This window comes from Bos taurus, chromosome 9 (assembly GCF_002263795.3).
Source record: "Bos taurus isolate L1 Dominette 01449 registration number 42190680 breed Hereford chromosome 9, ARS-UCD2.0, whole genome shotgun sequence".
NCBI lineage: Eukaryota > Metazoa > Chordata > Mammalia > Artiodactyla > Bovidae > Bos > Bos taurus.
In genome coordinates, this window is record NC_037336.1 from 65,050,895 (window position 1) to 65,275,188 (window position 224,294).

Here is a 224,294-nt window from a genome sequence, read left to right on the forward strand (position 1 = left end):
GAAAGGAGCAGTTTCAACAAAAGTGGTGGAGAAAGCCTCAGGCGTTGCGGGAGGAGGCCTGTCGATGTGCAGGGCTGGACCTAGGTCAGGAGAGAGGCCACTGTGGAGCGAATGAGGGGAAAATAATAAATGAGAAAATGGAAGCAGGGACACAAGCTAAGAAGGGCCTTTTCTGGCTTTTGCTCTACGTTAAATGGAAACAGCATCTGTGATTATTCCAGGAACTGAAGGGTGTTTTCCTCTGAATATTCTCTCTAGTGCTGTCGAGTAGACTGAATTCGCTCCTTCATCAGTCAAGGCAAGTGGAGCTGAGAATTAAATATCAGCCCAAGATCATACGGCCACCAAATATAAGGGCCAAGGATGCAAACCTGAGTCCTAGCAGGCACAGCTTGAAGTGACCTCTCCTACAGGGCAGGTACGGATTGGAAGGTCTCGAGAGGGCGTCACCTGCCGTATTGTGGGGCTGCCGACAAGCAGTTCTGTTGTGAAACAGCTGTCAGAAAGTCTTGTGGTAAAGCAGCCACATCTTTCTGAGACCCAGGTGCTGATTGCGCTGGAGCTCTCTAAAATTATTCATGGTTTCCAGGATGGTATGTATGTGAAACACTTGAAGCATTTTTTAAAATACTTGATTTCAGACCCCCACTCCCCAACCAACTGAATTAGAAAATTCCGGAACCCACATCTTTCTGCTGCTGGAACAGTTTTGTTTCTTTTTTTTTTGTTTTTGGTTTATTTCTTTTTGTTTTTCATTTTTCCTGGAACACCTCATATATGTAAGTATGAGGCATTTGGAAATGAAACCACAAGTACAAATCTTGGGGTGTGCTGACCTAGATGCCAACAAATTTAAGGACAAAAATAAAAGCCTGAAGTGTGGCTTGGTTGGTGGTTCACATTATTGACTTAGTTCTTTATTTTTATGTTTAGGGGTCAGAGCTATTGAGTACTCAATAAATATGCTTGGCTGATAGTTTTTGAAATAACCTTTTTTGTGGTCCACATACTATTTTAATAAATATAGCACCCTACCTGTTAAAAACAAAAATCTGAAGCCAAAGAAAACAATTGGTATAAACCACTAGAAAATTTTCACAATTTCTTCCATGCCTGTAATTTCACCATATTTATAACAGAGGAGTAAATTCTACTTTATCAAGAATTAATAGAATAATCTCCAGCAGTTATATTAAAAATACCAACCAACATACAATTCTGCATTTCTTGACCAAAAATGTCTTATCTTTTACAGTGACCATGAGTTGGTTTGCTTTTTGGTTACTGAAATGTTTGTTTGCTTCAAGTGGAATTATTTGATTATGCTACCACATGAGCCATAAGTAACTTGCAATTCTTGTTCAAATTGGGGGAAGGGGTACAAGCAGAACCTTGATTTTAATGCTGTGGAAGAGCTTGGGGACCTATGTGCCCTGGAGTTCTCATAAACCTCACATCCTTCCTACTACCTGTCCAGCTGCTCAGAGGCCCAAGGATAAATGAATAATCTTTCAAACAGACCCAGTTGCACCAACCCACTATAGCAGAATAGAGAGCAGTTCCTTGGTTTTTTTTTTACTTTCTTCTTATTTTTTTATTTTTATTGGAGTATAGTTGATCTACAATGCTGTGTTAGTCTCAGGTGTACAGCAAAGTGATTCACTTTTACATATACATATTCTCATTATTTTTCAGATGCTTTTCTCATATAGATTATCACAGAATACTGAGTAGAGTTCCCTGTGCTATACCGTAGGTCCTTTTTGTTTATTTATCTTATATATAGTAGTGTGTGTGTGTGTTCATCCCAAGCTCCTTTTTGTTTTGTTTTCTTTTGTTTGTTGTATAGGTTTATTGTTGACTTCTTGAAGCAGAACAAACGTTACAAAATCCCTGCTGATTTAAGATCAATGAATGGTCACTTTTCAAAAATCACTTCCAGAGAACACACTCAAAATTATTTTAAGCACTTTAATATGTCTTCATCAGAAATGGTGGAAATTAAAGTGATACACTTTTGCTAGCTGAAGGAGTATTTGTTTATAGAAATAATTTTAGTAAAATAGTCATAAAAATCCCAGTCTGAAACACCAACAATCTTAAATATGTATGGTACAGATTTGTGGGACTTGCAATGCACAGTCCTTCTTCCCTTGCAGTTAGTACATGTGCCTAGCTCTGGTAGATGAATTGGGAGTGGAAGAGTTGAATTGTCCAGGAAAGTGCCCCAGCATTTTCTCCTGCTGCTGCAGCAATCATGGCACAGGTGAAGATGATGGAGTCCTGAGACTGAGATAACAGGATTCTTGGGTGATCACATGGAAGACAATTGCCCTGAAAATGTAATCAGACATGCAGTAGACTTTGTACAAATGAAAAATAAAATTTCTGTTGTATTAAGCAAGTGAGATTCAGGTGCTATTTGTTATTGCATCATAACATAACCAAGCCTGACTAATACAGTGTGGACTAGATTAATATGCTTAACAATGCTGCTGCTGCTGCTGCTAAGTCGCGTCAGTCGTGTCCGACTCTGTGCGACCCCATAGACGGCAGCCCACCAAGCTTCCCCATCCCTGGGATTCTCCAGGCAAGAACACTGGAGTGGGTTGCCATTACCAAAATAACAATAACTTGATTAGAGAGGATACACTAACAGACATTCTGTGTATTAGGTCCCTACCCACTTCCCCTTCTTTGATAACTTTTGTTTGAATCCATGTATTATGGTCAAAAATATGTTATTTTTTTTTAATTGTCATCCTCAAACAGGGTTCAAGATACATGTAGTAGACCTACAGAAATGTTAAATCCTTCCAGTTGTTAATTCCTGATCCCCTACATCCTTACTATTCTATTTCTTCTCCATGTCCACAGAGCAATCTCATTCCACAGCATTTTCAGTGATTAAGAGTTCAGCCTTCAGAATCAAGCAGACCAGATTAAAGACACTTACTACCTATTTCAATGCTTCCATTTCCTCATTGCAGACCAACAATAATTGGAGAAACTTCCTCATGAGTTTTCAGTTTTGTTCTTAAGATAAATAAGACAAATGCAAACAAAGCATTAGCACAGTGCCTGAATAAATGGTTCTTCATATGATTTAAAGAGGAAGGAACTAATATCTGCTTGACAAATTTTACTGTTTTTACATCAATTATCTTACCTAAAACTCACAACAGCCCTGGAAGGGTGGTATCATCCCTACTTTATAGTAAGGAAATGAAGACTCCAAGAAGTTATGGCATTTACCCAAGCTCACAAAACCAGTCACTGAATGAGCTGTGAATAGGGTCATATCTGTCAAGGGTCAAGCTGATTGCTCCTTTCACTGCCAGGCTGTCTTTCCTCACAGTGATGTAGAATTGGAAAGGAACATTTTCTGGGCACATATTTAAAAATTTATGTTTATAGGAGTATAATTGCTTGACAGTGTTGTGTTAGTTTCTGCTGTACAATTAAGTGAATCAGGGTATATGTATATATATATCCCCTCTGTCTTGGACCTCCCTGCCACCCTCCCCTCATCTCACCCTTCCAAGTTATCACAGAATATGGAGTTGAGCTCCCTATGTTATACACAGCTTCCCACTAGCTATCTATTTTACAAATGGTAGTGTAAAATTTATATGTCCATGCTTCTGTCTCAACTTGCCACACCCTCCCCTTCCCACCCTGTGACCACAAGTCTGTTCTCTGTGTTTGCAGCTCTATTCCTATCTGGAGCACATGTTTTTAAAAAGCATTAAGAGGCAACAACTCAAAATTGTTTTAAAAAATCTAACCATAATGACTTGACTATATGTCAAGGGGATACATGTATACATATAGTCATTTAAAACAAATATTTATATCATACACTAAAAATCTTTTTATTATTTTCAAAAATAAACTGTTTACATAATCAGGTCAAGTTTGCTGGGGTTTCTTCTTCCTTTAATTCCTTAGCTCCTCAATCAAGATCCTGTCAGCAAAGACTGTACCCTTTGTCATATAAGTGGTTAAAGCCATTAGGGAAATTAATTAAATCAGTGGAACTAACATTTTTCTCTTTTGGCATATCACTTATTAAATACAATCTTCAAAATAAATTTCTAGTCAAAGTCTTTTATTGGAAATAGTTGTTACAAAGAAGTACCTCCTTTATTTGTATTCCTTACTTCTGTGGGTGTTAGAGTTTGCTTTTCTAGTTTCTTTGGGGGCCTTTCCCATCATCTAGAGAATCCATTTAATAATGAATTATAACCGTCAAAGCTTTCCCCAAGTAGATTGCCAGAAACCAATATATAAGAAAAATCAACTACCTAAGGGAAAGATGTTACTTTGAATTCTGAATGTGTTTGGTTTTGAATTACCTCCACCTCTGCTTGTGCTTCATTTTAAAATGTAGCTGATCAGAGTGAATTACTCCTGAAATGGCAACACAAACAGCCCCTCCACTTATATACTCCAACTCAACTAGAGAGCTGCTAATTGTAATTTGAGGTAATTTTTTTAATGGCCCGTCCTGGCAATTTTTTATGAGTCCCCAATGAATTTCAGTCTGTAAGGGTTTGGAAATCAAAGTGATAAACAATATGTCTAATTGCTACGTTCATATTTTACACACCCTTAACTTTTGGGTTTCATATAATTAAAATTTTATTTTTAAATAAATAAATAATTGACCCCAAGGCCACAGCCAGCACCAGTGACATACTTCTTGGAAGAAAAGCATGGTACCTGGGCTGCTGAAGTGGTGCCTGTGGGCCTTTCTCCACCACTTCCAGAGACCTGCTCCCTTCCTTGAACCAGGGAAATACAGAATGTACCTGGGCAACAAAGCTTTACTTTGTTTCTTTCCATAAGTGGTACAATATATTTTAGCTTTCAAAATAATCTCTTTTTTGGAACAAAAACAATCTTCCTTTGAAATTTATGACCTCCTTTAAAAGGCTTGATTGTCAAACTAAAGGTTAGTTAATGTCTTGGCTTCAATAAAACTTGATTAAATCTGAAAGATATAATAGTTATAAAATCATATGAAATAGAAAAACGACATTGGATTTTTTAGCCTAAATCTTAGTAAATATCTGGAAAGTCTGATTTTCTAGAAAGAGCCAAATAGTATTCTTTATGCAATATATTTAAACTGTTTTGTAATTTCCCTGCCCCAGAAGAAAAATTACTTTTAAGTTTAAAAAAGAGAGGAGGCCAAAGGATATATATAGTATATGTGTGTTGTTGATATTAAAAAACTTAAGGGATCATGTTCTGTAAAAAATACCTGTTAAATAAGCCATTTTGAACTTATCCCTCAAAAGGTATTATAAATGCCTACACTGTACAAGTAAGTGCTATATTATCTTGGAAGTTTAAAACCCAAAATTTAATTGGGAATGCAATGAAGAGCTGAAACTTTTTTTTTTTTTTGGTTTAATGAACCTACTTAAAGTTTAGAAAAATGCATCAAATTAAAAACAACCCTCAATTTAGGCTGCAACACAAAACACCCACAGACCTCAGGAAATCACCAGGCTCATTCACCTTGACCTTTGGCCTCTCACACATTCTAACATTTAGCTTTCTTCCTTCTGTCCATCTGCTTGAACCATTAGTAAAGTTCTTTGGCAACAGCTTGCACAAGTAAGCCAGCTGTCATCGAGCATATTTAAACTCTGCCTCTTAGTTTCCACTGAATCATGTGTTTGCCCACAGGTCTCATTAAATACAAGGAAGGGCAGCAGTGCAGTTTCCAAATGCTCTGGGGGAACAGACCGTCTACATAAAAGGGTGGTCCAAAGGCCCTGAGACTAATTTGCTTGCTTACTTTTTTGTTTGTTTGTTTTCAATCTATAGAGGAGTGTCTAGAGGAAAACAAGATAAATGGAAAATGTATGCAAGGTGATCTATAGCCAAAAAGTTAGACAGGTACTTTAACAAAAGAAAAAAAAGAAAATGAAAGCTTATCGTTAAGAGTTGGCTCTTATTAAAAGAAAGAACAAAAACCTCTTGCACAAACTCCCATTGTTCTATTTGATTTAGGAAATAGATGACTCATTCATGATCATTTCCGGATCTCACCACCAAGAGCACAATAGAGGGGGAAATTCAAGAAAACAGTTAGATGTAAAGTCAGAATCATCACAACTACTGCTCAAAGGTTAATTGAACTGTCTGTAGTAAAGCCCCAAATTCATCCACTTTCATACTGTGGGAAGGGTTAAAATACCGGACTTCCAAATGAACAGGATATGAAATAGAAAGGTCTATTCTAAAGGGTAAGGCCAGGAAGCTATTAACACCAGGTAAACCAGGCAGATTAGAATGGATATCAGGGCATTTGAGGTTCCATTTTTCATAGGTGCAGCATAGATATTTGGCTGGTCTCCTAAATACGTTCCATTTTCACTGCCATCAGTCTGCTGAGACCAAGGTCAGACTGCACAATCAATCATGATGAATATTAACCAGGGCACACTCTGCTAAAGCCAGCCCATCAACAGAATGATCAGAAGCACAAATCAAACAGCAAGGCTAAGAGGTCTCACTTGTGCATCACTGAAATGGCTGATACTTGAATCTGAACCAATACTGTCTATTCCAAAGGTGAAATTAATGACATTACCCAGGTCTCTGGAATCATAGGCAGCCCTAATGGTTCAAATCTGTATTTTGGGCTCTCTCTGCCTCTGCTCTCTGTCCACCTCTCCACATACCCTCTTACCCACCTGATCACCAGGTACTACAAAATAATGTGTCATTCGTCTTTTCATAGGGAAAGTTTTTTGACATAGAAAACCTGTTCTCTCACTTTTTCTATATCCACTTCCCTGTCTACAGCTAGGGAGTAAAGCTGAAGAGGCTTGTACCAAACTTTCTCTGGTCTTTGGAAGCCTCATTTAGGCTTCCTGGGTCCTACCAAAGCTTTGTATCAGAGTATTAGACAGTTGTCCAAATTCATATATTTGATCATTTTCCCTATTGTGTTAATGATCTTTATTTCTGAGCTCCATTGGAAATGGACCTCAGAATGACCCATGTGCCAAATGCTGAGGGGGTTCCTTATTTTCTATACTGACAGCATTCAATGATAATTTCTCAGAAAAAAAGATAAAAATATTATAAGTGGAAGGTATCCTCAAAATCATGTATTCCAAATTCCTTATTTTATGAAGAAAGTGAGTCCAGAGAGATAACGTGCTTTCCCAAGGCACAGATTTGGTTAAACGGCAGGTGTTGAAATTGGTGGTCATTTTATGAAGGGATTTTACTATTGGACAGACCTGAGTTTGAAAGCTGCCTTTATCCTTTAGTAGCCACGGAATCTTAGGCAAGTTTTAACATCTCTGACACTAGTTTTCCTTTTTTTTTTTTTAATAAAAGGAAATTATTATGGGTTGGGAAGATCCCCTGGAGAAGGGCATGGCAACCCACTCACGTATTCTTGCCTGGAGAATCCCCACGGGCAGAGGAGCCAGGTGGGCTGCAGTCCATGGGGGTCACAAAGAGTCGGACACGACTGAGTGACTTCACTTTCACTTTTCACTTTCATGCACTGGAGAAAGAAACGGCAATCCACCCCAGTGTTCTTGCCTGGAGAATCCCAGAGACCGGGGAGCCTGGTGGGCTGCCGTCTATGGGGTCGCACAGAGTTGGACACGACTGAAGTGACTCAGCAGCAGCAGCAGCAGGTTCCCTTAGTGTTAACATCTTACACTGGTATGGTGTCATAATCCAGGAGCCAATATTGATACATATTATTAATCAGAGTTCACCTATCATTAATTCAAATTTTATTTATCTTTTCCTAATATCCTTTTTAGGTTCCAAGATCCTATCTAGGATACCACATAGCCTGTGGTGGTCATGTCTCCTGGGTCTCCTCTCAGCCATGACAGTTTTCTCAGGCTTTCCTTGTTTTGATGGCCTTGGTAGTTTTGAGGAATACTAGCCAGGCATTTTGTAGATAATCCCTCAGCTGGGATTCATTTAATGTTTTCCTCATTCATTCCTTCCTTTCCTCATTGGGAAGGAAGGACATAGAATCAAAACACTATTTTCATCACATCATTTCTAGAGCACATACTGTGTATATACCCTTATCATTATAGATGCTAATCTTGACCACCTGGCAGAGGTGGTGTTTGTCAGGTTTCTTTGCTGTAAGGTTGCTCTTTCCCCAGCTTTTTCATACTGTACTCCTTTGAAAGAAGTCAGCATGTGCAGCCCACACTAAGGATTGGGGAGCTATGATCCACCTCATTAAAGGGGCAATATCTACACAGATAATTTAGAATTATTTTCTCTGCTCTTCCAATTTTTTTTTGATAATTTATTTATATCAGTGTGGACACATGGATATTTGTTTTGTACTTTCAGTTATAATTCAAAGCTGCTTGATGTCTATATATTTTCCTTAAATTGTTCTAGTGTTGGCCATTGGGAGCTTTTTCACACGGTTCCTATATCTCTTTGACATACTCCCATATTGTGGATTCTCTGAGCACTTCCACATTTTGTGGAAGTTCCACAAGATGCTTCAGGCTCATCTTGTATATTCCCAAGCGAATTTTCCTCCCACATTTCCACAACACTAATAATGTATTTTGATAAATGTTATGTCCCAGTGGACATCAAACAAGTTACCAAAATAGGCATATATTCAAATTCCCAAGAAAATTATAACTTCACTTCTGGTATCCAATAAAACAAAACAAAACAAAACAAAAAAAAACAATGACAAAAAATCATGAACATATTCCAAAGGTATGTCAAGAACTGTGCAATTGTTCAAAAATCCAGAAAATATGAGATGCAGACAGCATCGTTTCCAAAAAATGGATCCTAGAATTTCTATTGCCATATGACTGACTAGCAATCCTGAGAGACCTTTCTGCTAATAATAATTTTTAAATTCTGGGTAATTTTTAAAGTATCTTTTGGGATGCCACTATAATTTGACAAAGAAATAAGAAATTTTCAGACTCCAAGAACTAAGAAAGAGAAGAAACCCAGAACTGTCAGCCAAGAACTAAGAACACTGTGAATGTTGACACCTGGTTAACTTGAGCTTCAGTTTTCAAGCCATTTCAAGCTTTTCAAGCTTTGAAAAACTAGATTTAAAGGCAAGAGCCTACCCTCCATACAAATAGTGTATTCCCTAAAGGCATCATCCATGTTAAAGTGAGCTATAAATAAAGACATCTTTCTTCTGTTCCCAAGAAACAACAAGAAAGTTATCTTAGACATTGGTTCTGGGGAAGGAGCAAAAATAAACTGCCTTGAGAATTTGTAACCACAGCTTGCCCTACATATGTTATAGCCCCAAATCACTCAAATTTGAAGATATGAAGAGCCTCAAACCCAGAATTCAGTTTAAAATGATTCCAAGTTGGTAGCATCCCTAGTTGACTAGCAGAACAAATATAAATCATTCCTTGAGAAATCCACCTTCAAACTAGTTCTCAAAGAATTTACTCAGATGAAATTCCAAGGAAATAGAATTCGTGATTAAATAAAACCCTTAACAGGTACAAGGAAATAAGGTATTATTGTTAAAGAGAAAATTTGGAAATCCCAAATGACATCACTTGTGCTAAAGCCCATGATACCAAGTCTAGGTTTAATACTTAACTACAGTTTCCACCTTCCCCAGAAATGTAATCTTAACCAACAGTTGGGAATTTTCTGGTCAGCACCAATGAAGTTATCTGTCCTTCTAACAGGAAAAAGAGGCAATCTGCTTGGTAAAATGTTTGCTCTTCCCTTCCCTTCCACCACCTAATGAAGAGGTCTTAGCCCAAAAGAACACTTTTTTTTTTGTTGCTAATAATTTCCTTGCCCCACTTTCCTCTCTATAAAAGTCTTCCATTTCTCCTCTGAGAACCCTTCTATTTGTGACATGGAATGCTACCCGATTCATGATTTATTGAATAAGCAAGTTAGATCTCCAAACTTACTCTGTTGAATTTTGTCTTTTGACACCATAAACAACCCCCAAATCCATCAGCTATCAGGCAAATTATAAATTGGAGATGCTCTATATGTTTAACCAAATAAAATGAGAGGTTTTAAAAATATGAAAAAGGAGAAAGAGACTTAAAATGGTCAAACGGGTGCTTAAAAGCTTTAAGAACTTCAAGAAGGTAAAAATATAATTATTATAATTAAAATTCTATTTTTTAATTAAGTGGAAAAATTCAATAGAACTTAAATAGAGCTGAAGAATGAATAGACAGACAAGCCTAAAAATTGTCTATAATGCAGCATGCAATGACAGAGTCAAAGAGAGCTGAGAGTCAGGAAAGACAGAAGTTAAGACAGTTTGCAAAGGGGAGTGTGTGAGAACAGGAAACAACTACATCTGAATAGATAATGGTTGAAAATTTTACACAATTGATCTTCTTATTCAGACAACCTAGAAATCTGAAACAGAATGAGTACAAAGAAATCTATTCATGATGAAAGTAGACAATACCAAAGGCAAAAAAAAGAGGTGGGGGGAGAGTGAAAAGTAGCCAGACAGAAAAGCCATTTCACCTAAAATGAAATGACAACCTATTAAATGCCTTCCCAAAAACAACAGAAGGAAAAAGATAATGGAATTGTATCACCAACATGTACAGGAAAAGAAAGTATACACCAAGAGTTGTGCACTCAATGAAGTGTATATTTCAAGCATAGTGTATAAAGATAGTTTTCAGACAAATATAAATTGAGAGAGTTTGCCACCAATGGACTCTCACCAGGGAATTTCTAATGATGCACCTTAGGCAGGGAGAAAGCAATTACAAATGGAAGACCTGAGATGCAAACAAGGAAAGATGTACAAAGAAAATGGTAACTAGATGGATAAATCATTGATTGTTGAGTAATAATCTCTTTCAAGGGTGAAGTGAAAAAACAACTAAAATACATGCCACTAACAGCGTGTAAGTCTGTAGTGAGGTGACTGGAGTTCCAGTGTTCTAAGGGGCCTGTGAAGATTCAGATGTAGATATAGGTATTGATTAGATATGTTGCAGGAAGGAGGACCCCTTCCAGGGCTGGAGAGTGGGCTCTTGTGCAACACTTGGAAATGTATTTTCTGAGAAGATACATGAGCTGACAAAGCAAGACACTTTATTGGGAAGGGGTGCCTGGGCAGAGAGAAGTAGGGTAAGGGAGCCCAGGGGAAATGGTTCTGCTACATGGCTCATAGTCTTGAGCTTTATGGTGAGAGGATGAGTTTCTGGGTTTTCTTCGGCCAGTCATTCTGACTCAGAGACCTTCCTGGTGGCACATGCATTGCTCAGCCAAGATGGATGTCAGCAAGAAGGATTCTAAAAGCTGGTAAGACGTGTGGCATCTCTTTTTGACCTTTCCTGAATTCTCCAATTGGTGGTGGCTTGTTAGTTCCATGTTCCTTACTGAGACCTCCTTTTGTCATAAAATAATTCATGCAAATGGTTACTATGGTTCCTGGCCACCGTGGGCAGTTTCAGCCAGTGGCTTCCCCTAACAGATGCAGATTTTGATAATTAGGTATGCAAGCACAAATGATTAGGGTAACCATTCAGAATACCAATATCACATTTAATTTCCCAACAAATGGAAGACATGAAATAAGAGCAAATATTCAAGAGAAAGCAAGAAAAAATGACAAAAGAGGCATAGAAAAGGTGGGAGAAAAGAGTACAAAATAAGATGATAGTACTCATCCAAATATATACTTAATATAGCAGTAAGTACAAAAAGATGAAATATTCCAGGCAATTCATTTTTTTAGACTCAATATATAATAGTATCAGACATAAAATTTCCTAGGAATAAATGTAGCAAAATATGTATAAAAGTTTTATACAGAGATTTATGAAATTCTATCAAAATACAATATATAAGGCTTTGTAAATGGAGAGATATACCTTGTTCATATAAATAAAGTGAATATGTGTTATATATATATATATGTAAAATTATATATGTATATATAAAATGGGAGAATAAGTTTGAATACAGCAGCTAAAAGCAACAATTTTTAATTTAATGTGACACCATAGATGACTCTCAGCACATAGGTTGAAAGAAAGACATAATTTATAGACATGTGGTGATATATTGTTTAGGGACACAAAAACATGTTAAAATATGTAAAGAAAGGTAGGAGGGAAAAACCAAAACTTTTCAGGTGGTGATTAGCCTCTGAGAGGATGGATGGAGATTGATGAGAAGGGTCCAAGAGAGACCTTGAAGGAAATGGCAACATTCTGTACCTTAATCTGAATGGGAACATACCAGTGCTTAATGTGTTATGTCCCTTCACTCCCTACATATATTTCATTAGCATTCTTTTTGCTTCTCAGTTGTCTTATTAAACAATAAAACAATGTCTTATGTACACGCACACATACACCGCAGTCCTGCTAAGGATCAGTTGCCTTATTGCACATATGCCTCCTCTGACTCATGTGAGATGCAGCATGACCAGAGTTCATCACCAGAGTAGTTTCAGTCATGTCCAACTCTTTGCAACCCTATGGACTGTAGCCTGCGGGGCTCCATGAAATTCTCCAGGCAAGAATACTGGAGAGGGTTTCTGTGCCTTCCTCCAGGGGATCTTCCCAACCCAAGGATCAAATCCTCATCTCTTACGTCTCTTGCATTGACAGGTGGGTTCTTTACCACTAGCGCCATCTAGGAAACCCAGATTAGTATGAGGATTTGGGAAAACTGATAAAAGTTGCTACAGATCACCATCTTTTATCATCTACTGTTTCTTTTATGTTTTCTGTTGCTTACAATAACATCTTACCAAAATCATATTTTCTGACTTACTCTGGAAATGGCACTCTTTTTTAAATTCATACCAAGGCCTATTTCATCAGTGTGCATTGGACTCTTTGTTTTCCCATTACTGTAATTTTAAAGTACATTTTTATATCTTGTAGAGAAGAAATATCTTCATCATCAGCCTTAGATTCTATCATCTATACTATGAATACTTCCATATGATATTCAAAATTTTAACAAGCATAATCATTACTATTATCATTAAGATACTATTAAATTTAAAAATAATATATAAACAACATATTTCTAGTGTTTTCAATAAGAATTAAGAAATATCTCCCCATGTATTAAGATTTTCTGTTATATCTTTCCATAAAGCTTCCTAACTTTCTCTCCCTATAGTTCTTTTTCTTATCAATTTAATTAATTTATTTGGCTGCATCAGGTCTGAAACTGACCTGTGGGATCTTTCCTTGTGGTACACTGGCTCTTCATTGGGGTGTGTGAGCTCCAGAGCACCCAAGGATTGAGGTGGTGTCCCCCACATTGGAAGGCATATTCTTAGTCATTGGACCATTAGGGATGTACCCCATAGGTCTTTTAGAAGTTATTTAAATATATTTTCTGTTTTTGTGTTGTTCCTGGTGGTATTTAGGATGTTGTTTGTTGGAGGTTTTTCGTTTGGTTTTCTTTTTGGCACTTTATGGCTTGCGGGATCTTAGTTCCCTGACCAGAGACTGAACTTGTGTTCTCAGCAGTGAAAGCAGTGGAGTCCTAACCACTGGACCACCAGGGAACTCCTTTGGAATGTAATACTCTTAACATCATCTATTCATTTTTGCAATAGAAGAAATGTTTGTACTTATTTTATGTCTGATAATTTTATTAACATTCTTATTATTTTTCAGAGTTTTTAATTCATTTTTTGCCTTTGCCAAGTATGGTCTGAAGCAAAAGTCATAAGTTCTGAATCACCTTTCTGGTTATATTTCATCTTATTTTCATATCTAATATCATAGATCTATATTTAAAGAAAAATTAAATATAACAATGACCATGAACATCAAATTCCTCATGCGAACAGGAATGTCTTTACTATCTCACTATTAAATATGGTGGTGTTTCTTGCTGGATTATGGTAGATAATCTACACCAAGGAAATATCCTAGTTTTCCAACTTTCCTTTAAATATTTAAATCAGGAATGGATATCAAATGCTTTCTTAAATATCTATTGAAATTATCTCATTCTATCCATTAATGGAATATACTAATATTTAATTTTTTTACTGCTAAGACATTTGGGCATTTCTAAGGAAAAACTTCTATTTAACTTCATGGAAAATAGATGAGGAAACAGTGTCAGACTTTATTTTTTTGGGCTCCAAAATCACTGCAGATTGTGACTGCAGCCATGAAATTAAAAGACGCTTACTCCTTGGAAGGAAAGTTATGACCAACCTAGATAGCATATTCAAAAGCAGAGACATTACTTTGCCAACAAAGGTCCATCTAGTCAAGGCTATGGTTTTTCCAGTAGTCATGTATGGAGGTGAAAGTTGGACTGAGAAGAAAGCTGAGCACGGAAGAATTGATGCTTTTGAACTGTGGTGTTGGAGAAGACTCTTGAGAGTCCCTTGGACTGCAAGGAGATCCAACCAGTCCATTCTGAAGGAGATCATCCCTGGGTGTTCTTTGGAAGGACTGATGCTAAAGCTGAAACTCCAATACTTTGGCCACCTCATGCGAAGAGTTGACTCATTGGAAAAGACTCTGATGCTGGGAGGGATTGGGGGAAGGAGGAGAAGGGGATGACAGAGGATGAGATGGCTGGATGACATCACTGACTCGATGGACACGAGTCTGAGTGAACTCCGGGAGTTGGTGATGGACAGGGAGGCCTGGCGTGCTTCGATTCATGGGGTCGCAGAGAGTCGGACATGACTGAGTGACTGAACTGAACTGAACTGAAGGAAAAACTTGATGGGTGGGAGTGACTGATAATTCACTTATAAATTCTAACATTTGTCACTCTTCTTAGGTAATGATAGTTTAGTATATAAATAGCTTTATGTTTGAAGCTATATTTATCAAATATTGTTACTAGGATTTTGCTAGCATTACAACATATAAACAATAGCTCTATCCTTTTATATTCATTGTAACATATTAAAGAATATGAAAATTATTATTTCCTTCAGTAGTTTAGAATAATACACACTATCAGTTGAAAATATTTCTGTGCCTGCTATATTTTTTCTCTTATATAATTCCCTACCAGCTAGAATTTTCTTCATAGTTGTTGGTCTATTCAAATATTCTACTTCTATAATTAGTTAGAGTTCTAGAATAAGAACATTTACTTTATCAAGATTTTCAAATTGCTAAGTAGATCAAAGAAGTGGGTATATTATACTCCTATTTTATAAATATTCATTTGTCTCCTATTCCTGGAATATATTTGTCATATATTTTTCTATGTTGTTTCTGGCTTGTTGTCCATCTCTTTGTTAAAAAAAATCAGTTCTTGAAGTTTTTCAACATTTAGTTTGTGTAGAAATCAGCTCCTCCAAATTTTTCCACCCTGAAATATTTTTTAGTATCTGGATAGTTATTAGCTCAGTTCAGTTCAGTTCAGTCGCTCAGTTGTGTCTGACTCTGTGACCCCCATAGACTGCAGCGTGCCAAGCCTCCCTGTCCATCACCAACTCCCAGAATTTACTCAAACTCATGTCCATTGAGTCCGTATGTCATCCAACCATCTCATCCTCTGTTGTTCTTCTCTCTTCCTCCTTTCAATCTTTCCCAGCATCAGGGTCTTTTCTAATGAGTCAGCTTTTCGCATCAGGTGGCCAAAGTATTGGAGTTTCAGCTTAAACATCACTCCTTCCCATAAACACTCAGGACTGATCTCCTTTTGGATGGACTGGTTGGATCTCCTTGCAGTCCAAGGGACTCTTAAGAGTCTTCTCCAACACCATGGTTCAAAAGCATCAATTCTTCGGCGCTCAGCTTTCTTCACAGTCCAACTCTCACATCCATACATGACCACTGGAAAAACCATAGCCTTGACTAGACGGATCTTTGTTGGCAAAGTAATGTCTCTGCTTTTTAATATGATGTCTAGGCTGGTCATAACTTTGCTGCCAAGGAGTAAGTGCTTTTTAATTTCATGGCTTCAGTCACCATCTGCAGTGATTTTGGAGCCCAAAGAAATAAAATCAGCCACTGTTTCCACTGTTTCCCCATCTATTTGCCATGAAGTGATGGGATCGGATGCCATGATTGTTTTCTGAATGCTGAGCTTTAAGCCAACTTTTTCATGCTCCTCTTTCACTTTCATCAAGAGGCTCTTTAGTTCTTCTTCTCTTTCTGCCATAAGGGTGGTGTCATCTGTATATTTGTGGTTATTGATATTTCTCCCAGCAATCTTGATTCCAGCTTGTTCTTCACCCAACCCAGCAATTCTCGTGATATACATTGCATACAAGTTAAATAAGCAGCATGACGATATACAGCCTTGACGTACTCCTTTTCCACTACATTAGATTTGGAACCAGTCTGTTGTTCCATGTCCAGTTCTAACTGTTGCTTCCTGACCTGCATACAGATTTCTCAAGAGGCAGGTCAGGTAATTTTGTATTCCCATCTCTTTCAGAATTTTCCAGTTTATTGTGATCCACACAGTCAAAGGCTTTGGCATAGTCAATAAAGCAGAAGTAGATGTTTTGATGGAGCTCCCTTGTTTTTTTTTGATGATCCAGCAGATGTTGGCAATTTGATCTCTGGTTCCTCTGCCTTTTCTAAAACCAGCTTGAACATCTGGAAGTTCACAGTTTACATATTGTTGAACCTTGGCTTGGAGAATTTTGAGCATTACTTTGCTAGCGTGTGAGATGAGTGCTATTGTGTGGTAGTTTGAGCATTCTTTGGCATTGCCTTTCTTTGGGATTGGAATGAAAATTGACCTTTTCCAGTCCTGTGGCTACTGCTGAGTTTTCCAAATTTGCTGGCATATTGAGTGCAGCACTTTCACAGCATCATCTTTTAGGATTTGAAATAGCTCAACTGGAATTCCATCACCTTCACTAGCTTTGTTTGTAGTGATGCTCAGGATGGCAAAGTTGATGAGATGCTTTAATTGCTCAATTGGTATAACCTGTAATTAACCTAAGTTTACAAATAGTTATTAGCTAACCAATCTGGAGTAACTGTACTCTCTGGGACATTTAATCAACTGCTGTTTATAAACAACATATTCATTAACTTTATAATAACCTATAGACCAGCTGCTGCTGCTGCTACTGCTAAGTCGCTTCAGTCGTGTCTGACTCTGTGTGACCCCATAGACGGCAGCCCATCAGGCTCCACTGTCCCTGGGATTTTCTAGGCAAGAACACTGGAGTGGGTTGCCGTTTCCTTCTCCAATGCATGAAAGTGAAAAGTGAAAGTCAAGTCGCTCAGTCGTGTCCGACTCTTAGCAACCCCATGGACTGCAGCCTAGCAGGCTCCTCCATCCATGGGATTTTCCAGGCAAGAGTACTGGAGTACTCTTGGAGTGCCATTGCCTTCTCCGATAGACCAGCTAACCTGTCAGATATCATGGATCAATATTTTCCAGGCAAGAGTACTGGAGTGGGGTGCCACTACCTTCTCCGATAGACCAGCTAACCTCTCAGATGTCATAAATCAATATTTTGGATTGCTGAAAATAAAAGCAATAGCTGGAAACACTGTTATTAAAACAGACACTGATAATTTGGGTATAATTTTAAAACAATCAAAATTATTCACCATGTAAACCACATATATAACACATCAGGTCTGAAATGGTTGTCCTGTCATAAATTTCTGTGCAGGAGGCCACAAGGGGCCCAGAGCTAGCAACCAGAATCAGCTAACATTTTACAAATGCTTATGTACCAGACTTTTTATGAAGCATTATTAAACTGCAACAAAAATTCTATGATAAAGATAACATTGTCATAGATGAAGAGATCCAGGCTCTTGTTAATTAATTCAAGATCAGAAAGTTCTAAGTGACAGAATTTAGGTTTGAATTCAAATTTATCTTTCAATAACATTCATTAGTACCTACTGTGTACCAAGATCGGAGAAGGCAATGGCACCCCACTCTGGTACTCTTGCCTGGAAAATCCCATGGACGGAGGAGCCTGGTAGGCCTGCAGTCCATGGGGTCGCTAGGAGTCGGACACGACTGAGCGACTTCACTTTCACTTTTCACTTTCATGCATTGCAGAAGGAAATGGCAACCCACTCCAGTGTTCTTGCCTGGAGAATCCCAGGGACAGGGGAGCCTGGTGGGCTGCCATCTCTGGGGTCGCACAGAATGGAACACGACTGAAGCGACTTAGCAACAGTGTACCAAGATTTATGCTAGGTACAGGGGATCCAGAGGAGAATAAGACACACAAAGCCTCTGTTAGATCATTTTTGTTTTAGTAGAGGGAAACAGATACTAAGTAACAGGCAACAGTTAGAGCCTCAACAGTTAGAGCCAGACATGGAACAAGGACTTGTTCCAAATTGAGAAAGGAGTACATCAAGGCTGTATATTGTTACCCTGTTAATTTAACTTATATGCAAAGTACATCATGCAAAATGCCAGGCTGGATGAAGTACAAGCTGGAATCAAGATTGCCCAGAGAAATATCAACAACCTCAGATATGCAGATGACACCACTCTAGTGGTAGAAAGCACAGAGGAACTAGAGTGAAAAAGTTGGCTTAAAACTCAACATTCAAAAAACGAAGATCATGGCATCATTTCCCATCACTTCATGGCAAATAGATGGGGAAACAATGGAAACTGTGACAGACTTTATTTTCTGTGGCTCCAAAATCACTGTGGATGGTGACTGCAGCCATGAAATTAAAAGACACTTGCTCCTTGGAAGAAAAGCTATGACAAACTTAGCAAATTAAAAAGCAGAGACATCATTTTGCTGACAAAGGTCTGTGGAGTCAAAGCTATGGTTTTTCCAGTAGTCATATATGGATGTGAGAATGAAAGTCACTCAGTAGTGTTCAACTGTTTGCAGTCCTGTGGAGGCCCACCAGCCTCCTCTCTCCATGGAATTCTCCAGGCTAGAATACTGGAGTGGGTAGCCATTCCATTCTCTAGGGAATATTCTCAACCCAGGGTTCCAACACAGGTCTCCTGAATTGCAGGCAGATTCTTTACTGTCTGAGCCACCAGGGAAGCCCAAGAATACTAGAGTGGGTAGTCTATCCCATATCCAGTGGATCTTCCCAATCCAAGAATAAAACCAGGGTCTCCTGCATTGCAGGCTGGACCATAAAGAAGGCTGAGCTCCAAAGAATCGATGCTTTTGAACTGTGGCTGGAGAAGACTCTTGAGAGTCCCTCGGACTGCAAGGAGATCAAACAAGTCAATCTTAAAGGAAATCAACCTTGAATATTCAATGAAAGGACTGATGCTGACACTGAAGCTCCAATACTTTGGCCTCCTAATACAAAGAGCTGACTCACTGGAAAAGACCTTGATGCTGGGAAGATTGAAGGCAGGATGAGAAGGGGATGACAGAAGATGAGATGGTTGTATGGCATCACCGACTCAATGGATATGAGTTTGAGCAAAGTCTGAGAGACAATGGAGGACAGAGAAGTTCAGTGTGCTGCCAGTCCATGGGGTCACAAAGAGTCAGACATGACTTAGTAACCGAACAATGAACAACAGGTAAATATTTATTTACAATTATTATATATATTTACCTATTAATAATTATGTAAATAATTTTATATATTTATATAATTCTTTCAGAAATTGAGAGAGTTATGAATAGCAATGACAACCCACTCCAGTACTCTTGCCTGGAAAATCCCATGGATGGAGGAGCCTGGTAGGCTGCAGTCCATGGGGTCGCTAAGGGTTGGGCACGACTGAGCGAATTCACGTTCACTTTCACTTTCATGCATTGGAGAAGGAAATGGCAACCCACTCCAGTATTCTTGCCTGGAGAATATTGATCCATGACTCTATCGGAGAAGGCAATGGCACTAGGCAGAGGAGCCTAGTGGGCTGCCGTCTATGGGGTCGCACAGAGTCGGACACAACTGAAGCGACTTAGCAGCAGCAGCATCTCAGACACATTCCTTTAAAATGTAGGGAGAGAACAGGAATGCAAATTCTTGATTAAACTAACACTTCTGGAGAGTTCAAAGGAACAGAGCTACTGAGCACAGAGGTTCTACTACTTAAAATAAAAAGAGACAAAGTATTTTGAGGTAGCAATATTAATTTAAATCACCTCCCAGAAACTGCTAACATTGTTACCAAAGAAAAAGATACCAGCATGTCCTCTCAAAACTTCCAACCTAAAGCCTGAGGGACTTAGGAAAGCCTGTGTAGTCTGTTCTGTTCATCTGGGGCTACTTCCCTTCCCTGACCCCACTCCCTGTCTCTGCACCCCATTCATCACTTCACTATTGTTCAGCCAAAAGATACTGAGAGCAAAGATGGTTCTGGCAGGCTTCCCTGGCAAGGTGAGGGTAGAAAAATAATTGAACCATTGATGCTAACAGAAGTCAGGAGCTGGGAATGACTGGTAAAAATGTAAGGAACTTACGTTTTCCATCTCAGCCTCAAAATTTGGGGGTAAACTTCCTCAATCCACAATGACGTCCTGTTTCTTGCCAGCTGAAGTTCTTTCCCCTGTCAATCAGTATCACTTCGGTTGACAGTAAGGTATGTGGATTTCATCAGGACCTTTATTTAAATAGAATCTCAGGGAAACAGTTCTCTTTGGGTTTAGAGCATATACACAGCATGCTTCTTTATAGAGTAACCTTACAATAGAGGTATGTATAAGAGAAATTTATGGGACTCTAATTCTTCCGTTGTTAAAAGTGAAATGGTACAATTGCATCAATAAGCTTTACAGTGAAAACAATTTCTGATTGTGATGCTCCTTTTACAGCATTAAGACAGAAGGCACCACTCGCAGGGTCTAGCAAGAAGAGTGTGGTTTCCCCTCAAAGTAACTTTGCTTTTAGTAAGAGGTTGAAATTTACAATATTTGATTTTAAGAATCTTTTCTTGTTTTAAATTTTATTCAAGTATAGTTGATTTACAATGTTGTGTTAATTTCTTCCATAAAGCAAAGTGACTCAGTTTTATATATATATATATATTTCATATTCTTTTCCTTTACAGTTTATCACAGGATACTGAAAATAGTGGTCTGTATAGTCAAAGGTCTATATAGTCAAAGCTATGGCTTCTCCAGTGGTCATGTACAGATGTGAGAGTTGGATCATAAACAAGAGTCAAGGAACTGATGCTTTCAAATTGTGATGCTGGAGAAGACTCTTGAGAGTCCCTGGGACTGCAAGGATATCAAACAAATCAGTCATAAAGGAAATTAATCCTGAATATTCATTGGAAGGACTGTTGTTGGAGCTGAAGCTCCAATACTTTGGCTACCTGATGTGAAGAACTGATTCATTGGAAAAGACACTGATGCTGGAAAAAACTGAAGGCCAAAGGAGAAGGGAGCAACAGAGAATGAGATGGTTGGATGGCATTACTGACTCAATGGACATGAATTTGAGCAAACTCCAGGAGATAGTGGAAGACAGAGGAGCCTGGCATGCTGTGGTCCTTGGGGTCACAAAGAGTTGGACACAACTTAGCAATTAAACAACATTAACAATGACAACAACACTGAATATAGTTACCTGTGCTCTACAATAGGACCTTGTTGTTTATCCATCCTATTGATTCTTTTCTCGTTGTATGGAATGACAGAATGCCTCCTACCCATCTCTCACCAGATCCCCCATGAACATCTAAGAGAGGGCACAAGTAGGCCTTCTATGAGTCTCTGCATAATTCTGAAGTGACACCCACTTCCCAACTTTAAGAAATTGTTGGTTTATCTAGATAAATCAAGACTGATCAATACAAATTAGCATAAACATACACAGTTCTTTGTTTGTTCTCTATTTCCAAAATTGATTTAAGGCAGCTTGAAATAAAAAGAACAGTAAACTTTATGACGCTGACCTTGATATCCTTCCCCATGGACTGTAGCCCACAAGCCTCCTCTGTCCATGGAATTCTCCAGGCAAGAATACTGGAGTGGGTTGCCATTTCCTTTTCCAGGGGGTCTTCCTGACACAGGGATTGAAGCTGAGTCTCCCACACTGCAGGCAGATTTTACCAACTGAGTCCAGCTGAGTTTCTCACACTGCAGGCAGACTCTACCAACTGAGTCACAAGGGAAGCCCCTGGTATCCTTCCAGTGCACTTTTATTCAATCCATGGCATTTCATTTCATAGAATGAACAGTTTCCTTTTTTCTGGATGATGTCATTATTTTTCCTCTTAAATTCAATTCATTTACTTAATTCATTAAATGTGTATTACTTTAACATCTTTCAGAAATAAAATAAACACTAAAAGGTCATACAATGAAAAGTCTGTCTCTTACCTCTGTCCCATATGCACCTACTTCCGCCTTCCTACTCTCAAACACCCTAGCAGGAGGCACTCCTGTGAATTTCTTTGGTATCCTTTGTGAGTTTCTTTAAGCATATTCAATGTACAGACAAACCTCAGAGATACTGTGGGTTCAGTTTCAGACCACTGCAATAAAGCCTCAATATTGAATAATGCAGTCAAATGAGTCACAGGAATTGTTTGTTTTCACAGTGCATATAAAAGTCAGGTTTACCCTGTAACTCCTCTGTTAAGTGTGCATAGCATTTATCTTAAAAAATATATACATATCTTTATCGAAAATACTTTATTGCTTAAAAATGGTAGCCATCATCTGTGTCTTCAGTGAGTCATATAATCTTTTTGCAATAGTAACATCAAAGATCACTGATCACAATAACAGGTATAATGGTAATGGAAAAGTTTAAAATATTGTGAGAATTACCAAAAAATGACACAGAGACACAAAGTGAGCCACTGCTACTGGAAAAATGGTGCCAACAGTCTTGCTCCATGAAAGGTTGCCATAAACCTTCAATTTGTAAAATATGCAGTATTTACAAAGAGCAGTAAAGTGAAGTGCAATAAAAGAGGTATGCCATATAACACAGGGAGCCCAGCCTGGCTCTCTGTGATGATCTGGACGGGTGGGATGGGAGAGAGGAGGGAGGTTCGAGATGAAGGGGATATGTATACAACTGTGACTGATTCTCATTGTTGTACGGCAGAAACCAACACAAAATTGTAAAGCAATTATCTTCCGATTGAAAAAAAAAAGAGGTATGCCTGTACATGTAAATTATATACATGTATGTGTACATATTGGAGAAGGCAATGGCACCCCACTCCAGTACTCTTGCATGGAAAATCCCATGGACCGAGGAGCTTGGAAGACTGCAGTCCATGGGGTCGCTGAGGGTCGGACACGACTGAGCGACTTCCCTTTCACTTTTCACTTTCATGCATTGGAGAAGGAAATGGCAACCCACTCCAGTGTTCTTGCCTGGAGAATCCCAGGGACAGGGAAGCCTGGTGGGCTGCCGTCTATGGGGTCGCACAGAGTCGGACACGACTGAAGCGACTTAGCAGCAGCAGCAGCAGCATGTGTACATATATATATGTATACGCTCGAGTACACATACCTACATACATACAATCTGTTTCACACTGTGCACTCAGTTTCATGCCTTACCTTTTTTTATTAACAATAAATCAGAACACATACCTTGCCTGTTTTTTTACATAAGTATCTTAGAGAGATCTTCCTTCAGTACATAAGAAAGTGACATCATCATTTTCTAAGCTGAGCAGTATTCCCATTATATATGGATATATTCTATTTATTGAACTAGTTTCTTTTAAATGAACACTAGGTCAGCAAGCCAGTGTCCAGAACTTTATATTTGCATTCATATTTAATATAATTTATGTCCTGAGTAATTTTAGATAGCTATTGCTGAGATGCTTTCCATAAGTGTTTATCAATTTACACCCCCACCAACAGGTATGAGCATGCCTGTCCCGCCCGCCCTGGCCAGCCTCTGCAATAATGTAGTGTATATCGCTTATTAGATTGTTGATCTTTTATTGATGATTTCTAGGAATTCTTGATATTTTGGGGAGATCAAGCGATAAGAAGTGTGTATATTTTTCCTGTTTTGGTTTTTTTTTTTTTTTTTTTTTTGCTTAAGGGGTTGCTTTTGTTGTTGTTGTTAGTTCTTTTGCCTTGCAGAATTCTTTTTTTCTTTTCTAGGTGCTCAGTCACTCAGTCGTGTCTGATTCTTTGGAGCCATGGACTATAGCCTGCCAGGCTCCTCTGTAAAATTTTCCTTTAAAGAATACTGGAGTGGGCTACTATTCCCTACTTCAGGGTATCTTCCCGACCCAGAGATGGAACCAGCATCTCCTGCATTGGCAGGTGGATTCTTTACCACTGGTGCACCCAGGAGGCCCTTTCTTTCTATATGATCTAATTAGTTTATCAACCTCTCTTTTATGGCTTCTAGATCTTAACATAGTTACAAAGATCTTCCTTACTCTAAGATCACAAATAACCTTCTATGCTTTCTTCTATTACTTACAGTTTCAGTTTTACATTTAAACTTTCTATCCATTTTGGAGTTTATAATGATATATGACATGAAATATGGATTCAACTTAATTTTTTTCCAGATGGTTACTCAGATATCCCAATATCATTTAATGAAAAATTCTTCTTTTGTCTTTATTTGAGATGCAACTTGGAATTTTTAATCTATTCCATAGGCCCATCTGTCTGTTCATGTGCCAGTGCCATGTTTTAATGATTAAAGTTTTGATAATATATTATCTGGGAAGTATTATTCCCCTTTTTTCTGTTTTCTTTTAAAAATTTCCAGGTTCTTCTTTTTTGTTGTTTTATTTTCATTTAAACATTAGGATCACCTTTCAAATTAAAAAAACTCTACCAGGATAATTTTGGAAACATATTAAATATATGCATTAATACAGTGTGTGTTGATCTGTTTGTGGTTATTGAAGTTTTTCTGTCTAAGAACATGGCCTGCCTTTGCATTTATTTATGTCTTCTTTTGCACTTTTCAGAAGTATTTCAGTTTTCTTCATAGGTTTTTCATATTGATTTTTGTATTTATTCTTAAGGATTTTGTTCCTGTTTGTTGTTATAGAAAATGGGGTCTTCTATAGTAACTTCTCGGAGAAGGCGATGGCACCCCACTCCAGTACTCTTGCCATGGAAAATCCCATGGACGGAGGAGCCTGGTAGGCTGCAGTCCATGGGGTCGCGAAGAGTTGGACACGACTGAGCGACTTCACTTTCACTTTTCATTTTCATGCATTGGAGAGGGAAATGGCAACCCACTCCAGTGTTCTTGCCTGGAGAATCCCAGGGACAGGGGAGCCTGGTGGGCTGCCATCTATGGGGTCACACAGAGTCGGACATGACTGAAGTGACTTAGCAGCAGCATAGTAACTTCTAAATAGTTTTCATCAACTATTTTATGCCAGATACAGTGATAGGCACTAGAGTACAACACAGAACAAAAAAATCAAGATTCCTGCCCTCATGAATCCTAGAGGAGTGGTAAAGCCATATAGTAAATAATCACACCAACAACCATAGCATTTCATAGTGATAAAGCCCATGAGGGGAGTGTACTGTGATTGACTATAAATAGGAACGTAACCTATACTGATCCAGAGAAGAAAATGACAACCCACTCAGTATTCTTGCCTGGAAAATTCCATGGCCAGAGGAGCCTGGTGGGCTACAGTCCAAGGGGTTGCAAAGAGCTGGGCACGACTGAGCATGCATGCACACAATCTAGACTGGAAGGTCAGATAAGATTTCCCTAAAGACACATAAACGGGAAAGGTTCAACCTGTACCATTAGTCAATCTTGAATAACATTTTGGGACCCACTGATGCTCAGCATAGACACAATTTGCTGTGTGCTTTATATATTTAAGTCTGGGTGCTTAATACTGAGATAATCAGAGAAGAAAAACCCTGCATTGTCAGTACTCTTCAATTTGCCAGTTTCCAGAAATAATAGTCTCAAAGGAAAGTGCCTCAATCCCTACTAGAGTTGCCAGATAAAATACATATTTATACAAAAATAAGTAATACCTGTCAATTATCACCCTATGCTGGTGGAGATAATCATAAAGAAAATTTCAATAATAGCTCGTAAGTTAAAAAGGAGATCCCTAAGGTTTTGTTTTCTTTTGTGAAAGTATCAAGACTGGGGAGAAATATTCCATGATGAAAATGGAATAAATGTCAAAATAAGCAAATAAAAACACACTAAATTGACAAAAAAAAAATTTGCTTCAGGTAGGTTCTTCTGTATTCAAACCTCACTAATTGTATCCAGGCTCATTAACAATACTTGCTGGAGACCAACACTGAGGGAAAGGCATGAGAATGAGATGTTTCGGGCTACTCCTGCTAAGGGCATGGTTACTTTCCAATTCATTTAGCAAAGTGCCACTGTAGGCATTCTAGAAATGGAGTGGAGGCTCCCTTGCTTGAAGGAACTTAATGTTTCATTTGTAAAAGAGACAATATGGAAGAGGAGAGGCCAAGACACTGATAAGGACAGAAGATGAAGAAGGGGACAGAAAGGGATGAGACACTAGCTGGCTTAGAAAGGGGATTAGGGATCAGGCCTGTCAACACAGAAAGCCTCAAGGATTATCTACAGCAAGAGGGAAGTATTTTCTGCTAAGCCTGGAATGAGCCCTTTAAAGTTCTTCCAGGAAAAACAAATTCAGATCACCTGGGCAAAGGCTGGCATTAGTTATGGAAAAATCTGAATTAAAGCACATTTTTAATAAAATGCAATTTTTATGTTCTCAAGGATATGCAGTAACATGGGTTTCACTGTGTAAAACAATATGTTCTCTTATGCACAATAATCTTATTTGGCCTCCTAGTTTACCTACAGTTTTTCATAGATAGGAGAGCAATGAGCTATAGTCCTTGCCTGGTCCAAATGATGAAAGGCGTTTCATGAGTGAAATGCCATGAATGAGCTTTCCCTGCTGTGTGGCTCCTGCTTCCATTCCAAAAAGCAGCTCTAGTCTGTTTTGCTACCTTTCAGCAAATGATCCTCTTCTATAAACTCAGGTCATTATGGCAAGGGCATCCCAGGGCAGAGTTATATGTAGAGTCCTTCCAAGAGTGGAGAGAAGTGACGCTTAGTTAAACAAGAGTCTGTGCTAGTGTTACTGAATGGTGTGTGAGGGGTCTGGTTGCTCACCACTCTGAAGCCAATAAATAGGCCAGGTTGGTGGAAAGAAGAGTTTGCTTTATTTCAGATGCAGGCAACTGCAGAGGGTAGGGTGGCAGACAACTGTCCAAAGGCCAGCTCCCCACCACTGGCAACCAATGGGCAAGAGCATTTATAGACAGAAGGAGGGGGCTACAAGCAGAAACAGCATAGTCAGCAGCTTAACAGTCATCTTCAAATTGGTCATCGGTGGTCTGCTTAGCACCATCTTGGTTGTTTTAGATACAGTTAACCTTCAGTTCTAGGGTCCATTTGTTCCCATTCCTTTGAGGCCAATTCTCAGAATTGTGGCAGCTTACGTCATGGGTCTGGTCATCATGTAGTTAAATTCTCCCACCTGGGGTTACAGTATCTATAAGACAGCTCACAGGATATGACTCAGAATATTATCTATGGGCCTTGAAAAGGAACTAAGGTCCTTGACTATGCTTAATGGCTACATTATTATTATTTGGTCTCCTTTTATTGTTTTCCTTTGTTTTTGCATGTTCTCATTTCTCTGATTAAACTTATTCTTTGACTAAAGTTTTCCACAGGCAAAAGGCAGGCAGAGAACATGGGGCAGGGTGGGGGCGAGGGCAAGGACCAAAGGGTCCTGCACTGTTTCAATAGCAACATCTCCTGGATTCTCATGCTGGTTATCTCCTCTTGGTTACTTAGAGTTGAAATTCCCTATGGCTGGAAATGACTTCCCAGATGTTATTCTTACAAAATCCCTAAAGCCAGGTGCTGTTTTGATTCAGGAGGCTCAGGGAATAAGTATTTTTGAAGTACCTTCCAGCCGGGGTTCACCTCGTTCCATCCATCAGAACTAGAGTAAAGCAAGTCTGCTGGGGCTGACGAGAATCACTGGAGCCAAAAACTGGCAAAGAAGAGTCCTTTCACGTACTGGCTCTGATTGATAGCGACTGTCTCGGTATGTCACTAAGAAGGATTCCGAAGGGCATGCAAGATCTGTGGGAAGGTGTACTACGATGGATTAGTCATGTCTGCCGTAGACAGTGAGGGAAAGTCACAGAATATGGACTGGTTCTGAGCAGTTACAAGTCACAGCTGCCCCACAGATTAGCTTCTGAAGAATACTTAAGGAGCATCTAAGACTCTTCTGGTTGTAAAAATAATCAGGAGAATCTACAGTTCACACAGAAAATAGTAAGGAGCTACATCCTATTGAGACGGTATCTGCCCACCCTGAAGGGCCCTGCTTCTAAGGGAAGAAACACTGTGACTTGAGAGGAATATTCAATTAAAAGAGGAGAAAAAAAAAAAATCCTTGTTTACGGTTTCCTGGTGAAAAGAGGAAGAAAAGAAAACTAAGGAAGGGTGATTTTTTTTTTTTTTAGTTGCTAAAATTAAGGAAGCTTGCAGCAAGCCAAAGCATTTAAATCCTGCAGCAGTTTATGCTAATTATGTGTAAAAATCCACAATGGAAAACAGAATTCCCTAGTGGCCTGTGTCTCCCTCCCTTGCCACCGTTGGAAGTTGGTTTTTCACCTCTGTGATATTTCCATTCCTCTTGGTGCTGCTCCTTTTCATATAACTCATATGACTAAGAATGAATAAAATATTGAGAAAAATTTAAGACTGGCAAATCTTAACAAAGGCAGATATTTCATCTCTGAAGGCAGTGAGTTTTTTAATGAGGAATGGGGCCTCAGGTTTAGGAAGGATTCTATTTAAGTTCTGCACTGCAATTTCAACACAAACTGGCTGCACAGGTCCAGCTGGTGTGATTTGTATTCCAACAATAACACCAAGTACCAGACGCTTCCCAGGCGGCTCAGTGGTAAAGAATCCGCCTGCCAGTGCAGGAGACTGGGATTTGGTCCCTGGGTCAGGAAGAACCCCTGGAGAAAGAAATATCAACCCACTGCAGTTCTTTCCTGGAGAATCCCATGGACAGAGGAGGTTGGTGGACTATGGTTCATGGGGTTGTAAAGAGTTGGACCTCACTGAGCATGCACCAGATGCTTGGCCTGAATATTCTCACCACATGGCATTGTGGTGTGAGGCATTTCTCTTGGCCAGTCAGGATGACTGACAAATCACTGCATCTTTTTTCCACCACACAGTGCCAAATGGTACACTCAGTGACTCAGAATTCATGTCCATTTCCACACACTCCCTTATGAAAGGAAAATAAAGTCTATTAAGTGCCTCTTTTCATTTTAAGTCCTCATTTGTTCTTTTGCATCCTTTTAGCATTTCAACATGTTTTGAACTATGTGGCAGGAGACGGAAGCAAGAGGAAGGGGCAGAAACTTCCCCTAGACACTGGAATCCATTATTGCTGAGTCAGCTACATGATGCCAAAAGTGGGTTACACCAATCACAGTATGTTCCCTAGAGCCAGGACTGAGCCTGAAGCCTCGGACAGTGATCACTGCAAGACCCGCTGCAGAGGAAGAGGGCTCTTCTCAGATCCACCCAGTAGGCTTAAGAGAGATGAGTGGAAACATGACAAGGTGCAAGAAAGGATAAACAGGAGATACAGTCACCAATCCTGAACCCTGTGTTTGTTTCACTGGGTTGCTCCAAGTGTGTTGAGTGATTCTGGATGTTTGGGTTTTGCTGGTTACTTCTAAGGTTTCGCCTTTATCCAGAAATTTGAAAGCATAATTTCCCAAGCCTACAAGAAAAAAAAAATGCTTAAATACTTCAGATCTTTATGAGCTCTAGGGGTTCAGGTTTCTTTAGGCTCGTAAATTAAATGTCTAATACTGTCAAATGCTGCTTCTCTATCAAAAAGCATGGGGGAGTGATCCTAACATCCACCACTCTTTCCACAGAGTGTCTGATTCACTGGGATGTCTGATTCACCAACTAGTCTCCAGACCATAAAACCAGAAATGGAATACTGAACTTGACCTTATTGAAAGTAACACTTTTTGGCAACTTCAAAGATTTACCCAAGGCTTTATTCAACGATTACTTCCAGATTTCGCTTACAAATTTAGCAAGTGTGTTGCATAGCTCCGTTCCCAATCAAACCAGAGAGAGTAAGAAGATATTTACCTGCCCTAAAGAAATGCTGAATATGGTTGTGATAGTATGGGTTCAGTTCAGTCGCTCAGTCGTGTGGTGATGGTATCAGTTCAGTTCAGTCACTCAGTTGTGTCAGACTCTTTGCGACTCCATGAATTGCAGCACACCAGGCCTCCCTGTCCATTACCAACGCACGGAGTTTACCCAAACTCATGTCCATCTAGTCTGTGATGCCATCCAGCCATCGCATCCTCTGTTGCCCTCTTCTCCTACTGCCCCCAATCCCTCCCAGCATCAGAGTCTTTTCCAATGAGTCAACTCTTCACATCAGATGGCCAAAGTATTGGAGTTTCAGCTTTAGCATCAGTCCTTCCAAAGAACACCCAGGGCTGATCTCCTTTAGAATGGACTGGTTGGATCTCCTTGCAGTCCAAGGGACTCTCAAGAGTCTTCTCCAACACCACAGTTCAAAAGCATCAATTCTTCAGTGCTCAGCTTTTTTCACAGTCCAACTCTCACATCCATACATGACCAGTGGAAAAACCATAGCCTTGACTAGATGGACTTTGTTGGCAAAGTAATGTCTCTGCTTTTCAATATGCTATCTAGGTTGGTCATAATTTTCCTTCCAAGGAGTAAGCGTCTTTTAATTTCATGTGGTCACCATCTGCAGTGATTTTGGAGCCCAAAGAAATAAAGTCTGACACTGTTTCCACTGTTTCCCCATCTATTTCCCATGAAGTGATGGGACCAGATGCCATGATCTTAGTTTTCTGAATGTTGAGCTTTAAGCCAACTTTTTCACTCTCCTCTTTCACTTTCATCAAGAGGCTTAAGTTCCTCTTCACTTTCTGCCATAAGGGTGGTATCATCTGCATATCTGAGGTTATTGATATTTCTCCCAGCAATCTTGATTCCAGCTTGTGCTTCTTCCAGCCCAGCATTTCTCATAATGTACTCTGCATATAAGTTAAATAAGCAGGGTGACAATATACGGCCTTGATGTACTCCTTTTCCTATTTGGAACCAGTCTCTTGTTCCATGTCCAGTTCTAGCTGTTGCTTCCTGACCTGAATATAGGTTTCTCAAAAAGCAGGTCAGGTGGTCTGATATTCCCATCTCTTTCAGAATTTTCCATAGTTTATTATGATCCACATAGTCAAAGGCTTTGGCATAGTCAATAAAGCAGAAATAGACGTTTTTCTTTTTCAGTGATCCAGAGGATGTTGACAATTGATCTCTGGTTCCTCTGCCTTTTCTAAAACCAGCTTGAACATCTGGAAGTTCATGGTTCACGTATTGCTGAAGCTTGGCTTGGAGAATTTTGAGCATCACTTTACTAGCATGTGAGATGAGTGCAATTGTGTGATAGTTTGAGCATTCTTTGGCATTGCCTTTCTTTGGGATTGGACTTTTCCAGTCCTGTGGCCACTGCTGAGGTTTCCAAATTTGCTGGCATATTGAGTGCAGCACTTTCACAGCATCATCTCTCAGGATTTGAAATAGCTCAACTGGAATTCCATCACCTCCACTAGCTTTGTTCCTAGCGATGCTTTCTAAGGCCCACTTGACTTCACATTCCAGGATGTCTGGCTCTAGGTCAGTAATCACATCATCATGATTATCTGGATCGTGAAGCTCTTTTTTTGTACAGTTTTACTGTGTATTCTTGTTACCTCTTCTTAATATCTTCTGCTTCTGTTAGGTCCATACCATTTCTGTCCTTTATTGAGCCCATCTTTCCATGAAATATCCCCTTGGTATCTCTAATTTTCTTGAAGAGATCTCTAGTCTTTCCCATTCTGTTGTTTTCCTCTATTTCTTTGCATTGATCACTGAGGAAGGCTTTCTTATCTCTCCTTGCTATTCTTTGGAACTCTGCATTCAGATGTTTATATCTTTCCTTTTCTCCTTTGCTTTCACTTCTCTTCTTTTCACAGCTATTTGTAAGGCTCCCCCAGACAGCCATTTTGCTTTTTTGCATTTCTTTTTCATGGGGATGATCTTAACCCCTGTCTCCTGTACAATGTCACGAACCTCAGTCCATAGTTCATCAGGCACTTTATCTATCAGATCTAGTCCCTTAAATCTATTTCTCACTTCCACTGTATAATCATAAGGAATTTGACTTAGGTCATACCTGAATGATTTAGTGGTTTTCCCTATTTTCTTCAATTTAAGTCTGAATTTGGCAATAAGGAGCTCATGATCTGAGCCATAGTCAGCTCCCGGTCTTGTTTTTGCTGGCTGTATAGAGCTTCTCCACCTTTGGCTGCAAAGAATATAATCAATCTGATTTTAGTGTTGACCAATTGGTGATGCCCATGTGTAGAGTCTTCTCTTGTGTTGTTGGAAGAGGGTATTTGCTATGACCAGTGCGTTCTCTTGGCAAAACTCTATTAGCCTTTGCCCTGCTTCATTCCGTATTCCAAGGCCAAATTTGCCTGTTACCCCAAGTGTCTCTTGACTTCCTGCTTTTGCATTCCAGTTCCCTATAATGAAGGACTTCCCTGGTGGCTCAGGCGGTAAAGCGTCTATCTATAATGAGGGAGACCTGGGTTCAATCCCTGGGTCGGGAAGATTCCCCTGGAGAAGGAAATGGCAATCCACTCCAGTACTATTGCCTGCAAAATCCCATGGACAGAGGAGCCTGGTAGGCTACAGTCCACAGGGTCGCAAAGAGTCGGACATGACTGAACGACTTCACTTTCCCCTGTTATGAAAAGGACGTCTTTTTTGGGTGTTAGTTCTAAAAGGTCTTGCAGGTCTTCATAGAACCATTCACATTCAGCTTCTTCAGCGTTACTGGTTGGGGCATAGACTTGGATTACTGTGATATTGAATGGTTTGCCTTGGAAACGAACAGAGATCATTCTGTCATTTCTGAGATTGCATCCAAGTATTGCATTTCGGACTCTCTTGTTGACCATGATGGCTACTTCATTTCTTCTAAGGAATTCCTGCCCACAGTAGTAGATATAATGGTCATCTGAGTTAAATTTTAGTTTGCTGATTCCTAGAATGTCGACGTTCACTCTTGCCATCTCCTGTTTGACCACTTCCAATTTGCCTTGATTCATGGACCTAACATTCCAGATTCCTATGCAATATTGCTCTTTACAGCCTCAGACCTTGCTTCTATCACCAGTTACATCCACAACTGGGTATTGTTTTTGCTTTGGCTCCATCCCTTCATTCTTTCTGGAAGTTATTTCTCCACTGATCTCCAGTAGCATATTGGGCACCTCCTGACCCAGGGAGTTCCCCTTTCAATATCCTATCATTTTGCCTTTTCATACTGTTCATGGGATTCTCAAGGCAAGAATACTGAAGTGGTTTGCCATTCCCTTCTCCAGTGGACCACATTCTGTCAGACCTCTCCACCATGACCCACCCATCTTGGGTGGCCCCACACGGCATGGCTTAGTTTCATTTGTTAGACAAGGCTGTGGTCCGTGTGATTAGATTGACTAGTTTTCTGTGATTATGGTTTCTGTGTGTCTGCCCTCTGATGCCCTCTTGCAACACCTACCGTCTTACTTGGGTTTCTCTTACCTTGGACGTGGGGTATCTCTTCATGCCTGCTCCAGCAAAGCGCTACCTCTGCTCCTTACCTTGGATGAGGGCTATCTCCTCACTGCCGCCCCTCCTGACCTTGAACATGGAGTAACCCCTCTCGGCCCTCCTGCACCAACGATAGTGATAGTATAATACTGATTATTTTGTGAAAATGCTAGTGTAGCTTGACAAGTCACCAGGACATCAGTTTCTTCATTGAGATAGGGAGGTTCTTTTTGTTTTTGTTTGTAAGCCTGTTGTTCTTATAGTCTTGGCTCAAAAATAAATATCAGCCTGCATGGCAAGGTGGCCTATTCAGTGTTATTCAACCTCAGCAGTTGAAATTCATGTTACATTGTATGAAGTTGACCGATTCTACTGAACCAGAATCAGTGTTTGAAATGACAAGGCAGTGATAAGTGACCATACCAGCCCCTGGTGGCCCTCTCCCTAACCAAAGGTGTCAGAATTTCCCAGGAATTCCTCTTGGCTATGGCTTCCCTGGTGGCTCAGCTGTAAAGAACCCACCTGCCAATGCAGGAGACACAGGTTCCATCCCTGGGTCAGGAAGATCCCTTGGAGTAGGAAATGGCAACCTACTTCGGTATTCTTGACTGGAAATCCCATGGACAGAGGAGGCTCATGGAGTACCATCCATGGGGTCGCACAGACTTAGCTATTGACTTAGCATATGACTTAGCTATTGAGCATACGCACACCTCTTGGATAAGCACAAAATAAATAGAATTAGAATGGTGTCAGTGACTGCATCTATACAAACATGTCATCTGAATTTAAGAAAGCAGAATGAGATCCAGATAGCAATGGAGGTGGGAGAGCCAGGGTACCTGAGGGCTTTCCCCTTACAGCAGAAGGAAACTTGCACTTGAGCTGCCCTGCAGTGGAACCGAAGGACAGGGCAGGGGGCCCCAGGTGTGGAGCCAGGCTCAGGCTCTCTGAAGGTGGGTGAACATGTCCACTAAAAGCACAGTCTCATTCTTAGTCACACCTTGGTCTCACCTTGCTTTAAGATATCTAAATGAAAACATAGATGGAGCCTTTCTTCCCTTTACATTTGCCCAGAGCAGTCAGCAGGAATTCTCAGCCTGTCAAAGGGGCTCCGCTCGCAGAGACAACGCCACTCTGGCCAGCAGATTTCAGGCTTAGCTCACATTGAGAGCGGCAGAACCTCTTCTGTCCTCTGAACTGCGTGCGGCTGATAATGTGGCAACAGAGAGGAACAACTCAGTCCAATTCTAGGCACTGAAGACCCTATCTGGGTCTCCGAGAAACACCGCGGAAAGTTTAGAGAAGGCAAAAGTTGTCATGCAATAGGATCTTTTGGATAGTAAGTGATAGAACTTGTGACTCAAGTTCAAATTCAAACTGGTTGAAGCAGGAACTTTATCCGCTCTCAGTGATAAAGCGGGTGCTGACGTCCAGCACGTTTCAGTGTCGTCAGTCTGTCTCTGTCTGCACATTTGTCCCTACGCAGACTGGCTCTGGCTCTGGCTCCCTCTGTGTCCCTTTCCTTCTGGTTCTATCTCACAGTTTCACTTTTCATAAAAATTAGTCTTTCCACATCAGGAAAATATCTACCTGATTCATATCATTTTTGTAGCCAGTGTTTCTAAAAAAAGAGTGCAATCTCCCAGCATCCACAACAGTTCTCAGAAGAACCCAAATCTGTCTGGACCGTGTAACTTGCCCATCCCAGAACCGATTACTGTGGCCAAGGGTCTGAAATACACTGATTCTCCTAACTGACTCATAGTCTCTACTCCAGGGTTGAAGGTAGTTGAGGGCTGTTGACTGAAGGTGCCCATGACAGGAAGCGCCCGTCCTCAGAAGGAAGAGAGAGAAAGCGACAGGGCCCAAAAGTAACAAATGACCTCTGTACTGTATCCCCAGACAGGGGCCTGGACTAAACAACTATAAGATTAACCACTAAGATGATATCAATAAGAAATCTGAGTATATTTGAGATATATCTTATCATGATCATTGAGCCACTTTTACTATTTCATTGCTAATAGTCATCCTAGCTCAGCCTCCCCACCCCACCGTAAGTAACATCCATTAGGATTTCTTGCTGTTGTTTCTACATCCAATACTCCTTTTTCCCCCTAAAATGTATGGACTTACCGAAGCACACCTGGATTGAACATATATATGTCTATTTTCTTTTTCTGATTATCAGTAGTGAAACAGCAAGCTGACCTCCTTCCTGTCCTCAACACGAAGAGCAGTTTCTGCTGCAGGATCTTTGCACTGGCTACTCCCTCTGCCAGGATCAATCTTCCCCAGCTATCCATGTGGTAAGCTCCCCTCTTCTTCAAGTCTTTGTTTATCCTGATCATCATATTTAAAATTGTAAACTATCCCCTTCACGCCCTGCCTACCCACACTTCTGCTCTACTTTTTCTTTTTTTCCTCTATAGCACTTATTACCTTATTAAAGACTATAAAAATGACTTATGTATTATTTTGCTTTTATACTGTTTGATCCTTTTCCAAATTCAAGTTCCAAAGGACTGAGATCTCCGTTTCATCCCAAGTACCCAGCAGGCCAGAATGGTACCTGGCACAAAGTAGATGCCAGGGAACATCTGGTAAAGGACTGAATTCCCCTAAAGAAAAACATAAGCAGACTGTTGTTAAATTTTTGGAAGTTTTAGCACAAAACAAATAACAATGACTAATTAAATAATAAACATATGTTTTAAAAATTCATTAAGCAACTCCTGGCCACAGGAAATTTCTCTCCTTAGGCCCAAGTTTATTGCCCTCATCATGGACTTCTACTTTTTTTTTTTAAGCCTTCTGTTTTTCCCTTTTTATCCTTTTCTCTACTTTAGGACAACCCCTGGAAAACTACAAAGTTTCCTGTTTATTAGGAAAAAAAATTAATTTCCCTCTTTTCTCACCTACTTGACTACGTTATGCCCAGAAAACCTCATCTCTATTAGCCACTTAGATCCCACTAAGAAACATGATGTGTTTTCCAGTAAACTAATCCCCTAGCTCTGAGTTGGCACTGCCCCTCCTTCAAACAGTGAAGTGAGTAGAAAGGCCTTTTAGTGTTCTAAATAGAACTATTGTCTGTTACATATGTCAGTATATTAAGAATTGTCAATATTAGAATAGTAACCTCAGTGTAGAAGGCTTAATGGTGATTTTTGCTTTATTCTTTCTGTTTATCTTACTTTCTACTTTTCCCAAAATAAACATATAGTACTTGTATAATAAGAAAAACTTTTCAAAGTTTTCTGCTCTGGAATATGAGTTTCTACATCTAGTAAGTAGGCAGGTAGTTCTTAAGACATCTTAAGCACAGATTAAGTAAGCAGATAGAAGGAGCAAGTGACCACCCAAGATTAATGGACCAACTACCACTTCTGGTCAAGATGAAGGAACGAGACCTTCCTCTTTAAGCAATTAGAAAGCTGAACAAAACATAAATTAATGGTTTTCAGACACTGGACAACAGGCAGCACAGAAGAGTGATCCTTGGATAAAAGAAGTAAAATGTTGGACTTCCCTGGTGGTCCAGTGTTTAAGAATCTGCCTGCCTATGCAGGGGACACAAGTTTGATCCCTGCTTCGGGAAGATTCCACATGCTCTGGGGCAGCTAAGTCCATGGGCCACAACTACTGAAGCCTTTGCAGCCTAGAGCCCAAGATCTGCAACAGCCCCTGCAGTGAGAAGCCCACACACTGCAACTACAGAGCAGCCCCAACTCTCTGCAACCAGGGGAAGCCTGCATGTAGCAATGAATACCCAGAATAACAATTCATTAACTAATTAATTTTTTAAAAAGAAAGAAAGAAAACGTGGTAGGCCCTATACTGGATGGAATAACAGGAGATGGGAAGAGAGTTTACGGAGAGTTTTAGGCCACAGTGCCAGGAGCTGAGGGAGATTCCTTAAGCTGAAGATACAGACTTAAAAATTTGGGGAAACCAAAGAATCTCAGATTTTGAGGGTAGAGTACTAGCAAGGACAGAGCTTCAGGGAGAGGACTGAGTTTCATGAAGAGGAGAGAGTTAGGGACAGGAAGAGGGAGAAAGAGAGAGAGAATGACAGAGTTCCTCTGTGCTTTCAGCTGAACTTTGGGCAGCATACATGTGAGAAAGTTGCCTGATAATAGGGAAAGAACTTTAGTAAAGAAACAGGCAAGTAAATACCTAGAGCTCATCCAAGGTTAAGAAGAGTTTGTGTTCCCATCATTCATAGGGAAAAAGCTTCATAATATACAAGGAATCAGGTAGAGTACTCAGAAAGGAATTGCTTCAGTAGTGGGTAAAAATTAATTCTAGACTAAATGCTATTCTTTTCCCACCTAAAAAAGCCTAAAAGCATGCCTTGAAAGGATCAGTTTCCAAGCAACTTAACTGCATCCTAGAACATAGCTCAAGAATATTCAGAGATAGAAAAATATCGAGGACCCAACAAAGTCACATTCACAATACCTGACATGGAACAAAAATTTGCCAAACATGCAAAGAAGCAAAGGAAGGTAATTCATAACTCAAAAAAAAAAAAAAAAAAAAAAAACTGTCAATAGAAAAAGACTCAGAAATTACACAAATGGCACAATTAGTAGGCAAAGACATTAAAAATATATTCCATTTGTTAAAGAAAATTGAGGAAAACATAAGCATGATAAAGACAGACATGGAAGATTTTTAAAATTATCAAAATTGAAATTCTGAATTTAAATGCCTGGATGGGATTAAAAGCAGATTAGACAGTGTAAAAGAAAAAGCTAGTAAACTTGAAGGCAAAGCAGTAGAAACTATTCTAATTGAATTTTTTAAAAAAGAGAGAAACAGGTACTATTGGACAGCGACTCAAAGTAGCCTAATATACATATAATTGCAGCCCCCCAAAAAGAGGAGAAACAGGAAAAGACAAAGATATTTGGAATAATAATGAATGAAATATTTCCAAATTTGACAAAATCTACAAATCCACACATCCAAAAGCTCAATGAACCACAAGCATAAGAATGTTGATTAAAAACTATACCAATGAAAATAATAATAATATAATTGCTTAAATAGTAATAAAGAGAACATCTTAAAAGCATTCAGAGGAAAAGGCATGTTATATAAAAAGGTACAGCTGCCATGGAAAACAGTGTGCCATGTGTGGGTGCGTGCTAAGTCACTTCAGCTGTGTCCAACTCTTTGCGACGCTATGGACTGTAGCCTGCCAGCTCCTCTGTCCATGGGCTTCTCCAGGCAAGGATACTGGAGTGGGTTGCCATGCCCTCCTCCAGGGGAACTTCTCAACCCAGGGATGTAACTGGTGTCTCTTACGTCTCCTGCATTAGCAGGAGCCCCACTAGTGCCACCTGGGAAGCCCTAGCAGATAATAACTAAACATGAAATGTTCACTCTTTCTTCTTTCCCTTCCCCCTTACTTTGCAACATTTCTGCTGAGTGGCTTTCCCTCTCTTTCATTTTAGCACTCCCAGCCTGCATTCCATCTGCATCATCTTCTGTCTCCAGTTAGCTGCCTCTTCCCCTCTGGGATGCTTTCATGGGTCACCCCACCCTTCACAGCCTCCAGCCAGGCAGGATGCTGCTTTCGTGGTCCAGACACTTATTTCCTAAGAGCACTAAGAAAGTGCACAGGCCCACCCTATCTGCTGGCTTCAACTATTGCTGAACCAATTACAACTTGTGTTAAGGCAGGAATCAAAGGTCTGTTACAGGCTCAGCCCAGAGGAACAACTGTAGGAAAATAAATGATAGTTAAGCACCCTGATGTCAGTGACGCAGAAGCATCACTCTGAGATGGTTTTCTCATAGATTCTCTAAAACTTCAGGTGTCCTGGCTGTACCCATCCAATGTCCATGCCTAAAAACTTCCTGCCCTGTTTCTACTGAAGTGAAAGATTTGTAGATGTTGTAATCCTATCCAGAGAGGAGAAATGGCTAAGAGAGGGCAAGAGCCACATTGTGAGTCAATGAACCAAAATTCAAGAAGGCTTTCCCAGTTTCCCTAACTGGACTTGTCACCCTTTGTATGTCCTTTTTCTTCTCATTACCTTATTTTACTCTTGCTTCTCTACATAATCACTTCCTGTTTTAAAAACTGTTTTCCTCCTTTGGTGAGGGGAAAGAGCTCATTTGAACTGATTTTTACATTGGAGTCCTGCATTTTTGTCATTATACTCTTACATTTGCTGTTTATATTTCACAGGATAGTCAAAAGTAACCAGACTTAGGATGTATGACTCTTATTAAGTGAGAGAAAAATAAACTGAAGGAGAAGAAGTAGGACAAAGTGGAGGAGGAGGAGGGGATGAGGGAAATAAAAAATATATATGGAGGGAAACAATTGCCTTGGAAATCAGGGAAGCATATTATCAGGTTCTTTGGGCATTCTTTTAAATTTTCAGGATACCTTTGGACACTTAAGCCCTCAAAGACAGTAACTGTCCACATACTAGAAAGCTATTTCCTTACTGTTATTTTCATTCATTGGATGAACCATTTACCTGAGCCTCTAGACTCAAAGTAAAAGGTTCCAAGTATTCTAGACATGATCAATCCAGTTCAGGTTGTGTATCAGAATACTTTTTGAATACACACACACACACAGACACACACACATTTTTCCATGTGGAAAATGACAGGTTTCCCAAGCTATCTAGTTTCTGATAAAAACTTGAGCAAAACCTGAAGTACAAAAATAAGCATAATCATCTCTTTAAATACCTCCCTGCCTATATCAACTTAAATCAAAGTCAGAAAAATAAAACAATACATTATAAAGAAAACCTGTAAAACTTGTGCGTCATATTTTTAACTTGTGGGGAATAAAATGATTTTACTTAATTTAACTTGACTTTGTCCTTCCAGATGAACTGTGAAATATGTTTGGCAATCAGTTCTCAGATTAGGAAACTTGAAGTTTTTTTCACTTTTCCCATCTTTTTCTTTCTCTTCAAATAAGACTGTTTGCTGAGCCGCATTTCAGGACAGACTAAGTTGCCTCCAGCATGGGAATTAGATGAGCTAGGAATCACTCAGATCTAGATAAGTCTGCCACGGATCTTCAGTTTCATATATCAGTGATATAGAGTACAATCCTGATAGGGGACAATGCTCCTGGGCTTAAATAGAAAGGCGGTTACAGGAATAATGCTCTTTCTTTTAGTTGTCTGCATCCACCCAGCTCGGTCCTTCCTTCCCTGAGCAGAGAGGAAGCAGGATCACAGTATTAAAACAAAGAGGACAACAAATAGGGATGTGATAATTGTCTTTCCCCACCCGACTGCAGACTTAGCATCCCAGAGTTTGGAAGCCAGGCTGCATCAGTTAGCCATAAAACCAGATTATTGTTTTGGTAAACTGAATTGCCACTCTGATTTCAGAGAGCCAGCAAGTCATGACAATACTGATGTTGTTATCAAGTTTAGCCCATTAGAACTGGTATCTGTATGGGTTTTTTGTTTGTTTGTTTGTTTGCTTGCTTGTTTTAGATAGGCAGAGACTGAAATCTTTTTAAAGCTTTCTTTTTAAAATTTATTTTTGGTCGCTCTGGGTCTTCATTACTGCCGGTGGGTTTTCTCTGGTTTTTCTAGTTGTGGGACTGCTCTTCCGTTGCAGAGTACAGGCTTCTCATTGGCTTCCCCTGTGGCAGAGCATAGGCTCTAGGCGCTGGGGCTTCAGCAGTGGCTGCGAGTGGGCTCAGTAGTTCTAGCTCGTGGGCTCTAGAGCTCAGGCTCAGTAGCTGTGGCGCATGGGCTTTGTTCTGCAGCAGGTGAAATCTTCCTGGACAAGGGATCGAAAACCATGTCTCCTGCATTGGCAGGTGATTCTATCCACTGTACCACCAGAGAAGTCATTAAAAATTTTAAACTATTAAAAATTAATACTCATGACTTTATCAAGGTGAGGGTACAACACTGTCAGAAAGATTGGATTAGAAGTGAGAAATCCATTGTGTAAGTGCATCATTTATGTTTGATTGCTGTTCTAGATGCCAACTGCTTTCTGATACTTTTTGCTTTTTTCCCTAGGGAAAGTGCAGGGAAAGAATAGAGATCAGTGAAGGTACCCCCTGGGAATCACAAGAATTCATTGTTGTAGTTAGTTATTCGAAGGAAAAATGCCAACAGTGAGAAACACTGTATAATTGTAAAAATAAATAAAGTGATGTCTAAAATAATCTCAGCGTAGACTGCATTTTCGTATTTTATACACCCAGAGCAACTTTCTCTTAGCTTCCAACAACTGGAGGACAAGTTGAGAGAGACAAGTACGGCTGGCAAATATGATAAAGGACAATGAAGTATTTTAAAACTGTGATAAGACAAATGAAAAACTGCAATAAACCTGTGAAAGAGTAATTATTTGAAAAAGGTAATTCAAAGATTGAAACATGCATGGCACAGGGATTTACTTTTTCTCTTTTAAGTAATTTCCCTTGGCAGTTGAATAAAATTCTTAAAGCTGAGATGGGCTTAGGGGAAAAACCTGGAAAATGATGTGAAACACTCTTTCTGGTTGCTTGGAAGGATTTCATGAAAAAATTAAAATTATAAGCCTTTTTTCAACATACCGATTTTTATTTAGTATGTTTCTATATTACTTTTCAACACAAATAAAGGTACTTTCTCTTTTCTTGGAGTTAATTGACAGTCTTTTAACACTTTCAGTGTATGTTTAGGCACATTTTATATTCAAGCTCAATTTATATAAATTTTTAGAGGTTTTTAAAGGATTAATGTTTTAAAGGTGTCCATTCTTACAAATAATATTGATGAAAAAAATAATTTTCACCAAATGTCATTAATCTCAGACTTCTTTTGAGCACTTGAGATAAAAGCATAACTTTGTAATAGGCTTAACAAATTTTTATTATTTCTAGCCACTTTTCAGGTCTTATTCACCTGGTACCATTCATTCTTTCTAAACTCTTCCATTTCATTTTAAAATAATTTTGATTTGAATCCAAAGCACATTTCCTAAAGAAAGGATGTCATTCCAAGTGACTTCCCTCACCACCTCACACATCCTATCCTGTCTCAGCCTGCATTTCCCTGGGTGACTTCCTTCTACTGGGAGCCATGCCTTGGTTGACTGATTACCACTCTGCATCTTAAGTGGGCTTCTCTTTAAGAAAGTGTAAATTTCTTTAATTTTAAAGGAAAGCCAAATTCAAGATTCCAAATTCTATTATGATATTTCATTTCAAAAGATAAAACATGGTATTTCTTTGTTTTTAAGTGAGAAAAAAAAAAGCTATTGAAAAAGTAAGCATATGACTAAAAGCAAGACAATTTTAGCCACTTAAATAACAAACTACACATTTATAATCAACAGAATGTCAGCTGTACTTGTGTTTGTGGGTAGATTTTCATTTTTAATTTGATGCTGCTTTCCAAATTGTTTTTAATATGCTAGCCCTACTCTTATGATGAAAAACACCCATAAGGATTCAAATAAACATTAACCTAACAAGTTAACTGTTAAACTTCCTTAAGTTTTTGCTATAACCTTTTATTCATAATTCAGATGCAATAAAACATATTAATTTATACTAATAAATGTGAAAACGCCCTTCTCTGAAAGATTTTGTGGGTTTTCTTCAATTTAACTAAGATTTTTTAAAATAAAAACTTTATATAATCAGGAATACTAGCTTCTCGACATCATAGAGGAAAGTGTGAGCTGTGCTTGGAAGAAAATATCCTAGTGGATATCCTCTATAGTGGAATCTGTAGAGTAAAGCTGGACACCGGAAATGTTCCCAGTTTCCACAGGAAATTCATTCTCCCAAGAACACAGGCTGGATGGGGGGCTGGTGGGTGGGGCTGGAGCTGCATGTCATCCTGGCACTCTCCTAGCCTCTATCACTGTTGGAAGTATCAGAAGCAGCACAGGCATTTTTCCCATTTCCCCCAGTGGTCTGCTTTAACAGGAGGCGGGAGATACATTATCCATTATCCATGAGGATACAAGCTCCAGGACTGCTCTCACTAATGACTATAAAGTACTGACATCAGTACTTTATAAATGTGTGTTGAATGAATACATGACATGGAAGAAAAACGCAGTATTTCATTCAGGGTTTTTGGTTTCTGTTTTGTTTGTTTGTTTTTTGTCTGTCTGTGCCCCTTGCAAAGTAAACCTTCTTAGGGGCAAGAACACAATCTTCTCAGTATCTAGTACAGTATCAGTACATAACTAATTTTTTTGTTTTGTTTTCATTTTAATTTACTGTGTGTAGTTTAACTGAAACTTAAACATCATACAGACAAACCACGGAAGTTTTAGATATAGTACCAGTTTTAAAACAAGAACAGTGAATAATCATTTACACAGAACCTATTTATGAACCTGTTTGTAGTGTCCAAAGTTCTTAAGCTCCAGGATAACACTATGGAAACAGGAAGGACCATATAGTGGTTAGATGTTTAGCCACAGCAACCTAGTCTGCCTGGTTTCAAATCCAGCTTCACCCTTACATTCTGTATAATTTGGGGGCAGGTGACAAGACTTTTAAAACAGAGATAGTACTAGCACCTTACACAGTAGTTCCAGGAATGAAATAAACAGAAACACCAACAATTCTTAGAACAAACCAAGTGCACAGAGAGTAGGATGTGTGTCTTCTGTTTTATTATTATTTTTAACATTTAGCCTAGGTTTGAAGTCTTCTAACCACCTCTAGCCTGTAGGTTTTTTAGTTCATTTACTCTCAGAAAAACACAACTTCCTGTTTCTAAGGAGGGGGAAAAGCTTTTAGAAGTTATAAAAAGACTCAAAGCCTCTTGGACATCAAATAGTTCTTACAAAACAACATTTTGATGAGTTAAGTGTAAAGGAATCAAAAACATACGGATTAAATTTCCTTTATAATACACATGGGCTTAAAATGAAGAGAGAAGTGCTTAGCAAAACACACTTTGGGTTTGCCAAACCCAAAACATTGAAAAACACTTCAAGACATTCTGCAGACCCACAACAGAATGAGATCCTCCACCATTCACAGTTAAAAATCCTCTCATCTGGACCCCTGAGCTCTAAACTGGTCCACAGCTTGTCACCTCTTGATCCATCTTCTCAAAGGATAACCTTCCCCAATTTATGAGGAAGTATGCTACACCTCAGAAGCAGAATGTAAGCAATTTATATATTAGAAGGCACAAATAGGTTATCAGTGGCATATGATTTTCATTTTCATATTTTATTGAAGATCTCTACTGCATATGAATGCAATAATATGTGTTGCATATACTAAAACTAAGATGTAGCCAAACATAATTTTTCTATTTCTTTTTCTATAATTTTTGCATCATAACCATGAGTAAGACATAACTTGGACATTTGGAAGTATTATTCAGGATCAAATAATATTCTAAAACTTGTTTTCTGCATAAAAGTAAGTTTTTTTCTAGTTGATTTTCACTTTAAGAGTCTTTTTAAATTTGTACTCATTTATTTATTTATTTGGCTGTACCAGCTCATAGCTGTGGCATGTGAGATCTAGTTCCCTGACCAGAGATCAAATCCAGACCCCTTGCATTGGGAGCACAGAGTCTTAACCACTGGACCACCCGAGAAGTCCCATTTGGAGAGTCTTGATTCCACTCTGCATGTTATCAGGACTGGAAAACATTTAATTATCTGACCTGGACAGTCTTTTCCTCATGTATTAAGTCCAGGAGATGTGCTGCAGCTCTAGTTTAAGAAAATAAAAAAGTTTCGGGTTTTAGATTTCTTCTGAAATACTTTCCTACACTGAACCCATTCACATGTTTTCATAGAGGAGTAAAGAAAAACAGCCTGCAAAACTAACTGATACCCTAGAAAAGTTGACAAGAATACAAAACAAAACAAAATGAAACAATGTTGTAATATTCATGAATTAATGACCTGGTCATATATTAAAAAGTGATTTTTTAATAACACAGGCAGATATGATTATCTGTAATTTTTTCCTGCTAAGCCCTGCTACACTAAGTCTGTTCTGTAGTAAACTGGGTCCAAAGACTTAATGCATCAGTTAATATATCTCTTGGAAAATAAAATATTAGGATAAAATAGAAGTTAATATTCTGAATATATATCTTAAGTTGAGATTGGAGGGTGGCAAAACTAATTTAAAACACATTTATTTATTCTGAAATGTATTACTTTAATTTTTTCTATTTTTTTCTTAATGACTTAATTAAAAAGATAGTGGTCTCAAAAGTATGTTTTCCTGTTTAAAAGCAGTGTGGGTGGCCCCTTCCTTTAGGGACATCAGATTCTCTTTGAATAGGAAGTTTGCCACTAAAAGAAGCCACTATCTTCAGCACAAAATGTTGATCTGATATGCACATGTAGTGTCTTCTTTTTAGAACTAATTTAAAAATTGATGACTAGCTTGCATTTCATTTGTTTTAAAGAAATATCACAGAAGATCTCTGTACAGGACCTATTTAATCTCCACCAATTCCCTACCCACTGCTCCAGTTTGCCTAAGACTCTTCCTTTTGATGACTTTATAATCAGATTTTCTGCAGACTGTTTATTGTGACTCACTAGAAACAGAGATGGAGAAGCCCTTGATCAGTCATGGAAAGTGTTTCTGCTATAAAATATGAATAATCATTCTGAAAATAAAATGTTATGATGACCATTGTACTTTATTTACATTTGATATCTTTTGACCAAAAAGGATAACCTAACTCAGATATCTACAATTTTTGCTAAAATCGATAGAGTTACCAATACTTCAGTGACTGGTTTTGCCGTATTTATTATTATTGATATATAAATGAGAAGTTCTGGAATAACTAATAATATATAATACAAAATGAATAATTAATAATGCAGGCTAATCTTTAAGAGCATAAACATTTCCCAGAAATCTTGATTATGACATCACTTAAGAAAGAAGTGGAAAAAACAATTCAGCCCAACCATAAACATCAAACCATCAAAAATATCAAATAAGTGAAAAATCAAATTAATGAAGCTTTAGTACAACTAACATATATTATACAAAAGGAAATGACCCCAGGAGCTTACTACTTGACATATTTCATGCCTCATGAACTGGACAGACTTTTAAAATCAATAGCTGTAAGAACAACTGTGACCTCTAAGTACTTATAGTCATTGAAATATGCAATTATAATGGTTATTTGATAACATGCTGCTGCTGCTAAGTTGTTTCAGTCGTGTCTGACTTTGTGCGACCCCATAGATGGCAGCCCACCAGTCTCCCCCGTCCCTGGGATTCTCCAGGCAAGAACACTGGAGTGGGTTGCCATTTCCTTCTCATAGATATATTTAAAAAGCATAACAGCCTTCATCAAAATAAAATCTGTAGGAGCGGCATGTCTGTTGAAAATACTCTAATTAACCTTCTTTCTCTCATGGAAGCTAATGAAAAGGACTCTAGGTTCATTTATTCATCAAATGTGTATCAGTAGATAATAGGCACTGAGGAATCTAAGAGAAATAAGATGTCAAAGTTTAACCATAGGTTAAATTTAGTTAAAGTTAAGACTTAAAGCCTGAAAAATTACAGATTTGAAGGATACCTTAGAGATCATCTCATTCTAACCTCTTAGTTTAATCTTCAGAGCAGTCAAAATGTTTGTCCACTTGGTGTGTTTAAAAGTTAGAAAAGAATGATGCTTAATTTATGCTCTTTTGACATGTATGTAGAGTCTAGTGCATTAATTTATGTAGCAACCACTTTATCACTTTATTGCCTCATAATGGTCTATGCCATTCTTTGACTCAAACCAGGTTTGTTTGCTGTTTCCTTGAAGTAATATCTCTGACTGAACATACACTTGGAAAGAGTGCTAATTAAATCAAGGCTATATGCTGATTCTTCTTTGGGCCAGTTAATTTGGTTATGCGTCCTGATCTTGAATCTGATTAGGCATCTCATAAACACACTTGAGGTAATGTAGGCAAGACATCACAATTAATCAAACAAAATCCATTAGTCTTGCTAGAAACATACTCAGCCTAAATATCCTATTGAAAATGAATCTGTTGGTAGAACATGGACCTTGTTGACAGCTAGGCAAAACTGTTCCATCACCATTCAAGGATTTCATTTTTCTCTCTCTCTCTCTAATCATCTCCATATCAGCTTGCCCTGAAGCAGCAGCTAAAGTCCATTCTCTGCTCACATTCAGCTGAGTGTAACTATTTGGAAAAAGACATTAGCCATGATGACTAGAAAATCTTGTTAATCTTCTTCCAGAGAATCTCAGTTTCATTCAGATAGTCATTAGAGTAATTCTATAAGCAGCTGAAGGAGAAATCTGCATTAGTTTAAGCCAATCATAGTTTTCCCATTCCCTTTCCAATGATTAGTGTGGCCATAGCTGAATTTTAAGCTGAATTTTACAGGCATCTCTTCGGGAAGGTTTTCTGTAGCTAGATGGCTAGCTGACCTCCAACGTTTAATTTTCCCCTTTCATGGCAGGTTTCTAGGAAACAGCTGCCCATCCAAGTACTCTATTTCCAATCCTCCTTTCATACATAGAATCATGTGATTAGTTCCAGCCAATGGAATGTGATCAGAAGATACTCACATATGCAGCCTGCCTTCCCCACCATCTCTTCTTCATTCTGCTGCAACCTTGGACGTCATATCTGAAGACGATGGCATTATCTAACTCTCCAGTTTGAGGTTTGGCCAGAAATGGTTGCACTGGACTTTGCAAAAGTGAGAACTACTATGTGAAGATACTTCTCTAAATCTTACTTCTTATTCAAGGACCAGAGAAAAGCTGTGGCACAGAAGGAAGAGTAGAGTTATCTAGTCTGCATCTATATATACAAGCACTGTAGATATTTTAGTATGGGTATTTTTTTCACTTTGGGCTTCAGTTTCTTCATCAGACAGGGTAAAGGACAAGACTTATAGTCCTATAATTCAATTGAATTCTTCATCAGTAGAAAAACCATTCATTCGGATCAATGGTCTTTAAATATCCTGTAGGCATCACACCTAATCATCTAGGATGCCAGTACGTCGGTTATCCATTGCCACGATATCCATTGGTATTGACTATAATCTACCTCTATCCTTGTGAACTCTCAAAGGTGACCAGGCAGATCTTTTTTAGGACAAGGCTTCATGGTCAGCAGAAACTCCTGGCAGTGGTACAAAAATCAAGCAGGATGGGACAATGGAGGCAAAGAAAAGAAGACATGCAGATAAAATGCAGAAGAGGAAGAACCAAGAAATCTCAAAAACCAAGGCACCATGTTTTTAACACCGCATGAAAACAATAGAAGAGGGCACTCTTTAAAGTTAGAAAATCCATCTGAGCCAAACCTCCTTCTGAAATTCGGGGAAACTAAATTCACATAATAAGCAAGAGAAATCTATGCTAAAATAGCACATGGTTTATAAGGTCAAATCCCATGGTAAGGAAAAAGAAGAAGAATCACAGTCCCTTAAATAATTATCGATTATTACAGATTAAAAAAGATCAAAATTATAACGTAGCATTTCAAAATGAGTTAACATTAAGAAAATGATGGCACAAGACATGAATAACTGACCTAAATCAGAATTCGAAAAATTCAGAAATTAAGTGATACATTGAAAGAAAAATTGAAAATAAAAGAAAAAAATCACTTTAGAAATGAAGACTCACAAAATAGAAGTATCACCAAAGTAAATAAACACAATGAAAAAACGCCTCAAGGAATAGATGAAAAGAATGAAATGTTTGAAAAACAAAACTAAATGAAGAAGGAGGAGGCAATGGAGAGTTATGGTGAATGGGCAGAGAATTTCAGTTTGGGAAGATGAAAAAGTTGTAGAGATAGCAGTGATGGTTGCACAACATTGTGAACGTGTTTAATGTCATCAGGTTCACTTAAAATGATGAAATGATCTATCTTATTTTATGTATATTTTACCTCCATTTATAAAAACAAATGAAGAAAGGGATTGAAAAGTAAAAGAGGAAAAGTAACAAATATTATTGATAGTCAAAAAGGTCCTGAAAAAGATTAAAAAAAAAAAAAACAAGAAAATAAACAAACATAATGCTATGATTCAAGAAAACCTTCCTAAAATTGAAAAAAAAAAATATGGAACAACATGTTAGAAGAACACATGTGCCTGAGAATACTGACTCAGAACAACCAATATCAACAGAGACATTACTTGTCTAGTCAAGGCTATGGTTTTTCCAGTGCTCATGTATGGATGTGAGAGTTGGACTGTGAAGAAGGCTGAGTGCCGAAGAATTGATGCTTTTGAACTGTGGTGTTGGAGAAGACTCTTGAGAGTCCCTTGGACTGCAAGGACATCCAACCAATCCATTCTAGAGGAGATCAGCCCTGGGTGTTCATTGGAAGGACTGATGCTAAAGCTGAAACTCCAGTACTTTGGCCACCTCATGCAGAGTTGACTCGTTGGAAAAGACCCTGATGCTGAGAGGGATTGGGGGCATGAGGAGAAGGGGACGACAGAGCATGAGATGGCTGGATGGCATCACCGACTCGATGGACATGAGTTTGGGTGAACTCCAGGAGTTGGTGATGGACAGGGAGGCCTGGTGTGCTGCGATTCATGGGGTCGCAAAGAGTCTGACACAACTGAGCGACTGAACTGAACTGAATACACAACTTAGTAAAATCAACAGGCTTTTGAAAACAGAAGGAAAAGTTCTTTTTGAATCTATGCTAAAATAGCACATGGTTTATAAGGGGGAAAAAAGAGGTTATCAGAGATGTTTTGACAGCAGCACATAATATCAGGGGAAAAAAATGAAGTAACACATTGAAGACACTCAAGGGAAGAGAATGTAAAATGTATAAAGACCATTGACAAATTGCTGTCAACATGTAGGAACTCCAGAAATTTTATTCCCTTAGGTCTTCTCTTAGAGATTTATGAGAGAACAAGCTTCAGATAACTAAAATGACTAGAAGGACACGGACATAAGGACTGGGGTTGAGTTCTAAATATGTTTTTATGTACAGAATTAAAGTTTCCTGGGAAAAGGTGTTCTAGACAGTGAAGAGTATATAAGTTGATAATATAGATACAACAATCATTAGAAAGGTAGGGGAAGAATAGGGTGAGCAGATGGAAACAAACCTAACTGCTTCCAGTAATCACAACAGTGATGTCAATAGAGGCTTTGCTATTCTGAGACTGTCCATGTGTAACATGGGATAAAGGAAGTGAGTAATTCTGGGACATTCTAATTTGATTATCCCTTAAGTTCTTGAGAACTAGGATTCTCATTAAATACAGAAGAAAATACAGACGGAATATAGACAGGGTAAAGGACAAGCCATGTAGTCCTGTAATTGAATTGGAAATATTAGAGTACATTTTCTGATAAAGCCTAGAAACAATGATAAGCCCAGTTTCAATGATAAGCCCAGAGTGATCCTAAAACCTAGATTGTGGTCTTGCTATTTCCTATTGAGAGAGTCATTTCCTAGGCAGGTTGATAGGAAATCTAGGGGTCCCCAAAGGGAGAGGGGTCTGGAATTCTCAAGGAGGAAGAAAGGACAAAATTTTTTTCTTTCTCCACATTCCTTAGGATTATATAACAATAATGTATCCTGCCTAAGGACAGTCTTTGGATTCAACCTTCTGTTATCTTAAAATGTTAATTATGGGAGTAGACCTGGTCTTTACAAGGATGTATCTTGCCTGAGGACAGTGTTATCTTAAAATGTAAATTATGGGAGTATGCCGGGAGCCGGCATATTGCATATTGAGTGCATATTGCATATTGCATATTGAGTGCAGCACTTTCCACAGCATCATCTTTCAGGATCTGGAATAGCTCAACTGGAATTCTAGCACTGCCGGTAGCTAGCGTGAGGAACTCCGCCCATGACAAAGGTCATGAGGAAGGAGGCTCGGCGTACGCAAAGGCGAGATCAAGCCTCAGGAGTCTCCCTGGAAATTCTCGAGCAATCTACCCCCAAAATCAGAGTCTGCCTACTTTCTGCTTTGTGCTCTCACCTACACCTTTGACTTTACGGGGGGCTGTCCCCCACTACCTCTCTCTGAAAAAAAGAGTTAGCTTACAGTTCCAGTTAATAATTCCTGGGTGTGACAGTGTTTAACCTACAAACCCCTTTGGAAATCCTCTAGCCTGCCTGAATAGGTTTTTCCGGCCACATGTGATTGTTCAGAGCCTCCCAACTGTGAGAGGCAGGAGATGTTCTAAACTGTCTAAACACAGATTCTTTTGAGTAGTTAAAAGATTGATTAGAAATTGTATTGGTGAAGGGATTTTCACTTGTTGGGCCAATGTTTGCTGCTAAGTTTCCATATCCCTTACCTGCTGTGTCCCTGGCAGTGTATTGATTAATATAATTGGTGTAAGTAGTAGCTTTAATGTTTGTAACCTGGGACCCTTGAGTTAATTCTTTTTCTTGTTATAGCCCACCACACCTTTGCTCTGTAGGAATGCAACTTTATCTAATGCTTTTGGAGGGTGGCTCCTGACCAGTTACCTTTAGAGAAAAATAAGTTTTCTGAAGAAAAGGTCTTAAAATGTTAACAGGCCTCCGGGCCAGAAGATGATGCAAATCACCTAAGCTTTTGCATACGATAAGTTTGCAGGAAGAAAGCCTGGCTTGCTGCATGACTCTACCCCTTCCCCCATTATCCTCTATGCATAACTTAAGGTATAAAAACTACTTTGGAAAATTAAGTGCGGGCCTTGTTCACCGAAACTTGGTCTCACCATGTCGTTGTTTCTCTTACCTTCTGGCTGAATTATTCAGCCTCTTTTCTCCACTGAATTTCCTCACTGAGCTATCCTTATTCCATTACTCTTTATATCCTTAATTAACGTTTAATTAAGCAGTTGTTTCCTGATCTTCGCCTACGCCGTCTCTCCTTCAAATACCCTGGATCAGCCGGGGCTGGTCCCCGGCAGGAGTAGGTCTGATGAGGTCTTTACAACCTCCAGACATTCTTTAGATTATATAACCTCATTGTTAACACTAGCAAGCGGGTACTCTTTCTGCCTCCTTCTGATGCCTATGTCAGAAGCTTTCTCTATCTCCTTTATACTTTAATAAAACTTTATTACACAAAAGCTCTGAGCGATCAAGCCTCGTCTCTGGCCCCGGATTGAATTCTTCTCCTCCAGGGACCAAGAATCCCGGTGTATTCGCGTGATTCAACAACAACCTTTCACTATAAAAAGACATCTTGGAGAAATGGCCAATTCCAGGTCAAGGGCAAGAAAAATACAAAATGACCTGAAATATCTTGACATACCAGAGAACAAGGAAAGACCATTCTATAACATTAGAAAACTTTGAAACCAACTTGAAAGAATCTCCCATTGGTCAAAGATAGGACAATGAATTTCAAGAAGGATAAAAGTAATAATTAACAGAAATGCATCAAATATATTTATATTTTGTAGTCAAATTTGAGATAAACTAATTGGTCATCTCAGAATAACAATGAAATGCTTCATTAGCTTGAACATTGCATAACTTTAAAAAAGAGTCAAATGCTTATACTGCCACTCTTATCTGACTTGTAGTATCAGGTAACAAATTAGTAGATGAGAATAAGCATCTCCTTAGAAAATTACACCAACTAATAAATTAAAAAGAAATCACAGAGTTAAATATTACATTTTTCACAACCTCAATGAATTAATATATCTAAATGTTGACTATCAACTGCTATAAACACTACAAAAGAGCAAAAATCAGACATTATGAACCTTTTTATGAAAACCATAGTGTTACCATAGAGACTGAAGTGAAGTGAAAGTCGCTCAGTTGCGTCCAACTCTTGGTGACCCCATGGACTATACAGTCCATGGAATTCTCCAGGCCAGAATACTGGACTGGGTAGGCTTTCCCTTATCCATGGGATCTTCCCAACCCAGGGATGGAACCCAAGTCTCCTTGCATTGTAGACGGATTCTTTACCAGTTGAGCCATGAGGGAAGCCCAAGAATACTGGAGTGGGTAGCCTATCCCTTCTCCAGCGGATCTTCCCGACGACCCAGGAATCGAACCGAGGTCTCTTGTGTTGCAGGCAGATTCTTTAACAACTGAGCTACCAGGGAAGCCTGAGTCTAATTATTTGGATCCAGCAACCAATCTGCAGGGAATACAAAGGTCAGAGGAACATGATGAATCATACCTTGAGTATGCAGTTAGCCAAATTCAGACAGGTCAGATGCTCTGGGTTCTTCACAGATATATTGCAAGAAGAAGAAAAAAATGCTCCAGGAACCTGTGGATTATAAGAGGCATAAAGGCAGGAGGTTAAGGAAGAGAAGGGTTGGGAGCTTGGGATTAGCAGGAGCAGATTATTATGTATAGGATGGATCAACAAGCAGGCTACAGTCCACAGAGTCACCAAGAGTCAGACACAATTGTGCGACTGAGCACAAGCACTGTATAGCGCAGGGAACTATGTTCAATATCCTGTGACAAGTTATAATAGAAAAGAATATGAAAAAGAATATGTGTGTGTGACAGACACTTCGATGTGATGGGGAAGCTCTATACAGTCAGCAAAACAAGACCGGGAGCTGACGTGGCTGAGCTGAGCTGAGTGGCTCAGATCATAAACTCCTTATTGCCAAATTCAGACTTAAAGAAAGTAGGGAAAACCACTAGACCATTCAGGTAGGACTTAAATCAAATTCCTTACGATTATAGAGTGGAAGTGAGAAACAGATTTAAGGGAGTAGATCTGATAGATAGAGTGCCTGATGAACTATTGACAGAGGTTCGTGACATTGTACAGGAGACAGGGATCAAGACCATCCCCAAGAAAATAAATGTAAAAAAGCAAAATGGCTGTCTGAGGAGGCCTTACAAATAGCTGTGAAAAGAAGAGAAGTGAAAAGCAAAGGAGAATAAATTAACACAACATTGTCAATCAACTATTGGTTGATAAAATTTAAATAAATAAAAGAGGTATAAAAGATGTTTCAATTTTATGAAAAGAGCAAGGTGAACTAAAGGTGCTCATTTGGGTGATAAAACTATAAAGAAATGCAAGGAAGTGCTTTCTATATACAATGGGATTGTGGTTACTTCGGGAAGGAGGAAGGCGCTGTGATCGGAACATGTTCCTGAAGGTACGTATGGAAAGGGTGCTGTGTCTGTTGGTGGGAATGCAAACTAGTACAGCCACTATGGAGAACAGTGTGGAGATTCCTTAAAAAACTGGAAATAGAACTGCCTTATGATCCAGCAATTCCACTGCTGGGCATACACACTGAGGAAACCAGAAGGGAAAGAGACACGTGTACCCCAATGTTCATCGAAGCACTGTTTATAATAGCCAGGACATGGAAGCAACCTAGATGCACATCAGCAGATGAATGGATAAGAAAGCTGTGGTACATATACACAGTGGAGTATTACTCAGCCATTAAAAAGAATACATTTGAATCAGTTCTAATGAGGTGGATGAAACTGGAACCTATTATACAGAGTGAAGTAAGCTGGAAAGAAAAACACCAATACAGTATACTAACACATATATATGGAATTTAGAAAGATGGTAACAATAACCCTGTGTACGAGATAGCAAAAGAGACACCGATGTATAGAACAGTCTTATGGACTCTATGGGAGAAGGAAAGGGTGGGAAGATTTGGGAGAATGGCATTGAAACATGTATAATATCATGTATGAAACGAGTTGCCAGTCCAGGTTCAATGCACGGTACTGGATACTTGGGGCTGGTGCACTGGGACGACCCAGAGGGAGGGTAGGGGAGGGAGGAGGGAGGAGGGTTCAGGATGGGGAACACGGGTATACCTGTGGCGGATTCATTTCGATGTTTGGCAAAACTAATACAATATTGTAAAGTTTAAAAATAAAATCAAATTAAAAAAAAGAGAAAAAAAATAGTTAAACAGGATAAACATGATAAAATACCAATAAACACTCACTGCAGAAATTAAAAATCTTTATTAGGAAATGATAAAAGCTATAATTTTCAGACCAAAGAATGAAGAATTATTTTTAATGGAATGTGAGAGCTAATCCTTTGAAAGTTGACGTTCTAATTTGGAAACCTAGTCACGCCACCCTAGAATATTCCTTTGGAAGATTTCATTAAAGTGTTTAGGAGACTTCTGGGGATTTATCCTAAAGATATACCTGCAGACATATGTGCCAGGTTATTCATCACAGCATTGTTTGTAATAAATAGCAAAGATTGTAAACAGCTCAGGTGTTCATCAATAGGGGAATGGTTAAATAAACTGTAGTGTAATGTTATGTAGCTGTTTAAAAGAATGAGGAAGCTCTCTCAGTACTGATATGACAGAGCTCAAAGAGACCTTGTCAACGGGAAAAGCAATATGCAGATCAGGAGATATAATATGCCACCTTTTGTGTAAGCAGGGAAGAAGAAAAGAAAGAAGAACTGCTTACATGTGCATGAAGAATCACTGTCAGGACACATGGGAAAAGCAATATAAGTAACTATCTCTACCTATGAGGGTGGGTGGGCATGAAGAAGGGATGGAAGAAGCAGGGTGGGAGGGAGAATTTTCACCATATACCTTTTTATTTTGTTTTGATCTTTTTAAAAATTTCTGGTGGAAACCTTTTTTTTAAAATTTATTTATGTATTTATTTTTTGTCCGCACTGGGTCTTTGTTGCTGTAAAGACGGACCTTCTAGGGGCTACTCTCTAGTTGCGGTACCCAGGCTTCTCAGTGCTGTGGCTTCTCTTGTTGCAGAGCACAGGCTCCAGAGTGTGGGCTCAGCAGTTGTGGTGCAAGGGCTTAGTTGCTCCATGGCATGTGGGAATCTTCCTTGACAGGGATCAAATCTATGTACCCTGCATCGGCAGGCGGATTCTCAACCACTGGTCCACCAGGGAAGTCCTGTTTTGATTTCTGAAACGTGTGAATGTATCAACTGGTCAAATATTAAAAATTAAATAAGTACCAGAAAGAAAAAAAAAAAAAGAAAGGGTGCTGTGTGAGTCAGGGTTCTCCAGAGAAACAGAATCAGTAGGCTCTTAAGAGCAATAGAGATGGAGATGTACATAGAGATGGAGATGGAGATATAGGTATGTATGTCCATTGCAATTATGGAGGCTAAGTCACACAATCTGATCTGAGGTCTTAAAATGGAGACCCAGGAGAGCCCATTTTATGGGACTGTGTAAACCCCAGTCCAAGGATCAGAAGAACATATGATGAGATACCTCAGCTCAGCAGTGAGGCAGGAGCAAAGGGGCAAGTACCGCCTTTCTCCACTTTTTGTTCTATTCAGATCCTCAGTGGATTAGATGATAGTCATTCACACTGAAGAGAGCAATTTACCTTACTGAGTCCACAGATTCAAATCTCATCTGGACACCCTCCCAACCTCACAGACATGCCCAGAAAGCAGTGCTTAATCTGGGCATTCTCTGGCCTGTCAAGTTAATGCACAAAATTAGCCATCACAACTGGCAGTATTCTATTTCTTAGAATGAGGTTGTTTGCCTTATAACAATTCCTAAATTATACATTGTGTGTGTGTGTGTGTGTGTTTCTGTACCTGTGTCTCATTTTACAATTAAATGTAATACAATAAATACCAGCATGAAGTGAAGTGAAGTTGCTCATTCGTGTGCGACTCTTTGAGACCCCATGGACTGTAGCCTGCCAGGCTCCTCCATCCATGGGATTTTCCAGGCAGGAGTATTGGAGTGTGTTGCCATTTCCTTCTCCAAAATACCAGCATATCCTATATCAAATATACTTTATACACTTACATGAATAGTGTATTTTGTAGCCAGGATTATTTTAATTTGAATTATGTGTAGCATTCCAGTGTGCTGCACAGAGCCCAGAGTTCTTAATATAACAGAGAAAGTATTATTAATAGTCTAGCCTCTTTAAACACAGGCAGTGTCTCAAATATCTTTTGTTATTCCATGGGCCTAGCACAATGGTGAGAATATAACAGATATCATTTACTGAGAGTTCACCAAGTGGTAAGCAGTTTGCCAATTACTCCATTGTTGGTGCAAAAATAATTGTGGTTTTGGACCACAAATTTTAAATCATTATAACTAGGCTCAGACACATCTTTGTTAATCAAAATAGGAGCTACTATAATCAACACATTTTTGCCAACAAGAAATGTTTGTTTATACCTATAGTATAAAAATCCGTGCTTTGTGAGTCAAGGAATTCTTGGAAAGCATTTTTTGCTTCCTGTTGGTTATGGAAGTCTTTTCCCTGCAAAGAGTTGTTGAGATGCTTGAAAAAGTGGTAGTTAGTTGGCAAAAGATCACCGGAGAAGGAAATGGCAACCCACTCCAGTACTCTTGCCTGGAAAATCCCATGGACAGAGGAGCCTGGTAGGCTGCAGTCCATGGGGTCGCTAAGGGTCGGACACGACTGAGTTACTTCACTTTCACTTTTTATTTTCATGCATTGGAGAAGGAAATGGTAACCCACTCCAGTGTTCCTGCCTGGAGAATCCCAGGGACGGGAAAGCCTGGTGGGCTGCTGTCTATGGGGTCACACAGAGTCGGACACGACTGAAGCGACTTAGCAGCAGCAGCACCTGAATATGGCTGATGAGGCAAAACTGCATAGCCCAATTCATTCAACTTCTGAAGCGTTGGTTACACAGTGTGGTTGGGAGTTGCTGGGCAGAAGAATCGGGCCCTTTCTGTTGACCAATGCCTGCTGCAGGTGTTGCAGTTTTTGGTGTATCTCATCAGTTTGCTGAGCATACTTCTCAGATATAATGATTTCACTGGGATTCAGAAAGCTGTAGAGGACCAGCCCAGCTGAAGATCACCAAACAGTGACCATGACTTTTTTTTGGTGCGAGTTTGGCTTTTGGAAGTGCTTTGGAGCTTCGTCTCAGTCCAACCATGGAGCTGGTCATTGCAGGTTGTCATATAAAATCCACTTGTTGTCACACATCACAATTTGATCAAATGTTTTGTTGCTGTTGCATAGACTACGAGAAGACAACACTTCAAACAGACAATTTTTTTGATGTTTGGTCAACTTGTGAGGCACCCACGTATTGGGCTTTTTAACCTTTCCAATTTGCTTCAAATGCCATGCTGAATGACCATAGAATGGTCGACATTGAGTTCTTCAGCAACTTCGTGTGTAGTTGTAAGTGGATCAGCTTTGATGATTGCTCTCAACTGGTTGTTGTCAACTTCCTATGGCTGGCCACTATGCTCCTCATATTCAAGGCTCTCGTGTCCTTTGCAAAACTTCTTGAACCACCACAGCACATAGCTCATAGAAGTTCCTGGGCCAAATACGTTGTTGATGCTACAAGTTGTCTCTGCTGCTTTATGACCCATTTTGAACTTGAAAAAGAAAATCGCTCTAATTTGCTTTTTGTCTAACATTATTTGCATAGTCTAAAATAAATATAAAATAGAAAGTAATGTCATTAGCAAAAACCATAAAGTGAGAAATTCACATTAAAAGGATTATTTAAGAATGTATTCCAATATCAAGTGGCAAATTTCAACAATGCAAAAACCACAATTACATTTGTACCAACCTAATACATGAATTGTTTCATTTAATCCTCCTACAACTTTAAAAATAATGATTATAATTATTTTAAACAATATTCTCAATAAGGAGACTGAGGTGTAGAGAGGTTAAAAGTCCCAAACCTGAGATCCTCCAACTTTAAGTGGCAGCTGGAATTGGAAACCCCAGCAATTCAACTCTATAGCAATTTCTGCCTCCCAAGTAGATGTTCAACAAGTCCTTGTCCAGTTAAATTTTTTAAGCTTTTTATTTTGTTGGGGTATAGCCTATTAATAATATTGTGATAGTTTCAGGTGAACAGTGAAAGAACTCAGCCATACATATACATGTACCCATTCTCCCCAAACTCCCCTCCCATCCAGGCTGTCACACTACATCGAGCAGAGTTCCATGCGCTGTATAGTAGGTCCTTGTTGGTGGGGATTGACATGTACACACCCGCTAGATTCAAAATGGGTAACCAGCTGAATTTTTAAATGGAAAATATTTTGTCCACCTACTTTCCACTTTCTCACTTTCTGTTCATTGCATCACTCTAGACATAATAAATCAATTATATTTGTGTGTTAGCTGAAAATATTACACCAAACTAATGTAAATAATATACAAAATTAATAAAACACAATATATCAAACCACATTTGGTAATTTGCACAAAGCGTATAATCCTATGTACAGTGAGTGTTTGGGCCTCAATTTTTTTTTTTTTTTTTAAAGCCACAAAAGGAAATCCAACCTCAGATTTAAATCCACTGGAAAATCACTCTTTGTCCCAAAGACTACTTCCTTATAGCTTCTTTAAGGGATTCTGTTCATCAACACTAAACAGAGTAAAATGGATCCAAAAGTGCTTCAAAGAATCAATGATCATGTTGATCAGGTTTTCAATTTTTTAAATTAAAACAACATTGTTAAAATATTAAAAATAAAATAGTGTTCCATTTTGGTTGCCTTGTATACACTGTTTTACAGTCAAGATGAATCTTTGACTCAGGCGATTTTTGCAGTTTAAACTTCCTATTTAGGTAAATACAGGAACTCAGTACTGGATAGAAAAAATATATTTATTTTTATCAAAAGACTAAACATGAAACTTTCAAGTGGGGACATTTTTAAAAGTTATTCCACTCAAAACAGCATTTATATCATCCCATTTAACATTTCATGTTTTAAGAACTATTCAAATGGACTAGATTATTGGGTAATGAACTATCCAGAAGAATGAAATTCTCAAAATGTCCTTCTTGGTAGTTATTTGATGATAAGGAAAGTTTATAGTATGACTTGAAAGGTAACCCCAGGAATTTTGAATTTGAACACCTGAACTAACCTCCTCAACTAACAAGTTTCTGGTGCTTTATTAAGAAAGGAAGAGGGAATGGTACAAAAAATTCCACTCAACTAAGAGCCACAGTGGGGATTATGAGTTGACTGTGCCATATCTGAATTTCAGGAGGATGAACAATTTTCATAAAATTGTACATGGAATACTACATTCCAGAACCTCACTTTTAAGGATACTTTTACACTATGCAATTAAACTTTGAAATCCATATAAATATTAAATAGTCTTTATTTCACATTGAAGTGGTTATGGTCACATTCTGTATTCACTATTACATATTGCTATCACTAACCTCATTAGAAACAACTTGCTTTCTGTTGTTATCATTTGTATTGGGTTGTACCCAGTAATGGAGAAGGCAACGGCACCCCACTCCAATACTCTTGCCTGGAAAATCCCATGGGCGGAGGAGCCTGGTAGGCTGCAGTCCATGGGGTCGCTAAGAGTCGGACACGACTGAGCAACTTCACTTTCACGTTTCACTTTCATGCATTGGAGAAGGAAATGGCAACCCAGTCCAGTGTTCTTGCCTGGAGAATCCCAGGGACGGGGGAGCCTGGTGGGCGGCTGTCTATGGGGCCGCACAGAGTCGGACACAACTGAAGTGACTTAGCAGCAGCAGTACCCAGTAAGGTTCCCTGTGAGTTCTGTTACTGTTGTTATTTCCAGATTCTGGAACAGTTTAAAAGTTCACTTGCACTATAACGTCAATCATTCTGTGACACTCTTCCTTCCACCTGCCTTCCTTTCCTTCTGTCATTCATTGAGCAAATAATTATTAATTGCCTACTGCTGTTGTTATATGTTCTCTATACCAGGTCTGACTGCTTTGTGATCTCATGGACTGTAGCCTGCCAGGCTCCCCTGTTCGTGGGATTTCCCAGGCAAGAATATTGGAGTGAGTTGCTATTTCCTTCTTCAGGGGATCTTCTCGACCCAGGGATCCAACCTGGGTCTCCTGCATTGCAGGCGAATTCTTTACTGACTGAGCCACTAGGGAAGTATACCAAACCCTATGCTAGACGAATGCAACGTGATTCTGCCTTCACTTACCTTAGTGTAGAAGAGGATATAACAAATACACAGATGAATATCACACAATGTGATATTTGCAAAGTAGAAATAAACTCTGAATGGTTTGGGAGTATAAGGAAGAAGCACTGAGCTCAGCCTGGAAGGAGAGGTAGAAAATGATGCCCTTCTTTGAACATCACCACCCTCAACCACAAGGGCAGCAGTTTCAAAGCCAGTAGATAGAAGTGATATTTTCCCCACGGGATTGTCTGCAACTAGACCCCGTTTCCTTCCATAGCCCCCATACCCTATTTAAAGCACCACTTAAAAAAATGTTGCCCTTAAAGGACTAAGATCAGGAAACTGACAGCTCACAAAGCGGTCTGCTGGCACCAGAGCTCAAAAGAACAGCCCCTAAAAGCAGAGGCTCCACTGGTTAGCCCAAACACAAGTTGTTATAATCCCTTTCGGCCTTCTGTGCTTATATAATACAGGCCTTCTTCGATTACAAGACACTTTGAAGATCTCACCTTCTCCCATTACTTGTCTTCTACATAAAATGCCCACAGATGTGAGTCTGTTAGAATGTGTGAGAACTGAAGTTTGATAATTTATAAACCAATACTTCCTAAGGTTTGAAATTCGTTAGGATGCCGTGGTTCTGAAAGAGGGCCTGTTGCAGCGGGAGCGCCCCCTACTGACCATAAGGAGAAGTGTTGTAAACCTGGAAGGGGAAGCTAAGTAGTATGTGCCCGCATGCTAAGTCGCTTCAGCCCTGTCGGATTCTTTTCCACCTTATGGACTGTAGCCACCAACTCTCTTCTGTCCATGGGATTCTCCAGGCAAGAATACTGGAGTGGGTTGCCCTGCCCTTCTCCAGGGGATTTTCCCGACCCAGGGATCGAACCTGCATCTCTTAATCTCCTGCTTTGGCCGGCAAGTTCTGTACCCCTAGCACCACCTGGGAAGCCCACTAACTAGTCTGGAAATACTGCAAAAATCACTAGGTAAATACTTGTTAATATCCCATGCTGCTGCTGCTGCTAAGTTGCTTCAATCGTGTCCGACTCTGTGCGACCTCGTAGACGGCAGCCCATGAGGCTCCCCCGTCCCTGGGATTCTCCAGGCAAGAACACTGGAGTGGGTTGCCATTTCCTTCTCCAATACATGAGAGTGAAAAGTGAAAGTGTAGTCGCTTAGTCGTGTCCGACTCTTCGAGACCCCATGGACTGCAGCCCACCAGGCACCTCCGTCCATGGGACTTTCCAGGCAAGAGTACTGGAATGGGGTGCCATACTTCCTGTCTAATAACAAGTATTTATTGAGTGATATTTTTGCAATACAAGAGGACTGAGATTGTATGTGCCAGTGGCCAAAGCAATTATGTATATCTTTTAATTTAAAAAACCAATATATTTAATAATTTGACCTCTTCTAGAACAATAATCACCAAAGAAACCTGTGGTTTGGCTAAATTCAAGCATCATGGATGTGCTTTGTTTCTCCTTTGTTCCTTTTCTAAATGCAATCGGGTCAGGTACCAACTGAACAAGAATAGAAAGACACAAGAAGGCATGTTCTTGTTCCTGTAAATGGACCATGTTCTTGCAGGGGGACATTCAACAGTATGAAGCTGCCAATGGCCCAAGGTACAAATAAATTCAACATATTCTTAGCCAGGACCTAAATAAGATTCTTTAATAAATATGGCAAGTTGACTCTAACATTCATCTTTAAAAGAACTGGCAAGAGAGCTTTTGTTTGATATACCAAGTATCAGAACACAATAGAAAAATACAGTAACTAAAAAACATCATGGTTCTGGCAAAGTCAGTATACCAGAAACAGACCCAGGTATTTGAGGGACTTTAAAATATCTTTTAAATTAATTGGAAGAGGATTCAATAACTGATGTTGAGATAATCAGTCATAATGCCTATCTTAAGACATGCACCAGGATATATTACAGCTAGGTTAACAATCAATGCCAAATAAAATTATAAAAGAGATAGAAGAAAATATGGAATGACATTTTTATAATCCTAGGAGGAAGTAGGCATTCCTAAACCAAACATAAGTAAGCCATAGTTTCTAGCTCCAAGAAATATGTGTTATCTTATAATGTGCCACAGTATTTAACATACACATAGTTTATTTTCCCTCCTGCTCTTTTCTGTTCCTTACTCTTAATGCATATTTTGCTATTGTTACTGATAGGCCACCTTTTTTAAAATTTGAGATAAAATTAAGCACAAGGACATGAATTTGGCTTATAAGTATGGAACCATTCATAGAGTTTCAAGAATTCAAAGACATAAGTTGTCCTTTTAAATACTTGAAAAGTGAAACTATTAGTCACTCAGTCATGTCTGAGTCTTCATGAGCCATGGACGAGCATGCAGCCCACCATGCTCCTCTGTCCATGGAATTCTTCAGGCAAGAATATTGGAGTAGGTTGCCATTTCCTTCTCCAGAGGATCTTCCTGACCCAGGGATTGAACTCGAGTCTCCCATATTGTAGGCAGACTCTTTACTAACTGAGTCACCAGGGAAGTCCTTTAAATACTTGGACTTCCTCAAACTAGTTCAAAACTCACTGATGCTAACTGGAGTATCTAGGTGTTTGGGACTTGTTTGAATAGTCTGTTTTTCCCCCAAAACTTTTATCCCAGTCAAGAAAACCAATTACCCCACCACTCCCCACAAGCAAGGATAAATAAATAAATCCTTTTCATTTCTAGAGAGAGAACAGGTAAGAGGTAAAAGGTTTCAGCTGCCAGAAAACTCACTTTAAAGCTACTATGTATGGACACATTAACAACACACTAATCTGTGGAAGAAATTTACTTATAACACAACCGTCAGGACTGGGTAAAAAACCAGTTGAAGAAGCCACTACCCAAAAAGTAACATTCCAGTAATCGCTTCATAAAAAGATGTTTGAGCCGCTGTGCGAAGGAAACGGTCTAGACAGCCACTCTCCAAGAATGTGCCATTGTGTGTGTAGCGGATTGAGTTCACACTCCACTTCTGATTCACAAAGGGAAGCCAGTGTGCCATGGGGCCCCCAGCCAGGATGTGGGTGGTGGAATAAGTGCTCTTGGAGGGAGCCGTGTTCTTCTGGGAACAGAATCAGCACACTAGCTGAGCAACAAATGCAGAAGTCTTGAATGAAGTTAGACAAGAAGATAAATTGGACGTGATTTTTCCAATGCATAAAGGGTGAGCATCCACCACATTTCAAAAATTTTCCAGACTGTCAAATTTCCAGGTAATTCTGCATAATGATGGGTGTTTCTCTGTGAGATTCATGGGAGGAAGACTTGTCTGTGCCAGTTACATATGGAAATTCTGTGACTATGCCTACATTACTGTATTTTTGACGCTACCTGCATGATTTGATTGCACTTGTACGTCTATGACTATATTCCATTTATATTCAGATGGGAGGACGGAAAATAGGGACAAGGATTAATCTAGATGTTTCTAAGTGAATTTGCAATACATGATGGGGGGAAAAAAAAAACAACCTCCTGCCAAAACCAATTATTTTTCTTAATTCATTACTAGAGAACCTTAAATCCCACCTCTTTCCTGAAGAATTTCATTGCTTAATAATAATAATAAAAAAAAAAAGAGGTTGGTAATTTCACTCAGGCCTCAAGCTGTATAAATTAACTTCCCATGATGATATATTTACTTAATACTTAAGGGGATATATTATTTGCTTACAACTAATATACTTTTATAGTCATGGTGTTTAACAGATAGTTTTCTTATATTTTTCATTTTGCTGCCTGGATTTTAAAGAAGAAAATCTTGAAAAAGTGGTTAGAATAAAAATTTCCCTGCAATTTACCTTTTTCCAGCTTTGACAGAAATCATGCTGCTGTCACGGGCTTCCCTAATGCAAAGTTCTTTTCCCCATCAGAATAAACATGGGATTGAATAAAAGGCCTTGATTTTATGCCACTGAGATACATGTCAGATGTCTAATCTACAGAAAAGTAAGATAAGACACTGTTTTAAGGTTCTGTGTCTGTGATCATTTGTTACATCAACAATAGAAAACAGATACTAATACTTGCAGAAATTGAGGCCCTTAGTCACAGAGCTAAAGAGACACACCAGGCTCAAGAGTCGGAGGAGCCAAGGAAGACCCAGGCAGCCTGGGTGCATTTCAGGGTGAGTCAGCACATCAGCGGTACTGTGTGCATGTATGTGTGTGTGCATGCTATGAAATAGCTGCTGTTTCCTTTCACTTTCAAATCATTCCATACAAGAAAGAGGATTCTGGGAAATTTAGTTCAACCTCGCCAAACTGACACATCACAAAGTCCATGTCATAGACGTCTCCTCTGATTTTTCTTTCTTCTTTCCTTCCTTTCCTTTGAGGAAATTAATATCAAACTGATTGATTTCAAAAAGTTTTATCTTAAAATGTTTAAATGCATTCAGGCTATAAACAGAAGAAGAAAGTACTTGCATGAGTCTAGAGTACTATGCATATGTATTAATGTATATTTTACATACTAATTTACTTATCTAATGACTCACACAAGGTGAGCTTCTTCTAAACTAACAACAAGCTCCGAACTGAGATCTAGGCAGTTTCAAAATGAGTATTTTATGAAGATGTGTGGTTTTCCTGCAAATTGTCACTACTGTAAAAAATTGTATTCCAAGATGCAATGCATAGAAATGGGAAAATGAATAAAATTATAAAAGGCAGAAAGAATATATAGATTCCAGCCTCTTCTTCACTCTGCCCGAGCTGGGCAGGCTTATAAAAAAAATTACCTACTTCTGAAATTTAATTGCCTCATCTGCAAAACAAGAATGAACTCTTCAGCTTCCTTCAATTACAGGAAACTGATAACTTTGAGTCATCTGTGATTTTCTGAAGTTGAAGGGTATGTAATGGAAAGAATGGTTACTATGAGGTGGCTGTTCTAAATGGGTTTCTTAACTTCTTGATATAATCAGCCTCTGTCCATGAAGAAAACAGGCAAAGAGTAACTAGATACATTAAGTCTCCTACATACGAATCTTCAAGTTTCGAACTTTCAAAGATGCAAACTTGCCAGCTGTTGTAGTGTACCGCTGTACTTCTCAAGGTACTGTGTGTGTGTGTGTGTGTCGCTCATGTCATGTCCAACTCTGCTATCCCATGGACTGTAGCCTGCCAGGCTCCCCTTCCGAACCCAGGAACTGAACCCTGAGCACTGCAATCAGACTCTTTATCATCTGAACCAACAGGGAAGACCCAAGGTAATGTACTGAAAGGTTAAAAATGTTCTCTTTATTTTATGTGTTTGTTAGCTTTTTTATGTATTATTTGTGTGAAAAGGTATTATAAACCTATTCCAGTATGGTATAGTATAGTCAATTGTGTTAGTTGGCTATCTAGGCTAACTTTGTTGGACTTATAAACAACGTACTCTCCGAACAGCTCATTCGTACGTAGGGGACTTACTGTAGATAGTAGCTATTAAGATATGTTTATCAAAAAACTTAACTGAATAGAACAGTAAGTTCACTGGATATGCTAAAGTTGTAGTCCCTCTCTGTGGGGGCAATTATCAGCCTTTGAAACACATGGAAAGGAAACTGACCTTACCTTACCCTGAAAAATAGCACAGCAGCATTAAAAGAACCACAAGTATGCAGCCGATCAAAACAGTGAACCTTTTGAATCTCTATTGTATTACAATGAGTTTTAGTGACCTTAATCGAGTATGTGCTTTTCTGATCCACAACTCTAAAAAAAGCAAATTTCAGCTGTAAAATATATTAAAAATGTAACATATTTGCCATATGTGTTATCTGAAAGGGGGTGGGGAACCTGCTGTGAAAACATTAAAAAAAAGTTTGACCACATTAAAAGAGTAAGGCACACAAGGACACAAGGAGGATAATGATTTTTTTCCCCTAAACTCCTGGCCTGAACATAAGTCTTACCAAAGTCCCCCTTACCAGATGGCTAACTCAGCTAGGGAAGACAGCCAACTTGATTTCAAATGTGAGAGTGATCTTTTTTATTTAAATGAAAGATAGAAACTGTCTCAACTTCATTATATGCAAGAGAAGAGCTCCAGTGTTCACCATGTGGGTCTGGTTTGAGTAAAGCGTTTGTCTTTTGTTGAATAGAAATCATATGTAAGCCCAGCAGTGGCCTGAACCATTTGCTAATACTAATTGTTGTTGGTGGAAAGCAGAGTAGGAGATTGTTAAAGTCTTCCCTGGCAGTAACCTGATCTGTGGAAATGGACTTCACAGGAACTGTGATGAGGTTTGCAGCTGGCAGAGGAGGACAACAGTGTAGACGCCTGCGTCCCTGTCTTTCCTTTGGCAGGGCAATCGAGACCCTGCAACAGCTCTGGGAGGTGGCCAATGGCCCAAAACGCAGCTTTGGCATTCTTCTCCCCAGCCCCTCCTCAGCCCAGGATCTCACAACAAAAATTGAAGTGGGTATATTTCTAAGAACCTATATTTTCAAAAAATTATTATTTAAGGATGTGGCTATTTTGAACTATGATGAATATAAGTACATTTAAGATATACCATTGGCAAGTTAAAAAACCACCAAGTAAGGCCAGATGTATAAACTGACTTGATGTTTTAATTTAAAACACCAGCATCCAGTTGAAAAGGTCTGTTATGATATGAGTCAAGTCACAGAGAATTCGTACACAAATGAGGCTGACCTCTTGTTCTTGGAACCTAGAAACTGCTGCCTTTTAAAATGATTATTGGGGGTGCAGTGGGGGAGGCTCAAAGAAGAAGGAGATATATGTATGCTTAAAGCTGATTCATCTTGTTATACAGCAGAAACCAACACAACGATGTAAAGCAATTATATTCCAACTAAATTTTTTTAAATTTTTAATAATAAAAGCTGAATGAATGAAAAAAATAATAGTGACAAATGCTGAATTGTCAAACTTGTGATTTGTGTTGTTGTATGGCAGAAACCAACACAACATTGTAAGCATTTTTTAAATTTTTGAAAAAGTGATGATGATGATAATGAGATAAGCATCTATTCTCTCTGTTTTTCCAGGAGTAAATAATAAATTTGTAAAAAATAAATAAAATGATTATTAACCTATACATCATCAAGATAAGAGGACTTCGTTAGTTAAGACATTGGACTACAAAAGTGAACATTTGATTTTATGCTAGTCATGACAATATTTGAGAATCCAGTTGTGTTGTATAACATACTATAAGTCATCTTGTGTTTTAAATTGTTATTTGACATGTAAAAATTTTGCTAAACTATGATTACATTCCTTTCTGGTTTAGCAATTGTTCACTAATACCTAGAAATCTTTCCTTTACTCCCACCCCAAACAACACTGCAGGAACTCTGTAGGAATCTGTTGTTTCAGTTTTGTTGGACATGGAGCTACTTAAGACCGCAATACTTCATATTTTAGTCTGGGGTCATTTGGATGCAAGTAACAGAGATTCACATAAAGTACCTTAGGCAAAATTGACAAACTTATTGAAAGGCTGTAGGGGCTTGCCTGGGCTTCCCTGGTTGCTCAGACAGTAAAGAATCTGCTGGCAATGCGGGAGCCCTGGGTTTGACCCCTGGGTTGGGAAGAATCCCTGGAGGAGGGCATGGCAACCCACTCCAGTGTTCTTGCTGGAGAATCCCTGTGGACAGAGGAACCTGGTGTGCTATAGTCCATGGGGTCGCAAAGAGTCAGACACGACTGAGTGATGCAGCACACACAGGGGCTTGCCTGGGGCTTCCCTGGTGGCTTCGTGGTAAAGAATCCACTTGCAGTGCAGGAGATGCGGATTCGATCTGTGGGTCGGGAAGATTCCCTGGAGAAGGAAATGGCAACCCACCCCGGTATTCTTTCCTGGAGAATTCCATGGACAGAGGAGCCTGGCAGGCTACAGTCCATGCAGTCGCCAAGAGTTGGACATGACTGAAAGACTAAACAAAACAACAACCCTGGCTGCTTCTGCTTGATGGGGAAAGGTACTTTAGCACAAACGATTAAGGAAAACACGTAATAATATCAAGTAGATATTCTGAATGTACTTTTGAGAATAAAGAGTGCTGCATGTCCTCAGTGCTCATATATTGATCAGCTTTTATTTAATAAATATAAAACCCTGCATATGGTTCTTTCACATTTGCTAAAGTTAATACTTTAACTTTTCAGCCAAATGTTTACAATCACCATTTTACAGACAAGGAAATACAGTCCCAGAGTCCTGAGCAGATGTGGGACTCAAAACACATCTCTTTCCATACATCCACTCATCTGAAAAAGAGAAAAGAAAGTGTAATTACTGATCTTACTTTGGGAAAAATGTAGAATGGCCCACTTCATTGGGAAAAAAAAACTAAAAGAAGTAAGAATCAATTTTGTTTTCGCTCATTTATCATATATCAGTCAAAAAATGTCTTAATATCTTTGAAATATTAAAGATTATAACCACATATGAGAATGCTGTCAGTTTATAAAATAAAATCTTGTCCTGCTGCCTGGCAGAGCCCTTTAGTTCTAAACAGTTAAAGGAAAAACACTGGTGGTTTTTTTTAAAGTGTGTTCTTTTTATAGTATATTTTAAACAAATTATATTGTCCAGAAACAGATTGTTGTTTTTAAGCAATTCTTTAAGAAAACTTCCTTGATTTGGAGACTTCCCTGGCTGTCCAGCCGTTAAGACGCTGCACTTCCAATGCAGGGACCTAGGCTCAGTCCCAGGTGCTGCATGGTGCAGCCAAAAATAAAAAGTAAGCCTCTTTGGTATGTTTTTGGATTTTGTTTTGCTTAAAAATCCTTAGTAGAGACTGGAGTAGATAGGCAAAAGTAACACTGTGCTATACACAAGGATGAAGCCAGTTTCTTGGCTTCTCATTTTCATTTAAGAAAAATTTTTTTCTCTAATGAGTCCTTCTAGATTTATGTTCCAGTTTCTCCAGCTACAAAACAAGACTGTTATCAAGTGTTTACCAGGATGTTGCCCAGTTCCTTTCACTGGTGCACATTGAACCAGCTTCCATACCCAGTCTCAGCTCCTTGCCAATTGCCTCCTCCAGCCTTCTCCCATAGCTTGGCACACTTGAAGGCAGGGCCTGTCTTAGCCCCCAGGACCAAGCACAGTGTCTGGCACGTGACTGAAGTGATTCTAGTTGATTAACTGGAACTTGCTCTTTCCGTATATTTGGTAAACCTTCTAACAGATCAGTGCTTCTCAAACTGGAATGTGAATTGAAATCACTTGGGGAGCTTTAAAAATGCTGGTACATGCACCCCACTACCTGAGATTCTGATTTAATTTGTCCAAGGGTGTGATCTGAGCATCAGAATGGTTTAAAACTCTCCATGCAGTCCTAACTAGAAGCCAAGAGTGAGAATCTCTCTAATGATTAGATGCTTCCCGAACTGACAAATACTCCAAATGATCCCATGTTTATTGCATAACTGCAATGACTTAGGTTATACTAGACAGTTATTTCCCCTTCCTTTATGATCCCATTCCCTGGGGATTTGAAATAAGCAAAGTGACTGCTTTTTAGTTATGGCTAAACCAGTATTTGGGGCTTCCCAGGTGGCACCCACTTGCCATGCAGGAGACATAAGAGACCCAGGTTCAGTCCTTGAGTCAGGAAGATCCTGTAGAGAAGGGCATGACAACCCACTTCAGTATTCTTGCCTGAAGAATCCCATGGACAGAGGAGCCTGGTGGGCTACAGTTCAGAGGATTGAAGAGTCTAACACGACTGAAGCTACTTAGCATGTAGCACAAACCAGTCTTTGGCTGCTAAGCCAGTATTTAAATCAATGCAATATGAAATAACCCTAAACTTCCAGTGGAATGCGTTTTGATTGTATTTTAAATTGGTTTTGAGCAACTTTTCTTCTAGGGAAAAAACAATCATTTTACAAGCCTAGGCCCAGGGGACACAGGGAACATAATTTGCAACTCTTACTGCCTCTGATATATAGATATCTTCCATGCCAGTAATCTGAAAAATGTTCGTATGCTCCAGAAGACACACACATGCATTGTGTTAATATAATTTTATAGAGTAAGACCACACAGAGATGTTTGGGGAAACCATTTTTACAAATAAATTGGCAAGATTCTGAAATCAATAGACAACATTCCTCTGAGCTCCCTCGGCTTGCGCACCAGAGTGAAATTAACTCTCAATCAACAATAGGATAGAATAACTGTCCTATTCTGGCTCCCATTCTTGCTCCTGCCTATTCTCATCTCTGTTTCTAAGCAAGTGCTCGCTTTCATCTTCTCTCCTCACCCTACACTCTCAGCACTTCCTTCCTCTGTGGAGCCATCATCCCTTGAACACGCCCCCAGCGCTGCACTAATCTTTTATAGTCTTTGTCTCCACCGCTAGACTGTAAGCTTTTTGTGGGGCCATTCTGCATCTTATCTCTGACATCCAGAACAAAGCAGAGTACAGGGAACACCTTTGACCTGTTAAGTGATTAGCAGAGAAGGTTAGGCGGTAGATATCTTGAACTAATTAACCACAGCTCTGGGCATGACTTGAATACGCAGACCTTGAGTCAGCATATTAATTCACAGAAAGGAAAGAACAACATGAAAAGTGGCTGTGTATTTTCAGACAGTGCCAGTGCATTGAAATAGCAAAAGTTCATTTATATTATGAAGTTTGGCATTGTTTTCAGCACTTTTTCTGATGGAGGAACGTCAAAGAATTATCATCTCTATGTTTTCATCTATTTTGAAAACTGGTTAGTGTTGATCTGTTTCATTTCCTTCATTTCTGCCAGAGAAGGAAAACTAGTGTACATGCCAAGGTTTACCCCCAAAGTACTCAGGCCATTATCTTTGGAGAATGCTCTGGTATTCTTTGGAGAATGTTCTGGTATTCACTCAGCTTGACTTTTCTTCAGGTGATTTTTTTTTTTTTTAATTGTAGCTACTCACTTGCAAACAATTTATACCTAGGAGATACTCAGGATGCTGTCCTCATCTGCGGCAGACACTACTAGCTGACTACCAGGCCATTTCTTTGTCTTTCTGGACAAATCAACAAGGATGCACTTTCCAAAGCTTTTCGATCCTATGTGGTCATCTGACACAGCAAATGATATTTAAGTGGGAGTGATGTGTGTCCCTCTCAGGCTTGGCCCATAAAAATCTCCAATGCACATCATCTGATGATGCTTGTTTCTTTCCTCTTTTACCAGAATGATGGCAAGTGGTGAAGACAGGCAGAACCACCAGATTAGAAAGAACATAAATCACTGAAACCTTGAGGAGGAAAATTGCCTGCAGGACTTCACATGAGTGTGACTAAGCACTAAACTTCCACTATGGTAAGCAACTGAGATTTGGGAGAATGTCAGTTTCAGTGATGACACACACCCCAGCCCTGATTCCCTTCCTGGTGGAACTCCACACAGTAATGATGCAGAAATGGGCACTGCAGCTGCTGCTAGTGTCTGGGAGACTTGGCACTCTGGAGCCCACACTGATCCCCATCCAGGAACTGCACCCACCTAGGCTATACGCACCCATTCCCCCAACCCAGAGCTTCTCCCCAGTTCCTATCATCTAGTTCATCAGAGGATGGGATCACCACAGGAGCCTCTCTTTGCCCTATTGGCTTCAGAGTTTAGTGATGGTGGGCAGGTGGGAGAGAATAGAGAGACCATTCCTGAGCATCTATTATGTATCAAGTAACTTGTGATGGGGCTTCCCAGGTGGCGCTAGTTGTAAAGAACCCACCTGCCAGTGCAGGGGGACACAAGAGACTCAGGTTCGATCCCTGGGCCGAGAAGATCCCCTGGAGGAGGGTATGGCAACCCACTTCCATATTGTTGCCTGGAGAATCCCACGGGCAGAGGAGCCTGGCTCCTATGGACGGCAGCCTAGTCTATGGCTACAGTCCATAGGGTTGCAAAGAATCAGACATGACTGAAGTAGCTTAGCACGCACACATGGACCGTGTGACGCACTCCTTCACACAGGATCTCATCTTCAATGTCACAAAACCCCATGAGGGACGCATCACTATTTCCCCACTCCCCATCTGAAAACTAAACACCCACACAAGGTTACCAGCTGTTAGTGACAGAGTCTAGATACCAATTGGCTCTTCTGCCTAGAGGGTTGGTGATGCCTCCATTCCCTGTGAGCCCCACACAGACACACACTCATCCTGCTTCCCTGTCTCGTGGTCTCACTTGGAGCATACGCCTCTGGGAAGGGCAGTGTGGGAGCCTTTCCATGGAAGCCAAGCTGTTTCACAGAGACCAGAGTGGGTGGAGAATGTGTTACTAGCCTTCTCATTTAAAACTTGGAACACATTTTTCAATGGAAAAAAATATGCAGAGACATTCCGTTTTTTAAATGTATGTGAAAGCACTTTGGAAACCATCAAGAAGTATGTGATTTGCCTGTAAGGAATTACTACTCTCCAGTACATTAGCACTATAATTCCAACACTTTGTGGATTAAATAGCCTTTTGTGAAGTAGTTGGAGAATTTAACCACTGACTGTTACATTGTCTCAAAGGAAAAATACATCTGATAGCCAAACAGCTGACTTACAACAGACATTTGGAACCAAACCCATTCATAAACTGAGAGCTGCCTGGATTAACATGAAGAGGATACATCATCACCATCTTCATCAAGTATTATTTATTAAGAGCAGTGTATGGGGTGAAGGCTTTGGGTTAAAGGAAAAAAAGAAGTGAAGTGTTAATCTAATTTTTTAGTGGCTAAAATTCCACATCTCCAGTTGTGAATGAATTCAAGCTGTTCCCAGACATCCCTCTCATCTCTCTCTTTACCGTCTTCCCCTCATTTTGCACTTATCTTTGACTTCTCTTTTTCTTTTCCTCTTGCCATTCCATGTTTTGTCCACCTTCCCCATTTATTCTTACACAACTCAAACTTTTTTCTAAAGCTGACATCTCAGACTTTGTGATAAAGTCTGTGCTGTGCTTAGTCACTCAGTCCTGTCCGACTCTTATGACCTCATGGACTGTGGCACGCCAGGCTCCTCTGTCCATGGAGTGGGTTGCCATGCCCTTCTCCAGGGGATCTTCCCACCCAGGGATTGAACCCAGGTCTCTCGCATTGCAGGTGGATTATTTACCATCTGAGCCACCAGGGAAGCTCAAGAATACTGGGGTGGGTAGCCTATCCCTTCTCCAGGGGATCTTCCCCACCCAGGAATTGAACTGGGGTCTCCTGCATTGCAGGCAGATTCTTTACTATCTGAGCTATCAGGCAAGCCATGATAAAGTCTAGAAATACCATCATGAGTAAAATACAGTTCTCAGCAAACTCCCTGACCAGTAGAGGAGGTGATTCTATAAAGAAGAATTCTGTCTACTGTGAACAACACAGAGACAAGCAGGGAGAAGAGAGGGTGTTGTCTAGGTAGGATTTAAGGAAAATTCCAGTCCCTTCTTGCTCATCTCACACATGCATGCCCTCTCCCCTGCCACACCAGTTTAAATCTTCATTACTTCTCTTCTGAACTACTCTACAGTGGTTCTAAGCCATCTCCTGACCTCTGCTGCTCCCCACTGTAATTTAATGCATGTATTGCTACCAGAAATGTGTTTCTTTGGGACAACACCCATTATACAATTTCCCCTACTTATCTCACTGATACTTTTTGCTCTCATAATTTTATAATAACTCCTCACATTAAGTTGCAAGGCTCTCCATGGCTATATCTGTAGCCCATGCCTACACAGAGCTCCCCTATTATTTATTCAAGTTGAACTGCATGTTACTCCCCAGACATGCTTCCTTCCTTATGCTATTCTGTCTTCCTGAACAGAGTTCTTCAAATCACTGGCATGAAATTCTATTTATCTGTCAATACCCTGCTTAAAGCCCAGTTGCTTGCAGAGTATCCCCTAATCCCCTTGGCTATGGATCCTTTATTCCTTGTTTGGAGGAAGGAACTAACGTTTGTTGACCATCTTTTATGTATCCAGCTCAGTATTAGGTAGTTTTCATGAACTGTCCTAGTCAGTGTTCACAACATCCCTATGAAACCACACTGTCAGTTTCCCCACTACTCAGAAAAGGAAAGCAAGGCTCTAAGAGGTAAAGTGTGGTGCTCTAGGTAAGTAAGTGGCAGAACCAGAATTTGAACAGGGAAACATCCATCTTCAAAGCTTATGTTTGTCTCTTTTCATCAAGCCTCATTGCCTCCTTCTCTTAGAGGAACCGATTTGAAAAGTGGTATTTGTACTCACCATTATCTTGATAATTTTGTGGATGCTCTCAGTTCAGAAACTTTGTTTAAACATCTTTGCATACCAGAGTGCCAACCACTGTGCATGAGATAGTAGAAACTTTAATGCAGCATTGATGAAAGTAGCATGACATTGTGGGGGTTGGGGTGGGGGGATGAAATCTACAAGCCCTAACTTGTTGCCATATCCAACTTAATTCATTAAGTTACATTATGACATTACATCATTAACCACAGAATCATATGTCCACAGACACATTAATACAAAGAATCAGATATGGGATTCTTACCAGTGTAATTCTCTGAAGAGGTTCTAAATAGACCAGAAACTAGAGAAATTAGCCCCCCAATGTTTGCATCTGGCAAGGTTTGAGAAAGAAAGGATAGTGAGTGTCAGCAAATACTGAAAATGCTTTGTTTGTTTGCTTAGATATTCAAAGTGAGCCATTTGCCAAATTTACAGACCCACTATAAGTCTGAGAAACAAACGAGTGCTTCTTCTCAGCCAATAATAGCTTCTAATACCATCTGGAAACCTACACCAGTCAAGAAAGAAACAAATAGACCTTTTTTTCCTCTTTTTTTCTAAGACCTCAAAGCTTATAAATCTGGAATCTGTGGGGTAGGGAAAAGAAGAGAGTTCCAAAAATGGGGGCCCTCCATAAAACTCAAGCCCCCTGGCAACCAAGACTTTGGATCATAGAGGCAGTCAGAGATCATGTTTATTTTGATCTCAGGGGCTCAGGAACAAAATAGAGGTCGCTGCTATCTCTGGCCATACTGAAAGAGCTTCACCGTGACCCAATTCGGAGTTCAGTCCAACTCTGTAAATTACTATGATATTTTTATTGATACCATGAAAATGTACCCTCGTTTCTCTATTGTCACAAAAGCATGTTGTTGAAACACTTAAAATATCTTGGCACACTTTAAAAGTGCTTTTTACAAAAGAGACATGAAATTAATGGTGCATTTCAGTCAACACGTCCCTCACAGTGCTTTCTTTCCCCTTCCTCAAAGCCACAGAATAAAACAAGATGGATCCAAACAAGACCTCTGAACATTTCTGTGATGGTAATAACATGTGGGCATCCGGGAATGGGAATCAGCGTTACAATCTCCTCTCATACCCTAATGTACACATGAACAGCATTAAGCTAGCCTTATCATCAGATTTCACTCTTCAGTGAAGCTTTAATTACCCACCCTTATAATGTCATTTCTGTGAGGGAGTCTTGTACTTCACCTCCCATTTTCTTGCTTTCCAAATCTGTCTCTTGGCTGACTCCAGCCTGCTCCTCGTCCTGCCTGCTCTTTTCATGCCCCCATTCAGGAAGTTTCAGCTCTGAAGTGACCACTCACCACTCCCTCGGCGTGGCTTTTTTTTTTCTCATTTGAACCCTGTATGATCCTAACCACACAACAGTTTCCAGCCATCAGGCACATAATCTGAGTTGCACATTAGCCTGGAAATGGGCTTTTCCCCCATTTGGTTATCTTATCCACAACATGTGCAACGATTACCTCATTCATCCTTGTGCTGGTTCCAGAGATTAACCCCCAAACTGTCACGATAAATGCATAATTTAAAAAATAGTCAGTTTCCTCAAACTTTATTTTGTCAGTCTCGTTTTAAATTTCATCCCCTGTTATGACGTGGCTACTAGAACCTGTCATCTTTTATACGGTCTCGTTTCCAAACACAGGAGCCAAAGGTGATGTCATATAATCTAGTAGCACTGCACTTATCTAAAGGAAAAAGAATACCCAGAACTTTTTCTAATGTTTTTATTTGCTATAATAACACACAGTGCAAGTTGGAAAACATATTTTTAAGGGAAATCCATGAGACAAGCTTTAACCTTTAACCATGGAAAGGATTCCTTAAGTATTTCAAAGGAAAGACAAATTCTGTTCCTGAGTTGGATTAGGCACTGGCTGGCAGAGGTTTCTGTTTTTGTTCTTCCATGACCATTCACTATGAGCAGAATCATTTATAAATCAAGCAGCAATTTTGTCATAAGCATCGTGCTGGTATTATGAAGAGTGTTAAGAAGTGAGCGCTAGTATTCATATCCGAAAGAATTTAACATTTTATCTTTTTAAATTGGAAAATAAAAGAATACAATGATTCTCCCATTTTCTGATTAGCACCAGTAGCATCATATTTAATCAGCATAAATGGAAGATGGTGTCATGGGAAACAGAAGATGAGGGCATAGACCTCAGAACGTGATACCGGGCAAGTCTCTTACTTTTCCTCATTTATTAGAGATAATCTCTTTTATCTCAAAGTGCTTGAGGAAGATTAAACAAGTAATCCATGCAAAAGTGCTTTGAAACTATAAAGCACTAAACAAATATATGACATCATCTCTGCCAATTTTTAGTTCCCACTCTTCATTTTTAAAATTAGCAGCATTAGGGGGACTTCCCTGGAGACCCAGTGGCTATGACTCTGTGCTCCCAATGCAGGGGGCCCGTGTTCAATCCCTAACTGGGGAACTGAATCCTGTATACCGAAGCTAAGACCCAGCTCAGCCAAATAAATGAATACAAATAAAATATTTAAAAAATTATCAGAGTTGGCACTCAACCCCATTTACACTTATACATTCTTCTCTCCCAGTGATGACCACCCTGCATTGTAACCACATCTATGTAATTATTCTTCCTGCTAGCCTGCATGCATGCATGTGTGTGCTCAGTCATGTCCAACTCTTTGCAACCCTGTGGACTGTAGCCCACTAGGCGCCTCTGTCCATGGAATTTTCCAGGCAAGAGTACTGGAGTGGGTTGCCTTTTCTTACTCCAGAAGATCTTCCTGGCCCCAGGGATGGATCCTGTGTCTCCTGTGTTTTATGCATTGGCAGGCGATTCTTTACCACTGTGTCCCCTAGGAAGTCCCTATTAGCCTGCAAGATCCTTCAATTCATCTTTATAGCTCCAGTGCCCAGGGCAGTCTAGGTAGGTGTCTGTTGAATAAATTTACTTGCCAAATGAATCTTTACGTAGAGGCTCCCAATTTTCATTTCAGCTTTCTCATTTTCCATTTTTCCATTAAAGCCTTAAGCTCTTGTCTTTGCCTCATTACTACATCAACTATAAAGAATAATGTTAATTTTTGTTTTGTCTCCTAAACCTTCCTCTTCTTTATTTTTCTGTGGAATTTTCTCTATGGCCAAGAATAGAGAATTAGTACCATAACTGAAGTCACCACATGTGAGAAACTTAGGAATTACTTTTTTAAATTCATGGAAAATTTGAACGGAAATTCATGACTTAACTGAATTTATCTTAAGAAAGATGATATTTCCTCCTAAATATATGGATAAAATTGGTATTTCAGAAAGATGGGTCCATGCACTCAAAGACCCAATATCTTGGCCACACAAAGCACAGGAATAATCTACATTAAAACTTGTATTAACACAGAAAGATTAAGGAGGAAATTTGACCTCACAAGTAAAGGTAATTTAACTGTATATTCTGAGCATACAATTAGCACCAAACGAATTAACTAAAAAGTCCAGAGAATGTAATTAAGCTGATTTTTTTTAAAATCACCTGGGAAGGTTTTTGTTTGTTGATCAGTAGAATGTACAAGCCTACTCTTGCAATCTCATTTAATTGGTCTGTTAATTGGACTGTTAGACTTCATGAGAGTACTTTTTAAGCTTCCAAGATGCTTCTACTGCACAGCCAAGGTGGATAATTTCTGAAATACACTCAGAATTGAGAAACACAAGAGGAAAATATAAACCAAGAACCTGGGAATAAGTAATAAACATCTACAAGTTAAACTCCAGAATCAGAATCCAAAATTGCAGAGTACAGATATTTAACTTAGATGGAGAAAATGGCTCTTGGGTGCAGAATTTATGATTAGGGTGTTTATAGGTACAAATAATGGAGAAGAAAATGGCAACCCACTCCAGTATTCTTGCCTGGAGGATCCCAGGGACGGAGGAGCCTGGTGGGCTGCTGTCTATGGGGTCGCACAGAGTCCGACACGACTGAAGGGACTTAGCAGCAGCAGCAGCAGGTACAAATAAAGGATATTTCAGTCAGAAGAAGGTGCTAATTACCCATGGAAATGTGAAGAAAAAAATCAGAAGGGTCAATATTGACAGAATGAGGACAGCATTGTTCTAGGGAGATAAAGTTTGACCTCCAAGTATAACCTCCAGTGGAGGAGGCAACCCCATCTTTGGGTGAGACACAGAGGTCTTAGATTCAAAATGATCCTGGCTTTAATCACTTATCAGCTGTGTGATCTTATATAAGTCACCTGATCTCTCTGAAATTGTATACTCATCTATAGAGTAGTTTTATCATATTGAAATGTAAATCCATGTGAATCAGCACAATATCTCCTATGCAGTAAAAGCTCAATACTGGTAGCTATTAGTGTTATTATTAGCTATTGTAGCTTGATGACCCAATTATGGAAATCACTCAATTAAAACTCCTTGGAGAAGGAAATCCCAACCCACTCCAATATTCTTGCCTGGAAAATTCCTTGGACAGATGAGCCTGGTGGGCCACAGTCCATAGGGTAGCAAAGAGATACAACTGAAATGACTTAGCATACCTATTTTTTCACACTTAGGAAACAACTTTCTTATTATAACCTTGTTTTTCCATAAATATTTATCTATTGGGAAAGAATGTAATGATCAGTGATCAGAAGAGGCTGGTCTACTGAATAGCTCAATGTCTCATTAGAAATTAATACATTGGAATTTTTGTTTTTATACATCAGTCTTTTGTGACTGTGGTTACTGAGTTCTTTGGAATAAAATTATCTATACTTAATTTTGCTTACCTAGTGGCTCAGATGGTAAAGAATCTGCCTGCAATGCAGGAGACCTGGATTCGATCCCTGGGTTGGGAAGATCCCCTGGAGGAGGGCACGGCAACTCACTCCAGTATTCTTGCCTGCAGAATCCCATGGACAGAGAGCCTGGTGGGCTACAGTCCATAGAGTCACAAAGAGTCGGATATGACTGAGCAACTAAGCACACATACTTAATTTAACATCAAACATTTTAACTTTACCCTAGCTGATGTTGAGAACTAGCCCCTGGGCTGTAAAAACCCAACCAGAGACTTCCTTGGATGCCAATGGACCCTACCCAGACAAGGACCCTTCTTCTAGCTGTCTACTGCTCCAAACTTCAACACACAGGCTTAAAGAAAGAAAAGAAAAATTTTTTCTTTTTTAAAAAATTTTAAATATTTTATATTTTAATTTTATTGGAGTATAGTTGATTTACAATGTTGTGTTAGTTTCAGGTATACACCAAACTGATTCTGTTATACCTATATTCATTCTTTTGTAGATTCTTTTCTCATATAGGTTATCACAGAATATTGAATAGAGTTCCCTGTGCTATATAGTCAGTTATCTATAAAAAGCATTTTTCCTATTTTTTTTTAAGTACATCCTTGGGTTTCTCACTTATAAAATGAAGATAACTTCTTTTTTACTTAGAGAGGACCATTTAACATTTCATTTGTTGTTGTGCTCAGTTGCCCAGTCATGTCTGACTCTTTGTGACCGCATGGACTATGGTCCACCAAGATCCTCTGTCCATGGAATTCTCCAGGCAAGAATACTGGAGTGGGTTGCCATTTCCTCCTCCAGGGGAATGGAACTAGCAATGGAACTAGCGTCTCCTGTATCTTCTACATTGGTAGACAGATTCTTTACCACTGAACCCAACATTTCAGGAAAATCCCATGGACGGAGGAGCCTGGTAGGCTACAGTCCATGGGGTTGCAAAGAGTCGGACACGACTGAGCGACTTCACTTTCACTTTTCACTTTCATGCACTGGAGAAGGAAATGGCAACCCACTCCAGTGTTCTTGCCTGGAGAATCCCAGGGACAGGGGAGCCTGGTGGGCTGCCGTCTATGGGGTGGCACAGAGTCACACACGACTGAAGCGACTTAGCAGCAGCAGCAGCAGCAGCAGCACTGATGAACTCTTTTCAGTTTTGCTTGTCTGAGACATTTTTCTGTCTCCTTCAGTTCTAAATGACAGTCTTGCTAAGTAGAGTATCCTAGGTGTAAGTGGTCTCAAGCAGCAGGGAAGGAAGAAGGGGAGAGTACAAGGAGATGCCAGCTGCTTGTCACAGACAGAGAAGAGAATTCAGGCTCCGGGTTTGCTGCTTCTGAGTGGATGTTCTTTAACGCATGTAAGGTACAGACTATCTGCATTATAATATCTTAGTGTTTTTTTCTATTAATATAATTCGGGGGAGAGAGGGAATTTCTTACATATTAATCTTTAAATTCTGTTTTTGGTATATTTTTTATCTCTATCCTAAATAACACAAACAGCATTTTCCTATTCCCATATGAAAAATCACTCCCAGAATTTGATTTAATTTTGTGACCTCCAGTAGCTATTTACAAATGTGTGAATAATTTGAAATATTTTTTCTAGAAATGTCATTGAATTTGTTTCATTGCCAGTTAAGAAACAACTGAAAGATATTATGCATACAGCATACTTATTTTATGTATTATTTGCAGAATTTTATGTCAACCCCTGCACATCAAAAAGCAGCGGCCCTCCTCATACTCATCCACGACATGCTCTGCACACAAAAGGAGTAACCTTATTGATGAGGAAGCAGTAAAATGGAAGTGTGCATATGTGTTATTTTTATTGTTGTGTTGCTTTCATCATCTCTGTTTCTAACCAAGAGACAGAAAGCAATGCTAGTGGAATTTCAATGTATATCACACTTATCCTGTTACCAAACCAAACTTGGATCCACTTGCCCTCACGTAGTAAAGCCAACCTACCGACACCCATTGCAGTGAAGGAAAGAGCAGAGTTTATTGCAGGTACCAAGCAAGGAGTCCAGGGCAGCTAGAGCTTAAAAGACCTGAACTCCTTGCTTGGGATAAATACTTCACTTACTTCCTTCATCACAACCCTGGCGTCAGTACATTGGATTTACTTCCTGAGGGCAAGTAGACCCCAGTTTGATTTGGTAACAGTCTTTTCTGTGGACTGTTACAAAACTTTACAGACTCTGATGAATGTCATGGTACTTTCTCCCACAGTTAACAGACACAAACTTTTACTTTCCATCTCAGGGCCTTTTAGATCTACTGAAGTCTATTTGTATCCTAAAGGCCCAAGGTTAAGAACTTCAGTTCTAAGAAATTTCAGAATCCAGCCACAGTATGCTCATGGTCTCATGGTACAGATTCACATAATTTATTTTCCTTTGCAGGATTCAATTTGCAGATGAAATTATGTTCATCTTTACTTTGTAAAAGAGGAAAGGCTAGACACTCAGTATCTGAGCTGATTCATCCTAAGAAATATAGTTGCAGGCACACACCTTATGATGCCCATGAATTTGGAAAATGATGTAAACAAGCAGGACCATTTTGACAACATGTGCGTTTGTATTCACAAAACAACACGAAGAGTAGTAGTTATGGTGTGTATTTTATTATATTTGATCATTTTAATCTCCCAAATTAAGAGGAAGCCCCATAATACAAAAATATGCATTTATATAGATAGCAATTATTGAAATTTTATTTCTATATGAGTTGAACATGAAGCACTGAAATACCCTGCCTTTTCTCTTTAACCCATTGCCATAGGAACAGGGTGATATTTTCTGCACTGGCCTCTACTTGTGGCCTCTTATCTTGTAAGTATTTAAGTCTGAAGAGATATAGTTAGAATTGCATAGAATTTTTCTGAGAGTATGGATTTTTACTTCCTGCCAAGCATTCTATTCTCATACACCCTTGTGACCCTATGGAAATGGGAACCATGAAAATATTTTCTGTCTCGGAGGTTAATCTATGGTTCACTTTCTCCAATGTACTCCACCAAAGACCAGATGGGATACTAAAACGAACTAGGTTCTGACTACAAAGCACCCTTGTAGCCTGAGGCAGGGGAAGGCATTGCAAATATGTGTGCTATGTGGAAGTCCCAGCGGGATTTCCACAGAGAGCCTGTCTGAAGGCACATGGCCACTCTGGGAAGTAAACCACTCTGAAATTCCCAATTCTCTCTGAGCACTAATTCTGCAGCCTGGGCATGGAGGCCAATTGGAACCATGTGTATAGGCTGCAGCTCTGGGCAGATCACAATGCCCTGGCCACACTGCCTTGCCAGTTCCACACTTGCAGAACAAGCTCTCTACAGCCATTGATTTAGCCTTCTAGAAAAGGCGTACCACTTGTGATTGGAGAAACACAAGCTTTGGCATCATTCAGGCCTGAGTTGAATTCTGGCTCTCCCACTTTCTAGTTATATCATTTGGTACAAGTGACTGAATCTCTGGGCTTTGTATCCTTGTGTACAAAAGGGATAGTTACACCTAACTTGCAGAATATTACAAAGATTGAGTCAGAAAATAGAGTGTTCTGGAGAAACCAGCTAGCAAAACGGTTAAGAACTTTAAAGCTCTACATTGTCAGCTCCAGTTTCCTCATCTGCAAAGTGGAAATAACAAAACACTTATCTAATAGTGTTCCTAGGAAGGATTCAGTGACTTAACATACTTAAAGGGCTTCAGCCAGAGTCTGATATATATTAAATGCTTCATAAATGCTCATATTATTGAATGATGCCCCTATAATATTTAGTAGAATGCTGAGGGATAGTAGAAGCTCAAAAATAGCAATACTGTTATCTTTTTTATTTCTCCCTAAACATGGTATGAAAGGAAATTATAATGTTTATTTCTATGGTTGTACAAATTTAATATGTTTAGTGTTCTCAAAAGTGTCTCTTTTAAAATGTCCTAAAACTTCATATTCCATATTCAGGTTGTCTGTACCAAACTCAGCCTGTGTCAATTCCCCAAATTTTCTCAGAATATAAAGCACAGGCTGGAATTAAATGGATTCAGTGAAAGCTAAAGAGAAGTGCACAAGAAGAGAAATGCTGGTGCAAGATCAAAGTGTGTGGCCGAAGAATTTAGTAATCTCTACCCCCAAATACTCCGGTCCGTCTTGAAAATCTCAAGAAAAATAAAATGTTTCCAAAAAAAGAATCTTTTCCTAGCAGCCAAATGAAAGATTTGTATAGTATTTTACTCAAAACAGCAATTTTCATTCTGCAGCCAGGATACTTTAAAGAAGAGAAAGCCCAATTGTGTGCACGGCCATGAAAATGATTCCAGGTGCAACAAGCCCTCAAGATTTATATAACTCAGCTCTTAATTTATTTCCTTTAATCCACACGCTATTTCCTGGGTTCTCAATTGTCAGCCACATGTTTCTCAATAAAGACCATAGTAGCACCAAAATTTCAAGTTAGATGCTGTGAGTGCATTTCCTGAGTTGCCAGTATGAAAAGTAATTACTGCTTTTAATTATTATTTCTGTTGTAATATTTCCAGAGGACAAAGGAAAGGTTTTATGCCAAACCTTGGTCTTCATAGAACTTGTCAGCTGACATAGGGTTACCAGAAAGCTGAATTTGCAAACTCTGATGGCAGTGTCAGCATGGAGCAGCCCTGGAATTGATAAGCAACTTTCTTAAGGTATAATGCACAGAGCATGTAATGCATGGGGAGAAGGCAGCTCATTACAATCGAAGTCCATTGCAGTCTCAATATAGAAGCATTCTATAAAAAAAAAACTAAAAATAAAACCATAAAAAACTATAATACAGGAATATTAACCAATGGGCAATGTGCTCTTATTATCTAACAAGGGAAAACAATATAAATCTGTGTAGGTAACTACAAGAGGCTTCCCTGGTGGCTCAGTAGTAAAGAACCTCCTGCCAATGCAGAAGATGTGGGTTCGAGTCCTGGGTCAGGAAGATCCCCTTGAGAAGGAAATGGCAACCCACTCCTGTATTCATGCCTGGAGAAGCCCACAGAAAGAAAAGCCTGGCAGGCTACTGTCAACAGGGCTGCAAAAGAGACACAACTGAGCAACTAAGCAACCACCATCACCACTACCAGAAGGTCTGTAACACAAGTTTTAGTGAACTAACGTTCAGACTTAGTTATTCAAAATCCATCTTTTGACAGACAGAAGTAAGTTTTTATTTAGAAGAAGTTCACCTTTACACCTGCCTACTTAAACTTTACCTACAAGAACAATTTCTTGCAGTTAATTAACTAAGCAGAGGTCATTACACAAAGAGAAAATTTTTATTACACTTGTTTTAAAATCATATCCATAAAAAATAAACTATGTAAAATTAACAAGTCCCACCAGAGTGACACTATTAACGCTTTCTTCTAAGAGGTCTGAGTATGAATTCATTAGAATGGAAAGGTAATTTGTGAACATTTTATATGAAAAATGACATAAATCCCCTTGTTAACATTACACAAAGTATTACACTATTCTTAAGAGAAAATAGCAAAATGTATTCTATACCATAAGTGACCAATGAAAATTCCAGAAGAAGCTGTTTTATTACTTTTTTCATGGCATTTCAGAGCCATTGTTAATATAAGAAGCAGTCATTTCCAGTTGCGCAACTTGTGATGAGAATTTACTTTTTAGGATGAAACATCCAAATGAGCAACTTTTCACACCCTCTGAGTGTGGTGTTCATGTCGACATCACGCAGAACAAACATGGCTTATGAGCAGAGGTTAAATGATAGATAAATCATTTCATAAGCCATATACTTAAAACTTGTTCTATTCTTCATGGCTATCAGTGCCTTGGTGCTGTCTTTATCCTTGCTACACCCTGCGTTCTTTCTTTTTCTTTTTACTATGATTCCCAGCGTTTTGATGCCATATGTTTTGCCTTATTCAACCATTTGGAGTACAGGTGTGCCACTGTGTTTTTGATGGAGTGTTGCTATTCCAGAAAGCTCCATCCAAAACACAAGCCCACACATGTAATCCAAACCCGAGGATGAGTCAGCCACGGTGACTCCAGTTCTTAAGAGACGCCTCACATAGCTCCCCAGAATATAGGGCTAGTAACACACTTGATAGTTAAGGCATAATCCTGAACTTGAAAAGGTCTAAATCTTCCTCTATGAATTTTCAAGGAAGAAATTTGGTTTTAAATGCTGGGTGCATTTTACTAGACTTACACTCAGTGCTTTTAGGTTACAAGAGTCTTTCCTTGGTGAATAAAACCCCAAGTTCATGACTTATTACACCTCAAAAATGAGGACATTCCACAATACTGGTCCAAAGATTTTTTTCAATAAGGACAAGAAGCTTAAGAGATTTTCTTGCCACGGAAATACCCTCTCAAGTGCTAGTCAAGACACTATGGATCCTGACAAACACATCACCCAATTCTTATCTCTTTGAAAATGTTTCCATTTCTTTTCACATTAAGAAAACAGCCACTTTCCAAAAGCAGGCAGCAACAAAGAGAACAGCATGGTTTTTTTTGGTGGGGGGGGCGGGTGGGGGTTAATCTGGGTATTATTTTCAAGACACACTTCGGAGAGAGTCTCTGAATGTTCTGTCAGAGGCATGTCTCTGCCAGTGTTTATTTCTCATACTGATGCAGTTCAGAGGTGATTAGTGAAAAAGATGCTGAAAGAAAGGGAATAAACGAGTGGACAGGTGTCATCCTTTCTGCGCTCCGGTTCAGAGCCCACACGGCTGATTCCTTTGTGGCAGATTTGGTACTATGTGGGTGGTTGCCTGACTTCAAATGCTCAGCTGCTCAGGCTCCCTGGTCACTGACAGACTGCCTCCTCCACTTAGGAACTCGCAGATGATGAGTCTCTGACCCTTTAAACAAAAAGCCTGAGCACCATATGGTGATTCTAAAAAGTGCTATCTCAAGATACAAGGTCTTTATGAAGAACATTTGCACACTGCTTCCATGCCTGGGGTCGGTTCCTTCCATTGTTTTTGTTGGTTCAAACCACCTTCCAGTCTGCATCCTTTAATAGAAATACAGCCACAAATGAATAGAAGTTTCAAGCTGGGAGGAATATAAACCATCTAGTCCAAACAGCTTCAAGAATTAAAAAAGATAACATGTGGGAAAACACTTTGTAAACTGAAAAATGTTCCCTAAGAAGAATGTATTTTATTTTGAAGATGGGGGAAACCAATGACAAGAAAATGATGATTTATTTACTATACCTTAGGTTGATCAATAACTGTTTAATTAATTTTAGCATTTTCATACAAAGTTTTAACAACCAAGTTCCTATTTAAAGTTTAAAATTAGACCATGGGTTCCGTGACTTTTCTTTTGAATGTATATTTTGGATGAGAAATTCAGGGCTTTTTCCCATTCAAATAGTCTATCTTACAAGCAATGTGTGAAACTTCAAAGAAGCTGTCATCTTCAGTCAGAACCCTTCTGTAAAGGTGACCATGTATGCTGACCGAATGGAAGGAAGTATGTGTCCATTCCACAGGACAGACAGAAACACTTTGCCGCGGCATGTTCTTTGGTTAAAAATAAATGTATGGTATAAACTGTTGTGTAATATCTTAATACCAGAAGTCTCCTCATACCTTTGTCTAAGGGTATCTGCAATCCAAAAAAGCAGAAAGATGTAGATAGCTGTCCAAAGTGGGACCATTAGATTTCTGAGTCTGACTCCAAGAATCCCAAAATTAACAGAGCCACAGGGAAGCCAGTTCTGGGTCCTGTTTCCACGCAGCATCACACAGGGAGGCATAGGAAAGAGACAGGACTGCCAGACAGGCTCACACCTGGTTGATCTCAGTCCAGGCTGGATGCTAAGGTGGCCAGGAAGCCAAGTGTATCTTTACCTACACAAGTTGGGGCCATCAGTGATGCTCACAGATTTGAAGGAGTTGGGATGAAATAATTGTTGACTTCTGGACACCTCCCAGTATCCACAGCTGTCACAGAATCTGTATGTCTACAGGAAACAGCTAGAGGAGGCTTGGTTAACAGGTGGAATCTAGTGGAGTCATGTCCCTCCTGGGGTCCCATCTTCCTCATCCTCTTATATGACCTGGATGCCTCCTGGCCCTCTCCACAGACCTCAGGATTCCTGGCCCAAGCATGTTCCTGTTCCTCCATTAAAACCTTCTCCCACCTCAGCCACAGTACCTCTCAGCTGCTCATAACGTGTTAAAGAATCAGGATACTGATCTATGAAGCAAGAAGTTAAGAAATGCAGAGAGAAAAAAGGAAAGAAGTGCAGCAGAGCTGACTCTACTCAAAGCTAAACCATTCAATGGGCTTCCCCAGAGGCTCAGCGGTAAAGAATCCACCTGCAATGCAGGAGATCAAGGTTCGATCCCTGAGTGGGGAAGTTCCTCTGGAGAAGGAAATGGCAACCAGTTCCAGTGTTCTTGTCTGGAAAATCCTATGGACAGAGGAGCCTGGCGGGCTGTAGTAAGTAGGGTTACTTGCAAAAGAGTTGGACAAGACTTAGTGACTAAACAACAACAAGCCATTAATTGCCTTCTTATAATTTGATTCATTTTTGCTTCTTCTTAACCATGAAAATCAGCGATATGGAAGGAAATGGGTAAGAAGCTGGAGAGATTTTCAAGTTATTAATGAAAGGTGATGCATAAGACAACCTTGAATAGTGAGATTGAAACCCAGGGCCCTTCAGTGACATCCCAAGCCTGGAAGGTGCCAGATGTCCACCCTCTTGTATTTCAGTAGCAGGACCCCTTTTATTTGTTTTCTTTTACAAAGTGGTGAAGCTGGGGACGGGGATGTGTAATTGTTGCTTATTTCAGTAGCTCAGTCAAAGTTCTTGATGACACCTATCAGCAGATTGACCACCCCCAACTCCCTGATTAGAGAATGCCTCCTAGTCACCAGGCCAGAATCTGGCCAAGACAGGAATCCAATGGCAGAACTGGAAGAGAGTTTATTTCTCAACTCCTCCTGGGAGAATTTCCACTCACCCGGCCTCTTTTGTCTCTTTCATTTCCATGACTGAAGGAAAAGACTGCATTCAATTCCTCCAATATCATATTAGGAAATTTACAACAAATATCCACATTTATAGCTTAAATTTGTTCCTGATTTACCTTGTAAGCTACTAAGAGGAACGAAAACTGGTTATAATATTGAGACTGAATCTCTCATGCCTAGAAAGTGAGTCTCTCTCTCTCAGTATGGTGCTTAGGATAAACATACATTCACATACTGTTTATTATACTTCAAAAATTAAAAAAAAAAGTTTAGTGTGGGGCAAATTTTTCTAGCTGTATTTAGAGAGTGACCTGAGATGTGGGAAAGTTGTCTATTGCTTATGTTATTTTTTTCACCCACTTTTGAACACTTTGAGGCTATATTTCCCCGGAGTTGAGCAGAGATTGCCACCCACCTTGGCTCTTCCTGCCTCTGCCCCGACAGAACCTCTTTGTTGTTTTATCTAATCAGATTCAGAGGCCCTGCTATGGTTGGCTCACTTGGATTTTTCAAGGAGGCTCTATTTCTTATTTCCCAGGCTTCAGAAGAACTAAAAATAACTGGGTGAAAAATCTGAAAGGCAAAGCTGCTCTATCTGCCAGCATTCTAAGGAGACAGGATCCAGCTCAATCAGAAGAGAGTGTATCTCTGCCCTTCTGGATGATTAAAGCAAACTGGCATCTTGTATCAGTTTGGGAGCTAGAGCCCCTGGATTGTCGGATGCTCATAGTTAATAGACTTACATTTTTCTTCTTCATCCATTAACATTATTCCTGTGAACACCTATGCTTCTGTGTAAAAATGAAACTGCCCTTAAATTATGCTTGGTCTTCACTTTCTGTATCTAAAGTAAATAATAATAATAAACTAGTAAATTTGAAAAAGCACCAATGGAAAGTGTTCTGAATGGCACAGTCATCATTTTCCACTTCTGGTCACCTTCTACATTGTAGTTGTAAGCTAATTTTTTTTTTTTTAACCACATGTTGTCCAGTCTCATCCAGAAATCTGAATGGTGTGTGGCCGTAAGACTCATTATAAAGGATTAGCTAATCAAGACAAGCAGACCTCTTTTCAGGAGGCTGTGCTGGCAGAAACATCCACCTCTGGGTTTTCAAACGACGGATTATGCCCGTGAAACATGGGTGAGGGAACATCTGTCATACATGAAAGATAAAGAATATCTGGCTTTGCCTTTTCATGTGTTATTTTTCAGAGCCATAAAAAATTAAGAGACTAAGTCAGGGAAAAAAGTTCAAAAAAGGAGTTTGTGCCATTAACTCTGCTAGGGCATCAGAGGAGATATAGGGTTTCAGTTTTGAACTTACAAATATGTGAAACTAGAGATTATGAAAATAAATATTTAGCCTGATTCCTAGTTGTCTTTTCGTAAAGGTTAACAGTTTCATACTGAACTAAAAGCAAACAAACACTGGTGTATTAAGAACTTTGTTCAAACTGCTTTCTTGGTTGTGTTCACAGTGATAATCTCGCCTGACAAAACTAAGCAATAAAAAAAGTTAGACTCTCCCAGATAACACTGAAGAGTGACACTGTTATTTGAAAGCATTTACATATGACATGGAGATTTTAATAAATAATTCATCTTAAGTGTAACATATACATATCATATAAATGTAAATGAGTTCAACATCATATTTGCAGAATTGTTTTATATTTTAATAGCTGAGCTAAGTCTCCACTCATAAGTCAGAATAATAAAACTGACTTAAATGTGTGGTGGGGGAGTGATGAGTAGGACCCGTCGGCATATGGGAACAGGATCATTTCCAATAACTTTTGAATTTTCCATACTGGATCACAAAAATGGTCAGCAGAGATTCTGTTTTCTATGTGGTTTTTGCAAAACTTTTTCTACATTTTGACTATTTTTAATCTCTGTTCAGGTCAAGAACATCTCTACCCTATTCCCAGTTCTTCTCCAAAGCTTATCAGTCACTGGTGCTCACAAAATATTTGTTGACTAAACAAATGAAAGAATGAATGTGTGAACAGCCTGAGTAGAGTTGATCTTATTTTTGGCATAATAGATTTAAAATGGGAAATAGGAGAAATACAACACTTTTTATTAGTGTTGGTGATAACATTTTCCTTTCCCTCTCACTCGAAATTAATTTTCCAATCTAAAACTTTGCAAGCTAAGAAGTAGAAAATTTAAGCCAGAAGTCTGCAAAATGGAAGTCTTCTGTTATTAGTTAGTCCATGCAGAGGTTTGTTTAAGAGGAAGAAAAGAGGAAGAAAAGATGAATGGATTCAAAAGGAGCAGGAAATCTCTTTGAGGAACTTGGTGTCTGATAAAAAGGGACAAAGAGAATATGGTACCAAAAGGCCACAAGCAACTGTCAAAACACTAGTTTTCAAAAATGAAAATGGTCAACGTCTGCATTATTTTGCCTTCTCCAATACCCCTAGTGCTTATTTTCATTCCCAAAGCTTCTTTTGCTGGAAAAAGCTTTTAAATCATAACCAGTTCGTTCCAACCCTGCTAGGTGCTTGGAGGCAAAAGGCACAAACATTTTTGCACAAACATTTCTGTAGGTCCACCCTTGCTCACAGATGATTAGATGGGGGATATCTTGACAATATCTATGCAGTTCAAGTCATTTTTGAAACAAGATCTTGCACACACAATGTTTTTTTAAAAAATACTTTTCTCCATAACAAGGAAAAGATATAGTTCCCCTTATACATGAAATGAGTTCACATACTCAGTGTCTCTCTCATCTGTATATAAGCACATATTTCTTCTGTCACATATGTACACCCACATAGAGGAAGTCAGTTTTGAGTGAAAAAGTCAGAAAACAAAGCGGAATCCCACCTCAAAGGGCATATGACAAGGACACTCATGTTAAATATCTAGGAAAATAGATCAGACCTACTTTTCTGAATTATTTACCAAGTGCTACCAGAGCCAAGCATATAAGCAACATGATCCTATATCTTAATAATCCTGAGAAATAAGTATTATCATTATTCCCATCTTACTGATAAAATCAAGGGTTTGCAGGACTTCCCTGGCAGTCCAGTGGTTAAGACCTCCCTTTCCAAATGAATTAAAGATTTAAAAATGGTCCACACAAAAGAAAACAAACAAAAAGAATTCTCAAGGAGGTGAAGTAACTTAAAGTGCAAGCCACACAGCACTAAATAGCATAAATGAGTTGGCCTTGTTCTACTGGAAAGCCATTGTTCTTTCCAAAATAGTACAGTGGTTGTTGAACTGTGTTCCATGGGTAGCTGGGCATTTCTGAGTGGATATTGATGGTATAGATATCACCCGGCTCATATATACACATGTTCATACATACACATGTACATACAAGCACACCCTTACAAATATATCTGCTTGACTTCATTTATTTGCCTTTAGTTTTTATCAGGGTGAAAGACAGAAAAAGAAGTTATATGTGGAAAGGATGGTATGGTATCTGATCCCATCGAGACCAGCTCAGTTCAGTTCAGTTCAGTCGCTCAGTCGTATCCTACTCTTTGCGACCCCATGAATTGCAGCATGCCAGGCCTCCCTGTCCATCACCAACTCCCGGAGTTCACCCAAACTCATGTCCATCTAATCCGTGATGCCATCCAGCCATCTCATCCTCTGTCATCCCCTTCTCCTCCTGCCCCCAATCCCTCCCAGCATCAGAGTCTTTTCCAATGAGTCAACTCTTTGCATGAGGTGGCCAAAGTACTGGAGTTTCAGCTTTACCATCAGTCCTTTCAAAGAACACCCAGGACTGATCTCCTTTAGAATGGACTGGTTGGATCTCCTTGCAGTCCAAGGGACTCTCAAGTGTCTTCTCCAACACCACAGTTCAAAAGCATCAATTCTTCGGCGCTCAGCTTTCTTCACAGTCCAACTTTCACATCCATACGTGACCACTGGAAAAACCAAAGCCTTGACTAGACAGACCTTTGTTGGCAAAGTAATGTCTCTGCTTTTTAATATGCTATCTAGGTTGGTCATAACTTTCCTTCTAAGGAGTAAGCATCTTTTAATTTCATGGCTGCAATCACCGACTGCAGTGATTTTGGAGCCCCCAAAAATAAAGTCTGCCACTGTTTCCCATCTATTTCCCATGAAGTGATGGGACCAGATGCCATGATCTTCGTTTTCTGAATGTTGAGCTTTAAGCCAACATTTTCATTCTCCTCTTTCACTTTCATCAAGAGGCTTTTTAGTTCCTCTTCCCTTTCTGCCATAAGGGAGGTGTCATCTGCATATCTGAGGTTATTGATTTTCTCCCAGCAATCTTGATTCCAGCTTGTGCTTCTTCAAGCCCAGCGTTTCTCATGATGTACTCTGCATATAAGTTAAATAAGCAGGTGACAATATACAGCCTTGATGTACTCCTTTTCTTATTTGGAACCAGTCTGTTGTTCCATGTCCAGTTCTAACTGTTGCTTCCTGACCTGTATACAGATTTCTCAAGAGGCAGGTCCAGTGGTCTGGTATTCCCATCTCTTTCAGAATTTTCCACAGTTTATTGTGATCCACACAGTCAAAGGCTTTGGCATAGTCAATAAAGCAGAAATAGATGTTTTTCTGGAACTCTCTTGCTTTTTTCATGATCTAGCGGATGTTGGCAATTTGATTTCTGGTTGCTCTGCCTTTTCTAAAACCAGCTTGAACATCTGGAAGTTCACGGTTCACATACTGCTGAAGCCTGGCTTGGAGAATTTTAAGCATTACTTTACTACCATGTGAGATGAGTGCAATTGTGTGGTAGTTTGAGCATTCTTTGGCATTGCCTTTCTTTGGGATTGGAATGAAAACTGACCTTTTCCAGTCCTGTGGCCACTGCTGAGTTTTCCAAATTTGCTGGCATATTGAGTGCAGCACTTTCACAGCATCATCTTTCAGGATTTGAAATAACTCAACTGGAATTCTGTCACCTCCACTAGCTTTGTTCGTAGTGATGCTTTCTAAGGCCCACTTGACTTCACATTCCAGGATGTCTGGCTCTAGGTGAGTGATCACACCATCGTGATTATCTGGGTCATGAAGATCTTTTTTTTCTACAGTTCTGTGTATTCTTTCCACCTCTTCTTAATATCTTCTGCTTCTGTTAGGTCATACCATTTCTGTCCTTTATCGAGCCTATCTTTGCATGAAATGTTTCCTTGGTATCTCTAATTTTCTTGAAGAGATCTCTAGTCTTTCCCATTCTGTTGTTTTCCTCCATTTCTTTGCATTTGCTGAGGAAGGCTTTCTTATCTCTCCTTGCTATATTTAAAAGGCAATAGCCATAGGCAGATGGAATGGTGTAACTGTGGTTTAGTGGGGAGAAAGATACGTCAGAGACTGGCAGAGAAGACACTTATGCCCCGCTGTGATCGGCACCCAGCACTGTTCTGGTGCCCAGGTTAGGGAGCCTGGCTAGGGCCCTGAAATGGTGTTCTTGGTAAGGACATGGAGGGTTTCCTGGTAGCAGTGGCGGGTGCGTACACAGCACTGCCAGCAGCAATGGGAGGCAAAAGAGAAACAAGGCAAACCCATGGGTAAGCACAAGCACTGGGGGCTTTGGAGAGAGGCTGTGGATCTACACTCACAGATCCACAGTCTCTATATACAGGTGTCTATTACACCTGGAGACTTGGCATTCTGAGGATGGACCTTGAGGCCCTTCTTCAGAATCGAGGGGGCAGTCCCAAAAGGTAGGATTTCTAGGCTCCCTACCTACTTTAGCCAGAGCCTATTTTCAAATGTTTTATAAACTGGAATTCCCTGCAATAGGTCGTTTGAAAGAAATATTCTGTTGATTTAGAAATGTAACTTACTGACTATCTCCAAGTACACCTTAAGTTCAATAATTCAGCATACACCCAAACCTCTTTAGCTTACTTCGTCAATGGCCCCAGCACCTATATATCCATCTGTTCATCCAACTGAGTAGCCTCAAAGACATCAGCAACTTCTTCCTCTACCCCACTCTGTGAGTCAGCAAACCAATACATTTAGCTTCCAGAAAACCTCTCAAATCTCCTTTTCCTCTCTCCTTCTAACTGCCCCTTTCTTTTAAAGCCATTATTATCTCTCACTTGACCATCACAATAGTCTTCTACCTGGCATGCTCATCTCTATCCTTCCTACCAAGCTCAAACAGACAAGAGAACTATTTTTAAAATACAAATATGATCACAACATTCTCATATTTTAAAGTCTTCACTGTGAAAAAAACATGTGGCATGACATATGAGACCCTTCACACTCTACCCTAACCTTCCAACTCAAACATGAGCACTATTGATGTAAACGCGGTCCTTTAGTCGCAAGAATTACGGCTGATAAAACAGGAAAGGTATTTATGACAGGATATATTGAGGAGTTTACAAAAATTTTGGGTGGAGGAACCAGACTCGTAAAAGGCAGAAAGAAAGGGAGGCAAAGCAGAAAAACTACAGCCCAAAGCAGACTACACAGCCAAGGGAGTCGAGGCTGCCCTTCTTGCCACCGTAAAACAGTGGTCCTGTGCTTTGAGCCACCACTGCAGCTCTCTCTGGACACTGGGTGTGGCACTGGCTCCACAGCCACTGCCTCTGGAAACCGCAGCCCCAAGGATGCTGTTGACACTAGAAAGATTCTCCACGCAGTGTGTTTTTCTGCTTCTCTTGCTCCATCCGGCTGGCAGAGCCGAAGTCAGATATCCATTCCCTGCCAAGAAAAGGGGCAAGTAGGAAAGGAAGCAAAAACAAGAGGCATACTTTTCAGCATCACATGGAGAGGCTGGCTATAAAAAGTAGAATCAGATGCTGGCAACAAAAAATCAATATATGCTTAATACATACATTGTATCAAGTATAATGTATGCTTCCACTACCTGGGCTATGGAATCTTCTTCAAAGGAGACATGTTCCCTTTTGACTCCTTAAAAATTCTGTTGTCAATATTTGAAAAGATGGTTCCCTGTTTCTAATAAGGGCGCATCTATCGGCCCCTGGTCTGATGTTACCTCCTCTGTAAAGTGCTGGCTGGTGCCTTCAGGCAGAGCTGGTGCATCTTTTGTTTGTGGTCATCACACTTAATTGGAGCACTTCTTACAGGATATTGTCATTCTGATGTCATTTTATAATTCAATGTCCCATCTCAACAGAGAGTTCCTCTTGGCAAGGACTATATCTTCTTGTCTGTGCCCTCAGAGCCAGGCATTGTGCCTGAGACAAAATAATGTTTTCCATAAAGTCTGTTGAGTAATTTTTGTGGTTCCCCTAGGGAGAATGTGTTGGAGACTCTGGGTGATCCCTACAAGACACTGGCCTCAACTGCCTATAGTAGGGGAACCATCTTCTTCTTGCCCAGAAACTGACAGTTTCTGGAACTTTACAAGACAACTGCAAGCTGGAAGACACTCCTGGCATGAACATTGCCCACCAGCCTTATAACCAGAACCTCTCAACTGGGTTCTCAGTTCTAACATTCATTACAGTGTGGTCTTTGGCATAATACTAAGGTCACAGCTGTACCAGAGCTTATGTGCAGTTGTTTTATTGCCTAAACTTGTTATAATCTGGGTAGTATAGAAACTGAAAAGTTTTCCATTATTTCATAGATGAAGGTTAAAGCAATTTCAAAAGTAATCAACTCCTGTTGGGTAGAATTCATATGTGTTATTGTTTAGTCACTCAGTTAGTTGTCTCTGACTCTTTGCAGCCCCATGAACTAAAGCCCACCTAGCTCCTCTGTCCATGGGATTTCCCAGACAAGCATACTGGAGTGGGTTGCCATTTCCTTCTCCAGGGGGTCTTCCCCGCCCAGGGATCAAACCTGCATCTCCTGCATTGACAGGCAGATTCTTTACCATTGTGCCACCTGGGAAGCTCTGAACTCATACATACTAAAATTTATAGTCTTCCCTGTGTTATGAAGACAGTAAAGAACTGATTTTCTCTACCTAGATTTCAGATCACAAGTGAGATAAAATTCTTTAAACTCTTTAATGCTGCACAATATATCAGCATAACAATATAGAATTTGATAAATTTCAGCATATAGTATAGCTAGTAAATTTCTAAGGGCAGTAAACGTCATAGTATTAACTTTTTTGATGAATTACATAAATAGAAGATAATATATTCTTTATACCATTAATATTGTCTGAAAGTAACATAAAAATTTGTGAATAATGTTCATTGGTTCCAGGAATGAGATATACTACTTGTTATCCACTTAGATGCTGGCCTAAAAGTAACATGATTCTTCAACAAATGTCAGCTATCAGCTGGATGCCTCCCTGAGGCACAGAGAACTATTATTGTTCTTCAGGCATTTGAGAGATAGTGGTAAAAAAAACACGGTAATTATTACACTAACATGCATCAAGCCTGCAAAAAGGAAATCAAACTGAAATAGCTACCTGGAGAAAGAACTGAGTACTATACACTGTCACTGAAATGGGACAATTGTGTAAAGAATAAATACACACAAATTCAGGGGGAAATTGTTCTCTTGTTATAAGACTCAGTGAGATATTGTTTTTACACATACGGGAACTTATTTTTTCATTTCACAACTTACAGCCTTTTTTCATCAGTGTGTTCTGGAAGCTTTGCACTCCAGCAGCCTTCAGAAGTGCATTTTGATAGAATTTCTGGATCTTGGTTTCTTTTTTTATTTATTTATTTACAACTGCATCAGGTCTTGGTTGTGGCATGTGGTCTTCTCCCTAGCTTTGGTGTGCAGTCCAGAGCACGTGAGCTCCACAGCCGTGGCACGTGGGCTCTCTAGTTGCGATCCAGAGCACGTGAGCTCCACAGCTGTGGCACGTGGGCTCTCTAGTTGCGATCCAGAGCACGTGAGCTCCACAGCTGCCACATGGGCTCACAGCTGCCACATAGGCTCTCTAGTTGCGGCCCAGGGGCTCAGTAGTTGCAGCCACACAGGTTAGTTGCCTCTCAGCATGTGAAATCTTAGTTCCCAGAACAGGGATTAAATCCATGTCCCCTGCATTGGAAGGTGGTTTCTTAACCACTGGACCACCAGGGAAGTCCCTTGACAGTGGTTTTTGAGAAACTTTTTATTCCAAATGGTCTTGCTTGGGTTCTATCATAATATATTGGGCCAGTGTAGGTATGAGACGTATTCTTATGAAACTATTAACATGTATTGTTTGTCCTTCCTTACTTCGTCTCTAAATTCATTCTCTTCCTTATCCTGGGTCCATGACTTTGGTTCAGTACACCAAGAAATCAAACAATATGTGAGTCTCCAGCCTTAGAAGAAATATTTAGATTCACCATGACCTAGATAAAGAAACAACAATGGAAGAAAGAAGTTTTCTTACAAATCTCAACCAGCACGTCCACCATTCCTAGGTTAATATTTATTTTGGTATTAGAGAATTATTACTTTGGACCCCTTTTACAACATGAAATCCTTATTACAAACATACAATAACTTTATTTTCATTTAAACTATAAATATCCTTAAAAGTTTACTGATTGTTCAGCTTCTGTGGACTTTTTGAAATCTAAAACTCTCACATTAGGTCCTGCCCAAGGAAGAGGCATAAACATGGAAAATGCAACCATATTTACAATAACTTAGAAAATTAACACCTTGATGGCTTTTTTGATTAAAAATATACTTTAAATAGAAATTAGAGAACATTTATTTTATCTCTGATAATTTATTTCTTTACCTTAAATCTCAATCAAAACATTAAAAAAATGTAAAAAGAGTAAAGTATACTTGCACATTTCATATTTTCTTGGTACTTTCCCTCTTTTTTCAAACTTAAAAAAGACTACACTTCTAATAAAGATAATTAGAAGAATAAAGTACCAAGGAAATTAATCAAATTTGCCATCCAGCCCAGATAATTTTCATGCATGGCCTATGCATTTTTTTAATGAGGCTAAATGTATATAGTTAATGACATTCAAATTAAAATTTGATATTTGAAATAATGTTATATTCTGAGATTTCAATCTTTAAACAGTAGAGAACTTTTCAAAATTCAAAAAGAAATGAAAAAGAAAATTACCTTTTGTTCTTGAAGAGTTGCCAGAACTGAAAATGTAAAACAAATTTAGCTTAGCAGTATATTCTGGTTGTATTGTCCAAACTTTAAAATACTGTTGATCTCAGACAAAAATATATAATTCTCTTCTAATGTCAGATGCTACCTTCTTGGTAGCCTGCCCATAATGGGTATCCACTTCATTTCCAAGCCTGCCCTGCCAGACCTGCCTCCCATCCCTGTGATGACCCAGGCTCTGACTCTGCTGTGTTGGGCAGGGAGTCCTCAGACCAACCAGCTTAATCCTCCATGAGGGCAGACATCTTGGCCATTTGTCTGCCATGTTCCCAGATGCCTGGGTTCAAACAAACTATATTTGTGATGGTGACATTTTACAAGGTCTATACAGGGTTAAAAACATGGCTGGGAGAGATCTCCCCCTTAGTAAACTGATAACCTCTTCTTAGATTTACACAAAAGGTTTGTTTTTGTTAATATGTGACTTAATTTCTTCATTTCTTGCAGTGTTCATATTACATATCTTGAAATAAAAAAACAATTTCAACTAAAATAAACTCAAATGTATTTCCTTTCAAAACAGTATCAAGAAATCAGAAACAACTTCGAAACTGTCAGAATCTCATGAGCTTTACTTTTTTTGTTTTTTAAGAAAAATAAAACATTAACACCTCTCTTCCCTGTGGGAAAAAAAGGGAGGAGAGCATAAATGCTGCATCTTTATCTATATATTAGAATTTTGCTTCTCAGAGTAAATAAACAGCCTAAATGTGTTTACAGCCAGCCCCGTACATATGAACCTTCAAGTTGCAAACTTTCAAAGATGTGAAAATGCCCTTGTATGCCAGTTGTTGTACTTGGAAAGTACTACTGTACTTTCCAAGGTTCTGTACTGTTAGATTAAAAATGTTTTCTTTATTTTGTGTGTTTATTTTTATATATAATTTGTGTGAATAGTGTTACAAACCTATTATAGTACGAATACTATACAGCTGATTGTGCTAGTTGGGTAACTAGGCTAACTTTGTTGGACTTATGAACAAATTAGGCTTATGAATGTGGTCTTGAAACAATTCATTTGTATGTAAGGGACTTACTGAATTTTTATAAGAGGAAGGAAATAAAACTGCTGAAGCTATTTTAACTTGTTACATTAACTTATGAGGAAAATATGGTTTAAAAAAAAAAACACAAAAAACAGCAACACTTATTCAGACTTCTCAAAGACATCAGCACCAGGTATTTTATTCCAAGAGCTTCCCTGGTGGCTCAGCGGTAAAGAATTCACCTGCAGTGCAGGAGATGCAGGAGATACAGGTTCAATTCCTGAGTCAGGAAGATCCCCTGGAGGAGAGCATGGCAACCCATTCCATCATTCTTGTTTGGAGAATCCAAAGGACAGAGGAGCCTGGTGGGCTATAGCCCATGGGGTTGCAAAGAGTCAGACATGACTAAAGTGACTGAGAATGCATACACCTTATTCCAAAGGTCATCACCAATTGTAATTCTCACTCTAAGGACTCTGAGGAACCCTATTATGGAGCAATAAGCAATTGGTTGAGACTTTTAAATTTACTTCAAGCCTTTTAAAATGAACAGTGGTGTAAGATGGTGGAGTAGAAGGACGTGAGCTCATATTCTTCTGGGAGAACTCCAAAACTACAAGTTGCTGCTGAATAGCTGTCGACAGGAGAATGTTGGATCCCACCAAAAATAGATACCCCATGTCCAAGGGCAAAGGAGAAGCCCCAGTAAGATGGTAGAAGGGGTAAAATCACGTTTAGAATCAAATCCCATACCTTCCAGAGACTTGATGGGCTCAAACAAAACTTGTATGCACCAGGACCCAGAGACCCCAGAGAGACTGAGCCAGAACTGTGCCTGAGTGTCTTCTGCAGATGTACAGGTCAGCAGTGGCCTGCCACAGGGGCAGGGGCTCTGGGTGCAGCAGACTTGGGTATGGCATAAGCTTTCTTGGAGGAGGTCACCATTAACTCCACCATAGAGCCGCCAGAACTTACACAGGACTGCAGAAACAGACTCTTGGAGGGCACAAACAAAAGCCTGTGCACACGAGGACCCAGGAAAAGGAACAGTGACCCCACAAGAGATTGACCAAGACTTGCCCACGAGTGTCCAGGAGTCTCCAGTGGAGGCGTGGGTCAGCAGTGGCCTGCTGGAGGTTTGGGGGCACTGAGTGCAGCAGTGTCTGCATGGGGCCTTTTGAAGGAAATTGCCATTATCTTCATTACGTCCACCACAGTTTGGCCTCAGGTCAAACAGAGAGAATAGAGCTTCACCAATCAACAGAAAATTGGATTAAAGATTTACTGAGCATAGCCCTGCCCAACAGAACAAGACCCAGTTTCCCCCTCAGTCAGTTTCTCCCATCAGGAAGCTTCCATAAGCCTCTTATCCATCAGAGGGCAGACAGAATGAAAACCACAATCACAGAAAACTAACCAAACTTTTCACATGGACCACAGCCTTGTCCAACTCAATGAAACTATGAGCCATACTGTGTAGGGTCAGCCAAGATGGACAGGTCATGGTGGAGAGTTCTGACACAATGTGGTCCACTGGAGAAGGGAATGGCAAACCACTTCAGTATTCTTGCCTTGAGAACCCCATGAATAGCATGAAAAGGCAAAAAAATAGGACACTGAAAGATGAACTCCCCACGTTGGTAGGTGCCCAATATGCTACTGGAGATCTGTGGAGAAATAACTCCAGAAAGAATGAAGAGATGGACCCAAAGTGAAAACAACATCCAGGTAAGGATATGACTGGTGATGGAAGTAAAGTCTGATGCTGTAAAGAGCAGTATGGCATAGGAACCTGGAATTTTAGGTTCATGAATCAAGGCAAATTGGAAGTGGTCAAACAGGAGATGGCAAGCGTGAACGTCGACATTCTAGGAATCAGCAAACTAAAATGGACGGGAATGGGTGAATTTAACTCAGATGACCATATATCTACTACTGTGGGCAAGAATCCTTTAGAAGAAATGGAGTAGCCATCATAGTAAACAAAAGAGTCTGAAATGTTGTACTTGGATGCAATCTCAAAAATGACAGAATGATTTCTGTTCATTTCCAAGGCAAATCACTCAGTATCACAATAATTCAAGTCTATGCCTCAACCAGTAATGCTGAAGAAGCTAAAGTTGAATGGTTCTATGAAGACCTACAAGACCTTCTAGAACTAACACCCCCAAAATGTCCTTTTCATTATGGGAGACTGGAATGCAAAAGTAGGAAGTCAAGAGATACCTGGAGTAACAGATTAACTTGGCCATGGAGTACAACACGAAGCAGGGTAAAGGCTAACAGAGTTTTGCCAAGAGAACACACTGGTCATAGCAAACACCCTCTTCCAACAACACAAGAGAAGACTCTACATATGGACATCACCAGATGGTCAACACCGAAATCAGATTGATTATATTCTTTGCAGCCAAAGATGGAGAAGTTCTACACAGTCAGCAAAATCAAGACCGGGAGCTGACTGTAGCTTAGACCATGAACTCCTTACTGCCAAATTCAGACTCAAATTGAAGAAAGTAGGAAAAACCACTACAACATTCAGGTATGACCTAAATCAAATCCTTTACAATTATACAGTGGAAGTGACAAACAGATTCAAGGGATTAGATCTGATAGACAGAGTGCCTGAAGAACTATGAATGGAGTTTCTGACATTGTACAGTAGGCAGTAATCAAGACCATTCCCAAGAAAAAGAAATGCAAAAAGGCAAAATAGTTGTCTGAGGAGGCCTTAAAAGTAGCTGAGAAAAGAAGAGAAGAGAAAGTCAAAGGAGAAAAGCAAATACATATCCATTTGAATGCAGAGTTCCAAGAATAACAAGGAGAGATAAGAAAGCCTTCCTCAGTGATTAATGCAAAGAAAGAGAGGAATATAGTACAATGGGAAAGACTAGAGATCTCGTCAAGAAAATTAGAGACACCAAGGGAACATTTCATGCAAAGATGGGCACAGTAAAGGACAGAAAAGGTATGGACTAACAGAAGCAGAAGACATTACAAAGAGGTGGCAAGAATACACAGAAGAACTATACAAAAATGCTATTCATGACCCAGATAACCATGATGGTGTGATCACTCACCTAGAGCCAGATATCCTGGAATGTGAAGTCAAGTGGGCCTTAGGAAGCATAACTACAAACAAAGCTAGTGGAGGTGATGAAGTTCCAGTTGAGCTATTTCAAATCCTAAAAGATGAAGCTATGAAAGTGCTGCACTCAATATGCCAGCAAATTTGGAATACTCAGCAGTGGCCACAGGACTGGAAAAGGTCAGTTTTCATTCCAATCCCAAAGAAAGGCAATGCCAAAGAATGCTCAAACTACCAACAATTGCACTTATCTCACATGCCAGCAAAGTAATGCTCAAAATTCTCCAAGACAGGCTTCAACAGTATGTCAATTGTGAACTTCCAGATGTTCAAGCTAGTTTTAGAAAAGGCAGAAGAATCAGAGATCAAATTGCCAACATCCGTTGCTCGTCGGAAAAGCAAGAGTTCCAGAAAAACATCTATTTCTGCTTTATTGACTGTGCCAAAGCCTTTGACTGTGTGGATCACAACAAACTGTGGAAAATTCTTTAAGACATAGGAATACCAGACCACTTGACCTGCCTCCTGAGAAATCTGTATGCAGGTCAAGAAGCAACAATTAGAACTGGACATGGAACAACAGACTGGTTCCAATTCGGGAAGGAGTACGTCAAGGCTGCATACTGTCATCCTGCTTATTTAGCTTATATGCAAAGTACATTATGAGAAATGCTGGGCTGGATGAAGCACAAGCTGGAATCAAGATTGCCAGGAGAAATATCAATAACCTCAGATATGCAGATGACACTACCCTTATGGCAGAAAGCGAAGAAGAACTAAAGAGCTTCTTGATGAAATTAAAGAGGAGAGTGGAAAAAGTTGGCTTAAAGCTCAACATTCAGAAAACTAAGATCATGGCATCCGGTCCCATCACTTTATGGCATAATAGATGGGGAAACAATGGAAACAGTGACCGACTTTATTTTTTTGGGCTCCAAAATCACTGCAGATGATGGCTGCAGCCATGAAATTAAAAGTTGCTTGCTCCTTGGAAGCAAAGTTATGACCAACCTAGCAGCAAAGTTAAAAGCAGAGATGTTACTTTGCCAACAAGGGCCCATGTAGTCAAAGCTATGGTTTTTCAAGTAGTCATATATGGATGTGAGAGTTGGACTATAAAGAAAGTTGAGCACCGAAGAACTGATGCTTTTGAACTGTGGTGTTGGAGAAGACTCTTGAGAGTCCCTTGGACTGTAAAGAGATACAACCAGTCCACCCTAAAGGAAACCAGTCCTGAATATTCATTGGAAGGACTGATGCTGAAGCTGAAATTCCAATATTTTGGCCGCCTGATGAGGAGAAATGACTCACTGGAAAAGATCCTGATGTTGGGAAAGATTGAAGGTGGGAGGAGAAGGGGACGACAGAGGATGAGATGGTTTGATGGCCTCACTGACACGATGGATATGAGTTTGGGTAAGCTCTGGGAGTTGGTGATGGAAGGGAAGCCTGGCATGCTGCGGCCCATGGGGTCACAAAGCGTCAGACATGACTAAGCGACTGAACTAAACTTCTGAATTAAGACACAAAATGAAAGAATTTTCCCATTGATGTGATATTTATCTAGATTAAAGGAAGCAATTTATTCACCCTTTGCCCAGACCCTGGGAGGGTACAGAACATGTGGGATGACTCTGAGTAATTGTTGAGCTGATAGAAGAGATTCTACAGTTCTCACAGCTCTCATTGTTCTGGACATTTGGTTTTCATTGCTATCCCTGAAATTAGAGAAAGTAATAATGGATTACCACATTTATAGTGTAACTGTAATTATTCCTGATAGAGATAATGTGCTTTCCCATGCTCAGGCCAAAGGATAATCTTTCTATTATTGTACTATTCTTTCCAGTACTATACTTTCTAGTACACAAGAATGGGCCAGGGGGTCGGGGAGGGGCAGCATTACTTCCATAGAAATGACAGTCATTTTAGAAAAGTTTTAAGCTATAACTTAATTAATTAGATAATAGAATGGAACCAAGAGGCAATCAATCCAATAGTTTTAACAAGCTACTGAACACTTGTTTGTGCAAAACATTGGTATGATGCAAAATTTATTAACAGAATACCTATTCTTAACGAATTTACTATCTGGAAGGGAAATAAAAGATGCTTACTTCTTGGAAGGAAAGCTATGACAAATCTAGACAGTGTATTGAAAAGCAGAGACATCACTTCTGTTGACAAAGGTCTGTATAGTCAAAGCTATGTTTTTCCTGGTAGTCATGTACAGATGAGAGAGTTAGTCCATAAAGAAGACTGAACCCTAAAGAATCGAAGCTTTTGAACTGTGGTGACGGAGAAGACTCTTGAGAGTCCCTTGGACAGCAAAGAGATCAAACCAGTCAATATTAAAGGAAATCAATCTTCAATATTCATTAGAAGGACTGATGCTGAAGTTGAAGATCCAATACTTTGGCCACCTGAGGTGAAGAGCCAAGTCACTGGAAAAGATGCTGATGATGGGAAAGACTGAAGGCAAAAGGTGAAGGGGCCTAAGATGGTTAGATAGTATCACCAACTCAGTTCAGTTCAGTTGCTCAGTTGTGTCTGACTGTCTGCAACCCCATGAATCACAGCACGCCAGGCCTACCTGTCCATCACCAACTCCCGGAATTCAACCAAACTCATGTCCATCGAGTCAGTGATGCCCTCCAGCCATCTCATCCTCTGTCATCCCCTTCTCCTCCTGCCCCCAATCCCTCCCAGCATCAGAGTCTTTTCCAATGAGTCAACTCTTCTCATGAGGTGGCCAAAGTATTGGACTTTCAGCTTTAGCATCAGTCCTTTCAAAGAACACCCAGGACTGATCTCCTTCAGAATGGACTGGTTGGATCTCCTTGCAGTCCAAGGGACTCTCAAGAGTCTTCTCCAACACCACAGTTCAAAAGCATCAATTCTTCGGCGCTCAGCTTTCTTCACAGTCCAACTCTCACATCCATACATGACCACAGGAAAAACCATAGCCTTGACTAGACGGATCTTTGTTGGCAAAGTAATGTCTCTGATTTTGAATATGCTATCTAGGTTGGTCATAACTTTCCTTCCAAGGAGTAAGCATCTTTTAATTTCATGGCTGCAGTCACCATCTGCAGTGACTTTGGAGCCCCCTAAAATAAAGTCTGCCACTGTTTCCACTGTTTCCCATCTATTTCCACTGTTTCCCATCTATTTGCCATGAAGTGATGGGACCAGATGCCATGATCTTTATTTTCTGAATGTTGAGCTTTAAGCCAACTTTTTCACTCTCCTCTTTCACTTTCATCAAGAGGCTTTTAGTTCCTCTTCACTTTCTGCTATAAGGGTGGTGTCATCTGCATATCTGAGGTTATTGATATTTCTCCTGGCAATCTTGATTCCAGCTTGTGCTTCTTCCAGCCCAGCGTTTCTCATGATGTACTCTGCATATAAGTTAAATAAGCAGGGTGACAATATACAGCCTTGACATACTCCTTTTTCTATTCGGAACCAGTCTGTTGTTCCATGTCCAGTTCTAACTTTGCTTCCTGAGCTGCATATAGGTTTCTCAAGAAGCAGGTCAAGTGGTCTGGTATTCCCATCTCTTTCAGAATTTTCCACAGTTTATTGTGATCCACATAGTCAAAGACTTTGGCATAATCAGTAAAGCAGAAATAGATGTTTTTCTGGAACTCTCTTGCTTTTTCCATGATCCAGCGGATGTTGGCAATTTGACCTCTCGTTCCTCTGACTTTTCTAAAACCAGCTTGAACATCTGGAAGTTTTACCATCTCAGTGGACATGAATTTTGAACAAACTTGAAGAGATAATGGAGGACAGAGGAGCGTGGCATGCTACCGTCCATGGAGTGACAAAGAGTCGAAGATGACTTAGTGACTGAACAACAAGGAGAAAGAGCAAGTATTCAATAAGTAAATAAATATTTTAAAACATACTATTTCTACTAGAAATACAAGCAAAGAAAAAACATTGTTTCCAACTTGAAGTATCAGAAGGTCACTGAAGGCTTGGATGTGAGCATGAAATAAAGTTGAATTAGATGTTCTTTTCCTTATTATGAAATTTTCCCAAAGTTAAATGGATTCTTTTAATAAGGCAGTGGTGTCATAGAACTAATGCTACTCTCAATATCCTTGATTACTGAATATGGAATAATGCAGATGGTAGATTATTCAGGATTTGTCTACCTTTGAGTTTCACCATGAGAACCAATTCATTGCTCATAAAAGCTCCTGCAGAGAGCAAACAAGTGAGGGGATGGAGTTGAAATTCATTTTGGAACTTGTTAGAGGCACTGGTGAAAGGCCTGGTGGAACAATCTTTTTATATGTTTTTTTCTGTCACAGAAAACTTGTTTTCCATCAATGAGATTTATTTGGTGACTAGAAAGTGCTTCAGGTGTTTTGACTTTCAGGATAAAGGAGTTCTTCAAAGAAGGACTTGAAGAAAAAAATCAAAATTTTCCCCCACTTAAAAATTTTTTTTCCCATTTCATATCAAATATTAAGTTATAGTTTTCCTCTTAAGATTTATTACGTAACCAAAACCAAAAAAAACTAGATTAAATTTTTTAAACTAACAGAACACATCAGTATTCACACAAGTAGCAGAATCTATGTTCATGTTAAAATTCAGTTCAGTTCAGTCACTCAGTCAAGTCTAACTCTCTGTGACCTCATGCACTGAGGTACGCCAGGCCTCCCTGTCCATCACCAACTCCTGGAGTTTACTCAAACTCATGCCCATTGAGTTGGTGATGCCATCCAACCATCTCATCCTCTGTCATCCCCTTCTCCTCCCGCCTTCAATCTTTCCCAGCATCAGGATCTTTTCCAATGGATCAGCTCTTTGCATCAGGTGGCCAAAGTATTGGCATTTCAGCTTCAACATCAGTCCTTCCAATGAATATTCAGGACTGATTTCCTTTAGGATGGACTAGTTGGATCTCCTTGCAGTCCAAGGGACTCTCAAGAGTCTTCTCCAACACCACAGTTCAAAAGCATCAATTCTTCAGTGCTCAGCTTTCTTTATAGTCCAACTCTCATATCCATACATGACTACTGTAGAAACCATAGCCTTGACTAGATGGACCTTTGTTGGCAAAGTAATGTCTCTGCTTTTTAATATGCTATCTAGGTTGGTCATAACTTTTCTTTCAAGGAGTAGGCGTCTTTTAATTTCATGGCTGCAGTCACAATCTGCAGTGATTTTGGAGCCCAAAAACTAGTCTGTCACTGTTTCCACTGTTTCTCCATCTATTTGTCATCAAGTGATGGGATTGGATGCCACGATCTTCGTTTTCTGAATGTTGAGCTTTAAGCCAGCTTTTTCACTCTCCTCTTTCACTTTCATCATGAGGCTCTTTAGTTCTTCTTCACTTTCTGTCATAAGGGTGGTGTCATCTGCATATCTGAGGTTATTGACACTTCTCCCGGCAATCTTGACTCCAGCTTGTGCTTCATCCAGCCCATCATTTCTCATGATGTACTCTGAATATAAGTTAAATAAGCAGGGTGACAATATACAGCCTTGACATACTTCTTTTCCTATTTGGAACCAGTCTGTTGTTCCACGTCCAGTTCTAACTGTTGCTTCCTGACCTGCATACAGATTTCTCAAGAGGCAGATCAGGTGGTCTGGTATTCCCATCTCTTTCAGAATTTTCCACATTTTATTGTGATCCACACAGTCAAAGGCATTGGCATAGTCAATAAAGCAGAAATAGATGTTTTTCTGGAACTCTCTTGTTTTTTTGATTATCCAGCAGATGTTGGCAATTTGATCTCTGTTTCCTCTGCCTTTTCTAAAACCAGCTTGAACATCTGAAAGTTCACAGTTCATGTATTGTTGAAGCCTGGCTTGGAGAGTTTTGAGCATTACTTTGCTAGCATCTGAGATGAGTGCAATTGTGCCATAGTTAGAGCATTCTTTGGCATTGCCTTTCTTTGGGATTGGAATGAAAACAGACCTTTTCCAATCCTGTGGCCACTGGTGAGTTTTTCAAATTTGTTGGCATATTGAGTGTAGCACTTTCTCACCTCCACTTACTTTGTTTGTAGTGATGCTTCCTAAGGCCCACTTGACTTCACATTCCACGATGTCTGGCTCTAGGTGAGTGATCACACCACAGTGATCATCTTGGTCATGAAGACCTTTTTTGTACAGTTCTTCTATGTACTCTTACCACCTCTTCCTAATATCTTCTGCTTCTGTTAGGTCCATACCATTTCTGTCCTTTATCAAGCCCATCTTTGCATGAAATGTTCCCTTGGTATCTCTAATTTTCTTGAAGAGATCTCTAGTCTTTCCCATTCTTTGTTTCCCTATATTTCTTTGCACTGATCACTGAGGAAGGCTTTCTTATCTCTCCTTGCTATTCTTTGGAACTCTGAATGTTAAATGAAGAACTCTAAATTTAATAAAGAATCAAGCAAATATGAACAACAAAAAAATCTTAAAAAAAACTTTTTTAAATAGAAAGAATTGCTTTAAATCAATTACTTTTATCAAGAAAGGAGCATGAATTAAAATAATAAAATCTGTGAAAACTTCTGATGTTCCAGATTCTAGTCTGCTTCCCTGAAACACCACACACCAATAATCATTGAATGCAAATGAATGATTTCAGGTAGAAGCAGTATGGAGGTTTCCAGAATTGAACCACTGGAAGACGACTGATGAAACCCAGTAAGATAGAACTGACTCAAAAAAGAGGACAGAAATGAGGGAAGGAACAATTACATGGACATCACTGAAGTCTAAATTCTGGCTATTAAAACTCTAATCCATAAAAATTTATTACTCTGTGAGTCACAGACTTCTGTTTTTATTACTTATTAGGCTTTTTAATAGTTGCTAGGCCTCTGGGACTCCAAAAGACAAAGAAAAATATCTTTTATACACTATATTGGAAAACCAGAAGCAATACTGTATGCTTAGTCGCTCAGTCATGTCCAACTCTTTGTGACCCCATGGACTGTAGCCTGCTAGGCTCCTCTGCCCACAGGGATTTTCCAGGCAAGAATACTGGAGTGGGTTGCCATGGCCTCTTGGATCTTCCCAACTCAGGGATCATGCCCAGATCTCCTGCATTGCAGGCTGATTCTTTACCATCTGAGCCACCAGGGAAGCCCAAACCAATAATAATAATAGATATTAAATCACTGTGATAATAATAGATAATAAATCATTGTTTACCACCTACACCATAAGGTGTGCTTCATTAAAAACAACAGGGTGCTAACATACATTGAGCATTATGACAATCACTGATGAACGTTTTTACACGCTTTAACTCAGGTATTTCTCACAACACTATGGTGTAGACTATGTGTACATGCACACTGTTGTACAACCATTAGAGCTTTTTTCAAATCCTGAAAAATTGAAATCCCATTACCCATTCAATAATCCACAGCCCCACCGTTTTACATTCTGTCAGCATGCATCCGTCTATGCTAGATACCTCACAGACGTGGGTTCACAGTTTTTGTCTTTTTGTGATTCATTTCATATGTCACAGAATTTTTGGAAACATACAAAACTATGCTCGTGCAAAAATGTTAATGATCATTTTATAAGGAGGCTTTTTATTAAGACTACTCACCAAAAAGAGCAATGACAACTGATAACTTGTGTTTTTATAACATCAATGAAAATTATTTTAACTTACTGATTTTTTTTGTATTTCTAATAATTTGCCTAGGGAAATAAAGGTTTTAAATTAACAAATGCTACCTATGACAGACAAAATACATATCGATAATAGATACTTAAAATAAAATTTACTATCAATAAGATATTTGATACATTGTGCATTGTTAGTGTGAAGTGAAAATATCTCCTGCATATCAATAAACAAGAAATGTCACAGCCATTAGCGATTTCTGGCCTCCAAACGTGAATGAGGGCTCCCACAGCTGCAATCCCGAGGATGCTGCCACCCTGCATGGTGATTGCTGAAGAGCTGGGGGAATGGAAGAAGCAAGGTGAGCAAGGAAGCAGGATTGGCCCCAGAGAGCTAAGGTGTGTAAGAAAGGAATGGATTCAGTGAGCCCAGAGGCTTGCGTCTTCCCATACACAGAATGCTAAATTCCTTAACTTGATACCTGGTCTTTGACATTCAGACTGCCTGCTCTTTTTGTTGCAAACTTAGTTTCAAATGCAAAGTTCATGAGACAGACTTTACTTTGTTTTATGAAGTAGATGCTATGTGTACTAACAAATGTACTTCTAAACATGTCTAAGCTTTAATTTTATTTTCTTCCTTTTTCATAAGTGAGATACTTGTTTGCTGAAATTAAACACTGTATATTCCCAAGACAAGGAATCATCAACAGTTGCATTTAAAATGTTATTCTTAAACTAAAACTTGAGAGCACCAGAAGCAAATAAGAGCCTCATGCTCTTATCACCTATCAGATAATTTTATTGTTAAGAATTATTTTTCTTTCTGTACAAAAGTAGATAGTGGTTTTTCTTTTGTAAAAACTCTTCTAAGAATGTTACAGTCCAGATTTCAAACAAGTTTTTTTTCAGCCATATTTTGTTCAACATTGTTCTTTCATGACCTCTGATGGTGAAAATGTAAACTGACATTAAAATACCAACAGAAATAATGCCACAAATTCCATTTATCTTGTTAGTGAAGCTCCTTTCCCTTCTTTTCATATTTATTTACCTTGAAAATGTAATGGTATCAATTATTCAATAATCTAGAAAGTGTTGCACAAGTTCATATAGCTTCAAAGCATAAGAAACTCCTCTTGTTCAGTCTATAAATCTCTAAATGTATGTGTGTATTTTGTAAAGCAGAGCGAACATTTTAATGGTGCAACAACTTACTACTGTGACAACTAGCTGTGAAATGGAAATGCAATAAAGTTTGGATAAGCTGAAACAATTACTTTAATTTTCAAAGCCATCACTCTTCCTAAATCTGTCTATACATGCATAAGGCAGCAGGATTGCATATTAACACCTGAATTATTTGGATTTGTTTATTTATTACTTCAATTTAGTTAATAAGATTACTGTCTCAACCTGAGTTACTCCTGAAAAGGTACTTTATCTGGGAATATGACCACAGAGGGCTTCCCTGGCGGGGCTAGTGAGAAAGTACCAGCCTGCCAATGCAGGAGACTAAAAGACATGGGTTTGATCCCTGGCTTGGGCAGATTCCCTGAAAGGAGGCATGGCAAACCACTTTATTTTTTATTTTTTAATATAAATTTATTTATTTTAATTGAAGGCTAATTACTTTACAATATTGTATTGGTTTTGCCATACATCAACATGAATCCACCACGGGTGTACATGTGTTCCCCATCCTGAACCCCCCTCCCACCTCCCTCCTGATACCATCCTTCTGGGTCATCCCAGTGCACCAGCCCCGATCATCCTGTATCATGCATTGAACCTGGACTGGCAATTCATTTCACATATGATATTATACATGTTTCAGTGCCATTCTCCCAAATTATCCCACCCTTGCCCTCCCCCACAGAGTCCAAAAGACTGTTCTATACATCTGTGTCTCTTTTGCTGTCTTGCATACAGGATTATCATTACCATCTTTCTAACTTCCATATATATGTGTTAGTATACTGTATTGGTGTTTTTCTTTCTGGCTTTCTTCACTCTGTATAATAGGCTCCAGTTTCACCCACCTCATTAGAACTGATTCAAATGCATTCTTTTTAATGGCTGAGTAATATTCTATTGTGTATATGTACCACAGCTTTCTTATCCATTCATCTGCTGATGGACATCTAGGTTGCTTCCATGTCCTGGCTATTATAAACAGTGCTGCGATGAACATTGGGGTACACGTGTCTCTTTCAATTCTGGTGTCCTCGGTGTGTATGCCCAGCAGTGGGATTGCTGGGTCGTATGGCAGTTCTATTTCAAGGTTTTTAAGGAATCTCCATACTGTTTTCCATAGTGGCTGTACTAGTTTGCATTCCCACCAACAGTGTAAGAGGGTTCCCTTTTCTCCACACCCTCTCCAGCATTTATTGCTTGTAGGCTTTTGGAAAGCAGCCATTCTGACTGGCGTGAAATGGTACCTCATTGTGGTTTTGATATGCATTTCTGGGCAACCCACTTTAGTATTCTTGCCTGGAGAATCCCATGTACAGAGGACCCTGGCAGGCTACAGTCCATGGGGTCACAAAGAGTTGGGACACAACTAAAGCAACTTACATGCATGTACATGATCCCAGAGCCCAGGAATAATGAATTAGGGAGTAAAAACAGGCAGGAAGGAAGAGCTGAAAAAAGGATGCATTATCGAAATGACTATGGCCAACCTATGCTGGATTCCACAGGCCTTCTAAAAGACTGCAATGAAACCCATGAAATAAACAGAAGGGGGATTTCCTGGATGCCTTGTGGTTAGGACTCTGCACTTCCACTGCCAGGGGCTGGGTTTGATCTCTTAGGGAAACTAATCCTGCATGCCTCGTGGCTCAGCTGGGAAAAAAAAATAGAGAATGATTTTCCAATGGGCTTTCATCTCTCATAGGGCTTCCCTGGTGGCTCAGATGGTAAAGAATCTGCCTGCAATGCAGGAGACCTGGGTTCGATCCCTGGGTCGGGAAGAACCCCTGGAGAAGGGAATGGCAATCCACTGCAGTAGTCTTGCATGGAGAATTCCATGGACAGAGAAGAGCCTTTCAGGCTACAGCCCATGGAGTTGCAAAGGGTTGGACATGACTGAGCAACTAACACTTTCACACTTTCATCCCTCATAGGTTTAGTGGCCCTTAGACTGTGATTACCACATACCACTTGTATGTTGCACATATGTGGTAGTTCAGTGGGCATTCCACACCCATACTTCTTGCCAGAAAATGTTCAGGAAAGGAAGCAAGAGGCTCACACCTTGGCCAGAGGTGAGGCACTTTCCAGTGGCACCTTCATGAAGCTGGTCAAAGTCAATGAGAACTGGTTGTAGAAACAGTGACTTCAGTAGAATGCAGGGCCAAGTGAATTTTAGGTGATATACAAAGTCGTCTCTGATGCACTAGGACCTTTGCAACACACAGATTCACTTTTTCTCTCTATTAACTCCAAATCTGTCACCAAGTCTCCTGCCAGAGGCTAGCCAGCCACGATTTCTGCAAGAGGGTTTGTGGAACTAGCTACAGTCCCTGCTGCCACAGTTGGTTCTCAAAGCTTGATAGTCATTATCTCTCTTCTCTACCACTGATTCTAAATTTCTCTCACTATGGCCAGTATCTCAGCTGACCTAAGGTTGTTTGCCTGGAGTGATCCAGACCTTCTTCCTCTAGGTTTGATTTGCTTTGCCTTCATCAGGGCTTCCCTGGGGGCTCAGATGGTAAAGAATCTGCCTGAAATGCAGGAGACCAGGTTTCGATCCCTGGGTGGGGAAGTCCCTCTGGAGAAGGGAATGGCAATCCATTCCAGTATTCTTGCCTGAAGAATTCCATGTATAGAGAAGCCTGGCAGGCTACATTCCATAGGGTCACAAAGAATAAGACACAACTGAGCAACTAACACTTTCACTTCACTTTCACTTTTCCTCAGGGCATAGTTGCTGTAAGTGCAATTCATCATGATCACCTATCACAAAACATGAGGAGATGCATTAGTCAAGCTGTTGCATATTTTTCCCTGCCTCCATCATATGGCAGTGATTCAAACTCTTTGTGTTAATAAGGGTAGATTACCCTTGCAAATAGGCTTCCCAGGTGGCACTAGTGGTAAAGAATCTGCCTGCTAATGTAGGAGATGCAAGAGATGCGGGTTTGATCCCTGGGTTGGGAAGATCCCCTGGAGAAGGAAATGGCAATCCATTAGAGTATTCTTGCCTGGAGAATCCCATGGACAGAGGAACCTCGCGGGCCACAGTCCATGAGGTCACAAAGAGTCAGACACAACTGAGTGACTGAGCACATAGTCTTACAAATGTACTAACATATTAATTATCTTTTGTTTTATGATCCATGAGCGAGGAGCCAAATTACTCAAATGAGGAGCCCAGAGTGATCAGGTGATAATTTCTGTGGAACTCTTTTACTTTGACCTCTGGTGGCCCTGATAAATGGCCATAAGGCCCTTTGTGGAAGTGTAGTGAGAATGCTTATAACCAATCCGATTATATTACACATACTTCCTCAAGGGCACTCACCTTCCCTTTGAACCCTTGGTAACTAGATCTATTGAAATTAAATAAATCCAGAAATAGGGTGAAGGATCTGGATTTTCCATTGTGATAGCTGACGTTAGTATTCTGTTCACAAGATCTCTTTCTTTGTTACACACTCACACACACACACACACACACAAACATATACACACATATCAAGTAATCACTCAATCAGCTCTCCACTTAATCTCATCCCTCAAAACACCATGATTTATTAGTTATCGGCACAGATTTCTGCAGGTCAAGGCAACCTCGTTGGTCTGGCAGAATTCTGCCCATTTCAGTAATTACAGCCGTCTTGCCTTTGACAATTTTGTATTGCTACTGCCACTTAAAAATCTCATAACCCCGCTGACACTGGGGAAACCAGTTTCATAGCAGCATCTCCAGTTAAAAACTCTGACCTGTGGAGGACAGAAATCACCAAGTCCTTTTTACACCAATGAATTTCTTCTTGCCTTACTGAAGGGAATGTCCTATGAGTCCTCCTAAGGAGCAAAGTCAGGTGCTAGGCTCCAGATATCACATAACAAAACTACTGTAACATTCGCATCTCTGTGAGCCTCCCGACATCTTCAATAATACTCCGCCAAAGCAATTTCAGCATCTCTACTTCATCTGCATATTGGCTATTAGCACATTCAGGCTTCAGGGAAACATCCTAGCAGCAAATGACCAGCCCCAGGTGTTCTCACTTGCACGGTGAACTCCAAGGCTTGAGTGAGTGTTACCAAGTCCATAAATCCTAATGCAGCCTTATTTTATCCTCCTTATCAGTTCAAAATTCCAAAGACCCTCTCCTTCATGTGTTCCCCTGGTTCCTTTCTACTATGTATAATGTGGGATCCGCACTTTCTGAAAACCATTTTCTCCAAGAGCAAGGATTATATTTCCACGCTCAGATTCTGAGGCTTGATCTGAGTCACTGGCACAGAGATGGTGAATGGTGGCAGGGCTGGATCCTGAAGAGGACAAGTGTCATGTTCTGAGTTGCCTTTCTCACACGAGGGCCCTAACTCAAGATAGCCAATGAGACTGCACCTTCATTCTCTGTTGTACTTATGCTGAAGAAAATGATGATCTCCTCAAATGCCCATAGAGGTCCTTGCCATTTATGATGTGCTTTGAATTGATTTTGGCTGACCTGAAGCAGTTATTTTCTTTATTTCAAAGAATTCAAAGAAATCAATAAAAATCCAGCCATCCTTATAATTCCCACTGCCACCATACCATTCAGGTATAACAGTAAGTATATGAGTCAACTCTCATTTTCCACCTGTACCTCTGCCCAACCAACCTCATATGAGAAACGCAGATCTGTGTTTCAGTGGTTGTCACCAACCCATTTCCCATTAGCAGTGGAATCTTCATTGCCATCTGACTGCTGAGTTACCCAGCTCCTAAATACCATCCTAGTGATCCCCTTTCCAGGGTTAATCGTGATCTATTCATCTTTCCTTGGAGAAGACAATGGCACCCCGCTCCAGTACTCTTGCCTGGAAAATCCCATGGACGGAGGAGCCTGGTAGGCTGCAGTTCATGGGGTCGCTAAGAGTCAGACACGATTGAGCAACTTCACTTTGACTTTTAACTTTCATGCATTGGAGGAGGAAATGGCAACCCACTTCAGTGTTCTTGCCTGGAGAATCCCAGGGATGGGGGAGCCTGGTGGGCTGCCATCTATGGGGTCGCACAGAGTCGGACATGACTGAAGCAACTTAGCAGCAGCAGCATCCATCTTTCCTAATGTTTGCTGAAAGCAGAACATGAGACACAGCTTTGCACGAGAGTCATCTATTAATATTCAGAAATGGGTAACAGTAGCCATGAACAAAGAGCGACACAGGATGGAACGCCAATACAAGAATGTGCTAACAAGTTCATCTCTGTGGTGAACAACTGGCTCTGGATCACAGAGGACACTCTGGTTAGTCTTATGAAATGAGTATCAGTTCTTTCCAGGGTCAATAAGGAAAATCATTTGTTCATCAGCTGCAACCCCCATGGATCAAGCTTGGTTCTACAGAGGTTAATTTCTGCATACTTCCAAGCTTCAAGTAGTGAGTGCTGAGTGGGCTCCCTCAAGAGTCAGAGGAGCCCCATGGATCAGAAAGCCAGAGGCCCACACTGCAGGCTCCAGGCAGGCACACAGATGAGTTACACCTGTGTGTAGCTAGTGACAGCCTGACTGGAAGTGGTTCCAGCAGCTGCAGCTAGAGTAAAAAAATGAGGCCAAGAAGATCTGAGGCTAATAGGTATCTGTGAAAGACTGTGAAGGAGGCCTAATTTGCAAAATGCTTCCTAATAAGGATGGGTGAGAAAGGTTCCTAGAAGAAATGAAGGCTAAATTGAAACTTAAACCCCTAAAGGATGAGTAGAGGGCAGCAAGAATTGATAAAGAGGAAACAGGTCATTTTCAAAGAGAAAGTAGCTTTCTCCATTTCCCAAGGGTTGAGGGAGCTTCTAATGTCTTCTAACCACACCCTACTTCTCCTACAATAGCTGTGCTTGTACAGGACTGCAACTGTCCAGTCACTTGTCTATCTGTTCCACTAGATCAAAGACTCCACCAGGGCAGGGATTATGACTGTCTTCACCCACTCAGCAACTGTTAGAAACAAAAATATAGACTTAATTGAATTGTCTTTTAGACTGTAAAAAGGTAAAGTAACCCATGTGCAGCTCCTAGCAACTTCAGTTCAGTTCAGTCGCTCAGTCGTGTCCGACTCCTTGTGACCCCATGAATCGCAGCATGCCAGGCCTCCCTGTCCATCACCAACTCCCGGAGTTTACTCAGACTCACGTCCATCGAGTCAGTGATGCCATCCAGCCATCTCATCCTCTGTCGTCCCTTTCTCCTCCTGCCCCCAATCCCTCCCAGCATCAGAGTCTTTTCCAATGAGTCAACTCTTCGCATGAGGTGGCCAAAGTACTGGAGTTTCAGCTTTAGCAACTTAAGTGCTCAATAAAACAACAGCTTCTTAAAATCTCTATCATAATATTATTCAAATCTTTATCATAGGGCACAGTTCCTGGCATGCACACCTTTGTATTACAATAAACAACTGCTGAAAGAAAAGTTGAGGCAGGACACGATGAGGTCTTATGTTGCCAGCATCAATGCTTTCGATTGATGCTGATTTTTCTTTTTATATCCTAAAAACTGTCCTCTGAAACTCCAACGTGCTTTGTTTTTATTTTTTTTAGAGGAAGAAACAGGAAAAAAAAAAAGTAAAATTCAAGAAAATAATTGTAAGATGCTGCAATAGAACAGGGGCAAAGGAATAGTGGGAAACCACAGAGATACTCTGATATACTAATAGGTAGAGCTTGGGATGTGTCTGTGTATTTTCAATTTCTTGTCCACTAGATGGTGGAACAGAGTCCCTGTCCTGAAAACAGAGCTCTTTCCTGAAAAGTTTCATTCATAACACGCACGCAGGGCGTTGCACATGAAGGAAATTACTCAATATTTTTCAAGGTTGCCTCTTGGAAAGCAGAAGGCTGAAATAACTCGGGAAGAGAAGGTTTGGAAGAGATGAGAAGCGGTGAGAAAAGCTGAAATTCTAGGACCAGGGGCGCTAAACTACATTTCCCAGGAAGCCACGGGCGTATCCGCCACACGCCTCACTCCTGTCTCCCGCGCTCACGACCCTGTCGTACATCCACTACCCCAAGGAGCACAGGGAGGGCCGCAGAGTCTCCAATGGTGCAGCAGTAGCGGCTCCCACCCGCAAGACCGTCCTGCTAAGCCACGACCACTATAACCTTCGCTCGCGGAGGCGAGAAGATGCAAACTACAGTCCCTCCGCGCCCGCAAGCCACGTGACCAGCTTGCATCATGTGACTCCGGAGGCTGGCGGCGACGTTCGTTACCCTAGCAACTGGCTGCCCCCCACCCCCTCACTCCACCCCCATCCCTTGGACCTTCCGGGAGAGCGCGGAATTCGGAAGCAAAGGTAGGTGAGGCGTGGATACCTGTTTCCCGCTTGGTTCAGCAGCGTCCAGACTGTGCTCAGACTGCTTCTTGGGGCCTTGAGTTTCGGGTCACTTCCCACTTCCGCCCCGATTCCACTGCGAGCGCCTTTGTCTTCTCGCGGGCGCCAGACGCGCGTTTCCTGGGGCCGGGTGCTCGCCGGGCGGGATCCGCCTTTAACCTAGAATTTGGGGCCAAGATGTTAACCGCCGCCACCCTGAACTGAACCGAAATGGAGAAGAGAGGAGAGAGGGGAGGAGGTGTTACTGCGCAGGTTGGCCAAAGTGTTGTCCAAGTCTCCACACCTCCCGCGTCTACGAAAGGAAGCAGGGCTCGGAGCTGCTTCAAGGAGTTACAGTCCATAAGTTGGCGCAGACCCTCAGTTGGATTCCTGAGGGGAGACTGGAGAGAGTTTAGCGTTGCGCGTCACCATTGCATAGTTTTGTTGACCTTCCCTCCCTCCAAGGAGAAAGCAGTGGCAAGCCACTCCAGTACTCTTGCCTAGAAAATCCCATGGATGGAGGAGCCTGGTAGGCTGCAGTCCATGGGGTCGCTACAAGTCGGACGCGACTGAGCAACTTCACTTTCACTTTTCACTTTCACACAATGGAGAAGGAAATGGCAACCCACTCCAGTGTTCTTGCCTGGAGAATCCCAGGGACGGCAGAGCCTGGTGGGCTGCCGTCTATGGGGTCGCACAGAGTCGGACACGACTGAAGCAACTTAGCCTCCCTCCAAAAGATGCTTAATTTGTTCTAATTTGTATACTCCACTTTGTTTTAGGTAGATTATGAGTCTTAATAACTCAATCCAGAAATCTGTATCTGGAAGCGTCTCCACTATCAGGAACAGTGTATTTTGCAAAACTTTTAAATATCGGTTGATAATTAGCTGAATGATAAAACTGCACGAACTCTGCCTTTTCCTTTGCAGAAGGGAAACAGCCTTTTGAATATGCTAGTTTTTAAAAGTTTACTTGAGAAAACCTGGTTTAAGAGATGTTAATACACACACACACACACAGATATGCATAGATTTAGGAAATATTGTGAAGACCACTTTCTAATAATTGGATATTAAGAATGAAAATGCAATTCTGAACTCAAGTATAATGCGCACTGTAAAAGCTGTTGTTAAATCAATTTTATTAATGAATTAGGAATCTCTCATTCAGTTTACTGGTCAGCGATTGAACGTATATGCTAAATCATAAGAGAAATGCCTGCCTTGGAGTGGGATCACTGGATCATTTGGTAGTTGTAGGGAAAGAGCAAACTAGCCGAAATGGCGGTGATTAGGCTCTCACCCCAGGGCCTTTCTCTCTCACCCCACATTTGGTAAATACATGGTTATGTAAGAGCTGAGATCACTTATAGCAGTGGGCATGCATGTAACCTATAGAAGCCCCACCTGAAAAGCCCTTGCTTGCCTCTGCATTATGGCCGGGTTATGGCTGTGTCTCCTGGGTCAACCAGGGCAGAATACACTGCGTCTGCTGTGCCAGTCAGGAGAGACTAAATATGTCTGCAGTTGCTAGGGTTCCTTGACTTTTCTTCCGGCTTACAGCTGGGGACTTGCCTACCCTGGGTGTGAACAGAACAGTGAGATGTAGCAAGACAGTAGTTATATTTTTGGTTTTTTGTGAGGTACCTGCATACTGTTCTCTGTAGTGGCCACACCAATTTATTTACATTACCATCAATAGTGTAGGAGGGTTCCTTTTTCTCCACCCTCTCTAGCATTTAGTGTTTGTAGACTTTTTGATGATGGCCTTTATGACTAGTGTGAGGTGATAGTTCATTATAGTTTTGATTTGCATTTCTCTAATAATTAGCGATATTGAGTGTCTTTTCATGGGCTTTTTGGCCATTTGTATGTCTTTGGAGAAATGCCTATTTAGGTCTTCTGCCCATCTTTTTTTTTTTTTTTATGTTGAACTGTAACTGAACACCTGAAATTAACATAACATTGTAAATTAACTACATTTAAATATAAATTTTAAAAAATGTCTTAAGTTCAAGTCTGCCTGTTTTTTTTGATGTGATGTAGATTTCCTTAAAGGATGTTTATTATCTCTTGCCATTTAGCGTTTCCAATGTTGTAAACACTCCAGAATGTTTACTTTGGAAAGTGAAAAGTATTGATAATGGCCCACTATTCCAAAGAAGAGCTGGATGAAGAGTTTGAACAGTTCATGAAAGAAGTAAGTTCATATTTTTAGAAGCTATATTGTAAATTGTCTCACCAGAAACTCATTTCTTCAATTCTCCATTTCACCTGTAAGATACAGCCAGTCAGTCATCAGGCTCTGTCACCTGTCTCCAGAGTATATCTATCATCTCTCTAGTTCTCTCCCTTTTCACTGCAGCCATCCTAATCCAGGGCACCATTATCTCATTAGGCTACTGCAACAGCTGCTACTTCCTGTCCCAGTGGTCCTTCACCACACTGCAGCCAGCATGGTCTGTGACATAAATCAGACTCTGTTCTTCCAATGTAAAACACTCTATTCCTTCCCATCACGTAGAGAATAAAATCCAGACTGCTTCTTGGGGCTGGCAAAGCCCTAGTGCCTTTGGGTATGTCCACCTCACTGACTTTATACCATTCCTTCCCATTTTCCAGTCATGCCTTTTTTCTCCTCCACATATGCCAACTCAATTCATGTTAGGAGCTTTGTACTACTAGCTGTTCCGTCTGCCGGTACTAGGAGCTTCCTTGGTGACTCAGATGATAAAGAATTTGCCTGCCGTGCAGGAGATGTGGGTTCAGCCCCTGGGTGAAGAAGATCCCCTAGAGAAGGGAAGGGCAACCCACTCCAGTATTCTTGCCTGGAGAATCCTATGGACAGAGTATCCTGGTGTGCTGTATAGTCCGTGGGGTCACAAGGAGTCGAACATGACTGACTGTTCACTTTCCATGCCAGTAATGCTGTCTGTTCCTCCGTTCTTTACCTGGGTGGTGAAGATCTCTTCTTAAAAATCCTACCTGAGAGAGGTTTTTTCCCTGTTGACCCAGTAAAAGAAAAAGCCATCAGGTTCCTTCTTAGTATACCATGTACTTAATTGTCCATGTTGCACTTAAAACCATTCATTATTTTACTTCTTTAGCTCTGTTTTCTGTCTCCCATAAGAATGAATGGTCTATGACATAATGGCTGTGTTTTTTTAATTGAAGTTTAGTTGATGTACAACATTATGTTAGTTCAGATAGTGATTCTGTTTTCATAAATTGTATTCCATTTAGAAGTACAAAATACTGGCTATATTCCCTGTGCTGTATGATATATCCTTGTAGTTTATTTGTTTTAAACACAGTAGTTTGTACCTTTTAATCCCTACCCCTGCCACTATTTTGCCCCTCCTCCTTTCTCTCTTCCCACTGGTAACACTAGTTTGTTCTCTCTATCTGAGCGTCTGTTTTCTGCTTTGTTACATTCATTCATTTTACTTTTTTTAGATTCTACATGGAAGTGATAACATATAGTACTTGTTAACCCTGACTTATTCCACCAAATATAATACCCTCCAGGTCCACCCATATTGTTTCAAATGATGAAATTTTATTCTTTTTATGGTTGAGTAATATTCCACCTTCAGTCCAACTCAGTCGTGTCCGTCTCTTTGCAACCCCATCAACCGCAGCACACCAGGCCTCCCTGTCCATCACCAACTCCTAGAGTCCACCCAAACACATGTCTATTGAATCGGTGATGCCATCCAACCATCTCATCTTCTGTCATCCCCCTTTCCTCCTGCCCTCAATCTTTCCCAGCATCAGGGTCTTTTCAAATGAGTCAGCTCCTCCCATCGGGTGGACAAGTATTGGAGCTTCAGTTTTAGCATTAGTCTTTCCAGTGAACACCCAGGACTGATCTCCTTTAGGATGGACATATATACATATATACCACACCATCTTTATCCGTTCGTCTGTTGATGAATACTTAGGTTGCTTCCATATCTTTGGTAGTGTAAATAATGCTGCTGTGAAAAATTGGGATACGTTTATCTTTCGGATGAGTGTTTTTGTTGCAGGAGTATATTCAGGAGGGGAATCATTATATCGTATGATACTTCTGTTTTTAGTCTTTTGAGGAACCTCCATACTGTTTCCATGGTGACTGCACCAATGCACATTCCCACTAACAGTGTACATGGATTCTCCTTGCTCTACATCCTCACCAGCATTTGCTATTTGTAGCTATTCTGATAGGCTTCACAGGTGGCTCAGTGGTAAAGAATTCACCTGCCAATGCAGGAGACCTGGATTTGATTCCTGAGTCAGGAAGATCCCCTGAAGGAGGAAATGGCAACCCACTCCAGTATTCTTGCCTGGAGAATCCCTTGCACAGAGGAGCCTGACAGGCTACAAGGGTTGCAGAGTCAGACACAACTGAGCATGCACAGAGCCATTCTGACAGGTGTGAGGTGATATCTCTTTGGAGTTTTGGTTTCATTTCCCTGATTAGTAACATTGAGCATCTTTTCATGTGCCTGTTAGCCATGTGTATATCTTGTGCCCATTTTTTAATCAGATCGGGGTTGGGGGGGCGAGGTTGCTCTATTTTTGATATTGAGTTACATGAGGTATTGATGTATTTTGAATATTTACCCCTTATTGAACATATGATATGTGATTTTTTTTTCCCATTCTGTAGGTTCTTTTCATTTTGTCAATAGTTTCCCTTACTGTGCAAAAGCTTTCAAGTTTGATTAGGTCCCATTTGTTTATTTTTGCTTCTGTTTCCTTTGCCTTAGGAGATAGACCCAAAAAAATAACTGCTATGATTTATAACAAAGTGTTCTGTTTATGTTTTTTTCTAGGAGCTTTATGGTTTCAGGTTTTACGCTAGGTCTTTAATCTATTTTGAGTTTTTTTGTATATGATGTGAGAACTGTTGTTTTACATGGAGCTATTCAGTTTTTCCAGCACCACTTACTTCAGTAAGAGACTTTTTTCCATTGTATATTCTTGTTTCCTTTGTTGTAGATTTATTGACCATAAATGCATAGGTTTATTTCTGGGCTCTCTATTCTGTTCTATTGATGGATGTGTCATTTTTGTGCCAGTAACACAGTGTTGTGATTATTGGAGCTTTCTAGTATAGTCTGAGGTCAGAGAGCTTAATACCTCCAGCTTCATTCTTTTTTCTCAAGATTGCTTTGGCTATTCAAGGCCTTTAATTGTTCCATATAAATTTTAGGATTATTCTGCTGCTGCTGCTGCTGCTGCTAAGTCGCTTCAGTCGTGTCTGACTCTGTGCAACCCCATAAATGGCAGCCCACTAGGCTCCCCTGTCTCTGGGATTCTCCAGGCAAGAACACTGGAATGGGTTGCCATTTCCTTCTCCAATGCATGAAAGTGAAAAGTGAAAGTGAAGTCGCTAGTTCATGTGTCATGCATGTTTTGATAGGTATACATTAAGTCTGTAGCTTGCTTTGGGTGGTATGTACATTTAATAATAAACTTCCAGTCCATGAACATGAGATATCTTGCTATTTCATCGTATCACAGTCAGTTTCCTTTATCAGTATTTTATAGTTTTCACACTGTATAGCTTTCATGGGCTTCCCAGGTGGCTTAGTAGTAAAGAACCCACCTCTAATGTAGGAGACAGGGGTTTGATCCCTGGGTCAGGAAGATGCCCTGGAGAAGAAAACGGCAACCTACTCCAGTATTCTCACCTGGGAAATCCCGTGGACAGAGGAGCCTGGCAGGTTACAGTCCATGGAATGGAGTCAGACACGACTTAGCAACTAAACAACAACCACGTCTTTCACCTTCTTGGTTAAGTTTATTCCTATATATTTTTTTCTTTTTGATGTGATTTTTAACACACATAGAGACTACTTTTGTCCATTTATATCTGTTAACATTTGCTTTATATATTTGTTGTAGTTTAGTCGCTATGTCATGTCTGACTCTTTTGCAACCCCACGGACTGTAATGCGCCAGGCTCCTCTGTCTATAGGATTTCCCAGGCAAGAATACTGGAGTGGGTTACCATTTCCTTCTCCAGGGGATCTTCCTGACCCAGGGATCAAAGCCAAGTCTCTTGCATTGCAGGTGGTTCTTTACTACTGAGCCACTATATTCAGTTCAGTTCAGTTCAGTCGCTCAGTCGTGTCCGACTCTTTGCGACCCCATGAATCGCAGCACGCCAGGCCTCCCTGTCCATCACCAACTCCCGGAGTTCACTCAGACTCACATCCATCAAGTCAGTGACACCATCCAGCCATCTCATCCTCTGTCGTCCCCTTCTCCTCCTGCCCCCAATCCCTCTCAGCATCAGAGTCTTTTCCAGTGAGTCAACTCTTCACATGAGGTGGCCAAAGTACTGGAGTTTCAGCTTTAGCATCATTCCTTCCAAAGAAATCCCAGGGCTGATCTCCTTCAGAATGGACTGGTTGGATCTCCTTGCAGTCCAAGGGACTCTCAAGAGTCTTCTCCAACACCACAGTTCAAAAGCATCGGTGCATATATTTTAATGAACATTGTATCCTCTTCTTGTGTTGATCCCTTTATCATTATATAATGCCCTGGGTCTTTGTTATAGACTTTGTTATAAAGTCTATTTTATCTGATTTGAGTATTGCTACCCTTGCTTTCTCGTTGTTTCCATTTGTGTGAAATAACTTCTTGCAACCTCTCACTTTGTTTTTGTGTGTCTTTATCTCTGAAGTGAGTCTCTTGTAAGCAACCTATAGATGGCCTTTTTTGGTTGATGTTGTTCAATCAGCTAACCTATGTCTTTTGGAGCATTTAGTCCATTGACATTTCAAGCAATAGGTTTGTTCCTACTGCCATTGTATTGCTTATTTTTGGGTTTTGTACTACTACTCTGTTCTTTTCTCCTTTTTGTTTCTTCCCTGTGGTTTGATGATTTTCTTTACTGATATGCTTATATTCCTTTCTCGGTAGTGTTCGTGTATCCATTGTAAGGTCAAACACATTCTAAAAGATCTGTATTTTTTTTTTCCTCCCCTCTCCAGTATTTTGTGTTTTGTGTCATATTTTACATCTTCATTTTCATCCCTTGCCTGTTTGTTGTAGTTACAGTTGATGATACAATTTTTCTTTTCAATCTTTGTGATAATTTATTTAAGTGGTTTGTTCACAGCCTTTACTATATATGTGTCTTAATTAGATTTTTCCTTTCCTATACGTGCTTGCTTCTTATAGCATTTTCTTTTCCACTGAGAGAAGACTCTTCAACGTTTCTTTTAGAATCAGTTTAGTATTGATAAACTCTTCTAGTCTTTGCTTGTCTGAGAAGTTCTTCATCTGTCCTTCAGTTCCAAATGATAATCCTGCTGGGTAGAGAATCCTAGGTTTTAGTTTTTTCCTTTTTAGCATTCGAAATATGTCATGTCTTTCTCTTCTGGCCTCCAGAGTTTCTGCAGAAAAATCATCTGATAGCTTGGTGTGGGGAGGAGGGGCAGTTTGCTTGTATGTGACCCTTTGTTTTTCTGTTGTTGCCTTTTAGAATAGTCTCTTCCACTTTTAACGTTTTAATAACTCTTCAGTTATTATATGTCTTGGTGCGGGTCTATCTGTATTCATTTTGTTCAGGACTCTCCATGCCTCCTGTACCTGGATATCTGTTTACTTCTTCAGGTTCTTCTAGAGGCTTCCCTGGTGGCTCAGACAGTAAAGCATCTGCTTGCAATGTGGGAGACCTGGCTTTGATCCCTGAGTTGGGAAGATCCCCTGGAGAAGAAAATGGCAACCCATTCCAGTATTCTTGCCTGAAAAATCGCATGGATGGAGGAGCCTGGTAGACTACAGTCCATGGGGTCGCAAAGAGTCAGACACGACTGAGCGACTTCTCTCTCTCTCTCTCAGGTTCAGGAAGTTTTCAGCCATAATTTCATCAAATAGATTTTCAACTCCTTTCTCTCTGACTTCTCCACCTGGGACTCCTCTAATATGAATATTGGTATACTTGATGATGTCTCAGAGGTCCCTTAAATTGTTTTCATTTTTTAGATTTGTTTTTCTTTTTCCTGTTTGATTATTCTGTCCTCTAAATTCTGCTGTTAATTCATTCTAGTGTGTTTTTCATTATAGTTGTAGTCTTCAGATCTGATTGGTTCTTTTATATTTTCTAGTTTCTTGTCAAAATTCTCACTGTGTTCATCTATTCTTTTTTCTAATTTAATCTTATTACTAATGCTTTGAACTCTTATCTGGTAAATTGTTTATCTCTGTTTTAGTTTTTGTTCTTTTGTTTGAAGCAAATTCCTCTCTCTTCTCATTTTGTTTAACTTTCTCCATCTCTATGAAATTAGGTGAAACAGTTACCTATCCCCATCTTGAAGGGGTGTCCCTTTGTGGGAGCGTCCCTATACAGTCTGTGTGCCCTGTGGCTTTGATGGGAGAGCTGGATCTGACGTAAACAGGAGTCATGTCTTTCTCCAGGGTGTGCTGATAGCTATCGTTTTGGTAGGCAATGGGACTAGAGATGAAGGTGCTCAAGCCAGAGCCAGGTGTCAGCCAGGGCTGCTTCTCTGCTCAGTGACAAACACCACCCTATGAGGGTGGGAGCAGGTCCCAAGTTGCTGGAGCAGAAGCCCTGCGGGCTGGGTCCCAGCTGGTTCTGTGCCCTGTGTGTACACTTCCCTGTCCTGGCATTGTCATCTTTCCCTAGAGAGGAGCAGAGCTGGAGCAAGCGGGGCTGGAGTAGGGGTTTGGCTTGTTCCAGGGTAGTTACAGGACGGCAGCCAGAGTTCCATGCAGTTTCGTCTGCTTCCTCCACCTTGTTTTGGGAGTAAGCCAGTGTGTGCACACTCCTCACGAGCAGAGTTTGGGTTTCTTACAGCCCTGTTGTCACTGGCTTTCTAACCAGCTAAGGGGACTCATGTCCCCAGTGTCAGACCCCAGGGCTGGTACCCCAAATATGTAATTCTAGACACTTACTCCCCAGGGTGGGTCTCTGAGCCTTTAATCCCCTTCCTTTTCTGTATCCCTTCCCTGGAGAACAGGCCCTGACCTGATCTCTTTTCTTCTCTTCCTACCCACGTTCATGTGGATCTTTCTTATAGCTTGTACCACTCAACATTTTCAAGGTTCATCCATGTTGTCATATCTATTAGTACCTCATTCCTCTTCTGTAGCTGAATAATATTGCGTTGTATGGATTTGCCACATTTTGTTTACTGACATCAATTGATGGACATTTGGCGTTTTTTATACTTTTCGGCAATTATCAATAATGCTGCTCTGATACTTGTATGTAATTTTTGTGGGAATATGTTTTCATTTCTCTTATGTATATACCAGAGGGTGGGAAATGCTGGGTCATGTGGTTTAACCTCAACATTTAACCTTTTGAGGAACTGCCAGACCGTTTTCTAGGTGGCTGCACCATTTTATTCTCTCATCAGAAGTACATTAGTAGTTTTAGGCTTCCAGTTTCTCCATATCCTTAGCAGCACTGTTGTTAACTGGGGAACCAGCTTTTGTGTTGTGTTTTTTATGATCGTAGCCAGAAAGCAATGTGGAGGATTGTCGAAAGTGAGAATACCTTCTGTGCATTAGACAGTGCCTGCCCGCGCATTCTCCATTTCTTTTATGATCTTTGCCACAACCCTGCAAGGTCGCTGTTACCTTGCCTGTTTTCTAGATGTATAAACAAAACTAACTTGTTTTGAAGTTAAAATTTGAACTCAGATCTCTCTGGCTCCAAGAACCTGTAGTCCTTCTTTCATGCCCTTACATAGCCCTGAGTTTAGGAGGAAAAGACTGAATCTGAGGCAGGTTATCAGAGTTGGGTAAGCAGGGAGAGACAGAAAGGAGAGAGAAATGGGACATTTCAGGGTGACAGTGAAGTTTAAGGCTGAGTGGAAAGTGATCCAGTGAAAATTCAGATGGAGTAAAGAGTATTCTTTCTTTCCTTCTCCCCCTCTTCCTCCCTGGTGGTCACGAAAGACAGTGAGTTCTTTTTGAACATTTTTAAATGGCATTCTTACAAGTCATTGAAGTAGAGTTGTTTGCTTGGCGGGTGGAAATGTGTGTGTAATCATCTAAAAAATTTAAAAAGTCATTCCATTGCCCTAGTTGGGGGAGCATACAGGTGTCTTTGAAAGTAGACAGGTTTCAGTCAGGGAAACCCAGTTTTGAACCCCAACTCTGTTATCACTTACTGACAGTAGCAACCTGGGAAAGTTGCTTAACTTCTCTGAGTTTACTTCCCCATCAGTAAATCTCTGCTGGATTGTTTGAGGAGTGAGATAACCTGGGTATAGATCCTGACATAGAGCAGGCATGTCATTAATAAATGTTAGTTTCTTCTCCAGAAGAAGTATGTTAAAGTGAGGGTAAAAAGGACTAAGAGCAGAGTTCTGGATAAATTTCGTATTAACAAAAGAGCAGAAGAGCCAAGAGCTAGTAGAGTTGGTTAGGAAAGGTCACAGAGATGAGGTGTATCCTGGAGGAGGTGGTACTGTGACCTTGAAGAGAGTTTCAGGAAGTGAGAGTTGGTCACTGTGTCAAATCCTGTGGTCTATCAGGGAGACCGCTGACAGTGGTTCTTTATTTGTGGATTTTGGAGGCCTTTGGTGACTGAGGAAAGTTACTTTGGATGGGTGCCAGATTTTCAGGAGTTTAGCAATGACCTTGAGAAGTTAGAATGTATACAAAATAAAAGTGATGGGTAGAGTGAAAGGGAGGTGTAGGACTAAGGACCTCTGCCTCTCTCTCTCGTTTGTTTTTGTTTGCTTTTTAATTTGTTGTTTAGTCTGACTCTTGTGATCCCATGTACTGTAGCCTGCCAGGCTCCTCTGTCCAAGGAATTTTCCAGGCTTGAATACTGAAGTGGGTTGCCATTTCCTTCTTCAGAGGATCTTCCCAACCCAGGGATCAAACCCACATCTCTTCCATTGGCAGGGGCATTCTTTACCGCTGAACCACCTGGGAAGCCCTTTTCTAATTAGAGGAGACTTGAATGTTCATTCTTTTATCCTACGATTATGGCAGGTGCTGTGCTTGGCCCTGGGGATGCAGCAATGAGCAGGTTTAATAACCTGAGGGAAGGAGGGGTGGGAGACTGAAGAGGGAGTGAGATAGAGATGCAGTAGGATTACCTGGTAAGAACCTGGCGAGGAGGGAAGTGGGCCCCTCTGCAGGTTCTCCTTGGAGTGGAGAAAAGAATTTCTCTTCTGAGAGAGGAAATCAGTGTCTTAACAGGTGAGTCGAGTGGTAGAGTGAAGGGAGTTGAGAAGAAGGGTGGTTTTGACTGTAGGGTCTTTATTTTCTCAGTCAAAGAGAGATACTGGCTTAGAGTAAGGGAAGTAGATTGGATTTAGAGTAGGAATTTATGATTGTAGTAAGATTTGGACCTAAAGGGTAGAAAAGGAGAAATAAAACTTTTTCATTAAAGTTTATTAATCATTGTAACAAGCACTAATTGTCAAGATCTAAGAGAAACATTTTCAGTGATGATCTGGGATATTTGAATATAAAATTCAGTAGCCTATATCTGATTTAGCTTTCAGATGATTCTTTTGAAAATTCAAATAAAACACCTAGACAACCTAAAGAAGTGAAGAAGAAAGATACAGTGCCATGGTGGATAACTGAAGATGAATTTGAAAGTGGTGGTAAATACTGCTAATTTTAAATTATTTGACCACAAGGGGGCAGACAAGACTTTTGATTCTGGATTTTCTTACTGTGCTGTTTAGGTTGGCCAAAACGTTCCTTTGGTTTTTTAAGTAAAACTAAAAGACAGATTGTTCATTTTCATCAAGAACTTTATTGAGCAACATATTCACCATTTTGTTCCACTACCTTCTTCCATTTTTCATAAAACTTTGTAATTCCGTCTTGCCCAAGCTATCTTTTCGAGCAAAGAATTGTTCCAGGTGCCTTTTACAGTCTTCCAGGGAATTGAAATTTTTTCCATTAAGAGAATTTTGTAAAGACCAAAGTAAACGGGCATCCAAAAGTACAGTGTCTGGTAAATACAGCGGATGAATCAAAACTTCCCAGCTAAGCTATAGCAATTTTTGCCTGGTCATTGAAGAAACTTGTGTTGTCTTGATGGAAGATCATATAGTTTATATTGACTAATTCTGGACACTTTTCGTCAAGTGCTACCTTTAGTTGGTCTAACTGGGATCAGTATTTGTTGGAATTAATTGTTTGTTTTTCCAGAAGGAGCTCATAATAGAAGGCTTCCTTCCATCCCTACCATATATACATCCCCTTCTTTGGATGAAGACCAGTCTTGTGTGGCTGGTGGTGGTTCATTTGCCCCACAATCTCTTTGGTTCCACATTATTGTACAGTATCTGCTTTTCATCATCCATCACAATTTATTTTAAAAAGCACCATTTTTATTATGTTTCAGTAGAGAATTGCATGTGGAAATACAGTCAGGAATTTTTTTTTGCTTATGTGGCACCCAAAGTGATTAATGTAACCAAACTTGTGCAAAGGATTTTCAGCACTTGACTGGGATATTTTAAGTATGTCAGCTGTTTCCCGCATGGTATAACATATATTATTATCAATTAATTTCTCGATTTGATCACTATCAACTTCAACTGGGCTCCCTGACCATGTAGCATCATCCAGCGAGAAAACTCCAGCACAAAATTTCACAAACCACTTTTGAAAAGTTTGATCAGTCACGACACCTTCCCCATTCACTGCACAAATCTTTTTTTATGTTTCAGTAGCATTTTTACCTTTCTTGAAATAAAAAAGTATGATACACCAAATATGTTGCTTTTTCTTCCATCTTCAGTATTAAAATGGATATGCAACAATTCACCAGTTTTGGTAAGGTTTTTTTTTAATGCACCCTGATATGCCAGCTGTCACAATATAATCTAACAAAACTTTTTCTAATGAAGTTAAAGACAACTAAGCTCTACTAGAGCCATTTTTGGGAAAAAATCAAATGAACCTTTTGGCCAACTCAATATAAATATGTAAGGAAAATAATATTAATAGTGAATTTTAAGTTTGCATTGATTTTCATATTAAATAACTTTATATTTGTTATATAATTGAGACTCTATTTCTGCATTATCAGATTATTTTACATTCAAATAATTTATAATTAGTTTTAGATAGTGAATAATACAGGTATATTTATATGTTATGTTTAATGGTAAATTGATTTAAGGTGATTTAATAAGATACTCTGACAGTGTATTAATGTCATTGCATTTGGAGGGTTTTAATAGATCTGTTGATTTTAGTATCACTGTCTGTTAATAACAGTAAAAAAAACAAATACCATCGTCTTAATGGTAAAGAAGGATCATTATTGATCCTGTCTAGCACATGCTTATACCTCTCCCAGAACTTTTCCTAGTCACATTTTACAATGGAAAAATTGCTTCCTTGCCTGTTTCCTGCATTATAGCTAGTATATGTGATACTGCCGAATTCATAAGGATCCCCAGGGTACCTCTGTTAAGTAACTGTGATAACAGAATCTGTGGATCTTTAAGCACTATTTTATGAACTGATAGGATTTCTATAGTTCTTTTTCCTTGTACTCCTGACCCTCAACAGTAAATAATAAATATTTAATAAGTAAATCTTATAATTTAATAATCATTTCTCTGTTCTTTTTAACACTTTACAGTAAGGAATTGTCTTATTGAAAAATTCAGTGTATTTTTCAGTAGATTTTCATAAATCTATATCATGCACAATGCTAAAGCTTGTATATGAAGAATTTTTTGTTTTAGAATCTTTCCCCGTCTTGGTGCTTGAAAAGGATATTATATGATTAAGTACTATTGACATAGTTGACAAAATTTGAGACTTAATTAACTTTAAAATCTTTCTCCTAGAAAGTAGTGAATTAGAGCTGGGGTATGCAAACTTATGCAAATTCACTCTAAAGAGAAAGAATGAGTCCTAGACCAACACTTAATGTAACCTAATTAAAGAGACTAAATTTTTTAAAAAAGAATGTATCAATCAGTGGATTTGATTAGTAAAGGATGCAAAGGATACTTAGGAAGGAAACTTTGACAATGTCTATTTAAACACAGAGGGGAGAAGGTTTCTCTACCCAAGGGCATAACCTGGTCCCTCGTTCATTCACAAGCATTTACTGAGCTCATATTACCTTCTGAGTGTTTGGCACTAGTATACAAAAACAAAATATGATTCCTGCCAGCAAGAATGTAGATGCTTCTAAGGGAGAACTGAACCACCCCTCTTGAGAGGAATGCATTTCTTAAAGAGACACTATTAAACATCAACATTGAGCCAATTCTACCTTATAATTTTGCTTTCTCTTTCAGTTGCCATTAAGACAAAATGTTCTGCAGAGAAGGTGAAACTATATAATTCTATCTACTGGTTATACTCTTCATTGTAAATAACTGAATCAGATCTTGGTTTTGGTTGTATTAGTCTCTTGTGAGGTGGGTTAGTGTGGGTCACATCCCTGAGTCCAGCTTCAGAGCCCGGCTGAGACCCCTGGACAGATGGCTCAACAGCACTCCAACCTTGGCATGCATATTTTTGTCTGAAATCTCCTGATTTCCTCTGTGTTGAAGTTATTATGAGACCCATTAAAACAATTATTCACACAGAGCCATAAAATAATTTGATTCTGAACCCTTTCCAGTAGGACACTAAGTAGGAAATTGAAATCAGAATTTGTAACTTATTTTGATAAGGCTTTTTTCTAAGCAAAAGTGGTATTTTTCTAATCTCAATCTTTATGCCATACATTATAGTTATTTTTTCCATGTATGAGTATTTTACAACAATTATATACTGCTAGGATAAAGAAAATTTGGTATTGTATAACTTTCCCAGTGTTTTCTAGTGCTTTTAGAATGAAGAGCAAAACCCTTTCCCCAGCCTATGAAGATGAGCATGGTCCGACCATTGACTCCTGCCTTAGGGTTACTTCCCCCAGATTACCCTCACTGAGCTTTTTGCATCCTTGCATGTGGCCTGCCCTCCTGTTTTTGACCCTTGGACCTCCTTGTTCCCCAGCCTGGAGTTGTCTCCCTTCTTTCCTTCATGTAAGGCAGGAGATATCTTTCAAGTGGCATGGTTTATGTATTAAGTACTTGTGCTTGAGAATAATTAATTTTTAAAATCTTGATGCAAATTTTTAAAATATTCCATTGGGTAAGATTCACACAATCAAATAGAATTGTAATTTTTCTTTTGTGAATTTTTGTCTGATTAATTTTTATTTCATATAGCAGATTTAGCTGCTGTCTCCTAGTATAACTCATATAATAGCATAACAAATCTAAGCTAGTATAGCAGTATTAGTATGTTGGAATAGTGGTCAAAACAATGCTCTTAATGTAAATATCCAACTATATTAAACCCCATCCCAGGACCATTTGGGACAAATGTAAGCTATTTGAAAACAAAGAAGACTTCTCAGCCTGTTAAGGAAACAGAAGAGGAGTCTGCTGAAAGGATTCAGTTTCTTAAGAGCAGTGGAACCTCTATCTTGAGTATTGACAGCTTAGAAGCCAATGGTAAGAATTGTGGGGGATATAAGTTGACAGGTTAATTATGATGCTTATAATCAGAATTTTTAGAAAAATTAACTCTTAGCTCTCTTGGAGCCTCCTTCACAAGTGTGTAGACAGATCTAATATCTTCCCAGAAGGTTTAGAATTACACCTCTGGAGAATCCATGTAACCTTATGTATTATGAACACAAATCTATGTTTGGTGGTAAAAGACTAGGTAAAATATGTTATAGATTTTTTTTTTAAGTTTTGCTATATAATTTCAATAAATGTAGCATTAAAATTAATTTCTTTAAAATTCTATATGTTAATGAAATATATTTGTGCTTTCTATTTAGAGATAGTTTCTGAGCTCAATCATAGTGTTCTCGGATTGGGACTGGACACATTAGAAGAGCAAGAGGAAAAAGAACAATTTTTTGCCAGACTTGAGAAAGGCTTAACATCGTCCATTGATTATTCAAGGTTAAATAAGGAATTGGATTCTAATGACTCCATACATTTTAAAGCTTTACATAGGTAATGTAAATACAATATAAACAAATCATTAAATAATTTTTGTGTCTTTCTATATTTTTATAAAGCTAGTATATGCATGTAATTAAAGGGGTACACATAACAGGCAAAATTTAAATCTTATTTTTAATTCTATTTTCTGTTCATTATTTTGATCAGGGTAATTGTGTTTATGAGTGGGTAGAATATGGTTGGTATATGTATTGATTGGAATATGTTTGTATTTGAGCCTCTAGATATCTAAAATTTCATGCATGATATACTTTTGAGGTGAACAGCATATTGCTGAATAGACCTAACCAGGAAGGTAATTTATTAAGTCATCTTCTACAGATAAAGTGAGTCCAGGTAGCTATTAGAAACTCAGGGGAGGGGCTTCCTTGGTGGTCCAGTAGTTAAGACTCTATGCTTCCAACTGCAGGGGACACAGGTTTGATCCCTGTTTGGGAAGCTAAGATCCTGCATGCTGTGTGGTACGGCCAAATTTTTAAACAGGAACCAGGGAACAAAGATCTGGTTTGTGTCCTACCTTTGTGTATGGTTCACCCTAAAGATTATCAGGAAGCCTCGTTTATCCTGGAAATTCTACTAGTTTACTGAGCTGGTGCCTTGTGCATGCCATAGACCTTTGGCATTCTTGAGATTTGTGAGACCTGATATCTTTAATATCCTCAGTTTTAAGTTTTCCATCTAATTTTGAAAATTATAAATGGAAGTCAGGTTACAAGTTTAAGATTTTAAGAACACCAAACTACAATTAAATTGAGGGTTAGGAAACTCATACCCTCTGGTCATTAGAGTGCCTGGTCTCCTCAGGATGCTTAGTTTCTTACAGACAGTGGATAAAGCAGTGACTGTCATGAACTACGTAGAGTCTGAGATGTTTACCCTACTTGCAAACTAAACTGTGGTTTTATGGATGCTGACAATTGACAAGGATTCTTGGGTCAGAAACAAAATGACTTTCTCTTGACAAAAGCAGGACCCAAGTGCCATGTTGAATTGCCTCAGTTTCCCTTGTCCCACAAGGCTCATGGGGTCCATGATGGCTGTCCACCCATGTAGTGGGTTGCTTTACGGGAGAGGGTCCTGAGTTTGAGGACTCTATTGCTTTTTTAATAAGTAGAAACAAGCCTGCTTTGATGGCAGAAATACTGCCTGTCTTTCAGAGTTGATCACTGCAACTCTTGAGAAGTGACCTAGGAAGGAGGGGCTGTGCCTTATGTTCTTGGCTTACCCAGCAAGAACATGCAGGGACCCTGATGGTCCATGGTGATTGCCTGTCTTAACAGTGACAACACAGAGTAAGCATACACAGGTTTGCTGGCCACAAGTTTTTGTCCCTTTGGAATATTTCTTAACTGTTTCCTTGTTCTTAACAATGTTCCTAGAGATCTCTTCAAGAGAGACTAGAGGTCTCTTCAAGAAAATTAGAGATACCAAGGGAATATTTCATGCAAAGATGGGCTCAATAAAGGACAGAAATGGTATGGATCTAACAGAAGCAGAAGATATTAAGAAGATGTGGCAAAAATACACAGAAGAACTGTACAAAAAAATCTTCACGACCCAGATAATCATGATGGTGTGATCTCTCACCTAGAGCCAGAATCCTGGAATGCAAAGTCAAGTGGGCCTTAGGAAGCATCACTACAAACAAAGCTAGTGAAAGTGATGGAATTCTAGTTGAGCTATTTCAAATCCCAAAAGATGATGCTGTGAAAGTGCTGCACTCAATATGCCAGCAAATTTGGAAAATATAGCAGTGGCCACAGGACTGGAAAAGATAAGTTTTCATTCAAGTCCCAAAGAAAGGCAATGGAAAAGAATACTCAAACTACCACACAGTTGCACTCATCTCACACACTAGCAAAGTAATGCTCAAAATTCTCCAAGCCAGACTTCAGCAATACATGAACCATGAACTTCCAGGTATTCAAGCTGGATTTAGAAAAGGCAGAGGAACCAGAGATCAAATTGCCAACATCCGCTGGATCACGGAAAAAGCAAGAGTTCCAGAACAGCATCTACTTCTGCTTTATTGACTATGGAAATTCTGAAAGAGATGGGCATACCAGACCACCTGATCTGCCTCTTGTGAAATCTGTATGCAGGTCAAGAAGCAACAGTTAGAACTGGACATGGAGCAACAGACTGGTTCTAAATTGGGAAAGGAGTACATCAAGGCTGTATGTTGTCACCCTGCTTATTTAACTTATATGTGGATTACATCATGAGAAACGCTGGGCTGGATGAAGCACAAGCTGGAATCAAGATTGCCGGGAGAAATATCAATAACCTCAGATATGCAGATGACACCACTGTTATGGCAGAAAGTGAAAAAACTAAAGAGCCTCTTGATGAAAGTGAAAGAAGAGAGTGAAAAGGTTGGCTTAAAGCTCAACATTCAGAAAACTAAGATCATGGCATCCGGTCCCATCACTTCATGGGAAATAGATGGGGAAACAGTGGCAGCCTTTATTTTTGGGGACTCTAAAATGACACAGATGGTGACTGCAGCCATGAAATTAAAAGACGCTTGCTCCTTGGAAGAAAAGTTATGACAAACCTAGATAGCATATTAAAAACCAGAGACATCACTTTGCCAACAAAGGTCTGTCTAGTCAAGGCTATGGTTTTTTTCAGTAGTCATGTATGGATGTGAGAGTTGGACTATAAAGAAAGCTGAGTGCTGAAGAATTGATGCTTTTGAAATGAAGTGTTGGAGAAGATCCAACCAGTCCATCCTAAAGGAAATCAGTCCTGAACATTCACTGGAAGGACTGATATTGAAGCTGAAACTCCAGTACTTTGGCCACATGATGCGAAGAGCTGACTCATTTGAAAAGACCCTGATGCTAGGAAAGATTGAAGGCAGGAGGAGAAGGGGACGACAGAGGATGAGATGGCATCACCAACTCAATGGACATGAGTTTGAGTAAGCTCTAGGAGTTGGTGACGGATAGGGAGGCCTGGCATGCTGCAGTCCATGGGGTCACATAGAGTCGGACACGACTGAGCGACTGAACTGAACTGAATAATGTTTGTAATTATGATACTTCTACTCGAGAACAGCCTAGTCAGAATACAGTGAAGTATTGTATATATGGGATTTGCTGCTAATGTTATTAGAGTCTACAGTTTCTTGTGCCTCCTAATGATCTCACTAAAGACTTGGTTAGTGGACTGAAAAAGGTAGAACTGATTCTTTGGTTTGAAAAAAACACAGTATGTGAACTAATACATCCAGTATAGTTAAAACACCTTGCTGAGTGTTTATTGGTTTAAGCCTGTTACTCAGCTTCCATTTTAGGATGAAATTGCTTATTAGCATGGAAATGCTGACTCTGGGAGTTTTTTTTCTGGCTTCCACATACACTTGACTGGTTCTTGCAGCTTGTGGGCTATTCCTAATCTGTAGTGTAGAAAGTCTGTCTGGGCCCTGAGAAATACAAGGCACACATTTATGTATAAAATTGTATATATTTGTGTATAAAGTGAAGAAATTTGGCATTTTCTGCCCCCCCCCCCCTTATATTTCTTCAGTGGCTACAGTTAGTTTCAGGCTTGTAAGAGCCTTCATTTTTAAAACATTGCCTTCATAGTTTTCAGATTTTTAGCTTTTGCTAGAACAAGAGTACTTAAGAAGAAATACATAATGTTAAGAGATTTAAAAAAAAATATTCACAAAAGATTGCGTGGAAATATATTATTAATATGTGATATTAAATATTTTCTAGTAATCAAGCTAATATGGATCTAACTGAAGATAAACATGAGCATGAATCAAAACATGAAGAACTGACAGGTAATTTCATTGGTTTTAAAATTTACACTATTTGAAAAGATAATATAGCTTTTAATAAAGACATTGATAAGAGAGGGCTTCCCTTGTGGCTCAGCTGGTAAGAAATCCGCCTGCAATGCAGGATGCCTGGGTTCGATCCCTGGCTTGGGAAGATCCCCTGAGAGGGAAATGGCAACCTACTCCGGTATTCTTGCCTGGAGAATTCCATGGAAGAGGAGCCTTGTGGGCTACAATCCATGGGGTCGCAGAGTCAGAGACAACTGAGCAACTTTCATTTTCACTTGATAATACAATTTTATTTTTAATTATTTTTCTCTTAACTTGGAAAGAGCTTGAACAGGTAGAGTGAGTTTCCTGTGTCACAAACAGAGCTACTAAGAAATGGTTATAAGAGAAGGACTGTTTTGTTTGTTGGGAGTGGGTAGTGGACCTATTGGGAAGACAGAAAAAGGAATTTTTGTCCTAAGACCCGGGAAATGTGTACAGCCAGGACGAATACCTCCAAAGCATGGTTAGGGAGATACATTTTTTTCTGTCTTTTGACTTTAAATGTGTCTGTGTTTTAATATTTTAAATGGTTTTCTTTTGGTAGTGTATAGCTGAGTTTTGGTTTTATATCCAGTCAGACAATCTCAGACTTTTAGTTGAAATGTTTCTACCCTTTGCAGAAAGATATTCATTGGTATGGTTATTTACTGTTTTGCCATTTGTTTCTTTCCATCTTTTTGTTGTTATTGCTTTTGTGGTACATTTTATTGGGTTGAGTATTTATAGCATTCCATCTTAACCCTTCTTATGGCTTGTTAGTTGTACTTCTTAGCTGTATTTTTTTAATAGTTACCTTATGATTCACACTGTGCCTGTGCATCTTTACTTCACTAGAGCTTACTTTAACATAACATTATGCCACTTTATATGAATTTTAACAGTAGTAAACTTCCCCCAGCCTTTTTGCCATTTTTGGCATATATTTTTCTTCTACATCTCTTAAAAACCCCACAGTAGAGCAGTATTAGTTGTTGAGGCAGTCTGAGCGCAGGTTGGAAAAGAATTTCCAGACATAGAGCATTTCAGAAGGGAGTGAATTTATTAAGAAAAAAGAGCAGAAATAAAGTGGGTACAGCAAGCACAGTGGGCCAACAGACGGAGGAGTCAACAGTTTTTGTGGGTTAATAGCCAATTTTTAAAGCCTTAAGGCAGAATTCTTGCTGGATAGTTGGCATTAGGTGATGGATTGGGGCGCTGTAGGCTGCTTACTGGAATGGGCATCTTTGTGTAATTGGGAGTCAGGAAGCTTGATAGTGATTATCAGAGTGCTTTTGGCAAGGTTACAAAGGGGTTCAGTCAGCTTTGAAGGTGTCCTTCTGTGGTGCAAGGTTTTGCACCTGTGGCCTTCAGGAAGGACTCAACATTATTATTGCTTTTAACAGACTATTATAAATCTTATACATAATATAAAAGTCTATATTTATACTTATTCACATAGTTACCATTCCCAGTGAATTTTTTTCCTTTTTATTTTGAAATGAATCTTTAAAATTTATTTTTAAATTAAGTTACAATTAACATATATAACTTATTAGATCAGGTGTACATCATGATTCAATATCTGTATACATTGTGAAATGTTCACCATAATAAGCCTAGTTAGCATCTGTCACCTTCAATTCAGTTCAGTCGCACAGTCGTGACTGACTCTTTGCAAGCCCATGGACTACAGTACGTCAGGCTTCCCTGTCCATCACCAACTCCTGGAGCTTACTCAAACTCATGTCCATTTAGTCAGTGATGCCATCCAACCATCTCATCCTCTGTTGTCCCCTTCTCCCACCTTCAACCTTTCCCAGTATCAGGATCTTTTCCAGTGAGTCAGTTCTTCACATCAGGTGGCCAAAGTATTGGAGTTTCAGCTTCAACATCAGTCCTTCCAGTGAATGTTCAGGACTGATTTCCTTTAGGATGGACTGCTTGGATCTCCTTGCAGCCCAAGGGACTCTCAAAGTCTTCTCAAACACCACAGTTCAAAAGCATCAATTCTTTGGTGCTCAGCTTTCTTTATAGTCCAGATCTCACATCCTTACATGACTATTGGAAAAACCAAAGCTTTGACTAGACAGTCCTTTGTTGGCAAAGTAATGTCTTTGCTTTTTAATATGCTGTCTAGGTTGGTCACAACTTTCCTTCCAAGGAATAAGCGTCTTTTAATTTCATGGCTGCAGTCACCATCTGCAGTGATTTTGGAACTCCAAAAAATAAAGTCTGTCACTGTTTCCAATTGTTTCCCCATCTGTTTGCCATGAAGTGATGGGACCAGATACCATGATCTTAGTTTTCTGAATGTTGGGTTTTAAGCCAACTTTTTCACTCTCTTCTTTCACTTTCATCAAGGGGCTCTTTAGTTCTTCACCTTCTGCCATAAGGGTGGTGTCATCTACATATCTGAGGTTATTGATACTTCTCCTGGCAATCTTGATTCCAGCTTGTGCTTCTTCCAGCCCAGCATTTCTCATGATGTACTCTGCATAGATGTTAAATAAGCAGGGTGACAATATACAGCCTTGATGTACTCCTTTCCCAATTTGGAACCAGTCTGTTGTTCCGTATCCAGTTCTAGCTGTTGCTTCTTGACCTGCATACAGATTTCTCAAGAGGCAGGTCAGGTGGTCTGGTATTCCTATCTCTTTGAGAATTTTCCACAGTTTGTTGTGATCTACACAGTCAAAGGCTTTGGCATAGTGAATAAAACAGAAGTAGATGTTTTTCTGGAACTCTTGCTTTTTTGATGATCCAGTGGATGTTGGCAATTTGATCTCTGATTCCTCTGCCTTTTCTAAATCCAGCTTGAACATCTGGAAGTTCATGGTTCATGTATTGCTGAAGTCTGGCTTGCAGAATTTTGAGCATTACTTTGCTAGCGTGTGAGATGAGTGCAATTGTGCGGTAGTTTGACCATTCTTTGGCATTGCGTTTTTTGGGGATTGGAATGAAAACAGATTTTTTCCAGTCCTATGGCCACTGCTGAGTTTTCCAAATTTGCTGGCATATTGAATGCAGCACTTTCACAGCATCATCTTTTAGGATTTGAAATAGCTCAACTGGAATTCCATCCTCTCTACTAGCGTTGTTCATGGTGAGGCTTCCTAGGCCTACTTGACTTCGCATTCCAGGGTGTCTGACTCTAGGTGAGTGATCACACCATCGTGGTTATCTGGGTCATGAAGATCTTTTTTGTGTAGTTCTTTTGTGATTCTTGCCACTTCTTCTTAATATCTTCTGCTTCTGTTAGGCCCATACTATTTCTGTCCTTTATTGAGCCCATCTTTGCATGAAATGTTCTGTGGTATTTCTAATTTTCTTGAAAAGATTGCTAGTCTTTCCCATTCTATTGTTTTCCTCCATTTCTTTGCATTGATCACTGAGGAAGTGATCTTATCTCTCCATGCTATTCTTTGGAACTCTGCATTAAAATGGGCATATTTTCCTTTTCTCCTTTTCCTTTCGCTTCTCTTCTTTTCACAGCTATCTGTAAAACCGCATCAGGCAACCATTTTGCATTTCTTTTTCTTGGGAATAGTCTTGATCACTGCCTCCTGTACAATATCGTGAACCTCCGTCCATAGTTCTTCAGGCATTCTGTCTATCAGATCTAATCCCTTGAATCTTTTATCACTTCTGCTGTGTAATCGTAAAGGATTTGATTTAGATCATACCTGAATGGTCTAGTGGTTTTCCTTATGTTCTTCAATTTAAGTCTGAATTTGGCATTAAGGAGTTCATGATCTGAGCCACAGTCAGCTCCTGGTCTTGTTTTTGCTGACTGTGTGGAGCTTCTTCATCTTTGGCTGCAAAGAATATAATCAATCTGATTTCATTATTGACCATCTGGTGATGTCCATATAGTCTTCTCTTGTGTTGTTGGAAGAGGGTGTTTGCTATGACCAATGCGTTCTCTTGGCAAAACTCTATTAGCCTTTGTCACCTTCTGTCACCTTACATAATTGCAAAAAATTATTTTTTCTTGTGATGAGAAGTTTTAAGATCTGTTCTCTTAGCAGCTTTCAAATAGTTGTGATCGACTATTATTCTGAGTTTCTATCTAGTGGTATTTTTCTTCAGCATGTAAAACCTCCCTAGCTTTTCTTATAGTGCAGGTCTGCTAGGAATAAATTCTCTCAAGTGTTGTTTCTGAAAGTATATTTTGCCTTTGTTTTTGAAGAACAGTTTTGCTTGATACAAATTATAGGTAATTTATTTTCTTTGAGCACTTTAATGATTTCCTTCTGTTGTCCTCTGAAATTTCTCATGAGAAGTCATCTCATGAGTGATTATGTGACTTTGTGTATATAGTGTCTTTTCCCTCCGTTTGAAAATTTTTCTCTTTAGTCCAGTTTTGTGGCAGTTTGGTTAGGATGATCTTGGTGTGCTTTTCTTAGGTTTATCCTGTTTGGAGCTGGTTGAGCATTAATTGATCTGTTAATTTATGGTTTCCATCAAAATAAATGTTTGTGCCATTAATTTTTCAAAATCGTGTTTGGCTTCCCTTGTTTTCTGATCCTAATTGCAAATACATTAGAAAGTTAAATTTTGTCCCATAGGTCAAAAGACTGTCATTTTTTAAAGCTTTTTTCCTCTCAGCTTTAGTTTTATTGCTAGGTTTTCAAGTTCATTAATCTTTTTTCTTCTTTAGTCTCTTGTTATTCATTGTTTTTTAACTCTAGAAGTTTCTTTTGGATCTTTCTTTTTTCATTTCTTTTAGTATGTTTCTTCATGTTCTTTGTTTTCAAGTCCTCAAAACTGAGTGTATTCTGCGATCCCCGTATTTGTTTATTTCTGGGTCTCTTCTAGGTGTGGTGACTTTCTCCTCCTTGTAATTCTAGTAAATTTTTAATCGAGTGTTGAATATGTTGTAGATTTTTACATTGTTGAAATGAATTTTGAATTTCGTTTTCTTCTTTTCAACAGTGTTGAGGTTTGTTCTGGCTGAAAGGTTGATCTTTTCAAGGCTTTTCTTCTGCTTTGTTAGGGGAAGTCCAGAGTAGCCTTACTTCAGCAGAGTTTGACACTGCTACTGAGACATAGCCCTCTTGATATTTTCACTGGATGCCCCTACTGAACAACAAAGATTTTTTCCACTCGAGCTGGTTAGAGATTCAAAATCACTTTTCCCTGTGCAAAATATGGAAATTGTCCAACTTCCAACATCCCACTTGTTCTTTGGTCAAACTACACTTAAATGATTCAGTCTGCAGGAGAGACTCAAGGGGGCCCCCTGTAGATTTCTAGGGCTTTGTTTCTGAAAGTTGCTCAGTGGAATCCAACTCCTGGCAACCCCATGGACTATAGAGTCCATGGAATTCTCCAGGCCAGAATACTGGAGCAGGTAGCCATTCCCTTCTCCAGGGAATCTTTGCAACCCAGGGATCAGCGCAGCTTCCTTCCTTTATCACTTGCCTGCAGCTTACCTTGTCTTTTCAGTACTCTTATCTTTGTTTTCTTAACACAGTAAGACTGTCCTGATCTCCCTGATCCTGCTTAGCACTCCAGGACATATGTACCCTCTAGTAAATGTAGACTCAGCTCACTTATTTACCTTTCTTAAGAATCATATTTTTGCACTGCTGATTGTCGAATATCTGAAAATATTAGTTTCATATACTTTATGCATTTTATGCATTATTTTGGAGTAGGAAATAACAACCCTCTCCAGTATTCCTTAAAATTACTTAGATAGAAGAGCCTGGTGGGTTACAGTCCATGGTATCACAAAGAGTATGCATGTACTCATTATTTACAAAGTCCTTGAAATCTAAAATGGTACAGGTGAAAATCCTCTAGATTCTGTCATACTTGAAATTTATCAGCCAAATATTCTAACAGAGAAGGAAAATATATCTCCAAAATGTGTCTTTTAGATCAAGAGTTGTTTGCTTATTTTCTGTTTATGCAAATTATATTTTCAAAGTTACAGATATGGAGTATATTAGTAGAAATCCTTCATGTTGAATGTGCAATGTCTTCCAGTCAAACAGATTAGAAGTGTAAAAACTGTTGTTGTTGTTCAGTCACTCAGTCATGTCCTGCTCTTTAAGACCCCATGGACTTAGTATGCCAGGCTTCCCTATACTTCAGCATCTCCCAGAACTTGCTCAAACTCATGTCCATTGTGTTGGTGATACCATGCAGTCATCTCGTCCTCTGTCATCCCCTTCTCCTGCCTTCAGTCTTTCCCAGCTTTAGGGTCTTTTCTAATGAGTCAGCTCTTCACATCAGGTCGCCAAAGTATTGGAGTTTCAGCTTCAACATCAGTCCTTCCAATGAATATTCAGGACTGATTTCCTTTAGGATGGACTGGTTTGATCTTCATGCAGTCCAAGGGACTCTCAAGACTCTTCTCCAACACCACAGTTCAAAAGCATCAGTTCTTTGACGCTAAGCCTTGTTTATGGTCCAGCTCTCACATCCATACGTGACTGCTGGGAAAACCACAGCTTTGACTAGGGACCTTTGTTGGCAAAGTAATGTCTGTACTTTTAATATGCTGTCTAGGTTTGTCATAGCTTTTCTTCCAAGGAGCAAGTGTCTTTTAATTTTATGGCTGCAGTCACCACCTGCAGTAATTTTGGAGCCCAAGAAAATAAAATAAAAATTAATATTCTCATTGTTTTCCAAACAGTGTGAAAGAGCTGGTGGATATTATTATCTCTGATATTTCTCATATGAGAACCACCTTCTCAACTGGGTTTTATTCTTCCATTTTTATATGAACTTAATTTCCCTTGGTGTTTCTTTTAGAAATTGCTGATTCGTTGTTTTCCTTCCTTTTATTTCTTGTCTGTCTTACTTATCTCTGTGTCTACCAATGGCATTTCCTTCTTGCTTCAAACCTAGTTTATTTGTGACAAAATTCCTGAGATTGGTCTTGTATATGTTAGTAATATTAGCATACAGACTATTCCATTACTAAGTGCCAAGAAAATGTAGTTCTGAAAAGTGCACATTAGATTAGTACATTTCTTAAATAATATTTGGCTTTATTAACTTTTAATTCAGATTAAGTATAACACAAGCTATGATACTAATAAAGATAAATTATTACTGCTCAACATAATGGCTAAGACTAACATACAGTGCATATTATATAACACTAACTCTTAATCTTCTCAGCAATTCTCTGAAATAAATATTGTTCCTACTTTATAGCTGGGAAACATGAGGCAAAGAGTTTGTGACTTGCTTTTGGTTCTACAACTGAAAAATAGTAGAATCAGAAGTTGAATACAAGTCTTCTGGTTCTGGTCACACTACAAGCACTATGCCACAGTATCTGAACTGTTTTTTGTTCTGCTTCTTTGAGGTGACACAAACACTACATCCTCTTCCATTGATTTTAGAAAGTTCCCGAATCCCAAGTAGTTGTTTAAGTTCATGTCATACTCTTCTGAAGGACTTCCCTGTAGTTCAAATGGTAAAGAAGCTGCCTGCAATGCAGGAAACCTGGGTTCAATCCCTGGGTCAGGAAGATCCTCTGGAGAAGGGGATGGCAATCCACTCCAGTATTCTTGCTTGGAGAATCCCATAGACAGAGAAGCCTGCAGGGCTACAGTTCATGGGGTGGCAAAGAGTTGGACATGACTGAGCGACTAACACTTACTTACTATACACTCCTATATGTCTTCCCTCCTTGTTCATCATCTTACTTAAGTAAGACTAATTCCTGAGGTACTTAAAATTCAGTGATTCCCACTAGAATATGAGAATGTTAATCATCTGATATTGGTCCTAGCATCTAGAATTTAATACAAGGTAATTTCTCTGTAACTGTTACGTGAATTAAATTATGTCTACTGATACTATAAAATTCCAGGCAGAGTTCTTTTTCCTATAGAAGAGAAATAGAGGTGAGCTTCTCAGCCTCAGAATATAGATACTGTTGTAACTAACCAACCAGCCTAGTTTATCTACCTAAGTCACAATACCCATGTTCTTCCACCCTTGTATACCTGTGAACTGAAATGGAGATATTTCTGTAAGTAGATCTCACTGGGAACATCTCTGTTCAACTTACTCATTTTCAGACTTCCATTGTTAATCTCCATTCAAGGAGAAGACTGAAAGATGATCATTCCAGAAGCAGACTCTCAAACCTCATGCAGTCACTGCCCATCAGGCCATCCTATCTCTGAACGTGATCTAATTTTTGAAATACAAATAAGATTATGAATGGTCAGTTCTATTCTGAAAAAGCCATTCTTATTCTGCAGCCCACAAATCTCACTCAGTCCTTCAATTGGAGGGCTATAGACAACCAATTAAAAATTGATGACGAGATCCTGGCCAGACAGTTTCTGCCCATCTTCATCATAAGAAGCCTGATAACATCATGTTAACTGGACAGACCTTTGCCTTCTGCTGCAGAGTCATTGAGATAATAATTTGGGACTTGAGCTGAGAGATGCCTAGGATTGGGAAACAGTGAAGGTCATTGAGGCTAGTGTTTTCCTAAGGGAGGTGTCAGAGATAAAGCTTTCATAAGTACTGCTTAAGGGTAACAGTAGAAATAACTGTAAAGATTAAAAAAATCAACAAGTAAAATCCAACCTTTGTTAAGCAAGTCTAGATTTTTCAAAATGCTGCCTTTTAGAAGTAAGCAATTTGAGATTTTTATCTTTAAAAATCAAGTAACTGCAGTTTGTATTAGAAGTATATAATATTTTGAACACCTCTAGAAAATTTTAGTTTGAAAATAATATAAAATAAAACTAATAACTACTTGAAAGTACAAAAAAAAAGCCCACCCAAGTCTTAAGAATTGAATTCTCATCAATCTTTTCCCCAAAATAGTGTGTTCTTAAAGATAGCCTCATGTTAACATTTAAGTAAATTACTCTTATGCAGACTTCTTTTGGAAATCAACAGTCTTTTCCTGGGAATTTGACTTTTTTGACTATGATTCTTGTGTTTTTTTAAAAACTATTTTCTTCAGAAAATTATAGTGATGATTTTGAAGATGAGGAGGATGTTGATGCACCTTTGACTCTTAAGGGAGAGACTAAGTCCAAAGAAGATTCCCAATCAGAAAAAACGAATGTACCCAAACAGGTATGTATCAGTTATATATTTGACAGTTTGGAAACTTCTTTGATTACCTTAGCTGACTACTGACTGTTGTTCTAAAAAGAGCTCAAAATAGAGTTCTTTATAGTCTTGCTCACTGTTGTAAAGTTATAAGTCTCTTAATACTCAGACACTTTCTGAACTCAGGATGTCAATTTTAATCTTAATGAAATACATGGCAGTTGATGGTTTTCGGAAAGATTTCTTTTGGGAAATTTCTTTAAACTTTGAAAATTGAAAATTTCATTAAAATCTCAAATCTTAATTTTTAAACAGGTGTATTAAACTGTACTTTTCTTTGGTTGGTCTTGTCCTTGTGACACATTCTGTCCCTAGTATTTATGCCAGTAGTGCTGTTACTGTCTGAAACTTACTGGGCTAAGATTGTAAATTAAATTAATATTGTTAATTGTCAATTAGATTATTCAGTTCACATTCAGGAATATTGTACTCTAATTCTCTCATTTCTCAGTTTTTACCAAGACATGCCAGATAGAACTTATCCTTGAAGCTACCTAAGAGTAGATAGTTGCTGTTATAAACTAGTGATGTTATCTTGGATTTTGATAAAGAGGGTAATTTCTCAGCAAGGTAGATGAACAGATGACATCAGGTACTTTAAACAAGGCTCATAAAGGCTTAAATTAATTGCTGGTAATCACCAAGGTTCTGAAGAGACTTGTAGAAGTTCTCTCACTGCTACATTTATCTAGTCTTATAGAATTGTCAGTGAATGAGCATGATGAAAGAAATCCAGAAAGCGTATATCTTGAGCTTTTCATAATGGGGTAAAGTGCTGGCTTTCAAGTTCTCTTACTCTTTGCAGTGTAGTCATTTCATATAAGTTCAATTTCAAATCATATAATGTTCTTTTTTTTAATTTAGGAAGAAGAAAAAACTGGCATGCTGGCTAATGGTAAATATTATCTGTATTCATAAATTTTTGTAGACAGTTGGTCTGTTCAGAACTATATCTAATTCTGAATAAATTACTGTCTGTTTTTAAATAATTTCTGATGAATTAAAATTTACAGATTTTCTCAATATGTGTTTTATGCTTATCTTAAATTCTTCCTGTTGTAGTTAAGGATATATGTTTTTTAAAAACCTCGGACCAAATGCCTTTATGGATAAATTTTACCAAACATTCAAAGATTATTAATGTTAATCTTCCTTAAACTCTTCCTAAAAAAAAAAAAAACAGAAAAAGAGGGAATTTTTTCAAACTCATTAAGTAAAACCCAGCATCACCTTGATATGAAAGCTAGACAAATATTCCTCAAGAAGACTACAAATAAGCAATTATATTTGCAGTGACATCAAAAAGAATACAAACTTAGGGATAAATTTTATTAAGGAGGTAAATTATGCCTAGAACTATAAAACATCAGAAAGAAATTGAACACTAAAATAAATAGAAAAATATTCTGTGCTCATAGATTAAAAGAATTACTACTGTTAAAATGTCCATACTATCCAAAGTGATCTACAGATTCAGTGAAATTCCTATCAAATTCCAGTGACATGGGGAGCACATGTATACCTGTGATGGATTCATTTTGATATTCGGCAAAACTAATACAATTATATAAAGTTTAAAAACAAAATAAAATTAAAAAAAAATAAAAGAAGCAAAAAAAAAAAAAAATTCCAGTGACATTTTTCACAGAAAAAAAAAAATTCTAAAGTTTTTATGAAACCACAAAGGACTTCACATAACCAAAGCAAGCTTGAGAAGGAGCAAAGCATGGAGGCATCACATTCCCTGACTTCAAAATGTATTACAAAACTATAGTAACCAAGACAGCATGGTACTGGTATAAAAACAGACATAATACCAATGAAACAAAAAGTTCATGCACCTGTGGTCACCTGGTCTTCAACAAGGGTGCCAAGAATATCAAATGAGGACAGATAGTCTCTTCAATACTTCATGTTTAGAAAACTAGGTGTCCACATGCAGAAGAATGAAATTGGATCCTTATATCACATATGAAAGTCGACTCAAAATGGATCAAAGATTTAAGTATAAGATCAGAAACTGCTTAAATGAAAAGAAAAACATAGGAATATAGCTGCTTGATGTTATACTGGGCAATAATCTTTTGGATATGACCCCCAAATCACAAGCAAGAAAAGTAAAATAGCTAAATGGGATTGAATTAAACTAAAAAAGCTTCTACATACATAGCAAAGGAAAATAGCAGAGTGAAAAGGCAGCTTATAAAGTAGGGCAAAATATTTATGAACTGTATATTTGGTAAAGGATTAATACCCACAACATACAGAAAACTCACGCAACTCGGTAACAATAACAACAAAAATTAAAAGTGAGCAGAGGACCCAAATAGACATTTCTCAAGATATGCAGCTGGACAAACAAGTGTATGAAAAATTACTAAACTTTACTAATTATCAGGGAAATGCAGATCAAAACCATAATGAGATGTCACCTCACACTTGTTAGATGATTATTATCAAAAAGAGGCAAAATAAGTTTTGGCAAGGATATAGAGAAAAGAGAACTTCAGTACACTATTGGTAGGGATATAAATTGGTCCAGCCGTTATGGAAAGCAGGATAGAGGTTCCTGAAAAAAAATTAAAAGTGGAACTACCTTATAATTCAGAATCCCACTTCTGGATATATAACTGGAAGAGATATCTGTACACCCATATTTGTGTGTGTGCTCAGTTGCCAAGTCGTGTACAACTCTTTGTGACCCCATGAATCGTAGCCCACCATGAACCTCTGTCCATGGGATTTTTCCAAGTAAGAATACTAGAGTGGGTTGCCCTTTCTTCTCCAAGGGATCTTCCCGACCCAAGGATTGAACCTACTGGGTCTACGGGATTGGCAGGCAGATTCTTTACCCTGAGCCACCTAGGAAGCTCCATTGTCATGTTTATTGTGGGATTATTCACAATAGACGAGATATGGATAGAACTTAAATGTCCATCAAAAGATGAATGGGCAAAGAAAATGTGCATATATAGCTTAAAAAAAAAAAGGAAATCCTGCCATTTACAACAAAATGGATATATGTGGAGATATTGCAGTAAGGGAAATAAGCAGCTGAAGAAAGATGCATACTGTTTATCCTCACTTATATGTGGAGTCTAAAAATGTCAATATCCTAGAAACAGAGTAGAATGATGGTTACCAGGGGCTGGGTTTGGGGCATATGGAGGTTGGTTAAGGGGTACAAGTAAGTTATGGATATGTGATGTGCAACAGTGTGACTGAGATTAATGTATACTCAAAACGTGCTCAGCAGGGAGATCCTAAGTGTTCTCATCACATACACAAAAATGGGTACATGGATATGTTAATTAGCTTGATTTGGTTGATTATTTTATAATTTCTGTTCAGTTCAGTTGCTCAGTTGTGTCTGATTCTCTGTGACCCCATGAACCCCAGCACGCCAGGCCTCCCTGTCCATCACCAACTCCTGGAGTTTACCCAAACTCATGTCCAGTGAGTCAGTGATGCCATCCAACCATCTCATCCTCTGTCGTCCCCTTCTCCTCCCGCCTTCAATCTTTCCCAGCATCAGGGTCTTTTTGAATGAGTCAGCTCTTCACATCAGATGGCCAAAGTATTGGAGTTTCAGCTTCAACATCAGTCCTTCCAGTGAACACCCAGGACTGATCTCCTTTAGGATGGACTGGTTGGATTTTATAGTGTATATGTTTATCAAATCAACAAGTCATAAATCTCAAATATATACGATTTTTAATCAGCACTATGTGTCAATAAAATTAAGAGAAAAGGGGTTTTTTTTGTTATTTTCCTCTTTTCCTCAGCCCTTTGCCTTTTACATATAAAGGTACATTAGACCTGTATTTAAGCATAGATGAGTTTTGATATAAGCCTACTCTGTTGTATATAAGAAGAAAATCATTCTTGTTCTAGGTACATAGTTATATATTCTTTATATGTAAACATTTATCTTTGTTTTTATACAGATTTCATATGATTTAAGTATTTTGTTAATAGAACCATACAAGCTTATTTATATTCCTAATATTTTTCTTTTATGTTATTCCAGTAGTGCTGCTTGATTCATTAGACTCTGTTGCAGAAGTCAGCCTTGATGAACAGGATAGAACAAAAACTAAGCCAAAGGCTGTGTCAGATATGACTGATAATGAAATGATAGGAACAGGTAAGAATGAGAAACTATAGCTAGTCTCTAAACATGTAATATTTTGTGACTAATTGACTTCATTTCTGGGGAAAATATATATGATATATAATAATATATGTAATAACTATCAATAAAATTTTACATTTTTATTGAAGTAGATTTATAAAGTGTTAGTTTCAGGAGTGATTCAGTTATATATCTGTGTGTATGTAGACATATATACTCACGTGTGTATATTTTTTAGATTCTTTTCTGTTATATGTTATTACAAGATGTTGAATATAGTTTTCCTGTGCTATACAGTAGGTCCTTAACTGTTTATCTGTTTTGTATGTAGTAGTGTGTATCTGTTAATCCCAAACTCCTAGTTTATTCCTCCCTTAGTAACCAGAAGTTTGTTTTCTGTGTCTGTGGGTCTGTTTCTGTTTTATAAATAAGTTCATTTGTCTCATTTTTTTAGATTCTGCATATAAGTGCTATCATACAGTATTTATCTCTTTCTGACTTACTTCACTTAGTATGATAATCTCTAAATTCATTTATGCTGCTTCAAATGACATTATTTCATTATTTTTCATGGCTGAGTAGTATTTTCGTGCACATGCACATACGTGTGTGTGTATACATCACATCTTCTTTATCCAGTCCTCTATTGATAGACACCTAGGTTGCTTTCATGTTTTGAGTCTTGTAAATAGTGCTGCTATGAATATTGGAGTGCATGTATCTTTTTGAGTTAGAGTGTTCATCTTTTCTGGATATACGCCCAGGAGTTGGGATTGCTGGATCATATGGTAACTCTGTTTTTAGTTTTTTCAGTTCAGTTCAGTTCAGTGGCTAAGTCGTGTCCGACTCTTTGCAACCCCATGAATTGCAGCATGCCAGGCCTCCTTGTCCATCGCCAACTCCTGGAGTTCACTCAAACTCATGTCCATTGAGTTGGTGATGCCATCTTGCCATCTCATCCTCTGTCATCCCCTTTTCCTCCTGCCCCCAATCCCTCCCAGCATCAGAGTCTTTTCCAATGAGTCAACTCTTCGTATGAGGTAGCCAAAGTACTGGAGTTTCAGCTTTAGCATCATTCCGTCCAAAGAACACCCAGGGCTGATCTCCTGTAGAATGGACTGGTTGGATCTCCTTGCAGTCCAAGGGACTCTCAAGAGTCTTCTCCAACACCACAGTTCAAAAGCATCAATTCTTCGGCACTCAGCTTTCTTCACAGTCCAACTCTCACATCCATACATGACCACTGGAAAAACCATAGCCTTGACTAGACGGACCTTTGTTGGCAAAGTAATGTCTCTGCTTTTCAATATGCTATCTAGGTTGGTCATAACTTTCCTTCCAAGGAGTAAGCGTAGGCAGCCTCTGTGCTGATCTCCATAGTGGCTGCAACAACTTACATTCCCACCAACTATGTAGGAGGGTTCCCTTTTCTCTACACTCTCTCCATCATTTATTATTTGTAAACTTTTTCATGATGGTCATTCTTTTTCATGATGGTGTGGTGATATTACATTATAGCTTTGACTTGGGCATTTCTCTAATAGCAATATTGAGCATCTCTTTATGTGCCTTTTGGCTATCTGTATGACTTCTTTGGAGAAATGGCTGTTTACATCTTCTGTTCGTTTTTGATTGTGGTTTTTTCTTTTTTTTTCTATTGATCTGTTTGTACATTTTGGAAATTAAGCCCTTGTCAGTTGCATCATTTGCAAATATTTTCTCCCTTTCTGTAGGTTTATGGTTTCATTTTGTTTATGTAAACAAAATGTTTACATTTGTTTATTTTGTGTAAAAACCTTATAAGTTTGATTTGGTTCCACTTGCTTATTTTTGCTTTTATTTCTTTTGCCTTATAAGACCTAAGAAAACATTGATGCAATTTATATTAGAGAATGTTTTGCCTACATTCTTTTCCATGAGTTTTATGGTGTCATATCTTATATTTTAAGTCAAGCCATTTTGAGTTTATTTTTGTGTGTGGTATGAGGGTGTATTCTAATCTCATTGATTTGCATGAGACCAGCCAGCTTTCCTAACACCACTTGTTGAAGAGACTATTTTTTTCCTCCATTATATAGTCTTTCCTTTGTTGAAAATTAATTGACCACAGGTGTAGGGGGTTATTTCTGGGCTCTCTATTCTGTTCCACTTATCCATGGGTCTGTTTTTATGCCAGTACCATGCTGTTTTGATTACCATAGATTAATGGTATTGTCTGAAGTCTGAAAGGTGTGCCTTCTACTTTTTTTTTTTTCCCTCACAGATTTGTTTTAGCAATTCTGGGTCTATTGTGGTTCCATATAAATTTTAGGATTATTTGTTCTAGTTCTGTGAAAAATGTCATGGGTAATTTGATAGGGATCACATTAAATCTGTAAGTTGCTTGAGTAGTATGGCTATTTTAACAATATTGTTTCTTCCAATCCAAGAGTATGGAGTAGCTTTCCATTTCTTCAAATCATTTTTAATTTCCTTCATCAATATTTTATAGTTCTCAGCATGTAAATCTTTTAGTTCCTTGGTTAGGTTTATTCCTAGGTATTTATTACATGCATTATTGAAAGGGATTTTTTTTTCCTTATCTGATACTTCATGTTAGTATAAAGAAATGCAACAGAGTTCTGCAAGCTTGTATCCTGCTACCTTGCTGAATTCATTTATTAGTTCTAATAGTTTTTGTGGGGAGTCTTTAGGGTTTTCTATATAGAGTATCATGTCATCTGCATGTAATGACAGTTTTACCTCTTCCCTTCCAGTTTGGATCCCTCTGTTTCTTTTTCTTGTTACATTGCTGTGACTCAGACTTCCAGAATATGTCAAATAGAAGAGGTGAGAGAGCATCCTTGTCTTCTTCCATATTTCAGTGGGAAGGCTTCCAGCTTTTCACTGTTGAGTACTCTGTTGGCTGTGGGTTTGTCATAAATAGCTTTTATTGTGTTGATTTATGTTCTCTCTATACTCGCTATGGTGAGAGTTTTGATCATTAATTAACGTTCAGTTTCATCAGATGCTTTTTCTGCATCTGTTGAGATTGTCATGTGGTTTGTCTTTTCTTCAGTTGGTGTGGTGTATGTATCACGTTGATTGATTTGTATATGTTGAACCATCCTTGTGACCTTGGGAGGATCCAACTTGATCACGGTGTTTGATCCTTTTTATGTACTGTTGGATTCTGTTTGCTAATACTTTGTTGAGGATTTTTGCATCTGTTTTCATCAGAGATATTGGCCTGTGATTTTATTTTTTGGTAATGTCTTTGTCTGGTTTTGAATCAAGGTAATGGTGGCTTCACAGAATGACTATGGGAGATTTCCCTCATCTTCAGTCTTTTAGAAGATCTTGAGAAGAATCAGTATAAGTTCTGTCTTATATCTTTGTTAGAATTCCCTAGTGAAGGCATCCAATCTGGACTTTTGTTTGTAGGGAGTGTTTTTTTTTTCATTACAGATTCTATTTCAGTTCTAGTATTTGGTCTGTTCACATTATCTGTTTATTCTTGATTCAGTTTTGGTAGGCTGTATCAACAATAAAATTTTCAATCTCACATTTTCTACCTTTTTTTAACAAGTTAAATAGTCTGAACTTGCTAGTGGTGACACTTTATGCCAATAGGCTGAGTAAAATGTGTTTTAAAAGAAATACTTGTTAATAAGTGCTGTTGATACAAAGTATGGTACTGAGATGAATATTAAATAATTTTCTGTGCCCCCCCCCGCCCCAGTTCTGTTAAATTTGCTATATGTAGGAGAAGTGAGACTTTGTTTTTGTGCTTTTCCATAGTTCCTTCTGGGTAGGAAAAAGCTAGATCACATCCTGAAATTCTGAAATGTGTAGGACCATCTAGACTTGACTAAAAGTTGTAGAGACCTTTAAGATAATGCCTTTTCAAACTTTCTTAAAGCAGTGGAACTGTTTCCTGCCTCCCAAATGGAATCTTAGGTAGTACTCTCTATATAGATACAAAATGTATTTTATCAGTATAAATATAAATGTTTACATTTGTGATATTTACTTAAAAAGGTAGTGAGAACAGTAACGGTCTTTTGAAATTTTAAAAATTAAATATTGCAGATACTTGTTACATTCTTATATCGTCAAATTTCCAGTATGTTTGTATATTTTTATTGTATAATATAAAAATATTTTTGGTTTACCAAATAAACAAGTGCAAATGGGATATTTTCAGCTTGCTTTTGCAAGTCTTAGGTGACCAATATGGTCAACTAAGTCAACCCAGACACTAGTCAAAAAAGAGCAATAGAAATGGTAAATCACTAGCCAACTCTGACCATCTGCTTGCATTTTGATTTTACTTTTTATTTCTTTATGGCAATATAATATACTTTTTTATGGCAGTATAATATACTTGTAGAATTCATGTATCATCATAGTGCAGTTTGATGAATTTTTAAGTACTGAACACATTCATGTAACTGGTCACCAGATCAAAAAACAAAGCATAATCAAAACCTCAAAGTCCACTCGCATCTCTTATTTCTAGTCATTGCCGTTCTAAGAATCACCACTGTCTTGTTTCATTTACTTCCATTTTAAAATGTGAATATAACAGTTAAGTGTGAATATAACAGTTACAAAGTTAAAACAACCACAAAAAATTGCAACAGAAGTTTTCCATCAAAACATTACTGGTTTACTTGTTATTAGCTGACTGAATATTTTGCCCTGATGGAAGCATGTGCTGGGCACATGTTCCTCAGTCTTAAAACTGTTTTTATTTAAATACTTGTCATACGTGCTCTGATAGTCTGCTTGCACTGTTTTCAGTAAGTAAATATGAATACTTTTAAAAGACAAGTGTAGAGCTATAGCTTTTCTAATCAGTGATACATTATAGGTGGTTCATTTATATACAGGATGGCCAGAGAAACTTTTTTCTAAGATATGCATGAAAACAAAGCCAGAGGAAAGTTATCACTCTGCTCTTCATATTTTAAAATGAAAATTCAAACATCTGTGGAACCTATGGTTTTCTCTGAATGAAAATCAGAGCAGTTTGAAAACCTCTCCTGTACATTATAATAAAACTCAGAAATAAAAAACATATCGCTGGAAATAGAAACTCTAATATGATCTCGGAAATTATATAAAATTAAAATTTTTTGGTCTTATTTCTTAAATATTCTTGATTCTGAAATAATTTGGTGAATCAGTTACTAGAAGAGTAAAGAGTATGACACTACTGTCTTTGGTCTTGGATTCATATTTCCAGCCTTGCCAGTTACCAGCTGGGTGACAATGGACAATTAGTACCTCAAAGCCTGTTTCCTCTTCTTTAAAATGACATCATTTGATGATCAATTGAGATTATGTGTAGTGCCTAGCATACTGTTACAGTTCAATGAGAAGTAGCAGCTCTGTGGTTCTTATCACTTTTTATTTCAATACTGTTAATAGTCAAATTATAATAAAGAACCTGAAGGCATAAATACCTTTTGGCTATGAATATAAAATTTACCTAGTATTTACAAAAGTACACTGGAAAATTTCAAATCAGAGTCTGAGCTTGGATTAAGAACTGAAAGTATCAGCGGCTTCCTTTGTTTACCATGCGTCTTCAGCCATAAGCAGGCTCAGTTTAGGTGATACAGTGTCAAAGATTTTTATCTCTTTTTTTTTTGATAATACTGTTCATGAAACTTGTGCTTTACTGTCTTAAAAGGGTTGGTAACTATAAAATGATGGTCAGATCTAGCCTTTTGCTTGTTTTCATTTGTCTCAAGGGCAGGGACCATTTTGTGCCATGGTTGCATGCCTGGAGCAGTCACAGGAGGACAGTGTTGTTTCACAACCAGACCCCTGCCTCTGCCCAATAGGTTCTGACACTTCTCTGCCTCTTAAATTGGAAAATATAGTGGGTTTTTGACTTGTGGTAATATATAAAATACATGCAAGAAGTCAGCCCTTTTCTCTCTGTAAAATGCATAAAAAGATTTTAACAAAGAAAGGACCTGAGAAAATATTTGAAGAGATAATAGCTGAAAACGTCCCAAACATGGGAAAGGAAATAGTCAGCCAAGTTCAGGAAGCACAGAGGAGTCCCAGGCAAGATAAACCCAAGGAGAAACATACCAAGACACATAGTAATCAAACTGATATAAATTAAAGACAGGTAAATTATTAAAAGCAACAAGGGAAAAATGACAAATAACATACCAGGGAACTCCCATTAGGCTATCAACCAATTCCTCAACAGAAACTCTACAAGCCAGAAGGGAATGGCATGATATATTTAAAGTGATGAAAGGGAAGAACCTACAACCAAGAATACTCAGCAAGACTCCTTCGGGTTTGATGGAGAAATCAAAAGCTTTCCAGATAAGCACAAGTTGAGAGAATTCAGCACCACCAAACCAGCTTTACAACAAATGCTAAAGGAACTTCTTTAGGCAGGAAACACAAGAGAAGGAAGAGACCTATGGAAAGTAAATCCAAAACAATTAAGAAAACGGTAATAGGATCATACATATCAATAGCTACCTTAAATGTCAATAGATTAAATGCACCAACTAAAAAACATAGACTGACTGGGTGGATGAAAACATGTGCATGTATGCACTTCCACTTACCACATCACTCTGCTTGACACACCCCTATTGTATGTAATTATTTTTTTTTATTAAGTTGATCATGTTCCTGTTATGGTTGCAATTATAATTATCTTTTATATTTTGTTTGGCTATTGACTGTGAAAACTGATAAATATCTTTTATGATTATGTAACTATTACTTAATATCATTGTATCATGATTGGTCAACAGAAAAATAATAGAACTCTTTATCACCAAAAATAGGATCTAATAGAAAAACCTGTAATCACTTTTTAAAATCCAGATGCATATCAGAATGATCTTGAAATTTTTTGAAAAATACAAATGCTCAAGTATTACTCTTTTTCTCCAGAGTTCCAGATATGTTTCTGATGAGCAGTCATGTTTAAAATCAACATGATGATCTTTTACTTTTATCTAGTGTGTTTCACTTTGTCTATTTCATATTCAGTGCTCCCTTTTCATTTAGTTTATGTTCTCCAATTTCTCCATCTCTTATTTTCTTTTTTTGATGTTCTTTCTCAAGCCTTTATCAAGTATAGTAGAAAAGCTTTTGTATACATATATATAAATACATATATATTTTTTAGAAAACTTATGAATTTTTGCCTAACTAAAAAGTTTATGACATTTTGATTCCACTTGTTTGACTTAGTATGAATAGAATGTTAGATTTCTAATTAAAGGGCTTCCCTGGTGGCTCAGACAGTAAAGAATCTGCCTGCAGTGTGGAAGACCTGGGTTCAATCCCTGGGTTGGGAAGATCCCCAGTATTCTTGCCTGGAGAATCTCCCAGGACAGAGGAGCCTGGCAGGCAACAGTCCATGGGGTCGTAAAGACAGAGACTGGTGGTCTACAGTCCATGGGGTCACAAAGAGTCTAAAAAATAGATAATGCAATAAGCAACAGAAGTTTACTGTATAACACAGGGAACTATGGTGAATATCTTGTAATAATCTATGATGGAAAATAATTTCAAAAATAATATATGTGTGTTTGTATAACTGAATCACCTTGCTGTGCATCTGAAACATTGTAAGTCAACTGTACTTCAACAAAATATATATATATTAAAAAAAGGTCAACAACTATGAAATTATTTTTAATATCAGTTGGATTAATGATTCAAATTAGGAGACAGGTACCTTTCCCTTGCTCTGTTTTCTGAGCAGCATCTAGTGCTTCTCTACCATTTCTAATTTTTAACTTTTAGGTAATTTGCTTTTCCACATGTTTGCTCAGCTGTTAGTTTAAGCCAAACCTCTTCTTGCTGGCGCCTCATGCCTGTTAAATTAGGTATGCACATTCAGTACTGTGATGCTGTTTCCCATTGGGATCATTTCTTTCATGCATACTCAGCAGATACTTAGGCATCCAGGTATTTCTCTAGAGGAGGAAAAATGTCTTCTGCCTTTTTCATTTCTTCATAAAATTAATTCTCTTCTCCCTTTGAGTCTGATAGATGGTTTGGAGGGGAAATTAGGCTTATTTTAGCAGGCAAGATTGTTTTCCTCAAGTCCTGCTGAACATCCCTGGCACTTAACTGTTAGTGATTCCAAACTGGTGGTACCCCCCACTTTTTAAATGTATTTATCTCTTTATTTATTCTGCTGCACTGGGTCTTAGTTGCAGCCTGTGGGATCTTCTGTGGTGGCGTACGGATTCTCTGGCTGTGGTGCACAGGCTCTGGAGCATGCAGGCTCCAGTAGTTAGAGCACTCAGGTTCTCTGGTTGTGGCACATGGACTTGGTTGCCCTGCAGCATGTGGGATCTTAGTTCCCCGACCAGGAATCAGACCTGCATCCCTTGCATTGCAAGGCGAATTCTTAACCACTGGACCTCCAGGGAAGTCTCCTTCTTCACTTTTTTGTTTTTAGTTTATTTAAGCAAATGTATTCCATATTGGACAGGCTCCAAATAGCAATGGTGACCTGATGACCTCAAGCAGCAGATGGAAAGCTATTCCATTGTAAGGCATTCTTACATAATCACATATGGTACTTGGCACCCTCTTACATTTAGAGTTGAAACTAGTTCCTCAGAATTTTATACTGTGCAACTTATAGATTATATAAAGAGGAGGCTGTATATATACTCTTTTATCTTTAGGCATTAATTAATGGTCATAGTTATCAAGAGAACAGAAGTCTGATCACCCTATTTCTCTTGTTTTTTCTACTTGTCTATAATGCTTTTATTTCTTCTAATTTTGAAAATTCTGTTAATAATGAAAAGTACAAAATGAGTAGGAAAATACTCATAAAAATCTTAGATCATCATTGTCATTAGATTCTTTGAATTCTTTTCTCCATTGTTTATCAGTTGGTGGGACGAGAAGGAGGTTGATAGGGAAGGAAAAGTGAACTGTGAGATGAGGTTCTCTGTTTTGGATAACTGGGTGACTGATCATGCCATAGCCAAAGTCACAGATATTGGGAGCAGAACAGATTTTGTTGGGGAATGTAATTAATTCACTTGAGGATGTGATTTGCTTATAGAACAGTCTACATGTCTGTTAGGAAGTTCAGTGTTCAGAAAAGAGATAGAAGATAGATTAAACAGAAGACACAGGTTTGGGAGTCAAATGTTTATAGGCAATTACTAAGCAAAGGGTGTTAATGAAATTAACACCACCCCCACCCCCCCAACACACACACCCATAAAAAAGAGAAGTTTGAAAAAAGAGAGCTGAAGATGGAGCCCTGAGATGAGCTATTTACCACAGAAGGTGGAAAAGCAGCCATCAGAGCATTGAGAAGAACAAGAAGGTGTTATACGGAGGAAGCAGTCCCCAGGAAAAGAGCAGGGCCACATGTCTCACAGGGCAAAGAAAAGTTTTCAGGCTGAAGAGAATTAAAGGCTGGGTTTGTCCCCTGGGAAATTATTATTTTTTTTTATTATTATAGCAGCTTTAGCAGGGTTTTGGAACACACTGGACTGCAAAGTTAGAGGATTGAATTTCAGTTGAAGAAATGAAGAATATTAGATGTTCAGTGGCTCAGGAAAGCAGAGAGAGAGAGGTGGGAGGGTGGGGTGGAACAGAGGAGAGACAGAATCCTTGAGAACTTTTTGTGTCAGTTTGAGAAATTTAGGAATCGTTTTCTCCAGCGCAGAGAGGTTGTATAGGGATAGTAGGCAGAGATGATTTCACAGTTAGCCTGTCAGAACACATTTCAGCCTGCTGAAAGAGTCCCTGAGCCTGCTGAGATTCACGCTGGCAGGCTGTGGCCACCCATCACTAAGGTCTGTATTTCACTGTATCATGTCAGCATTGTCCTAAGCCTTGTTCGTCATGCGTAACAGATTAAGGGATGAACTTAGTGTTTTATGTTTCTCATGTATTTGTGTGGTTATACTAGAGATTACATTTATCTCAACAGGTATTTCTTACGGACAAAGCAACAGTGACATTGAAGCTCTGCATCAGGCTTATTGTCACGTAGCCCATTCTTTGGGAGATGCAGATGAACAAAGAACTGAGAGCAATGCAGCAGAAAATACCAAGAGCTCAACAAAAGATCATCCTCAAGAAAATGAAGGGTCCTCTAAGAACATCTCTACTACAGAGTCTGGTAAAAGTGTCTTTGTTTGAGCCTCTCTCTGAGCTGTTTTCAGTATGGTATAATTTAAATACAATTGGCTGTAGTAATGATTTCTCAGTATCTGAATTTAAAAGATTGTTTAAATAAATCTGGGAATTACCCTTTTAACTATAAAGTTAGCATCGAAAATAGGTTAAAATTTTAATTCCTCCTCTAATATGCTTTGACCAAATTAAGAAATCTCTTGAGTATTTTCATATTTTTTTATACTTTTCCGTGAACATATACTAATGTTATTTTTTTTTAATGGAGAACAGTTTTGGGGGATCAACTAAATACATAATGTTTGTGGATATACCCATACACCTATACTTAGAGAGAAAGAAAGAAAGTAGATATATATTTCAAATATAAATACCAAAGATTTGAAAATTCTGCTGTTTCCAAACTTATTTTTTGGTACAAATAAGTTTACAGTGGGAACCTGGGATAATTATATGTATCATTTTGTTAACTATGTTAATCAGAGAAAATGTGGTTTTGATGGTATTAGACATTAAATTAAGCAATTTCCATAACATTTTTGGTTGCTGTTTTAACTTTTGTTCCCTCAGATCTGCCCACAGTAGAGGAGCTGATGAAGCCTATCAGAATAGATTCCTTTGGGGTCAGTGGTTTTGATTTACAACCTGTCAGGTATGAGTTTCTTGGAATGGATCGTGCAGGATTGTTTATTTATTTATTGTTTTGTCACTGCAAACTTCTAGAATCATTTGTTCGACCGATTTTTCCCATTGAGGGCAGGAGGAGGAGGGGATGACAGAGGATGAGATGGTTGAATGGCATCACCGACTCAATGGACATGAGTTTGGGTAAACTCCAGGAGTTGGTGATGGACAGGGAGGCCTGATGTGCTGCGGTTCATGGGGTCGCAAAGAGTCGGACATGACTGAGCGACTGAACTGAACCTAACCATTCCTAGTGAATGATTAACAGGTAGCTGGTATGAGTCTACCTGTGAGTCATTCCTGTTTTCTTTTCCTATTAATCTTTCCTCAGTTTATCAAAATTCATCTAGTTCTAAAATAAAAAAATAAACAATTGCTACTAAAAAGTTGCTGCCATTAGGTGAGTAGTCGTAAAGCTTTTCACTGAAAAATAAAATCCCTTCAGCTCTAAGTAGCTCAGGGACAGCTGATGCGAACACTGAGAGCAAACATGAGTTTTATTCTGCGTGTGATTCATACACTCACTTCTTTATAAACCAGTAAATTCTGTGCTTAGTTACAGACTAGCTGTCATCTCCCAGGGTGAGATCTTGGGTCACAAGAGAAGTGGGCTTCACAAAAATCTCTAGCTACCGTACATTTTAATGACAGTTTTCAGGACTTGGCTGTCATTCACCAGCACAGAGAGTCATATCACAGTCACCTTGTCGTAGGACACCTTGACATCCTTGCAGCACCAAGAGTGTCATATCCGTTATCTCGTGAGATCTTCGTAACAGATAGGTCAGCATCTTTATCCCCACCGTTCAAGTGATGCACCCGAGGTAAGCAGACTTAACTGGTAGAGCTCTCACAGGAACCGGACGATGATGATGACAATAACAGCTAACATTTTAATCACGTGGTTACTGTGGACTAGGTGCTGTACAAAGCTCTTTACCTATCAGACTTTATTTAATTTTATAGCAATTCCATGAAGTCTATTCCATTATCATCCTCATTTCATAGATAAGAAACTGGGGATTAAAGAGCTTAATTTCTCAAGATCATATGGCCATGACCCAGAAACACACTCAAATTGTCGGGTTTTTGTCTCCATAAAATATTTCTGTGAAAAGCCTGTCGTCTATTCATGTATTTACTTGTTCATTTATGTTTTAACAGACAAGTTTTTGAGCCCCTCCTTGAACTCCATCTTCATCATGTAAATCCACTTGCAGTGATTTCTTGGTCTTTTTCCTACGTTTGTGCTAGTTGAGACAAAATTCAGTGTAGCTTATACTAAAACATCTGGTTTTGTCGTAAGTCATGTCCAACTCTTGTGACTGTACACTGCCAGGCTCCTCTGTCAATCGGATTTTTCATACAAGAATACTGGAGTGGGTTGCCATTTCCTTCTCCAGGGGATCTTCCCGACCTTGGGTTGAACCCTGGTCTCCTGCGTTGCAGTCAGATTCTTCACTGACTGGGCTATTAGAGAAGCCCATCTACTTGAATACTAAGTCTAGATTCTTCCACTGATCTGCAGTGCTAGTTAATAGTTTTAAAGGGCAGTTGTGCTCACGTAATCGTTGCTGTTTTGGGCTCTGCTAGTGTTACTGAAGAGGTTTTTTTTGTTTCTTTTTACATATCTTGTGTCTCTGTTGGCTTCAGTTCACTTCAGTTGCTCGGTCCTGTCCAACTCTTTGCGACCCCATGGATGGCAGCATGCCAGGCCTCCCTCTCCATCACCAACTCCTGGAGTTGACCCAGATTCATGTCCATTGAGTCAGTGATGCCATCCAACCATCTCATCCTGTCGTCCCCTTCTGCCCTCAGTCTTTCCCACCATCAGGGTCTTTCCAAATGAGTCAGCTCTTCGCATCAGGTGGCCAAAGTATTGGTGTTTCAGCTTCAACATCAGTCCTTCCAATGAACATCCAGGACTGATCTCCTTTAGGATGGACTGGTTGGATCTCCTTGCAGTCCAAGGGACTCTCAAGAGTCTTCTTCAGTACCACAGTTCAAAAGCATCAGTTCTTTGGCACTCAGCTTTCTTCACAGTCCAACTCTCACATCCATACATGACTACTGGAAAACCCATAGCTTTGACTAGATAGACCTTTGTTGGCAAAGTAATGTCTCTGCTTTTTAATATGCCGTCTAGGTTGGTCATAACTTTCCTTCCAAGGAGTAAGCGTCTTTCAATTTCATGGCTGCAGTCACCGTCTACAGTGACTTTGGAGCCCCAAAAAATAAAGTCTGCCACTGTTTCCCCATCTACTTCCCATGAAGTGATGGGACTAGATGCCATGATCTTAGTTTTCTGAATGTTGAGCTTTAAGCCAGCTTTTTCACTCTCCTCTGTCACTTTCATCAAGAGGCTCTATAGTTCTTCGTTTTCTGCCCTAAGGGTGGTGTCATCTGCATATCTGAGGTTATTGATATTTCTCCCAGCAATCTGGATTCCAGCTTGTGCTTCATCCAGCCCAGCATTTCTCATGATGTACTCTGCATATAGGTTAAATAAGCAGGGTGTCAGTATACAGCCTTGACGTACTCCTTTTCCTAATTGGAACCAGTCTGTTGTTCCATGTCCAGTTCTAACTGTTGCTTCTTGACCTGCATACAGATTTCTCAAGAGGCAGGTCAAGTAGGTAGTCTGGTATTCCCATCTCTTTCAGAATTTTCCACAGTTTATTGTGGATCCAAACAGTTAAAGGCTTTGCCATAGGCAATAAAGTAGAAATAGATGTTTTTCTGAAACTCTCTTGCTTTTTAGATGATCCAGCGGATGTTGGCAATTTGATCTCTGGTTCCTCTGCCTTTTCTAAATCTAGCTTGAACATCTGGAAGTTCACAGTTCATGTATTGCTGAAGCCTGGCTTGGAGAATTTTGAGCATTACTTTACTAGCGTGTGAGACGAGTGCAATTGTGTGGTAGTTTGAGCATTCTTTGGCATTGCCTTTTTTGGGGATTGGAATGAAAACAGACCTTTTCCAGTCCTGTGGCCACTGCTGTGTTTTCCAAATTTGCTGGCATATTGAGCACTTTCACAGCATCATCTTCCAGGATTTGAAATAGCTCAACTGGAATTCCATCACCTCCACTAGCTTTGTTCATGATGATGCTTCCTAAGGCCCACTTGACTTCACATTCCAGGATGTCTGGCTCTAGGTAGCACCATTTTAGTAATGTGAATTCTAGTATGGATTTTTGCATTTGTGTTTTAAGAGCTGAAAAAAAGTGTACTTTCATTAAAGGCATAAGTATAAACGCTAGCATACTTATCAAAAAACTTTTTATCGTAAACTAGGATGAGTAATTCTAGCTGCTATAACAACAGAAAAAAATCCCTTGAACTTTTAATAGTTTAACATCATCAAAAATGTATTTCTTGCTCACATAATTCCGTGTATGTCAGTGCAATTGGGGTAGGACTGTGCCATAGGCATTTAGGGACCAGGGCTGTTTCAGTCATCAGCACACAGCTTTAAGGTTCTCATGGCTTCATGTAAAGAGTCTATAAGAAGAGAAAAAAGATGGTTTAGCGTACTTCCTTTTAACTGCCTCAACAGAAATGTTACATCACTTTAGTCCATATTCTATTGGTAAGAACCAGCACCTCTAGCTAACAAGATCCAAAAGGAATGGAAAATGTGGTTTGCTTGTGTACCCAGAAAGAAAGTAAATGCATTTGGTAGGCATCTAGCCTATCTCCACCAGAATCTGCACTTCTGTCAAATATCCATTCCACTCTTCATACAAAGACCTACTTCACACAAAGACCTACTCACCTCCTCCCCAGCAAATAGGCCAAAGTCTCATTTAGGGCTGTATCCGTCTGAAAGGCCAGTATTTCTTGGTGAAGCACACTTCTCTCTATCAGGTTTGAATGTAGCTCTTCATTGTCTGCTAATCAATGAATTAAAAAGACAAGTTACTACTTCCTTACCCACACCTTTCCCATTCAGAACGGAAAAGTATGAGAAGAAAATATAGCCATCAGTAATGCAACTTTGAAATCCACTGAAAGACCTTGTAAAGAACTTTCCTTAATTAGGCCACGATTCTGCTCTTAAGGTGGAACTACCAAGTAACTCTATTGTTTCATATAGCTCTTGGTTCCAATCCTTGAAGAATTTGACTTGTATTTCATCACTGTTGGCTTCAGCTGAAGTGGTTTTCAGGGGGAGGGTATGCCGTCTTGGAGGAGGCATTCGTTTCTCCATCTACTTTCTGCCTGCAGGTGGTTTTAAGGCTCCCAAACAAGTCTCTAAGCCTTTTTTCTTTTTTTAAGTAGAGTTGTGGTTTCTTTGTCACTACAGCTCCTTCAGAAAGTTTATTAGACTTCTCATGTACTTGGTTCCAGTTAGTCCCCTGTGCCAGGAACTACACTTAACATTCTTTGCTAGACACAGGTTTTAAATCTGTTATATGTCTGCTTCCTTATTCCCTCTGTTTTTTCTCTCTCAGTTGCAGCTGTCTGAATATATTATTAGGAACAATAACCTTAAGTTTGAAGATGACATTTAGAATATATGATATTTGCCAAGGGACTGAGTCACTCTTTTCAACCAAGAAGCTCTCATTGGTATTTTGCTTGTTCATAGCATTTTGTAATGCTGAATCTTACTGTTTGAGTTTAGACATGGAGAGTGAACCTAAGACACCTTAAATTCCAGACTTTGTTCCCTCTGATTTCTTCTTAACAAACCAACCCGTTCTCTCTTGAAATTATTTTTTTCTCATAATATCTTGTCAAAAGTAGTCAGTGGTAGCTGGCACTTAAAAACTGCCTGTTCTCTCCTGCCATTTTCTTAGTACCCTAGCCTGGGTAGCCGTGTGGTCTGCCTTATAAACTGTTGTAGGTGACAGTTTAGCAAATGTTCTGTTACCATAAAGCATGGGTTGTTACCTCTCCAGCCTCTGTATCAGTTTCCTTGCCACCTAAAACCCAATGACTAAGCCTCATATTTTAGATCTTGCCATCATAGCACTCACATTCTAAAGACAAGAACTAGCGTCTGGCCCCATCTAGACTGAAGGCAGTGATGAAATGTAGTTCATTCAGTTCACAGCAAGAAAAGGGAACAATTATGATGATAATCAGGTTCTGCTACCGTTAAGAAGGAAAGAACTATTATCAATATGTTTTCTGATTATTACAGCTACTTCAAGTATTTCTAACAATTATTAAGAAGCTAATCTTCCTTATGTGAAAATGGTAGCCTCTTAAACTTTCCTTTTATCTTATTTTACAAATTTAAAAATCAAGTAACCTAATGGACCATGATGTAGTAATTAAAAAATGACAATATACATATTTCTGGAACTCCCATAATATGCCAATATTTAATCATATTTATAATATTTCTTGTAAGGGATAGTTTCCATATTTTAAAAATCTACTGATCTGAAATGTCGGAGAAGGCAATGGCACCCCACTCCAGTACTCTTGCCTGGAAAATCCCATGGATGGAGAAGCCTGGTAGGCTTCAGTCCATGGGGTCATGAAGAGTCGGACACGACTGAGCGACTTCACTTTCACTTTTCACTTTCATGCATTGGAGAAGGAAATGGCAACACACTCCAGTGTTCTTGCCTGGAGAATCCCAGGGACGGGGGAGCCTGGTGGGCTGCCGTCTATGGGGTCACACGGAGTCGGACACAACTGAAGCGACTTAGCAGCAACAGCAGCAGATTTGAAATGTAACATTGCATTTAAGTGTTTTAAAGTAAAGGAATGATTTTATTTTAAAGTCCTAGTGATTTTTCTTGTTTCACTTTAAAAATTTCCTGTACTGTGGATGAAATTATTCATTTTAATATTTATGTTTCATGCCTTGATTTAAATTATGGTTACTTCTTTATTTCTTCTGTTGTGTGTACTTAGTTGCTCAGTCAGGTCTGGCTCTTTATGACCCCATGGACTGTAGCCCACCAGGCTCCTGTGTTCATGGGGATTCTCCCATGAACATTCTCCAGGCAAGAATACTGGAGTGGGTTGCCATGCCCTCCTCAACCAAGGGGATCAAACCCAGGTCTCTGGCATTGCAGGCAGATTCTTTACCAGCTGAGCCACCAGGGAAGCCCAAGAATACTGGAATGGGAAACCTGTCCCTTTTCTAGGGGATCTTCCTCAACTAAGAATTGAACCAGGGTCTTCTGCATTGCAGGAGGATTCTTTACCAGCTGAACTACCAGGGAAGCTAGAAATGTGTAAAATATTTTTCCTGCCTAAAATGCATGTTGACGTTATGAGCTATATTACAAAAAGGCTATTTAGAAATTCACTTTTAAATTTTTCTTGGACAAAAGCAATCTCAGTCTTGTTTGGTTTGTCTTTCCTTTGAAGTAGGTCTCAGAGTCAACCATGAAGTCCCTTATGCTGCATTGAAATTATCATTTTAAAACAATTATGTGATGCTGTATAAGTTTACTGTCTTAACCAGAATTGTAAATAATGTCTTTAACATTAATAACCTAATTTAAACATTTACAAATATTAAATATATTTAACGTTATATATTAATGTAAATATGTTTATATATAATGTGTATACACATATTATTAAAACTGATATTTGAGGACTTATATAGGGTTCATTCTCTGTGTCCTGTTTTGTTTTATAGCTATAAGAAACTCGCTGAGAATAAAGAAACTGAATTTGTTAGCCCTTTACCCCTTAAGATTAACCCAAACGTTGTGTCTCAAGAACCACAAACTGTGAGCCAATTGTTGGACAAAAATGAAGAGAATGTAGTTTTAGAAAAGGCAACAAATGAAGTTACAGAAAATAACTATCCAAGAGCAAATGCTGTGGAAGAACAAATAGATAAAATGTACCTTGATATTTTGAAGAAAAAAATATCTGTTGGTCCTTCATTATTACCTCAGGATGACAAAACAAATAAGGTAAGTTTTTATAATTTGCATTGATTTGACATTCTGATAAGTGAAGTTACGTAAATACTGTTGAGAAGTATGTATTTCCTAAGCTAGTGGGATCGATTACATACTGATGTCCACATAAATCCTGGACATCTGTGAGAAGTATCTATTATAACACTCTGTGGTCCCCAAATTTAAAAATACCACTGTAGCATTAGCTCTCTTTCAGAAGCCATTCTTTACATTTTCATTTTTTTAGTGAACATAGTCTAGAGTTTGAGTAGCAGAAGAAAATTACATGTATTCATCATTTTAGTGCTTTACAGTCGTCTAGTAGTCTCTGTTCTACAAAAGAGGTGAGTTGGCATTTCATATACATGCTGTTCACAGCTCTTGAGAAACTTACATTTCACTGTTCCTTTTTTCTCTGTTCTTGATTTATTCTGATTATATATAATCAGACCATGACCACAGCATTCCGTTTTTATTTTACAGTTCTGAGTTATGTGTTTACCATAAACTATCACCTTGTAGAATAAGGCAGGGTACTACTACATTTTTACGTTGAGAGATCTGGAGAAGAAAGATAAGATTCTTGTCATTTCAACACTTGTTCTCTGTTTTCTTCCATGTTCATTCATTGCTTTCTGGCAAGCTTATTTTGTTTTATTATTTTGCTTTGTCTTACTCTTGATTTTGAAAATGTTGGTTCCAAATATTAAAATTCTGATGAATTTAGAGAACTTTAATATAATGGTTTGCCTTCTATGAATTATGTTCTTTAGTTATCACTATGATTTTGCTACCTGTTAATCTTATTTGCAACTGTAGTTGAAGTTTATTTAAGTACTAAAGAGTTTGTACTTGTATGCAGACTTTAAGATCTCAACTCGATTCTGGAGAAGAAGGGACTATAACTGGTAAACAGCTACCATACAAGAAGACCAAAAGTGCACCTCCTTTATTTAAAAGAAAACCCCAGAGTGGATTATATGCATCAGTTAGGAGTTCAGGGTATGGCAAACCCAGTTCACCATTCAAGACATTTTCTAATCTTGAAAAGAAAACTTCTAAGGACATCATGAAGAGCAAAAACTTGAGATCTATTCTTGCCTCAAATCAAAGTAGGAAAAAAGGTAATCATTCTATACATCTAGTATATTATTTTCCTTGTTCTCTGCTTTCTTTGTTTCCTTTCTCCTTCTATGAACTTTCCTTATTAATAGAAAAAAAATGAATTGTAAGGTATTACATTCCATTTCTGAAAGATTCAGTTCTATTGAGTTCAGGAGGTTTTTCATCATTAGTTCTGTGTCTTCCTTAAAGAAACCCAGAAAGTATAGGAAGTGAGTATCCAATCCCTTCTCATCTGGTTGGCTTTGTAATATTCAAAATGTTTGCCAGAGGAGAGCTATCAATTCAGAATCAAGTGGCAATGTACAGGTGAAGGTTGATCCAGAAAGAAATACCTGGGTATTTGTTCAGTATAGACTTGGAGAGTCGAGATGTTTTCTGGATCACAGAATGCCTATTTCTATACGTCATAGTTCAGTTCAGTTCAGTCGCTCAGCCATGTCCAGCTCTTTGTAACCCCATGGACTGCAGCACAACAGGCTTTCCTGTCCATCACCAACTCCTGGAGGTTGTTCAGACTCATGTCCATTGAGTCAGTGATGCCATCCAACCATCTCATCCTCTGTTGCCCCCTTCTCCTCCCGCCTCTCATCACAGTGCCTCCTAATCTGGATATTTCCTAATCCAGTCATTTTTTAATATGTTGGCAGTAGGCAAGGGTAATTTTCCACGTAGAAGCCCATGATGCAAGTAAAAGAAATAGAGATGTTTGACTTAGACCCACATTTCTGTTGCCTTTGGACTTCATTGGGAGAGGGAGAGCAGTAGAGCCAGAAGCATTTTGTCCTTTTCTGTGTGATTAAATCGAATAGGTGACCAGTTCCATCATTGTTATCTGGTAACAATAGTTGTCAGAGGAGAAATAACCTCGTTGGAAAATTTACTTCTGCCTTAGAGTATTTTCCCTTGCCTTTCCCCATAACTGTCAATTTCAGGGCCACTTTGACTGTATTTAAAATTCTTTCAGCATCAAAGATTCTTTTCTTCTGTCTGTGCTCATGCATATTCACTGCAGAAACTCATGTGTGTAAGCTGGAAAGGCTGGGGCTGACCCATATCAGCAGGGGAACAGTAGTCATGGGCGGGTCTTCTGGAGACACAGAATTGTAATTTCTGGCTTAACACAAGCATCCTTTCCTCCTGTTCTCAACCTGTGGACCTCTAATCCCTTCCTCTGAGAAGTCTCCTGGGGTCTCGTTTTCTCTTACTTTTCTGTGAAATGACTAGAAGGAAGGAGAAAGGCAAGCATGTGAACGAACAAACAAAACATTTTACAAGAATAGATCATACTTCATAAGTTCTTTTAAAATAAATATTAGATTTAGTTTTACTTAAATCTGTAAGCAGAAAAAGAAACTTCCTACTAAGAAATACTATATCCCAAAAGATCATTTTAATAAAATAGACTAAGAAAACCCCTGAAAGGTTGCCAAAACCATGTTGTTTTTACCTACATTTTTCAATTCTATACATTATCAGTTTCTCTTCTATGAAATGAGTTAATAAAACCCCCACTCACATGCCTGCCACTCATTTTTGTTGGTTTTATTTTTACTTGTTCAAGATATATCTGTTATATTCTCTCTAGCAACTGTAATTCCCCACAGCTTTTGAATGTGGGTCTTGGTTCCGGCTGTTAAAGGACCAGAATACTTTTCACCAGTCCCTTAGCCATCACTTTCTAGAATTATTTTGATTGGTTTCTTATTTGACTGAATTCTCTTAATCCATTGTTTTTTCAAGAAGGGCTCATAAGTTCCAAACACTGCACTTTTCACATTTGAATTTTATATCCAAGCAAATTTTCTTTCATGTATAAAGAGAAAAGATATTGTCCATGTACTGTTACTGAAAATAATTACTTAGGGAGACCAAAATTAAGAACTCAGGAAAGAACAATTCTGGCATCAAAGCGCTGGCTGACTGCAGCTTGAGCAAGAACCACTTGTCACTCTTGGCTGCCATGTCCTTGGAAGAATCACAACGCTAGCAGATCCCCCGCCGTTCATTGGCCATGTTAATGGACCTCCAGTGACTTGGAAGGTTTAACGCCTGCTTTCACAATGACTCAAACTGTTTATTTATGAACAGTGTAAGAAATTTTCTCCAGAAAAACCTTCCACAACACTCAGTCCAATTAAATATGATTACTACTATATGAGGAAAAAATGGCAGGCCTGGAAGAGAGTGGAAGGAAATCTCAGGGTGAGGTCCTGTTGGGGACTTGTTGTTTCTTTTGACTTTTCTATATTTTCCAGATCTTTAATGACCATGTGTTTTAACTTCAATGAAAAAGTCAACCTTGCATTTAAAAAGTTAGCATCTTGAAGAAATTATTTCAGTTTCAAATGTTTCATTTACATCTAAGGCAGTCAAGTACATGTTTATGCAGTATTCAGTTCAGAAACTGTAACATTAGAATATGGGCCTGAGGATCTCTTCTCAGTATTTCCGTTAATTTTTTTTTATTATAAACTGAGTAACTTATTGGTCTTAGAATTATTTCTTCTTTTTTTAAGATTTACAAGGTACCTTAAAAACTGAAAATTTGACCGGAATATGTGTGTGTGTGAACCACATTTTTTCTAATTTAATAAACAGGATATTATAGCAGTTTTATCATTTTCTTTTTAATCAGATTTTAAACTACTTGTTATGAGGTTTGCATGAAATTTATATTATTCCAGTGATACTATATCTTGATACACATTATTTATAAAAATTGTGCTTTGAAAGCATACTTTAATCCGAACTGAAATATTTCATTATCAGCTGCTCTTTGATTAATTGTTTAAATACTTCTATTTGCTATTGCTGTGAACATTTAAAACGATAACTTATTGAAAAATAGTAAAACCTGAAATTACCCTAATCCACATTCTCCTCACATATATTGAGCTCCATCTGTCATTTAATATGAATCTTGGGTCAATGAGCCTTCTGTGTCAAATTGAATAGAATGTTGATTATGAACTGGAGTTCAAGTGCAATGAAACAGATGCCTTGCAGTGTTTATTAGGCATTAGCTTCCTTAGAGATGCTCATTTGTCTTCGTGTCCTCATTAGTACTTATTGTTAAATAATTGCCTGAATACACACTCAACATGGTTTGTATTTGTGGTGCTTTTATCCATTGTTTACAATATTTAGAAATCTTACCTGCAACAAAGCTGATCAAGCCTGCATCTTTGGGTAAACCAGCTCCTCAAACTGAAAGTTGGCTGGCTACTCCTAAGTCGTCTGAGGGCCCCACAGAAGCTGACTCCTGTGTTCAGTTTCAGAATGTAGGTATTAAATTTAAAAATAATATTCATACTATTTTATGTTCTATATATATTGAAACAATTATAAAAAATGAAATATTTGAAACTTCTTTTGTGTTGACGGATACTCATCACTTTTATTGAACCATGTATTGATCTTCTTGATTAGTAGAACATTGTTAAACGTCATTTTTATTCTTTGTGGGGTTTCTTTCCCCTAACCAACCCATGTTTGAATCTCCTATGTAACTCTACATAATGAAGTAATGCTTTTCATTAAAAGGATTCTTCAGGATACCATGGTGGGAACAAGGAGACAGAATTGCTTATGTTTAAAAGAGTTCAGGAAGCAGAGGAAAAATGGAAGGGTGCCCAAGCTCTGATTGAACAAATTAAAGTCACTTTCTCAGAAAAGGAGAAAGAGCTGGAAAATAAGATGGAGGAACTAAAGAGACAACAGGAAAAGGAACTCTTCAGACTGAATCAAGACAATTATATTCTTCAAGCCAAGGTACTAGACACATTGTCCTATTTCTCCTTTTATTTATTAAAAAGAACTTGTACTCCCTGCTAAATGCATTGTTATTTTCTTGTTCCTGGGGCCTCTTGACTTGATATATTTGCTGCATAAAACATGAACATGGTTCCTGACGGTGCCTCCTTACAAAAGAGCCTACATGAAATCCTTGCGGGGGGGAATCAAAAATTAAATTGGTTCGTTTTGATAGTTTTCTTCTTAGCAGTCCTTTTTGAAAACTAATCACTTGGTTCACCGTGACCTTCAGGGAAGACAGCAGTTTCAGAAAGAAAGCTATAGAAGTTCTAGATTCAGGAAAGTGACCCTGTGTAGCATTTCTGAGTTACTTCCACCGTCAGAACCATCAGTACAAAGCATCCCTGTAGTGACTTAATTGTAGTTGGTGTTACGATAATTCTAGTGTGCTTATAAGACAGTCTTAGGTCTATACACCTGGAGTTTTCTGATGTTCTTCCTCACTTCTCACTGTATCATTTTCTTCCCCAAATGAAACAATACCTGCATTTTCTCAAAGTTGAGTAGTTTTGAAGAATCAAACAAAAAACACAGGTGGTTACATTTGGGAGAAACCACTGATCCTGTCACTGAAGAAAAATTGAAGCAAATCCAAAAAGAAATACAAGAACAAGAGATGCTTCTTCAAGGATATCAGCAGGTATGGCTCTTCAGCACAAATTTAGTTTGTCTTGAGATTCTTTGATTATAAAAATAAGGCCTTTAAAAATATGGACTCTGTGGGAGAGGGAGAGGGTGGGAAGATTTGGGAGAATGGCATTGAAACATGTAAAATATCATGTATGAAACTAGATGCCAGTCCAGGTTCGATGCACGATACTGGATGCTTGGGGCTGGTGCACTGGGACGACCCAGAGGGACGGTGTGGGGAGGGAGGATGGAGGAGGGTTCAGGATGGGGAACACATGTATACCTGTGGCGGATTCATTTTGGTATTTGGCAAAACTAATACAATTATGTAAAGTTTAAAAATAAAATTAAAAAAATATATATTTCTGCATCCATTTAACAGGTAATGGCAATGGAAGGAAGTAATAATTTGACTAGTCTGTGCATTTTTTATGGGGAGAATTAAAGTGGTTAAGAGCATGGGTTCTGGATTCAAAAAAATCTGATTTTAGATTTTGCTTCATACCTGCTCTATAGCCTTAGACAAATCACATTACCTCTCTCAGGCAGTTTCCTCATCTGTGAAATGAGGATAGTAATACCTGTCTCACAGTGGTTGTGAAATTAAAATAAGACTGCAGATCAACCTCTTCCTGCCTTCCAGACAGTAACCAGTTCGTGCATGTTGGCCTGTTACTAATTCTAATAGTCAGATTTCCTTAGAAACTGTCTTTTTTTCCTTTGAAAGTGAAAGTGTTAGTTACTCAGTTGTGTCCAGATCTTTCCAGCTCCAGGGACTGTAGCCTGTCAGGCTCCTTTGTCCTTGATATTCTCTAGGCAAGAATACGGAGTGGGTTGCCACTCCCTTCTCCAGGGGATCTTTTTTTTTTTCCCCATAGATAATATTGACTAGTTTTGATACTATATTGAGAACTATAAATCTGAAATCAATTGCCAATGCCTTGAGAGTAAAACTAAAAAATGAATTAAATGGGAGAAAATGTGTATGTTCTGCGGAAGCCATACATTTGTTCTCTGTGATGACAGAGTCTTGGTGGTGTTGACAGCCGGGGCAGGTTTGGCTATGTTCCAGCATGAGACTTGTCTTAGTTCCTCCTGACCACTTTTTTTTTTTTTTAACTTCTCTATCCTTTTCCTCTGTCTTACTCCTTTTTCCTCTTTTGACAACTGTAACCTAAGCATCCAGCCTCACAATAATAAGCATTTTCATTCTGGGGACATCCGAAGAAAGCATTATCACATCAGAAATTACAGCTTTTCTTTTTAGTATATATTTATTTTTTCACTGGTCTCAGTTGGGGCACTCAGGACCTTTGATCTTCTTTGCAGCATGTGTGATCTTTAGTTGCGGCATGTGAACTCTTCATTGCGGCCCATGGGATCTAGTTCCCTGACCAGGGATTGAACCCAAGGCCCCTGAGTTGGGAACACAGGCAGAATCTTAACCACTGAACCACCTGAGAAGTCCCCAGATATTCCAGCTGTAAATGAAATAGTATGGATTTTGCAAGATACCCCATCCTGGAGTTAGTTAGAACCTTCCAAACCCTCCCTGCCATTCTGAGCTTGCTATATACACAGCATGGGTTTTAAAGCAGGATTTCACAGACCTATGCTTTTGCCAACCACCCACTCCCATAAAGATAACATGAAATTGATGTGTCTATGTATGTATGTGTTTTTCTGAGTTTCATTAATTCTGCTGAAAATCAGCCACAAACTATGTGTCAGGCACTGGGCCAGACATGGTGAGACAGTTCATGGTTTTCATGAAATCCTCAGTGGTCCTTGGTTTTCATCAATTTCTTGATTTTAAAGAGGTTAATAAGCCAGAGCATCTGAGCACAGATGGGTACTTTCTCACCTATCCTCACTATTTGAGTCCCTCTTTCACTCAAGCCAGATGTTGTACTGGGTCTAGTCTATACACTCACTGCCCTGATCTTCCAGAAGCACCCAGTCTCTAACTCCCTGCTCACATAAAGTTCCAGAAACAAACACAGATACCCACTGCGGCTATGTCCAGTCACCTCACTGCAGAAAGATGGGCCAAAAGCAAGAAAAAGAGTGTGCAGACAGCCCCAAACAGCACACAAGTCAGGATGTGGTTCTTCCTGCAGTCACTGGTCCATTTACTCGAGTGAAATGCAGTACATTACCCTGATGGGCTCTTTGATTTGGGGAATTTTTTTTCAACTAATGATTTTGAACATTTTAGAAAGAACTGTTCTCGGTTTACAGATTTTCTTCTGAGACAAAAAGTTAGAAAAAGATTTTGCTTACTCAAAAACTGAAGAAATTGAAAAGCCTTTAAAATTGCTTAAAGGATACATCTTTTATAAGCAAATAAACTTATGTAAGTACTACTGGTTTTTAACTAAAATGTAATTTTCTGTTTATAAAAAGGAAAATGAAAAATTGTATAATCAAGTGAAAGATCTCCAAGAACAAAACAAAAAAAATGAGGAGCGAATGTTCAAGGAAAACCAGAGTTTATTCAGTGAATTAGCTGCCTTAAAGTAAGTCCTTTTTAAATTCTTAAGATCAAATATACTTTGACTATTTCTAAGCATTTTATTATTATATTAATAATACATTTAGTTATACTTAGAAATTTTAGAAGTTGTACACTGATTTACAGTTTTGTAACTTTTACATTTTTCATATTCAGTGATTCTCTTTGGTGTTCAATGATCAGTACATACTTAGTATTTTCAGCATATTGGTATTAGAATTTCACATCAATTTCAGGAAACTGAATTATTCCTTTTAAATCTGAGATACTTAGATAATATAATAATAGTAAATAATAATAAACTACAGTATTATTTACTGTGTTAGGTCAGATTGCATACAAGTAGAGCTTGAGATGGGGATCTTTGTGGAGGTGCTTTTCTGGAAGATAACTCTTAGGACAAGGGGCAAGAGAAGCGAGATGAGGTGAGGATTGGGGTGGATGGTGAGCGGGAAAATCAGTGAGACTGGGTTTCGGCTGGAGGCTGGTTTCATTCCACTCTCACCAGGACATGCAGGAGAACAGATTTCATTACATAGTTGGTCCCTACTTGAGTCAAGTGGAGAACAGCCCTTTGAACCCCTCAAGGCAGTCTGTCACTGGATGAAGTGGGTCCCAGGAAGCAGCTTGCGGGTATCCTCTGGGGCAGGGGGCAGGAGCTGCTGTTTGGCAAGGAAATTTCTCCAGAGAAAGAACCTGGGAGTTATTACAACAAACATACCACGGCAGGCTGACAGAGCGCTAGCACCCACTTAGGAACCAGTCATACTTCAGACTGTAAGGTCTTTGGGATGTTACTATGTCCATCTTTAATATACTAAGTGCGAGAGCTGAACCACCAAACATGGGGAGGCTAGGGTTCTATCTTCTTTTAGGAAGTGACTGCCAGCTGTGCATCATTTCACCTAAACACCTGAAATCTCAGATAGAACTACTATCCGAAGAAACATCTTGGACTGTGAATGTCATGTACATTATGTTTATTTACATACTACTTCCATTTTTTGCAAGATAATTTAGGGTATAAGAGACAAGGCTGCTGTTAGCTCACACTGATCTTTCATGCACAGTAGAAAAAGGCACACCTTGTAGCAGACAAAGCTAGAAAGTACACAGGTTGGCAAGTTGAAGGCACTTTTGTATAAATTGGGGGGTCACCCCTTTCTCCTGGTAAGTGTGATCCCCATGGCAGAGCTAATAATCTGCATAGTTCTGATGCCTCAGGGCTTCTACATCTGCTTTCTTCCCAGATGCTTCAATAATATATTTTAAAATTTTATATCTTATATTGCCTGGCTTCTAAAAGAGAAGATCTATTCCTGGCTCCAAACCTGAGGCTCTAAATGAATTTCCACAATGGAATAAATTGTTTCTTTAGACTTAGATGATCATATACAGATTCCTAAACTCCTTGTATAATGTTCCCTGGAAAAAAAAGAAAAAGAAAAACTGACTTGAAGGAACCAGTAGTAGATTGTATTTGGTTTTATTTGTTTGTTTCCATGGGTATGATTGGCAATTTGTGTTTCTCAGAAAGGAGTCTAGAGTGATATGACAAGGACTACAGAACACCACAGGGGAAATGCAATGCAGGAAGTCTTTCCCAGACATTGATTTTCTTTTTTCTGAAAATTGGCAAGAAATGTTTTTATATTACAAATACACCAATACTCTTAGTTTCAATTCTTTTAGATTATACATAAACATTTCCCTTAAAGTATACTCCTCTTCTAACATTTCAGTATTGTATTCTTTAGTGCAAATGAACTGTTTATCTTCAGAGACTCAGTTTTGATGTGCAAAGAGTTTTTAATTTTTAAGAATCGAATATTTTGTACTTAAAGGAGGACATTGTAAACATGTATGTATTTATTTTCAAAATAAATCAGAGAACAGATGCACAGAAGTCGTTTCCTGTCTCAAGCAGTTGAAGATTCAGAGCCCACCAAAAATCAAAATTTTACAGATCTGTTAGCAGAACTACGGGCAGCACAGGTAAGGTACATAAGGATTTTAACCATTAGCAACAGGAAAGTGTGTTATAAAAATCCTTATGTGTGTAAAAAAGAAAAATCTGCTTTTGTAACTTATGAATAAATCTGCTTATAAATTTCATACCAATTAAAAACTAGGAAATACCTAAGATGAGCATTGAAATACCTGTGACCTCAATATAGAGGAAACAATGTGATACTGGTTATAGATGGCATCTTTTATTATCCAGCCTCTCATCAGGCATTTATCATGGAGTCATGTTGGAGGCAGAGCCTTATTTAGGGAAGATCCCTTGGAGGAGGGCATGGCAGCCCACTCCAGTATTCTTGCCTGGAGAATCCCATGGACAGAGGAGCTTGAGGGGCTACAGTCCATAGGGTCGCCAAGAGTTGGACACGACTGAAGTGGCTGAACATGCATGCGTGTACATACCTAACTTCAAACAAACTCCTCTTTGAAAATGGAGGGCTGAAATAGGAAAACAATTTGAAAGTGATCATTCACCTTAAAAAGTGAGTTGACTTTTCCTCAGTCTTCCTAAGTGGGCTGTACACTTAAGAGGGGCTGAGACTATATCTGAAGAATTTGTATCTGATATGCCTGACAGAGCGGTGAAATGCAATATCTGCTACATAATTTTTTTCTTTATTTTTACTGAATTGTACTATAAAGCATATGGCCTAGAATTTCCTAAAGCAGTGTTTACCAATGGGAAAAGTTTGGGAATTTAGGGCAGATTATTTCTGTCTTAAGCAGAACAGTTTTATGCATTGCTTGGTTTTTATCACTCCTGTCCTCAAGAACTATGCTTGTGGCACCCACCCGTCACTGTAACACTCAAAACCACTCCCACAGACAGCTCCTGTGGAAGGGCAGTTAGCTTTCCCCACTCCCTCCCATTAAGTACTTTGAATCTATTTCAACGATTATGCACATTAGAACAATTCCAATTGCATGTCACTTTCTAATTAGAAATGTATTACATAAAGTTAGGTACACAGAAATTTAAACATGCCAGAGTTCAGTAGTTGATATTTGACAGGTTTTTGCAGTATATAAAATGAAGCTTCAAATATGAACCCATTAGAGAACTTCCTTAAGATGCATGTGGGTACAGAATGATTAGATTGGTAAGCGGATAAATAGAAAGAATAGATGATTGGACACCTTCACTTATCAGTGGGCCTCAAAAACTAGCAAGTTAAGAGAGAAATTACTGTAGTTTATGAAGGCTTGGGAAAGCATGATTAGGTTGTGACCACAGCATTAACTTCACTTGAAGGCTGTTATTAGTGACCTTTTAAAAGTGCGGTTTTGGACGCATTTTTGAACAAATGGGAAACCAAAACTGACACTGAAATCACCAGAACATGCTGGCTAAAATATAGTTAACATCTTGTAAATTACATAACCCAACTCTCAAGAAAGTAAAGTGAACTTCTGGGGTCAGAATAGAACAGGGATATGGAGCTAGCAGTAAGCATTGCTCCTGGGCTGTCAGCTCAGTAACCACGAGCCTTGAGCTTGAACAACAAAGTGGAGATAGGACCCCAGGACTGCACAGGGCCATATCCTTCAGTAAAAAAGTGTTTTAGGAAAAAACTGACCCACTTTCAGAAGGGACTGAAATGTCGAGAAAGCTTCTCTCTCTTAACTTGGTATCTATAGAAAGAGAGGGGGAAAAGATCTCATCTTCTCAGTGCTTTATTGATTATTCAGTATAGATGTCATCCCTTCTCCTTTCATTTGTGTTTTAGTATTTGAATTGACACTACCTTCAAGGGTGGGTCGGGCTTCCCTCATAGCTCAGTTGGTAAAGAATCCGCCTGCAGTGCAGGAGATCCCAGTTTGATTCCTGGGTCGGGAAGATTTGCTGGAGAAGGGATAGGCTACCCACTCCAGTATTCTTGGGCTTCCCTTTGGCTCAGCCGTTAAAGAGTCTGCCTGCAATGTGGGAGACCTGGGTTCGATCCCTGGGTTGGGAATATCCCCAGGAGAAGGGAAAGGCTACCCACTCCAGTATTCTGGCCTGGAGAATTCCATGACTGTACAGTCCATGGGATCGCAAAGAGTCGGACACGACTGGGTGACTTTCACTTTCAAAGGTGGGTCATGCTCAATCTGGGGGAAGAAAAAAAACCATAAAACGATCCTCAGTCAGCAGTCATCTTAAGTATGTCTAGAAGAAACACGTGCAAAACACTGGTAAGAGTGTCCACTCTTAACCCAGTTCACACAGTGTTCCTACAGATTAAATCATGTTGACAGTACACTTGCAATGCAAAATTACAAAATCCAGGGAAACAGCCCACCATGAGTAGGCATGGGGTAACTTAATAAACAGGATTAAAACCCCAGTAGGATTATTGAGTCGGAGAAGCCAATGGCACCCCACTCCAGTACTCTTGCCTGGAAAATCCCATGGGTGTCGGAGCCTGGTAGGCTGCAGTCCATGAGGTCGCTAAGAGTCGGACATGGCTGAGCGACTTCACTTTCACTTTCATGCACTGGAGAAGGAAATGGCCACCCACTCCAGTACTCTTGCCTGGAGAATCCCAGGGATGGGGGAGCCTGGTTGGCTTCCATCTATGGGATCGCACAGAGTTGGACACGACTGAAGTGAGTTAGCAGTGGGATTATTGAGTAGACTATAAATTAAATACATTTTAAATGATTAAATATACAGAATAAGTGAGAAATTCAATGTGAGGAAGGAACAAAACAGACCAGGGAAATTCAGAGAAAAATAAAGAGAATAAGTAGAAAAGTTAAATAGATGATCAGATGTAATTAAGAAGAAAGTAGTCAACTGGAAGATAGACCTAAGAGAACTTAGACTGAAACACACGAAACAGAGAAATAGAAAATAACAGAAATAGGAGATGCTATAATATGTAATTAAATGTTTTTATAAAGTAATGGCCAGGAATTTTCTAGAAATTATAAAAGATGAATTCTCAAATTCAGGAAATACAGTGAGTCCTGCTCAGGATACATAAGTAAAAATCTACATCCAAGCCCATCATGGTGAAAGTACCAAAGGCAGGAACACCTTAAAAGAAATGTGTTAGTTAAAGGTAAAAGTTATTTGGGGATGTGGTTATTTGTGCAAATACCAAAAGATGGAATGCCATTATGTCTGGTTTTCTGAGTTTAAATAGTTTTAGAGCAAAAATTCATACTGGGATAAATCTGTAGTATAATGTTCATGTCAAACCTACTTAAAAATTAATACCCATTAGTGTAGTCATAAAATGTGAGCTGGTTCTTTGTAAACTATGGATGGACACATACTGAAAGCAAAGATCTTGAGCCCTTTGCTTCTAGTTTCCCACGATGAGGAGGAGGATGAAGCTGACTGCAGCTCAGCAGTCACTTAGGAACTCCTCTTGCCTGTGGAAAAATGGCAGGTAAACAAGACAGGCCTGTACCTTGCTCACTAGGAGCTTGTATTCAACCAGGGAAGACAGATAAGTGAGCAAGAAATAGGTGCACATGGAGGTTAAGTTCTTTGAGAAAAATAAGAACAGAGACTAGTGGTAGGCAGGGCAGGGGTTAGGCAGCTCTCAGCAGCGTGGGTGAGCAAGCAAGGAGGCACTCCTGAGAAAGTTGTGTCTGTGTCAGGAGCTGAGGAGGAGCAGCCACTCACTGTGCAAAGATCGAGCCTTCCATACAGGGACATGGTGCCTCGGAAGCCTCTGAGGAACGAGTGGGTGAGTAAGGACAAGAGTGATGGAAAAGAGGGTCGGAGAGATAGACAGAGGCCTCCAAGTGTCCGCACAGTAAATTCTTGAAGAAACTCAGCATTCTCCTGAAAAGACATCCACAGAAGATCACACAAAAGATTAAACAGTGAAATGATGCCGCTAAAACCACGATTATATTAATACAAGGCCTTAGGGGTGGATTTATTTTCTTCATAAGCCTGGATTTTAAATTGTAAGGTAATGTGATACAAAGTTTCTAAGAATTTTCCTCTAGACAATGAACTTGCCAAGTGTACCACCTTGAATACAGGGATTTCTTCAGTAGTTATCAGCTGAGTTGAGTGTGCACTTACTGAGTACCTGCCATGTGCCTGGTGCCATGAAGTAAACAAGTAGTAAAATCAGTCTTGATATCCCCAAAGAGCTTTCAGCCTAATAAAGAGAAAAGGCAGGTAATACAGATCAGTGTCACATGAAACAGAGTAATAAATGCTGTACTTCCAGGTACACTGGAAGTTTGTGGGAATGCAGGGGTGGAGTTTATCAGGAAGAGCCTCATTTGAACTACACTTTGAAAGGTAAATATGACTCTGTCAAGGCTAGGAGTAAGGGCTGTTGAGTATGGCATGTACAGCACATTGAGAATTTAACTTGTGTCAAGCATAGTTTTTGCCTTTGTGATACAAGGATGAGAAAAATAAAGTTCTGCTTTCAAGTAAATATATAATATGTCAGGTGGTGATGAGTATGTGAGAGGAAAGTAAAGCCATACACCTGGGGACTAGGGTGGGGGTTTCTAGTTTAGAGTGACCAGACAAGGCCTTCCTGGGGCTTCATTTGAGCAGAAATCCTGATAAAGTGAAGGAGCAAGCCACTTGGCTGTCTGAGGGTAGAGGGAACAGTAAGGGCCAATACCTTGAGGCAGGAACATGCTGGGCAGGTTCAAAGAACAGCTAGGAGGTCTCTGTAGGCGTGCAGTGGGAGGGGGAGTTTGCAGGCCATGCGTCCGAGGAGTGGGCAAGCCTGGGTTCTGTGACGCTGAAGGTCATGGTAAGAGCTGTAGGTTTCCCCTAAAAGAGGTGGGAGCCACCAGAGAGTTTCAGACCAAGAAATGATATTAACTGACTCCTGAAGGCAGTTCCTCTGGTTCCTGGGAGAACAGATTGTAGGTGCTGAGGGTGGAAGAGGCAGCCTGGTTAGGAGGGTGGAGAAACCCAGGAGCAGTAAGAAAAGAGATTGGAAGGGGCCTGGAAGCTGTGTTAAGTGATGAGAACTGATTCTCGGAGGCTCTGGGGAGCTTGTATCACTGGAAGGGGAATAGTGATAAAATCAAGCTGAAATTTAAGAAAAATAATTAGCAGTCTTTATGATGAATTGGGTGAAAGAGACACTATTCTACAATTGATTGTGGTTGGAAATAATTTGCTTCTGTATTTTTATGAATATCTAGAAAGAAAAGAACAGTTTGTTGGAAGACATCAAAAGACTGAAGCAGGACAAACAAGCTCTTGAAGTAGACTTGGAAAAAGTGAAGAAAGAGAGAGACCAAGCCAAAGACCAGATTGCTTATGCTACAGGTAAAAGTCGGAGCTGAAACAGTTTACCTTTATACTCTTAACTGTTCTCATCTCGAGTTAAGTAATAGCAGTTGGATAGTATAATCAAAATGCTATTCCTTGAAGTGTATTATAATTTTAGAAGCTTTTAAAATATTAGTTATTAATAGGTATGTGCATTTGATTGGTTTTAGCATCAGTGTTTACAAGATCAAAGAAAGTCATGGATTATTTTGAATTTGTGGCATCACATACTTGGTTGTTTATAGTCATCTCAGGTGGACTGTGACTTTTCAGGGTATAGTCCCTCTTTTTATCTCTGAGTCTGAAACATACGCTCTCAGGTATTTGCCAAATGAACAAATAACATTGTACTATGTTGTAGAAAACACAAAGATGGATACAGCGTACCTCACCAGGGAAAACAAAGGAGAGTAAAATAAGAAAGCAGAAAAGTTTAATATTAAAAAAATTAGAAATAAACATGAGGATGCTAATGAGGATTTCAGAGAAGAGTGGCATTTGAGCTGGGTTCTGACAGAGAGATTCATAGGTAAAGAAATGGAGAGGCCCAGAGTCCTACATTTATTTTCATAGAAACGACTTTACTTTTATAATGAAAGTCATTGGGAAAACTATTAATCAAGAATTTCTAGATTCCAGCTTTGCTACAAGTTTGATGATGTGGACTATGAGCAGTCTTCATCCTCCTTCACTAATACACTAAAGTGGACACAGCCTTACAAAAAAACAAGTTTTTTGCCTCTTTCTTAATAAGTGCTTGCATTAGAGAGGTATTGGTTTTCATTTAAAATCTTTTAGTTTATTTCCACATTTTGAAAAATTATAATCGAGTTATTGAATTACTTGATCTTATAGGTGAAAAATTATATGAAATAAAAATTATAGAAGAAACCCATAAACAAGAAATCAGTCGTCTGCAAAAAAGATTACAGTGGTATGCCGAAAATCAGGAACTTCTAGATAAAGATGCAGTTCGGCTTAAAGAAGCAAATGAAGAAATTGAGAAGCTGAAACTTGAGGTAACAGATCATTTCAGAATGTGTTTCTATAGATGAACCCTGTTATCGTCAACACTCCTTCATAGGCTTGTGTCATTGAGTCAATCTACTTGAAATTCTTTTAATTACAGTGGTCAGGTGGACTTCGGTTTGTGTTTATTTGTGTAGTCTGTTTTAGATTAAACTGAGAATACAGGCAGCTCTCTGTATCCTCAAGTTCCCTATCCAGCAGATTCAGTCAACCATGGATTAAAAATATTCAGAAAAAACAGAATGTCAAAAAGCAAAATTTGCTGTGCAGTGGAAACTATTTTCATAGCATTTACATTGTTTTAGATATTATAAATAATCTAGAGATAAAGTATACAGGAAAAAACTGAAAGTTGCTCAGTCATGTCTGACTCTTTGCGACCCCATGGACTGTATGTGGCCCACTAGGCTCCTCTGTCCATGGAATTCTCCAGGCAAAAATCCTGGAGTTTCCCATTTCCTTCTCCGAGGGTCCTTCCCAACCCAGGGATTGAACCCAAGTCTCCTGCATTGCAGGCAGATTCTTTACTATCTGAGCCACCAGGGAAGCCCAATGTAGAGATGATTTAAAGTATACAGGAGTTACATGCAAATTCTATACCATTTTATATAAGGGGCTTGAGCATCCTTGGATCTTAGTATCTGTGGGGATTGGGAACCAGTACTCAGCCCACCCCCTCCCGTTACCAGGGCATGATGATAAATCCAAGCTCCTTATCACAGCCTGTGAGGTCCCCACATGGTCTGAATGTTCCCTGCCTCTCCAGCCCTATCTGTACTGCCCTTCCCCAGTCACTCTCCTCCAACCACAGCAGACCTCCCTCTGGTTCCTGAGCATGCTGAGCCCAGTCCACTTGTCACTTTGGCCTGAAGAGGCCTGGCCTGCATTCTTCCCATGTCTCACTCTCTGTTTCAGCTCTGATTTCTACTCCCCAGAAAGAGCTTCATAACCTCTTTATCTAATATAGCTACCAGTCCTGCCCCCTTCTGACTCTTTCTTTCTCATTCTTTTACTTTATTTTCTTTGTAGTACTTGTCATGCTCCAGAGAAGGCAATGGCACCCCACTGCAGTACTCTTGCCTGGAAAATCCCATGGACGGAGGAGCCTGGTAGGCTGCAGTCCATGGGGTCGCTAAGAGTCAGACACGACTGAGCGACTTCACTTGCACTTTTCACTTTCATGCATTGGAGAAGGAAATAGCAACCCACTCCAATGTTCTTGCCTGGAAAATCCCAGGAACGGTGGGGCCTGGTGGACTGCCGTCTAAGGGGTTGCACAGAATCGGACATGACTGAAGCGACTTAGCAGCACTTGTCATGCTCAGAAGTTACTGATTTACTTCATTAGCTCATCAGAGCTCTCCTTCCATTAGGACATAAGCCCCGTGAAAGCAGGCTTCTGGCTTGTCTTGTTTGCTCTCTGTCTCCAGCACAGTGCCCTAAAATGAACTCCCATCATGCTTCCCTCTTGAGGTCTGTGTTTCAAGTGTAAGTTTCTTAACATGGTCTTTCCTTATTGGTAGGTTGAGAAGCTGAAAGCTGAATCTGGAAATCCATCCATCCAGCAGAAGATACGTTTAAAAGAAAAAGCAGCTGATACCAAAAGAATTCAGGATCTAGAGCGACAGGTATGTGTTCAGGGTAAATTTTCATTAAGATATTTTATATACAGTGCATTTTTGTTTTTTGTTTTAGAAGTTTCTATACAATGTAATCAACTTGCAAGTTTTTGCTCTTACTCATTTTAATATAGAACTGCCTCTGCTTTCAACTTTGAATATAGTATTCAAAGTAACAATAAAAGCAGGAAAGAAAGTCATTTTATATAATCTGCGGTTCTGTGAATAAAGAAATTTTTAAAGTCATGTGTCTCATTAGGTGGTAGACCTACTGATGAAAGGTTGTTTGCATCACAACTCTGTTTGACATCCAGGAAGAAAGAAACAGAACTCTGACACTTGGGATGTAGAGCTAGGATACTTTCTCCTGAAGAAGGATAGGTGAGAGAGGAGGGCAGGGTAGGAGACCCTCCAGTTGGGAGTGTGTTAGTAGCGCTTGAGAAGTCTTGTGGGATGCTCTGGAAACCGAACATCCAGCCTCCCAGAGAGCTGGCCACAGTTTGGAGCTCTCGCTCACACTATTTGTGTGTGTGCATACTCAGTTGTGTCCAGCTCTTTGCAACCCTGTGGACTATAGTCCGCCACGCTCCTCTGTCAGTGTTTAGACTTAGAAATAAAATACTCATGTCATGGTCAGTGTGGCTGGGAGACTTTTTTCAAAAACTGTATAGTGACACTTATTAGGATAAAGTTTTTTCTTTTTCATTGTAGTAGTTATTTTGTAAGCAGGAATACTAATTAACTTTTTCCTTATGTTTTTAAAACCTTCTGTAATGTAGTGTTTGTATTCATAACTAAGTATTAAAACAAAATTAGAACTTCAGCCCTGTTCATAAGGGCACATGATGCCGTAGTTGTGACACTTAGATATACAGCTATTATTCCATCACAGACCTGAAACTGTGAGGTCATCACTGGGCTGAATATTATCCCCATTTTAGAAGAAGAAGGAAAACTGGGCAAAAAATTAACTTTGTTAATTTTACAGGACCTGTTAGATTAAAAGGTATGATTTGGTAGTTTGGTTCAGTGGCCACAAAAGAAGGAAAGAGGTGGTTTGAAGAGCTAGAAATATTCTGAAATAACTATAGTCCAGGATTGTTTGACTTTTTTTCCCCCAGCTTAAGACTTAGGTTAGCCCACGTAGAAGAAGCCATCCAGAATTGTGAGAAGAGACCAAAGGAACCACTTCCCCAGTAGATGACTTAATTTTAAGAGAATACTGTGGAACCAAACATATAAGAGTAAAAAATAAAACATGCTTAAAGACAAAATTAAGGTTTGAAATGGTGACCCACATTGACCAGGAATACAATGTTTATAAAAGTAGCCTCCCTCTTTTACTAGCACTTTCATTAAAAATTTAATGGTTTATTGGATTAGAGCTTTCTAAAATATTATTCATTAATTTTTGTATAGTTTGCTACACATGCATTTCAAATCCTACTCTCTTCTCAGGAGCAGATGTTTCTATCCTAATGATTGTAAGTCTTAATATATATTTTATAATCAAGGTATATCACAACATATTCAGAATCATTTTGAGCTATATTCTGAAATAGATTATAGAATAAAACATCCTTTTTTCTAAATAGTACATAAGGAAAAGTGGGGCTAATTGTATGCACGTTAATAGTGAAAATTTCAGGTTATGTGTATTCATTCATGCTCTTATTTAATGGTATATTCAGTAGTTTAATTTCCAGTGAGATTTTCTTTTTTATTTGTATGATAGAGCCACACTGATAACAGTGACCAAAGAAGAATATTAAAAAGCCAGATTAAAGAAGATAGAAATAAAATTAGGTTTCCACCAAAAATGTAGTATACATTTTAAAATATCAAAATCACATTGAAAACACTGCTTAACATTTAAATGAATATATTAATTATAGACATGTTAAATCCATTTTTAAAAACTAGTTTCTTTTTAAATTTATATTTTAGATGAAGGATAATTGCTTTATAGAATTTTGTTGTTTTCTGCCAAACGTGGTCTCTTCTTAATATACATAGAATGTATGTATATATATATATGTATACCTTTATATGCTTACATCTAATCTAGATTTTTAATACCAGAGGAAGCAAAACTGAAAATTTTGCAGATGAAATTATCAGTATTTATATCTGGATATATTCCACTTGACATCTGTGCATTTGTATACATATCGATGTACATATTTGTGTACATTTATGAATATGAAAGCAGTCTTCAGGTATGGAAATATTTGCTGTTAACTTTGCAAATGGTGTTACCTTTAAGAACCTACTCCAAGCCAGGCTTCACCAATATGTGAACCGTGAACTTCCAGATGTTCAAGCTGGTTTTAGAAAAGGCAGACGAACCAGATATCAAATTGCCAACATCCACTGGATCATGGAAAAAGCAAGAGAGTTCCAGAAAAACATCGATTTCTGCTTTATTGACTATGCCAAAGCCTTTGACTGTGTGGATCACAATAAACTGTGGAAAATTCTGAAAGAGATGGGAATACTAGACCACCTGACCTGCCTTCTGAGAAACCTATATGCAGGTCAGGAAGCAGCAGTTAGAATTAGACATGGAACAACAGACTGGTTCCAAATAGGAAAAGGTGTATGTCAAGGCTGTATATTGTCACCCTGCTTATTTAACTTCTATGCGAGTACATCATGAGGAACGCTGGGCTGGAAGAAGCACAAAGTGGAATCAAGATTGGTGGGAGAAATATCAATAACCTCAGATATGCAGATAACACCACCCTTATGGAAGAAAGTGAAGAGGAACTAAAAAGCCTCTTGATGAAAGTGAAAGTGGAGAGTGAAAAAGTTGGCTTAAAGTTCAACATTCAGAAAACTAAGATCATGGCATCTGGTCCCATCACTTCATGGGAAATAGATGGGGAAACAGTGGAAACAGTGTCAGACTTTATTTTTGGGAGCTCCAAAATCACTGCAGATGGTGACTGCAGCCATGAAATTAAAAGATGCTTACTCCTTGGAAGGAAAGTTATGACCAACCTAGATAGCATATTGAAAAGCAGAGACATTACTTCACCAACAAAGGTCCGTCTAGTCAAGGCTGTGGTTTTTCCAGTGGTCATGTATGGATGTGAGAGTTGGACTGTGAAGAAGGCTGAGCGCCGAAGAATTGATGCTTTTGAACTGTGGTGTTGGAGAAGACTCCTGAGAGTCCCTTGGACTGCAAGGAGATCCAACCAGTCCATCCTAAAGGAGACCAGTCCTGGGTGTTTATTGGAAGGACTGATGCTGAGGCTGAAACTCCAATACTTTGGCCACCTCATGCGAAGAATTGACTCATTGGAAAAGACCCTGATGCTGGGAGGGTTTGGGGGCAGGAGGAGAAGGGGACGACAGAGGATGAGATGGCTGGAGGGCATCACTGACTCGATGGAACTGAGTTTGGGTGAACTCCAGGAGTTGGTGATGGACAGGGAGGCCTGGCGTGCTGCAATTCATGGGGTCGCAAAGAGTCGGACATGACTGAGGGACTGAACTGAATTGAAGGACTAATAGTCTAGAAACCGGATTTTGAGCAATCCATTTTGCCTTAGGAAAGGTGGTTTTTGAGACCAGATCATGATAAAACCATTACCTGGCCCTCTTCACATGCTGGCCACTCTGCTAATCACTGATACAGATGTCATCTGATCCTCACTTAATTGCACGAACACCATGAAGTCAGTATTGTTTTCTTCCTGTTTTTCCAGTGAGGTGGAGATTTAGATTGAGGAGTATAATAGGAAGTCACAAGATCTATTTCAAATAAATAATAAGAGGGTTTCTGTAAATTAATCAGTTAAATTAAATTAGACATTATACTGTAGTGTTTTTTAATCAGATAATCTAGATTAGAAATTTGAAATTTGTGTTACTGTACATCTGATTTAGTCTTGAAATGTGATATAAACATCTCTTTGAAATCTAAACATGGCTAATATAATCTAAATGTGTACATTAAACTGCTTAATTTTAATATATCTATGACTTTAAATGCATACTACAATATTTCACTAGGTTAAGGAAATGGAAGGAATTCTAAAGAGACGATACCCCAATTCTTTGCCAGCTTTAATACTGGCTGCGTCAGCAGCTGGTGATACAGCAGATAGAAATACAGTGGAGTTTATGGAAAAAAGGATAAAAAAACTAGAAGCTGATCTGGAGGGCAGAGATGAAGAAGCAAAGAAAAGCCTTCGTACCATGGAACAGCAGTTTCAGAAAATGAAGGTAAGTGCCAGGCTAGCCATGGAGGTGGGGCTCTGAGGTATGCCATGGTAGCTGAGAGCTTCTTAGAATGAGACAGAAGAGTATGTCTTGGGGTGGAGCAGTGGGGAGCGGTGCAGAGACCAAATAGAGGAATGAATTCCAACCCCTCCCTTTTGATCCGTCTAAATTTTCCCAACTTTTTCCTTTTTCCCGTCCCTATCTCGTTCCACTTTTGCCCCTGCTCATTTTTGGCCACTTCTTTCATTTCTGATTCCCAGTGCACATCAAGTGTTCAGTTGCCTTCTCATGTGCTCTTCCTTCTTCTGAAATAGCCCAGTTTCCACTTATCCCCAAATTTACACACACCCCTCAAGGCTGAAGTTGAATGTGCTCTCTCTCTCTGCCGTCTTCTCCCCTTCCCTCAAGGCCTCCAGACCCACTCGGGTACCTCATCCCCTCTGCCGTGTGTTCGTAGGCCCATTACCACAGTTACCACCGGACATTGAAACTTGCCGTGTCACTCTCACCAGGCTATGAACTGTTGGAACGCAGGAACTGAATTTATCTGTAGGGTCTGACGCAGTGCCAGCAGTTGTAGCTCAATAAACATTCATTGAATAAATGAACAAAATTCTTATCATGCCTCCCTCCTTGGCCTGGACTGTTAGGTTATTTTTGTTAATTTAGCTCTAGTATGCAAATTCTAGTCTGACTTGGGTGAAATTTCTAAATTGATGTTAAGCTGTTGAAAATGTGCAATTTCTTATAGACGTTAGTATCCCTGACTGCTTTCCCTATTTATCCTCAGGGAGAATAGTTTGTCAATTTGCATAGAGAAGGGTACACAGTAATGGTGAGACTTAAAATAAGTTTTAGTATACAAAAACGTGTAATTTAATGTTATGAAACAACATACAGCATTATGAAATTATATAACATATATTGAGAATATGTAATGGAATGCCCATCAAAGATTAGAACTTCAACACATTTGACTGACTCAAGGAGCATGGACTTGGAGGCATCAGACTATATGGTGGGTCCCTGAATGAAGGAAAAGGCAGGGCCTGGGAGAGTTCAGGGCTTCGGTAACTAATGAAGCATTTAGCAGCGGTCTGTTGTTGCATGGATTCTTCTCTGCAGATTCAGTATGAGCAGAGACTGGAGGAACAGGAGCAGTTACTTGCTTGCAAATTGAAGGAGGCAGCCCAGAACCAACAGGACAACTCCTCAAGGACTAAAGCACTGGAGAAGGAACTGGATGATGTTAAGGAAGCCCATCAGATCACCATAAGAAACCTTGAAGCTGAAATAGATGTTCTTAAACATCAGAATGCTGAATTGGAACTCAGGAAGACTGAGAAGGATGATAAAGATTTCCAGTCCATAGAGTTCCAGGTGGAACAGGCTCACTCTAAAGCTAAACTGGTCAGGCTCAATGAGGAGCTGGCTGCAAAGGGGAGAGAGATACAGGACCTTTCCAAAACTGTGGAGCGGCTGCAGAAGGAGAGGAGAAAGATGCTCTCTAACCAGCAGTCTAAGGCTCGAGAGGAAATGACTGCCAAAAGGGTGAAGAAAGATGGTCTGCACCCTGGCAAAGGAAATGCTGACTCCTTCGGAACCCTGGAGGGCAAACTTTACCAACCACATACTTTTACTGATTCTCACGTTTCAGAGGTTTTACAAGAAAACTGCAGATTGAAAAATGAAGTGGCGAGATTAACTGTGGAGGGGAATGAGCTGAAGATGAAATCTGAAGCTGCAGTGAATCAATTTGAAAACACCATGAAAAGGTAAAAAAAAAAAAAAAAGTGAGTATGTAGAGACATAGAAAGAAAAATTTAAAAATCTTAAGATATATTTCCCCTGGGTAATTATTTTGACCCTGAAATAAATTCACAAACCAAAATTTAAGAACCTGTACAACATGTCATTTCTTCTCCAGGAGATCTTCCCTGACCCCGTGGTTCGAACCTGGTTCTCCCGCATTACAGGCAGATTCTTTACCATCTGAGGCACCAGGGAAGCCCCCTGAACCAAATTCACAAGCCAGATTTTAAGAAGCTGTATAACACAGCTAAGTGTAGATCTGTTTGAGGGTTGGATCTCCTACCTGTTGCAAGCTGAGATTCTCATGAACTGGAATCTTCATGTGAACCCCATCCTTCCTTCCCAGTCTTGTTTCTCTGCACATATCCAAATGGTGTTAGTAAGCTGACCCATCTCTACAGATTTATGGTTGTGGTAGGCAGATGGCTGTCAGAAAACAGCTCTTGTTAAAATCAGTTGATATCATAAGAGGAAACGGTGCTCTTTTCCAAAATAACTCTTCAAATTAATCTTGTGATCACATCTGTTCATGCCTTGAAGAACTTCTGTACTTAATCCCTTTCTTTCTCAGAATCTCTAAGAACCATCTCCTTTCTCTCTCCTCTGAGCCTTTCCAGAGGCTTACATCTTTTTCACCCAATCAAACCAAGTTCTTGTCCTCTTTCTGCCTTTCAGGACCAGATTTCCCACAGGTCGCCTCTCCTTGTATTTCCCCCTGACTTGCTCTAAGCCTGGTCTCGTCCTCACACTGCTGACGCTGGTCTCTGGAGAACGTTTCTCAGGCAATGGAGTTTTCTCCATTGACACTGCGGAGACAGTGTCGATTACACTGCCTTTCCTAAAAGGATGGCCAACCTAGATAGCATAATGAAAAGCAGAGACATTACTTTGCCAACAAAGGTCCGTCTAGTCAAGGCTATGGTTTTTCCAGTGGTCATGTATGAATGTGAGAGTTGGACTGTGAAGAAAGCTGAGTGCCGAAGAATTGATGCTTTTGAACTGTGGTGTTGGAGAAGACTCTTGAGAGTCCCTTGGACTGCAAGGAGATCCAACCAGTCCATTCTAAAGAAGATCAGCCCTGGGATTTCTTTGGAAGGAATGATGCTAAACCTGAAACTCCAGTATTTTGGCCACCTCATGGGAAGAGTTGACTCATTGGAAAAGACTCTGATGCTGGGAGGGATTGGGGGCAGGAGGAGAAGGGGACGACAGAGGATGAGATGGCTGGATGGCATCACTGACTTGATGGACAAGAGTTTGAGTGCACTCCGGGAGTTGGTGATGGACAGGGAGGCCTGGCGTGCTGCGATGCATGGGGTCACAAAGAGTCAGACATGACTGAGCGACTGAACTGAACTGAACTTCCTCCCTTAATCTCCATGACATACCAGCTCTCACTAAAGCTCCTTTTCTGCTGCTTTTAAGTGACTCTTGAATCCTTTTCATTCTCCTGCCTCAAAAATCTGACTTTGTTACAAAGTTTTTGGCTTTTAACTGTCTATTCTCTGCTCCTCCTCCTTTGCTAAACTCATCCATTCTTTATGGCTTCTATGAACCTGACTCCTAGATTTTACTTTTCAAGTCTTATTTTCTTCCCTGAGTTCAGATGTTAAATCTGAAAATTTGTTGGATTGTTCCTCTTGAAATTAGTAGTATTTCAATTTCTTTTTCTCTTTTTTACATGTAAAGTAATCCCTCCCTTCCAGCATCCCTGTCTCTGTCTGTGACCATACTTTTTCAATTTCCAGGCCCAGCTTTAGTACCTTTTTCCCTTGGGTTGACAGTCTGTTGGGTGCTTCCTTATAAGTGCTTATTTTGCTTTCCTACTCCTTTTATTAGTGTGGCCCGCTTGGTTTACTAGGCAGTTGGCCCACCCCGATCTCCCCAATTTCAGTTTCTGTCTCCCCTGATCATCTTGCTTAAAAATCATTAATATTCTTTAGTACTCCTGTGTCTGAACCACTGTCCTCCAGTGACTCCCAACTTTCCTCAAACGTCAGGACTAAATTTCTGTCCCTGGCATCTCAAGTCCCATCACCATTCTAATCCTGCTCTATCAGAGTTGTGTTACTTGCCAAGTTTCTTCCCTGCCTTTTGCTCATTCATGTTTCATTTTCTAGGAAAAATATTACCCAGAGCTTCTTAGAAATTTCCTGCTCCCACCTCCAACTCCTGTATAACTTATATACCAAGAAAGCACTGTCATACATCACCTTACAGCTTCTTGAGAACTGATGTAAGATTATACTTCTTTTGCAACTTGTAGGCAATAATAGGTCTGAATATGAAGTTCAATGTAAGGTTTAGAGTGTATAAAACATGTAGTTTAATGTTTGTGAAGCAACATATTAATTATGAAATTATATAACATATTGAGAATATATAACATTATGCCCTTCAGAGATTAGAATTTCAATACACTTGACTAGGGCTTCCCAGATGTCTCAATAGTAAAGAATTCACCTGCCACTCCAGGAGACACAGGTTCGATCCCTGGGTTGGGATATGCCCTGGAGAAGGCAACGGCAACCGACCTCAGTGTTCTTGCCCGGGAAATCCCACGGACAGAGGAGCCTGGCGGGCTATAATCCATGGGGTTGCAAAGAGTTGGACACAACTGAACACACACACATACTTGACTAAATTAAGGAACCCAGAGTTGGAAGCATGAGTAGTGAGTGCCTGAATGAAGGAAGAGAGAGGACCTGGCAGAGTGCAGGGAGAATAAGCAGAAGAAGCACCTAACAAATGCTTATTGATTGATAGGCAGCCACATCTGATTGAGCCATCATGGCAGTTGTATCACTTCCAAATTGAAACCTTGATTCTTTGTCCTGAATATGATAGTAGTAATGAAGCCAGTTGAAAAGAATCGTGTTGTTTAGTCATTCTGATGATGTTGTTTAGTCACATCTGACTCTTTGCGACCCCATGAACTGTAGCACACCAGGCTTCCCTGTCCTTCACTGTCTCCTGGAGTTTGCTCAGATTCATGTCCATTGAGTCGGTGATGCCATCCAACCATCTCATCCTCTGTCATCCCATTCTCCTCCTGCCCTCCATCTTTCCCAGTATCAGGGTCTTTTCTACTGAGTCAGTTCTTCGCATCAGGTGGCCAAAGTATTGGAGCTTCAGCATAGGTCCTTCCAATGAATATTCAGGGTTGATTTCTTTTAAGATTGACTGGCTTGATTTCCTTGTTGTCCAAGAGACTCTGAAGTGTCTTCTCCAGCACCATAGTTTGAAAGCATCAGTTCTTCTGTGCTCAGCCTTCTTTATGGTCCAACTCTCACATCTATACAATACTACTGGAAAAACCATAGCTTTGACTATCTGGACCTTTGTCAGCAAAGTGACATCTCCAAAGATAATTTAAAATTCAGATTTTCCTGTAAATTTTCCTAGACATAATTTATAATTTTTTAGTGTCGTTAGTCTGTTTCTCAGACAGCTCTGAACTGGAGACGTGAAAAGTAACCTTTCTTCTTTTGGCTGTTTTTTACTATAGTTCAGTTATATCATGGGTACTTTAGACTTTTATGCTTGTCTTAGGACCCTAATAACAGTGTTTCAGTGAAGAAGTATTCATATAGTCAAATAAGCAACTGATATGTTTGTTTATAGTTTGGGAATTGCCGTATTAATAAGTATCAACAGTGATTGCTAAATATCTACTTTCAATAAAATTGTGTCATTTTTTAATAATCTTTCGAATAATAGAGGAAATGTTTATCTGTAAGAAATGTCCCGCTTTTTAGTCATAACTTTGCCATTTACTGAACTGCCACTGAATGCATAAATTTTGTCACAGAGACAAATGAGCAGTCTCTCACATTTAATGGTCCAATTAGGTTCAGACTACCTTATGTCCTAAGAATTACCATAAAGATCATTTTACTCGCACAACCTGGAGCTAGCCCTGAAGTTATGCGCGGGCCAAAAACTGGTGAGTGTTGCCTAGAGACAAAACATTTGAGAATCTAAAGAATTGGGACCATAAATCTGAATTTATCTTAAAAGGTAAAATAACGAGCTCTTTGCCGTAAATCCAGACATTTAGAGCCTTTGTTTCTCTCAAAGTGCCCCAGGCTGGTGGTGGTGTCCAGCTCTGCTGGACTCAAACCCCAGCTCTACAATTTACTGACCTAGGACCCCAGACATATCACTCTTTCCTGCACTCAAGTTTGCCTTTATAAAATTGAGTAAATAAGAGCAAGCTCATGGAGTGACTGTAAGAATTCCTAGGCAGTAATGGCTAAAGCACCGAGCACAGTGCAGTAGATGTGGTGCCTTCTCTCTGTTTGCTTCTTTACTCTCCAGGCTTCTTATACTGTTTATAGGCTAACTGAATTAGAGGTTGAAGAACCACTTTTATGTGTGATTTCTTTAATTTGCTGTAAAGGTTCAAGGAAGAAACTGCAGCACACATCACATCTCTCAAAGCATCTCATCAGAGGGAAGTAGAGAAACTCCTTTGCCAAAATGCAGTTGAGAATTCTTCTTCCAAAGTAGCTGAACTAAATCGTAAAATAGCAACTCAGGAGGTAGGTGACTTTAATAAACTTTGACTGTAATGTGATTTTTTTTTTTTTAAGATCATTGCCAAAGTATCTGGAAGTACTTAACTTCACTGCTTGAGGTTGGTGATAGAAATGAGAAATTATCATTGCTTTTTTTTTTTTTAATAGAAGTTGACACCCTTACCATACATGTGTTTAACTATTCAACTTTACTGTTATACATCTAAATAAGTGTTTTTGCAATTTTGTCCCTATATTTCTCAAATAGTCTTTCTCCTAATAGTGTAATAGTGGTTCAGGGATAAATTGAATGTGATTAGGACCTTAGTGCTTGAACCTGTGTTGAACCATCTCCCTTCACCCGAAGTCCAAACTGACAAGTCACTCTTCTTTCCTGTTTTTCATTAAATAATGTTTCCTAGCCGTTCAGGCACGGGGGATAAAGTAATGAACAGAGACATGTACATAATTCTAGTCAATACGAAGCATAGTCATCTGAGAATTATGACAGGGCGTGTTGACAGTTCATCTGCATTTCCTCAAGGGTGTTGTCCTTGGATAGTATATATGTCAGCTTGTAATATTTACCAATGTCAACTATGTGGCCTGTCTTCTGTGGCTTTTGCAAGTTGAAGAAAAAACCATTAAAAGAAAACTTTCAACTTACTTTCAAATGAGGTATCTAAGAAAAAAGAAAAGAAAGCAAATATGGCAAAACACTAGCAATGAATAATTCAAGTTGAAGAATATACGAATGTTCCATGTGCTCTTCATCTTTTTTGTAGGTTTTAATTCTAAAAACCAAGCTGGGTGGAGGGGGTGACTTCAAGAAATAATTCTGTCATGACCACCTCTCCCACCCATAATAATTTAACAGCATCTTAATTAAAAAGATATCCATCAGTTGTGGAAGTTTGAGCATGAACAAGACATGAGATATGAAATTATTGTAAATTTTCTTTTATGTAAAAACACTATTGTTAGATTCAGGCAATTTAAAAATAGGATCCTTTTAATTTTTTTAATACATACAAAGGTCATTAGTTCACTTTCCTATATTTTTCAAATGTTCATGGAAAAACTTGACTAACACAGTACTGCTAATATAATTTCCTAGGTACTTATAAAACATTTTCAAAATCAAGTCAATGAGCTGCAGAGTAAGCAAGAGTCTCTTGTAGTTTCTCAAGTTCGAGAAGAAATCCTACAAAAAGAGGTAAGAAATAGCCAAAGTATTGGGCTAACATAAGCTTCTCAGCCATTTCAATCATATAGTCCTGCATAATTTTTTAATTTAAATGTACAAATGGAGATAACTCAGAAATGTCTTATCATGTCAAGAAAATATTAATATTTCCCCAGATGAAGCTCAAATATCAATTAAATTATTTATGTTTGTATTTTCTAAGATTTTCTGGGGACTGGGGAAATGGGGCAGGTTTGGTTTGGTTGTTTTGATTTTTTAGGAGGTAAAATGGTATAGTTAAGGCCATTTCTGCAATAAGTAGTAAGATTATTTAATTTAGTTAAGAAAAAGGTAAGTAAATTATTATGAAAGTAATGCTGGATCATCAAGAACAATACCTTTACAGGAAATAGATCTTTCTGGAAACTCACCATTTTGATTACTCTAAGATCCTTTTGATTCTAGAAAGTATGAAAAATCAAACTGCATTCTATTTTTTGAAGCTTATACATCATTTTTTTAAAATTATTTGAGGGCTTACTAAATCACATGATAAAAGTGAAACTTACAACTAAATTGCATCATGGAAAGATTAACGTAAACTAGTCCACAGTCACACAACTCTCCACTTAAACACCGTGTTCTAGGAGTTGAAGGACTGTAGTTGAACACTGTATACTTTTCAGTGTTGAAAATATACATAAACTTTGTTGTATAAGTAATAAACTTACAGAACCTCACAGACCTGAAATAAAATTTTTAGGAAAACAGTAAAAGGAAATACGTGTTCATGTTTGCCAGATGAAGAGGAAGATCAATTTTGGTCAAGTTATCGTGTTCTTAGTTTGGAAATAGCTAAATATTTTGAAAATAGAAAAGCTGTAACACATGATTTCCAAGGCTATTTAACTAGAAGACTAAGGAAATCACTTCATTTCTTGAATAAAGCTAATGACAATCCGCCTTTTGATATGGACTGTACTTACAATACCTGTTTTAACAGAGCTTATTTATTCCCACCTCTGATAAGCCTCTAAAGGTCCTCTCTGATGGCCTGTATGTTATGAACCGTTTCATCTCAGGCCAGTGGGAATATGAACCGTTCCTAGCCCGTATAAGCTCCAGGAGTTACTCCAAAACTGCCCCCAGCCAACACACTAGGTCGCCATAGAGTTCGTTCCGTTTGTTTCCCTTCTCTGATGAATTGTAGTCCTGCAGTGCTATTAGCCAGTGCTTGAAAATAGTTGTCTCGTATATTGACTGGATTCTCTGGTTGTTTAAGAAATGTGTTGCTGTTGCGTACTGCACCATGGCCTCGAGTGAAAGCACGCTGTGTATGTATCAAAAGTGGTGAATTCTGTTTTTTGACTGCTTGTTTTTAAAGCAGTTTCATAGAGCTATAAGAAAAAACTGAGTAATTTCAATTTTTTCAACATTGTTCAAGTCAGTTATTGGACCTTTTTAGGTTCCTTTGATAGTGTCATATTTACCCTGATTTTTTTGTAATCCTTGATTCCCACATTGATTATCTGTGCATTTGAGTCAGGTTTGCTTTGGCAGAGATGGTTCTTCACCCGTCAGCTCAGCTTGAGTTTCTGGGTGTGTCTGCTGGTCATCTTGGCTGCGTAGGGCTTGCTCTCAGGGTCTATTTTTGGGCAGGGCCACTGCCTGAGCTCTGAAGTTGGGGCAAGAGGATGCCACTGACTGAGTACAGTTGGGTGGGATTTCTGGTTTGATTTCCATACCTAAGTGAAGCTATTTCCTAGCCTGTATCCACAGTACCAGGGGTGGCTTATGATCACTGTATGGCTAAATATTTACTTGAACCTACATTTTATAATAGGAGTCAAAACTGTAATAATGATAGTTACTGTTTATTAAGGGTTTCCTATATATACTAGGCACTGTGTTAAGTGTTCTGTGTGGTTCTCACAATAACCCAAAAGAGTCGGTACTATTATTCCCATTTTATATACGAAGAAACTGGTGGTAAGAAAAGTGAAATAACTTACCTGAGGTGGTGGTTGTTGTTCAGTCCCTAAGTCACGTCCAACTCTGTGTGACCCCATGAACTGCAGTACGCCAGGCTTCCCTGCCCTTCACTATCTCCCTGAGTTTGCTCAAGCTCACATCCATTGAGTCAGTGATGCTGTCCAACCATCTTATCCTCTTTTGCCCCCTTCTCCTCTTGCCCTCAATCTTTCCCAGCTAATGAGTTGTTTCTCTCATCAGGTGGCTAAAGTAACCTAAGGTTACCAGGCCATAACTAAAATACCAGCATAGGACTCAGGGCCTCTGGCTCCAGGTTCAAGGCTCTCAGTTACTTTACTTTTTCACCAGTCCCCTATCAGTGGACATTCAGGTTGTTGCCAAGTTTTTCTATAGTATTCAAGTAGCAAGAAGCATTTTTTTTAACCTCACACCTTTTTTTTTTTTTTTTTTTTTGAGGTGTTTGGATTATTTAGCAAATGGATATGATAAGAACTTTAGACAGTATACATTTTGGATGTTGTTTGGTCCCAGGGATATTGAGATTTGTGTGTGTGGGGGGGTGTGTGTGTGTTTTAAAGCAGGAAACACTTTTGATCATGCATCTTTCCTTATGTATCCAGTTGCCTCCAATGAACATATTCACTAAATTCACTAAAATATAAGAATTTTTTTAAAGACTCAACTTTAATTATACTCTTAAAGGTACTTTGTAAGAGGTACAAATGAAGGAAAGTTGTCTCTACTCTTTGTCTGGAACCAAATCTCTGAATTTATGTAATTTACAAATGTTGAATCTTTGAGAGGTGACTCTATTGATTTATTCACGGATAATTGTTAAGCACCCTCTGCTGTGCACAGCTGTAGGAGCTAGGAAAACTGAAGAGAACAAAGACAAAATCCCAGTTCTCATGGAGCTTATCTGGAGAAGGCAATGGCACCCCACTCCAGTACTCTTGCCTGGAAAATCACATGGACGGAAGAGGAGCCTGGTAGGCTGCAGTCCATAGGGTCGCAAAGAGTCGGACACAACTGAGCGACTTCACTTTCACTTTTCACTTTCATGCATTGGATAAGGAAATGGCAACCCACTCCAGTGTTCTTGCCTGGAGAATCCCAGGGACGGCAGAGCCTGGTGGGCTGCCATCTGTGGGGTCGCACAGAGTTGGACACAACTGAAGCAACTTAGCAGCAGCAGCAGCAGCAGCATGGAGCTTATATTTTTTTTGGGTAATGAGACCATAAACAAATATAAGTTCTGATGAAAAAGGTCAACTGAGTCAACATTTATAAAGTACTTAGCATAGCACCTAGCCCACGATACTGCCATAACTCATTACTGCTTATCCTTTAAGACTCAGTTCAGACACAGCTGCCTCCGATTGAGAATCCTGCAGCCACCTCTCCTTCAGGTTACGTGTCCCTCACTCAGCACCTTACTGTGCACTTATCTCTCCACCGCAGCATGTCATGTTAGAACTGTCATTCACTCACCTGCTCCTTGCTCTAGACTAGAACTTGCCTGGTGTACCCAGAATGGGTTACCTGTGGTCACAAGATGATGGTGACTGGAAAGGTGGTCTAAAAACAAACTCAGTCATTTTTAAATCATTAAGATGTTTGTAGAGGATGAAATGATACTTGACTAATACATATATGACAGTGCCTCTGACAGCTTTCTTAGTTCAATAATCATTGCTTGTTTTGTCTTGGGGGTAGTTTTTGTTGCAGGGGTTTGTTTTTTACAATTTTGTTTTCAGACAAGATTTTTTTGCCCAGCACTCAACACCATGGCATGGTATGTACAACATCTCCCCAACCTTTCTGTAAGTCATCCCCATTAAGGTCTGTTTGTTTATTTGGTCACTGGTGATATCCAGGATGGCCTACATTTAAACTATTTAGATTTGCCACTGATTTAATTTGCTTATATTTTCACATTTTTTAAACTAACGTCAGAAGAGTATATTGGTTCTTTTTTTTTTTTTTTAAGTATTATTGGTGTTTTTAGGTACTAGGTGGTTCCTTGTAAAACATGATTGATTGTTAACTTTATCCATTTTCATTTGCTTGTTAATTATTTTTCATTTTGATAACGGCAGGTTATCGTAATTATATGGTATAAAGAGTGCTATTGCTTTATGAAGTCCAATATAGAGATCCCTCATATCACCTTCATTTCACTCCCCATAAAAATTTCACCTTTTTTTTTTTTTCTGGGCCATGACATGAAAAAGGAGGTACTATGCTAGACTGTCATCTCTCTGAGGACAGGGACTGTGCACTCTAGAGCCTAAGACACAGCCAGCACAGGAAGAGTTCACCACTTACTTATCTCTGTTTATATGTGCATGTTCACATGTGGAATGAATTATAAGTTATAAGATGATAAGAACTAGAAGAGAATTACAAATAGAATTATAGGAGGTTGACAAAAAAGGATTCATATTTATTCAACTCTCTGTGTGCTTTAAATGTATTATTTAATCCAAAAAGTAGTCACACTATTAACATATACTTTGTAGCAAGGCTGAATACATCAGAAAAAGTGCCCAACTTAATTTTGAACACTACAGCCAGCCTGCATACCTGGGAGGGAGAAAATGGTCTGATCATCTGGAACCTTTTCAAATGTGAGGTCAGTTCAGGGCTAGAATGAGCCTTTACTTTCTGGACCAAAGAAATGAAAGCTATTACTCTAACAACTCCAGATACCTTTGATGTTAACAAGAAGGCTCTGGTCTAAAGAAATTTTATACAAAGAATATGCAGTGAATGTTCTTACTTCTAATGATTGCCAGTGGAAAATGAATTATTTCCTTGTTATAATTTCCCATTTATTTCATATCTCTTTTTTTAAATATAAATGTATTTATTTTAATTGGAGGCTAATTACTTTACAGTATTGTAGTGGTTCTGCCATACATTGACATGAATGCCCCGTATCTCAACTTCAGATTACAAAACTCTTGGAAGAATTGAGAGAAGCCAAAGAAAATCATACACCAGAGATGAAACATTTTATGGTCTTAGAAAAGAAAATCAAACAGATGGAAATGAGACATGAGCAAAGAGAACAGGAGCTTCAGCAGGTAAATTAGTAAATAATATTTACATATTTGTACAGTTCTTCACATTTAAGTACTTCCAGTTTACTATGTTTTTGTCATCCCTAACAGATTACTTCTTTCAGAATGTTTTCATTATATATTGGTTTTATTATAGATAAATATATAGCTTTTAAGAGAAAATAAGACTAATTCTCAAATACCTGAAGATTGGTTTACCTTATATCTAGAAAAATAGAGAAACAACTTTTGTATTATGTTCTTAATTATTGATGAATGACTAAAAGAGAAGCATTTTACCCTGGGAATAGGACTCTTGGGAACCATGTAACACATTTAAGTCATTTCAATAAACAGCTCATACAGCTCTATATCAAAAAAGCAAAACAATCAAACATTGGCAGAAGATCTAAATAGATACTTCTTCAAAGAACATATTCAGATGGCCAAAAAGGAAAGAAAAGATGCTCAGCATCACTAATTACCAAAGAAATGCAAATCAAATCTACAATGAGATAGCACCTCTTACCAGAATGGCCATGATGAAAAAGTGTACCAACAGTAAGTGCTGGAAAGGGTGTGGAGAAAAGGGGACTCTCATATACTGTTAGTGGAAATATAAATTGGTACAACCACTCTGGAGAACAGTATGGAGGTTCCTTAAAAAACTAAACATTGAAATACCATATGACCCAGCAATCCCACTCCTGGGCATTTATCTGAAGAAAACCATAATTCGAAAAGCTACATGCACCCCTGTGTTCATTGCAGCACTATTTACAATAGCCAAGATAGGGAAGCAACCTAAATGTCCATCAACAGAGGAATGGATAAAGAAGATACGGTAAATACATACAATGGAATATTACTCAGCCATAAAAAAGAACAAAGTAATACCATTTGCAACAACATTGGTGAACCTAGAGATTATCATACCAAATGAAGCAAGTCAGAGAAAGACAGATATCTTACTATATTGCTTGTATGTGGAATCTAAAAAAATGATACAAATGAACGTATTTATAAAACAGACTTTCAAAACCAAACGTATGGTTATCAAAGGGGAAATGTGATATAAGGGAGGGATAAATTAGGAGTTTGGGATTACCGTATGCACACCACTACATATATAACCAGTAGGGACTACTGTATAGCACAGAGAATTCTACTCAGTATTCTATAGTAACCTATATAGGAAAAAAAATATGAAAAAGAATATTTGTATATGTATAAGTGAATCACTTTCAGTACACCTGAAACTTAACACAGCATTATAAATCAACTACTCCAATAAAATTGCAAACTCAGAACTGAGAGCAGCTTCCAAATAGCAAGGAAAACCACAGGTTTAAAGGGTCCCTTTCACACATGACTGAAAATACTAAATTTCTTCCATAATTTCAATTCTGAAACAAAAAAAAAACAAGACCAAAAAAATATACTACCATGTAGCTTCTTACAAACATCTCTACTAATCTAGGAAGCAAGTCTCCACTAGAAAACGCAAAGGTTTCACTATATGTGGTGCTAGAGCAAACTTTTGACTTTGTTGTTCTGTTTTGTTTTCTGTTGGAGTAGTTGCTTTACAATGTTGTGTTAGTTTCTGGTATACAGCAAAGTGATTCATTTATACATATACACATACTCTTTTTCAGATGCTAACTGAAGATAAAAATCATATCATCATCTTAAGCAGGGCTTCCAAGGTGGCACTAGTGGTGAAGAATCTTCCTGCCAGTGCAGGAGACACAAGAGACACAGGGTCAGTCCCTGGGTGAGAAGATGTCCTGGAGTAGAAACTAGCACCCCACTCCAGTATTCTTGCCTGGAAGATTTCATGGGCAGATGAGCCTGGCAGGCTACAGTCCATGGGACTGCAAAGAGTTGGACATGACTAAGCACGCGCACACACACACACACACACACACATCTCAATCAATATAGAAAAAACATTTAACACAAACACCCATTCTTGATAAAAAACTCTCAAAAAATTAGGTATAAAAATAATATACCTCAACATGATAAAGGCCATATATAACAGGACCACACGTGTGTGTGTTAGTCTCTCAGTCATGTCCGACTCTTTGTGACCTCATGGACTGTACCGCCAGACTCCTCTGTCCATGGAATTTTCCAGCCAAGAATACTGGAGTGGGTTGCCTTTCAGTTATCATCAAAATCAGTAGTGACAGGTTGGAAGCTTTTCTGCTAAGATCAGAAACAAGAGAAGAATGCTCATTCTCACACTCTTATTCACTATAGTATTAGAAGCCTTAGCCAGAGCAGTCAGGCAAAGGATGAAATTGTCTCTATTTGTGAATGACATTATTTTATATAAAGAAAATCCTAAAGACTCTACGTAAAAACCGCTGGTTAGCGAATTCAGTAAAGTTCTCTGATACCAAAATCAGTATACATAAGTCAGTAATGTTTCTATAAACTAACAACAAATTATCTGAAGAATAAAATAATTCCACTTTTAATAATAATATCAAGAAGAATAAAATACTTGGAAATAAATCTATCCAAGGATGTAAAAGATCTGTATGTTGGTAACTATAAGGCATTGATGAAAGAAATTAAACACAAAGGTATTCAGTGTTCATGATTCATAAGAATTGATACTGTAAAATGTCGAAAGCCATCTATAGATTCACTGTGATCTCTGTCAAGATTCCAGTGGCATTTTTTATACTAACAGAAAAAGCATTATGAAATTTGTGTGGAACCATACAGACCAGGCAGAGTCAAAGCAATCCTAAGGTAGAACAACAAAACAGGAGGTATCTTCATTTCCTAATTTCAAACTATATTACAAAGCTGAAGTAATCAAAACAGTATGGTCCTGGCATTAAAAACAAACACATAGCCCAAAGGAATAGAATCTAGAACCAAGACATAAATCCACGTATACATATTTGTTAAGGGAGCCAAGAATACTCAGTGGAGAAAAGACACTTTTCATTATAAATGGTTCTGGGGAAATGTAATATTTACATGCAAAAGACAAACTAGATCCCTGTCTTATACCATTCACAAAAATTACTCTAAATGGATTAAAGACCAGAAACCATAAAATTCTTAGAATAAAACACAGGGTAAAAGCTTGCTGATATGTGTCTTGTCATAGATCCCTTTTGGATGTGAATACCTAAAGCACAAGCAACAAAAAAAAAACAATAAATGGGACCACATCAAACTAAAAAAGCATCTGCACAAGGAAGGAGATAATCAACATGATGTAAAGGCAAGCTGTGACTCATACAACTCAATAGCAAAAAAAAAAAAAAAAAAACTAATTTAAAAAATGGGCAAAGGATCTGAACAGACATTGTTCCAAAGAAGATATTTAAATGCCCCACAGCTATATGAAAAGATGCTCAGTTCAGTTCAGTTCAGTCGCTCAGTCATGTCCGACTCTTTGCGACCCCATGAATTGCAGCACACCAGGCCTCCCTGTCCATCACCAACTCCTGGAGTTCACTCAGACTCACGTCCATCGAGTCAGTGATGCCATCCAGCCATCTCATCCTCTGTTGTCCCCTTCTCCTCCTTCCCTCAATCCCTCCCAGCATCAGAGTCTTTTCCAATGAGTCAACTCTTCGCATGAGGTGGCCAGATTACTGGAGTTTCAGCTTTAGCATCATTCCCTCCAAAGAAATCCCAGGGCTGATCTCCTTCAGAATGGACTGGTTGGATCTCCTTGCAGTCCAAGGGACTCTCAAGAGTCTTCTCCAGCACCACAAATCAAAAGCCTCAATTCTTCAGCACTCAGCCTTCTTCACAGTCCAACTCTCACATCCATACATGACCACTGGAAAAACCATAGCCTTGACTAGACGGACCTGTGTTGGCAAAGTAATGTCTCTGCTTTTCAATATGCTATCTAGGTTGGTCATAACTTTCCTTCCAAGGAGTAAGCGTCTTTTAATTTCATGGCTGCAGTCACCATCTGCAGTGATGTTGGAGCCCAAAAAAATAAAGTCTGACACTGTTTCCACTGTTTTCCCATCTATTTCCCATGAAGTGATGGGATCGGATGCCATGATCTTCGTTTTCTGAATGTTGAGCTTTAAGCCAACTTTTTTACTCTCTACTTTCACTTTCATCAAGAGGCTTTTGAGTTCCTCTTCACTTTCTGCCATAAGGGTGCTATCATCTGCATATCTGAGGTTATTGATATTTCTCCCACCAATCTTTGATTCCAGCTTGTGTTTCTTCCAGCCCAGCGTTTCTCATGATGTACTCTGCATAGAAGTTAAATAAGCAGGGTGATAATATACAGCCTTGACGTACTCCTTTTCCTATGTGGAACCAGTCTGTTGTTCCATGTCCAGTTCTAACTGTTGCTTCCTGACCTGCATACAAATTTCTCAAGATGCAGGTCAGGTGATCTGGTATTCCCATCTCTTTCAGAATTTTCCACAGTTTATTGTGATCCACACAGTCAAAGGCTTTGGCATAGTCAATGAAGCAGAAATAGATGTTTTTCTTGAACTCTTTTACTTTTTCCTTGATCCAGCGGATGTTGGCAATTTGATCTGTTTCCTCTGCCTTTTCTAAAACCAGCTTGAACATCAGGAAGTTCATGGTTCACGTATTGCTGAAGCCTGGCTTGGAGAATTTTGAGCATTACTTTACTAGCATGTGAGATGAGTGCAATTGTGCGGTAGTTTGAGCATTCTTTGGCATTGCCTTTCTTTGGGATTGGAATGAAAACTGACCTTTTGCAGATGCTCAACATCACTAATTATGAGGGAAATGCAAGTCAAACCCACATGGGGACATATCAAAAAGAGTATTTGCTCAGTCGTGTTCGACTCTTTGTGACCCCATGGACTGCAAAATGCCAGGCCTCCCTGTCCATCACCAACTCCCAGAGTTTACCCAAACTCATGTCCATTGAGTCAGTGATGCCATCCAACCATTTCATCCTCTGTTGTCCCCTTCTCCTCCTGCCTTCAATCTTTCCCAGCATCAGGGTCTTTTCAAATGAGTCAGCTCTTCTCATCAGGTGGCCAAAGTAATGGAGCTTCAGCTTCAACATCAGTCCTTCCAATGAACACTCAGGACTGATCTCCTTTAGGATGGACTGGTTAGATCTCCTTGCAGGGACTCTGAAGAGTCTTCTCCAACACCACAGTTCAAAAGCATCAATTCTTCGGCACTCAGCTTTCTTTATAGTCCAACTCTCACATCCATACATGACCACTGGAAAAACCATAGCCTTGACTAGAGGGACCTTGGTTGACAAAGTAATGTCTCTGCTTTTTAATAAGCTGTCTAGGTTGGTCATAATTTTCGTTCCAAGGAGTTAGCGTCTTTTAATTGTATACCTTAAACTTGTACAATGTTATGTCAATTATGTCTGAATATGATTGACAAATCGTTAAATGCCAAGTTTTAATATATGAGACATCAAAATAATGAATTGAAAATTCATACAGCATTTTGTACTCCCCATAACTCAAGTACCTATTTATACAGTGTCTGAAATTGTTTTATTTCATTATTAAATTATGAAATAATTATTCTATAGCCAGGCAGAATTAAAAATTTTCTTGCAGAGGTTCAGCATGTATAATGTCTGGAAACATTATTGGTTTTGTTGCTGTAACCAGTTATTTTTTTATGTCTAGCTTTGTGTGGTTTATAATGTCTGTGATTAACATTTCCCTTCTGGTAAGGTATTTTATTAATAAAATTATAAGAATAGTATTGTAAGTTACTAGACAAGGTGCTTATTTCACAGCTGAAAAAAACTGATCCACATACACAAGGTAGTCTAGTATGGGTAGTTAAGAGCAGGAGCCCTGGGGCCAGCCACCTGTGTGTGAATTCTAACTCTCCCTCCAGTGGCCTCTGTGTGAATCTAGGGTGAATTAATTTTTTTTACTTATTTGTGACTCTCTTTCCCTACCTGTTAAATGGAGATGGATATGTAGAATATCTCCTAGTGTTACAAGATTAAATGTTAACACATGTAAGACTTAAAGCCAAGCCTGGCACGTGACAGGTGTCAACGTATGGTTCCTTAGTGCTGACATGTTATGTTAAAACTGTCTTGATTGCATCTCAAGTACAGTTCTTAGGAACAGGGTTTTAGGGATGTTTGAATTCATTCCAGGGTATTAAATGCTTTAAATGGTAATCCTGCCCTGCCCCCAACCCAGGCTTAAAATGAAAAACTTTAAACTTCTTAACTACCTATCAGAATTAGATACTAAAATTCCCACTTACTCTTTGCTTATAAGCCTTTATTGATCCAGTGGGGCCTGTTAGGTAAGGCTCCTCTCCCTCTGCCCCATCCCCTCTGATACATAGGTTGCCAGATTACCCTTGTCAGCATTGGCCCAGTTGAGCTCCTAGAAGCTCTTCGAGGCTCATTATCCCCAGGATAAACTCTAACAGTAGTGTGATATTTTTAATTTGCAGATAATACAGCAGACACACCAAGTAGTAGAAACCGAGCAAAACAGAGAAATTGAGAAATGGAAAAGACTTGCACAGCTGAAGAATCGGGAGCTGGACAAGTTCCGAACAGAGTTGGATTCGATCTTGGACGTTCTCCGAGAGCTGCACCGGCAGGGGGTGGTCGTGCCAGTTGCTTTGGCAGAAGTGAATGCACCAGAGTATTAGTAGAAACTCACATATCACGTGACCTCACAGGGAGGCCTGAAGATGGTTGGGGTCCCCGTCAGAGGAGGCTTTTGAAAAAAGTGTTCCAGTATGTTGCTGGAACACAAGAACATTTCAAAATAAATCATATTTTACCAGCTAGGGAAAAATAAGAGCAGCATTAATGGTGTATTTTACTGGAAAAAATTAGTCATCAACATTTTAAATAATTACAGACAAGTCCCTTTATGGCAGATGATTAGAACTGGTGATATTTATTGCAAAAGGCCTCACACGCTAGATATGGGAGGAAAACAAAATTGCAGATACTTGGCCATTATTGACTAGGTGTGTATTTTTAATTCTTGTCCAGAAGAACAGCTCCTCTTTCTCACAGAAACGGGGTGGGCAGTGTGAGCACAGCGGCTCAGACAGTCACTGATGTAATGGTGCTTCATGTTCATTCTGGTGAGAGTTGTAACTTGCGTACAGGTAGATAGTGAACTCTTGTGTTCTCCCAGATTTCCACTCCTGCCTCTTGGCGCCTCATTTTGCACCTGATACAAGGTGCAAGGTATATATCACAAGTAGTAGGGGAATTTGATTTATTCACTGTTTCACTTATGCTGTGTCTCAAATGCCAGTCCCTCTTTTGGAAGTCTAAAGTGATAAACAGAATGCAACATTTTTACTTCATTTAAGAAGTGAATATATGTTCACTAAAGAAATTAAAAGCATGTGTAGAAGTAGCCAGATTATTCTCTTACATCACAGTTCCATTTCCCAAAGCAGCTAGGAGGCACGTGAGATACTGCTACATGGAAGCTGTAGCTGGGGCTTTCTCTGGGGCTGCTTTGTTTTCAGATGTTCTGGCTCACTGCTGTCCAATAGGAAGATCCTGTGAGCCACGTGTCACTTAAAAATTTTTATAGCCACGTTTAAAAAGGTAAAAAGAAACAAATGAAGTTAATTTTGGTAATTTATGTAATATATCTAAAATAATATAAAAATTGGGATTTTACATTCTTTTTTTCATCCTAAGTTTCCAAAATCAGGTAAGTTTTCCATTTATAGCACATCTCAGTTTGAACCAGCCACATTCTAAGTGCTCAATAACCACATGCCAGCAAGTGCAATTCTAGAATAATCATTACAAAGTGAAGTACTTTATAAAGGACATGTGAAGTAGACCTTGGTAAACTTATAGGTATTAAATGTGAAATGTGGAAATTAAATGTAAGGAATACAGTTAATATCTCGATGTCCAGCATTTTTAATGTTCTTTTCCTAAGGGTAGAAAGCATTAATTAAAATTTGCTATTTTTTTATGTGAAAGAGTTGTAAGTTATAAACTATTTTGGTTATTATTTGAGTGTGTTTTGTATACTTTTTATCTGCAAACCTGTTCATTTATAACTGTACCTTCCCTTTGTCTTTTTGACTGACTCTCCATGGGCCTTTCATTCTAAGCACAAGCATGGCTGATTCTGAAACACAGGTAGTACAGACATCAAACAGATTATCAGTTCCAGAGAAGGTACATCCTGTTTTGATGAGGACTCCGTATTTTGGAATAAGCTGCACATGTGACACAGCTTCAATTTCATTTACAGAGTAAAGGTCCATATGCACTATCAGAACTGTTAGTTACAACCAGAAACCTCAGAGACAATATCTCAGCCCTTAGGTTTTGCACTGAGGGTCTAGGATGAGAACACAGGTGGACACAGTTACACCATCTTGAAAAAAACAGAAAGGCTTTTATGATAATGCAGACTCCAGAGATTATCAATCCTCTTCCACCAGTTCTGTCCCCTCACAATGTCATAAGACCTGCATCCACAGGCTTGCCGACCCTTCAGGAAGGGCAAAATTCAAGATTCTGCTCAAGATTCAAGGTTGCTGCTCACACCATTGCTTTTGTGTGAGCAGAGAGGTTTACAATCAGATCTATTACTTGTGAGCCCACAGCATTCCATAACCAGCTGTACCCATCGACCCTCAGAAATCCAGGCTTTAATATTTGGGTTCCATTCCATATTGGAAAAATTCTAAATCGGTGACTAAATACCAAGAAGATGGTGGCCAAACCTAAGGGCGCTAATTGGGGAGGTTCAAAATCTATAAGCACCTTATTTAACAAGTCATTTTAATTTTACCCAAGATTAAACACTTATTCAATGTTATTCAATGGCTATCCTTTGAAGAACCTGTTAGCGATGAATGGGCTTCCCTAATAGCTCAGTTTGGAGAAGGCAATGGCACCCAACTCCAGTACTCTTGCCTGGAAAATTCCATGGATGGAGGAGCCTGGTAGGCTGCAGTCCATGGGATCACTGAGCATCGGACACGACTGAGTGACTTCACTTTCACTTTTCACTTTCATGCATTGGAGAAGGCAATGGCACCCCACTCCAGTGTTCTTGCCTGGAGAATCCCAGGGGCAGCGGAGCCTGGTGGGCTGCTGCCTCTGGGGTCGAACAGAGTCGGACACGACTGAAGTGACTTAGCAGCAGCAGCAGCAGCAATAGCTCAGTTGGTAAAGAATCCGCCTGCAATGCAAGAGACCTGGGTTCAATCCCTGGGTTGGGAAGATCCCCTGGAGACGGGAAAGGCTCCCACTCCAGTATTCTGGCCTGGAGAATGCCATGGACTGTAAAGTTCATGGGGTCACAAAGAGTAGGAAAAGACTGAATGACTTTGACTTCAGCAATGAATGGTTAGAGGAGTGAAGTTTGAACGTTTTCTAATCCCTGTGCTGTATGTTAAGTCACTTGAGTTGTGTCCAACTCTGTGACCCTATGGACTGTAGCCCTCCAGGCTCCTATGTCTATGGGGATTCTCCAGGTAAGAATACTGGAGTGGGTTGCTATGCCCTCCTCCAGGGGATCTTCCTGACCCAGGGATCAAACCAGAGTCTGATGTCTTCTGCATTGGTAGGCGGGTTCTTTACCACTAGAGCCAAATCCCAGTTACTGATTATTCTGCTCTAGTATTTGAACCCATTAATTACAGCCTTTTTCAGTTTCTATCAAAGAGTCCTTTAATGAAAAGCACATGTAATCCTCAGCACCTGTCCAGCTAGTAGTTCCTAGCCCAAACCTATTTCCTCCTCTCTAAAGCAAAGTATTGGAAGGACTGACGCTGAAGCTGAAACTCCAGTACTTTGGACAGCTGATGCAAAGAACTGACTCATTGGAAAAGAGCAATGAAAGTAGGAGAAGGGGACAACAGAGGATGAGATGGTTGGATGGCATCACTGACTCAGTGGACAGGAGTTTGAACAAGCTCCGGGAGTTGGTGATGAACAGGGAAGCCTGGCACGTTGCAGTCTATGGGATCACAGAGTCAGACGCAACTGAACTGAAAGCAAAGTAGGTCTGGGTTTGTTGAAAGCTTCAATCACAATCACCTAAATAGTGCAAATAGGAATTTTTCCCATCAATGCCTACTTTATAGGACTGTTGTAAGAAATACGTTTGAAGAGCAGCATTATCAGGGGTTCTACAGAGGAAAGAGTCACCACATTCCATCAGTGGAATAAAATGGGTTGTTAGTAAATTCAGTAGCAAGAGGCTAGACTTCGTGGAAAAAAGGGTGGGCGGTGGTAATTATACCAGGTATGCCTCCTTGGAGCACAGAAATGAAGAGGCAAGAACACGGCAGGAATCTGACCCAGTGACCTAGTCTCAGGAAGCCTGCCCTGAACGTAAACCCTTTCAGTGGCCTTCCAGTGTCCCCTCCATAGGGTATTGATATTACAGTATGAAGACCTGATGCAGAGGGCCTATGTAACTCCTTGGAGAAAGGTCTGGAAGGAACTTGGATTTGTGAGGCAGGGAAAAGTGAAGTCATTAGAGAAGAACTGTTTACAAAAGGGATAAATTGAGCCTGCTTATTGGAGAAGCCTGAGTGGACTGAAGATCCTAGTTGGTTTTTTCCCATCAGCGTCAGGAAGTGTAAATGACCAAAAATATTTGCATGCCCATGTCTTACCTGTTTTGCTCATCATCCTGGCCATGTGCTAGGAGCACTCATGAGATCAAGCTGGTGCTTACTCCTCTGACTTGGGGTCAGAACTTTCATAGGAGCCTACTTCCTCACGCATAATAGGGGCTTAGTAAATTTATCACCTTCTGTTGTCCTTGGACCTTCATCTACATGCAACCCTTTGCTCCCATCAGCCCCCAAAGATCATAGTTGTTCTCATACTCACAGCACAACTACTGCTACCAGCAGGATAACATTGGGTCTGTGTCTCTACTCTTCCTTTCTCCTGGGTTCCAGCCCCTATTCCCAGTTCCTGCCCGAGTTACCCAGTGTCCACAAAAAGTCAAATGTGTTTGAAACCAACTCCTTTACTTCTCTCCCTGAAACCAGCTGCCCACTCCCCTAGGTTTCAACATTCTCCAGTCAGTTCTAAACTCTAAGGCACCCTTGACTGTCTTTGTCAACCTGGGACAGTTCAGTTCAGTCTCAGTCATGTCCAACTCTTTGCGACCCCATGAATTGTAGCACGCCAGGCCTCCCTGTCCATCACCAACTCCCGGAGTTCACTCAGACTCAGGTCCATCGAGTCAGTGATGCCATCCAGCCATCTCATCCTCTGTCGTCCCCTTCTCCTCTTGCCCCCAATTCCTCCCAGCATCGGAGTCTTTTCCAATGAGTCAACTCTTCGCATGAGGTGGCCAGATTACTGGAGTTTCAGCTTTAGCATCATTCCTTCCAAAGAAATTCCAGGGCTGATCTTCAGAATGGATTGGTTGGATCTCCTTGCAGTCCAAGGGACTCTCAAGAGTCTTCTCCAACACCACAGTTCAAAAGCATCAATTCTTCAGTGCTAAGCTTTCTTCACAGTCCAACTCTGACATCCATACATGACCACTGGAAAAACCATAGCCTTGACTAGACGGACCTTTGTTGGCAAAGTAATGTCTCTGCTTTTCAATATGCTGTCTAGGTTGGACATAACTTTCCTTCCAAGGAGTAAGCGTCTTTTAATTTCATCGCTGCAGTAACCATCTGCAGTGATTTTGGAGCCCAGAAAAATAAAGTCTGACACTGTTTCCACTGTTTCCCCATCTACTTCCCACGAAGTGATGGGACCAGATGCCATGATCTTTGTAACAGATTACCATAAATTAGGTAGCTTAAACAACGAGCATATTCCTCAAGTTCTGGAGGCTGAGAAGTCTGAGATCAGGGTGTCGGTGCTTCCTCGCTTGAAAACAGCAGACTTCTCATTGTATCCTCATATGACCGAGGGCAGAGAAACATAAGATCTCCTGAGACCCTTATAAGAGCGCTGATTCTATTATTCCTGAGGGGTCCACTCTCAGGACCTCACTTAATCCTATTTACCTCCCAAAGGCCCTGCCTCCTAATACTGGGAAACAGGGTTTCAACATGAGATTTTGAGAGGACACAGATACTCAGTTTATACATCGACTAACTCTCCCCAACGTGGAGTCATTAAACCTGTAGCCAATTTCTTCACAATAAGGCTTATATCAATCTGTCCTTTTCCACTCCTATATCCACCACCACAGAAGTCCTGTCACCATTTTACTTATTTTTCTGGTAGAGGTTTATTCTATTCCTCTACTCCAATGTTCTCACTCCAGATAGTCTGTGAAATGGCACTGCCAGCTCTGCTTCAGCACCCCGTGTTCCTCCTTCACCCGGTTGCTTTTTTGGTGTTAATGTCAGAATCCTCAACCCCAGCCTCCCTCTCCATCAGACCATCTCCACCTCCTATACAAATCTTCCCTACTACTACAGTAGTAGTTTTCTACTACTACTGTAGCAAATTACACAAACATAATGGCTTCAGCCAGCATGGATTTCTCACCTTACTGGTCTGGAGGTCAAGGATCCAACACAGTTCTCATCTGGCTAAAATCCAGGTATCAGCAGGGTGTGCTCCTCCTGGAGGCTCCAGGAGAGAATATTTCCTTGCTTTTTTAGTTCTCAGAGGCCACTCACATCCCTTGGATTGTGCCCTCACTTCTCCCACCTTCACTGCCAGCAGGCTTGCATCCTCTCAGGACATTCTTCCAAGATTACGTCCCCTCTCTGACTCTAAGCTCAGCTGGGATGTGTTCTCCTCTTTTAAGGACCCAAGTAATTAGGTTAGGCCCCCTGCAGGATAATCCAGGCTACTCTTCCCACCATCTCCTCTCAGGATCCTCTTTTCCCATCACACTCAGGCTTTATGTGGCTGTGACACTCACCTTGGGTAATGATTCCTCTTGTGAGCAATGTAAGGCTCAAGACACTTATGAATGGCATTTTTGTTTTTTCTTCCTTAGTCTTTCCACATTTGTTACATCTGGTGAGTCTATGAACCCTGTTTATTTGCAGCCCAGCACTAATCTTTGACAAAGCATCATGCTTTTAAAAGGTAATTTATTAGAAGATAGAAATCCTCTTGGATTTTTTCCCTAAAATATCTGTAGTCCCTTTGCCATTGTACAGTAACATTTTCACACCTGGCTACCTTGTGGGAAAGGGAGGGACATTATTCTGCCCACCACGCTCCCCTTATTCATACAACCTGCTGATCTTCAAACAGATTTTGTCCCTTCCTCCTTGATCATCTCGTTCCCACCACTTCCTTTGTTTGCCATGCCTACATCAAATGTCTGATCATTGTTCTCATTGTATACACACACACACACACACCCTACCCATTTATTTTCCTAGAATCTTCTAGAGGAATCAAATCCATAATGATAATGATGATATTGACAGTGATTGCAGGGGCCTCTTGAGGACTCTGATCAAGAGGGAATCATTGCAAGGCTGCTGCAGAAACAGGCTTAATTGCTGTAGTGTTTAATGCAATCAATTAAGTTCATCATTTTTTAAAATGTTATATCATTGTATTTAAGATTTTAATATGAATTTTCTTTAACCACCAAGTTTTTGAGTGAGTGAGTGAAGTCGCTCAGTTTCCGACTCTTCGCGACCCCATGGACTGTAGCCTATCAGGCTCCTCCGTCCATGGGATTCTCCATGCAAGAGTACTGGAGTAGGTTGCCATTTCCTTCTCCAGGGGATCTTCCCAACCTAGGGATCAAACCCAGGTCTCCCATGTTGCAGTCAAATGCTTTAACCTCTGAGCCACCAGGGAAGCCCATTTACTCTAGGACAAAACTCTAAAAGGATTTCTATCTTCCAGTGAATTGGGTACTAGCCTTTCAAACATGTGATCCTTTAAAAAAGATCAGTGCTGGCCTGCAAATAAACAGGGTTCATATAATCTCACCAGATGCAATGAATGTGAAAAGACTAAGGAAGAAAACAAAAGCCTTTCTTAGAGAAAACATTACCCAAGGTGACTGTCACACCAACATAATGCCCACATGTAATAGGAAAGCTAATTTTCCCAAGCATATGGTTATGCTGCTAATTTGTTAGGTGCTAAAACAATCTCCTCATTGTATATGTTCCTAATAAGTACAGAAAAGTTTAGGCTCTACAAAGAAAGTTAAACATATTCCTCTGCTGCCAAATCTCTAGATTGAACATCCCCATAAAAAGGACATGATTATACTTCCTCCAGAAACTCTTCTGAGAAATAACAGGCTTTTAACTGCAGTTCCCCCAGTGGAGGGCTAGAGTAGGACTGGAGGGAACCACTAGAAACACAGTAGGTCTGAGGTGAGGTGCTGCTGCCCTTGGCAGCCAAAGATATCATTGATGTCTTTATGGATGAGCATTTTCCCAAAAGGTCAATGAATAGGGAGAATACGAACAACAAGTAGATTGTTAAGACAATTGTTAAGCTGCATATAACGACCACCACAAGTCAAATATAGTATATTTTGATACTTGGAAAACAATTATCTTATTTTTCTTTAAAAGTGCATTAGTATCAATAGAAATAATAAAGAATGAGCCGTCTCAGAGATAACAATAGAAAAAAACGATTCTACATCTGTCAGATTACTTGACAACAGGCAGGAAATGAGCTAGATGTCTTCCACAGACATCTCCAAGTGTCAGACTCACTCCTGCAAAGTATAAAACTAGGTTTTCAGCAGACAGAGGGAACAAAGTCAAGATTCCTGGATCTTGAGAGGTTTACTATATGGCAGGGGAGATCAGACAAATACATGTAGCCAAATATGAATAAAATGAAATAAAAGTATGATGAAGTGTGAATGGAGCACAGAAGAAAGAGAAACTCCTTTCACCTGGGATCTGGAAAGCCTTTTTTGGAAAATGTGGTTTTGGAGATGGCCAAAGAAATGGGTGGAATTTTGGTAGAATTGTATGTAAGGAAGGGAATTTAAAAACTGATCCTAAATTCAAATAAAAATGCAAAGGGTCCCAAGTACCCAGAACAACTTTGAATAAGAAAACCAAAGTTGGAGGACTTAAACGATCTGATTTTAAGACTTTTTAAAGCTACAGTAATCAAGAAGTATGGTCCAGAACTAAACCAATACGTATAGAGACAACTGATTTTCAGTGTCAGTGCAAAGGCAGTTGCGGAGAAAGGATTTTTTTCAACAAATAGTGCCGCAACAATTAGGTATCCATATGCCAAAAAAAAAATAATTTCAATCCATACTTTTCTATGTACACAAAAATTAACTCAAAATGGATTACAGATCTAAATAGAAAACCTAAAACTCTAAAACTTCTAAAAAATAATAGGATTAAACTTTTATGACTTGGGTTTGGCAAATATTTCTTTGCTATAACACCAGAAGTATGATCCATTTAAAGGAGAAATGAAGTCACTCTGAAAAAGAATTTATATCGAGAATAAAGAACTCTCAAACTCAATAATAAAGCAAACACCCCAGTACAACAATGAGCAGACTTGAAAACAGATATCCAGATGGATAATAAGCACGTGAAAAGATGCTGAATGGGATTTTTCAGGCAAGAAACTGGAGTGGACTGCCATTTCCTCCTCCAGGGGATTTTCCCAACCCAGGGATTGAACCAGGATCTCCAGCATTGCAGGTCAAATTCTTTACCATCTGAGCCACCAGGGGAGCTTATTAGTCATTAGTGAAATGCAACTAAAAACCACAGTGAGATACTACTACACACACATACTAGAATGAATAAAATTAAAAAGACTGACCTTGCAGAATGTTGGCAATGAAGTAAATCGATAAGAATTCATATAAACTATGAGGAATTCACAGTAACATTTAAACATTTTAGAAAACTGCTAAGCAGTTTCTTTAAAAAGATAAACATCTAAGATATGACCCAGATATTCCTCTTCTAGGTGCTTTAGAAAATAAAAGCATATATCCATAAAAAGACTTGTAACCAGATATTCACTGCAGTGTTCTTTACAGTAGCCAAAATTGTAAATAGCCCAAATATCCATCAACAAGAGAATTAATAAACAAATTATGGTCTATCCAAACACTACTCACAATAAACTACTCAGCAATAACTCAGCACTCAACTGGTAAAGAATCTGCCTGCAGTGCGGAGGACCTGGGTTCAATCTCTGAATTGGGAAGATCCCCTGGAGAAGGGAAAAGCTACACACTCCAGTATTCTGGCCTGGAAAATTCCATGGACCGTATAGTCCATGGGGTTGCAAAGAGTCAGACACCACTGAGTGACTTTCACTTTCAAATGTTTTGGAGAAGGAAATGGCAGTCCACTCCAGTACTATTGCCTGGAAAATCCCATGGACAGAGGAGCCTGGTAGGCTACAGTCCATGGGGTCATAAAGAGTCAGACATGACTAAATGACTTCACTTTCCTTTCCTTTCCTTTAAACACTACTCAGCAAATAATAATAATAAACTACTAATAAAACAGGGATGAATCTCAAAATAATTATGCTGAATGAAAACAGTCAGACAAAATAGAGTAGATACTGCTTGAATCCATTCATACAAGTATCTTGAAAATGCAAACCAATATACAGTGATAGAAAGAAAATCAGTGGTTTCCAGGGCAAGAAATGGGAAGGGAGGGATTACAAAAGGACAGAAAATTTTTGGGGGTGATGGGTGTGTTCACTGTCTTGAATGTGGTAATGGTTTCTTGGGGATATACTTATGTCAAATGAATTAAATTGTATGTTTTAAATATGTGAAAATTATTTTGCCAAATATATCCCAAAGTTGTTTTAAGAAAAAAAGTTCAGTCCTAACTCGCTTCAACTGGAATAAATTTTTCTCTAGGGAAACTTTTATAAACTAGAATGTGTGAGATAACCATAGGAAAAAACAATACAAGCTGAAGAGCTCACACTACGCTACACACGCATCCATGCATATAATACACACAAGACAAAAAACAGAAGCAAATAACTGGCATGAAGAAGTAGCTAATCCTCAAACCCAGGATGATCGCTATTCCAGAGCCTGAAATTATGAAACAATCTAAAAGAGAACATAAAATAAGTTTGATGGAATCATTAAACATAAATCATAAAAAACATAATAGAAATCAGGATATCAAGATAAAAGATCAATTTTTTAAAGAACTAAACATAACTTATATAAATAAAATATATATTAGATCTTACATATAAAATTTAATGGTCGTTACAGAATATTGAGTAAAGTTCCCTGTGCTACACAGTAGGTCCTTGTTGATTATCTATTTTATATACAATAGTGTGTATATTGGAGCGGGCAATGGCACCCCACTCCAGTACTCTTGCCTGGAAAATCCATGGACAGAGGAGCCTGGTAGGCTGCAGTCCATGGGGTTGTGAAGAGTCGGACACGACTGAGCGGCTTCACTTTCACTTTTCACTTTCATGCATTGGAGAAGGAAATGGCAACACACTCCAGTGTTTTTGCCTGGAGAATCCCAGGGATGGGGGAGCTTGGTGGGCTGCCATCCATGGGGTCGCACAGAGTCGGACACGACTGAAGAGACTTAGCAGCAGCAGCAGCAACAGTGTGTATATGTTAATCTCAAACTCCTAATTTATCTCTCTCCCCATCTTTCCCATTTGGTAATCATAAGTTTGTTTCCTAGTCTGTGAATCTGTTTCTGTTTTGAGATAAGTTCATTTGAATCATCTTTCAAGAGTCAACATATAAGCAATGTCATGTGATATTTGCCCTTCTCTTTCTTACTTCACTCAGTATGACAATCTCTAGGTCCATTCATGTTGCTGCAAATGGCATTACTTCATTCTTTTTTATGGCTGAGTAATATTCCATTTTGTGTATATATGTGTGTGTGTGTGTGTGTGTGTGAGTATACCACATCTTTATCCATTCCTCTGTTGATGGACATTTAGGCTGTTTTCATGTCTTGGATCCTACCCAGGGTCTCAGCCATACCTGATTTAGATGAATAAGATGATGCTATTTGGGATCCTTGTTGCTGCTGCTGCTGCTAAGTTGCTTCAGTCGTGTCCGACTCCATGCAACCCCATAGATGGCAGCCCACCAGGCTCTGCCATCCCTGGGATTCCCCAAGCAAGAACACTGGAGTGGGTTGAGCTGACACTATATAGACTAAATATTGGACTTTGATTTGATGATGTAATTATTGAGATTTTAGAGGATGTTGGGGGTGAGACAGATATATTTTGCATGAATCTTTGGGGTCACAGAGGAGAATGTAGTAGGATAATGCCCTCCCCCCGCCAAACATGTCCATTCTTAATCCCTAGAACCTATGCATATAGTACCTTGCATGGTGAAAAGGACTTTGTGGATGTGATTAAGTTAAGAATCTTGAGATGAGAGACTACTGTGGGTAATCCAGTGTTATTACAAAGGTCTTATAGGAGCGAGGCAGGATGGTCAGAGATAGCTAGGTAAAGTGGAAACAGAGGTGACAATGATACAGGGCCATGAGCCAAAAAATGTGAACAGCCTCTGGAAGCTGAAAAAGACAAGAACTGGATCCTTCGCTAGAGCCTCCATATGGAGCCCTGATGACACCTTGATTCTAGCCCACTGTCACTGACCTTGCACTTCTGCACGTGAGAACTGTAAGAGAATAAATGTGGGTTGCTTTAAGTCACTGAGTGAGTGGTCCTTTGTTACAACAGCAACAGCAAATGGACTCAGGAACCAACGTGAACAAGAAGCACGTGCTGCTTGCTATGCCATCATGAAGTTCTTTGTCTCTGACCCAGGAGTCTGGTGCCTTCTGCCAGCTTCCACAGAACTGTGTCATGATACTTGTAAGCTTGAAAGAGGGGTCACATCTTAGACCCTTCACAATTCTTGACATTTAGTCAATAACAACGATGGTATATAGCCATGGATATTTTTC

The 224,294-nt window shown here is 39.2% G+C and overlaps 1 protein-coding gene and 1 long non-coding RNA gene across 8 annotated transcripts; one reads left to right on the forward strand and one right to left on the reverse strand.

The window, feature by feature from the left end:
• Positions 1 to 85,833: 85,833 nt before the first annotated feature.
• LOC101907581 (uncharacterized) lies at positions 85,834 to 119,909 on the reverse strand. Of its 2 annotated transcripts, none has more exons than XR_009495835.1 (4): positions 119,820 to 119,909; positions 99,563 to 99,588; positions 98,701 to 98,819; positions 85,834 to 96,234 (listed from the first exon to the last, which is right to left on the reverse strand). It is a non-coding gene; the product is annotated as an uncharacterized lncRNA (long non-coding RNA). The 2 variants fall into 2 exon arrangements; XR_808848.4 differs by having other exon boundaries at positions 98,095 to 98,819.
• CEP162 (centrosomal protein 162) lies at positions 119,503 to 213,421 on the forward strand. 6 transcript variants are annotated; one of them, XM_024996524.2, is made up of 27 exons: positions 119,503 to 119,800; positions 121,905 to 122,020; positions 131,306 to 131,417; positions 135,153 to 135,299; positions 135,635 to 135,815; positions 139,553 to 139,620; positions 148,604 to 148,719; positions 149,620 to 149,650; positions 152,786 to 152,902; positions 162,840 to 163,031; positions 163,616 to 163,697; positions 170,345 to 170,627; positions 171,478 to 171,739; positions 174,888 to 175,021; positions 175,284 to 175,511; positions 176,053 to 176,193; positions 178,590 to 178,702; positions 180,588 to 180,693; positions 185,851 to 185,977; positions 186,836 to 186,999; positions 188,533 to 188,637; positions 192,649 to 192,861; positions 193,984 to 194,633; positions 199,073 to 199,214; positions 200,308 to 200,406; positions 205,323 to 205,457; positions 211,872 to 213,421. In XM_024996524.2, exons 2-27 carry the CDS (start codon positions 121,964 to 121,966, stop codon positions 212,073 to 212,075), a joined length of 4,209 nt encoding a protein of 1,402 aa, XP_024852292.1. In that variant the 5' UTR covers positions 119,503 to 119,800; positions 121,905 to 121,963; the 3' UTR covers positions 212,076 to 213,421. The 6 variants fall into 6 exon arrangements, with proteins under 6 accessions (XP_024852292.1, XP_059745620.1, XP_059745619.1 ...); XM_059889637.1 differs by having other exon boundaries at positions 121,931 to 122,020; XM_059889636.1 differs by having other exon boundaries at positions 119,765 to 120,091.
• The last annotated feature ends 10,873 nt before the right edge of the window (positions 213,422 to 224,294 follow it).

What these genes read in the sequence shown, in the direction of transcription:
- CEP162 (XM_024996524.2), top strand. Translation starts at nt 121,964, where the DNA reads ATGGCCCACTATTCCAAAGAAGAGCTGGATGAAGAGTTTGAACAGTTC. An exon ending in CATCTCTACTACAGAGTCTG is followed by an intron (nt 163,032 to 163,615) that starts GTAAAAGTGTCT and finishes TTGTTCCCTCAG; the next exon opens with ATCTGCCCACAGTAGAGGAG. An exon ending in AGGATGACAAAACAAATAAG is followed by an intron (nt 170,628 to 171,477) that starts GTAAGTTTTTAT and finishes ACTTGTATGCAG; the next exon opens with ACTTTAAGATCTCAACTCGA.